General features: G+C 35.5%; 2 protein-coding genes across 2 annotated transcripts; both read left to right on the top strand.

Moving 5' to 3' along the window:
• The first annotated feature begins 17,312 nt into the window (after nucleotides 1-17,312).
• LOC128985053 (uncharacterized protein F54H12.2-like) lies at nucleotides 17,313-18,248 on the top strand. The gene has a single exon (XM_054404426.1). It carries the CDS (start codon nucleotides 17,313-17,315, stop codon nucleotides 18,246-18,248), a length of 936 nt encoding a protein of 311 aa, XP_054260401.1.
• A 54,795-nt stretch (nucleotides 18,249-73,043) lies between these two features.
• Nucleotides 73,044-246,771, top strand: LOC128984634 (zinc finger protein 239-like). Its single transcript, XM_054403968.1, has 6 exons — nucleotides 73,044-73,120; nucleotides 140,813-140,986; nucleotides 200,554-201,345; nucleotides 239,084-239,716; nucleotides 243,370-243,573; nucleotides 244,082-246,771. Exons 2-6 carry the CDS (start codon nucleotides 140,813-140,815, stop codon nucleotides 244,598-244,600), a joined length of 2,322 nt encoding a protein of 773 aa, XP_054259943.1. The 5' UTR covers nucleotides 73,044-73,120; the 3' UTR covers nucleotides 244,601-246,771.
• Nucleotides 246,772-288,358: the final 41,587 nt, after the last annotated feature.

The raw sequence follows: 288,358 nt of genomic DNA, 5'->3' as shown, positions 1-288,358 counted from the left end.
CCATATAATCCGCCATCTTGATTTGAAATTCAGACTGCCGGGAAGAACCCTCAACTAAAACCAACGTAGAACTTTTCTTTTATTTTTTTTTTTGAACGTTTCTTTAGACTGGATGGTTAAGGACCATTTACTAAATGAACGACAGCTGGGTCCAGTCACAAACCATCAAAATGCTTCTGACTTCTCTCAGGTTCAAACCAGCAACTTTCTGATTACAAAAAGAGTACTAACTACTCAGTCTTGCCATTGAGGACACCACTTTATTGTAAGAACTAAACGTCTGCAGTGTATTAAACGGATGATGTGGTTCATGGCAAAAACAATAATTATTTTATGCCTATTACAATAATACTACAATAACACTTAGTAATTAAATTAATATGGTTGTTGACTTTATTCATGTAATCTGAAAACTATTATCATGTAACATGACGTGATACACAACCTTTCTATTACTTTATCATTAGTTGAGACAGAAACGCAACTAGGCGCAATGTTACTTGAATATGAATGGAAATGAGTGTAGGTTGGGTGAGATGCCTTTTGCAGGCTTATTATATACGACCATCTGTTTCTACAGGTAGGATCATTTATTTAAACACCAATGATTAATAGCTGGGTCCAGTTTTGAATCATCGAAATGCTGATGGCCAAACTCAGGATTAGCTTGGTGACTTCTGATTATAGGCTAATCCTCTAAGATGAGTGAATTGGTTAGTTGGTATCGTTTGAGGAAATCTTGTATAATCTAAGTACATACAATTTATAAAATTGCAGGTTCACATTGTATCGTTGGTTGTCAAGATTTGGAGTATTTTTTTTTGAAATCATACAGGATTAATCAATCAAATTTAGCGTGAATTCCTATTCTGTAATTCTAACAATTTGAAGGGCAGGGGTGTTTATAATGTTACACCAACATCAGTAACTGAAGTTGCGTCGTACTGTACAACATTTTGCACTCCTTTGAAACGTCAGGATACTTCACGTTCACTAGTCACCTTATATCCTTATATTTTTAAGGAAAAACTCTGTTAACTATTCAATGTTCAAGATTCCTTCAACCGTAAATAAAATAACTTAAGCCTTTATCTGTCAAATTTGACGGTCACGAGACCAATCCATCACGAAAAATGGTTCAAATTTACATAGTTGATTAGGATGTTTGCGTTTTTCTAGTTAAGACGATACAATTTTAATTCCAAGTTTGAAGGAGGATCTGACAGTTAGAATGATGGATGTCGAGTCATCAAAGACGCCGCGTACTCTTGTCCTCAAGGCCACACGTCTTCCTGGGTCGCTGATAACAAGACGTCCTTGCTGAGGAACGCCATCCATAGTGATACCACGATAACACTGTAATCACTCTTGCAACATTAAACGGAGGCCTCGCCGTATAAGAAACCAAAGCATTTAAAATTTGTCAACAGCTCCACACCAATATTTATTGCTCCTTTATTCCTTATTTGTCGACGCTCCGGCTCTTTCAATCTGATGAAAAACTCGATGATGCAAAATAATGTAATTGACCATTGACCCAGTATTTTTATCACCGATCTGTGAATTGTTATGTCGCACTTAAGGTGAATTTGAAATTTGGTTTTAATACCTTGTCGACATTGAGGTTCGGGGGCTCTAAAGATTACAAGAATGTGAACATACTATGGATGTTTTAGGTTAAATGGTTGGAAGTTGCCGTAAAGACTGGCGTCGTCCTGTAATCCAGCTACTAGGAGGTCACGAATTGTGGATATTTATAGGCATGATCTGAGGATGCGATACTCCCTGGGCCCTGTTTCATAAAAATACTAGTCTAGTATTTACTAGTCCATGGACTAGTAATACTAGTGTATTTTACAAGTCTACGTTTCAAAAACCTACTAGTGTAAAATACTAGTTACTAGTGTAGGGACTAGTATTACTAGTGGTTTTTACTAGTGTAGACAGCAATGTGTTTCATAAAGTTTTACTCTGCTATTTTCTACCAACCTCTCTTCACCCGTATTATTTGAAGTAGACTAGTATTTTTGGAAAGAGAGCTATTTCATTACTCACATCATTAAAAAAATGAATTATTAAGTTCTTTTGCAAGTGCGAATTGGCTCACGAATAGATCTGTGAGTGCTAAAATGATAATTATTAGATATAAATTACAATCAATAAATGTGGCGTGGTACAAAATGAGTGAAATTCAATTTTATAATGTATGTAGAATCGCCCTATTAGAATAATTATGATTAAGTTATCAATTTCTGTGAATTTTTAGTCTAATTTTACTTGAGTTAAATTTCATGGTTATATCAACTATTTAGCTATCACAGAGAAAAATTTATTAAGCTTTGATAGGAACCAAATTAAAACCGCATACCGTTTTGAATACAAAGATGTACAAAAATGTATTAATCAGATTATTTTACACCCAATTAAGGCTCTCGGTTTTATTTAAAGACATTTTAATAGGAAATAATAGTAAGGCAATTTTAAAAAGGAGTTGCATTGTATTTTTTGAGGTGCTTATTATTTGCTTCCGTAAATAGCTAAAACCCTGTGATGTACTAACAATTTTGTAGACCTATATTTGATTTTTGGGCGTTGAACTTAACTGCTTATCATAAAAACATTACTTTCAATCCATTTTGGTATTCTGAATTTGTTATTCAAAGTAATAAAAAAAATAGATGTTGATTAGAGCTGTTATTTTAATGTAAAAACATGTAAATGTTTAATTAATGCAATAAAAAGTAGAGTGGCGCAGATTTGGACCAGGGTCCGACCACATGACAAGCGAGAACTCTGCCTCTGAGCTAAGCCCTGCCGTAGCGCCTATGCCATGTTTTACTATACTTGAAAACAGCTACTTCTCTATTGCTTGTAACGGCGTTGCAATTATTTGTTACATCAATAAACATTTAGGCTTATTATTCATGGTTTGTAGACTCAAAATTAGAATATCACCAAATGGTTTTTAACCCAAATATTCTTATGCATTCGAATATTTGAAAACATAGGTTAGGGTACTTGAAAACGTTCCAAACAAAATGTCCTTAAACGATTTAATTACATTCAAAATTTGAGCCATCTTTTCTTTAATCATAGCAAGCTAAATTTTATATGTCAGCATAAAACAAAAACCATACAAATTGTGTGAATGCGGCAGCAACAGATCAACTTTTTTACCCAACTCTGTTGAGCGCCGCAACTAGGCCTACAACCGGCTACTACTGCAGCGACGCGACGCCGCGCCGCGCCGTCGGCGGGTTCATTGATGAACATAAATAATAGCGTTTTGATAAATAATATGTGATTGTTTTACTTATGTGTCTATATAGTTATTAATTTAAAGAAAACACTGCGTTTCTACAACTATTTACTTTTTGTATCAAATGAAAACAAAATTAAAACCCTTTATGAATGGTTTGAAACCCCGTGATTGAGGTTAGAAATTTGTTTTGAGAATTTACCTTGTAAAGTTGGTCACGTGACTAGTAGTTTTGGTCACGTGACTAGTAAAATACACTAGTATTTACTAGCGGTATAAAAACGTTTATGAAACACAAATTAGTAGGACAGGTAAATACGAGACTAGTATTTACTAGACTAGTAATTACTAGACTAGTATTTTTATGAAACAGGGCCCAGGTGTGCATCAACTTCCGTATCAGTGAGTATAAAGTGAGTATTATAATTATCAGTGAGTATTATATACCTTGATGATTAGACCAATTCGTAAATTGCAAGGCAAAAATGTGGTTCAGATCCCACTATTAACTGTAGGTCCCCTAGTTGTCATTTGCTGTACGGGCTATTAATCATACTTGGCTTACAACACCTACCTTCGTATGGTTGCCATTTCAGATTTAAGTGTTATAACGTATTAAAAAAAACCTTTGGCTGTATCTTGTAGCTCATTCAAATGAACAGATCTTTAAAATTTCCAGTATAAAAATAGCCCAGTGTCCATGTAGTTCTAGTATACAAACAGTACATTATCCAAGTAGTTCCAGTATACAAATAGTCTATTATCCAAGTAATTCCAGTATCCAACTAGTTCCAATATCCAAAATCTCGTTCCAATGCAAAACCCGCAGCATATGACGAATAAAATGATTTTAAGTATAAGTATTCTCGTTGAACATTACCTATTGCTTAGCCACTCTCTTAAAATAAAAACATATCGATTAAAAATCGAAAAACACTCGAGAAAGACTAAAAACAAAAATGTTTATTAATCGTCGATGAAAAACACAAGATTAATGTATTAATACGACCGAGTGTACAAGAACATTCTCAACGCGCAAAAACATTTGACACAAAGAGCCTTGGACGACCGTGTCGAAGTTTACAAGTGCAAAAGCGGGCCGCAAAAAGGGCGCGCCGTTTTCGGCGGGAAAGTTAGATACTGGCCGAATGATCGACGAGGCGGGCCGAGTGTGCAGATTATTTATGTCGTGACCTGAGAGTCTCAACATCAACCATCAACATAAATCCTGCGGCGCTCTGATTTAGGACTATCAGAGGAGACGTCTACTTGGGGTCACCGCTCGAGAGTTTAATGTGCAAGTTAGATTGTGGTAATGTTTAATCACAGGAGAAAATGTTTAGTATCTGTTATTTGAAGTTGTCACCAAAGTGGAAAGATGTTTTTTGGTTGGATTGACGGATTGTGCGAAAACAGAATAAAATAGGATTCTGTGTTGATTTGCAGCCATCGACTTTCGGATACTGAAGAATAAACCCAGCTTATCGCAAGGCTACTATGAAGTTGCCGGCAGAAGGAAAGTCCTTGTAATTGTACACGGACAATGCAAAATGCAAAAATGGTCAAAAAATGGCTGTATACATGGTACCAACCTGACTTAACCCAACCCACAGTACCTTATTAAAACCCATATTGATATGTTGTTTTTCATTTGCAATTCAATAGCATACACATTTGTTAATGAAGCCATAATAATTTAAGCCACTTGGTGCAGTTAAGAAACGTATTGGGTGGCTCCCTGGAGTAGTTGGAGCAATTCAGGAATACCCGACTAACTGACGTAGGCCATTTGGCGAAAATAATGCCCACACGTAGCAGATGAAAAAAAACATTGTCTAATGGAGTGATTCTCTATTACTGTGATACTTGATTTCACATGCAAGAAATTCGTTTGGTCTGCAGGTTTGCTGCGGCGAAGGTTTGGCTTAAGGTTAGTTAAAACGTTGGTTACGCCAAAGAAAATCAGTAATTTACATAAGCGCACTCTCGTTGTCGGTGGCTCAATGAAACAACTGTAATCTCTACTCTAAACAGGCTAAGCTACAACCTTAAATAAGAATGGACTCTCTTTTTCTATCCACAGTTAAAGTTAAAAGTCAGTGATTCTTGAAGTTCAAATACTTGATTTAAAATAATAAACTGTACATTTTGTAAATGGTCCTATATCATATCATTTATCCTCCCGAGAAACCATTGCCAACAGAAAATAAGTGAAATGATGTATCATCGATGGTTATATCGTGTTGCATCTTTGGGTTGGTTTATTCAATTCTTAGTTGATACCTTGATGCGAAAATTACAATGTAAATTCATAATAACACGCTTTAATTATAACGCTTGCACATTTCGCCGCTTATTCTAATGTGAAAACGTGTATGTAAAGATTTTAGTCATTATAACAAAATCACGCAATTCAAATTACGATCTTGTTCGATCAGTGAATTAATTAACCACCCAGAGGTAAACTCAATTGAGTAATTTGTAATTCTCTCCGTGTCCAAGACGCATTAAACCTTTTTCCGCGGCGATTAATTAAATTCTTCAATTAAAAGAATAGCATCCACTCATCAACTCTCGTCACATACTCGTTGCGATGCCACTCTTTAAAGCGCTTCCTTAAACGTCGACATCCGAAAACATCTGGGAGTGGCGTACCGTATGGAGTGTTGACCCTCTAAATGTCAAATGACAAAAAGTTGATGCCCACCTCGAACAAACCACGTAACGATTTGGAAAATAGCGTGACAAAAACCTGGACGCAGTTACTTGGAAGACGAAGACAATGGTAGGGGAATTCGGAGGTGCAGAAGAAGTTATCCATCAAGGGTCGGAATATGAATGAGTCAAAGTGATCTAATACTGGCGCTGGAATGCTTTGTGCCGCCGCTGCAGCTGCAGATATGTTTCTGCAGATTCTGCAGATACTGCAGAGATGTAATGTCAGCGTCGCGATATTCGGTGCATTCCATGGACCTCGCGAATAGCTGACATTGGCGACCGCCCTGTTGTCCGGTGACACCGCTTTTGTTTTAGCGGCGAATTTCGGAACGTAACGGTTGTTGGCTTGAGTGGTCAGTGGAAATTCTAGCTGTTGAAACATAAGTTCATATTTCAATGGTGGGTATTTGGAAAATCAACAATATTTATTGGCTTAGCATTCAACCCGAAAGTGCTATATTGGCCATTATCCAACAACATATTTAAATAGTTTTAAATAAAGCTAAAATGGCTGAAAACTGTACAATTTGTATTGTGTTTTATGAATAAGTAAAAAAACTAGCATTATCAAAATGGTTTAAATAAATTGACAAATAAGGGCTCTACAAACTGTTTAACAAAACTATGTATTTATTTGACTTGTCCTTTGTATATTTAGTAGATCATAACCAAAGAGTTAAACACACTTTCAAAAGAACTTTGAAAGGAAAAGAAGATATTAATAATCATCAATGCCGTCTAGATTTACCTGAATTCATAAAAAATATACTCAAGATTTTACAACAGAATGAGAAGTATACAGACTAACCTCCCAAAACGTCGAAAAGGCATTCGACGCTTTGCCCAGATTAAAGCAAGTATTCTGATGTCAAACATTCATCCAAACGAAATTCATTTTTGTAACATTAAATTACAAGCAATTAGATTATGGTTCCCAAGTGCCTAGGAGGAGTATACCAATTGTTCTCTACATTATAGAAAATACGAGCACACTTATTTTTTGTTCAAACTATATAATAAAAGTGTTTAATTTATTATCGCCCTGGATTATGCCATTGCCTGCAACTGTTCTAGTGAACAATTTTATAATGCTTCCCACCTACTTAACCTACCAACACTCGCAGATACCAGAGCATTTAACTTTAACACGGCGTTCAACGCATTCAAAGCCGAGACATGATCCTGTAAGATGAAGGATACTCATAAATTCATCCTAGATGAGCGATTTATTATCGGAGCTTGCAAGTCGGAACGTGTCGGAGCATGCCCGGGATACCGCGTGGTCTGATATCCATCGTCCGTGTGACCTTTACTTACCTTCACCATGACCAGCGCCGCCGGTCCTACAATTACCTACAACGGCAAAGGTAATTAGATACACCTGCTGTCAACTTAGTTTGTAGTGGGGTTATATCCCAGGTGTAATAGTGTAAATGGATTGTACAGGACACTTGCTTGGCAATGCCTGGCTGATTACGATTGTGTTATAGAAGGAGTGGGGAAAATTTGACGATTTAACATTTTTTGTTATGTGAGATGATCGAAAGGATTGCTTCTGAGTCAATAGTGTTAGATTTTAAACACCAGTTTAGTACTTATGAAATTGAGCATTACCGAATACATCAATACAACGGAAATCAATCTATGTACTTATGATTGTTATTGGTTATTTATCCATTTTATTCTTGTTTTTAAGCTGAAGGTGATTTAAGGTAAGCTGCTGTGTATGCAGTAGCATTTTGATGTTCACTATTAATTTTTGTTTATTTCATCAACTAAAGACTTTTACAGTACAACCATCAAAAACATGTACACTACTTTTCCCCCTGTCATTTGGTATTTTATATCCATATACTAAAACATGCCCTAAAACCTTCCCTACATCATCATTTACGCCCTGCCACCATTGATCATTGGGAGTTCAACAAACGGTTCTATTAAGAAAATGATTTTTTAGCCAGTGAAAATTCTACAGAGATCACTTCATTCATATCCATTCATATCCACTTCATCAATTCACACACCACTTGCAGTCATATTTATTTTAAAATACGTACCTAAGTGGTATGTCCCGGTTTATAGATAAATAACAGATACAAATCAACGCTCTCATGTGGAATCGGACGTTAAACACCAACACTTTCATAAACATCTTGTTCAACCACTCCGACCATTCACTGTATCCAAAGTCAATCACATAGACTTCCATGTGGTTCACCTTTGCCGCACAGACTGCAAAGTCCAGTTGCAAGGCCAGCTGTATCATAAATATCGCTAAATGCACGCAGCTCGGGTGGCGAACGAAAATTAAATTAAATTATCCAGCTTGACGCGTTGACCGCGGGCGGCAGCGGTTTTCAACAATTTGGCGGGGGCAATTTCGTATAAAGTCACCTCCTATTACACGCTCGATCTTATGGGGGTCCGGCCACGCCTTTGTAAAGCGATGGTGGCAATGCAGCAGCGGGATTCAAAAGTGACTGGACTATTTTTTCACTATAGAAGAAGATTGCCTTTTGTTCTGGATTTTCATAATATGTTAGTGTTTGGATGCAGGGATGTTTGTTTAAACTAGTATGGACATTTAAAACGCAAGTCTACGTTTATCGTTTTAACAATTTGGCTCACATAAATTAGGGTGCGAAAGTATGGAATATTATCACGTACAAAAATGTCATATTACCTTTTTCACGTTTATTTTAGATCCTGGTGAGCATCACATCCCATCAGATAGTTTACATAGTACATAGTTTTGCGTTCGCTACATAGTTTTTATTGTGAAGCTATACAACTACTTGGCTAAAAAGAATTATTGAGATAAATTTTGCATTATTTGCTGCTAACAAATACCAGCTAATTCCATAACCAGGATATAGATTAAAAATCAAATAACAAGAGCTGTCCCAGACAAAGTATAACCTAAGACTGACTATAGGAGATTTCTCAATTTTCTTCATGACTCCAACAAGTCTGAAGTAAAAAGATATATATGGAAAATTAACAAAACAAGTTTTAAGAACAGTACGTTCTCTATAGTTTCCACCTGTAGCCAGTTGGCGATGACCTCTCGACAGACGACGCCAGGAGCGGCTGGAGGTGGTTGGAGGTGGTCACTGGTCAGGTCACGGAGGGAGGCGCGCCGCAATCAGTCAGGACGTGACAAAAATGGAGCGGCAGACAAATTGCAGGGCGGCCGTCAGCAGACGAAAACTAGAACAGTACCGTTACTGCCTCCTGAATATCGCGGAAGATGCAACACTGGTAGGCAAGTATCATTGACTTTAAAAATAAAAATAAATACTGTAAGTCTGAATTTTGTGGAAGATTTAAAACTGGAATGCAATCATTGCCTTTGAAAACTACAACAGTACCTTTAGGATACAACAGCAGTAGGCCTAACCTTGATTTGTATTATTGATTGCTATAGCAGGAGCGATTGCCAAAACCATACACCACATTAAGATGTTAACTGCAGCATTAGCATAACACGGGCCTGTCGACTGTATTTGTCACCGATACGAGCCTTGGATCATTAGTTACCTTCATAACTACAAGCTCAGCCTCTTCGTCATCCCCAATACGGCCATCTAGATAACGTGGACCGCGTGTGCGAAAAATGAAGGTGACTCAGATTCGGGGATTACTTGCTGTAGGTGACAAATTCAGGTGTTATTCTAACATTATTTGCTTATTTGGAAACTTAGCAGTAGGCTATTTTTGCCGGCCCGGCGGGAGTGAGCGGCTTGAGCGGCAGTGAGCGGCTGACGTCACACGACACCGCCCCCACCCCCGACGCCGCCCCACCCCCACCCCGACGCCACCCCCGACGCCGCCCCAACCCCGACGCCACCCCCCGCCCCCGCCGCTAACCCCTACCACCATCGGGCAGGTTCAAGGTCATCCTTTGTTGTCTGGAACCACCCTACGCATCGTGGGAGGTCTCCAAGCCAACCCTCCCTACACCATCACTCACTGTCAGCCGCAGCTGCTCCCCAACACCTGCGCTCCAAGCGGCCCCCCGCTCCTTCCATGTATTCTTTGTTCTCCGCATAGCGCACGCTTATTTACCACCAATAGGATGTTAGCTTATTTTGACCAATCAGAGAGCAGTATTTCACATATTTCAAATATTTTAACCGTTTTACCTGCCAGACTGTTTGAACGACCAACATCGTGGGAGGTCTCCAAGCCAACCCTCCCTACACCATCAGTCACTGTCAGCCGCAGCTGCTCCCCAACACCTGCGTTCCAAGCGCCCCCCCGCTCCTCCCTTGTATTCTTTGTTCTCCGCATAGCGCACACTTATTTACCACCAATAGGATGTTAGCTTATTTTGACCAATCAGAGAACAGTATTTCACATATTTCAAAAATTTTAACCGTTTTACCTGCCAGACTGTTTGAACGACCATCATCGTGGGAGGTCTCCAAGCCAACCCTCCCTACACCATCACTCACTGTCAGCCGCAGCTGCTCCCCAACACCTGCGCTCCAAGCGGCCCCCCGCTCCTCCCTTGTATTCTTTGTTCTCCGCATAGCGCACACTTATTTACCACCAATAGGATGTTAGCTTATTTTGACCAATCAGAGAACAGTATTTCACATATTTCAAATATTTTAACCGTTCTACCTGCCAGACTGTTTGAACGGCCAACCCAACTGAAAAAGTGGTCGGAATAGTGATGTAATAGACGTACACTATGAAAGTAGCGTACATATGACACAAAATTGTAAGAAAAGTGTATTTTTTTCAAGTCCAATAGTTACTGTATTTTATTTTGCGGACTATGAAGACAGAAGATGCTACTCACATTTAGATAGTATTCGTTTTAAACTGAGAATAGAACAGACTGAAACATTATTACGTAAACCTATTCTGCTAAGGTTACAACATATAATAGAGTGTCAAAATGTAAACCACGAGTTATGTTTTGAAAAATTATTGAAATATTTTGTTGGCACACCTGCAGTGGCTTGCTCACCTCAACCTTAACTCATTGCACATCACGTCAGTCACAGTGGAGCAGCCGAACAGTGTGAATATGAATCCCTCTTGCAGCATTGACGAATACATTCAATCATTTATGCAAGAGATAGACGGTATGGCGGACAACACAGTTCAACAGACTCCAATCACAAACAGTACTAGTGGTAGTAGTAGTAGTAGTAGTAGTAGTAGTATGAAGAAAAGGAAGAGTTCCCCGGCTAAGACCAAGGTGGAAAAGTCAGGATGGGTACCGAAGCCGCCAGCGGATTGTCCCATAGTATCATGGATGGATAAAGGTAATATGTATGCAGTGCAAAATCCAGCAAACAAAGGAAGTGTTTTATTGAAAATTGAAGTGTATGAAGGTGTCGACATGAAGTTCATGTGCGGTTTATATTTGGACAAAGACAAAACAATGCAAGATAGTGTTAATGAAACAATTGAAAAAATCGAAAACATGTGGGTTGATAAAACAACTGGTGCTCCGAAACTCACGGGATTAATTCAAACTGTTACACCATGCAAAAGTGGCGAGCTAGATGTAAAACCGAAGAAACGTGTGGTACGTAAAAAGCAATAGACATGTTTATATGAATTAATGAACACATGTGCCCATAAACTATCCACTATGTGACAACCGACTCTTTTTCTAGACATTTGTAAACACGTGTGTTAAAACAGCTGCGCTCATTATTATTCCCCCCACTCTCCCACCAACTAAAATGGCCGCTGATCAGAATAAAAAGCCCCAGTCTGTCTGAGACAAACATCAGTCTGCTCCAGTTCATCAACGACTCGCCACTAGCACCAGCACTATTAGCTTCTACACTATGAGCGACATTGTTGAGACATACAACGTGATGACCACTGAACAGGCTACACCGATGGACCTGAAGACCTCACTCAACACCTGCAAGAACAACTCCCCGACCTACACCAGAATTACCGACTTGATTGCTGAGATTCCATACGTAATAACGATGATGGAGAGAGTAGTTACACCATTCGGCGAGACGGTCATCGTCATCCTGGAGGGTCAAGCGGGAGATGACTACTACCTGCGAGTTTATCTGCCGAGACGCTTCAATAATGTGGTGAGCAATACGGACATCGATCGCTACAACAACGGCTTCGGAGACCGCCTTCGCTTGGTAAAACACGCAGCCAGGCCCGGCACCTCCTTCACACCGTTAGAATTTGTGTAAATATTGTAAAGCAAGAAACATCAGGACGTAAAGAAAAATAAAAAAAATGTATATGTTCTTAAAATAACCAATGTAGATTTTGATAGTTTTCGTAAGTAATAAATATTTCATTTATTTGACAAACATAAATACTTGACTAAAATGATTGACTTATACCCGAAGGTAATACTATAGTTAATGTAATGAGTGATTGGTATCAGTAGTTAGTATGACTTTGAAGTGGTTACACCCATTCTCCGCCATTGTGGCGGGGCCTTCAGGTAGTGGTAAATCAGTGTTTGTCTCAAGGTTTATTGATAATATTTCAGAAATGTGTGACACATCATTCTCTAGCATATACTGGCATTATGGTAGTGGTGGAGGAGGAGTTGGTAATTCATCAAACTCAAAAATAAAATACATTGAAGGTTTACCAAACATGGAAGACTTTGACGGTAATCAACCGATACTTGTGGTAATAGATGATATGATGCGAGAAACAAACAACATAGTGGTTGATCTATTTACAAAAGGTTGTCATCATAGGAATATAAGTGTGTTTTTTATAACTCAAAATATTTTCCACCAAGGACGCGGCCAGAGAGACATATCACTAAATGCGCATTACTTAGTTTGTTTTAAGAATCCTAGAGATAGGGTGCAGATCAAGTGTTTAGCTAGACAAATCCATCCAGAAAATTCAAAGTTTATCGAGGAAGCGTATGCCGATGCAACAAGTAGACCACATGGCTACCTATTGATAGATCTGAAACAATCAACACCTGACGATATGCGAATACAGAGTAATATATTTCCAGATGATGATAACCATTTTGTTTACGTACCGAAACACAATAGGAAAACAAAGTAATTTAGTCGTCATCATGTCGTGCTTGAGGAAGGACAGAGCGCTACTCAAAGTGTTAATACATGCTACTCCAAAAGAGCGCAAAGGGCTATTAAAAGTGTGTGACTTGAGTACTATTCGTACAGTTTGTGAATGTATTTACAATGTGTTACGAGGTAACGTTCCTCTATCAGAGAAGACAAAACAAAAATTGCGAAGACATAAGACTACTCTTCGTCGAATTGTAAAACGAGGTGAATGTTGGAATAAAAAACGCAAATATTTAGTACAAAAAGGAGGTGGAATTATTATCCCATTATTATTAAGTACTGTGTTACAAGCAGTTGTACAATCAGCTTTGAATAACTAAAATTGTATTAACCAGGTGACTTCTACGTTTACATCCATATAGAGATTTGTCATTCTATTCTGAGACACCGTGCGTGAAGTTACACAGAGCACACGACAATGGAGCATGCACGAAAAATGGTCATTGTTCCACAAGAGTTAATCGAACGTTTAAAATCGCCTGCTAATCAACAGCAACTTCCAACTAAACGTGCATACAAAAGTTTGGATGACGAAATGGAAGAGATAATGAATGATAAAAAACTCAATGATAGTGATAAATGGAAGTTGTACAGTCAAGTTTTACAACGTTTTTTAAACGTAGCGTCAAGTAATCGTGAACCAGTTAGTATCCCCATCGTGAAAACCAGACTAGACGATCAGATTAACGAGGTGGGTGAAAGAGACAGGCAGCATGGGCAACAAGAACCTAACCAGCGACGTATTTACCCCGGTCAAATAGAGGAAATTGTTGAAACTTTTTCAAAGACTTATAAGGATAGCGCACGAAACTTATTGCGCTTCATAACACGCGACGACAGTTTGATTAGCTGGAATGATAATTTTGAAGTGATTATACAGGGTAACAAAATACCAGGATCCAATTTAGTGGACGTGTCACATGCAATAGTACGAGTTCGAGCAGCACATTCATTACCACCAGGATGGAACGAAATGTTGAGAGCATTGAAACTGATGAATGTCCCTAAAGAATATATACATAACAAACAAGCGTTGGACTATTTAATGTTTGATGAGGCAACAGACGAATCAGTATATGACTCGGTAGAAGAAACAATGGATGAACCTGATGATGGGGCAAGAGGAGGAGCCACGGTATCAGTTACAGGACGAAGAAGATATTTATTACCAGATCGTTTACAGTCGGCATATGTGAGGCGAGTGGGTCACGCTCCGTATCCACAGAGGCAAGTGGCTGATCACCGTGCAGTGAGAAGAGAGGTGCTTGAAGATTCGATTGTGCAGTCACTCAACAATTGGGAACCGTACGAACCGTAAACAATGGAACAGTTGTATTATAATCCAAACGATCCTGCCTCATATGGTGGCGTAGCTCCGTTAGTACGAGGAGCGAGAGAGAAAAATATTTCCAAACGTAAAATAGTTGATTGGTTACAAACACAAGACACTTATACTTTGCATAAACCAGTCCGTAAACGATTTAAACGCAATCCGTATATGGTGTTTCGACCATATGAACTGTGGCAAGCGGATTTAAACGATATGCGAGGATTGAGCAAATACAATGATGGTTTTAACTACTTGCTGTCAGTGATTGATGTGTTTAGTAAGCGTCTGTATGTTAGGCCGTTAAAGAAGAAGGAAGGTGCTGATGTGGCTACCGCTTTTGAGGATATTTTCAAGGAAGCTATAAAAACACCAACGTGCTTACAAACCGACAAAGGGAGTGAATTCACAGGTAGAAAGACCGTACGATTGTTTGAAAAATATAAAATAAAATATGTCACCACACAAAATCCAGACATCAAAGGCAGCGTGATCGAAAGAGTAAATCGGACTTTGAAGACTCGTATGTGGCGATACTTGACTCATAAAAACACTTATCGTTATATCAATGTGTTGGAAAAACTGGTGAATGCGTACAACAACAGTGTGCACAGGAGTTTGGGCAATAGATTACGTCCTGTAGATGTGGACGGTGGTGACAAACATGTCATCTACAATGTATTAAAACATATGTTTAAAAAGATACCACGACGAGTGAAACCAAAACTAAAAGTAGGCGATACAGTTCGAATAGCCAGGGAGAAAGGGAGATTTAGCAAAGGCTACGAGACAAACTGGAGTAAAGAAGTGTTTTCCATACATCGAGTGAATTTGTTTATGCCGCTACCTTTGTACACACTTACCGATCTCAATGGTGATGAATTGAATGGACAGTTTTATGAAGAGGAAATACAAAAAGTCACATTACCCGGCAATCACTTGTTTAAGATTGATAAAATAATAGAGACCAAAGGCCGAGGACACAGTAAGCGATACCTAGTGAAGTGGGAAGGTTACGGAGACGAGTTTAACTCTTGGGTAGCTGCGCACGATATACAACATGTCTAACATCAGTCAATTTTTCATGACATTGCCCAGCAATAGTTCTATGAAATATTTCCCACAAAATACAGTGACCAGTTATACCACACACTTGTCCAAACACATCCAATTAGACGGCAAGTGGGAATTGGCTTTGGTGGACATTCACTATCCTTGTTCATTTGTGGTGAATGGAAACAATGTTGATGATGAAACAATACGATTTCAGTATGATAGTTTATTAGCAAGATCAACGATCCGTGATACAGAACTTTTCGCTATTAAAATAACAGGCGGATACTATAGGAATCTTGATGATCTATTGAATACAATCAACAAACATGAAGACATCCACGATTATATGGAATTTTCATATGACACGGGAATCAACAGAGTTAAACTCAGGATCATGAACGAAAACGTGTCGAATGTGAGTCTGAGTGAAAAACTATCACAACAGTTGGGTTTTGATTATGATGAGAAAAATATATTAAAACCAAATATAACCGAACTGATTGGTTCTAAAGCGCCAAACCTCGCACTGGGTATTCCAGCACACATTTATGTGTATTGCGACTTAATAGAGCCACAATTTATCGGCGATACTACAGCGCCATTATTGAATATTGTCAACGTCAATATAGACACGTACAAGTACGGATCGTACAATTCAGTGTCATTCACAAGTCCACACTATGTACCTGTTATGAAATCCACATTTGAAACAGTGGAAATCGACTTGAGGGATCACACAGGGAAAAAACTGCCATTCATGTTTGGAACGTCGTACGTGAAACTTCATTTTAGGAGAGTGCAATAGCAACAGCAGCAATAATGATAATCAATCTGAATGATCCCTATTTGGCATACTACCGACGGCAACAATTACAACAGACTGGCGGTGCTATTGATCGAGTATTTCACGGTGCACCATATCAGCGAGGACATGGAATCGGTAGTTTTCTGGGCGGTATGATTCGCACCATCGCTCCGCTGATCAAGTCCGGAGCAAAATCGATAGGACAAGAAGCATTAAGATCCGGTGTTGGATTCCTAACCGATCTGGCAGGTGGTAAAATTACAGATCCAAAAACAGCCGCCAACTTACGACTTAGAGAGTTTACTGGATCATTGAAACGTAAAGCTGACGAACAGATGGAACGTATGATGCTTGGTGGCGGCGGTGGCATTAGCGCGAAAAGACAACGCGTAACGCGTAAGAGTAACGCGAAACGCGCAACGCGAAAGGCTTCCGCGAAACGCGCAATGCACGGCCGTGGCAGAAAGCCTGTTTCACCACAGTCATTGGCTAAACTTCTTAGAGTGCGGACGTCTGCATCAAGAAGAGGAGGAGTAAAACACAAGAGACTAGTAGGGATACGACAACAACGACAACGACGACGAGGAGGAGTAGAGTCAATAAAGAAGGTGACTTCGCCGAAGAAGCGTACTTATCGCAGTGAAAATTTAAAGTCTATTGATATTTTTAGTTAGTTAAAGAAGAAGGAGTAAAATGTCGTTTCTACATCAAAAATCATGTGAGTGTGTCAAGACCGAGCTGGATTTATTCTCCTTACCACCTACGCAGACGAGTATTGAAAGCGGCAAATGGGTCCAGTACAAACCAATATCCACATTGACCGATGATGCGCCAATAGAGTTTGTAGTTCCGGGCAATGGTGATGAATATACTGACCTTTCACAAACAATGATACAATTGACCGCGTCTATTGTTAAATCTAATGGAACTGCGGTCACTACTGACGAAGAGGCGAAAACAGTTGGGCCGGTCAACAACTGGTTACACTCACTATTTAGTCAAGTGGATATGTTTATGAATCAAAAACTTGTTACGCCCCAAAACAACACATATGCATATCGAGCTTACGTTGAAACGCTAATGAACTATGGATACGATGCTAGAAAATCACATCTAACATGCAGTCTTTGGTACACGGACGATGGTATTGACATGAACGATTGCGCGGAAGAAAATGAAGGACTCAAAGCGAGACGGGAGCTAACTAATAAAAGCCGTGAGATTGATATGCTCGGACATTTGCATGTGGATATTTGCAATCAGAATAAGTTCATGCTAAATGGCGTAGAGTTGAGATTTAAATTTATTCGATCAAAAGATGCGTTCTCCATTATGGCCAGCGCTGGTGAATTCAAGGTACATATTGTCGATATTAGTCTCTGGATTCGAAGATGCAAAATAAGTCCCACCGCACTGTTGGCGCACAGTAAAACACTCCAGACTGGTACGGCAAAATATCCAATCACACGAGTGGAGCTGAAAACATTCACACTACCCTCTGGAATACGTAACAAGACTTTGGACAATATGTTTCTCGGCCAAGTGCCGAAACGCATCATAGTGGGAATGGTTACGAATGCCGCATACAATGGAGATTTTAAAAAGAATCCCTACAACTTCGAACATTTTAAAACAAACTTCTTTTGTCTATATGTTGACGGAGAACAAGTTCCATCAAAACCATTACAGCCCCACTTTGAAAAATCGAAGGATAAATATGTTATGGCATATCATTCGATGTTCTCCGGTTCTGGTGTACATTTTAGCGATGCCGGCACCGTTATCAGTAGGGAAGACTTTGGACAAGGATACTGTCTGATGGCATTCGACCTAACTCCAGACTTATCTGCAAGTGACACAACACATTGGAATCTGGTGCGTAACGGTAGTGTTCGAATGGAACTCGGATTCGACGACGCGCTTCCCGAAACTGTCAACTGTTTGGTTTATGCCGAGTTTGACAATGTCATCGAGATTGATCGACAACGCAATGTAATTGTGGACTTTGGCGGTTAATCGATCAGTTTTCTATAAACATTCGTTTGAGATGGACCGTTTACGCAGAGCATTCAAGAAATTGAATATATCATCACCCATCATTGTGGACATTCAATGTTTCAAGGACAACCAAAATGAATATACACTGAAGGAAGTTTGCGTCTTGGAAGCTGACACCGGCGTTCTACTTATGCATCATATTGCTAAACCACCTTACGATCGATCAGAGTTGTCAGATGAAAAATTGCGGGAAAGCTACTGGCTCACAAAACACTGCCACGGACTACGATGGGAGTTCGGTGATATTCCTTACTATGAACTTTTTAACAAATTGACTGATTGTATATCAAGAAGACCGGCGGTTTACGTCAAGGGATTTGAGAAGAAAGAATATTTAAAGCGTCATCATGTGATGGACTTTGTTACTACCAACGTAATCGATATTGGTGCAATTGGTTGCGAATCAATCACTTCAATCAATAATTTAATGTCAACAAACGTTTTGCGATGTCGCAATCACAAGTCTATAAACAGTCGATGTGCGCTCACCAACTGTGTCGCAATACGTGGGTGGTTACATCTGACAACAAATTTGGATGAATGTGTGGATACCAGTGGAGATGCGAGATCCTACTACTGCTCTTGTTTTAGCACATCTACTAGTACAACTACTACTGCTGCTGCCGCTGCCTCTGCCGCTACTATTGGTTATGATACTGTAGAATGAACACAGTGCAGATAGAAAGGCATCTATCCAAACTACCTGTGAGCAATGTGGGAGTTTACGCTGCTGACCAAATCCCACAACACATCTCTCCATCCACCGCCATGATTGTCAACACTGATCCGCACAACGAAGGGGGTACACATTGGGTTTCATTCTATTTGAATAGCAATGGAATAATTGAATACTTTGACAGCTACGGCCAGCCACCATACTTACCGACCTACCAGGGATTCCTGAAACGTAACGCCAAATGTCGCTACATCTACAATGATCACCGCCTCCAAAGTGACGACTCTTCTGTCTGTGCTCACTACTGTCTGGTGTACCTGTATCTTCGTACCACTCATCACAATATGAAGATGGTGGACTTTGTTCACCTTTTTGACAACACATCGACTGCTCAAAATGATGCAATCATAAAAAAAGTCTTTACTCAATTGTACTTAAACAAAAAATGATTTGCAAAAGTAACAATATTCTTTTATAATGAAGAATATATCCCTCTGTACTGAGAGTGTATGATTTATTTCAAATAAAAAGCTTTCAATTATAAAATCAGTCTTTCATAATTTATACTTACCTATACCTATATTTTTAAGTTACCTTATTATTTTTACAAGTGAAAAATTACAAATTTAGTTTTATTCAAAAGAGGTTGATGGGATAAAAATATAACGCACAAGTCATACAAAATGTGTCTGGTTTATTAACAGAAACAAACAAAAGAAAACAAAGACTAGAATCATAACTAAAATATTCAATCAATTAATCAATCAACTTTATTCAGAAATATAAACATTAGATTACTTACAGCAAATATTCTGAGATTATGTTTCTGCAAAGAATAGTTTGAGTTCAGGGACCAAGTCGTAAACTTTAAATGAAAATATTATACAACAAAAATTTAAATGATATCACTTTTACATTGAGTTGTAACATAAATCTGAATGCTATTAACTATATTATTATAATATAATAATCTTTAAAGTGTCTATTCACTGTTTATTGTTTTATCACACACATAAACGCCCTATAACCATCACACTCATGCGACTTGTTACCTATACAATTTAACTTTCGTCCAACTCCATCGGTGCTGGTAAAAATGGTGCTACGGGTAATGGAGGTGCTCTGGGGGGTATAGCATAATGCCCCCATGGTAGTGTGGATATTCCATCCTCTGGCATGACGTATCGCTTATCGTCAAATGGTGCAAGAGATCGTTTCCTCACCACGACTGTGTACATAATATGATGCCTACTTTGGAACCGCTGATTATCTGTGCTCTTACAAGTTTTGTTATAGAGACAGTCCAAGTAGTCATCAACAGTCAATTTATTTTTAACAACATCACGATTAATGCCCTTTGCCCTCTTGACAGGTGGTGGCGCACCAATATCGTCGTTATCAGCTCCGTTACCCACAGAGCAAGAACTCTTACCGAAAACAAAACAATATAGTTTAGCCATCAACCCTATGAACATATTGATAGTGACTCCTCCTGCTTCGTCCTTAAACTTTCCCAGTACTCTTGCGTTGCTTCCGTCATAGCAGATGTGATTGTTGGGGTAGTTGCTAGTGTCAAAGTCATCGAGGTGTTGTATCATGTCGCGGTAGACGTTTCTGGTACGGATAGCATAAATAATCCCATCAGTGTCAATATACGTCATTCGTATTCTATTCAATCCGTATCGTTCTACCATGTCGTAGTGAAAACCGTACATCCATCTTTTACTATGGTCCAGAATAGACATTCCTGCATATACTGGCTTATTTAGTACAATTCGCACTTTTCCCATTTGAAGCAGGGCTAGGCTCTCGTTATACCAAACTCTGTCATTGAAATTTGCCTTGGCCACATACTTTGTGTAAATTTTGTGGGAGGCTACCAGTTTGAGATTTTGATGTTTCCTCACATTCTGGAGACTCATGCCGTAGACAGCGTTTACCATCAGCTTAAACATCTCAACTTCAAATTTATTGCTGGCACGCTGTCTGAGTTCAGTATTCAGTGTCACGTACGGTTTTAACCACGGCGACTGTTTGAATCGGAGTGCTCTGTGGATATGACAAAGACGTAGTCCATTTTCCATAGCTTGTTGGAGGTAACGATAATGGATCACATATTCTTCCTTATCCGTTAGTGTGGCCATAAGTTTACTGGATCTTCCCGCACCGCTGTTGGTGATGTCATCCGATGAATATGGTAATTGATAAATTGGTGCCTTTCGCACCTCGGGACAGAATGGTAAGTCACGGTGCTTATCATGAATGGCATGATCCCTCGGGTACTCCAGATCCACTTCCAGCACATAACCATACTCACCATCCGATGGAATTTCTGCAATGTTCAAGTCATCGCATTCCGCACGTGATAGCCACTCAAACTGGGCGTAAGGTAATGGCTGAGACATTGCCCATCCATACAAGTTATTGGCGTCATAGTACATTAAAAATGTATCATCATCATTCTCTTCAATATCTACTTCACTTGTTGATGCACACTGACCGTTTCGATCACCTATTTTATTTTCCATTCTGGTAAACTTATTGTTTGCGGTGACGTGTCTAGTGACGCATTGGGTTAGTCCACCTCGAATACCCTTTTCAAAAAATAAATACTGATCTACATCTTGAAGAGTATCAAGTATCACGCCGGTCTTGAATAACATGACGTCCCACGCATATGAAGGTAATGTTAAATAATGTGCTGGGTCCAAGCCGTAGTGTGTTAGACACATCTCCCTGAACCCCTCAAACACATCTGCCAACAGTAGTACGTCTGTTTGTAGGTAGATGTCAGCATATTGTCCGAGGGTTGTGCAGTTGAACTTGGTCCAGACACGCTGAGCGTGCACATAATCATCATCTGTCACATTATTCCCAAAAACCTGTTTTGGCGGTAAGACTTCTTCGTTCAGCACCTCCTGGGATGTAATGTGCTCATAAGGGAAAATGCCTTTCCTACGTAGCATGTCAAACTCTTCTTGATCCGGGTAGCGAGCTCTTGTTATGTTCATTTTATCAGCTGGAAGAATTGATGCCAATATTGCTAGTGATTTTGACATCAGTCGGTATGAATCGACAAACTGTAGTTTGATGCTTTTCCTCCGACCTGCTCCCGGATGTTTGAATCGCTTAGAAAAGGTAATGTATTTTTCCTCGGTGTTGGCGAGCACATCAATATCACCTTTATCCACTGCGAGCTCTCTGACAATAAAGTGTGCATCATAGTTGGATAGGTTATGCAGGTATATGTTCACTTGTTCTTGTTCCTTGTACCGGAGGTTACAAAACCGATGTGCCGCTCCTCGGAACCTGTACGGTGGTGAATGTTGATGATCCCTCACCTTATTGTCTTCATCAGCAGGGCCAAACTCTTTTTTGCAGATATGACATACTGTGGACTGCTGATATATCACCTGCTCTTGTGGTGTTAACTGTGGGGGATCATTTGGTATCCTATGTCCATAGAGGATGTCACCAATCTTCCGCACGTCATCCCGTACAGAGTTGATGAAGTGATTAGCGGCATCTTCACCTCGGTACAGTCGCAGCTTGGAGAACGTAGTGCAGGCTGGGTCGTCATCATCTGCGTCACCATCGTCGACATTCCTCTGATCGTCATGAATGTAATAAGCATATGCGTACGGTGTATGGATATTCCTGACATTATTAGGCGCATTTGCATTTCGCTGACCCCCTCCTACTATTCTAATACCTGCTGGGTCCCAAGCAGGCGGTGCTATAGTTGGTGTAGGTTCGATAGGTTGGTCAGCTTCGTGTGGTACAAGTGCGCACTCAAAGTCTGCGTATATCGTAAAACGACTACGCTGAGTTCGCTCATAATTTTTAAATTTAATTTCCTTTTCTTCTGCAATGTCAGTTCTCAGTGGTGTGTGTTTTGAGCAGTAGCGTTTATGTTCTTCTAATCGCTCCGCCCCTCTGAGTCCTAATTTAGTCGGTTGGTTGTCAAAATATGCAAAACAGCGTTTACATATAAAAATCCTATGTTCACGGCGAGTCAACTGACTAGTTACCAACCGCTCAAAATCCTTTATAAATGCAAAATGCGTTGTGCTTTGATTTGTCAGGAATAGCAAGTCAAAGTGATTAACCAATTCTTGGTCGACGACACGGAGAGGATATACAAATGTTTTGTCTTCAATCCTACCATTGGTCTTATTCTTCTTCTTCTTACTGTCCAAACCGTACACATTTACGCTAACGCCGGGGTTGTTGCGCTCAAACGTGCGGATCTGATCTAATTTTGTTGGAAATTCAATATTATTAAAATTTAAATTTGCTGTTGCACGAACCTCCGCAGTGAACATATTTGGACGAAGTTGTTCGCGGGAAGGATTGTCTATAAATTTGGATAAAATGGCATATTCAAAACACCTTTCATCCGCATCGTTCAGCACATTAAGTACAGCTTGTTTCGCGGCTATTTCCTGTGGCAGAGGGATGTAGGAGCTACCTCTGAGAGGATTATAAACATTAACTCTCACTTCCATAGTCATAACCCTAACAAAGCTCCATCCCGAGCCTCGTAGCTCACATGTCTCCTTTTCCAACAGAAGTTTTAGAATAAACTCCCTACATATTTCATCAACATCTGATGTTTGGAGCAGGACTACGTTGCAAGTTTTAAATACTCGCCTACACGTTTCACCGTGAATATTAACAAATTCACATTCAATCCAGAGATTTACCTTAAGGGCATGAATGATGGCTAACAAATTGTGCATGAGTGTGATTACCTGATCACGCACATTGTTGAGGAACTCTTGAAGTGTGATGGTTTCATCCACAGGTTCGATTAGACGGTATGTCTTTAACCGCCCGCGAAATGCAGTCTCGACTTCTGCGAAGCCCTCTGGTGCCAGGTTGGATGAAATGATTGGCGCTTCATCGTCATCTTCTCCTCCGGATGACAACGTTGACGTGGCTGGGGAAGGTGGAGGTTGTTGTCCACCAAAGCCTGGTAGTGCTGAGGTGAGCTTGACTGGATGACAGCGGCGATATCGTGTATGACGTTGTAGATTATCTTTCCTCGAGAACGTCTTCCCACACGTATCGCACACGAATAGACCTGAAAAAACATTAGTACACATATTACACAGACGGATAAATATAAATGATTATTTTACATGTTTTTTTTGCCTAATTTCATTTACGGTTTCAGAATCATATTATATTAATGATATATATTAGTAATCTTTATTTCACTTGGTTTTTAGGTGTAAAAAAAAAATAGTTAGTAGAGTCTAGGATTTTTAAATATTTTTAATGGATATAATTTAGTTTGTTTTAAGAAACAAAATATATAAGTACAACAACTTCTAAAAGTAGTTTGTTGGTTTATTTTTTGAATAATGTAATTACCTGTTAGTAAATATCAAAGATAAGGATAGTAAACCAAAGAAGAACAATACATACCTGCTGGACGGATCTCCTCACGTTGAACTGTTGGTTGTAGTGGTGTTGTATATGGGGCTGATGATGGTCCTGGTATGGGTTCAGGCAATGGCTCTACTCGAGGCGCAGGTAGTGGGCATGCTACTGCCGGTGTTGGAGCGTGAACCGTGCGTTGGTGACGTAAGAGGTTTCTCCGCCGATTGAATGCACGACCGCAGTCGGGACAATTATGCAAATCGTTGACGTTGCTATGAACTGTCCTGACGTGCTCAACAGCATGTTTTTTCAGCCTGAAGCTGCTGCCGCAAATGGCGCATACGTATGGTCGTTCTAGGACATTCTCCATAATCTGTATCATCGAAATGTGATTAGTGTACTGACTAAATAATCTATTTCCCACTACTATTGCACACAAATATTTTTCTGTTAGTACAACAGATAATTTTAATATGTGATGGAATATCTGTTTGTACACTACTAATACACCGAATGTAAATAAAAATCATTTAAATATGACAACCACTTTAAATACTAAATTTTATACGTAGTATGATAGCTGGAGATGTGTGTTACCCTACTACTAATGCACAAAAATTTAAATGTAATAATTACATTAAATATTTTATTTCTTAATTAATTATAATATGTGATGAAGTGTCTGTTTCCGCACTACTAATGTACAACATTGAAATGTAGTAATCACTTTGAGTACTATCTTTGATAATTATAATACGTGATAAAATGTCCGTTTCCACACTACTAATGTACAAAATGTAAATGTACAATCACTTTCAATAACATATTTAAATATTTAATGTGACGGGTGGGAATGTCCCATTTCCCCACTACTAATGCATGAAATTTAAATGTAGTAATCACTTTAAATACTATCTTTGATAATAATTAGTTGTATGAAATACTATTGTTTCCCACTACTACTTCACCAAACTAAAATGATTATTTTTATAAATATAATAATAAAATGCTTACATTTATCAATACTACTAAACGTAGTTTGAAATGTGATATTTAATAATCTTAGTTCACTTCTAATAATGGTTTACACTTATAATGAAAAGAAAAATTGTTATTTAATAATAAAATACTTACAATTATTATTGTGATGATCCAATGATGACACAAAGCGCGAACTCGTGATGGATAAATTACTCGATTTAATAGAGTCACGAATACGTCTAATCACTGTGGTAGCTGGGAGCAGACTGGATAGAGATTGACGGGGGAGCGTGAGACGAGCGACTTGTTGCTATGCGGAGAACAAAACTGCTCTCTGATTGGTCAAAATAAGCTAACATCCTATTGGTGGTAAATAAGCGTGCGCTATGCGGAGAACAAAGAATACAAGGAAGGAGCGGGGGGCCGCTTGGAGCGCAGGTGTTGGGGAGCAGCTGCGGCTGACAGTGAGTGATGGTGTAGGGAGGGTTGGCTTGGAGACCTCCCACGATGCGTAGGGTGGTTCCAGACAACAAAGGATGACCTTGAACCTGCCCGATGGTGGTAGGGGTTAGCGGCGGGGGCGGGGGGTGGCGCCGGGGTTGGGGCGGCGTCGGGGGTGGCGTCGGGGTGGGGGTGGGGCGGCGTCGGGGGTGGGGGCGGCGTCGTGTGACGTCAGCCGCTCACTGCCGCTCAAGCCGCTCACTCCCGCCGGGCCGGCAAAAATAGCCTACTCTTAGCTGAGTGATTAAAAAGCTCGAAATTATTGCTCCATTCTGAGGAAAGACTTGATCTATTCCTTGATTTTTATTTATCAATTTATTTACCTTTGGGAATTCAATCAATGTTCTTTGCCTAGGATTCAAATGGTACAGTATGGAGTATGAGTGTGAGTCCAGTGGTATTTTTGTATGAGTGTTAAAAGGCTACAAGAATCATTTCACCTACACTCACATATTATTTTTTGTATTTAATTAACGTATTAATGTATTTAATTGCATTTAATGTGATCTAGAACCCTTAATTCCTTCCCTTATCTCTTAAAAGTATCCTAGTTGTATGATCGATTCCTGAGGAAAGCCTGCTACCATTTGTTGCTCCAAAACTGGTCCCACCATTGAATCGTCTTTGGTATTTAATTAATGAACTTGGAACAAAACGAAAGCGTTCGCCCCTTATAAATTTAAGGTGTATTATTATGAGTACTATATAATCACCACGAAAAGCTTTCAAACGAAAAATTGCTAAGCTATCAAACAGTGTGTTTCATAGTCTACAATGATGAAGTTTCAACATTAAATGTTATTTTCAAACGCATTACACTGTAATTGTTCCGATTCAAAATCTGACTTGCCTTAATTTGAATAACCTTATGCCTCAAATCAAATGCAGCAACATATTCTATCAGCCATTTTAGGTATTTAAGGTTACAGTATAAGTCAAATAATTAGATATGATCAAATAATATCTAAATACAACTATCAGACAAAGAAATCTAATATCATAACATTTTACTCAAGCTACACGACACCAACCCCACAATCAATCGTGTTTTCAATTCAGAGCTATACTATTTAACATTCGAATACACTACAACTCGCTCATAATCTATTCACAATAGCCTTGATATAGAGCGTGTAAAGTGTAGTGGTCTAGAGCCATAAGGTATGGCGTATCTGCAGGGACACTATAATTGCCCAGTAGTTACCTAGCAGAGTGACTACTACAGATGGCAATACATACAAGGTTGGCTCGGGGCTGAGATGGTACAGCAGCGTGAATAAACGGGAGGTCCATGCCACAGCTGTAGTGGTTTGTAGGCAGTTATTGATGTTTAGGACAATTATTAGTGTTAAAGGTACATTTCAAACATCTTAGATATTAAGTAAAGGATGTGTCTGATTGCTGATTCGAAACAATATTATGTTTTGTGTTCTTGGTGTTTCGTATTAGGGACATGCGTGTGTTGGGTACCAAGTTGTGTAGGATGTGTAATGTTGATAAAAGGTTACAGCAGCGATTAGAGGGTCTTGGAGGATCAGGTACATATCTCGACATTGACGGACGAAAATGTATACTTTTGTTTACCTGATGTTTCCTAGACGAATTTAAATGTTGTGTCCAATACAACAAAGATTATGACTTTCCTTGGAGAGATACCTCTCAATAGATGCGGTTCCCCCCACCTGAGTCATCTATGATGAGATAGGCAGGCAGGCTTACAGCTTGTATTGGCTCTGAATCATTTGCTAACGGCGCTATCACTTAACTTAATGCAATTGGTGAATAATAGAACTTAAACCTAACCTTTCAGGACAGAATTCGAAATATTTAACCACTAAACCCCACTTTTTAATTGGACATTGTTCAGTAATAAACGTGATATAGATGCTGAAAGATCTCCTAACTGAGTTTCAATTTAGCACCTACAATGTAAAAATCCCACTATAATCAACAATAAAACAAAATAAATTAAATTATCCTTTGGGATAGGTTTTATTAAAACGGAAAAATACCCGTTTAAATAATGATACCCGTTGCGGAAGTTAAGTTATGAAACTCAAACTCATCGTCTCTTTGACGTAACTACTACAAGAACTAGCAAAAATACACACATTGTAGCACGGATATAACGAATGAGCAGTAGTCACGTTTATATACGTGCGTGTCAAGGACTACTTGCGAGGTTGAATAGCATATTCGATCGTACTTCCGACATACCTCTAATTAATTGTTATTGCGAAACCACCCAAAGTGATTTTCACTTTCGTTTGACACGATAAAGTCTAGAATAATAGATGTATAATTGGTGTGTATGGCATTCCTCGGGCATGTTAAAGTCGTAACAGGGAAAATGGACGTTGTTGAAGTTAGCCACCGACAGATTGTGCTGATGTAGAGTAGGGCCTACTGATTTCTGTCAAACTACGAACTTTTTAACCAAGTGAAACTGATGACTCATCGCGATAGCAACTGTTAAGGCCTATTAATTATATCAGCAACAAAAATAAGGTAGGAAATAAAATGTTAGATGCTTATACTAAACTTACTCTTTAGGGTAAAATTTATTCATCTATTCGTAAGTTTTTATCTTCAGACCTTTGTCATCCTAGTTAGCTTCAGGTAAAGAGAACCCTTCAATACTTCCATATAGTCTGAGAGACCTATTCTTTATTGCTCTTTTGATAAGGAGACCAACATCGGTAAGCTACAAACTACGATAGGGCCTTGTAACATAGGTAAAGACCATTGATTACTGGTGAGATTTGAACCCAGACCTCTGATTAAAACATCCTGTACTTTTCAACTAAAGAATATGTGCTCCATTTCCACGGGGGATTGCCGTTATTGACCAAGAACGTTTTAAATAAAATATCAATCTCTATCAAAGGTTTAGAGTAAGTACTACAATTACAAATATAACGGCAAACTTACTGACAATTTTAAATGTTACACGAATATAAAGAAATATTTAGTTTACAACATCCAACATTTTGCTGACGCAGTACGCCCTTGGTTGTATCTTCACAAGTGAACGCACTACTAGAAGCTGGGTACAAAACAAGCGTTGAAGACATTATCACGAAACCAATAGTCGTTTGTGGTGAGGAGAATGTGGTTATATACACATGTGGCCACGATAGAATCTGAGGAGTTCTTTTTAAATTGCTTTTTGGTTTGTTTTGCTTCATTAACTTTGTTATTTGATCTAGCTGCTAAAATACACCCACGTCTAAAGCTCCCAATAACCATGAGGTAAGGTAGAAGAGGGAAATTTTCAGTTATGATTTGTTTCTTTCAGACCTAATTTAGTAAAAATAGTACTGCAACGTTTCGTATTGTATGGTGTAGTTTTTATTATTTTAATTTACTTTGAAACAATTTTGACCTCGTAGAATATTATTGCCAAAAGCAGTATGGTTTTGTCTTTGGCCGGCCTTGCGCGCATATACATGATTTTTGTAAATATACATGTTTCTGTATGTGTTTATGTGTGAAGTATTTTTGACGACGGCTAGTGTAAGAAGACATGTTTGACATATGACGACTAAAAAGAAGATTTGAAAATGGGGTTGAACCCCAAAACTATAGTCATCCACGACAATATAGTACTGACGACAGGTTAGTAACCTCATTTTATGTCAATAAATCAATCCTGTAGGTAAATTATGTATACAAAATGATTAATAGGTTTACATACCTTATAAATCCTACAAAGAGCTCAAATAATACAAAGGATACAAGCCAAAACATGTAAATACTCTTCTGCAAATTTTAGCTGTTTGTCGGATTTATAAGGAATGTAAACATATTTATCATAACTAATTATTCAATTGAATAAAAGGTCGACACTAGCAAAACAAGACCAGTTGTTTAACCACTTATAAAAAAAAACCCCGTAAACTACTCCTTTTTTACATGTAAAACCCCTCAAACAAAATGTCATCACATTCCAAATTACCAAAATTATTTAGATTTTCAATATAAAAAGATTATCCAATTACTATTTAAACATTATAAAACAACTAGTAAATTACTCATGCTAATTTAATAAGATCGAGTTTGCTTTTAAGAATTTACAGGGAAATTGATCCTCCAACAACCAATACCTATCTTATTAGTTGATTATTCCCCTGTGCCTCGTGTAGTTTTTGGTAGCGGTCGAGACGCCGCGGGTTCTAGTGTCTGGGCTTCGGAATACAAAATTATCAGCAATTTCCCAAATTTGGCCACGGAAGAGGTTGTTTACCGGGTGAATAGTTAAATGGCCATCCTACGGAAGGGTTCATTAATGCCAGTGGAAACGAGTTCTTCTGCCGGTGTGCTACGACGTTTAGCAAGAGGAAAGTAGTGGTCCTGGTGAAATAGATACATTATAAACATAAGAACTGATTTTCGATAAACATTATACAAATGCAGGTCATTAATTTAGATTAAATATTAAAATATTTTTCCAAGAATACAATTAAACAAAATTTGAAATTGTATTTTCAGTGCTGGCATTTTCCTGTATTTTCCTCGGCACTGTCTACTGTTAAACTTATTCGAAAATCTACTTTAAGCGTAGAAACGTAATATCAGTTTGCATACTAAACTAACATTATTCTCACTTTAAAATACATTAAATATAATACAGTATCAAACCAAACATATTATTTTTTACTGAATAAAAGTTGAATTACATACATAAATCTCCCAATCATAAAATGTTTCAATCTCAAAATCCTAAAGAATTTGACAATATCAATTAATGAGGTATAAACAGTTTGTTATTCTCAAGCTTTGTAAGATTAGGCAAACCTAGATATGGTGCATATACGTTTATGGATTCTGGGATATTGTATTAAATTTTGTGACGTGAAATTTTGTAAGTAGTCTCCCACTCCATTCAATGAAGCATTTTGTGTAGCCTATATATAACCATAGACTAACCAACACAAGTAGACTTCATATCCCATTGTATAATTTGAAGCTCTAGTTTTTCGTGTCTAGTTCATGTCCGGTGACACTGGTGGAAATTTTGTAATTAGTTTTTATTATTTTAGAGTTAATTTAACGATTTGTGCTTTACTGTTTGGTTATATAACTAGAGGGTGAGTTATTGTTTATGATTATATTGTTTTATTTCGTTAAACGGGGTTTTTAATGATTGAAATATCAAGAAATAAATTAAAACACGGTCTCTACAGTGCACCGAACAGAGCTAACGATAACATTGGCTACAGCTGTTCCATAAGGATGGGAAATCTACTAAGGAAGTATGTTTTATCTATGATATATACAATACTCTGTTCAAGTTCCATGGTAATATACAAAAATAAATCGTATGGTTTTTCATTAAAGAGAGATCACAAAGACAGATGTATATTTAGAGTTTTTTTTTGTTTTCTATACATCGCCTTATAGCAGTGTGCTTAGATATAAGATCTCAGGTATAAGTGTTTAACAAATTCTAAAATTTAGGAAAGATAGCGCCAAACTATTGAAGGTTTTCCACCTATTTTAACATAATTTTCACTTGATATGCTTTTAAATTAAGGTGACTTCGTAACCACCGGGTCACGAGGTTAACACACAGATACAAGAGATTTTTAAGTGGTGCATTTTGAACTGGGAGAACAAAATATATCACAAACCGACCGCTCCAAATATGTGAGGTGATATTAAAGAATAATTTACTGTGATTAGCAAGTATTAACTAACCCTAAAGGTAATATTGTGATGTTTTTAACTCAAATTAGTTTATCAGTTTTAACATTTGGGAGTTATGGTTGTTACTTATTTTTGTATACAAACTAATTTGAAGTGATAAACCAATCATGAAGACTAACTTTTGACATAAATTACCAACAAATTACTCTCTTTATCGCAACCCCGGTGTAATTCTAGACCGGCATTACACTTTTCCATAATCCGGACATTTTCCAAGGCTCATTGAACAGATAGGTGCGTCATTCTAAGTCGTTTTAAGGTTGTTATTCAAATTTTATTTAACGATGTGTTGGCAGCACCGTCTCCGCGTTATCAATGTCGGATCGCACTAGATGGCGCGAAATGGCTCCATCAGCTGATAACAGTGATCAGCTGATCCACATCACGTGATCACAGGTGTCAGTTGGCTTCGGCTGTGATCTACCGGTTGTGTGAATTATTGCACCGCTCGAATATCGCACAGATGTAGAGTTGAAGCGATTGTTTGTAACATGGAGATTTGAGTTTGGTGTATTGATACAGTTTGTTCTCATAAGAGACCTTTCACGGTAGTTTTGGAAGGTTGACTGGTTGTTATTACCTCGGCACGCAGCTGGTAACTTTTTGAGTCTGGGACTTATTTCCTAAGGTTAGGAATAAAACTCCGCCAATCACCAATAGATTTTTATATTTGTGATAATGCCCGTGCCAGGTGGTTCAGATCTTATTATAAGTTGTAGATCACATACTAGTAAAAAATTAATCTCTAGGCAAGGAGCACAGTCTTATATGCACTATAAAACCCCCTCCATGAAAAGCCACGTGACATCAATAAATTACATATACAAATTACGAACAGTGAGGTAGAGCCATTTTCAAGTAGAGGGACTAATTTTGATGCAAAATTATGTTTTTATGCGAATTGTAAATTGGTGAGTTTTATTGGCACAAGTTAGGGTTACGTTTTTAATTTAAAACACCGTTAACTTAAGGCAAACAAGGTACACAACAGTAAATAATAATAAAATGAATAATTACAATAGTAACAGATTGATAGTGAAGATATAAAATGATTACTAAAAATCACTGTGAAAAAAACCAATTAATGTTCTTACATAAATTAATTTAATCTAGTAACCACTATGCAATGCAAAATAGATTATAATAGACCCCAAAAAATATATAACAATGATCTACTGCCTTTTAACACATAAAACCATACAACTAAATGTAAATAGAATGCTTATTGGTTATACATACATGATAGCAGATATATTGAATAACGTTTAACCTTCTGATCATAATGAGAAAATATATCATCAAAGTTTGATTACACAAATTTTGCAAAAGAGCTGGTTAAAAAAGAATATTAATTTAATTTAACGGCTTATAGTTTATACTTGTTAGTCAATGATTGTTTTAATGCTACACGAAAAACTACTAAGGCGCTAGGTAGGCAATTCAGATACACACACAGTGGCTAAAGCTGTGCGGCTAGCAGCCTGTTGCAATGAAGGCGTTCACCTTCCATTCCGGTGCATAGGTCTAGCATTCTATTTACACAAACAATGTAATGAAACCGACCATTCATTAAAATGAAATGTACTCGTTGATTGAAGCTATTGATTTATTTATCTACTGGTTTGAAACTGTAGTTTTTTTCTTTAAAGAGTAATTCGCAAAATATAATTGATTAACCGATATGCGCTTGATAAGTATATAGCATGAACATATTGAAACAGCTTTTACTTTTATCAAAATAATTTATTACGGTTGTATATCACTTTCAATTATTACTTCCTTAGCCGAAAAAAATATAAAAATTTTATACTTGCAAATAAAACTGATCTCATAAAATGAAATAAACGAAAACCTTTTCAGCCATACTTAGTCGACGATTTGATAAATTCTCTTGTCTACCGTTAAAATATGTTAATTAACAATGTATTAGGAAAATATCAGATTATAAGTAAGACGGGGTCATTCATTAATCAAGTAGTCATGTAGTACAAAATCGTTTTACCTTTATGAAAGTCAATACCTATCTGAATGCAGTGTTTAGCAGATTTCTCGTATAGGAAATAATTGATAATAATCCGTTAAAAATGAAATTTAGAAAACTATCGTATTTAGAAAAGAGTTTAAACACATTTTAAGTGAAATGTAAACTATAATCATAATTAAAAAAAAAACTCTCTTTATACGTTTTATAAAAATAAATCGCCATTATATTATTATTTGACGTCCACAAAACAAACGCAAATACAAAAAAAGTCGAGACAAAAAATTATTGTCTACAACTCTATTTCCAGTACTGTATTACAGTAGTGAATTGTTTTACTGGCGACTCAAATAAAGACTGGAGTTTGTAAAAGTCTCGGTAATGTGCTAATGTAAAAAATCTACACAATGGTGAAACTGCCGCAGTCGTCGTAAAACAGGTGAAGAACTGGACTGTAGCCGCGCTGTCACAGTGCGGGACAACGGTCGGGAAAATTACTTTGTTTGGAAGGTTTGGTTTTTACAACGAGTAGGCGGACAAAATTGTTGACATGCAGTGTCCTGATTTTTTAAAGTTGTGTAGGTAAACTGTAAATTGGTATTACCTAGAGATATTCAAAATCTACTACTGTAATTGTAAGAGGTATACGAGATTACAAGAATGCAGTAAACATACAAAACGGTGGCGGAAGGCAACTCGGTATGATTAGAAAGCAGCGAATATTTTAATCAGATCTTAAATACTAGCAATTATTTAATTATAACAAGTGTTTCACCAAATTAAAATGTAACTGCCTACGATAAAATTCATGGATTTAAAATCTTTTTCGATAAATAGTATACTTTAATTTTTTTCCTTTTAATTCTTTTCATTTTAGTAGTTGAATTAATTCATGAGAACCGTGCCTCGAATTATTTTCTATTATTATAATGAAAATAAACTAATAAAGATTGATTAAATATGGCTAAAGAGTAAAACTGATTACCAGTTGTGGGATTTGAATTTGGGCTTTCTATAAAGAAATCGCTTTAAACACTTTACCAGCATTACCCCATTGTTACTAGTAAGTTTTAAGTACATAAATTAAAACTAATTAAAAGCTGAATTCCTACTTTAAATAACTTTGAATAAGGTCGCGTTAAGTAATCAATAAAAATATTTCTCCCTCTGAGACTGAAATTAAGAAGATGTTCCCAGTCTTTTATTTATAGTTATCTACTAAGGGCTTTCTGTTATTAGAGTCCTACATGGAAGTTTGCTTGCTGGTGTGAGGGTTTCTTACGTCGTATGAGTAATTAAAAACAATTATTCAAGAGCTTGCCTTAAGTTGTATTGATTACTACATGACTTGTAAATATCAGGTTGATCGCGGCATAGCTGTCATAATTCGTGCATTTTATTGTAAAAGACGGTTGATTGAAACGGGCAAAAATATATGTACATCTCATTTTAAAATGTTATGATTGTAAATTATCTACCTTACATGCAAACTTGATGTACATACAAAACCAATAAAGCGTGTCATTTTCAAACAACGTAACCAACTACAAGACTATAATCCCGTGACAAATTTGTTCAGCACCCTTGGGCCACATCCTTGCTAACGGGAACTGTCTTAAACATGTGTCTATGTTGTAAGAAACTTTAATAGCTCCATCTAGGATCTGGAAGTAAAGGTCAAGACACTAGCGCTGCGGTGCGGCTGGTTGTAAAAGCTCGAATAGCATCAGTCCCACAAGCTTCGCTAGTCAATGTCAAAAGCGGTTTGATACAAGGAGTCGAGTTGGAGTTGATAAAAGGTGGAAGTTAAAATTATTGAGTAGTAAACTGAATAATAAAAGTACAAAATTTAACATAACCGGACGATAAACACATAAACGCCGTTTTCAGGCTTTCGATGCGTTGAGAAGTCTATTTCAGAATTTAAAATCAATAGACAGTCTTTTTTCCGGTGCATTTAAGATGCATTTTTATTTTTAATATTTATTTCTCGCTAGCCAAAAACATTAAAATTATTTTGGCATAGAAACCATGTATAACACACTGTAAAATCTATCAGTCAATAGAAACGATAACCAAACATCAGCGCAATCTAGTGTTGCCGGACATAAAAAAGGTTTAAGCCTGCTAAACCCGCACCCTTCGTTCTATCTTAGGCTTGATGGTTTTGGAATTGCCAGAATACCTGATTTGAGGAGCTGAACTGACACTATCGTTCACATTATCAAATTTATAGACAGGTATGTCTCGCCGTGAAATCTCGCCGTTTGAGCTCAACTTTGTACATGACGGTAAAATATGCTTGGCAGTTTGTCTTGTTCACATCGAATCGACATACCGAATCGAAACTGTGTACGGTCTTTAAATGTAACGAAAAGATAAGTAGCCTACTTGCAGTATTCAAAGTCAATGAGTGGAGATATTTTTAGTCCAGTATGTGAGTGTTTAGATGTGTGCGTTTAGATGTTTACCCATTTATTTGTAACTTTTTAGCCGTAGAACAATATTTTTTTCTAAACTTCTGCTTGACCTCTACTACAATTGCCCGAGAGTACAGCTCAAACTGTTAACTCCACCCTAAAAAAGGAGAGAAACCACTAACAAAAGCGCACTCAAGCGTGACCAAACATGAAACAAATACCACAACAATCTTTAGATCTCACAATAATTGTATAAGTAGCCTTCTTAGTGTACTTATTTGAATTCAATGGGTTAAGGCAACTTAAATCTATTATATTTCTGCCTCTTCCATTTATAATGTGCATATTTATGTGCACTATTTATTTTTGCACTCTCGTACTATTATCACAGAGCAAAGCTCACTCTAAAATTTCCCTCAACAGAGACAGAGACATTTGAATAATAAAAGTAACCCATGTAACCTGAAACACTGTCCAAACAAGTCAGATTTCACAATAGGATGACAAGCCTACTTACAGTATCTGGAGTCAATCGTACAACGTCTGCTCGTGCAAAAAAGTAACGCTCACAGACGCATTTTCGGCACACTTGCAGGCATTTTAACGCGGCAACATTGACTGGCATTCCTGGACGTACACTTGTGTGGTAATGGTTCGCAAATATTCTATAATGACGTGTAATTTGTCTCAACAAAACCGGCAACCAGTCCTGTCACGTGACCATCGGTCGGCCTCTGGATACTGGAGCAGCTAACAGCTGATAATGTGGATCAAGTAACACAGGTTGAAGGGTAAAATGTAACATGTTACCAATAGGAAGAACCAAATTAGTCAAAGTCAGTGCTTTCAAGCGTAATCTTTTGTAAAAAATAAACATGACAATTTTCTTACGATTTTTGTCGTAATATTTTGCGAATATCAAGCCGTTTGGTGAAATGTTTATTTATTCAACCATACTAAGGTTGAATAAATAAATGGTTATTTATTCAACCATTATATGAGCGTGAATAAAATTTACACTATCGATAAGGCAACTTCTAACGGACCACCGGCAGAAAATTAATCAAGTAATAAAACAGTTATTTGCAAATTGCTCTGTGGAGGTACAAGGGACGCCCGCGGACCCGCCATTATCAATTAATTCCCTCCAAGACCAGCTGATCAGCTGATCAGCGGCGGCTCATGCTAATATGACGGTAATCACAAGCTTTGCAATTGAAAACGCGTAAAAAACCATTAATGTGTAGCTTAAGCTTTATTGTTCGAACACGCTTGTTGTTTTTCAATCCTACACAAGTGGTAATTTATCATGCAGGTAATTGAAATAGTATCACTATTAAATAAGGTTGTAAACTAGTTTAGTTCATGGTTCAGAAGAATGATTGCCTTCAGGTCTGGTCTTGTTTTAGAATATTGATAATTAGTATATTGCTTCACAAGATTAATTTCCGTAAACGATTCCGTAATTTAGATGGCCTCTTTCTATCAAAGTATCTCAGTCAGTGCATTTAGACCTGTTCGTAAGTTCAATATACACAGCAAATTGGCTGGTTTAGTTTTTTTTGTATTTTGTTCTATTATTGTCAAAATAAGAACAATGCACATTGGTGCGAAGATATGTTCTTAAACATTTATTTTTGTAATATACTGCTAGGAAAAAATGTGATTACCTTCTGATTGTATGAATGTAATGAAAAAGTTAACATAAATCAAGTGTTTATTGCCCTAAAAACCACTGCACAATATAAACAACGAAAAAACTAGTCATGTACATAATCTTCAATAATACGCTTACTAAACAGCTACTTGTAATTGTATGCAAGCCAAAAATCAAGAATAATGCAGCAAGCTGCACCAATACGCCACTTAAAGCTTTTTCCTGATATTGCACAATACTGAAAAACGTGTTTAAAATACAAATATTTACTCAATACATACAGTTAGTTTTTTAGCCAAAGTAAACCGGCACGACAGTTATGATTTGTTTCGATTGTCAATAATCAATATTGTGATTAATGACTTAATTGCGAGTAAAATTTCATTAATTTTTAACTATGAAACATAGGTGGTCATATTTCGATTTAATTTCGTGTCGTACAAGTACACACTCCAGGTTTCGCCTCTGCTATAAATTTTCACTGAAGGTCAAGTCTTGCATATCAATGTGAACTCGTTACTGAGGTTGAGTAAGGTAGAGGGTCAAAAAGGTCGGTCCCAATTTAACAGATTTTTCATTAAGACATTACTTACAAGTTTATTTAAACTAATCGGCCTTGGACTTTGATTAAATTTAAACACTGTTGTTTAATTGAGATGCATTTTCAATCAGATGATTTTTACAACAATATGAAAGGGGCGAGGACAACAATGTTTAAGAAAGTAAAACATTAAAAATAAATAGATCATGTGGTTTTTTAAATAATAATATTAAATGGTGAGGGCGAAAAATATTTTTGAAAAGGTCAATTTACTTTTTGCTAGTAGTTTTACCAGCGTTTTTAATGGATGAGGATGCAAAAGTTAACTAGGTGATTTCTTTGTTTGAAGTTCATTGTTGGCGAAGGTGAGTTAATGTTGTTCAAAGGTTTATTGCGGACATTTTCCATCCCGATTGTAAAGAAACAATACACAACGTTTCGGGATCTGGAATCTGATCCCGTCCTCAGGTGAAAAAAACTCAACTAACACATTACAACTAACAATACACAAACGCCCAACCTAAGTTGGAATACACTACAGAAGGTAGCAGTCAAAAATATGCACTGTATAGCAGTCAAGTCATGATACAACATGCAAATAATAACCAATCACAAAACACTATAATCTATAAAAGGTGTAACGTAAACAGCTCACACAATGGAACACTAATAGCACCGTTCGCAATTACTCCACCAATGAGACTGATGCAACATGGCCGACCAAGGTGATTTTGTAAAATATAAAATTTACTCCAGAAACAAAACTTTAATACATTTAGCTTTGTTCATTCAACTGTGTTGCAAAAAGTACAAATCCCAGGCAAAGTTGTTCAATGTTTAATTGTCTGAGTAGCCGATAGGAAATAGCGCTCATCTTCAAATCTAGTCGCTAGTTAAAACCCAAGCGTAGTCAATGCCATCCGTCATTTGGCTATAAATAAATTATGCTATCTAAAAACTAAAAAGTTGACGTTAGATAGTATTTAGACCAGTGCTTGGACCGTTATCTTACAATAAACGTCAACAAAATTACTGACGAACTTGACACTCGTAGTAGGTTTCAAAATTGTCATTTCAAACAACACCTGTACCATCACTTTAACTAACATTACACCACCCACATTAGATGCTATAATGCGGCCACATACACCCACATATAACATCTAATATACTGTATCTCTTGAGTAGTTTCTTCTTTAGATAACAATCGTGCGATTATAGTTTTTAAACTCCCTTAGTGTTCTCTAGTTTCCTCCACATAAGCTAGACAAGGAACGCAGGTGTGAAATGTGACCATCGAGCACATTTTATATTGTGTGCTCGATGAGTGTGACAGTAATACATGTCAGGGAGCTCACTGGGGGCAGTATTCTGCGATGTTGAGTGGTGAAAGGTCCGACTAGAACCTACGATTATGAGTCTAGTCTAGGTCTAGGAGTCAAAGTATCTATAAACTCATCTCCTTGGTTTCTTAAAAATTGATATGAGTTTTCTAAGTTTGCTAAGTTTGTAGTATGTACTAATTTAGTGTTAGTAAATATCTATAACCTTTGACAATTGATAGAATTAGAATTTACATTCCTATGTTAAGGTTGTTAGTGTTTTAGAAACAAAATAAGAGTATTGGAATCTAGCCAACGATAGAGTATGCTGATGTAAATTTGAATTACTTATATATCTAAGATACGCAAACCTTTTAACCAAGTCAAACTGATTGGGCAACTTGGTTGAAGCTATAGCATATTAGCGACTTAAACTACTTCAGTAACATCAAATAACGGACTAAAAAGTATCTTAGACGATAGCACACTCTGTAGCTTATTCAACACTGTTTTATGAAAAAAAAAAAAAAAAAAAAACTGGCTACAGATGATGAGCTGGATGCGATAACTACTTCCTTGTACAAAGATCAGTGCTAGAAATTGTGCAGATTACCTAGAATTTTTTTAAGAATGTGGGAAGTAGAATGCTATAAATGGAGTTTAGCTTTTGCTGGTATTCGATTTTAAATTACTTGTGTCATTTTTAAACTAAGCTGGATTAAAGTAATCTTCTGTAAAAATATGTATATCTATCGCACAACCTACTAGACCAAAGCACCTGGTGGCCAGGGGTGCTCCGCCAGGGGGTGCTCCACCAGGAGGTACCCCACCAGAGTGTGCTCCACCAGGGGGTGCTTTAACAGGGAGTACTCCACTAGTGGGTGCTTTCACAGGGAGTGCTCCACCAGGAGGAGCTCCAACAAAAGGTGCTTTACCAGTAGGTGCTCTACCAGGAGGTAGTTCACCAGGGGTGCTCCACTATTTGCTCCACCAGGAGTGACATGTACAAAGACGGTTACTATAACGAAGAGTGAAATTATATTGTATCCGTTATATATTGTACTGTATGTGTAAAGGTATTTAAAATACTGTCGACGGGCTTCATGTAGTTAATACTAATTTGACTCTATGGTAATAAAACAAATGATTTAACTTTTTTCAGTGTTTTTTTTTATAATTCTCAAAGCTCTTTTAAACATACACAACTTGCTTAAATATTGGTCTAATAATTACAACATCCTTGGTAACACTACGGAAATAGTTTTATTGGTTACGTTTAAACTCATCCCAAATAGTGATCCCAATAGATAGATATAATATTTTTTTAGCGTTGTGGGAATGAAATAGCTACCTTAAAGCACACAGCAATACATCTCAAGTAAAATATCGAATCCTATAAGCTGTACGGTTATTATGTGCTGCATGTATATTGTGTCAATTGTAATGTTAGTAGTAAAACTTCCACCAGTAACTACTTTTTAATCAATGAGGTTGAAGATTAAACAAAAGACTCAACAATATCGCTTTGAACAACAATCACTCTTATTATTCATAAAAAAACGTTGACCTGGGCCTTTGTATAAAGATAAGGATATATGGAGTAATATCCCTGTACGTCTCCGCCCCTCTTTATCCTTCAGCATTGCAGTCAGTGTAATGGCTAGTTTTGTGTTGTGATGGATGCGAACCAAGTCACGTATGTCTCGACCTTACACACCTCCAGGCATTCAACACCTTATTACAAGACGTGATCAATGTCACTATCTAAATGCACCTTGTATTGGTGTTAATAAGCGAGTCGGGGGTTAGGGATTAAGGTTAATATGCAGCTCAAATATAATGGTTTGATTTTACCTTGCAGTATGATTAGTTGTAAATGCATATCAAATGTGGTGGTTTAGTATTATACTGTCAAGTAGAATAGTTATCTGGGTAAATATTGTGACAGTAGTTGAGTAATAGCGGTTTTAATAAAAAAATAGTTCAGTTTTCTTAATGGGATTTATAAAAAGGTAACGTTTAAAGAACGAGAAACCCGAAAACTATTTATTTTTTGAAAAAAGTAAAAAGAAACATGTAACACATGCCAGAGGCGTTCATGTTTCATTATTAGTTCCAGCTAAAGTGTTGTTATCAACTTATTGATTAAGACGTTATTTTTACTTACAAGAAAAAGTAGGGAATTTATTATTTCTTTAGATACCTGCATATAGGGTTTAGGAGAACTATTAGTAGCTCGTAAAGAACGATTGAGTACAAGTATAAATGAAACCAATCACATTAACCTAAAGTTTTCGACTAATAGGGTGTGAATAAATAATTTGATTGCTTGATACCATCGAAGAAGTGCTAAATTTCGTCAGCCAAAAGCTCAAACGCATGTTGGAAGTCTATTTCAAATATTACAATGGGCCTGTTTGTTCTTAATTTTTCTCCAACCGTAAAAAATTAGGGATTGTTGAAATAAATTTGCCTGAACCAGTAAACAAATCTTTACTAGACAATACGTAAATTTTAGTGATTACAAAACCTTACATTAATATTATGTATGCACTAATAATTGTGAAATGCGAGAAGATTTTTTATCGACGAATTTTACTCATAGTACACAATGCATCAATCTATTATCTACTTAGCCTAACCGCTTTACATTTTAAAGCTCTTACATGAATATTGATAAGGTGACCAGGATATTAACTGAAGATTAAAATAACGACTTCTCCCATCCTACCGCCAAGGCAAGGAAGGCAGTTTGTAGGAACTCGATTATGAAAATCCATCACTTTGTATACGAGTATTTACTAGCCGGAAATTGGATGATTTAAACCTCTCTTTGCGTGTGCCGTGTTTGAATGTATCGTGTTCGTGACATTTTGATCAGTAGTATTTGATTTGCAGGATTACTTTGGTGTTGTGTGTGACAAGAATCTAAATTAAACGTTTAAAAAGAACACTGTAAAACATTTGAGATCAAACAAAAAAATAATGGAAGTCATAAAAAGCCTTTAAATTCTCCATATAGGTATACTAAATGACACAAAATCACATCTTGTGGTTTTCCAAAACACAGTTTGGCCAAAAAGCCTAACTGCTTTGAGGTTAGATTATTAATTGGCTGCCTCTACTGCATTTGAGCTATCATAGGAAATGTTAAACCCTTTTAGTGGAATGGAATGACCTTAGCAGTAAAAATGAACCACTGTCAATGTGTTGACTCTCGTTTTTGACAATAGGTAAGAAATTTCACTAACGTCAACTAACCTAGAATTACAGCGACATGTATCTCTGTAAAACCAGAATCGAAATTGCAAGCATGACACGAGTATAAAATAAAATAAATACTTTATCCTGACAAAGAATGAAAAAAAAAAAAACACTATATAATAAACTTTGACTTCATAACAAAACTATGCATAAAAGGATTCGTATTTGGGGAAAAAACTATTATGTGTAAATTAACCTTAACTACTTTACTGTTGACAGTCTGCAACACTCTTAGTATTAACAAGTGTGTCTGAGTAAACAAATGTATTAAAACCTGTATTATTTTGTAATGTATTTATTAATTGAAATCTTACAAAAGTTACTCCAGTACTAGTTGAATCAATCACAGCACTTTAACATACCAAACACGACAAATCAGTAGTGATTTGTTTTTTGCTCCCCTCCAAAACGTGCGTTAATAACGTTGAACACCAGTAATTATCACACTATTCTTACCAACTCAGTTGAAACCTCAGGGTTTAGAGTAAAAAAATGACTGCCTTAATGACCGTTTAGGCGGTCCCCGTTTTATTAAGATTATTCGCCGCCTAACAACAGAGGACGGGGTTGCCACGCCTTCGTCTTATGTTTAGCCCGAATTTAAATTTCCCACAAATTAACGTGCCTGTCAGTCACTGTCGTCTGTGGGGGGGGGGGGGTGAGGGGGATTATTACCCTTATCACCATGTTCGCTTATCAGTCATCACCGCTTTCTCGAGGCTGCAACGATGGATTGCCAAACGAAAAACCAGTTTCGGCAATTTCCGATCGGAGTGGCTCTTTGATTTAAAACTGGTTTCGTTCCAGCGTTGCGACACCTCCCGCCACGTCAAAATGTTTTGGCACTTTTCACAACCTAGGGTCCTTCACACTTTCGTTATTTTTGTACCACCTACGATGTGTTTTGTGCAAACAAGTATACCTAAACTGCAATAGGTTTGAATAAATTGTGTCGTTTTTCTGACTAGATTGTCGTTATATTCAATGGCATAAGTTTCCGATTAATGTACTGTATTGTGTATTAAATGTATTTAAGTATTGCGATTGTTGTGTTATATGTGAGGCAAGTCACACAATCATTCCCCAAAACAGATCTTTTACTTTGTTATCTTTGTTGTGTTCATTGTTGATTTATTTTAAATAATGATAATTGTTTTATACAGTTCTACAATATAAATAAATAGTAATGAGTTTAATAAGAAAACAATTAAATATTGTAAAAATTGTATACAAACAAACATACACCAGTGTTCTGCAAATAGACTGAGAATATTTCGACTACAGACTACAGTTTTAGTTCTCCCCAACAATGAATCCCATGAAACCTGAATTTCAGCATCGGTATACCTATTATATTAGTTCATGTAAATTTAAAAGGAAATTGGTGGAAATAAATATTTTTGGTCATTAAACATTTATGAAACAATTTCACTAAGTGTTAGAATCGTGAAAGTAATTAAATCTATCTTTATTTATAAATGCAATTTATAATAGTGTGTAAAAGTGTATTATATTCAATATTACCTTAATATAATATATTTTAGCAAATTTTTCAGTTAAAAAGAAATGTCAAAATTCTATACTTTATTTGTATTTAAATACTACAAAGATTTATAATCTAGTTATTGAGGCAATTTGTTCTTCAGTACTGTATCGCCATAGACAAAAGTCTTTTGTTTATAGTATGGTGTATGTCCAGTAATGATATCGTGTTTTAAATTAGCATAATGACTTATACTATACTCTGTTCACAAAATGTAGGCGATTTGAAGGGAAGCGACTCCATCCCATTCATCTCATCCTTACATTGAAACAACAACATATACATATACATACAGCAATAAAGTGCCTTCCCTTTAAATCGTCTAAATTTTGTGGACGTAGTAAAATTCACTAAAAAACTATTAAATAATCACAAAGACATTTCTTAAGGTGAGGTAATTTTTCATGTAGAAGTGAATTAGCTATTTATCGGACAATCTCGCCATTCTCCACCACTTAAATTTACCTTCTCTACAAACATGTACAGCTTTCAGTCGAGCTCCAACAGTCACTAAATCATTCATATATGCCACGAATCTTCTTTAATAAGATGAATAAATCTTGTTAACAGAAATTAATTGGACTTAATCCTCCTATGATGGATGTGGGTTTAATAGGAAAGAAGGTGTCGTCGCCCCCCAGGGGTTCAGAGATCGGGCTGAGATAACACAATTATTGGGGTCTGAGGTCATGGGAGGATATGGCGTGCTTTCGCTTATTTGGATATTTGAATATAATCAGTTTTGAAACAAATATAACACCTAGTGTGCTTGCATAATCTCTCCGATCCATAACTGAAACAAGCTAAGCTATATTTTGGTTGTAGCGAGTAAATAAAAGTCATGACTTGAAAATTAAACAGTTTTAACTGAAGATATTCTGAATAATTGAAATGAAATATAATCTGAGAAAGTTAAAATACCCCCGCCGCAACAAACCTGCCGACTAAGCGAATTTCTATTTGTATGAATTGATTTTCAATCAAATCCATTTAAACAACATTAGGTTTAATAAGTACCTAGGTTTGCTGCTACAAAGAAACTAATAAAGTGTATTTTTTAGTAAAACATTAATAGATTATATAAAATAAATAAATTTGCCACGTTTTATCAAAATATATCCATAAACAAGCAAACTTCAACATTTGACAATATTCTCCATAAGAATAACATGGGAATTTTAAATTTACATTTTTTGAATTTTCTCCATTACCAATAAACTGTACAAAAACACTTTGAGATACTAAATTATTTGTTTTTAAGCGCTTCATAAAGGTCCAGAGAGAAATTGGGAAATTTTGTGTTTTGAGGGTCAAAACGAGAAAACTATTTTTTACCTTATAAAACCCGTGTAAACCCCACCCTTTTAAAATATATAAACCTATATATATATATATATATATATATAAAATTATATATATATATTCATTTGAACGAATGGTGTTTTTGGCCTCTGGGAATATCAAAATGGAAAAGTAAATAGGTCCCGGGCCACCTACGGTAATAGCTACATCCCTATAGGGAAATTCGCTAAAAGGGGAAGTACAAGAGAGTGTCAAGGTACCATTGGGTTGGGAACCGGTATTTATTTTGACTAAGATTGTTGCAATTGATATACGAGTAGTCTGGGTAACTGATATAAGGAAATCTCTGCCAAAGAGAAATATGATAAGGCTACCAAAAAACAGACGGGGCATAACTGGAATTAATTAGACCTTCGAGGTGACTCTGTTGTGTAAATGATATCTACATAAAAATTCGACCAGAGAAAATGTATTAAAATCGGTATTCGAAAACGCTACCATTATACTAACGGTGTGAATCTGGAATGAATTTGTAGCCAGTAATAAGCTACAGCCAGTTGAAAATAATAAAAAATACAAAAATAGTTTGGAAGAGCTATAGGAAGAGTGGAATGATAAAAATACAGTTTTATTTCTTAAACTTTCTTCTTACCAAACTGAAAGGGCAGATATACAATAAACGTAGAAAACTATAGAAAATGTATGTCCCTGTGAGTCATTATAGAATGAGAAACCTTGTGAATATATAATACACACTACAGTATATGAATGACTGAATAAGCGAAGTTCTGTTAGAGAAAGACAAATCGGCTTGATGTTTAATGGTGTGTGTTTTCAGTGAACTAAGTCGATGCTAGAGCATAAGCAGACTAAGTTACTACAAAACGCGAACGAGAGGAGACGGTTTTGCCACCGATGGAGCGGAACTGGAGTTAATTGGAACCGAGACTGTTCCATAACTTGCACTGTTTGTGGGTAACGGTGACTCCCGCTGAAGCATAATAGTTCCACTAATCAACGGTGGTGATGGCCGGTTACAGTTTAAGAGGATTAGCCTGGGTGGATATAAAACATAGATAAGTCGTTATTTGCACAAGGCAAATCGGAATAAAGTGTAACATTATTTAACTTTTTAACCATGGGAATCATAACCGTCGTGTTCTACAACCAACTACGAAAACTCGTTTCGTTAATGATGTGAGTCGGATCATACTTATATGAAAGTGTATTTTCGGTATCGTCTGGGGAATAAGAAATACACTAACCTACCAAACTAGCTTTTCTGAGGTTCGACAAATTTTGACTTGGGTTATTGAGAAACAAACTTGAAATAATAATGGACCTTCTAATGTTTGAGAAATTAAGCTATCAACCACGCTACAGTCTCTAAGCCATTCGGGAAACGTGATATCTCGACCGTTTGACAATTTGATGGTTCCAGTTTCAGGGGCGAGTTTATGAGATAATTGGTCTATGTTTTCCACAGATAGCATCTGTCGAAATATTGGGCAGCTAATGGAACTATGCTTTACAACCATAATCCCACACGAGTTATGTATTGTAAAACAAGACTATTAGAAACTTTGCCGAATATCCGACGTCTACTTCCTACTCCCAGCGTGTAATTTGTGTAAGTAGTAGTCGGGTGCCTTGGTCCAACATTAGAGGAGAATGTCTTAATATCTCGTAAACACGAGGTAATGTTACTAGACCAGGTGGTCATTTATGGGGGATTTTATACCTTACCCGAAGGGGGTTCACATTATTGTTACCAGCTGTTTTCAAATAGTAGTTAAAGAATCCATATTATTATCATGAGATTATATATAGAGATTCCAGATATATTACCAAACAATTTGAACAAATATGGGTGTTTTGATGTTTTGATCAGTCAATTGTATGAAAGATTCATTAAGTTTTAACATTGGTTTAAGATACTCCTTAGAACATTTCTTATGAATATGTGGAGTCAGGTTTAACACATATTACACCCAATAACCCTTCGGTACATCTAATAATACCTAAAAATATAGTGAATTCTTTTCTAAGGTAACACCAGCAAAATATTTTTCGATATTAAAGACCGATTTCAAAGTAAATTTTCACTTAAGTCGCCAATTTAAGATTCAAGACAACTAACGCAGCGAAGGCCTGGTTTAACGCAAATAGTTGGAAATCAGATACGTTCCAGACCTGATTCTCACGCTTAACCCGATGGTTGAAAGTCCAGAAGCCATCTTATAGGCTCGGCGACGTGTAAAGTGGTGCAGGCTAGTGCCCGGGCACGTCGTCGACATAAACACCCGGACCATCGCACGACGATCAGGGGATAAGTGGCGCGGAACCGATGTGAACATCTTGTAAGAGGTCGAGGGGACCTGGTCCAGAGGGGGAAGTACGGTATTTGCTATCGCGGGTGGCCAAAGATGAGAGAGTTGGTAAGGGGTTCCATGGGAGAGAAATTGTACGTAAAAGGAATAACTCAGTAGGTTTGGGTGTACATTGAAAGAATGAACGATTTATCCCACAAAAATTTCTACGTGGTACAAATATTTAACATTTTTTAGTGCAGTACAAGGGTTATAGTTGAGTTGGTTCACATCTTTCGCTTTTTGTTAAAACCATTAATTAATTAAAGTGGTTTAAAGAACTGTAATGTTAATAATCCAAATGGTTGCGTTACAACTAGTTTTGGATCTCAATGGAGCTATCATCAGGTTTTTCAAGGACATTGTCGATTCTTCTGAAGGTTGTCAAAGTTCATAAATATTCATAAAACATCGACCACTTTGAAAAAAAATCCATAAATTAAGGTGTTTTTGCATTTGCACCCAAGTTGGTTTGGATTTGGGTTTAATTAGGATAGTTATTTGGAATTGATAGTTAAGAAGTTGTATTTAAATTTCTAGATACATATATGTTTAAAATAACTGTCTTAACCTACCATAGTATTTGGGGTAGATACAGCTAATGATGACTAATGACATGATTAATGATATGCCTTTGTCCTGATAAATTTAGAAAAAAAATCATGAATCTAAAAAAAACTAAATCTTACAGTACGGAAAAACCCTGTAGCCTATTTTGAACAGATTTGCTATTTAAGATTTTGCATCCTATTGTAAAGTCTAAGCATATTATGATATGCATGTGATGACCGGAAACAGTACGTAAATAACAGTTGAAAGTTTCTATTTTATTTTGGGATAGATTTACATTGTATTTTTTGTAGAAATACCGAAAAACAAAAGAAAGTTTGATAATAGACAATAGACCTTTGTATTAGCTTGATAAATTTAAATTTTTTTTAAACAGTAAGAGATAAATTCATAGTGCACTCTACATACACCGGGAAAATCTATCTTGTATTCAGTTGAAGATAACGATAGAAAATCTATGGAGGAGGAATTTTAATTAACAACTTTACAATAAAATTATGTCGTGTACAACGTATAAAAAATGGGAAGCTAGGAAAAATAAATATAGAAGCTGTTAATTTGATATCAAAATACAAAATCTTTCTGATTTAAATACACTTAAAAGAATCAATTAAAAAAAGGAAAGTCTTAGTAAATTCATTATAAGTTAGAAGCACACGAATGTATCTAGTTTGACGACCATATGGTAGAATAGTCGTAATACAGTACTGTTTAATGTTAAGGATTATGCGATTAGGTTGGAAGCAATTTGATCAAATCTTTCATATAGGCCTACACTGTGTTTTCTCTTGTAATAGCCTAAGCATATGCTATTCGAGCAAAGTATAACAATCAAATTAAAGCACTTAACTAAGTATTAGGTAAACTGGAATGAAATAGGTATGGACTGGTTTGTAATGAAAAAATGTGTTTATGACAATATTACTTAGCCTATAGCTTACACATTTTATTATCTTCGATGGGAAATAACTATGCATATTTTAAGGAAATGTTTTTCTGAAATTCAACCAACCGAATAAAAATTTGCTAAGTCTGCTGGTTTGCTACAACAAGAATATTATATTTTGATTTGTATTTTTAATGTTTCAACTATCTTATTAATAGGCAAGAGTGTTTCTTGAACACATTTTTTCTCAGCTCGTGTGCCGCAGGGGAAATCTACGCATACTGTTGGAAACATTTTCTCCTGTATATGTACAGAATCCCTTCACAAATTAAAATAGGGTCTAAAATACACACATAAAGTGAATTTATAAATTTAAAAATTAACATGGACCTTATGGGTTACTATGCTGTTGACGCAATAACAACGAAATATTTAATAATAACAATAACAGAAAATCAGAACAATTTGAAGAAATCCCAATCACATGTTTTATTTACAGCAAGGGGATAGAGAAGTTTGCAAAATATCTTTGGACGAGCTTTCGACCACAGCGTGGTCTCTAGTATTACACAAATATTAAATTTTAAATACAAATCTTACATTACAAATCTTTTTACAATGACTACCGAACTAATTCATCCTTACGTTTTGTGCAATAATACGCATACTTTAAATAATAGTATTTTTCGTAACAAGGGCCGAAAAATAGGTTTTGCCGGCTCGAAATCCTTTTTAATTTTGAGACGAAATCAAGAACTGAAACAAATCGAGAGCTGCAAAACCATTTTGGTCCGTGGTACGAACGCTATTTTTCACCATTCACCACAATTAATAATGCACACTAATAGTCAGCACAACTTCAACTTTAAGGTTATGTAAATATATGATTTAAATGTAGTTCTTTTGACAGCGGTGACAATAAAACAATCATCTTGTAATGCTATGGATACTGAATGTGTATTTATTATGCATTATTTTTTAAGAAAGTAAGCAGGCAGCTTATTTTCGGCCCTAGGAATGTTAAAACCTGCTCGGTCCCCAAATGACAACATCTGGCATAGACAGCAAAACGTCGTTCACCTCCAATTAACGTACTTGTAAAACAGCTAAAACATCATACTGTGGTAAAAAGCTTTAATAGTTTGCTGAACGCTAAGTTGAATTTGTCGCTTTTATGATCATTTTGTATGAGTTCGGGAATTGGATAATCTGTTTTTCTATGTTAATAGATAACATTTTACTCCACACTTCAATAAGATCGAATACTTCTTAAATTTACTATTAATTAGTCTCCAAAAGGAATAACGACGTGAGGACCATCCAACCACATCAGCTGTTTGGCAAATCCGATACTGTATTTCACGGAACTCTTTTCGTCTCAACCTCGGTTTCCACGAAGGAACACCTGAGCGCGGGGAGCGGCCGCCTAAAATACGACAGCCTCAGCGTCGGCGAACACTACCTGTAAATTCGCGCCAACAGCTGAATAGAAAGCCGGGTCATGTCGTAGTCTATCAGGAACGGGATGACGGAATGGCGGGTAGTTGTGTCGATACATCTTAGATACCATCTGGCGAACCCACAAACACGCCAAACAAACACGCCAAACTCGCCAACTCGCCCATACCACCGGCAACACGTTCTGCGCGTTTCTTAGAAAAGTATGCTTTCTAATTACATTTGGCCACTCTAAAATCCCTTTATTTCAATTTGGAAGAAAATGGTTCAAAACCAAAATGTTCATTGATTTGTTGGTAGTATTTCAGTATTATAAACCCTTACGCTATTCACTTTCGTTATATAACTGTTCCATCAGAGTTTTGATGGATTTAAACGTTCTAGATTTGGATATCTCAAAATCAAAACAGTTATTAAATGAGCCTATTGAACAATTTTGTACACATCTATTACTGAAATTACTAAGATTAATGCCGAACCTGATTTCATCGAGTATCATCAACCAATTATGAATACCTCATAATGGTGCATTGGGCCTAACGAATTGATCCTCATTATTATAATATCGGATATCATGCTACTGAACTGTGGAGGGTAATTTGTCTCTGTTAGATTGGTACAACCTGTTACACGTGGTTAAATGGACCACCGACTATAATGGCTCTGTCTGTATTATGCGTCGTGCTGGTCTAGTATATAATTTTAATCGATTTCTTCCACAGGCTAGTCTTGCGAAACGCAAATTGAAAAGGCCATTATATTCAAATAACTTCGATTATACAGTTTTAGCATATGATCAAATAAAATAGAAACCATTACACTTGATAGATTATTACCCTCAACAGCATCGAAAAGTCGTTGGTAACAGGATATTCACAGGAACACGTCCAACCATAACTTGTACAACACATAAACATGCAATACTTCTAGTCATTGATCATTGATAGTTTCCTTAGAAAGAGTATGGTAAAATATTCTACCAGTGTAACTTTAAATAAGCTGCATCTAAATTTGGTAAATAATCTATTGCTTACAAAGAAGCCGTATTAACGTGATATAATTGATAACTCCAAAGTGAGAATTTAACACACTAAGAATTTAAAAAACCTAACAAGTCTAAATTTAAATCCCTCAAATCAACATTATTGATTAAACAATGCAGAACTTTGGGTGTTTTGTGACTTAGTAGTAAAATACTTACCGTTCAATCAATCCAATCAGTCTGATTGTAAATCATTAAAATCTCTGGTGTCTGTATATAACCTACATGCCATTTTGACAAACAATTCAACAGTTTAAATATCGATATCAGTCTAAGAGGGTGCCTAACCAGTCTAGTTTTAAATTATCTAAAAGTGCATAGTGCTAAATCGGCAAATAACCTACAATAATACATAGAGAAGCTACACTTTGAGTAAAACAGTCAAATACCCCATAGTGCCCATTGATAGCAACTAACGTACCTAACCAGTTAACTTACTCTGAAAAAGTATAAATTAAGACTGAACGATTATCTGTGTACAAATTCTATATGAAAGTTGGGTGTATGTGAAACATAATAATTACTGTAAAAGGGCATGAAAGTTTACAACTAAGTGAACAAATAAAATAAGAGTTATATTCAATCTGTTAATTTCAATTATCCTTAAAAAACTAAAATCATGCCCAATCATGATAAACAAGTTTAGGAGTACTAATAAAGAAGATATTTAACGATTCCACTAAATTTCTGTACCACATTTTGCTGAAGTAGTCTCATACACTTATATGATGAGTTTATGTTTACATTGGCGAAATTTATGGATAGTAAACTCCAAAAGGATTTGCTAAGTGCGGTGAAATTGTTTAAGTCTTTTATGAAGCCAGCGTAGATTTACGTCTATGTTCATAGTTAGTATCTGCATGAGCCATTAACCTGGTGTATCGTACTTCCTATGTGGACCTGTAAATAACCGCACCGCCTTGGGAGCAGAACCTATCGTAGCGATATATCTTCAGAGATACAACGTCGTAACTGGATGGGTGGTAGAGGTCTGTGGAATTGAATTGCACAACTATTTGATCAAGGGGTCATTCGTGTGAGCATGAATGGTTCTCGTTCACTCGTAGCTCTTTCGAGTGCAAATAACACGATTATAACAGATGTACGACACCAGTGAATGTGTGGTTGAGGTCAGTTCACTACTTTGGGTGTAGAGATATTACGATTGTTAACCAATGTTTTAGTGGATGTATGTAAAACGTTGCGTGTAAAAATTCGATTCGTGGGCTTCGGTAAAAAGCCATCTATTGTAAACTTGTTTAAATTTTATCTCCTTTTGAACTCGAGTTGTACATGTCTTTGAATTACACACGAAAACAAACCATTTTTACAACAGCAATAAAACGCAATAGATGTTTAACCTGTAATTCCAACAAGTAGTAACCCGCACGATTTCAGCGCAGTAAAAACAATTACAAATATTTTCGAAACGACTTTTCGCAACCTGCATTTTGGAGGCATCTCGGAACCTGCTTCCCGCACTTAGTCGCGTCGCCCTGGCTGGAATTTGGTTTGAACCCCTCTAATTGGGGGGTTTGGACTTTACGAGCCCAGAAATGAATAAGGCGGTCGAGCTTTTATTTGTTTTTGGCTCCACAAGCACAGATGTACTAACGAGGCGCGTTTTTTTACTCCCAGAATGCACCGGGAGTGGCTTTCTCCAGTATACAATCATCATTGAAATTTTGCCAAGAACGACTATTTTGGAGTTGATAACGAGTACCCTTTTAGTTACTGGTTCTCAGGAGAAACTTCGTTTTTGTTATTATAGTAACTAAATTATATATTTTTAAATGCAAAATTGCAACCAACAATGTTTCTAATAGTAAATAAAGATTAAATGTGTGTTTCAAGTTACAAATTTAAAGGATTTGAGTGAACATGCTAAAAAGAATTAATAAATGTCCAGCTTACAAGCCACTTTTCAACCACCAAATAATGTATAGTTGAATGAAAATAGCATAGTACTCGTGCACCATGCAAACAAGAAACAGTTATGTTTTTTGTACTTCCAGATACAAATTGTTAGGATTCTCGATGGTTCGAAACTGGATCCAGTTGTTCTTGCTCATTAGTGGTTGATATATAAATAAATGGTCTTGGCTGATCAAAAATTTAAGCTCGCAAAGAAGAAAATGATTTTAATTGTAGAACTCAAACAATTTTATACTAATGTAGTAACAAAATAAAACTTTACAGACAACCGAGTAGGCCTACTACGTTTTCTGAAACAAAGGATTCCTTGAAACCACAATAGTTTCCAAGTACCGCGTTTCCATAGGGTTATTTATTTTACTACACGGTGAACGAGGAAGCCATCTTCAAAGTTACCGTTTGTAATAACAGGTGACTACAGCAGAAGAAGAAGACATTGCGGAAGCAATCATCTGTGTGCAGCACCGGTTATAAAGCCATCAACGTGCAAAAACCCCGACCGGCCCACTTCTTTATTGTTTGCTGTTATGACTTTCAGCTGATGGGGCTTGTCTGCATAAATCAGCTGATATGAACCACTAACACTCACCTGCTTTCGCGGACCAACCAAATGACATGTTTACTCTTTCTTTACGGAACGACCCGGGGCCCACACCCATGAGTGTTTATTGCTGTCGTTTTATGGGAGAATTTATGGTGTATTGTGTACACATTTTTGGCGGTGAAATCCCTGGAGGCTTTTGGAGTACCTGTATGTATTGAAGCTGTTTTATTAATTTCTTTGAAGTGAATTATAAGACTGAGTAGAAGAATAATCTACGTGATTTAGGTACTTGATAACTAAACAATTATAGCCTACTATTGAAAACATTAATGCAGTTATTGCAGTCTTTTGCAGATCAGATAATCAGCTTAGATGTTAAAAAACAAACTCTTACAACAGTACCAAAGTAATACAACGAAGTAGAGTAGGTTGCTTTTTCAGCATGCTCAAAGGGGAATAAGTGACTGTACAATGGCTGACCTTCGTTCTAACTTAGAAACACAGCTGCACAATTAAAGTTCATAATATACTTGCTACAAAAGCAATACAAACTAAAAATATCAAATAAAAAATGTTTGCGAGGACTTGAAAAAGAAAGCAGTTTTGTTATGTTTTGTCGAAGGCTACAGCACTATTAAAAACGCTAAAATAAATAATATAAATCATGTGTGGTGTTATTACCACAGAAAAAAATCAGAGCCAGTTTGGCTACTCGACATGCTTCGATGTTACCGACGTATTTTCATCTGGTACAGTACATTTTCTCCTACCGAGTGTAAGGACTTTCAACCGGAATTTTTCTGTTTAATTTTCAGTGGTTGATCTGTGTCAGTAAAATCGTATGAAACTTCTTTCAATCTTACTATCAAAAATGACCAATCACCGACGGTGTTAACATTGAGGAGCTAATATACAAATTGAGCTAGTTTGTAGCCTGCCTTGCATTATTTGAGGCACAATATTCTTCACACAAACAACCACTAACACTTAATTCTCCAAAAATCTACCAACCAAAGAACGAGAAATTCATCTGAGCTACACCAAAGAATAATGGAACATAGTTTTTCCAAACTGTACCTCACTCTGTATACTGCTTCATACATACCCCATTAGACTAACCAAGAATTCACTTTACCGCTTTATCTGTAGGTGGTACTCCAGTCTATAATTATACCAGTGTAATGCATATATTACACGGAGGGAAATTGAAATCGTTAATATCTCGGGTCACTTTCAACTTCTTGAAACCGTCTAAAGTAAACAGTTTGATGTTTCATTGAGAACGAAACTTGTTTGCCCACACTTATCGCGTATCGGGATCAGCACGTCAAGTTAATGTTTAGTAATTACCGGCTGTAGAGTTAATTACTGATAATACACGTAACGGCCGCTTATCACTAAGGTCATCTCGGTCTTACCCAGGCCTCGATTACATTCATTGTTCAACACTTTCCAGATTCATTTATGAATTATGCATTAGGAAAATGCATCGGGTATAGTTTTGCAACATGTGGCCAACAGTGAATCCATTTTACGTTACGTATATAATGGTGGAATATTTAAAATGACATAGTTCTTAGGATGCTGGGATGATTAGTTGATGTTGATTATATTCATTGTGCAATACTTTATAGATATTTGCGTTTGGTAAAAGTGTGGATTTAATTTTACAACTTCCGGTGCTTAAAGAGTAATGATCCAATCTGATTTGTAAATGTAGAGGGTTGTCAGTATTTGAGAGTGAATACTTGAAATGAGGCTATTTGGAGTTAGTTGATTTAATGGTGAGTTGATCTGCCAATAGGTTATTGTAGATAGTGTTCCTGAGATAAATCTAGCTTTGTAATCAAGTAAGGTATTATCTGAAAAACACCCTTAATAATTTATTAAATAACATAAACAAAAAGAATTATTCTAACGATTCAGGTACTGGCCCCTGATTAGTCATTTGGATGTGGGTTGAAACTCAGAAAATAAACCAGCATATACAGTAAACTAAAATATTATTTACGAACTTATTAAACATTGATAACTTGGTTTACTGAGTTACATATTGGCATTTTAACGGCAAGATAAGTGTAGCTGTGTCGCAAATATTTAAAATTACAGTTGGTCGGTAGGTGCCATAGGTTTATGTTATTGCGTATTCAAATATTTACTTACTTTTACATTTTTGTATCCACACAATCCCAATCCTAACAAAACACTCATAACTTTTATATTATTTTTATTTAACTAGTCAATATACTAATATTATCTCAATTTTTCTTTTAGTTAACAAATTTTTACCCTCCTCCAATTTAACACGAAAATGTAGGCAATCAGAAAGAACGGTACATTTTGACTAGAATGTGGCATCCGACCGAGTAGACAAAACTAGTTTGCGCAAACTGAAACTTTCCAAAGTTTTACGATTATTTCCAGGCGATGAACCTCCTGATGGGAAGTTGTAAAATTAAAAGCAATAGAAGCTCATAAAGTGGATCTGTCGTGGAAATCTCCTACTGGTGTTGCTTTATTTGAACTTTGACAATGCAAAAACTGAATTTGACACTACTAATCTGAACACTGAAGTAGTCATTCCATTCCTGTCTTGATGTTGAAAAAAAACTAGAATAATTGACAAGAGTGTTGTAGGTTGTATTGTGTTCGATTTTTTTTGTGAAATTCCTGGAGGCTTTTGGAGTACAGGTAAGTATTGAATCTGTATTTTTATACTGTACATACATTTTATTACTATACCGAATCCTAAGGGCTATTATAAATATGTGTGTTGATAATTTATGACTAATCCTAGGCTACACATAATTTGCAACTTTTTTGTATGTAAAATAATATAAACGATAAATAATTACAAAAGTTCCTAAATACTACGCGTTTGAAAAATTGCACAGTTTTTTTTTAAAGGGATGTCCAAAGGAAACGTGGTTCACCTAACCAACCTAAGATAGGCCTATCTTTAGAATTCCCTAGCTATAAACATTATGCTAGAAGTACCACATGTATTCTCTTGTCAGTGCAGTTAACTAGTAAGTTTTAACCCTATCATAAATATTAAATTTTTAATTCCAATTGTAAATTTCAAACAGAAAATAACTCATTTATATTATAAAATAGGAAAAATACCTACTTAGACAGAGTAATTATAACTTACTATGTTTACGCAGCAGTTAGTTAACCAACACAACCGGTCTTACTATTAATAGTCTCATTATAAATACCCAATTAGTAGGTAAAGTATTACCTGGGTAACGCCTAGGACAGAGGACATCGGTTTGCATCGTTTGTTCCGGTTTTTGCATTAGAGGCAGGCTTGCTTTGATAAATCATATAACCTTCATGCTCGGTGCTAGAGGCCTTGGAAGGTGTCCTGTCACTTATATTTACACAGCTCAAGAGCGTTACAGTTATCTATAACATATCTGCTTGTTTTTAAAATCAGATTCAATCGTAATTGGATGGATTGAAAGGTCAATTTCAACTAGGGCTCCAATAATGCAATCGTACCAGGAACTTTGATTGGAAATAATAAAATTTATGAGTGTATTTGCAGGCTAATGGTCACGTTTGAGAGGCACGGGTTCGAATACCGTCATAATCATAAACAAATTGAGGGACATGTACCACTTTCCCTATAAATAACATGTGATGACTTCAGAATTTTAGGCAAGTTTCATAATGCTGAAACTTTTGATATCTATTGTTCGCATAATGTGATTTCGTATATAATCGGCTCAATGATTGAATTTTTTTAACTTTGCAGGTATTAATTGTAAAGGGACCCCTTAATCATCATGGGCCTTAGAAGCCCTATTTTGTTTGTTGTTTTCTTAGTTATAATCTTGAGATTGGCCAGCCATGAGTGTGTTGTATTGTATCTGAATGACAAACGATTGTGAATTCGTAAAGTCTACATCCAAATATAGTATAAAATTTCCTCTACAATATGTACCCAACCTTGACCCCCAAGCTACGAACGACCTGGTTTCATTACTAGCGTAGTCAGTACAACTACAGTACCAGCTATAATAGTACTACCAGAACTAGTAACATTAAACAGACGGATCGTTTGTACAATGAATCTTATAGAACAAGAACGTGGAAGTAGCAAGACCTGTAAGGTTAGTTACTAAATAATCTTTACGAGTTTTTTGAGAAATGCATCAAACAAGAAATTATTACAGAAAATATTTTTTTTATTTTTATCAATGGTTGTATTTATATAGATGATTAGTGGCAGCCCATTATACAGCTTGTAGTACTACTGTGATGGATTAAAAAAACTTTTAGCCAGTAGAAGACGTTTATTCAACCATTAAATAGAATTTCAGCTTATGGGCTCCATGTTTCTTCCTTATATTAATGGTAAATTTTACAGTGCGCTTTACCGAATGGTAATACCTCCAAATGATAATCAGTGGCTTGATATTGCTAAAAAACGTTATATTTGTTAATAATAATTGTTATAATCTTAAGGCTTACCTTACGATCCAATTGATTTATAATGGAGACCTAGGTTTCCACGCCGGCGCCGTAGCGTTATCTTCAGTCCTAGGTCCTAGGCTAACCTAATCTGTTTGTTTTTCATATTTTACTTGTTTCATATCTTACGTCAGATATTGTCAGTTGGATAGAATTTTTTAAAGACAAACCCTGAATATGCATAAATATTTACAAAGACATTGTGGAGAACGTAGATGCATGGCCATGATCTTTTCAATCCTAACCTCCAAAGTTGGGTCGTGATAAGAAGGATGACTTTTCTTCTAGCATGCAGTTAAAAACCGTGCTGGAAGTTAAGTCATCCTTCTTATCACGTCCCAACTTTGGAGGTGTAAGTTCTCCACTATATGGTTGTAAATATTTATGTATATGTGTTTGCCTTTGTAAAAATTATATCCAACTGACAATATCTGACGTAAGATATGAAACAAGTTTAGCTTAGCCTAGGACCGACGATAACGCTCCGGCGTAGAAACCTAGGTCTACACAATAAATCAATTGGATCGTAAGGCAAGCCTTAGATTATAACAATGTTTATTAACGATTCAGAGGCTATTTCTCCAAATAATAATAATTCCAAAAAATGGTCAAATGACTAGAAATAAATTAGTAAACTTTTTTTGCCATCCTCTTTTGCTATCCTTATAGCGACCTATGTTGGTTTAACGGTACAATGATTTCCACACTAAAATATAACGACCTTTCTAAGGTGTGGCTTTGTTCTATAGCTAAATTCCCAAGTTTATGTCAACAATAAAAATTTTATATCGCGGTTTAAAAACTTGATCTCTGAAGCTCATCTAGGACCCCTAGCCAGAGAATGGTTCCCGAGTCATTCATAGATCAACCGGTCTAGTGTAAAAGGTTCGCTGAAACATCGAGGTTAAGCGACGAAACATAAAAAAGAAAAACTCTATTTTGGCCAAACTTGTTGACAGCCAGTCCACAACATATATCAAAACTAAAGAAACTTTCAACTTAATGAAGTTGAGCCAAAATAATGTAATAATAAACTTAAAATATGGATAGTATTATTTAGTTAAAACATAACAAAACACAACATCTCCAACGAATATAGTTTTAAATCACTACTAACAAGGATAAATCTTGAATAAATTATCTTGAAGATCCTCAAAATACACGTAGGACTAGATGGATGGAACAAACCCACTTTCTTAGTTTTAATTGCAAAATAGCGTTAGCAATAGTTGTTTCTAATTTATCCATACGATTATGTGCTATTACAGTTTAGAAGTATTAATGTAGGCTATTCAATTAAAGTCATTACTATCAGCTACTAATAACTATAACTAATACGACACCTGCAAAACCAAGCGTTTAAGTCCCTTGAGTGGATATTACCATTGACTAGAGGTGTATAGTCTATGATATTACTCATCCAATTATGATAAGGAGTAAAAGAACAAGAATGAGGTCATAACTCTTTGTATAAAAAATAAGTATAAAATACAATACGTTTTTACTAAACAACTGATAGCCTCAAATATATGCATTGCCAAACAACTCATCAGTTTTACATAACATTTAGGAATTTCTTTAATAAACGGGGAAGGTATTGCTTATTCTCGATAACACCCTTTAGGGCCGTGACCCATGTGCTTTTGAAAGTACCACGGTACATGAGAATTATTTTATTGATTGTTTCCACATAACATAAAAAAATGCAATGCTTAAACTCCCTTCGCTTACATTTTCAAATGCTTTTTGCTTTACACTCAGGCAGTTATTTGACAAGATATTTGTAGGTGAAAGAATACAATATTTTGCAATATGCTGTAATAAGTATATCGTTCAACTATGACAATAGTTATAGCAAATGTGCTTACTTAATTATTGATAGTATTTGGGCTGTTTTCATAGCAGATTGATTTTATAATTGTATGGTCATGCCCCCTTGCAAAGCACTGATAAACTTTTTAAAATCACTCGTTAATTCAAAAAACTGCCTCTTTTACACTAGACTTGGCGAAAAGCCAAACGTTGCCAACATTTAAGATTAAAGTTTAATGATTCAAGATTGTAGATACTTAGAACGTGCTGAGATAAAGCCCATACTACGATTACTAACCTGTTTACTTTCCTGGCTGTTTATTATGACGTTGGTAGCTCTATGTACACCAACATTCACTGTGGCTAAATAATAGCTCTATCCTCTTATCTAATAGTTAATGCATGTAAACGGCACGAGGCTACCACGATTAAGTTGTGTAGGGTACTTGAGCGGCTATAAGCTAGTTTTGATCTCACTTTCCAGCAAATTTAACTCTGTCATCAAGAAAGCGAGGATAATTAAATAATGTTCTGCAGATAGAATAAGTTGTCCTGCACGCATAGTCATATGAAGAATATTGTTGGCGCTCATACAAGAATGGCGGCAGGTGTAATACTTAATAATAATATTAGATATAAATTAGATGATATCTGCTAGAGATTGCTATTGATGCGTATCGTGCCTGGTTAATGTATTTAGTGACAAGTAATGTTTTATAAGTTGTGTGATTTGTCAACGCAAAACCACTTGGATTTTGTTTATGTCTGACAAACATAAAGAAAGTTCTCATTTTTTTCAATTTGTTCTTTTGGAGTTAAATAACAATCAAAATATACAACAACAAGCAAAAATAATTATTTAATCCAACATTTTACTCTGCCAATGACGGAACAATAATACATGATGAGAAAAGTAATCTATAATATTAAAACGAAAGTGTGTTTTTTTATTTCACGATTCTGAATCAACCACTCGACGGATTTTCATGATTTTTGTGTTGAAAGAAAGATAATTTTGAGAACTAGGGAATGTCGAAGCCATAATTTTAGTTTAGGGTCCCAGTTTTTTAGAAATTGAGTTTTAATTTTTTTAAAGTCTAGCAGCCGACGCTAAGATTTTAAACTAGCTTTTGGCATAAAATAATTTGTTTAACATAACAGCTGTAAACATTCAGCTTTTGTGTCACAAATTCAGCATTTGGATAAAAATGTTAAGACATACTTAGGGTTGACTTATTTATACTATGTGTAATGCTAATCATTGATACGTTCAATTATTCTGTAAGAGGATGGCAGATTAATTAAATATACATAGTAAAATACTAGGATGTTCAAATTATTTTTTAAAGCAATCTTTGTTATCTTCGATTTGTTTTAGAGCAATATAATGTGTTTTAACTAACAGCTGGTTAAACATAAACTATGGAACTATGAGGTTATTTTATTTACTCTTATTTTGTCATTGATTATAGGAAATAAGTAAGATTAGTAGAGATAATTAGACCACAGTTTAAAATAGTTTTGACCAATATTAATTAAACCACAGTACAAATCGAGGCTCTATACACGAGTTTTAACAAAAAAGGATAAATGCAAATTATTTTACTGCTCCACTTTTCAAGGAAAGATTGGAAAAATAACAATGTTTACATGTTTTAATTTTTCATGGTAGCTTTTTGTTTACAATTAATATCGGCTGCTTTAACATTGTTTGGATTAGGCCCGGAAATATTTATGTCATAAAAAGAAAATCAAGAATAATCAGGAATCACGATTTTAAATTACCACCACAACCTCAGTCGGATTTTATACAAAGATAAACAGATGGATGACATAGATTGAACACAACGTCAACATTGACCTAGGATACTGCAATTAGACAAACCACAAACCATCCTTTTATGGAATCGTGTTCAGTGTGGTTAAGTTTGGGGGTGCCTATATCAACGCCCTTAAACGTGAAAATATCACTTTTATTTCTATGAATATATGAATATGACTATGAATATATTGTAGTTTAAATTAACTAATATGGGAAATTACGATGTGCATTTATTCTATGAGGGTGGGTAATTATCAAGGATAGAACTGATAACGGTTTAGATAATATACATTGACAATTACGTCGTTAGCTTTACTAGCGTGTTTACTTTTTATATTCCTGCTACATTGGACCAGTTCTTTTTTTCAAATGAATTTTATTTGAACCAAACAGCTGTTTCAAAACAAACTGTTATTGTTTTTATTTTTATTGGTTTACACTTATTTATTTTTAGCAATCAAGTTTTGATGTTAGGACACCAAAGTTAAATTATGATTACTGTGAATTTTATTGGATATTATCGTTTTATTTTAGGTCGCTTCTATTCAGACCTAATGGAAATTGTGTATAGTAGTTGTATTGTGGTGATAATAATTGTGGAAGAGGCAGGTATGCTATGGAAGGTGGTATCGTTGACTAGGTCTATACACTTCTCAATTGTCTATTACTCTCTCTACTGTAGGCAACTTATAATCAGTGTGCGTCTGTGCGAATCGGCTGCAAATCTCACTTCAACGGTTTTCATTATCATTATCAATTATTTTTATCAATATTTATCAATTATTTTAACATTATCATTTATCAAGAAAACCCAATCATCATATAGCTCTCCAAGTATCCATAGTTATCGTCTCCGCAACAATTTCAATCTTTCAGTACCACGACACTCAACCACTTTCTTTCAGAAAAATTTCCACTTCAATGCAGTAAAACTTTTTAATGACCTCCCTTTCCCTTTGAAAGCCGAACAGGACATCGGAAAATTCAGGAAATTAGTTAAGTCCATGTTGATAAATAAGGTCTGCTACAGCGTCCGGGAATTTGCTGGTAGTCTTTAACCTTATTAAACATAAAAGAAAACAATTTGTATATAATGTATTTAGTAGTTAATTAATTTTATAATAAATGTAATCTCTTGACTTAGCCAATGCAATGTATTGTTAATCTGGTTGAATAAAGGACTTTGACTTTGACTTTTACATCGTAAAAATTGCAGAATTGCTGTTTTATTGTAAACTATCGGATTTAAAATGCATATCGTATAGGCCTATGATGGAATAAAAACAAATTTGGTCACACAACATTTGTTACAAGACGATTTTTCACATTAAAACAGCAAGAAACTTTGTCTTTATGTGTGTAAACTAGCTGATCTGAATTGTACACGGCGGTTTTAACTGACTACTGAATTCCCGTACGTAGGACGGGCTAACACCTCGTCTTCTTAAAAGAGACTTTAACGCTTGAATTTGCTACAAACCCTCTCCATGGACCATGTTAATGCTGTTGCCAGTTCTTTCTTTTATCAAAATCGTCGAAGTTGATGTGAGCCACGGACAGATTGTACTTATCTAAATTACTAATTTCTGGCGAATATACGAACTTTTTACCAAGTCAAACTGATGGAATTATTATTTTGAGCCATAGCAACAAAACTATAAATGAGAAAATGCAATAAAATGCATATATAAATACACAAATGTGAGCAACCATATTGTTCGTTTTTACCTATGTGAAGTTGTGTCATGTGAGGCTATGTTAAAGTTAATTATTACATGTTACCTCACATAAGCTGAATATCTCATAGTCCTTTTTACAGTAAATTTTCAGCATTTCCCTTGAATATACTCCATTTGTTGAAGTAATGATAGCAGTTTAAAAACACAGAGTATGAAACACTTCTCAGACAATGGATCAATCAATTCCATAGCGTACATTGTATCGAAGGTTCATTGCATCCTTGTAGATCAAAGTTATTACTCATTAGTGACCAAAGCGACAGCTTAGTTATTGAATTATGATTATTGAGAGTTGATACAGTCAATAATCATTGGAAAAAGGAGCGACGCAACCTGTAGCATTGACAATTGAAACCTCATGTGGAACTTGTTTGTTATTGCTGAACGTTTGTTGGTTATGTGTACTTGGCATCGATCTATCAAGACAGCCGGTATAGAATCAGAAGTGCCTATTACAAAACCAATGAGAACTATTGAAATTTCCAAAAACACAATTGACTTTGGATAAGGATTTAGTAAAGTGTCTTTAAGAAATATAAATTTAGGGATTTTAACGTTACTTGACTAAAACTATGTTTTTTTTCATCTTGAAATGTTATAACTATCCATAAACCCTGTTTAGGGTTGAATTATTTTAAGTTGGATCGGGTTAGGTTAGGTCGGAACCAAGACATAACCTAAAGTACATTGTGTATACGGCACACAACGTATACAGTGATAGTGAAGTACGGAAAAAGTTCCAAAAGTTAATATAATTTATAATTTTTAAGTTACATTCATAGTAAAGTATAATAAAAATAAACCTACAACCAAAACCTTGTTAAAAACGTAGTTCCTTATCAAATGTGTTATTCACATTCGTTGAATATCCACAATCTCCTATCACATAATAAATGAGTTGTTGGTCATTGAGATAGTTCCATTTTCCATAACAAATAACTGGTTTTAAAATTGAATTCTTCAAAATTGCAAACTCCAAAAGTTTACTCTAAGAGATGAAAAACAAACACTAACAAATTGAGTCCCACAGCGAATTTGACACAGGATAGCTTCTACAGGCTGTGGAACTGGCGGGAGGAAGTGGGAGGACCAGAAATCAGCTGGTGAGGCAGCTTCTTCTTCTCTACGCTCAGCTGGTCCGGTTATTTGCATAATTAAAACATCACATCAGTGTGACAAACGGATGCTCGACAAAACTCACCTCTTCAACACACACTTTCTCATGTTTATCTCTTCACACGTTATATTTCGGCCACTGATCCATGCTATAAGGAAATCGTACCAAATTGGTCTGCTATTACAAGGATAGTTTATAAACTGCTTAGTAGAGAAATTATGCAGGAGAAGATGCGGGATTGTTTATGATTTATTTTGAGACACTGTTGATACATTCGAATTACTTTTTTGCGAATTTTCTTATGGAAAAGTAGTTATTATTGGTACTCTGACCTTCAAGGATATGCCTAGTTCTAGAGCCCAATGAATTTCCTTTTTAGGGATCCCGACAGCCAAAACACTTTCCGTTCACATTTGTTTAGATTAATTTAATAAAATTTGGATATAATGTGTGAAGCTATCTATAGGAACGGGTTTGCAAATTTTCCTTTATGCAATCATAGAATCTTCTTATGGTTTTTGGATGATTGGTTTTCAGCCATAAATAGATGATTCAGGTTTTGTGTATGTTAAATTGTTGCAGTTACAATTTGTCTTCATTCCATTACCTTTAAACAAACAATCAATTCGATATACCACCTGGTCCTCTCTACCAAAGATTACGTAGCCTAATCTTTGTCTCTACTAAAATAGCAATACGGTATCTAATACATAATTTTCGTTGAGTATTAAGGTAATAAGACCCGCACTAGTTAAATAGTTCCAAAAACAAATTGTGAAAAGTACCTCATAAGAGGATTAACATACTTTAATACTTCTACTTTCCTAGGGTCTTTTAAATGTTGTACGCAAAGCATTTGCTCTAACATAGTTGAAGAGTTGAACTAAACACGGTTTACACAGTTCCCATTACTAGTAATGATGATATTTTGCATCCGGTGATTACTACCAGCTGATCGGTTCCATCCTCGGTTCCGGTCATTTCTGCGACTAAGCGGTTCTCCAATCTTGTTACTAAACGTGTAGTTGCGAGGAACCCAACTCCGGGAATCATGTACGACTATAATTTACATTAAACTGGTTCCTAACTACAGCGTTTAAATAAACTGATTGGTTGTATTCGAGTTTTTATGGGTAATATAAATTGTTTCCGTTGTTTTTTCGGCCAAATTTTGTTTAAAGACATGTGACAAAGATGTTGGGAGTTTAATTAAGTTTTTAAGCATGTTTTGGACCTAGTTTAAATGCAGGTATGAAGGAAGGTGTGCTCTAGATTGATGCCAGTCCAAAAGACACAAATTCCTATTATTTAAGTTGTATCATTTATCTGTTTAATTAGCCTTTCAGTATTCATTTGCCTACTTTTGCGTTTAATATTGATGATCAGTGTTTATCCCAATTTTACTGTACATTTCACAGAAATTTGTTGTATCTCCATTGAGTACTAACACTAACACTCCACTCAAAATATATATCGGGCTCAAAGACTGAAAACTGTGGGTATATTGCTAGCATAGTAATTTAGCGTATTGACTTAGGTGAGAAATTGTCGGGTTTTATTCCCGGCATAAAAGATACCAGCGTTGTAGATAATAACAAAATAGAAGGTAGATATATATTTATAAAAGATCTTGACATTAGTTTATTGATAGTTAATCATATAGACTTTATCAATCATGTCTTTTAATTAATGCTCTAAAGGCTTGGCGAAGTAATGATATAATTATTACATATAAATATTCATAAATATATATCTCTGTATCTTTATATATTTCAGAGAATATCTGTGAGAAACTACTGTCTACCGTTGATTTGCTAAGAAGCGCATACTTTACGATCTTGAACATCAAGATGCAACTGTTTTTCCCAACGCCCTTTTTGGTGAAATAAGGAAACCCGCCTAGCAGGGAGTCGGGTCAAAGGTATAAAAACACGATATTAAAACACCTGCCAGAGCCGCCACCTTTCAGTGGCAATAAAACTAGAATCAAATTCTGCCTTCTGCGGCGCTTCGCTCATGTTTCATTGATCGCGGAAGTTTCTCCCAAAGACAGAAAGACAGTTGACACACCCGTATGGAACATTACCGACGACAATGTTCGATAGGTTGGCACCGAGACAAGACCTAAGTGAACAAGGCGATACAGTGAGCAGTGACATATCGACCAATGGAAACACTCGGAGCTGTCACGTGATTGCAAACATAACCTAGAAACCGTGGGACTAGGAGTTATCGGGTTGATTGGTTGTCGATTGAATTAAAAGCATTGCTTGAGAAACCTGCTGTTCAGATTGCATGGTGAGAAAAGGTGAATGTGGTGGGTGTAGGTGAGGACATGATAATGGATATGTAAAGTTATCGTCAGATAGGTGGTAAGCAACAAATGGTAAGCAACGGGTAGTGTTTTTAATCGTAATATGAATAATGTTTTGTGTAACAAATACATGGGTAGCTGATTAAAATTCTCCTTTGAATCCGATCAATTGTTTAATCTTAAGAAGAATTGAGTCTGTAACTAGTTATTGTTTGGCATTGAACTAATATAACTCGGGTTTTCCTAAAATATACTAATGGCAATACTTGTCAAAATGAACATTTTATCTTTTTAAACAAAACAATGGAGTCAAATAGAAATTTTTGTAAAGCTATTCACATTTATTCGGCCATTATAATTCATATGTATGATTTAGGTTAGGACCACCCTGCTGACGTACCGGGTTATCTAAGCATCCATCTCTTAGACTTCAGCCCTAGGCGCAGCATAATTCATCAGCAATAACTGTAGCCAACGGCAGCTGTGGTGGTCTCGTGAGCTTAACAATGTCTGGAGAACATCACTCCCCAAAACAATACGTGAAGCAAGACTAAAGAATGATTTAAATTTGTCTATGTCTGGAAAGCAGCTCACTAACTTTTAAAGGCAAAATAAAGTATATTGCCACATAAAATACTGTGGATGTGAAACAAATTTCCCGTAGAAATATTTCAGTATATTTTTCATGGGGGAGGTCACCTACAGGAGAAGCAGACACTTCTCCACCTCAGATAATTATCTGTTCTATTACAATTGGACTTATGGGTGAAGGTAGACCCTAATCCACTGAGTAATAGATTGATCGCCCGATGAGTGATTGCCTTTATTGAGTGAGAGTATTTGACTCATGTCTTCAATATTTTATGACATGGTTTAACCATTGTGACCAACCTTAAACGGGCTGTGTACTAGATGTTTATATTGGCTGAATACATCCATTGATTTTCCCATTTATGAGCCCAGTGGACTAATATAGATAAAAAACTTAATCTTGAATCAATTTTAGCTTGAGTGAGATATGTGAGATATTAGCGTTATTTCTAAAAATTTATTAGGTAAGATTTCATAGCTCAAATAATTAGACAGAAGTCTTCTCAGAGTTATGCAGAATGCATTGTAACGCATCAATCACCACCAGATAGCGTTACGGCGCGTGACGTACGTTACATAAGTAGATGGAGTGACGAGTAATTATAAACCTGCTTTGCATGAAACGTGAAATAATCGCATAGCGCAACTGAAAATGCCTTCTTAAAGCAGGGTAATTATACTGGAAGGGAAAGTAGTTTGACTGATTATGATACAACATTGAATTTAATAATTTGCTTACAAGGACCTTCACAATGTTCATAAAACAGCAACAACAAGAGGAATAACTTAACAAAAATACGAAGCCAACAATATACATTGAATGTCATGCCAAGATACAATTTTGAGGAATATGCTATACTTAATTCTTTTTTCAATATTAACTGTGGAGGTTTTTCATATTTGATTAGTATTTCATTGAATATAATGTACAATAAATATACGTACCATGTGGTATATAGTCAATAGCTAAACACAGATTTCACGACGTTTCAGTTATGGAATTTGAACTCCTTATTTAGGTGGGAAGGGGAAAACATGACAGGATCAGTAACAAATCGGATTGCATAAATAATATACGAAATACAAGTATTTTTTTCAGTCTTCATATAAAAATTGTAAAATTTAAGAAAAATTGGATAATACAAATTTTTAAATGATTTACGTTGCAAACACATGGCTGAGAAAGTTGTATTGCATATAAGAAAAATTTTGGGTATGCAGTTATAAAAAAAAGAACTTCCAATAATGTTTCTTGAGAGGCTTCGCGATAAATTATATGAGCCAACAAACAGTTGGTCATAAAATCCTCTTCTTCTGAATAAAGTTGAAATAGAGAAAAGTACACCCGATTCTTAACAACCTTCAGGCAAAATTTTATGTTAACTCATGTGTTTTGATAAACTAATGACTATTTTGTAATACTAAGTTTTCAAAAGTCAAGTAGCGACATTCTTCAAAGAGCAAGACAGGGACAAACTCATAGTGTGCAAGGGCATAACAATTTAACATAATCTCCAACAAAGGTTGAGGGAATTTCCGAAAGAGTCCACTTGTAAATGGAGTGCACTAAAACTAATGACTCCATCCGAGCTCCATCACATGACTCGAGGTTTCCATCCATTGCTGCGAGAGGCTTCAAGGACATTCGGTTTACTTTACGAGCATTTTTCTCGAAACATCCTCTCGTTGTGACAATTTCTACAGTTATATTCCAGGAGGTAGAAACATTTAAACAAATACTTTTATCTTTCAATGTGACTCTAAGCTACAGTGGAATCACCAGAGTCCAAAATTATGGAGACATGACCAGTTTTTGATTAATGAATATTTTGAATGACGCAAAACTGTTACTAAAGTCCCCTAAATTGGTACTAATTTGGTATAGAATATAGTATAAACACATAGGAGGCATAAGTTGATCGTTGCTATGAGTTTCAAGATCCGAACAATATATCAGACGAGAAAAAAGTTAACCAGACGACAACAGTGAGAAGTTAATATTTTACTTGAATTCTGTGGACTTAATATCAACGTGAATTACACCGTATTTTATTCAACCGTGAACTGTTAAAGAAAGTGTATAAGTCGATAAAAAGTAACTCATAAATCAGTATTCAAAACATCTTATCGTCTTCCTATTGTCATCCTATTGTACAAAAACACTATAACCAGTATTTTTAAGAGTTGAAATTCTTGAACTAGATATTCCTATGAACTTCCCTATAAACTAGTCCCTAAATTGATATAAAGGATGTTTATCTTAACGATGAAAATCTAAAAACATTTGTTTAGCTGCTGTTTTACAGTAGCCGTACTGTTGTTATTCTTGCATGTGTTCTTTTCTATTCTCTGAAATATTTGCCACAAATAAAATAAAATGCAACACTCCCTGAAAATTCCACGGGGAAATCGATCAATTAATAGAATAAGAAAATCTGCAAAAATTAAGGCTACTACAAAAAAGTTAATATGCTTAATAATATTGAAAGAAAACTTTAAGATTAAAGCTTAGCTAACTAGACTTGATAATGATAAATGACCAGCCACGCCCAATTCAAAGTCTTAACTTGACTTTTACTTTATTGTCAGCAGCCAGACACTATAAATAACTCTTTTCCTCAACCTATACTTCAATTACGTGTTCATTATCAGTGCTTGTCCGTCAGTCACCGTCCTATCGCAGACTTCGGTCTCAGTCTTCAAGCGATATCAGCATCCATAACTCACCGTCAGCAATCAGAAATGTCACTATCTCTCTCCCTCACCTTCTATTGGCCGTCTTTTTGGTTGTTTATAATTTGTAGCACTATCTTTTTAGTTATACAGTGGTTTATTTTTTTAGAAATTAATCGAATGTGAGTTTGTGTGTACATTTATTTTACCTAGTAAGAGTACCAAACCTAAACAGCTACTTAGATCAATTTTACCTTTCCGCACCACGAACTGCCGCCTTAAAACACAAAACAGAAAGCAAGTGACTGCCAGGCGAGCAGTCAAACGTGTGAAAACCAGTTTGCAACACTGTAAGTAAACAGATCAGCTGTTACACTCTTCATTGTTGCCAGATTTTTTGAATATGACGTCAGGAATATATATATATGAAATGATATACAAAAAAATAAGAATTAGTGATGGAATCGTGTAGTCCACGACACAGGAAATGGTGAAAGAATTAGTAAAACCTAGCAGTGCGGAGTGTGGGGGATTGATTTATGTATCTGCAATACTGTGATTTTCCCCGAGCAAAGCTCGGTCCGCAGGTACTTGTTTTATTATTTTAAGAAAAGTAATGTGAGTGTATTATTATGGAAGTAATTGTGGGTTAGGCTGGTAGCACCGGGGTGAAACCACTATATAAAAAATTATTATAGTAATATTTTAGAAGTGCCTGTTGATCGAATGACCAAGAACATTTCGTTAAACTATTGTGCAATCTGAAGTCTTTTTTTGTATTAATTTTGGTTCCTTTATGATGCGTTAACGCACACTAAATGTTTTTGTCTTATTTTGAGTAAATTTTAAGATTTTAATTCGCTGATGTGATACCATAATATTTCTTTTACTATTTGTGTTTCCACATCTAATGTACCCAATAGATTATTGCACATGTACGAGTGTACATTTTATTCTGTGTACTTTTGATTCATATTTTAGTGGGAGTTCTTGACTAACGATCGAGTGATGTTTATGTGTAGTAATAAAAACGAATAAAGAATGAAACCATAGGATTGAAATCATTCTAAAAATATACACGTGTATTTATTCATTTATTTATAATAATAAACATGTATACCTAAATAACTATTTCTAAAATAACTGTTTAGTTGCTGTGAAAAAGAAGCAGTGCTGGGCATAAAGAATAGCAGTGTAAAATTAACACTTGGTTTGACCTTTAAAGTTTTGCCTTATTTATTTATAAAATTAAATCATAAATTTCCTGTAGTTTATTTCTGCCTATCTTAAAAGGAATCGTTATATTGAGTTTGGGGCGTGTTTTACTTAGAGCTGCTGTGATTCAGTCAAAAATCGTTGTTTTTAGAACAAACCAATCTTACTAATACAATTAAAATTTAAAAGTTAGAGTAGTTTCACTTTTATAAAATTCTTCATGTATTTCTACCTCCCCCCCCCAAATATATTGGTGTGGATTACATATTAGTAAGTAGTAGTATAAAAATGAAAGAACAAAATATTGAATACATACATCCCTGTTCCAATCTACTTCAGCAGTACCGTGCGTTGAAGTCTTTTGAAATGAACATTTCTACCCCCCCCCCCCAAATATATTGGTGTGGATTACATTATAGTAAGTAGTAGTATAAAAATGAAAGAACAAAATATTGAATACATACACCCCTGTTCCAATCTTATAAAAAATTTTCCTTCCTGATTTTTTTATTTCTTGTTCAAATTTCTGTACAGTTCTCTGGGTGTGTGTCTTGTGATTTTCCAACCTTAGCTTATTTCTTGTAGAGCTTGTTATGTTCAAGGTATTTGATCCCTTTCAGATTCCAGATCACAAAACGTTGGTAACGTTTTTTGTAACTGATAGTAGTGATAGAACATGTATAATCCATAAAATATCGAATATACTGTACTTTTATTTCTTTCCACTAATTCTTCACCACATAGAGCTGCTGAGCAACTGACACCGGTCAACCTACTGACTCCTGAATCTCTTTGCTCTGCGAGGCTCCTCCCCCGGACCCCCTTCCCAGAGCCCCCGTCCCCCATGGCCCCCCACAATATTCTGGCCGCACGCTCGCGCTACACTATCCTCAGTACTGCCTGTGCGCGCGCACATCATGACGGCCGGCTAACTGTGATGTGTTACACCGTAAATTTGTGATACTGTTTATTTTTTGTAAGTATTACAAAATATAAAAAAAAAACTAACCCAATAAATTTAGCGACTAACAAAAATATTAGTGTCGGTCGTTTGAGTGAAAGGGGGTTGAGTTTAGAATAAAAACAAACTATGATGAAAAATATATAGTATTGGCAATTTATATAATTTATTTTTATTTTTTCAATTAGTAAAAATAGTTTGGTTGCAAAATATAAAAATATGTTGCATATCATCTTCTTTTGAAATCTTTAATGCAAATAAATTACATTATTACTAAATTTAAAATAATTTCAATCAGTACATGTATAAAAAATGCAATTGAAAAATATCAGGATATGTATAGTAGACACATTTAATAAATTTAAATACCGAATATCGTGTATCCATCATGCTCTCAAGCTAAAATTGCAATAAGCAATTTGTTCTTTGCATATACACTATACTTAAAAATAACTAATTATCATCTTATTTTCATGAAAAACTAGTCTTACTATTATTTAATATTAGTCTCAATTAAATGCATTATATTCTTTTTATCATTATTCTAAATTTCTCTCACAGAATTTCTGCTATTGTCATAATATTTATAAAGTTTGCCATTGACAAAACATTTTTGAGAAACATATTTACTCATTGGCATAATGTACTTTAAAGTGTAGTTGAGTGTAAAATTCTTTTTTAACTTGTTTGATACAATCACGATTTAAAGATAGTTTGACGATTATAAGAAACAAGAACCATATCCATAGTTATAGATGACATACTATACGAAGAACAAAGAGCTATTATTCGAAGTTTTAAAGCTAAAATACGAATTTCCATTATTTAATTAGTCTGTTAACAGAATATCACACTTTATTATGAAAAATATATAGACATATTTTTTCGAAACATCCTCCTTATTTGTAAGATCAACAGAATTGTGTTCATATAAACCAATAGTTCTACAAAACATGTCATTTGCCTTAAACGTATATTGTAACGTGTATTGTGACTTAAACGTATTAAACGTACATTGTGGATACAAACCACAAGCGATTGTAACAGCAAAGATAAACGACAAAACTGAAACCAAGCATAACGAAAAAGGACGCCATGAAACTGATTTTTATATAGAGAAAAATGTTTTGATTTTTGTTGGTGATCTGAGAATGGTTTCAGTTGAAAGTAATATTAATTATATGTTTTAAGTGGTTTTTTGGCATAAGCAAATAACAATGACTAATAATATATTGTTCAACACAAACAAGCAATACCATAGAAATTGTACAGCTGTTTTTCAAGTAACGAAGCAAATTATATATAAAAAATCAAAGAAATCCCTTAATGAAGCACTATTTGATTTAGGCTATTTTATCGGAGTGTTTTAGCATATAAGTACGACAAAAACATGTTGGTGCATTCGCTGTAACGTTTAGTGCGGTTATGTGTATTATTTATGTAGCAATGTTATGGGGGAAAATTGAAAAAGTTTTAAAACGCATACAAGACTATGACACCTCAAAACACTGAGTTTTAGTAACAATACCAATCAGGTCTCCTCGAGCATCCCACACTCATTTAGTCTGTGACTACTGAATTTAGGCATATTTTAAATTTATATTTGAAATATAAACATTTTAGACTGGAGACATTAAGATCAAATTTTGCTAAAAGAGACTGATGGAAACGATATACTAGTTATAAATATCTATAGTGCATCTATCTCGGCATGAATATCTGCTCATGCGCCATGCAGACCACAGTAGGCATGAATGTCTGTTCATGCGCCATGCAGACCACAGTAGACACGCGCTATGCTGTTCACACCACGCATGTGCTGTGTCGTGTTTTGTCGTCACTGCATATTCATGCTTCGGTCTGTGGCCGATCGTTCGATCCATCATTTGAATAATTCCCCAATAACCGTTAAACCCTGGCGGAGCAAGGACGACGGGCGGCGACGTTCACTTCAAAAGCTCGGACTAAGGCTACTTACTTCTGGAAGATTTCGTCAAACGTATTCATTGTGCACGGAGCATTGTGCAGATATTGTGTTTGTTGAGGTGGAAAAATATTCTTAAAATATTTTAAATTCAATTTTTGTATCGTTGTTTGACCAATGGCCTATAAATGTGACTCGGGGTAAAACATTATATAGTTTCTTATAATTCATTGTGGTTTGAGTACAATTTCAGTAAATTGTATCTTTGAATATCCTATAGTAATAGTCAGTGGTTGTATCGAACGTAATTAATTGTGAAATTGATTACTTGGGATGTACTATAATAATACTATAATAAACACAGCAACGGCGATACATGGGAAGCAGTTGCTACAAATCAAAATTAATATTGTATAGCGTCCAATGTAAAAAGTGATAATATGATTACGAATTTTTTATGATCATTTACTGGTTGTAAAGTAGCCTTAAAATAAATAAGTCAATTAAGACTGTTTATTTTTTCATGCGGATTTTTATTATTACATTAATGTAACTATTATACTTATTACTAAATTGATTTACGAAACCAATAATCACATAGTCTAAACCCCAAACTTAGATAAACAATATACTTGATTAATGTGATTCAACTTTTAAATCGACATGTAGACTAGTATTTACCCTTTTATGCTATTTACTGTTTTGGGTCTTAACTAAACTGTTCATCATATTCAACAGATATTGCGTAGAGCTGGGAATATGAGATGTAAACAATACAACTGCATCCATGCGCTGAGTAACGTTCCAATTTAAAACGGCCTGACTAAAATGGTTACTCTTGCACTTATAGTGTTAGCTAAACGGGAGTGCCGATGGAGACCTGTGGGGATGCGTGCGTTTGTAGGGACTTGGCCTGGTAGTACACTATACGAAATTTACGCCAATTTCCACGCACGTTTACAGATGCACGTTTGGGGTTTGCTTGTTTTACTTCAACACATGCCGGCCTACTGTACCCAGTGGCTTATGTTACTATCGCATCTTATTAAGTTTTAGCCTATTTAAAACGGTTAAGAAAAATATACCTAATCCGTAAGAACATTAGTTATAGTTAATAAAATATGAAGTGTTCAATGTTTTATATTTTAAAATTATTTTTTTCATGTGGAGGGTAAAAATAAAATAATATCGAAGACGGTATAATTTAATTTAATATATTTTTTAGGACACTAATGATGTATTTGTTTAATGTAAGGAACTTATTGAAAATTTTAAGTGCATGTCTGTGGATACTGTGGTGTATTCACTTTTAGGACGCAATATTTGGCAAACGCCATTGCCCATATAGATGGATTACTGACCATTATATGGGCAACGGCGTTTGCCAAATATTACGCCCTAACAACCACTACCATCCAGGCCGTTAGTCGACTAACACTTTATATTTGCGATATTAGGAAATACCCTATACATATTTCTCACAACTGACTACTTTTTGGTTGATCATACCCAAAGGGAGTTTTGAACACTCAAGTTCCACAGATGAGTTTGTATGCTTTATTTCTACGCTGTATGTGTCCTAGTTCTACGCATTCTGCCCAGTCATGTTTATAATTGCCCGAGTGAGCCATTGCTCCATAACTGTACCAGCCTCATCGTCTGTCTATTATACCAGACGTACGGTTATGTTGTCTATAAACACAGTGAAAGGGTTGTAAAAACCAGCACCTTCGCAATGAATCGATCCCCGCTTCGTATGAGCTATATGTGCCGGATACGGTCCGCCGCTCATTGTAGGGATGAATTACGGGCTCCTGTGGGGGGTTTAGTTGGCACTTAAACCAAGTAGGGGGTTTCAATAATTTTGCAGTTGGTTTCAGTTTTTGTAAATGATACATAAATTAAAAATAATTATTGGCATTTTGAAGGATTATAACGCCCCCCCCCCCATCAATGATTAGGAACTGAATTTTTCTCTTCATTTCCGATAGCGTCTGCTATATTCTCCCAGTTATATATAGTCAACGTAACAAATTATAGACCTGAACACATCATTGTTTAGATTAATACAATTAAAAAGACATGAAACATGAAATAAAATGTAATGTTTAGTTAACTTGATCAATAATTAAGAAACCCCGACAATCTCCGACTGTACCAAATTTCTTCATAAAAGCAATTCAAAAATAAAATGAGTAGATGCTAAACAATTCTCAAAGATTTTAAATATGATTTTTATAATGACAGTTATTTTAATTTGGTAGCCGAAAATAATCATGTAGACTCTAATACTTGCATCCGCTTTATAAATAAAATAATAATACAAATTGTATTTACAGTTGAGTATGTTGTATAGATGTGCACATTTCATAACGGCAGTACCTGGGCAAAACTCCAACTATAACTCATTTAATTAATTAATTTGCTACATATTCCATTGTATTGCAGTTACCATTGGCTATCCATACATCTCCGTATTCACATGGCCTTCCCTTTGATTTACCACTTCAACCACACTAATCATTCAATCACAACGAACAAAAGTACTTGTTTCAAGGTCGTTCGGAAACAGTTAAGTCACACAATGTAATCCTGCATGACTCGAGTGGTTGCATGACTAGGCTACGTTGAACATTGAACAGCAGTTGCCATAACTCGCGAGGTCACGTGACAATGGCGACCGTGACCTTGCCTTGACCTTGGGCATGTCACGCCTTATCAGCCGCGAGTCACCGAAGCCTGGCGCTGCCTAATTTAGGCAAACCAGTCGAGATGCTGGTATGTTTTTTTGTTAGGAGCGAATTTTTGTCTGGAATAAGATTGAATGATTTTTTATCAATAAATATTATACTTCTTCGTGTAAACTACAGAAGTTATTTCTGGAGCTTTTTGCTGTAAAACAGCTTTAAAAATGTAACACTAACATTTTTAAACATTATTTGGCAGAAATGTAATTTAAAAAAATCCCTAGTTTAAATTTACAAAATATTAAGATGGCTTCATTTTATTTTACAGCCTTAGAAGAGACACAAGAGATTCTGTTTCACGTACTTTGTGTGTTCCATAACAATTATAGTACCGTTAGTTTTTCTTTTGATAAGTTGTTATTTTTTCTCCTTTTATTATATCATGTAACCATTGAATACAGTTATACCTAAATACGCGTATATTCACCATCTTCTAATTTTCTTGCTGGTTTGTTTCCGAGGAAAATCAATCATGAATCGAGATTACATTTATTTGTGATTAGGATAGTAATTATGGTACGTTAGACGGTAACAGAGCTTGCCCAGTTCGGTTACAAGAAACACGTAAAAACAATTCAATGACAATGAAGAACACAAATATAAAATGCTCAGTATAGTCAATAGCATCAGAGATCAGAGCTTAGTGATGTACAGTCATATCTCACTAGTATAATTACATGTAATCGCTGTGTAGCGTCACTTCGTCATCGCGTCATACAAATTACTTGAGTTGACTGATGTCATGATCAACTAAACTGACTGATACAATGATTATAATAGCACTAAATGAAATAAGTAAGATGATTTTAATGCAATACTTGCATAAAATAATACTATGGGACTGATAAAATTATTATAGCACTTACAGAAATAAGTAAGTTGATTTTAATGCAATACTTTCGTAAAATAATACTATGGGACTGATACAATTATTATAGCACTTACCAAAATAAGTAAGTTAATTTTAATGCAATACTTGCATTAAGATAATACCAAGAGACTGATAAAGTTTGATAGCACTTACTGAAATAAATACATGGATTTTAATGCAATACTTGGGTACTAAAATAATGAATCGTTATTAGTAGGGCTTTAGTTTTTTACAAGCAGATAACTACAGTTTAAAGAGGGCACAGAACGATAGGACTAAAACATTTTCAAATAGCTAAGATATAACCAAGAATATTAGTGGAATTTTAAACTAAATATTTAGGGCAGATGCCACTCGGCTTTGACTGACACTTGTAAGGCCATCCGCGTCTTTAATTACTGTCTATCATTTCTTAAAGAAAGGTAATGGTTTTTATTAGATTATCACTTCTTCATTGTAAAATAAAAAAATCAAGCAATAATTCAAGCGATACATTACAAAATAAGTTCAAACTCATCTGTAAAGACAATTCACTCATTTATTTTATTCATCTACTGAAAAAAGGAATTTTATTTTCTGTTTAAGTAGGTGTTTCTGTATTTTATGATCTACTTCTGAAACGTATTTAAAGTACTGTTCTATCCTTATTCAACAGTATTGCAATGCATAACCACAAGATAAAAAATAACTATGAAAATTGTTTTGAAAAGTAATAAAAAGAACCGATAAAAATCAATTTGCAAAAACAAAGATTGAGAAGCTTTACCTGTTATTATGATGTGAAAACAACTGAATTACTTTGCTGTAACTTTATATTCATCGCGAATCAGCTGTTAACTACACAAGGATGAAGTAAGACCTCCCAAAATAGGTGGTGAGTGAGGCCAAAACCTATGACTAGAATTTATTACTTCGATGAGGAAAGGACGTATTCGGCCCCTAGAGCGCTGGGTTGTTTATAATGTAAATCAAATTTCAACACCACAATATTGGTAAGGACGTGTAGTATACTAGGAGTACGCTCTGAAGTCGCGTATGAGAATGAACGAAGACAATTCCATGCATACAAATAATCCTTCTTAATGGTACCTATTAATTCTATTCTTTCTACATAATCAGTTGCCAGCAAGCAGTTTGAATTTGCTAAAGCCCTAAGTTAGATCAAATTATTAATTTTCACTAAAAGGGGTCTCGACTGTACTTTGGGAAATTGAGGAAGGACCAAAAATGAGGGAATTTGCTTTATCATGATAACAAATGGACAACAGTTAAAAGGTAGGGAAACTTTAAACTTTAGTTCACAATGCAGTACTATCATGTGACAGAAAGTATGATTAAAAATCATGGTCTGAGTTTCACTTCTTCAAATTAAGTATTATTATGAACATATTTTTTAAACCTAAAGGATTCTATGATGCACATGTAAACTGATACATGAACAAATAACATATTTCAACGTATTACTGTAAAAAGGAAATTTCTCAATTCTGCTTCTTAGTAACTTACTATAAAGTAGTCAAGCTATGAAAAAACCTTACAATTCTTTGATATTTTTTATTACAATAAAACTTTCAGACAATAACAGAAAGACTATCTTCTACATCAACCATAAAAATTACAAATCACAAAATTGAAAACAGATGTAATTTGTGTAGTAGCCCTTAGAATTAGAATGAATATTAATACTGTAATGTTTACACAAAAGCTTAACAGATCTAGTAATTAATGCATGAGCACCCTAGGTCTGTTGTAAATATTAATTTGAGGTAGCCTACTTCAGAATTATCATCAATTGTTTGATGGCACAAAATGATGTTTATGTAAAATGCATGTAAGAAAAATCTACTATTTAAGTAAGTTATATCTTGAAGTGTAGGGACCATGACACCAGAAGAAATCCTTTTCAAAATTAAAAAGAATAATTAATTAATCCTGACTAAAGAATTTTCTGAATAGGGTTTTTGCTAGCTTTAGTAGCTTGTACTGTATAGGTAGTATACATACAGTAGCAATAAATACAGTGTAATGGAAATTGAATGTGAGGTAAAAAATAACATGATATATATTTCAATTTGTTTTATTGTCTATGTAATAGTTTATACACAATATTGTAACAGATAATTAATTAGGCCTACTGTACATACAATCAAGAAGTAGGTACTATATTTTGTCTTCGATAATTACTTACATACTGAGCTTAGTATAAAATAAATAAATCTGACAAGTTTGATCAAAATATATCCACAAACAAGCCAACTACAACATTTTAGAATATTCCCCATAAGAATAACATTCGGAGTTTTAAATGAAACATATTTTTAATTTTCTCCGTAACCAATAACCGTACAAAAACACTTTGATACTGTATACTAAATTATTTTTTTAGGCTCTTTCAAAAGGTCTGGAGAAAAATTGGTTAATTTAGTGTTTTAAGGGTAAAAATGGAAAAACCTATTTTTACTCCATAAAATCCCCAGTTAAACCTAGATCCCATGGTCAAATCATGCTGGTTTGCAAATTCATTCAAGTTTATCCCGCACTACACCTTCAAACCAAATTTTATCAAAATCAGACCAAAATTCTATTCTGCTAGTAAAGACCTTTAATTTGATGTGCATGTATGCAACCTATGCTTCTATTTAAGATTTCCTTCAGGCTCCTTGCGGGACGTTCCCATGATATGATAGAAAATTTAAAGTTCCTTTAAAAAGTAGATTTTTAAGTGTGGTGTTGATGTACCAAATCTTACATATTAAAAAAATTTGGTTTTTCTTTTCCGAGTTTGCTTGGTTTTTCTACCCGACCGATTTTCATGATTGAGGTCTCAAATTAGTATGCACGCACAGATTTACCATCAGGCATCGGCATATAATTATCTATAGTCTTACTCGGTTTATACGTAAACAAAATTTGCTCCCCATGTATTTCTTATGGGAGTTAAATTTGGTTTTTCTTTTCCGAGTTCGTTTGGATCTTCCACCTGACCGATTTTCATGATTGAGGTCTCAAATTGAAGGTATGCACGCACATATTTGCATCAAGCATCGGTGTTCATAAATATATATATTTAACTATAATCCAAATCGGTATATATGTAAACGAAATTTTCTCCCCATGTATTTCTTATGGGAGTTAAATTTGGTTTCTCTTTGCCGAGTTCGTTTAGCTCTTCTACCCGACCGATTTTCATGATTGAGTTCTCAAATTGAAGATATACACGCACAGATTTGCTATCAAGCATTGGCATATAATTATCTTTAGTTCAACTCGGTTTATACGTAAACGAAATTTGCTCTAGTTATGTATTTCTTATGGGAGTTAAATTTAATTTCTCTTTGCCAAGTTCGTTTAGCTCTTGTACCCGATAGATTTTCTTTCATGATTGAGGTCTCAAATTGAAGATATACACGCACAGATTTGCCATCAAGCATTGGCATATAATTATCTTTAGTTCAACTCGGTTTATACGTAAACGAAATTTGCTCTAGTTAAATGTATATTTCTTATGGGAGTTAAATTTGGTTTCTCTTTGCCGAGTTCGTTTAGCTCTTCTACCCGACCGATTTTCATGATTGAGTTCTCAAATTGAAGGTATGCACGCACAGATTTTCCATGAAGCATCTGCATATAATTATCTATAGTCTCACTCGGTTTATACGTAAACTAAATTTTCTCTCCATGTGTTTCTTATGGGAGATTTGGTTTTTCTTTTCCAAGTTTGTTTGGCTCTTTTACCCGGCCGATTTTCATGATAGAGATCTCAAATTATTTAAAGGCATGCACGCAAAGATTTCACATCAAGCGTCGGCATATATTTACCTACTGTATTACTCGACCAAAAAACATAATGAGATTAATTTTCAAATTCTTACTTCAATTTAAGATGTAGTACTTGGGGACCAAGCTTTGCTCGAGGAAAATCATTCCCCCACTCTGCGATGCCAGCCTTTACTACTTCCTTCACCATTTCCTACGTCACGGACCTGTTTCCTTCCCTTCTCATACCATTTAAGTATTAGAGATACATTAATCTAACTGCCACAAACATTGTAATCTTTTCCCGGGGTCGTGTGGACATTATCATCTTCTTGCGTGATCACGATAAAATTCTTATAATCCCTCACAGCCGTGAAGACATCATCGCCTCCCATGGTCGTGAGGCATTGTCATCCTCTTCCGCCATTGCAGCAAATGGTAATCATCTCCCGCGGTTGTTTGGAGATCATCATAGTCTTTCACGAATGAGGCCAATTTCTGATTTTTCCCGTGGTTGAGTGGACATTATCATCGTCTTACGCGATTGCGGTAAAGTTCTGATCATCCCTCGCAGCCGTGTAGAGTAGACCATTATTGTAACTCCCGCGATCCTGTAGACATCGCAATCGTCCCCCGCTGTCGTGAAGACATCATATAATCGTCTCCCTCGGTCGTGAAGACATCGTAATCATCTCCCGCGATCGTGAAGACATCGTAATCGTCTCCGCGCGATCGTGAAGACATCGTAATCGTCTCCGCGCGATCGTGAAGACATCGTAATCGTCTCCCGCGGTCGTGAAGACATCGTAATCGTCTCCCGCTGTCGTGATTCATCGTAATCGTCTCCCGCTGTCGTGAAGACATCGTAATTGTCTCTCGCGATTACGGCAAAATGTTAATAATATCCCGCAGTTATGTGGATATCATTATCGTCTTCCGCGATCGTGGCAAATTTCTGACTGTTTCCGTGGTTGTGTGGACCATGATCATATCCCGCGGTCATTTAGTCATTATCATAGTCTCGCGCGATCGCGGTAAAATCATGATCATATCCCATGGTCGTTTAGACATTATCATCGTATCATGCGATCGCGGCAATATTCTGATTATCCTCTGTGGATCTCATTATCGTATTGCGCGATCGCGGTAAAATCATGATCATATCCCGCGGTCGTTTAGATATTATTATCATCTCATGCGATCGCGGCAAAGTTCTGATCACCCCTCGAGGCCTTGTGGAGACATATTATTGCCTCCCGTCTCCCGTGGTCACGGAAACGTCACTGTTGTAAATTGACAATTCCAGGTAGAAAATTAACACATAATTCCTGGTTCAAAAAAAATCACGCTTAGTTTCCGGATTTCCCGGTTGGTGGTCACCCTGTTATATATTGCAAAGGGGCGCTACTATTAGTTGTGCCTAGGGCGCTGACATGGTCAAAAACGGGCCTGCCTCGGAACTCCTCTAATTTCTTTTCTAACCACATCACTAGGACAGTTCCCCCTTTTGGTACGTCCCCTGAACAACCGTGAGAAGACACTGACATTGTCTCTCTATTGTCAACGTGACGCAACTCCCACACGCGACCCTGCCAGGACGAAGGATGGCGTGTAATTTCATTTCAGGTGTTTCCATGGGATTAGGTGACCTTGTGCCCAGATTAGCTTTGCCATTCACATCGTAGATGGCCCATTGTTCGTTGTGATGGTGTACAGAGTACACTGCAGAACACGACCAGCAATCTGCAAGTCGATATCACTGGTAATGGGATCTCCTTTCCTGGAAACCTCGCTGGGATGTACATTAGATCAATCTGGATAGCTTTAATGGTTAGTTTTCAATTGTCGGTGTATGATAACAGTTACCAATACAGTTTAAAATATCTGTAGCTGATTGGCCAGTATCGAAATCAAATGAAACATCGGCCAAATCAATCTCTCTAATCCAAGTTAAAGTTGCTTTATCTGTGTTTTGGAGTTGAGGTGTTGTTAGTAAACATCGATAGGTCATTATTGACTCTTTGTCTTAGTTTCAGCCCCACATTCAAAAGACAGATATTTTGCAAAACCTTACTTACATTTCCAGGGGTTTAACCTAACAATATCAGTGGGCAATACATTTCACATTGTCCTTTTCACATAGTAAAGTAGTATAGTAATTTACCAGAACAGTACTATATTGTATGTAGCTTTATTCTAGATTTAATTTTACATTGAGCCTTAAGATTTTATAACACATATTTTATAGTACAGATGTTCTATGCTTTACTGTTCATTTACAACCACCAAACAAAGTGATAGTCAACCTGTTGACATATACACCAAAGAAACTTAATTTAAAATGAATCATTTTTCTGCTTATATAAATAGTTAACTTAATGTTTCTACAACTTACAGGTTGTGCTTACGTATTCCGAATAGGTCAAACACTCACCTGAAACAGAAATGAACAAAGTAAATACACACACTATTAATGTAGCTTATTTACTTTATAAAAAGCTAGTTAACATTAGTCATTAAATTATGAATTTATTGCAATATTGAAAAGATATCTCACATGAGAGCTTTGTCCATTTTCGATTTTTATGTGCATAAATCTACAGCTTAAAGGCGGCTCCAAACCTCCTGATAATGATCTTATCTAAAAGCCATTAGTGGTGAGCATTATTTCGAAACAAACTTTCAGAAGAGAAAATCCTTGCTCTAACCCGTTTTAAGTATAGTGAAGTTTATGAAATATTGTAAACAAATTAATGCAGGTTAAAATAATGGCAGAATTTTTCATTTCTGAAATAGTCGAAGGTATTAACAACGAAGTCGGTTTTAGTTATTCTTCTCAATAATTGATACCTCGACATGTTTTGACTTGGAGATAAACCGGGAAAGGATTTCATACCCAGTTTCAGTTAACTAGGACATTTTTTTCTTAGCACAGCTGTAGTCGTGCAGACTGCACGGGACAGTTTTTAGCAGTGACCAAGCAATTTAAGCCTTTATTAGTTAATTGAAACGATTCAGAGGCAAGTCCATCGTGCTACTAGCTCTTTCCATTATGTTTCCAGTTGTTCATCTCTGCATTGATTGTTTGAACTAGTTTCAAAGGAAGTTGAGACAAAACCGGAACACGTGGAGATCTACGGAGCCAACTCCAAGAACCAAGACCACCTTGAGCAGATCATTGATAAACGGTCGATCCCGTAATTGAAACAGCTGATTGATTAGGTCTTTGCCCTTTAGCCAGTGAGCTGATCACGGTTGCGATTAGATTCAGATGATTTGGCTCGCAGGATACGCTTCCCTAGGTCTGGGGGCAACATCGGTCAGTATCTGTTTCTGCTGACCTATTTAGCCACATCCGCTATGTTGTAGCTTCTGTGGGATACTGTCTAACATTATGTTACAGTATGTAAATAAAGAACATAACCTATGACCGTAGGTCTTGTTGTATGACCTACACACAGGACAGATTTAATTGTTAGTTTTAATGTCATCAGAGACCGAAAAACTATATGGTCAAATTAACATCAACATTAAATGTATATTAATATACCAAATATATATATATTACTAGCTGAGTACCCGTCCTCCGTACGGGGTTGGCATATAAGTGCAAAATGTTTATTGCAGTGTTATACTCTAACTTAGCTTTTGCAATGGGGTAGGACACATTTGAACAAAACTGTTTACTATAATAAAATTTACGCTATACTATAGTATTACACATCTACCATAGCCATAATGTTCTACCACTGCACCTAATCAATAGAGAAAAATAAATAATTAAAACTTTGCAAAACATCACAAATTATTCATGCAATTAAAAACATAAACATAACAGTAAACAATCCTATTTTGACAGTTAGTTCTCATTGCCAATCACTGTTTTTTGTTGCTACTTAGTTCAAATAAGCTGTTTTCATAAATGCAAAAAAATAATAGTGCTGCACCCTGTTGGTAAATCTCATAACTTTTTAATACTTTCCATATCATAGAACCAACTTTTTTAGTTGAAACAGCTGACTAAATTCTTTAATTCCCTTTAAATATGAATACTCATAAGGTTAACATGGGGAACTACAGAGCCACTGGGGCGGAGCCCGAAAGGGTTTTTGAGATAAGAATATGCCTATATGTTAATCGGGTATATGAGGTATCATCATGCAAAATTTCAGCCCAATCCGTCCAGTAGTTAATGCGTGATTGAACTTCAAACAAACAAACAAACAAACAAACAAACACACAAACTTTCACATTTATAATATTAGTAAGATTTGTATCTATTAAAACGACATCTTGAGTAAAAATCATATATTTTATGAAAACACAATCAGGCAAATGGAAATTTTCTTAATCTGCTCGGTTTCCTGTGGTGGATGTATATCTTTTTTTGTGTTTACAAGAAACACTCTTTAACTTGTATAAGAGTCCAGTATAAAGCCACTAGATTAAAAATAATTCGTTTGGAAGTAATAAAGTGCATACCAATCGTTTAAGAAGTAATTAAAAAAATTGTATTAAAAATTTTAATGTAATTATTGAAAATAAATACAAGCACAATCAAGAACATGCATGTTTGTTCTAAATTCCATTCTTATTCTACAACACCTCGCCATCACTTCCCCCATCCGCCTCCTTCAGAAATCTTTCCTCTCGTCCTTCCATCTCCTTCAACACCTCGCCATCACTTCCCCCATCCGCCTCCTTCAGACATCTTTCCTCTCGTCCTTCCATCTCCTTCAACACCTCGCCATCACTTCCCCCATCCGCCTCCTTCAGACATCTTTCCTCTCGTCTTTCCATCTCCTTCAACAACTCGCCATCACTTCCCCCATCCGCCTCCTTCAGACATCTTTCCTCTCGTCCTCCCATCTCCTTCGTCTTCTTCTGAGGATCAATTCAAACTTCTTCTGTAGATTTCTTTAAAACGTCTTTCAAAAACTTCTCCTCAATTCAATCCTTGGGTAGAGAGGTCGGGGACCTTCCTTGTTTCTTTTCTCTTCCCTCCTCTTTACGTTTACTGCTTAGAAGAAGTATAAAAGACCTCCAACAGTCAAAGTGTTAGCGATCAGACACGGAATAAGACCTCTCACATAGCTTCCATTAGAAAATTGCCAATTAATATCAATAATCATGACAAAGTAAATTTATTGATTTATAACAGTCAGACGAAAATTTAGTTTTGATAAATATGATCGTCGTTACTATAGTAATATATTTTCTTTGGTATTATTTTTGTGAATGTTGTTATCAATTAATTACCTTAATTTACCCACACTTGATAAGATCGACTGCTGTTTATTCAAGTACAGATATGGAGCTAATATGTAAAAGATTAAAAAATAAAAGGCACATTAAAATTAAACATCATCCTACCGTATAGTAAAAAGATACCGCCTCTTTTCGTGGTATAAGACTACTAGGAGTACGCTCTGAAGTCGCGTATGAGAATGAACGAAGACAATTCCATGCATACAAATAATCCTTCTTAATGGTACCTATTAATTCTATTCTTTCTACATAATCAGTTGCCAGCAAGCAGTTTGAATTTGCTAAAGCCCTAAGTTAGATCAAATTATTAATTTTCACTAAAAGGGGTCTCGACTGTACTTTGGGAAATTGAGGAAGGACCAAAAATGAGGGAATTTGCTTTATCATGATAACAAATGGACAACAGTTAAAAGGTAGGGAAACTTTAAACTTTAGTTCACAATGCAGTACTATCATGTGACAGAAAGTATGATTAAAAATCATGGTCTGAGTTTCACTTCTTCAAATTAAGTATTATTATGAACATATTTTTTAAACCTAAAGGATTCTATGATGCACATGTAAACTGATACATGAACAAATAACATATTTCAATGTATTACTGTAAAAAGGAAATTTCTCAATTCTGCTTCTTAGTAACTTACTATAAAGTAGTCAAGCTATGAAAAAACCTTACAATTCTTTGATATTTTTTATTACAATAAAACTTTCAGACAATAACAGAAAGACTATCTTCTACATCAACCATAAAAATTACAAATCACAAAATTGAAAACAGATGTAATTTGTGTAGTAGCCCTTAGAATTAGAATGAATATTAATACTGTAATGTTTACACAAAAGCTTAACAGATCTAGTAATTAATGCATGAGCACCCTAGGTCTGTTGTAAATATTAATTTGAGGTAGCCTACTTCAGAATTATCATCAATTGTTTGATGGCACAAAATGATGTTTATGTAAAATGCATGTAAGAAAAATCTACTATTTAAGTAAGTTATATCTTGAAGTGTAGGGACCATGACACCAGAAGAAATCCTTTTCAAAATTAAAAAGAATAATTAATTAATCCTGACTAAAGAATTTTCTGAATAGGGTTTTTGCTAGCTTTAGTAGCTTGTACTGTATAGGTAGTATACATACAGTAGCAATAAATACAGTGTAATGGAAATTGAATGTGAGGTAAAAAATAACATGATATATATTTCAATTTGTTTTATTGTCTATGTAATAGTTTATACACAATATTGTAACAGATAATTAATTAGGCCTACTGTACATACAATCAAGAAGTAGGTACTATATTTTGTCTTCGATAATTACTTACATACTGAGCTTAGTATAAAATAAATAAATCTGACAAGTTTGATCAAAATATATCCACAAACAAGCCAACTACAACATTTTAGAATATTCCCCATAAGAATAACATTCGGAGTTTTAAATGAAACATATTTTTAATTTTCTCCGTAACCAATAACCGTACAAAAACACTTTGATACTGTATACTAAATTATTTTTTTAGGCTCTTTCAAAAGGTCTGGAGAAAAATTGGTTAATTTAGTGTTTTAAGGGTAAAAATGGAAAAACCTATTTTTACTCCATAAAATCCCCAGTTAAACCTAGATCCCATGGTCAAATCATGCTGGTTTGCAAATTCATTCAAGTTTATCCCGCACTACACCTTCAAACCAAATTTTATCAAAATCAGACCAAAATTCTATTCTGCTAGTAAAGACCTTTAATTTGATGTGCATGTATGCAACCTATGCTTCTATTTAAGATTTCCTTCAGGCTCCTTGCGGGACGTTCCCATGATATGATAGAAAATTTAAAGTTCCTTTAAAAAGTAGATTTTTAAGTGTGGTGTTGATGTACCAAATCTTACATATTAAAAAAATTTGGTTTTTCTTTTCCGAGTTTGCTTGGTTTTTCTACCCGACCGATTTTCATGATTGAGGTCTCAAATTAGTATGCACGCACAGATTTACCATCAGGCATCGGCATATAATTATCTATAGTCTTACTCGGTTTATACGTAAACAAAATTTGCTCCCCATGTATTTCTTATGGGAGTTAAATTTGGTTTTTCTTTTCCGAGTTCGTTTGGATCTTCCACCTGACCGATTTTCATGATTGAGGTCTCAAATTGAAGGTATGCACGCACATATTTGCATCAAGCATCGGTGTTCATAAATATATATATTTAACTATAATCCAAATCGGTATATATGTAAACGAAATTTTCTCCCCATGTATTTCTTATGGGAGTTAAATTTGGTTTCTCTTTGCCGAGTTCGTTTAGCTCTTCTACCCGACCGATTTTCATGATTGAGTTCTCAAATTGAAGATATACACGCACAGATTTGCTATCAAGCATTGGCATATAATTATCTTTAGTTCAACTCGGTTTATACGTAAACGAAATTTGCTCTAGTTATGTATTTCTTATGGGAGTTAAATTTAATTTCTCTTTGCCAAGTTCGTTTAGCTCTTGTACCCGATAGATTTTCTTTCATGATTGAGGTCTCAAATTGAAGATATACACGCACAGATTTGCCATCAAGCATTGGCATATAATTATCTTTAGTTCAACTCGGTTTATACGTAAACGAAATTTGCTCTAGTTAAATGTATATTTCTTATGGGAGTTAAATTTGGTTTCTCTTTGCCGAGTTCGTTTAGCTCTTCTACCCGACCGATTTTCATGATTGAGTTCTCAAATTGAAGGTATGCACGCACAGATTTTCCATGAAGCATCTGCATATAATTATCTATAGTCTCACTCGGTTTATACGTAAACTAAATTTTCTCTCCATGTGTTTCTTATGGGAGATTTGGTTTTTCTTTTCCAAGTTTGTTTGGCTCTTTTACCCGGCCGATTTTCATGATAGAGATCTCAAATTAAAGGCATGCACGCAAAGATTTCACATCAAGCGTCGGCATATATTTACCTACTGTATTACTCGACCAAAAAACATAATGAGATTAATTTTCAAATTCTTACTTCAATTTAAGATGTAGTACTTGGGGACCAAGCTTTGCTCGAGGAAAATCATTCCCCCACTCTGCGATGCCAGCCTTTACTACTTCCTTCACCATTTCCTACGTCACGGACCTGTTTCCTTCCCTTCTCATACCATTTAAGTATTAGAGATACATTAATCTAACTGCCACAAACGGTTCCCACACTCTGCGATGCTAAACTTTACTACTTCCTACGCCGTGGACCTTTTTTTCATCTTTTTCCATAGCATTTTAGTATTATAAATACATTAATCTAATTTCCACAGACATAACCCACACTCCGCACTGCCAGCATTTACTACTTCTTTCACCATTTTCCATGACTTGGACATGTTTCCATGCCTTCCCATAGCATTTCAGTATTTTAATTTCAGATACCTAAATCTAACTGTTACAATTAATTGGTTTCCAGTTCCCAGACTCCACACTGCTCGCCTTTACTACTTCCTTCACTTCTTCCTACGTCACGAACCTGTTTCCCTCCCTTCCCATTGTATTTTAAGATTGCAGATACCTTAATCTAATCCTCATAAACAGTTCCCACACTCCGGACTGCTCGCCTTGACTACTTCTTTCACCGCTTCCTACGTCGCGGACCTGTTTCCCTCCCTTCCCATTGCATTTCAAGATTGCAGATACCTTAATCTAATCCTCGTAAACAGTCCCCACACTCTGGACTGCTCGCCTTGACTACTTCTTTCACCACTTCCTACGTCTATGACCTGTTTCCCTCCCTTCCATTTAAAGATTATAGAATTTTAAGATTGTAGATACCTTAATCTAATCGTCATAAACAGTTACCACACTCCGGACTACTCGCCTTTACTACTTCTTTCACCACTTCCTACGTCGCGGACCTCTGTTTCCCTCCCTTCCCATAGCATTTTAGGATTGTATATACCTTAATCTAATCGTCATAAACATTTCCCACACTCCGGACCTCTCACCTTTACTATTTCCTTTACCACTTCCTACATCACGGACCTGTTTCCTTACCTTCCCATAGGATTTTAGAATTGCAGATACTTTAATCTAATCGTCATAAACAGTTCCCTCACTCAGGATAGCTCGCATTGACTACTTCCTTCACCACTTCCTACGTCGCGGACCTGTTTCCTTACCATCCCATAGCATTTTAGGATTGCAGATACCTTACCATCCTTATGGAACAGCTGTAGCCACTTTTATTGTTAGTTCTGTCTGGTTTTCTGTAGATGTCGTATTTTGTTTACAATTTGTTTCTATTATTTTAGGGTTAGTTTCTCATTATTTGTGTCTCACTGTTTGGTAGTGAACGAGTTATCGTTTATGATTGAATAGTATTATTTGGTTAAACGAGGTTTTAAATTACTGAAATAACAAGAAACAAATTGTAAACAAAGCACGACATCTACAGGAAACCGGACAGAACTAACAATAAAATTTGCTTCAGCTGTTCCATAAGGATGGGAAATCTACCTAAATCTAATCGTCATAACAGATCCCACACTCCGCACTGCTAAGTTAGTCTTTACTACAATGTGTCGAGTAAGCTTCAGTATAATCATTGCTCAATAGTAACAAGTGATGTTTTTTTGCTTTTGTACTGTATTTTGTAATTTCTAGTATACTGTGGGTAGTTGCCTTTATGAACACATGTGTTACAGCTTACAAGTCTTTTGTTTACTTTTTCCTTGTTATTTAATTCAACCAACATGGTTACCTAGCAACCCATAAGACTAATGTTAAAAATATGTGACTTTCAGTTTTATTTTTCTACGTAGTTAGATTTTTGTTGGCAGTTCTAACTGCAGTAAACTCGTTTTTAGGCCAAAAATAAACTATCTACAACATTTGAAAAAAATCGTCAGAGCCGTTTTCGAGATCTTTCTGCAAGCAAGCAAGCATACATACATAGCCTACATAAAGCAAACATTGCTCGTATTAGAGTATAGGATTTGACCAGTTATAATAATATAATCCTATATAATTTGGTCAAAGAACCTTATGGTGAAATGCCAAATAATTGGCTTTCATTTAAGCTATTTGTTATTCAAATCGGACGAGTTTCAAGCAATTGCAAGGAGAAAACAACCAACATAATAATTTTTCATAAGGTTTTTCGATGATTAAAAATCAATAGCTCCAGTATTGTTTATGTCTTTTATATGTCTTAGACTAAAAAAATTGGTAAATTTAAACTTAGGCTTTAATTTGAGTTATTGATCGTTTGAATCAGTTAAGATCAAGAAACCTACTGTATTACTTTAAAAAATTATAAATACTATTATTTCTTGGTTAGCCTATTATATTTATTTTAACGCTGCGGAGCAGCATGGGTCCTCTAGTCTTATTGATTTATCTGTCGTTTAGAAAATATTAAACCGTTCCGGGACTTTTGGGACAGTCTGTATATAAAAATTTCAACAAATAGTGTTTTTGGCCTCTAGGGACATGGAAATGAAAAAGTAAATTGGTCCCGGGCCTAGGTCTTACCATGAAACCTACGGTAATAGCTACTTCCCCTAGAGGGAAATTCGCTAAAAGGACTGTGTGTCACCCTTTTACAGTACTGTACGCTGTAACAATCAAATAATATAAAAAGTAATTATATAACTGAATTTTACCATTTTAAAACTTGTAAAAAAAACAAGTTACGTCTTTGTAAATCTATCCCTTTATCACACACATTACAGATAGGGCCTATGTTAAAAGAATTCCTTCACCACATAGCAGTGAACTATGGATGACGTAAGGCCCCTATTAGGCACTGAGGATAGTACCGCGCCACGAAAACCCCACGTCTGCAAAACTCGCATGCGGTTTGGGAGCATATCACTGGTAGCAGTGACAGTTGTTGCACCACAGTGCATTTAAAAGCTACCAAAAGACCAAATGTACCTAAAGCCGAAAAAAAAATGCGTTTCCTATGTCCCCCACACTGGACTTGCAAACCGCAACTATAGAGCAACTGCAGTGCATAAAAGCATCCAGTTGAGTAAATGTTCTTATAGAAACGCAGTGGCTGCCTCAGTGCAGCAACCACGTGCACCACGTGCCTTAGGGTTTTTGTCAAGGACCAGCGCCAACTATAGTTGACAATGGGTCTGGACTCACTGGACCGACGTCAAGTATTTTGTTGATGTCAAAAAGCGTAACTTACACTTTATGGTTTGTGACAAATGTAGGCTAGCCTACAGTTTATTTTATCGACTTAGTTGTTAGTTGTACTTAGGTCTAATGTTATAGTGGAATAAGGAATGGAATAATGCCTAAATATTCTGTTGCTGTGGTTTCTATGTGGTTGATTTTTTTTTTTTACATCTCGATTAGGTCTCAATGCGTTAGTTGACCCAGTCCTTTTCAAAATAGTTAGTGTGTGTTTATTATAATATTTTTGTGTTTTATATTATGGATAAAGATTGACAGGTACTTTCCTGTTTAAGTGAACATTCATTATAATCGATGATTTCTTTTCGATATAGGCCTATAGGCCTAGGTATTGAATATTTCTATCTGATATATTGATAATAACAAGAATTGAAACATATCAGCTGACAACTTCGATAAGGATGAATAAATAATAAATATTGATCAGTATCAACTAAAAATTTAAAAATATTTTAGCCTATATACAAATGAAACTGTTCTAAACTAACCTAAACAACCAAACTTGCTATAGGCCTAACATTTCAAAATTCCGTTTGATAGCCTATTCCCTTTATGCATCTTCTGTTATCAAACAAAATTTTGGAACCGGTTACTTAGCCTACAGCAAGTTTGGTTAGTTATGTTAGGTTAGTTTGGAATAGGTCTTTCCTAATTCAATAGGCCTATATAGGATTAGGAATATTAAGGAATTTATTTTTGCCTATAAACTAAGTTAGTTTTTAATTTGTGGTACCGGTAGGCTAATTTAAATGCGTTTAAAGGTAATAAATCAGAAGGAATACGGATCATGAAGTAAAACAAAAATATCAATATAGGCTATCAAAAAGAAATCATCGATAATAATGAATGTTCTCTTTAACATACTTTATACCTAACTAACCAAACCTAACCAACCAAACTTGATATATCGAATGAAATAATCTATATACCTAGGCTATCGATCAATATAAGTAGGCCTATATTTAACTTATTTGATTGTATTTAGCCCCACTTGTGAAAGTCTACCCAATTTAATTTTGTTTTCCTATTTCATAAAAACAAATATTAAGTTATTCGCAGAAGATATGCGTCTGGTCCGGCATGGGACGTGGATTAGGCATCCGGTAGTTACTGTCATAACCTAACCTAACCAAGCAAACTTGTTGATAGGCCTAATGAAAAAATTGAGTGAAGGTTAAATTCTGTTCATAAAATAAAATTTTAAATGCCAAAAATTCTAACAAAAGATGTTCAGTTTAGAAGAAATGGCATGCAAAGCGAAATCTTTTGACAAAAAGTTTAAAAGTTACCGATGAGATTCGATTCAGGTACCTCTTGCATATCAGCCAAGCACTCTATCCACTACACCACAAACACCGATGGCTAAACATCGTATCGTTGAGGTAATTGCGTTCTGGGCCCCCACAACCCGGTGACGTCACTGCCGAATGCCTAATCCACGTCCGGTTACCGGATGCGTATTCTCTGTGTGAGTTATTTCAACCCTACTTGTTTAGAAAAACAAATAACTTAAATAGGTTTGGTCTGTGGATTAGTTTTAATTCAATAAGCTTGGTCCAAAAGGGAAATCTGGCCTTTAGGTTAGGGTAATGACTAAAGTTTGGTGTCAACTGTATTTGACGATCGGTAACAGACTAACTTATACAGAATAAACCAACGTCTTTTTTTAGAAATGTTAAGCTAGCCTAACTTATCTTACTTGTTATTAAGTTAGGCCTGTCATAAACTAAAATAAACTAATCTTACGCATCCTAACTGCCGCAGCACTGTGTAAAATATTCTTCTTAAAAAGATCGGTACCTTCCTGTTAAAGGGAACATTCATTATTATCGATGATTTTTATCTTGATATATCGATATTAACAAATTGAAACATATCAGCTGACAACTACGATATCTTCTTAAAAAGATCGGTACCTTCCTGTTAAAGGGAACATTCATTATTATCGATGATTTTTATCTTGATATATCGATATTAACAAATTGAAACATATCAGCTGACAACTACGATAAATAAATATAGGCTAGTTCAGTATCAACAAAGGAGGTAATTTGGCTGCACTTTACTTTAGGTCCTACACTCATTCGAATGAAAATATCGATTATTCGATTGTTTCATTCGATATATCGTTTGGTTAGTTAGGTAAGGTTAACCTAACCTAACTAACCAAACGATATATCGAATGAAACAAGATATCGATCGATATTTTCATTCGAATGAGTGTAGGACCTAAAGTAAAGTGCAGCTGGTAAGGTTTAAAAAAATATTTAAATGAAACTGTTATAAACTAACCTAACAAAACTAACAGTACTTTCCTGTTAAAGGGAACATTCATTATTATCGATGATTTTTTTCTCTCGATATATCGATATTTTTGATTTACGATCCAAAACAACAACAACAAATTGACAACTGATCTTGTTTAGGTTAAAATAGTCCATTATATGGATTAAGAAATGGAACTGTTCTAAGCTAACCTAACATACGGTAACCAACCAAACTTGCTGTACGATTTAAAAATTCTGTTTGATAACAGAAAAGGCAAGTTTAACACTGAGTTTTTAAATGTTACACGTTACACAGCAAGTTTGGTTAGTTATGTTATTTTTTAGAACAGTTTCATTTCATTATTGTTTGTTGATACTGAACAATATTTGTCGTAGTTGTTAGCTGATGTTTCAATTTGTTAATATTGATATATCGAGAAACAAATCATTGATAATAATGAATGTTCCCTTTAACAGGAAAGTACCAAACTAACAAACTCGCTGTAACATTTAAAAATTATGTTTAATATTCTCTACTTGCCTTTTCTGTTATGAAACGGACTGGTTGGTTATGTTAAGTTAGCTTATAGAACAGTTTAGTTTCTTAATCCATATAATAGACTATATTTTAGCCTAAACAAGATCAGTTGTCAATTTGTAATTAATTGTAAAGGAAAACAAAAATACTGATAAGAATCGAGAAAATCATGTTCCCTTTAAAAACAGGAAAGTACCAAAAGATCCAAGGCTTATGTAAAATGTTCGGCTGCACTTTACTTTAGGTCCTACACTCAATCGAATGAAAATATCGATCGACATATTGATTAATCGATTGTTTCATTCGATATATCATTTGGTTAGTCGAATGAGTGTAGGACCTAAAGTAAAGTGCAGCCAAATGTTCATATTAAAAAACATAACTTACAATCAAAATTCTATAAGGTATCTTAAGCCTACGGTATCGCCTAAAAATGGAACCCGATGATACAATAAGTAGGAGCACAACAATCGGGTAGACTTCCATATCTGTTGGCACAAACAACCGAATGAAATTGTTGATCGATATATTGATTATTCGATATATGTAGCCTATGTAGGCCTACCGGTAATGTATGATGAATGTATCGGATTATGTATGAATCGATGATTGATATATCAATTATTTCATTCGGTAACTTATATCAAGTTTGGTTAATTAGGTTAACCTAACCTAACTAAACTTAATCAAATGAAATCATCGATACGGTATATCAAGCAGTCTATACCGTAAATTGATATTTTGCATTCGAGCGAGTGTAGGACGTAAACTTAAGTGCAGCCTAAGTTTACAGCAGCTTAGGTTCGAACAATAATATTTCATCCGATAAAATATCATAGGCTAAGGCTAAATTGTCTGCGGGACTGCACCCTGAAGATAGGGTAGGTAACCTACTACAACACGTAGGCCTAAGCCTATTGGTACCTAATAACTTAGCTAGATGAACGTTAAATACATTACCTTTCTAGGCCTAGATAGGCTATTAACTTACCTATCTTTGTTTTTTTACTTGCTAGGGAGGCCTACGCTCTATGTCAGTGAATAATGCATAAAATCAGATTGTTAGTTAGACAAACAAAAGTAGGCCTAACTTGAAAGTATATTTGTAATGCAGCATTAGTAACACAAGCAAAAGATTTTAACATAACACTCACTGATATGCCATAAGATAGCTTAGCCTTTGTCAACAGACACACTTGACACATACACTTCACATGACACAGCACTTTCTCGCTTGAGTTTATATTTTTGAAATTCCCCTGTCCGTCTCACCACCAGCCTTTTTCCACTGGCTTGGTTTTAAGGGATCAATGTAGACATATGGGCCCAACTTTATGTCAACTCCAATGTCTTGATCTTCACTTATTGGTTATCTTAGCCTAGGCCTAGTCCTTACTTTGTTATATTGACCCTCGGCCTCAACAGCATTAGGCTATTATAAGTAGGCTAGGCCATTAGCTGTTCAAAGCAGTAGCAGGCTACCATTTTAATAGCCTATTACCGTTCAATAGGCCTAATTAGTGAAGTGCCTATAAGCTGGGTTGTCACATAGTCAACTTACAGTTCGATAAGACTAATTAAAATGTGTCAATAGGTACTACTTAGGCAAAATCCTGAAAATGGCCTTCCTGTTGTTGTTCTTGCGTCCATTGACACACGCGTCAACAACTATATAAGATACTTACAGGTACTAAGTTTACTTGTTGCATTGGTGTAGCCTAGAAAAAGTCAATTCGTCAATTGTTGTAGGTTAAACCACAGATAAAACATACTCGTTAAAGTGTTTAGGCTGAGTAGCTTGAGATTTGATTTAATAAGACACTGGTCACTGATTTGCATTCTTTTAAACATCGATTCGATACTACTAACTTAACACTTTAACCTCAAAGTAAAAGTCTGTTGTCTCCTAGCCCTAGCAGACTGCAGTTATATTTACTGATTCTGAATTCTGACTTCTGCTCTGCAGAGTGCAGGCAGACTACGAATTCCTGCTGAAGATATAATTTGAAAAACACTTTAAGAAATAATTATTGGCTTAAAAGCAGGCCTAAGGGGTACAATTTCTTTACTGGGCTTGGGCTTGGGCTAAGCTAATATCGATTGAAACTATCGATTCGATTACGATTAGTAACTTAAACCTTCAACGGTCAACGGCTTCGTCGACCGTAGCGTCGTGTAGTCGGACCAAACAATCGTAACCTCTAAACATGTAAAAATGTATTCTTTCATTAGAAATTCGATTGCAATAAATTTCTATATTAGTTTATATTTTTTTAACCACTACCAGTTATATATATTTTTTAAGTATTCTAGAAGTTGTTATAATGTGAATACCGTACAACTGTTACTCTATGAATAAAAGAGTTCATTGGCTAGTAGTTCTCTGTGTCTCAAGTAATCGACAAAATTGTTGCTCGTAAAATGTAAACAAAAAAAGAAGAAAAAGGTAGCTCTTAATGTTATTCTTATGGGACAAAATTAAAATGGTTATTTAACGATATTTATTTATTTCAGCAAAAATTATCTCCAATAAACAATCCCACGCAAGCTAATATACTATAAAATCTTTGTGCAAAACATCAAGTTGATATACATAGTCATTGTCGAGTTATCGTTGTGCAATGAGATGCATTTTGTCATGTATGAGAATTCACTTCGTTCATTCAATTAAATTACTATTTCCAAACACTGATTTTACAATAAATTGTAGGAAGTTATTAAAATCTGACCTTCGCAGATATTTCATTTAATCTAAGACGTGTGAGGTCTTGTATCCCATGCCTTACAATTTAAGATGTTAATAGTGTCTATCGAATATTCATAGGGTATAATATCTGAAACGAAACTGGACTTCCAATCCTAATCGAGAACCGATAATGATTTGTAGCTTGCCTGTTACACACTGGTTTATCCATAAGAAAATTAAGTTTAATATTATCCTTTACGGTATAGTTTACTACCTAAAGTTAAATTTGTATTTTAATTTTAAAAGAAGATGACGAGGTTTAATCAAGCTAGAAATTTTGAAGATAATTTCATTATAGAGGAGTAGAATTCCACATAGTCTACTTGAAGACATTAAAGATTCGATTTTTTAACAGCTGCTGTTCAGCATAGATTAGCCAGTACTGGGTTTACTGGTAACAGATATCGTGGGGAATGCTGGGAAATAAATTAAACAGGTCCTCCGGCAACCGGCACTTAACGTGTTTTATAAGAATTTTAATCATGAGCGTGTTCCTGGTGGATAATTTATTCAGAAAAACACTCTTACTTAGCCTAGAAAGGGCAGTGTTCAAAGTTGGACGATTCCACGCTTTTAGTGCAGTTTTATCTCGTGTCTTAATTAGAAGGAGATTATGCGCATATCAAGTAAGTTATGTTTATAGAGGAGATCTATAGAGAGATCGGTTCAGATTTATTTGGATAAAGAACAAAACTAAGATAATAAATTAAGACAAAAGAAAAAACAAAACTAACCTAGTTGGCTGTAAAAAGTATGTAGCTAAGCTGCTTTCTTTTGAGGAATTATTTATACTTATATTACATGTTTAATCATATATTTCTTCGACCTTTTGAGATTGCTTAATGCACTTATTTCAACTTTGTTTACATAATTTTAAACTGTAAGCATTAAGAAAGCTGCAAGCAATATAAAATCATTATATTTACACACCTGTCCAGTAAGAAGTGTGTGGAACATTAAACAAAACCATGTATTTTGACTACATATATGAGTCAGGACTTCACTACAAGAAGCACGTATTCACATCCTACAAAACACAAATGGATTTTAGTGATTCAATAATGTCATGATAGTTCGGATGCCTCAAAGAAGAAGATGACTTGCTTTGTATTTGCAAATTCCCTCTATTAAAGGGCATAAAATAAAAAAAAACCTCAATAAAGATGGAGTTATCTCCGAAACGGCCGTAGTGCTTAATTAATAGGATTGCGAAGACTGTAAGTAGCCTTTATATATTCAATAAATATGTTGAAGTTTTAAAATTATGCTAGCAAATATTACATGTGCTTGTGTTTTAACATAAAATAACATTCAGAAAAATTGCAATACTATGGGTCACCTTGAAAACGTACAAAAACGAATGAAAAGTATTGATTGTTGTATAACAGGCGATGTAGAAAGGGTCAATAACCTCCAGAAATAAATAAGGAAAACCTAATATAGGTCAGTATTGTGCATCGTGTATTTTAAACCCGTGGAGCGATACCAATGCTAACGGGTCGGCTTTGGATAACAATCCCAGGGCGGGTTTTTATATTGTGACTCACTTATGATAGCCTTCGCGGCTCGGTCGCTGAACTGTCCTGAACAGGATTTTCTTGATTTGTTCAGTTCATTCATCAACTTTCAATTTCCCACCTTCTAAAATACCATGTGTTGCGCTAATGTGCTATATAGTAAACAATACGTAGTATTTAATTGAATAATTAACTTGTGTCATAGTAGAAGTACACCATGGCTAACTTTAAGAAGGTTAAATTACCTTATGACAAGGAGATGTAGTTTATGGAAATAATATTGGTTGGCTTGGTACTACTGCAGAAAGGCATCAACACGAAAGGATTAACGTTTTAACGTTGTAATTGTTATTTGTTACTATGGTTAACAGTCTTAGTCTAAGTCTTAACTGGAAACAGTTTATGCACTTTAAAATTTACTTTAGTGTGTATCTTAATCTTAATGTCTTTTCACTTCACCTACAATCCTCAAATGTGATGCCAAATAAAGTAATGTAGAGTAAAAAATACTATTGTAACATATTAAAAATGTTTGGGTAAAAATCCCAACCCACATTTGACACAGCATTCTGAATAAGCTACCTGAAAATTCTCTGTAACGTTTAATAAGGCTTAAGTGATATCAATAACACGAGCATCGAGATAATTTGTAGAAAAGGTCGCCACCATCCAACCAGTATTCCGGACCAGTAGTGTATCATTAACCATAACCACTCATCCTAGGTTCAGTCTATTAGTGCAGTGCAGTGGCATTACTCTCTGTACTAGATACTAAACATAGCTCTCTCTGATGGAACTAATTCTAATCACAGTTGGAGCAGGTTTTTGTAGGTTAGAGGCGTCTTCCCTTCGCTTATTTACACAATGTTAAACGCTTTATGGAGGAAGCTGCTCTTGTTTATATGTGCAAGTTGGTTTATGTAGGATATCATTATTTCATTTCAGCGCAATTGTGGGTGTTCTTTTTATGTACGATTTTCTTGCTTAGTAGACGTTTGTGTTTATATTTTATAGGAAGGTTAACCCCCTAATATTAACAAAAAACAACATTTTAATCATGAAAGCCTTAATTCAATCCCCGATTTTAATGTGGGAAAACCTTAGTGTCCACATGTTGTGCAGTTGTTAAACTATATTAAAATCTCTATACCTTTTTGAGGGGTTCACTTCCTTGAATTATTCTCCGATTGGGGTTTGGTGTACAGGTTAGAGCACGAGCAATGAATTTAACCGATTTGGAAATGCCGTGAATCTGTATTTCGGAGACTACCTTAAGTCAACTAATCTAGAAAAAAAAATTGAGTCAGGCACAAGAAATATCTATTTTGAGCTAAAGAACTTAAATGCACTGCTGTTTTGAAGATGCAATTATGTTTTCTCAATAAACACATCCCCAGCATCACATCATTTAACACATTCCCTGCAAAGTATACCTGGACTCAATGAACCTGGTTCTAGCTCTTCATACCTAAACATTATGTTTAACATCAACCGGTAAATGTAAAAAACATAGTGGTCACAATCATGATCCAAGTAAACCATAGATGTTAGTGTGAAGACAATAGACAATTGGTGCATAAGTAATATAACATCAAATACCACGATACCAAACATCATACCTCGGCCATCTCCACATCGAACATCATAACTTCGATGATCGTTTCGTCGAACACTGTAATACAAAGAGACAGACGCGCTCCTGTGTTCGATATAATGTATGTGCTCTACGTGCGAACAGTATGAAGAAGCGGGAACGTTCAGGGGTAGGGTATTATTTGAGTCTCAGAGTATTATTGAGTCTCAGCGTAAACCACGGCCTGGACACGGTTTCTTTATGGCAAGAACATAAAGGTAATCACTTATCATCTTACTACAAACCTTAATGAAGACCTTATGTTCGATATTGGCATTGTTCAACTAAACTCCTATAACATTCATAATCACTTTTGATCAACTAAAGATGATTTTAAAGCATATTTCTTACCCGTTGGCACTAAATCCTATTTTTACTCTCGTATGTTTCTAAAGTAAAAACCATTACAATTATGGAGTACAATATATTTTGAGATTCTACAAATCACCCTAAAATTATAGAGAATTATTTTGTTTTTATTGAACAACTTAATAAAGAAAGACATAAAAATCACACGTTTTGGTCACACAGTAGAACAAAGAGTACTCTTACTATCCCAAGTCAATGATAATGGTGAACAGCACACTTAAACACACGATTATGTTTAGTTACGGATTTTAAGTACATCACGGATACCCAAATGACGTTTAAGAAACGTGTTTTACAACCTAAGCAGTACTACCTTGCCACCATCTCAGGTTACTTGAGGCCACCTTTATTGCCAATATAAAAGTGTGATACTTAGAATTTAGAACCATTTAGAACCAATAATTAAATCGTAGTATAGGTAAAAAAAAATTATACCATCTTGACTTGTTTTTCAAACGGTTTCTGTTAGTTTACTAGTTTACAATTTATTCCCATTACTGCACGTGTAACATTTCAGCAGGTATCCTTGATCGGTAGACACAAACGTCGCAAACAAATCCTATGCTAATTTATACATTAAATTAATCAACTTGGATTCTGCGCCAGTCGTCCTCGTTACTAGAGTTGTATGCTACACGATCTATCTAGCTCACTTTGTTTGATATATGCTTGTCTATTAGGCCGGCCGACCCCCATAGCTCATCACCCACTGCTGATGTGGATATCATGCATGCCATTCCTGATCCTAAACCGAAGTTTGATCCCACTGTCCTGATTTCAGTCAAGATTTAATTATAACCCCTTTTACTGCTATCGATCCCTAGTTTTGATTTCAATACTTTGATGTGGTTCCCATTTCTTATCTTGATTCGAAATCCAAATCTAGCTCAGTTCTCTATTCTAACTATCCCGAATAAGAATCCCAAATTTGGTTCGAATTTAGATCCTCATCACAGTTCCGATCTAGATAGAATCCCAATGCTGCTTCCGATTCCGATTCCAATCCTAATCCAGATCCATAGTCCTTACTTTAGTCATGATTCCATGTATGACTAAGATTCCAATCTTGATTTAAATCGCAGGTCACCAAGATGCCGCCTTATGGTTTGTTGTGGTGACGTCAATGCATTACCGGTACTCTTGTTTTTCCTCTTCTCAAGGACGCCGGGCTGGAGTGCAGATCGTTGTTTTTTGCAGACAACGTCAAAGATTGTTGTATAGCAAGACATATTCCGCATTCACATATACGTTTTCTGTGTATTTCGTTAAGTGTATAGGAAGCACTTTTAGCATGCTTTGTAGTGTCAAGTTTGTTGTTAATTTATTTCCTAAAAGGTCAATAACATTGAGAATGGAAACTATTTCATCCATGAATTATTGTTCCATAGGTTTTGTGGTACTAGGAAATCATACGGTTTTACAAACTGTAATCAAATAATTACTAACTACAATCATTGAAACACCTAATAGAATAGATTTGATGTCATTCTAGTAGATAAGATACAAATGCCTCTGGGAAATGGGTTAGACTGGGAGAATTATTTTTACTATATGGTTTTAAGAACGTTGTGTGTAAGATAGTGGACGATAGTGGAATTTTTTTAATATCAAGAATCTCGGAGCTTCAATTTATAATTGTGCTCCATAAACATGCACACATAAAGATGCAGGCTGAAATATATTATGTTACCAGACAGATTTGTTTATAACTGCAAAACTAGCCACAAAATCTATTATGAATAGCAAGTTCATCTTAAAAATAAGACTACTATAAGTGATCATAGAATCAATGTGTTACTTTGACAGGAAAAACAGTACTCTAAATTAGTAGAGTGTGTCAACGAAATAACTTTCAGCATTAATTATATAGATAAAGACAATCTTCCCATTATGGGAATGTCTAATTGATAATCTGTTCTACTGAAGATTAACTTGGATAATACAATAGTGAATGTTACAGTATTTTTACTAGACATTATTATGAAACTAATACTAGTTTGAGCTATTGAGTGACACTACTATCAAAATCACTCAAAATGCATACGACTCTGATAGTACAACTAAAACGATAAAAAGCTTCATGGAAAAACCACGATTGAAAACCCAACCACTTAACGTGGCAGCAACGTACAAGATTCCTTCACGACAAGACACAAGGCCTTGAACAGTTCTACAATAGCGGATGACAGGTTCAGGCAGGCTACATGGCGACAAGATCTCTTGCCTTCTAGAGATAAGTTCACAGCGGACGTCCTCGCACGAAGAAGCAATGATACTAGCCATTACACAGTGCATTGCATTGATACACTAGATATCTTGAATCGTATAGCACTGGCTTGAAAAAGTACGTTGAAGATTTGATGACATGGGAGTGCGGGTTTAAGTTTTTTTTTTTTTTATTTAGTTCCCATTGCACCCAAAATTTTACTTTTCGTTTTTTTGTTCAGGTTGTTGTACAGTTTCATTTTTTATAGGAATTAGATACCATTTGTCATTTGGTTGTCCACGAGGGAAATATCTGCAATGGCTCCTGATATAGCTCTTCATGAAACGTTATAAGATAGTTTAACCATACCAACAATGAATCACTTATTAGTATCAACCATAGAAGAACAAGGCTTATACCTTCTTTGTCCAAAAATATATAATTTTTTGCCAATTTATAAAATACTTATTTGTTTTATCTTTAAATTAAGATTGTACAGTTAATTGTCTTTACACTGATTTATCTTGAGTGATTTTCTCAAACAAAACTCCAACTTTCCCGTGTGGACGGTTTTCGGCGTCGTAAACCGTTCTCCCGCATTGTCGCTCTCCCCAGTAAATCTCATGGGGTTTATGGGTTTGATTTTACTCCGGGATCGCCCACATGTTTGACTCATTTTACAACTTTGCCACACCTTTGCAGATTTCTCGAATTCCTCCGGCATATTTCAAGTTTCAGTAATACTTTTTGTACTCTCGATCTTTATCTAACCATTTATTTCAGTTCATTAATTACAGTTTTTTTTGTGTTTTTTTTTATTAAGTTTAATTTAAGTGGATAGATGTGGTAGTACTAATGCTTTCCTGAAACAAGTATTGAATAAAGAAATAAAAAAATCGATTAATTTATATTTTTCATAGGTGGTAAAAACTAAGATTTATAGCTAAAGGCTGGTCGTTTTTCAGCAAAGAAATCCAGAACAAATCTAAGGCACTGACAACTTTCTTTTTAATAGAGTAATTAATCGACTAAAAGTCCGTGAGTTTATTATTAACTACACAGTACCAAAGTCAACCTTTTTCTTGCGGTGCGATATCAAACAAGCCGGTTTATTAGTGTCAGACAGTATTGCTCAAACTATTATTCTCCCAATGCCACGATAAGTATCAGTTTCCTTTGTTTATCGGCGGTCCAAGAATGTGTCCTTGTAGGAACGTGCGATAAGGTCCACGGACCCGCCAATTTGTACGCCAAGATTAACGACAAAATGCCCCCGAAAACAGCACACACGGACTTCTCATAATTCATATTATTAGTCCCGATTTATAATTTATATGGTACTCCGTGATCTTTGTCCACCAGGCAGGTTAATTGCTATGGAGGCTACGCATATTATATTGGAGACTAGAACAGCGGTGCTTACTGAAGGCGCGACCTTGGGGTCTAGTCTACACGAAAATGTAAATGCCGTTGATTGGCTTCATGTTGCGTTTAAAATGTAATTAAATCTGAGAAGCTTTAAAAATTGACTCGGTATTTTGTGTTTATAACTTTAGAATGAAATATCAGCTGGGACAAACACAACTGTTTTTAGCTTTTGAATGTAATTGGGCGTTCAAAGATATATAAAATCCATACTAAATACGATGCTGATGTTAGGGAGATCTGCATCGTATAAAGTATCGGGGGTTTAGGTGTATTTATGTCACAGTAAAATATTTGGAAGATATGGCTGCTTTGATGTTTTAATGTTACATATAATTTGTATCAAGGTTCTTACATATTCAAATATTCTCTAGTGAAAACGGCAATATACAAAAATCATTTCTTAGTGATGGTTAAATCTATTTTTAGATAACATTTTACTCAATACTTACCTATATACTAAAGGAATACATCCAAACTAAATCATTTAGAAATGTATCTAAGATTTGTAACGTCCATTTAGAATGTAATGATAAAGGCGCGAGTAATGATGTTTACACATATTCTAAATTCAAACCTTCCTTAAATTGACAGATTTTCAAGTAAACCTATATTTTTTATAAATGTGGTTCAATTTAACGGAAGTTGTTATGTATTTGTGTCACATCCATCCCCTGTCGAAAAGCAACTGTAAACCTTACGAGAATACCAAGACTATCGTTGCTTTTACAAAAACAATGCAACCTATAATACGCTAAGATAACTGTAAATGAAAGTGGCTAAATTTAAAGGAAATTAATTTACAATAGCGGATAACGTCATTATAAAAATTCACTGCCATTAGTTACGGGTTTTGCGGACACGAAGAAATTTCGCAAAAACGAGTTTTGAACCGTCCACAAAGCCAAGCTTGATTCGTCTTCAAATTAATCCTCGATTTTGGATGTTAAATCACACTCTATGCAGCGTTGAGGATTTCAGGATCAGAGGAGATAAAAGCGCTGATTACCGTGACCTTGACCTAAGCCCTGTGATCTTCGTGCCCAATGGATGGTTACCTCACCTTAGTGCCACGACCAATGGATGCCGTAACCTTGGATTTGCTGGACACGAAATAAACTCTCACGAAATTAATTGTGTCCTCTGCTTTGTTTGTACCACCGTAATTATTGTCGTTGTAAAGTATACTTAGCAACTGAGGAAATGGTCGGACTTTTATTTTGTACGATATAATGAGAGGGGGTTTATGTCCACGTCAGTGGCATTATCATGGGAAAACTCAAGTATTTTTATAGGAAAGGGAATTTTTTGTGGATTGGAGCTCACAACTTAATCACTATAGTCGAAAGAGTAGCTGTAACAGACACGCGGTATTTATACCAAATTGAATTGATTGTGTTGAAATAGTTGTTGCTGTATCATGTGTTCATTGATTAAATGTTACAATGAAAATGTCTTGCATCGTAATTATTTCATTATACAAACTTGAGTAAAATATTTTTCGTGTTTCATGGCTACACTTCCATACTAATACGTTATAATCGACAGTCTTGAAATTTAAGTTACTTTATAAATCAAGTCATAATAATATAAACTTGTGAAAACGACTGGTTACATTTGAGTGTCAAAAAATCTTGACAATTTAATTAATAAAATATACCTTAAGGAGTTCATTCGATAAAGCTTGAGTCTGAGACATGATTTAGAAGATATTATACAAGTTAAGTTGTTATACAAATTTATTATTATGTGTAGGGCCAATGCTTACACAAAACATAGAATCCAGAACTTGATGTGTTCAAAAAAACTATTCAAACTTAATATATTCAGTTAAAAGTATACTAATGTTCCAAAATGGTTATTAAAAAAAATAGAAATTATAATAATACAAATTGAGTATTCGGAGTTGAGATTTTGCAGCAGACAGTGTGGCTACGTGAAGGTCCGACTAAATATAAAACATTGTGAATAGTCATTTGACAAAGTAATACATTTAACTCGTAAAGTGTATGTGGAAGGCATTTTTAGGATAGTGTTTATCTTCGTAATATGTCTCACTATATTTTGTCAGTAGCATAATCGTTTCCAAAATTTCCTCCAGTTTTTATTTCTATGTAAATTAACCGTTGTTTACTTCATCCATAAAAACTGATTAGGTGCCTATTACCCTGAAGCAAGGCAAGAAGTTAGTGTAAAAATATCATTAATACACACAAGAAAATTACATCCAGGAAAAATACACTATTATCCCAAAATAATACGTTATAATAATATAAGATTTATCTCACGGATCTTATCATGCACGATTACAGCCTTTATGAATACATATTGAAATCCTTGACCAGTGCCTTCATGATTATGCTGACAAGACTGATTTACTATGTGTCAGCTGGAGGAGGTTATTTAAATGAAAAATCAGCTGATATTTTGCAAGAAGCCCAACAGGTGCGCAGGTGGCTATTACCCAGCCATTAGCAAGTGATCCGCTAATGCTGTGTATTTAACTGGTTGATAAATGGGAATCATACCAGGTAAACCTAAAGTAATCGAGTTGAGGTTTACATAAGAAGTAGATTGAACGAGAAGATTTTGATATTTTATGAGTTATATACAAGAAATGTAGATCGTTCTATACAGATCTTAACAGAAATAAACGTGGACGCTGAAAGTAGAGGCTTAACGCTTTTTAATATCTAAAGCATGTAATTGATGCGTGGTTCACGACTGGTTACATTTGAGTGGCCAAAAATTCTTGACAATCTAATTAATAAAATACACCTTAAGGAGTTCATTCGATAAAGCTTGTGTCTGAGACATGATTTAGAAGATATTATACAAGTTAAGTTGTTATACAAATTTATTATTATATGTAGGCCCAATGCTTACACAACATAGAATCCAGAACTTGATGTGTTAAAAAAACTATTCAAACTTAATATATACAGTTAAAAGTATAGTAATGTTCCAAAATGGTTATTAAAAAAATAGAAATTATAATAATACAAATTGAGTATTTGGAGTTGAGATTCTGCAGTAGACAGTGTGGCTACGTGAAGGTCCGACTAAATATAATGTCTGCGGATACAAGGCGGTTTCAAGGCCTTATCAAACCTTTCTGGTTATAATTTAATAAATTGAGTCTCCCAAGTTGCAAGGCCGTTTATAATTCGTGCAATTAACAAAAATCTATGTGTCGTAAATAAGAACAGCGTAGCATTTATTTTTATAATGTGAAACTAACTAATATTTGTTTTCATTACCTTTTTTTGCATGGTAATTTTTATAAAATATTGATATTATTTTTTGATGTATAAAATATCAAATGATTTGTTATTTAAAATAGATTTCCGTGTTATATTCCCCACATTATCCACACATTAATAGGCATTTATATAAAACCAATGAGGATCACGAACATTTGAAAAAATTACGCACACTAATTAACCGCATACTTGAATGAAAGGTCTCGTTGAGAAACTTCCTGGAACAATATCTGAATCACAATCTTTTTAGGACAAGTAGCTCAATTTTAAACGGTAGTATGATCAAATTTGAAATATTGAAGGTGCAAAATTTTTATTTAGGGTTTTATTATTGTTGTTTGTTTACTATTATTCTCAGTTAAAATGTGTGTTCTTATGCTAGACTATCTATATTATAGTCTTATACCACGAAAAGAGGCGGTATCTTTTTACTATACGGTAGGATGATGTTTAATTTTAATGTGCCTTTTATTTTTTAATCTTTTACATATTAGCTCCATATCTGTACTTGAATAAACAGCAGTCGATCTTATCAAGTGTGGGTAAATTAAGGTAATTAATTGATAACAACATTCACAAAAATAATACCAAAGAAAATATATTACTATAGTAACGACGATCATATTTATCAAAACTAAATTTTCGTCTGACTGTTATAAATCAATAAATTTACTTCGTCATGATTATTGATATTAATTGGCAATTTTCTAATGGAAGCTATGTGAGAGGTCTTATTCCGTGTCTGATCGCTAACACTTTGACTGTTGGAGGTCTTTTATACAGGGTTATTACAAATGATGTTCACGATTTCATACATACATAAAATATAGTTTTATTTGTTATACAAAGAAATAAAATGGTTACAACTGTTGAAAAACTCAAAAAGTTTCGACACAGATACTCAGAACTGTAAATGCTCGATACGGGAACCCCTTGTGTTACGACAGATGTCAATAATGTAGTCAAGCTCTTGCTAGACTTTGAAAAGTGTGTCTAGGTCTATTTAGCATTGGTAATCCGTTGCTGGATCTCAAGTATCCTATCTGATAATGGTGGTGTGTACGCCTTATCTTTGATGTATCCCCACAAGAAAAAAATACAGGGGGTGATGTCCGGAGATCTTGTAGGCCAGTTCAGGGGTGTGTCATTATTCGGACCACCGAGCTCATTCCATATCTCAGGCATCACATTGTTAAGTTCAGCCCTACTACAAGTAACATTCAAATGCAGCCATTTCTCTTAAATTTCAAGTGTCACTTGCCAATATAGTGGTTACTAGGAGGATCATCGTTAAACCTGGTTCTAAAGTGTCGTTGCACACTAATAACAGATTGGTTAATGTAATATTCCAACTGGTAAAAAGCTTTCCTGCCTTTAAATTCAGCCATTACACAACACTTACAACAATTGACTTGACAAACAGCTGATATGCACCCAAACCAATGTAAATGAAACTCTATGAGTTTTTCTTTCCAATGGTACCAACTAAAATAGTCTTGAAACAAATTAACCCAGTAATATTTATAATCAAAATCAGGAACATCATTTGTAATAACCCTGTACTTCTTCTAAGCAGTAAACGTAAAGAGGAGGGAAGAGAAAAGAAACAAGGAAGGTCCCCGACCTCTCTACCCAAGGATTGAATTGAGGAGAAGTTTTTGAAAGACGTTTTAAAGAAATCTACAGAAGAAGTTTGAATTGATCCTCAGAAGAAGACGAAGGAGATGGGAGGACGAGAGGAAAGATGTCTGAAGGAGGCGGATGGGGGAAGTGATGGCGAGTTGTTGAAGGAGATGGAAAGACGAGAGGAAATATGTCTGAAGGAGGCGGATGGGGGAAGTGATGGCGAGGTGTTGAAGGAGATGGAAGGACGAGAGGAAAGATGTCTGAAGGAGGCGGATGGGGGAAGTGATGGCGAGGCGTTGAAGGAGATGGAAGGACGAGAGGAAAGATTTCTGAAGGAGGCGGATGGGGGAAGTGATGGCGAGGTGTTGTAGAATAAGAATGGAATTTAGAACAAACATGCATGTTCTTGATTGTGCTTGTATTTATTTTCAATAATTACATTAAAATTTTTAATACAATTTTTTTAATTACTTCTTAAACGATTTGTATGCACTTTATTACTTCCAAACGAATTATTTTTAATCTAGTGGCTTTATACTGGACTCTTATACAAGTTAAAGAGTGTTTCTTGTAAACACAAAAAAAGATATACATCCACCATAGGAAACCGAGCAGATTAAGAAAATTTCCATTTGCCTGATTGTGTTTTCATAAAATATATGATTTTTACTCAAGATGTCGTTTTAATAGATAAAAATCTTACTAATATTATAAATGTGAAAGTTTGTGTGTTTGTTTGTTTGTTTGTTTGTTTGTTTGTTTGAAGTTCAATCACGCATTAACTACTGGACGGATTGGGCTGAAATTTTGCATGATGATACCTCATATACCCGATTAACATATAGGCATATTCTTATCTCAAAAACCCTTTCGGGCTCCGCCCCAGTGGCTCTGTAGTTCCCCATGTTAACCTTATGAGTATTCATATTTAAAGGGAATTAAAGAATTTAGTCAGCTGTTTCAACTAAAAAAGTTGGTTCTATGATATGGAAAGTATTAAAAAGTTATGAGATTTACCAACAGGGTGCAGCACTATTATTTTTTTGCATTTATGAAAACAGCTTATTTGAACTAAGTAGCAACAAAAAACAGTGATTGGCAATGAGAACTAACTGTCAAAATAGGATTGTTTACTGTTATGTTTATGTTTTTAATTGCATGAATAATTTGTGATGTTTTGCAAAGTTTTAATTATTTATTTTTCTCTATTGATTAGGTGCAGTGGTAGAACATTATGGCTATGGTAGATGTGTAATACTATAGTATAGCGTAAATTTTATTATAGTAAACAGTTTTGTTCAAATGTGTCCTACCCCATTGCAAAAGCTAAGTTAGAGTATAACACTGCAATAAACATTTTGCACTTATATGCCAACCCCGTACGGAGGACGGGTACTCAGCTAGTAATATATATATTTGGTATATTAATATACATTTAATGTTGATGTTAATTTGACCATATAGTTTTTCGGTCTCTGATGACATTAAAACTAACAATTAAATCTGTCCTGTGTGTAGGTCATACAACAAGACCTACGGTCATAGGTTATGTTCTTTATTTACATACTGTAACATAATGTTAGACAGTATCCCACAGAAGCTACAACATAGCGGATGTGGCTAAATAGGTCAGCAGAAACAGATACTGACCGATGTTGCCCCCAGACCTAGGGAAGCGTATCCTGCGAGCCAAATCATCTGAATCTAATCGCAACCGTGATCAGCTCACTGGCTAAAGGGCAAAGACCTAATCAATCAGCTGTTTCAATTACGGGATCGACCGTTTATCAATGATCTGCTCAAGGTGGTCTTGGTTCTTGGAGTTGGCTCCGTAGATCTCCACGTGTTCCGGTTTTGTCTCAACTTCCTTTGAAACTAGTTCAAACAATCAATGCAGAGATGAACAACTGGAAACATAATGGAAAGAGCTAGTAGCACGATGGACTTGCCTCTGAATCGTTTCAATTAACTAATAAAGGCTTAAATTGCTTGGTCACTGCTAAAAACTGTCCCGTGCAGTCTGCACGACTACAGCTGTGCTAAGAAAAAAATGTCCTAGTTAACTGAAACTGGGTATGAAATCCTTTCCCGGTTTATCTCCAAGTCAAAACATGTCGAGGTATCAATTATTGAGAAGAATAACTAAAACCGACTTCGTTGTTAATACCTTCGACTATTTCAGAAATGAAAAATTCTGCCATTATTTTAACCTGCATTAATTTGTTTACAATATTTCATAAACTTCACTATACTTAAAACGGGTTAGAGCAAGGATTTTCTCTTCTGAAAGTTTGTTTCGAAATAATGCTCACCACTAATGGCTTTTAGATAAGATCATTATCAGGAGGTTTGGAGCCGCCTTTAAGCTGTAGATTTATGCACATAAAAATCGAAAATGGACAAAGCTCTCATGTGAGATATCTTTTCAATATTGCAATAAATTCATAATTTAATGACTAATGTTAACTAGCTTTTTATAAAGTAAATAAGCTACATTAATAGTGTGTGTATTTACTTTGTTCATTTCTGTTTCAGGTGAGTGTTTGACCTATTCGGAATACGTAAGCACAACCTGTAAGTTGTAGAAACATTAAGTTAACTATTTATATAAGCAGAAAAATGATTCATTTTAAATTAAGTTTCTTTGGTGTATATGTCAACAGGTTGACTATCACTTTGTTTGGTGGTTGTAAATGAACAGTAAAGCATAGAACATCTGTACTATAAAATATGTGTTATAAAATCTTAAGGCTCAATGTAAAATTAAATCTAGAATAAAGCTACATACAATATAGTACTGTTCTGGTAAATTACTATACTACTTTACTATGTGAAAAGGACAATGTGAAATGTATTGCCCACTGATATTGTTAGGTTAAACCCCTGGAAATGTAAGTAAGGTTTTGCAAAATATCTGTCTTTTGAATGTGGGGCTGAAACTAAGACAAAGAGTCAATAATGACCTATCGATGTTTACTAACAACACCTCAACTCCAAAACACAGATAAAGCAACTTTAACTTGGATTAGAGAGATTGATTTGGCCGATGTTTCATTTGATTTCGATACTGGCCAATCAGCTACAGATATTTTAAACTGTATTGGTAACTGTTATCATACACCGACAATTGAAAACTAACCATTAAAGCTATCCAGATTGATCTAATGTACATCCCAGCGAGGTTTCCAGGAAAGGAGATCCCATTACCAGTGATATCGACTTGCAGATTGCTGGTCGTGTTCTGCAGTGTACTCTGTACACCATCACAACGAACAATGGGCCATCTACGATGTGAATGGCAAAGCTAATCTGGGCACAAGGTCACCTAATCCCATGGAAACACCTGAAATGAAATTACACGCCATCCTTCGTCCTGGCAGGGTCGCGTGTGGGAGTTGCGTCACGTTGACAATAGAGAGACAATGTCAGTGTCTTCTCACGGTTGTTCAGGGGACGTACCAAAAGGGGGAACTGTCCTAGTGATGTGGTTAGAAAAGAAATTAGAGGAGTTCCGAGGATGGGTATGAATTAGATGACTGAGGTTGCTGTTTTACTGACACATATTAACAGATTTTGTAGATGAAATGAGTTAGTTATTAGAACACGATGATCGAAGACAGCAACCATTACTGTTGTTATTAGGTAACATATAGAATCATAATATAAACAATAACAAATGAACAGAACATATGTAAATTAACAATTATAGTATAAGCCAGTACATTTGGAATGGACACATCTACGTTCACTAAGGTTTGACAATTTATTTTGGATAAATTTCCTCAAGCTTTATTTTAACCACCCACTACACCGGTGGTCTTATTTGCAGTGTAAAATATGGACAACATAAATCCACTATGAATAAATTAGGAGTATCTAGCAAACTGAGTATGACATATATGTTTAGTTTGCATATAAAGTAAATCCATCGTTAAGTTTGGATCAAGGCGAAAAAGGAAATGCAACGTTTCATGCGTGAGTCAGCCCTTCAGGCGGACAATTTCCTACAATTTATCTTACTTTAATACATTCCTTCCATGACTCCATCCTTGGGTAAAGAACTGTGTTTAGTGAGGCCTAACGGAACGCGTAATAATAATAGGTGTCTACTAAACGCTAGATATGTTAACGTAAATTATTGATATTAGCAGAAACCGCACGAGACTCTAGCTCTATTTGTAATAGGGATTTTAAGTTTATTAGTCAAGACTTTATAAATTTGAAGGTGTGAGTAACTTTACACATTTTTCACATCAAGAAAATCAATTAAATTTATCTTCAATGGTGATGGAATATAATTGCTGAGGGGTTGTAATGCTTGCATATTATTTAGAAAACCGCCAGTTCGATCCTAAGAAAAGCCAGTAGCTTTTTAATGGCTCTAACTTAGATCCAGCTGTCCCTGAACCGTGGGGTTTGAATAAATGATCATGTCTTATGAAATAGCTTATCTAAGTCAGTAACAATGCAACATAGATCTCACTCAATTCTACACTCATTCTTTACTCATATTTTGGTTAAAATACGCACCTAGATGGCGTCCCTATCCCAATTGATAATAATAATGATAATATGGCATCCTCTCTTAAACACTATTGGATAATCGGGTTTCTTAGAAAGAAGTTGTTAAAGTGGTTAACACTTTAAGTTTAATCGAAACACGTGTCTACACTATTTTGGGTTTTCATAGTAAACCTATCCAATAATCATTTAAATTATATTTTAATACATTAATTTTCTTGATTTTTAGCAAGTACAGTACAGGTGTTTATCAGTGTAATTTATTAATGTTATTACAAATTTTCATTTTTAATCCGCAATAAGACATATTTTATAATGACAGATACATTAATACAATAACGTGGGACTATGACGAGTGTTAAATTGATTTTAAAAATGTTTATGGCCTTGTTATTCATATTAACTCCAGCTTGTTTTAGTTGATACTTTAATAGGACATGTAAATTAAATAAGAATTGTATTGGTTCATCCTTCCAATGACTTTAGTACACAGTCCAATGAAAATATAAGCTAACGTAATCCTTTTCCAGCTTGACGTCTTAGGTGGGCAATCTGACACAAGAGGCGTCCCAATATTAAAACAGGCGGTCTCTGTGATTCCAAACCCAGTTGTAGCCGCCTCGCCTGTTAAATGATCTACTTGCATTCCAATCAATATTAGTTTTGACAGCGCCATTGAAGCGTTTTGTAACGACCGCTGCCAACCAGATGATAGATTTGACTGCGGCTTGATTAAACAAATTAATTTTAAGAGCAGATTTTCAATTTTCGGAGTGAAGGATCCTTAATTTATATCCATAATTTATCATTCCAAATTTTAGAGGTGGGCATAAAACTTGGGCTCTAATTGTTTCAAAGTTCAGTGTTATCAAGCGTAGGTCGTAACGTAGACCAGTGAGTTTATTAGTCTACGACTTCAGCTCATTCCGATTCTTGGATACATTCTAATATGGATTTTAATCTACAATGCTACAATATGAACAAAATTCCTGATTTTCATAACTGTTTGAATTGAATGTCCACCGATCCCAAAAAACGTACTGGACTATCTTTTCAGCCAGGAAGAGAGGATAACCACGGCTAATCAAGCGAATTAAGATAGCCGAGTGGTTATAGTCACCAACTCCATACCTGAAGGTTGCTGCTATAATCTTGAGCAAGGTTGATTCTAAGCCCAGGCACTAATAGTTATTAACATTTCAATTAATGATGCTGCTGTGAAGTCAGAGAGCAGCTCAGCAAAACCAGGGTTTGGACCGTTCTCTTTAAAAAACGGATAAGTTATAAGCGTATTAGCTATTATAGTATAAATTAAAGTACAAATAGTAAATACTGATAACAGGTCATTGTTTTACCTAGATAACAAAAAATAGGCCAAGAATGTTGTCAGTACGTACTAAGGCTTTTTAAAATACTTGAAACCTCAAACAAAGGGAAGGCTCAGGATAAATAGAAACCGTGAAGTTTCTTCCCGTCGATCTACAAGGTCATGATTGCATCGCAAGGTGTTGAGATAGTTGAGATAGTCCGGTCTGCATCCCGTCCTCCAGTAGATGTATCAGCTGATGTGAAGGTCACGGACGAGGTAGAGGTCAGGTGTCTAGCCCTAGGCTACTCCCAGACCGGCAGTGATGAGCTTCATGAAACTTTCATTCCTAAATGCATTTTACTGCCACCGGCCCCCTCTGGATTACTTTTACAGTTAGGTGCAGTGAATCTCTCACATCTCGGTGCAATGTGACTTTTATGTGGCTGCAATCAGAGATTAATGTTTTGGATTCAGAAATAATTTAGTTTTTAAGATGGGTTGTAGCACTGACTTTGGGAACGGAAAGATACATCACTTCTACGGGGAACAAACAATCAAAGCCATATTTAGGACGTCATTGTTCGTGGTAGAGTAACTAAAATGCTATTAATCAACGGTTACCTTAAGACATGTGTAACCGTGTGCAAAATCTTACATTTTGCTGTAAAGTCTACGGAATTCTGGAGTATAAACAAATTTCGTTTTAAATAAATCATTATGCTAATTAGCACCGGCAGATAATTTTTAAAAGAGTAAAAAAGTTTATGTCTTGATATTGGTGACATGCAAAAAGCTTGTTATTGAAAAACTTAACTAACACATCGTTAATTGCTATAGACCCTACTTCTTATGTTTATAAAGTAAGAAAAATATAGTTTGGTATTTGAATCATTGCATTTTAATTTTTTTAGCAGAGGCATAAAAAACCACATGTCATGGTATTGGTCGTGGTTCATCGTTGCGGTATTGATTGGCTAATTTTAGTAGCCTAACCATTTCTTACAGGTACTATTTTATTTTTATATAGTAGCCTACTTAATAACTAGCAATGTTTATGTTTCATTTCAAATTTTCCTAATTCGATCTTAGTAATCAAATTCGCTGAGTTAAACATTACACGACTCTTTCTAAACCTTCAAAAATAAAATCAATTACAGAGCTAAAAATGTAACGTTAGTATTACCAAATATAAGTCTCAAGTACATTTAACGCTTTCGAGAAGGTTTGTTTACTCATAAATGTATAAAAATACTACCAAAATTCAAAACACTAAATATACTGATCGACTCCCAAAACATTAAAATTCCAAACAAAATACCATTCATAATCCAACGCTCCAAATAACCCGAAAGAATAGGAGACTTGAACGCGCGGTTTGACCGAAGCCGTGACAAAACAGTAAGCCACGGACGTGTGCTAGGAGCCCATTATATATGATTTACAGACGGCTATCAGTCGGCTGAGGCATACACCGAGTGTTTCACATATATCACACATGTCCTTGGTTGTTCCTCAAGGTCTGTGAATTATAGGGATTACTGAGTGTAATAACCAGCTGCACTCAGCACTCGGTCACAACAATGAGGGTAATATGCGGCGTACCTGTCGGCAACAGCTGATTGGTGGGTCACACTTCACCGGGCGGCTGAGTGTTTGTGATTAAATATATGATATGGATCAGCTGAGTTGGGTCAATGTCAACGCTTATTGTAGTCGTGGGTTGTATGTTGTTATGCAAGGTCGTAATATTTAGAGTCTTACATTTTTTTTAAATTTATTCTTTTTCGAGAAGATACAAAATTAAATGTTTACTTGAAACTAAAGCCTTAAATAATCGCATATGAGGCTTACGAAGGTGATCCCACTTTTAATGTAGGCAGTCATTAAATTGCAATTTGAAATTTAGGTAAGGGAATGCTAGTTTAATTTACATTACAGTTTAATTCTTACAACGTACTAAATAAAAAGTAAAATTGACTTATTAAAAAAAAAGAATTGAAATTCAAAACAAATTATAAGGTGATATTTTATTATATTCAACAAAACTCTTACAACTAATGTGTAAAAAAACTGTTTGAAAATTTAAATTTCGTAACAGTGTGAACAAAATCATACCTTGGAAGTTGATTAAGACCACAGTTTATACTCAACAAGTGCATAAGAAATTATAAAAAAAATACATGAATGAATTTTATCTGACTCATAGGACCTATTAACAAATCAACCTTATAAGTTAGAGTCACTAATTCAATAAATTAATAACTTGCAAATAGCAATTTTAACACTAATCACGTGTATGGCATTTATTACAAGATCCATTGCAAATTCGTAGCAGATTAGCCTGAGCTGGGCAGCAAATCAGTAAACAAACTATTATAAAACATCATCTACTTGTGACATGAGCTACTGCGTCCGCAGGCTGTGATAGTTGTGGGCCATGTGTTGTGTATGCAAGGTAGTCTAAGATATTTATAGCATAGTACACCTACATACCTCTTCAGCCAGCAAACATGCATCTCGGGAAGTATATGGGTATTGTACCATGATGAGGGCAATGCCATAGCAATCTATATTGTCTCTAGGCAGTTGTAAAACACAACACAGTACATTACAATTCAATACGGTACAGTACAATACAGTCCAGTTAAATACAGCACTTTACTGAAGTTCTTGGTGAATACATAAACATGTTCACAAACAAAATTTTAAGATCACTGCAGTACGACACAGTTCTGTGACTTAAAATGTTTAAAAGTACCGGACAATATAATATTATCAAGTACTGTACCTTAACATGCAATATTTTGCTATATAAATCAACCCTGTGGCTACATTTTACTTAATTTTATGTAAAAATGCTTGATCAAATTTGGATTGTGGGTTCTTCGGGTTGAAGCGCTTTTTAATAATTTTTATACACTAACATGATGTTCTATGTAAGGGTAATATTTCCACTTAGGCTACCAATGATGTGAACTTACAGCTAAATAAGGATATTGGTTTGTTTTAATTTGATACAGGACAATATAGTGCAATACAATACAGTGCAATGCGATACAGTACAATACAGTAGTACTCTCAACTACTGCTGCTAAGTATAAACTGCCAAGTCCCCTACAGCTACCGTATTACTACCATTTATAATATGGACATTTAACTACCCAATGTCACCTTAATGGTCTTTGACAGGTTTACACTGCTATAAAACTAGTTTGATTATTATGTCTTGCGTTATAGTAAAAACCTTGGTATTTTGATAGTTGGTGTAGCAATGCAATCCAACTGGTAGGATTACCTATAAAGTGTGTTATGAGATGATTAAGTAATAATTAATACTGTAATAGTTAACTTAATATTATACGACTCCTTAATTGACCTCTACTAAATGTGTTAACCGTAGCTTATTCAGCGATTGTTATGAATACGCTTATACGTAAACGATATAACACCACTATACAGCTTTCTCGCCTGAGATGGTAAAAGTCCATGAAAATGTTAATCTGTTATTATATGAAATAACAAAATATTATATGTAACAAAAATTATGTATCGTAAGTGTTATAAGACTGTACATGTTTTTGTACGTTTACTGTACTGTACTGTATCTAAAGGAAATGTTTTTCTCTATTTCACTGTACATAGTCACGATATCATATATCTGTCAATCGATGAGTAGGCACAGTCGAAAAGCTGCAAACTACTACACAAACTATTATATTGTACTAACCTCTCTATAAACAAGTATACAAACTAATACACAAACGAACCAAATAACTACCGTCAAGGAAAAGTGAAATATTAACATATCATATTGATAACTGGTGATACGGGAAACCACAGAACCACAAAATGACTTCATTCCACGATATCTTTGTTCACCGCACGATTGCGGTTTTCCATTCGTCATTCTGGGAAGTGTGAAACACGTTACGTACTTCTCAAGGTGAGCAACAATCACGGGATTTCACAAAAAACTAGTTATCCATATTTACGCGCGTTTTAACCTGTCATCAATTAGTCTGTAATTAAATTTGAATTTCATGTCCAATTAAGATTATGAAATCGCTCGACTCATATGAGAATTCTTCTGGTTTTACACCTGTAATTATCGTTTATGGTGTGATATTACAATGTTTCGGTGGTTTTGGAGAATGTTGTAAACTGATGTACTATGAGGAAAATATAATTAGAACCTAAATTAAGGTGACTTTTTCAGTTGTGTTGCAACTTCGTAAATAATTATCTTAAGTGATGGTGCATACTACTGAACCGTACTCAGGCCGATAAATACCCATGTAAGAGCGATATTGTAGACTAAGTAGTTTACGGTTATTTGAATTTAAACATATTCTCAAAATAAGGGATTTTACATTCAGACACGCACTCGGTATTGGCAAAAGTAGTCAAAGATTGAACAGAATTTTTGTTAAAAATATTAATTGGACCGACGTGCCTACTGAAAATTAAAACCAATGTCTCTTTTTAATTTCTTACTTAATAAGTTTTTTAGTATAAATACACTTATATTAAATAGTATTGGAGGACCAGTATTGGACCAGGATATAGTTATTCTATTCCTATAAATAAAGATTAGAAAATACGTGGTTTTTATTAGGCCTACGTCAGATATGAAGGAAATCTTTAAGAAATCCACAAGGATGTAATATATCCTGATCTGATATTATTTAGAAACAATCAATCTAAAAACATTAATTCTTTATAAGAATGATAATATGCGATATAGCGGACTACAAATTAGGATTTTCAACAATACGATAACCAACAAGCCTAAATAATATGTAGTTACCAATATGTAAATTACCAACACCTTTTTATTCATTTAACTTATACTAGGTCTACTCCGTTCACATCATTTCCCTTCGCATGGTACTTATTTAATTTCATTCGGTGAAATTTCGTTACCGTATTCGTTATAATATTTTTGCTTAGGTGTTTAGAGACTTTTCTTAAGCAACAACGAAATCAATGAAAACTATTTGATAGTCTACACCAGGCCACCTCTTTCGAGAGGCCTAGAGCCAATTTCTAGATGAGTAAAGCATCTGCGCCTGTAAGGTGGCCATCCATGACAGTAATGGTGATTGGTACAAGGCGCTTGGTGTGATAGGCGCGACTGAGGCCGTAGTGATATCGATGAGGCCTAGATCACAAGGGTGATTGCTGGAAGGTCCGTGATTGGTCTACATGTCGGGTAATTGGAACACTGATGGATCAGAGGCCTTCAGTTTAAGGTATGACCGAGGTAAGGAGAAAAGCTGTTGGAATGGTTTGATTGGGATGTGAAAGATCAATTTGGGACCAGTTTAGGACATAGAATCGTATATCAAACTTACTTTTTATGCATAAGAAGATCAATTGTAAATTAACATACTCACAGATTATAAAGGCTATTTATTATTTAGTTGAGCTTGTTGTACCATTGTATTAATGTTTAATTGGTTGTGTGCACGACGACAACTCCACATAAAGTTTATGCATGATGATATAATTCGAGTTTTACTTTTACGTTGTTACTACTGTACATTTTAGATGGAAGCAGCACGTTTAGTCAGATGCTTTTTCTGAATGTGGACTAATTTTATTAGTCCCACTGCATTAGTTTGGCCGTATTAACTAAGCTGGGCATCCACCACTTATATGATCAAAAGTTTTGCTAAAATATTTTACTGACGCTAATGAATATGAAATCACAGTTAAAAGTTCCAAAAAGTACAACATTCCCATTTTTTCTTGAATCTTTTTTACACTAACGACTTCAGAACATGAAATGGATAGTTTCACTTTTCTCAAATTAATTAATTAATTTCTTTTTGTGTATATTTTCAAATTAGTACGAATGCAAGATAGAAGTGAAATTGATCGAGGTACTTATACAATACAATGTACAGCCTTGTAATATCCTAAAACAAACTGTTTCTTTAGTCAGACACATTTATACAAACCCGTGATCAAAGATACATAGATATATGTTTGAACCATAAAGAAGCCGCTGTTTTTCTCAGGATCGAACATAGCTTTCTGATTACCAGGCGAACACTATCCTGCATTTAAATGTATGTAAATCGTCTTCCCTGAACATTAGGTCCTCGAATACATACATAACTTTAAGTTTTGAAAAAGTGCATAGCCGAGATATACCCACTCGCACGCGTTATAGCCCAAGCTGTCAGACTAGGCTGAGGTATATACAACCTGACACTACAGTCCGGTACAACACTTGCCTGTGGGCGAGTGGTTGTACTCTGCTGAGATAATAACTACGAAGGCGTGGAATTGGCTCACCATATAAGTGTAGAGGCTAGCAGCAACTCACTATCTGCGTGTATTTTCTGCCTCCGTCAGCGTGAAATCAAGTCCCGTTTACGTCTGCTGCGAGGCTATAAACTCGCGCTGAAGAATGGATTGGAGGCGGAGTGGCTCAATCGTCTCCATCATTCGTGGTATGCTTTGCATACACAATTGTACCGTACAACTCGACTGTGTACTGTATAGGTGGGTCGTCACTATGATGTGCGTTTGGATGGAAGTTTTGAATTAAAACAATTTAATACGAGTAGTTTAAAGTAAATATATATGGTGGCCATTTTAACACAGTAACTTCTACATAGTAAAAGTCAACATCAGTAAACTTAAACTTGTGCACTAATTTTTCTTCAGAGGTAAATGCTCTATTACAGTTTACTGAGATAAAAAAAATTTGTTTTGCAGATATACAATTTTGCCAATTGCATAAAGTATAGCCATAGATAAACCATATCCCTTGTGTTGGTATTGCCAATAGTTGCGTAAAAAAACTTCAAGAGTTATCGGTCAAATAAAATAATAAGAGCATACGTCACTCAGCACAGGATTGATTTTTGATTATAGAGGTTTTACCTTCTTTTTCAATGACATGTATTTTTTGGTTTGTAATTCAATTATTTTTCTTATTTTTGTTTAAATAAGCAGCATTACATTACGAAAAAGCATATACTGTATAGTGAATAGAACTGCAAAGTAAGTAGGCCTATCACTTTGCACTAAAAAAAAAACTATTGAACCAAGACCTATAGTAAATCGACAAATAAAATGGCCAAAAAGTAAAAGAAAATTTTGGATAGGCTACAGTTGTCATTTTTAAATCCTAACATTTTCATGCATATAACTGACTATCCAATGTTTAAAATCCTGTATTTTTAAAAATATAAACTACTAGTTTATGTATTAATCTCTTTTGAAGCAGTTCTACAATTATAAATTTAATAAATACTGCCTACAGTCAACTTTAACAGTTCCATTTCTCAACTTGTTTTCCTGTCTTTTTGTCTATGTAAATGTAACATTTGGCGCGGAACACTTGACTACAAATCACACATTATGCCTTGTGGTTTGAATCCTGCGGTCCATGTCGGTGGAACTAGGAATGTGGGTCTGAACCAATCACTCAGTCACCTGACTCAGTTGACGTTTGATGGCTCATTTCTGCTTGACAAAAACTTGCAGCTACATTTTACAATGTTGCTCAAGGCCTGGTTCGCTTTACTGTCGAATAGTAAATACCTCAGCTGTAACGTATTGCATCATAATATGTGAACTATTGCACACTTGGGACATGGAACCAGTCGGGACGGTCAAGTCACATTTATTATACGAACATCCCGTCAAAGTTTAGAATACATTTTTATACATTGAAATTGATATACCATAGAGGCGAAACATCAAAGTGCGTGCTCTCAGAGGGATTTTAATGGAGGATGAGTGTTGAATAAATTAAGTGTTAATTTTTACATAACTTGTTAGGTTGAATAATTTGCTTAACCATGTTCTACAATTGATGTGGTATGTTAAAACTAATTTTCAAACAAATCATTTTTTTGTCTTTAGAATTATTGAACACAGGACTAGCAACACTACAAAAAACTACAGTATGATAAGCTGGTCTAGAGGTTGGTTAGAGAAACATCTGTTTAAGGGCGGAATCTAAATCCCTCCAATTGATAAATACAATTGCGCCAGTATGGTTGTTTGAATCCTACCATAAGATGGGAGTCTAAACTTTTTTAAGGATATACTTTGACTGCCAAAACGTTTGTAAAAATTTGTAGATCATCCTCTACTCAAATTTGTGTACGATGAATATCCTTTAGCGCAATGTACGACTTGAGACTACGTAAGTTATCGGTGTCAGCACAACGAGGCTGCTAAGGCCGCGCTGTTATCAGATGTTATCACTAAATCTCAGCTCATGAGTAGGAAGGACGAGTAAGATGTTCTCTAGAAGCTTTAAATCTTCCTACAACCAGCTGTCTTTATAAATCCTCCGATAGAGGCATCTGAAGATGTTTTACTGCTAATCTAGAATCGCCGATTAACTTTCAGCTCGAGGTCAAAACAATCAATTTACTAAATTAATTAATTAAATTATGCATAGCACTTTTTGTAAAATTAATTTTATTTTTATTCAAATGATTAATTGATATTCTCTACGCCACTTGCATTTTTTAAAGGAGAGACAATGCACGTAGTACTCAAATAACTGTTTAAGAGAATGAGGTTCAATTCCATATGTGTTGTAAACTTGAAGGTGAATATGCTCTCATGTTCGGTGTACACTCGATTTTTGCGTCTACATATTAATCTCAGTTTTCTATCGAAGGCTCCCAGTTTTAACGAATCCTTATTGCAAATGCCACAACACTCAACAAACATTGCCAACCTCCGGATTATTTACATAAATGAGCATTTTGACGAGGGATGTCATTCAGTTCGTATGGTTAAAACACCATTCAGCGATTTCAGATGGGATATCTCTCGATCTGGAATAATTTTTAATATTTAATTTACAGGAAGTTGGGTGTTAAAGCTACTCTTTCCTCCAATTTTTTTGTTCTAATTAGTCCAATATTTACATATTCAAATCCTGTTTGGATTAGGAGGACGTTGCCCTGTACAAGTTTGCCGGTTAAGGAAAGCGTCGCGATATCTTCAGAATGAAGTGAGCAGTGGAAAAGCTGACACAAGGCTCTCTCTGTCTTATCATTGATCTATTAAGTCAATCAAAACACATCGCATTCCGGCAATCATGGAAGAGTATTGATACAATTAATATTTTTTCAGTAGAACTTACAGGCCAGAATAGTCCAATAATCGCAATGAATAGTTGTAGAACACATTTTCAGTCCCAACCCAAGCGACTTTTCCCCTTCTCTTCATCAGAATGCGAGTTCCACAAGCACAACCCAAACACTTTCTTCCTATCCTTAATCTATTCTGGAATATTTTCTATACCTATAGAAGTCACAGCATTTCCAAACAAGCAATATAATCTGACCACGTCGGCGTCAGTAATTGGCTCTTCCCTTATCACTCACTAGTCAGAGATCTATAATCAGATCCCATTGTCATCTTACCCGCATATTCCAGTTTCGTCGTCTTGCCTTTCCGGAGCGTCGCCAATTACCCAGTGACAACTTACCAATAGAAATCCAGTTTCCGCTTTTTGCGGATTTGAGACAGGTTCTTCTGTTTTCATTTCAGCCGCAGCTAATGAGCTGTTCAGACTTTTTCACGTCAAGGAATGTCCAACTCCGTCATTAAAAATGCTTCAGGTATCGGCTTTTTGAGCGGATAAAGTAAATTGACAGACGGGACCGATTCCACCTTTCCTCCTTATCAGTTAGTCGCTTCGCATGCTAAATTGATGCAGCTAAATCCCGGATTTTGGGAATCGCAGACCGTTAGCCGAATTTGGCAGTTCCGTTTGGACAGTGACATAGAGTCGGTAAAATACTGAGATCGTGTTATGTAGATCGCTGACGCTGGCGAGTGACATAAACTACCTTGGAATGGTTCAAACTGGTCTAGATAAAACTCGGTGTGAAATTGGAAACATTGGAATCTGCTGAGTATCCAAATAAAAGTGTTCTTTTTCAGGCAAGGTCTTGGGCTAAATAACCAGAGTAACGATTAATGCTTACACATACTTAATAAAAAAATGCCATACTCCCTATAGTCAGTTGAAGATCCCTAAATTGTCTCTAAACGCAGAAATCCATTATTGTAAGTTGTAATCCCATCCTTCGTAGACCAGACGTGACTAGATGCAATAACGAGTCAGTATCCTCTCAGCCAACATAAAGATACAACATTTATCCTGGTGGCAGTTGAATAATCCGCCCAAACACATTTATAGAGTCAGTGCATCCTACCGAAGTTTTTAATACTCAGTGGTAGACACCCATATCGTGAAGACCAGAAGTCACTAGATGCAATCAGTCTCCTCTCAGCCAACCTAATAGCAAAATTTTTACCATAGTGGGAGATGAAAGGCCATTTACACTACGTCTAGAGAATCAGTGCATTTTAGAAACCCCAACCAGGTAATACTTAGGGGTATCACCCATCCCTCGTAGACCAGACGTGACTAGATGCAATAACCAATCAGTATATTCTCAGCCAACCTAATGAAATTGTATTTACCCTAGTTTTGCATTCTAGACACCCCAACCAGGTAATACTTAGGAGTAGACACCCATCCCTTGGAGACAAGACTTGACAAGACGCAATAACCAATTAGTATAATACTTTCAGCCAACCTAATGGCACAATATTTACCCTGGTTTTGCATCCTAGACACCCCAACCAGGTAATACTTAGGAGTAGACACCCATCCCTTGGAGACAAGACTTGACAAGACGCAATAACCAATTAGTATAATACTTTCAGCCAACCTAATGGCACAATATTTACCCTAGTTTTGCATTCTAGACACCCCAACCAGGTAATACTTAGGAGTAGACACCCATCCCTTGGAGACAAGACTTGACAAGACGCAATAACCAATTAGTATAATACTTTCAGCCAACCTAATGGCACAATATTTACCCTGGTTTTGCATCCTAGACACCCCAACCAGGTAATACTTAGGAGTAGACACCCATCCCTTGGAGACAAGACTTGCCTAGATGCAATAACCAATCAGTATTCTCTCAGCCAACCTAATGGCACTGTATTTACCCTAGTTTTGCATTTTAGACACCCCAAACCCAGGTAATATACTTAGGGGTAGACACCCATCCCTCGTAGACCAGACGTGACTAGATGCAATAACCAATCAGTATCCTCTCAGCCAACCTAATGGCACAATATTTACCCAAGTGGCAGACGAACGACCCGTTACACCGCAACTAGTGTGTCAGTGCGAGCATTCCTCGCTTGTCCGGTCTATCATTACAAGTCTGCCCTCCCTGCGGCTCCGGAGATAATAACGCATTTCCTGTCCGTCCATTCACTTGAAGAAGCCTAATACAACTAGACGAAACGCGTCGTTTAGTTGTTTTAGACATTTGGCTGCGCTACGTCAGATTAAATTAAGTAGTTGCGTTCGGTTGGTACCAACAGTTCCTTTTTGTGCTATTGAATTGGATACAATATTTAAAGAGTGTTGGGGCTTAGGGTCCATAGTTTCAATTTCGGAAATTCAATTTTGAGACATTTGTGATGGGTAAGGTGAGAGTATTGGTGATGAGGTTGGTGACGATTGTTAAATTGATTATTAATTAAACGTTACACACATTAAATACCCGTTATTGTTTACATATTATGTACTTGAAACGTGTAAAAATGCAACTAAATAATAACAAATTATTTGTGAAAATCGTCTAGTTAAATCGAACTTTACACAAACACATTAAATTTGAATCCTTTTTCTTCTATATTTAACTAATGTGTCAAGCGGAAAGGTCAACCCTATCCAAAGGCCAGTAGAAGACACGTACCGGAGTCCTTCATCAGCGGCCTTGGGATTAATGAACTCAGTATATTGAGCTGCTTAGAGCGAATATTAATAGTTTGAACTAATTAAGTGAGCAGGAGAGAAGAAGGACTTGAGCCTGGGTAGAATGGACTGTGGACACGAGAGTAAAGAAATTTATAGAAGTGTTTGGAAAACACGCAGTCTTGTAAAGGTATAAAGAGATGTATAATGGTGGCCAGAGACAATACAAAATAGTCGTGAATAAAGTTTCAAAGGTATTCAAAGGTGTGAAGAGCTACAAAGAAGTGTGCAAAAAGGAAATTGCTTGTAAAAATTGTAGTTAAGTTCAAGATCAACCGTTTCAGATGCCAAACGAAGTTCAAAGGACATCGAAGTGTCTAAGGTATAAGTGTCACACAAATATAATGAAATCAAAAAAAAATATGTATATGTTATACAAATTTGTTATACAGTTGTATTTTGGTTAAGAGAGGTGCACATAAGCGTTCTAAAGTAATATAAGAATAATGTAGAGAAGAAAAGGGTACCTAAATACAGTGTACAGAGGTGAACAGAATTTTATGAAAGTGTTTATAAGTAATATAGTTTCAAAGTGGTGTACAGAAATGTACAGAAGTATTCAGAAGTAGTTCATTGTACAACGATTAATAGAAGGTGCAAAGAGATCAGAGAGGTGCAAAGGGACCTCAAAAACCTCAGGGGTGCAAAATAGAGCGTTGTACATAAACTATACAGGGTACAAAGAAGTAATAGTGTTGAGAGAGATGTTCAGAGATACACATAATCGTTCAGTAACATAGTGTACGTACAGGGGTATAGCTGTCATGTGTGGGTGCTGCTAAGCTATTTCTAGTTGCACTTGACCGAGTGAATATAAAGTTGATCAACTGGAAGTTGAGTTCACCTTGCAACCAATCCAATATGAACCTACTTAGTTATTTTTAGTCCTACTGTCAATACTGAACAGATATCCAACCAGTTTAGTCCAGTAATAACCATCGGGTAGGACTTTATTCAGGTTCATTTGAACTTTAGTTTTGCGCATGTTAAAGCCACTTGATGTGTTTTCTAACGTTTTAAGAGTTAGCGTTTACTTTAAACTGAAAAAAATATATTGCTAGTCTATACTGTTATAAACAATAGCTGGATGCTTAGCAATGGGAAGAAAGCCCAAAAAGAATAATGCTGTTTATTAGATTTACCCTATGAAATAGTTACACATCCATAATTCGTCTCAGAAAGAAAAAATAGTTTTACCATTTGTTCAATAATACTTTTTCTGTCAATTCAGTAAGGAGTCAATTCATAGTCAAACAATATCTCTTACAAAAATCTCAAAAATTTCTACAATTGGAATTAAACACTAAAGATTTTCAAACAGCTAGCTTATATACGAATATGGTAATTTTAATATTATATGTATTCACAAAAATTTCATGGTGACCTTGGTATCCAGTGAAGTTTAAACCTTGGAGATTTTTGCCGAAGATGAGTGATTGTAAGGCTGGTTTGGACCTTACCGCGTTGGATTTTTCACTGGAGTTAACTTGTCTAGCAAGTGTTTCCATAAACGTAATTTTTGTCTAGAAAGGATTAACATAAACACGTGGGTACTGAGAACGTACATCCATTTTGGTAAGTAAAGATAAATGTTGCAAAACCTGAGAAATACTCTCCAATCGTGAACAAACATATTTTACATACTAGTTTATGATAACAATTTACTGCGTCATACATTTTGGCGAAGCCTCGTGTAGGAATTTTGCCAGACTCTTATCACTCTGTGTGTGGGTTCTCACTATTCAATTTAAATTGAATGACTCCATCCAGCAGGCTGCACCACCTGCGTTGAATAGAGTAATGTACACACAATGACATCAGAAGGTTATCTTGTATGAATTATAGGGACGTTTTTATAAATAAGTTCGAATACAGAGGAATTTTCTGGTGGAGTGAAGGTCTTTGAAACTGGAAAACTGGGAAGGTATTTGAACCAAGTAAAATTTGTTTGAAATATTATACAGGATACATACAAAGTACAATACAGTATAGTAAAATTTACTCTGTACTCTGTACTCGAAGCCGTTTGACACTAAGCTATAAAAAAATAATGATGCTGTCTACTTAATGGCCGTTTTAGATAGTATTAAGAATTGAAACGTTTTTGGAACGTTCGGTTAAAAAAAAGAAAATACCTATGGCACAGAAAAAACACTAATAGTAAAAATACAGCACACTTGATTCAGCTTGTGATTGTGTTCAGTTGTGTCTCTCAGTGGTTTGAAAAGAATAATTTCATCTACTTTGTAGAACTCAAATTATAGATTTTCCACCTGTAACCTTAGGTTTGGACTTGTTACACTTTTCAATTACGTGCTTTACAACCAATCATAAATACTATTGGTGCGCTTTATTTCTAAACGAACTACTATAAAGAGTATTTACACATCATAGGTGACATTCTAATATTGGCTGTTTACAAAAATGTGTATTCAAATTCGCCACTTGGACGGTAACTTTCCACCGAAGTGTTACCATAATGATCGCTATAGGCACAAGGATTGCCACTGATAGCTCGGCCTCGATCTCAGTCGTCGACCGAAAATGTTTTGTTGGTTTTTTGTCAGAAACGAGTGTTATCAGTCACAATTTATCTTACCCTTTCTTATCCATCGACATTTGTTTGCAAATGGCTAAAACTTTATAATTTGATCCTGTTTAGAAGGGTTTTCTACTTGATTCTCAAATAATGACAGCGATAACGGAGAAGACGCCCCCTCCAAATTTGAAAGGTAGAGATTATCTCGGACTCTCTATCTTGATCCTTTGGAGGCGAGCACAATAGGAATATAAATTATCCGTTAATATCTTCTCTTTATTAACAACACAAAAAACTTCAATACTCCTCTGTAAATACTGAGGTGTTATCTATCTCACGTTCTTTTGACTTAAGTGTACAAAAAGTAGTCTTGGACAAAGTTTTGTGGTTTTAAAATCTTTGAAACTTCACACACTCTTAGTCGCTCGCGTATAGTGAAATGTTCCTTTAATTTTGGTTTCCTTTAAGCGTTATGGGAGTGCTCGTTTGTCTAGTTTAATCATGTACCATGGGTAGCAGTAATACATAATTTAACATAGGCAATCAATGGAAATATACAAGACATATAAAAAATACGATCAGTATCCAATGAAAACACGTATTTGCCCTAATCAAGTTGCATAATCGTGAAGAGTGTGGTTTAAAATTATTTTAGATTGTTTACCTTGTAGGTATTAATACTTAACTGTAAAAAGGTAAGCGTATTTGTTCGGAAAAGTTCTAATAGACCTAGCAGTTTAAATGCAATAAGCGTAATCAAATACAATGTCAAATTAGCTTTGTTGACGCTTGTCTTTTTCGCGTAATAAATTAATATTTTTCATCGAGCGCCCAACATTCCTTAGACAAATGGTCTTTATTGCTTGTTTTCTTTGTCGCTTCTGCATTCATTTCTCTAGTTCATATTTTGAACTATTTTATACTTTAGACTGATTGTTGGCATATGTTTTTACCATCACAGTTGTTTGAACCTAGCCAGTGCATTGTAGTCTTAAAGACCTGCGGACACCTTGTCAGTGCATAGAATACATAAATTGTAAGTAGTCAATTTTATTCACATCGAAATGAAATGGGAGGCTGAAAACCATTCCATACACAAGCCATAGACTACTACTGTATAGGCTACCTCTCGCAGTGGGGCCTGACATAGAGTACGATAATTCACAGTGGGAACGGCTACAGTTGGTATTGCATTTGCAAGGTGCAAATTGGTTCTTGCTCTATGTCGTACCATCTATCTCCGTTCTAATGGTTAGCGTAGGCTCAAGGCTTTATCAAACGTGTGGGCAAGGAACTGTGGAATTGGAACGTGTCTAAAATAAATCTATGTTTCGTCCTTGTCATATCCTCAATCGTTCTGAAGACGTGTTGGAATTGAATTCTGAGTTGTAACTTAGAAGTGATACCAGATTGAAATTTCAACAGTTCTTTTAGCTTTAAAGCGTTTGTAACCCTATTATAATATTGTTTAATAGAGGAAGATTCCTAAACAAGGGAAGTTCTCTTCACATAAGAAGATGCATATATTTATTAGGTACTTTATACCGATAGACCAAGGAAAGTTTGATCCATGAAACAAATAAGTTAGATGGCATCATAACTTTATATCAATGGAAAATAGTGATGGGGACAACACTAAGGTGCGCATTTTACCCGTATAGCTAGTTTATTGAGTATGATCAGCTATTTGATTAGTCAGGATTTTATCAGAAACAGCTGGGCCCAGTTTCGAACCTTTAAAGCTACTGGCTTTACCAGGATCAATCCGGTTACCTTTTGCTCGGTACCTAGCACTATTTTTATTGGTGAAAGGGGAGATTCAATCTTTGACACCAGGACAGAAATCCCACAGTTTAACCACGAGACCGGTCACAACACATTTTAACTTTTGAACTTAACCAACTCGGTCCTTGTTTTGATTGATACATTTTCCACACAACTTAATATTTTTGATACTAGCCACGTAATAGATTATTGCCACAAATGGATAGTGATTTTTTTAGAACCTACGTTCTACCATTGACTATAAATGGCTCTACACATAGTAGGCACGGAACTGCGTAACGGAATATTGATAGTCCATTTATCTTCAGATAAACAGTAATATTTATGTTCACCAAAAACATAACAAACAAATCATACTACATTTTTTCTTAAATATCATAATTTGATATTGACAATTCAACTAATTACGTTTTATGTAACCTTAAACCAACTCTCATTCGCTTTAAAACCTGAAAGTAACGTAAAACGTGTGTGAACGTCCTAAGTCCATCTCGCATTCAAAGCTCGCTCAAACATCCGGTGAACGGCCGCAGTAATGAAGACAAAATGTCAACGGGAAACACAAAAACCCTTAACGAGTCTGCCGATTTGCTGTGCATCAAATTACGCGTCCTACACTGCGCTTCGAATCGTACACTCTCTTGTGATTTTGGGCTCATAACCGCTTCGTTAAGAATTGAATTTCAAATCGTATTTACCGGGTTTTTACCGGAATGCACTCACTTGCGGGTGGGACACTTAATCTCTTTATCGTGGCGAATGTGGGACAACGGCGCCAAGCCCGCCCGTGATCTTAAAAGGGACATAAATTGGAGTTTTCCAGTGGACAATAGCTCGTTAGTGACCCCGAACTCGACAATCCCTCCTCAACCCGCGCTGATGTACGCTGATGGGGACCCCGCTAGTTCTATGACGGTGTGACACCATTGTTCTTTATGATGCATTGTTTTACTTGTGCATATATATGTTGGAATGTTAGCATGTCAATATGTTGTGTAGGTTATGTTAGTACAATGTTTATACACCCACCCATGGTACTGCACATCAAACGTTTCTTATACACTTGTGATCACAGTGTAGTGTAGGTTCAACGCAAAAATATATAAAATAGTATTTGTATGGTCACAAATGTGTTCAGTATGCCATGAAGTTTTCACAAATGCAAAAGGACTACTTCAGATTCAAAAATAAACTATCAGATAGATGAAAGGAGAGGAGTTCATAAAAAAAGCTAACACCTACAAAGAGATTCAGCTATTGAAGATTCAAATGGACGAGGTTTCGTAATGTTGTTTTGATGTTGAGTTTTAGATTACGAATCGCGTGATTGGCCTTTGGCGTCCTTCCTAATTTCACAATACACGTATAAGTGAATGCTGGAGTAAAACCCCATTTGACTTATTTTTTTAAAGGAAGCTGATCGTTTGTTTTATAATTCATTCTAAGGCATTTACACAAGGAAATAGCACTGAAAGTTGTAAGCTTGAATGAATATTTTATATCTTGTAAATACTAGTGGTTGGCTGAAGAAATACCTACATTTAAACGTACTATACTACACACAACTAAACCCATATTTATCTTCGGCAATTTTCATTGAAATAAAGCTGGATTCTTAGGGCACCTCTGATTTAGATTATTTCCACAATAATTAACCACGTCTTAACGTCTTTAAGCTTCAGTTACCAATATAATGAATCCCCGGAACAATCTTGATCGCGGAAAATGAATTCCACAGAGTCTGTGGAAGAAAGTAATTACAACGCTGTAAATTGGAAAGCAGTTCACGTTATAATCTGCCCACGTTCATCGGAGGATATGGACCTAACACGCCCAAAACCGAGCCACCTGCAATTAACTCGGGCTAGACGAATCGCTAAAACTATTTTCTCAAGTTTGGTCCTAGTCACGCCTCACATACGCTCAGTCCAAACCGTTCGTTCAATCCCACCATTAAATCAAAGATTGGTCCATTTGAGCAATCGCCTCCGTCAACCTCTGCCGCCAGCCGGAACCCTTTTATTTGACTACGTTCTCTTCGTTTTTTTCACCGATTGGTATTTAAAGAGTATGGTAATACGTGACGACCAATAATTTCGACGGTAGATGATATTTAACAACTGGCCTGATAACTACGTGTCATTTATTACGCTCGATTAAAACCGAATACATATGTTAATCAGTCGGATCTTGTTTGTTTAATGGAGGTGGCGGGTTAGTATCCAGTTATCGTCCGTTACCTCAATCTCAACTGATGATTCTAATGGGGCTGAGTACGAGTTTCTAATGGTTCATGTTGAAATTTTAATACATTTTGGTAATGTCGTTATTTTACAAATGGACGTCTTAATGTTAAAACCTAAGCTACTCCAAATTGTGAGTTTAAATAGCTAGGTAAGCGGAGATGATTACTGCTAAATCACGACCATATTTAAAACTCAATGTTATAATCATGGGTTTGTCGGACAGCCTATGGAATCTTTCTTTATCGTTAAGTGTAATTTTGTAGCTCCAAGACATTTTGAAGGGTGAGATTTAAAAGGGTGTAAAATCAGTGGTTTGGAAAAACACCGAAACATATTACAGATTATTTAAATTTATTTTGATATCGTAAGGATTTTAATCTTGTACTAAATATACACACGCATGGGCTATTAAAATTACTATTGAGGATGTAATTGAAAAAAAGATACAGGGAAATCACGCACTCCTGTAAGCCACAACATAGTGTGAACATTCAACGATTGTATATCTGCATTTACCAACTTCAGGTGTGAACACCCCTATCATTTGACCACCATCAGATATAACCGGAGTCTCGATATTTGTGGGAGTAAAATCTGATACGTGATAAAACCACTTACAGCTTTATAGCAGAGGGCTGACCCCATAAAAGAACTGTAAAAGTGCGGAATTTTACAGCCCAAGAACGAGCACCAGTCGCGGAAACGCCACTTCACTCACATCCTTCGTAAATCTCGTCTGGAGTAACGAAATGTATCGTAAATTGTAATTAAGTCTGGGTGGAGCCAGAAGAATAAAGTGACGTTGAATCGAAGTTAAACTTTTAATAACTAACTAAACTTACCTCCCCATTGTTGGAAACAGTTAATTTCTTCCGAGGAGGATTTATTTTTAAATATTGTCAAGTTGGGTCAAATATCAATCAACTATTCCAACCTCGAAAAGAATTCCACGATGAATCTCAACATAAGTTCTGATGTCACCAATATATCTGGTGTGATGTACTCTTGGATAAATAAGTTGTTTCCACTCTTGGACGCATACATGGATAACCAATTATATTGTGTAATCAGCAGATTTATGTAAAATTTAAATACATAAGATTCAATTGTCAGTCTCATTGTGAGCAAGTTTGTAAATATGACCAAATTTTATCCTACAACAATTGTTACAATTTCAATTTTCATCGTATTCGAAAGCTCAGTGAGAATAGCCAACTTACAACATAGTCAACGATCCAAAAGTAAATTATTAATATCAGGACAAATATATAAAGGGGTTTATTGAATAAGAATATAGTTCAAGTCCAATAGTTTTAATTAAAAGAGAAATCAAACATTCACGCTTTCAAACATGCGAACAGTTAAATGCAAATCCATTTCTACCTCCAAGCCTGAATTGAAAGATTTGCGTGATCCTTTTCATTCACCTTAAACCCTCCCGTTAACCCACATTCCGCAAAAATTAGCTCACACCAGGGTCCCATTTGTGTTTTTTCAGCGCCGTTTGGGCCCCCTCTTTCTTGTCGAGCATAATTTTCCCATTTGCTATCAACCATTACCCCAACCACAGCATTACAAGTAGTAATGCCCTGAACACTGTGAAGCCGCGCCGTATAAAGTGTGATAATAAGGGGGTCGGAGGAATATGATATTTTTATGCGCAGTAGAACCACTTAGGAAGCAGTTGTCAGTGGCTGGACCTGATGTACGGAACCGAAGGTGTCTTGGGTGGACGAGCCGTAGGGGACTCGCAGTTTAGACTAACGAGGCAGAATAGCCTTTAATTAGCGAAAATATACCTTTTAATATTAAAAAAAATAAGATTTATCATCTTTTTGGTGCAACTGAAGACTAATTTAAGGTTGGTTCCGTCTTCTTTTTTTGTTGAACTATGTTTATTTCATAGCTTTTCTATTATTTCACAACGATTTTACTTCTTATGATACTACGTTTCTATACCAGATACGTCTTAAAGCTGCACAGTCAACGTTGATTCAAACAATCCGGACATCGCATGCATCAGAAGACTTCGTTTCTGAGAAATGATCCAGAGCATTCTTCCAACTCGTCCGGCGAATTACTGATCTAATTATTGACATAAATCTGCCGTCAGGCGAGCCGCTTCTTGGTGACACTGATGGCGACCAAGCATGAAAAGAATCTCTTCAAAGTTTCGTCTGGAGATTTTTCTACGGAAAGACTTGCTGATGCCCTTCCTTGTGCGAGTATTCCAACTAGGGTTCATCTTAAACAGGCAAAGATTATCGTTGTATGATGAGTTTATCCTATATAGAGACAGACTACTTGGAAGCTATGAGGAAACTTGTAATTCTAGTAAACCACAGCGATAAATTATCTTTCGTGGAACTGCAAGGAAAGTAAGATGAGGGACTCGTAACAATATATTCCAGTGATTATGATATCCGTAATCTATATAATTAATACGCTACAATAAACTTTGTCGGTTGAACTCCTCCGCCATTTCTTAACCGATTTTATCCATTGACGTCTTATTGGAAAGAGCGTGTCACGTAGATTTGCAAACTGGCCTTACATTTTTGAAAAAGTCCCTTGGGCTCTGCCCCAGTGGCTTTGAAAGTTCCCATGTTATCCTTATGAAGAACATAATTGTTTACATTTTGATCAGCTGTATAATTAAATTACTGTTATTTGAACCAATTTTATACATTGACGTCTCATTGGAAAGAGTGTGTCGCGTGGATTTGCAAACTGGCCTTACGTTTTTGAAAAATTTCCTTGGGCTCTGCCCCAGTGGCTTTTAAAGTTCCCATGTTATCCTTTTGAAGAACATAATTGTTTACATTTTGATCAGCTGTATAACTTAATTGATGTTATTTATTTTCGAAATCAATGAAATGATGAAACGCATTGGGTACATTTACAGTTAGTTGAAATTAAATATTTACTATTATTGAATTTTGGCATTGACTATTGGATACTGAAGTATTAATAGTCAAAGATTTGGGTTTGCGTACTTATTAAATGTAAACAATCCAGAAATCCTGGACAATTTTATATATTACACCAAATAAGAAAAATGAATTGACATATAGTACTGTATTTCTTAAGCAATCATTGAAAGGACCGAGTTGTTAACTAGAGAAACATAGGAAAACCATTGAACGCCACCAAGTAAAAGAAATAGCGATTAAGTTCTTTAAAGAATTTACTATTCTTATTAGCCTATATATAATGAAGAACACCTACAATATGAAGATTCCTACAAACAATGAACGATGATGATAGCCAAAGTGCTACTATTTTTGTAGGAAACATGGACCTTACTTTGTGATAATTGCAGAGGAAAGCCCTCTAAGACTAAATAAAACTGGTACGGCAAGGAAATTAATTTGTTTAACAGTCAAGTAATTTTAGAAGAATATGACAACATCCAAGAAACCTGTATTAAAACTTTTTTGTAGGATTTAACAATTATCTTTGACTATTAATACTTCTGTATCCAATAGTCAATGCTATTATTCACTTTTAAGAGAAACAAAATCCATCTGAACAAAATTAAGGCCTTTTTTCAACTCCGCATTTTTTCTTTGGTAAATAGAATTTACGTTATAACAATAACTAACCAAAGTAATGCCAATTGAAGCAAATAAAAATTGTGACAGAGATGTTATGCAGGAAATCAGGTAGTTCTGTAAAAAAATTCATTTCTACTAAAAAATGACTGAAATTTGTTAACATACTGGTGACAATGGGTGGTACCATGAAGACAGACTACATTATCATTGACGAAGATCAACATGGACAACCTAATGCGGCTATATGTGGGGAACATTTGTAGAACACACTAAAAACCACATCAGCTTTGGAAAATGATTAACTATTTACAAGAAATTTTGATTATATGTAACTGTTATGTACATTGTGAGTAGTTCCATTAGTTAAATAATGTTTGAGTTGACTCTTTTAAACTCATCGTGGATTATGACGGTTTCGTTTTTAAATACGTTATCTGTTGTTAAATAACTCCTGTACTTCTTTGCAATTGCTCGATTTCGAGCAACATGTACACTAGTTTGTAACTAAATGATGATGCGAAATTAGAGGGAGATTAATGAGAATCCTGATTGGTAGTAAAAAAATATATCAGGTTTAAAAACAGTTTTGCACCAGTAACAAATATATATTATTTTTATGTTCCCAAGGAGCTATTGTATGCTTCCCAATAACCAAAGCCTAATATCCACCTTAATATCCTGAGTAGCCCCGTAGTAATAATGCTCACCCGAATCATCGTATTGCTAGGTCGATCGGTAGTATGGTCGATTCTGCCGTTTGTCACTGCGCTATCGTTGTATGTGATACAATCTGACAAAATCTCGACATTACAGATAAACCGAGGATGGACCATTCGCTAACAAATAACGCAAATAATCCCTACACCTTGTAGCGGTTGACTTGGGTTATTAAACAACCGCAGTCCCAACAATGTACATCAAACGGCATCAATAGGAATTGATTCAAGATAAATATTGACACAGAACATAATGGGCCAAACGAACCGTGGAGCAGAATTGGCAATCAATAGTTCATATCGATGGGTCGATTTATATTCAAACGAGTGCCATTCAACGGGTGATATCGCGTTATAACAGCGCTACAAACGAGTCCTGAATGTGAACAGTAGTTGATTTACGCTGTCGAAGGACTATCAGCTTCCATTCATGGGGACATTAGTACACGTCCGGCACAGTGCCAGAATGGGCTCGCCCGCTTTGTTCCGACCTCACGGGGTACGCAACATATCAAGATACTTTCATGTCTCTGACTTATCTGAGATCGGCGCAGCGTGATTTCGGCTCCTTTCCCACCTCGCGTGAGGTTCCCGGTGTTTTATTGTACATTTGAACACTCCAGTTTATTGAGTTGTACAAATTTAGCTCTGGAATATATTGGATGTGTTGAAACTTGGAGAATGAATGTGAACGTGTTGTGTGTAATGTATTGTATAAAGGCTTTACCAATGCTAGAGAACAGTCCAATTTGGATTCCTACTTCCATAAGGTTCACATTTTTGGCCTACCTAGGTATATGTTGGCCTCATAAGTGCTATTGTGTTGTTACTGTCTACTTTACAGTGTTCTCGTTTCTATGTTCCAGATGATGGTAGGACAGGAGATGCATGTGCGGTGGAGGCACCATCAGGCCGGCCTGTTGGCCTACCTAAGGCAGATGTTGGCCTCTGAAGTGTTCGTAGATGTAACGTTGTGTTGCCAAAACAAAAAACTCAAGGCACATCGCGTCTTAATGTCTGCATGCAGCCCTTATCTGCAGGTTAGTACAGATTTATACCAGGAATATACAGAATTGCATGCATTCTAGATATATTAAGTGCAATTGTATAGTTGTTATTTTACTGGAAAGGTCTACTTAAGTAATTTGAAATATAATCCCATGTTTTGTTAGCAAACTTAAACTGTATTTTAGTAATTTGTTGGCCATTAACAAGTGGCTCTGAAATTTAGTTCTAAGTTAAATGCATAGCTAAATCAATGCACAGTTTATAACTAATGAGTTTTAGTTATTGTTTATCACTAATTGTTTTAGTGAGTGTGTTATTATTATTTCCAGGCAGCTGAATAAACCTTGTAGCGGTTTTACCACAAAATGATTGTATTATTTCATCGCCATACTGCCAAACACTTTTGGTCTTTCGAGCCGGATTATTTTATTTGGTCACAAAGTTTGGCTTTATCAGGGTCATTATTAAAACTACTTCTGGGTGAAATACCATTCTACGCATCGTAATCTTCTTCAAAAGCAATATAAAAATAATACAAGTATATTCACATAGCAATCCAAAATACAGCCGTATTATTAACAAAAAACTGTGTCGCAAATTGTCACAAAACAACGACAGGTAACATAAAGTGGTATTGTATTATTCGCTAATATCCTTATAGGCTGTGCAAATGCATTTTGGTTCGCATTGACGTGGAAGCTCAAAAGGCGAAACTGTTAGCGAGCTGTCACGAAGGCGTGTTAATGTGTTTATGAAGGAGATGTTAAACAGCACTTCTCCACTTCGAGAAGTTGACACTTGTCATAGAGGCACTCCTTGTGTTTGTTTAACAGGAATTCCAACCGGACAACAACTGCCGTTTCCTGAATATAAACATTCTCTAAAAACTCGATTTAACTTTTGGATTGAAATTTTCAAGTTATGAAATACTAATTGAATACAAATCGTTCACAGTAAACACCCTAATCAATTAGATGTCCAGTAGACAACTAACTGTATCCCACTAAGAGGAATCCCCTTTCCTCTCACTTTTTGCTATAAATTGATATACATTACTACTTCAAGTACTTCAAAGTTACATGAATAAAAAATGTGCAATACATTTTGGACAGACGATTCAACCCGCCTCCAAGAACAGTGAAATGTTTTAGTACTATCAATATCATCTTATAGTAAACAACAAGATATTAAATTATTGGTTGCGTAGAAAATCTTCCTACTACTTCGTGGGTTAACCTGGGTCACAAATTCTACATTGTTCCAAGCACCATAAGTTACACAAGCTCATAACAGGTTGGAGTCCTATGGGCCAACTCAGCTAGTGCTATTTTAATTGGCACCCAGAGATCGCAAAACTAGAGACTCCTGCGTAGGTAATTTGTGAGCGGCGGCCTTGTAATCAGCATACATCTAGGTGTGAAAACCGGGAAGATTTATCGGTATCAGAACGAACTGCTTCTATCGGAGAAAGCTGATTCAGGTAGCGTCAGTCCCATTCAAAGCGGCAGCGGCATCCACAACTGTGGCGTACCCCAAGGATACACTCTTGGTCCCTTATTTTCTGCGACAGATGAATAATGATCGGATAAAGTCGTCCGGCTATGATTTAGGTGGCGGAATGATTTAAAGTTCAAGGAGACCCACCCGATTTTACGAAAGCCTCAGATTACTAGGAAGTATTAATTTGTTTTCCCCCCGGATGACTTATGCACAAAGTGTCAAAGGGTCATTATTTTAGGCGAGTAAATTACACGTTGAGTCTAATGGGATGCAGAGTGTGTTGATGCGTAGATGGCGTCATTGAATAGAAGATGGTTAACTTGAGTGATTATCACTATTAGAAGACTTAGACAATCGCTATTTGTTTGGTGATTATGTATTCACAGAGTGGCCATGTAACAATAAAATTGTGAAAAATCACATAACGCCCCATGAAGCCTTGGCATCACCAGGAAATAATGTGCAGTATATATTATTCTCACTAAAGTAAGACTCTCAAGTATGATTGGTGGCGATTTATCATTAACTATTTGTGACCAAACACCATTTTATTCAAAGCTATACATTATAATTTGTTAAAACATTTGTATCTAAACCAATAGCAAATTATTTGCTTCAAGTTTTAACTTTTAAATTTCCTCCAAATCAAAATTTTCGTTTTGTAACCATTTATTTGATTAGTTACTGACTGTTATGATTGGGGCTTCTTAAATTCAAAATATAAAATGTTATTCGTTTTACTCTGTATAAGAAACAAAACTTATATAAACATAAAGTTAATGATATGTTCACTTATTTTAGTTGTGGTGATCATAGTAACTTTACATTTCATCATTAACTATTTGTGACAAAACACCATTATATTTAAAGCTATATATCATAATTTGTTTTTTAAAGTTTTTTTTAAACCAATGGTAAATTATTTGCTACCAGTTTTGACTTTTAAATTTCCTTCAAATCAAATTTGTATATCCTTTTATTTGGTAAGTTACTGACTGTTATGATTGGGGCTTCTTAAATTCAAAAGTTAAAATGTTATTTGTTTTACCTGTATGCAATGAAATACTTAGATACAACTGATTGAATTAGCATTGCACTAAGAAATAATGTGTTTTGAACCATTACCAACCACAAATCACTACTAAGATAGCCATACTAGATAAGTATTATCAATTCAAATCCTCCAATCGCGGATCTAACTTCTCTAACTCATTCCGTATTAGGAAGCAATTTACAAAACTTTGCCACCAAGGCCAGCACAGATTGCTCTATTACGATTCTACTACACGTTCTCGTACTCGTATTTCACTTCTCAGTTTTAGCTTGTAAGATTTACAGCGCCAATTAGGGGAAATGTCAAGGACGTGAGCGTGTAGTGTGACAACTGATTACCATCCGTGGTAACGCGGTACACGTGGTGGTAACAGCTCGAGGTGCTCACGATCATAGTAGGAGGACGTTCAATGGGATTGGCCCCCAGGGTATTGTCAGGTGTCTTCTTCTTTTCGTGAATGTTCAGTTGCTGGAGGGCGCCCTCTTGGTCTGGTCAGATGTTGCAAGGCTTGTATTTTGGTTGATTTATTAAGCTATTTGTTGATATTATATATTCTATATGCTGAATTAAAATGTTTACACCTTCGATTTAAAACGAACAGAAACTGTAAGAATAGATTATTAATCAAGGCTGGACCATATACATTAAAACCAAACTTAATACCCAACTATTGAACATTGTATGTTACTATTGTATGTTTTAGAGGTTTGCCACTCAATGTACTGTTTATTGAAGCGTGATTTTTTTCATAATAATAATGTGCCTGTCTGTATGTTCACGCAAAATTTAATGGAACCGGCATTTCGTTTAAAGATAATCTTTGTAACGAAACAGGTACATTGCCATTTTGATATATGGATTTGCTTCAGAGTTTGAAGGATTAGATATTGGAAGTAAAACCAGATTGGCTTCCAGATAAGAAATTAAAATTACAAAAAACTGTCCAACCAAAAAGTCGTATGGTTAGTTTTAGTAGCAAAGATTAAAATAATTTTCTCTGTCATATTATGTTTTCTGGAAGTTAAGATACGAAATATATTTTATTTATAGGCCTACTATAATTCATTTCGATGCATATTCTCTTTCAAAAACACACTTTCTTGTGCCAACTTTAAAGTTCTCCCATCCCAATAATTTGTTCACAATAATAAAAATTTGTAAATTAATACATTTGAATACATTGCATATGAATTTCTTGTTTTCGTTCCAAACTATTTAGTACTATGGCAATTTTACAACAATTTGTTTGATATTACAATACAAACTACATGTATATAATTAGGCCGACCTACTGCGACGGCCGGTTCACAGCAGGACCCGGGGACGTTGATCGTAAACATGTCAACACGCACCGGTCAAGGTTGAACTGACTGCTTGTGAACCGGGCTTTGAACACTACAAGTTTAGTTTTCAATCAGTGTAGTAATACACTAAATCCTTACAGTCTAAATAGTGTTAAAACAAAGCGCTACAAAAATTTACAATTTGATTAGTTTATTTAAAATGACATTGATTTTAATTAATACAAATTTTTCTTTACAAGTTTTTTTTTTACAAAAACAGCTAAAACACTAAGTGTCTTTGAACAATACATGATCATTTTCAGGCATTTGAATATAAAATGCATAGATAGCCAATCTTTTAACTGTTTGAATTGTTTTTTTTTAACTTTTTATATTTCGTTGTTATTTTGTCACCAGCATTGCAACTCATAAAACCCATGTTATTTTTTTTTATTTTAAATTCCTTTTTGTGCTTATATTTGAGCCTATTTTAATTTATAAAGGTATTATGCACATCTACAGGTAAATATCTTGTTAACAGATTGCCTAGATTTTCCTTGCGATGCACACGAGATGCGAAAAAGGTTTGAAAGAAACAATGCTTGCCTATAAATATATAGGTACACGCTAATACTCCAGTTGTCCTACCGATGCAAGATGAAGCAACGGTCTTCTTAGAAGATTTTACAATACTATATACCACTTTATGCGTTTAATTCATAACACAGCCAAGCTTCAACTTCACACATATTAAATTTTACATAATACCTGTTAAAAATTGAAAATCTGGAATCATAAATCCTGGAAATAGTTAAAATATGTGCGCCATGCGTGTAATCATAAAATTTAATTAGTCCCTCCTGCTGGTGAGGGTAGGGGCGGCAACAAGAAGCTGTGTACTCAATTAAACTCTTCTCTTTACCGCCTCACTAATGCGTTGAACTAATTAAAACCGTTCATCACCGAGCAAAGTTCAGCCGTCATCTCCAGGTAGAAATAACAACGTATCAATTAAATAGTGGATCCCGCCCGATGACTTGCTGAGAACTGCTATAATGATGCGGCGGAAAGGCGTTGAACTTGCCACATATTTCCGTTATTGACACTGCGATCTTTTTTCCGTCTGCGACATTTTCCGCGGTAATGGTCCCATCAGGCTATCTTAAGGATGTAAGTGGCACCGTACTAGAGGTGTGGATTACTTGGAAAAGAGTGGTGTTGTAGGCTATATTTACAAATATTTATATCTGTAGTAGGGAAAAGGGATATTCCTGACTTATAACATAGTTTATGCATTTTTTAAATACATAAATCCCTAAATGACAGTTTAACTATCAAAATGTAGCTTTCAATACTTTTTGCCTTTCAAAACATGTGTAATTTGGGATTAAGTACAATTGGAGTATTAATTAGTTTCCTTCTTGTCACATGATTAGTCTGCCTATATTCATAAAAACTAGCTATACGAGGGTATTGGGTATTTGCCAGTGAAGCCAAAAGCCAATTCTAGACCATTTGCAACGATATTATGAAGGTGGTGAGCCTTGTTGGAAATGCTCAAGAAAACGTATTCGAAAATCACTTATCGCTAGAAAGGTAACGTTAAACACCAATTTTTGACACACCTTTGTATGATTGAAAAAATACTCAATCAAATAATTTCAAGAATAATTTTTTTGCGACGAGTAATAGTGTTGTTAAGCTTCCACTACATTTTCAACAATTTATTCGTAAATGCAAGTTGACAAACTCTTATCTAGTGTTTGTTATTCTAAATTCAAGTGGTGTGCTGTACAAACTCATGTGGGCGGTCGTGGCGTGGGAAGCCACATGTTACTGTCGGAAGGTCACGGTACTTACTACAAAGGACCTTCTACAGAACTGACGATCTCCAGGATATTTAAATTTGTCATTCCAAGCTTAAGATATTGCAGGCTCTTATGAGCTCTCTTGACTTACAGTACATTTTAAAGGTCTCACGCCATAATTAAATGGTTGAAATAAAATTATTAGATTGAATTGAATGGTGCATGCTTCCAAACAGACTTTAAGGATTTACAAGACCTTCTGATCTTTCCTAACTTCAGTAATATGCTTGAAGAAAACGTTGTTCTTAATGATAAGCTTTACGAATTTGAATAACTTCCATGACGTTTTAGAAAGCTCTTGAGAGCAATATTTTTAAAGATTTTAAAGAAACTTAGGCTTGTTAGGGTTTATGGTCTCATGTATTCAGACTTTTATCCGGAATTGCCTGAAGGCAATTCGGGATCTCCATGATTTGTTTTGTTGTAGGGTCCTTGAAGGTCTTCAAAACTGTTGGAACTGTTGAGGACGTTCAGGGATTTCAAGGACTTCGAGTTTTCAGGAAATATAAGACTTTTAATGCTTACAGGATTTACTTAGCCTATGGATCGTCAAGAATTCTAGGTTGTTTAAGACTTTCTGGGCATCAAAGATTTTCATGACTTTGTAGACTTGACTTACAGTACCCCAACTGCTGTCTGATTGCTCCTTTCTGGTATACTAGAACGCTCAGTCAATGTTCGGTTTATAGAGTTGTCAGCTGATGTTCATGTACCAAAGTAAAGGTTTATGTTTGCAATCGTTTTTCATCAAAGCTGCTTTCTACGTGTTTATAATAGTGTTCCAGTATTGTCGATTGAAATAGTATTTCATTGAAACAGATAACTTACTCTGCTGTGGACCGAATATGAGTGAGTGAAGGATGAGTGTAGAATTGAGTGAGGTTTCTTGTGTAGCTTCGATCTTTTACCAGAACCATTTATCAAGGATAGCTGGGTCCAGTTTAAGCCCATCAAAAAGCATATGCTTGTGGTCAGGATTGCGTCATGTGATGTAAATGCTGATTATGCTAATGATTATATTAATTTTTTGTAAAGGCCTGAAAACTGAAACGACGTTTAGCTAGATCTAGAAAGTTTAGCAATACTGTGTAATATAATTACAGTATTAGTAACTCTTCTATTTATATATTCTTTTCTGTTTACTGTGCCGTTATAGGTATACTGTATCTTAGAATCTAAAATTCGTTAACATTAGGCAACCTACGATGAATTTACTCTAGCTTTTAGGTAAGTGGGAAACTTCACTGTTTTGGAACAGTAAGGTTTTAAACAAAATAATAACAAAAATACATTCAATTTTATTTGCAGCATTTTTGACGTTGCGTACTAAGTACCGGGGGTCCAAAAAAGAACTCCCTAGTTTTAAAAACACCTCACGATAGTATTAGTTTAAATTGATGAGTAATAATCCGTTGGTGCTGTAGAGTATATTGTAAGTTTTAGTTTCGTACGTTAGCAATACATTTGGTACACCTGTTTGACCTTGAGCGTAGTTTTGGTAATAAATAATAATAAAAATAATATTAAAAATGAGTAAAAATAACTTGGATATATATACAAATTTGGATTGATTGCAGATGCAGTGCTACAAATGATTCGCATATCGAGGTGTACTAGTGTAAAAAATAATTGTATTTCATTACCTTTCATTTAATTTATTAGTCATTGTAATTTGTATATTGTACAATAAATAAATACAATTTAAAACTTGGGAGTTCTTGGTATTTTGGTCACGTTTGACGAAAAAATAACGTTTTAAAATTGTTACAGTACTACTTTTTACTACCATCACGTACAATTTTATTTAGACACCGGCTCACAATAATAAATCTTACTATTCAATTACGCAGGAATCAATAATTTGTTAATACTGCAAAAATGAACGACCTCATTAAGAAGCGATCATGATCATCAATCAGCCAATAAAAAGCGTTCTGCTCGTTTCCTCTGAACTTTTGACATTTGAGCAGAGTAATTGGCGTTCGCTGCGTATAATGGTGTTAGTGGCTCTGTTCGGGGAAGATGAGGTACATGGGCATTGCAAGGGCAACACGAGAGGCTTAATAAAGAAGTAGCCTCTGCGTGCTTCGCGTCCTCAAGTCACGGATCAGCGCTCGCCGGCAACGAGACTACACCAGCTACCGCTGTAGTACAGCTGATACCGGTGTTAAGACTCGGAAGGTTAATTTCATTGCAAATGACATTTATATTAGCATTAAACGTATTGGGTTTTACGTTGTTCCTTCACGTCTATTTTAGGTCCTAGACAGGAACTGTTTCTCTCATTCCTTCAGGATAAGTTATAGGGGCGCTGCAATTACATGGCTAAAGCCATGGTGGTTGACGGGAATCGGACTTGGGCCTTGAGACCGTAACCCGCGCTTTGTCACTACAGTAGATCAGCATACCTCCATTCAACTATTATTAATACTGTTTTACGAATATAATAAAAGGTGTCTTCCAACATTACTCGATAGCGCTGAACAATCTACAAATCAATGAATATATACAAAAACATGTTAGTTTTACTATTCCCACCTATCGGAGAAAGTCTTCGCTAAATTCACAATTCCTTTCAAAACATCTTCTAGACTTCTAGAACACAAATTTATGAGTTGTGTTGGATAACATGTTATATAGACGGTCAACAATAATTAATAACCAATCATGAAAAGAGATCTTGGTATTTGAAATTTTATATGTTTAAATTTTACTGTCCCGTTATATACATAATGCGTAACAATAATCATTGTTCCCTGATAAAATCTGTGAAATGTGAATTCTTCGAATTCCATAGTATTTTATCTTTAAAATAACAAGAAGTTTAAAACAGGCAACCCAGCTTTTCCCCAATCAAGAGACAAGAAAGTATTCTAATAGGTTTCCTAAAGATATTTCCCTGCTAGAACCACCCTAAGGCATTTCTCCTTGCTTTTAAACGACCATAACAACCCATCGAGAGCGTCCGCGCACGCACATTGATAAATGCTAGCATTTAGTCAGAACCGACAGTCAGGATAAATGATGCAATTAAATTAGCCCTAAATGACACCAAGGACGCCCAGTTCTAAGGTCCAGGATAAACCTTAGTCGCTTCTCTGATGTATGAAACCATAACTTGTCTTTTCGCTACCAAGCGCCATTTGCATATTGATCTTGTAGCAAAATGTTCTCAGAGAATCGTGACGGAACTGGTCTTCATAATTTTGAATATACGAATTATTTTGTCTGTTTTACATCCTTATTTTGAGATTATGTTTGTAAGACCTGATTTATGACCAAAGAAATTCCAATATTTATGGGGAAGATATAAGTCTCTTCTTTCTCAATATGTTAAGTATTAATAATAATCTTGTACGTTGTTTCCATAAAGATTGTCAGGTATAATGTCAGGTGTATGTCAGCTGAATCTGGCTAACAATGTAAACTTTCTTAGATACATGCGTATATCTTATCCAAAGCAATAAAAGTCAGGTAAATTATATTAAGGAAACACAAATTATAAAATTAAAGATAACTGTTCACCTGATTTCGCGGTTTTAAGGTTTATTTTACAGATTTGTTTCGTCCTCAAATTGATTTAAGACGAGCTTTTTTAACTTGGGCTTGAAATTTTTCAAGATCCTCGGTATGTCACAAAAACATTTTAGTTACTTCTTGCTTCATTGTTTTACAAAAGACCAAACACCCAAAAAATATACAAAGCTTTTCTTCCACGAAAATCACAAAAATACCGTTTACGTGTTTAAATTGTCTAGCATTCGTGCTATTTGACAATGTTTCCAAATGGGACCTTTTAGAACTGGTAACTTGGTATACCGTTGGTACTTAAGTAAGCATGGATGCAGAATCTCTTACTTACAGTGAACCTGGTCTAAATGCCTACAACAATGTGACTTTACTAAACCTGGGCACTGAGTCTCTTAGTGCGGAAATACAAATTCACCTCGAGTCGTTGACGTAAAAAAACAAATCACATCCAACCAGTCAATTAATGGAACATTTAATTACCAACTCGACTGTTATCAAAGTCCCATTAATATTGATGACTTAATCACCGGCGATCCCTAAACCGGCGTTTTATATCTTGTTTCACTATTGGTTTTGACAGCCTTTTTCTACAGAAGGTGAGGCCACTTGAGGTTCGATAACGTCAAAATTGGGCAACCGCACATTTGTCTTGGGCCGGGCCCTGTCATTACAGGCGATAACCAGAATTGTAGTGGTTCGGTAGCAAACAGCTCAACGCCACCTGTTTTGAAGGACACTTTGAACGAAAACTACCCATCCGGTTGTTGAGTGCATACTGATTCAACTGATGATGCCTTTTCATGTGGTTGTAGCACACCTACTGATTCTACCTAGGACGACTTTGCAGGTTTTGTAAAATACTTACTGATTCAACTGATGATGCCTTTTATGTGGTTGTAGAACACCTACTGATTCTACCTAGGACGACTTTGCAGGTTTTGTAAAATACTTACTGATTCAACTGATGATGCCTTTTATGTGGTTGTAGAACACCTACTGATTCTACCTAGGACGACTTTGCAGGTTTCGTAAAATACTTACTGATTCAACTGATGATGCCTTTTATGTGGTTGTAGAACACCTACTGATTCTACCTAGGACGACTTTGCAGGTTTTGTAAAATACTTACTGATTCAACTGATGATGCCTTTTATGTGGTTGTAGAACACCTACTGATTCTACCTAGGACGACTTTGCAGGTTTTGTAAAATACTTACTGATTCAACTGATGATGCCTTTTATGTGGTTGTAGAACACCTACTGATTCTACCTAGGACGACTTTGCAGGTTTTGTAAAATACTTACTGATTCAACTGATGATGCCTTTTATGTGGTTGTAGAACACCTACTGATTCTACCTAGGACGACTTTGCAGGTTTTGTAAAATACTTACTGATTCAACTGATGATGCCTTTTATGTGGTTGTAGAACACCTACTGATTCTACCTAGGACGACTTTGCAGGTTTTGTAAAATACTTACTGATTCAACTGATGATGCCTTTTCATGTGGTTGTAGCACCTACTGACTCTACCTAGGACGACTTTGCAGGTTTTGTAGAATACTTACTGATTCAACTGATGATGCCTTTTCATGTGGTTGTAGCACCTACTGACTCTACCTAGGACGACTTTGCAGGTTTTGTAAAATACTTACTGATTCAACTGATGATGCCTTTTCATGTGGTTGTAGCACCTACTGACTCTACCTAGGACGACTTTGCAGGTTTTGTAGAATACTTACTGATTCAACTGATGATGCCTTTTCATGTGGTTGTAGCACCTACTGACTCTACCTAGGACGACTTTGCAGGTTTTGTAGAATACTTACTGATTCAACTGATGATGCCTTTTATGTGGTTGTAGAACACCTACTGATTCTACCTAGGACGACTTTGCAGGTTTTGTAGAATACTTACTGATTCAACTGATGATGCCTTTTCATGTGGTTGTAGCACCTACTGACTCTACCTAGGACGACTTTGCAGGTTTTGTAAAATACTTACTGATTCAACTGGTGATGCCTTTTCATGTGGTTGTCGAGCACCTACTGATTCTACCTAGGACGACTTTGCAGGTTTTGTAAAATACTTACTGATTCAACTGATGATGCCTTTTCATGTGGTTGTAGCACCTACTGATTCTACCTAGGACGACTTTGCAGGTTTTGTAAAATACTTACTGATTCAAATGATGATGCCTTTTCATGTGGTTGTAGCACCTACTGATTCTACCTAGGACGACTTTGCAGGTTTTGTAAAATACTTACTGATTCAACTGATTATGCCTTTTCATGTGGTTGTAGCACCTACTGATTCTACCTAGGACGACTTTGCAGGTTTTGTAAAATACTTACCGATTCACCTGATGATGCCTTTTCATGTGGTTGTAGCACCTACTGATTCTACCTAGGACGACTTTGCAGGTTTTGTAAAATACTTACTGATTCAACTGATGATGCCTTTTCATGTGGTTGTAGCACCTACTGATTCTACCTAGAACGACTTTGCAGGTTTTGTAAAATACTTACTGATTCAACTGATGATGCCTTTTATGTGGTTGTAGAACACCTACTGATTCTACCTAGGACGACTTTGCAGGTTTTGTAAAATACTTACTGATTCAACTGATGATGCCTTTTCATGTGGTTGTAGCACCTACTGACTCTACCTAGGACGACTTTGCAGGTTTTGTAGAATACTTACTGATTCAACTGATGATGCCTTTTCATGTGGTTGTAGCACCTACTGACTCTACCTAGGACGACTTTGCAGGTTTTGTAAAATACTTACTGATTCAACTGATGATGCCTTTTCATGTGGTTGTAGCACCTACTGACTCTACCTAGGACGACTTTGCAGGTTTTGTAGAATACTTACTGATTCAACTGATGATGCCTTTTCATGTGGTTGTAGCACCTACTGACTCTACCTAGGACGACTTTGCAGGTTTTGTAGAATACTTACTGATTCAACTGATGATGCCTTTTATGTGGTTGTAGAACACCTACTGATTCTACCTAGGACGACTTTGCAGGTTTTGTAGAATACTTACTGATTCAACTGATGATGCCTTTTCATGTGGTTGTAGCACCTACTGACTCTACCTAGGACGACTTTGCAGGTTTTGTAAAATACTTACTGATTCAACTGGTGATGCCTTTTCATGTGGTTGTCGAGCACCTACTGATTCTACCTAGGACGACTTTGCAGGTTTTGTAAAATACTTACTGATTCAACTGATGATGCCTTTTCATGTGGTTGTAGCACCTACTGATTCTACCTAGGACGACTTTGCAGGTTTTGTAAAATACTTACTGATTCAAATGATGATGCCTTTTCATGTGGTTGTAGCACCTACTGATTCTACCTAGGACGACTTTGCAGGTTTTGTAAAATACTTACTGATTCAACTGATTATGCCTTTTCATGTGGTTGTAGCACCTACTGATTCTACCTAGGACGACTTTGCAGGTTTTGTAAAATACTTACCGATTCACCTGATGATGCCTTTTCATGTGGTTGTAGCACCTACTGATTCTACCTAGGACGACTTTGCAGGTTTTGTAAAATACTTACTGATTCAACTGATGATGCCTTTTCATGTGGTTGTAGCACCTACTGATTCTACCTAGAACGACTTTGCAGGTTTTGTAAAATACTTACCGATTCACCTGATGATGCCTTTTCATATGGTTGTAGAACACCTACTGATTCAACTGATGATGCCTTTTCATGTGGTTGTAGAACACCTACTGATTCAACTGATGATGAATTTTCATGTGGTTGTATTTTGTAGATCACCTACTGATTCAAGTATTTTCATCTAGTGGTAGAGCACCTACATGATCAACCGATGGAGATTTTCAACTGGGTGTCGATCACATACAAATGTAACAAATGAAAAATGTTACAATGACCTGATATTTGAACCGAAAGCAGAAAATGTAAACACTGATTGTTAATTAATGGATGATACATTAAATTATTAACTACGATGCTGATAGGCAATGACGGCAACAAAGAACATAATTACAGTTACGTATGTGTTGAATGATTAAATTTAAAAAAGCTATCACTTTATTACAAATCTTTTAAACATAAGAATTTCTGTGAACAGGGAAATTGTTAAGTGCAGTAGAGTCTAGTTTGAAACCATACTCATGAACATCTCAGAGTTGAAGTGGTGTTCCAACAGTATTCTGGTGGTTGAGAATGGATCAATAAAAATTATTCCTATTTAAATTCTACTAATGATTAGTCTGTATAGCCCGCTTATTATTATAACACCCATACATCCGTAGATTACTAAACAATTTAATAAGATTATCGTGTTTAAATAATAGGTGTTTAACATTATGACGGTTCCGTTGTCAAATTCGTCCAACTACTAAGCTTAAACCATGCGTATTTTGACAGCTTCTAGCTCCAAGAAACTTCTCTCCAAAAATTTAAAGATGGGCGAACCATCTAATGCACTTGATAATTTTTGTTCGGACCATCCCAAACTGAGTACCACCACTCGTGTATTCCTTCTCCTTAAAAAATATACTTAAGATATTTAATCGTTGTGACTATCGAATGGCCAACAGAATATCGTAGTGCTACGGAGGATAACCTGGTTTCTTCAACAGCACTCAGCAACGCCACCTTGCTAAGTCCAGAGTCAGACTGCAAAAACTTACCTCGCCACTTCACATGCAGCTCTCGCTCTAGTCCCATTCTTCAAGGGCGATTAAACGTAACCAGGTTCTCCGTTGCCAGTTTACGGGTTGTTTTTTAACGTGATTAAAACCTGTTTGTGGGGCAGTGTGGGTAATTTTAGCCTTGCAAATTTGTAATCGCTAAACATTATTTTGGATTTAATTGCATGTTTTTCACTGGTCTCAGTTGCTTAGGTAAAAACAAAATTTGAATAGGTTATTTATAGCTACCCTGCATGTTTTTAAGGAATTAGACTGATTATATAACTAGTGAAATTCAAGTATAATTTCACCTCAACAATGTGTTGACCGCAGACTTTTAGTTGAAGCAGTATTAAACATTTTTATTTCAATTTAACTACTGTTACATTATTAAAACTGTTTTTCTTTAATGGTTTCTTAAGTCATCTACGGGATTGTACCAGTAGTACAGAAGATATTTAAATAATATAACAGCTAAAAAATCATTACTACTATACAAATTGCCTCATCACATACTAGTACGTATTATTTTGTACTAAACTTGGAATAAAACAAAAAAATTCTAAGTATGCCTACAGTTGTATTTTGGTATCCTAGTGATGTTAAATAAATAGTGATGCATTTATTCCTGAGTGAAGACAATAAATGAGGCACATTTTGTTTTAGGTTATTTAACCCTAGGAATGCTTTAAAAAATGATCCAGGTTTTACTAACATCCAAACAAGTCTAATGAATTCATGCAAATATTTAAAATTCATACTTCATACTTTGCATATCTTTATCAAACCTGGTAAACGACACCTGATAGGACTTAGACCTAAAAATTTACCTAGGAAGGCGATTATATAACTGTAGGGCGAAACAAGAGACGGACTTTCTTCCAACCTCAAGCCTCACTATGAAAGCTTGCGGTTGAGTCCTACGAAAACAAATCTACTACCTACGCCATCCGCAGAGGTATCTTGCCTCTCCCCGTTGACATAGAGAGATACACTTATAATAATTCTGAAGACATTGCCATGGATTAAAATGTACTTATTAGAAAAACTCACAAAAGATAGAATATATAAGTGAGCCAGTGGCTCACTTCGGGGTGGCTCAGTTCGTTGCAGGGGTTCACACCTCGTTGCATCGATATTATTCACTGTATTATTTCACCCGCTGCTTTGCTTTATACGTTGCATGCACTGGCCAGATACTTATGTGAACAACTAAAAGCAAGGTTGAAAGAAACCGACAACCTCTTTTAGAGAACTTAAAAAGTTTCACAGTGTTTTTATGTCATTAATCATTACGAAACAAATCACAAACATTAACAATACATGCAAAATTGTAAAGATAAAAACTAAAACAAACTATCCTGTTTAACCATTTCTTTCAACTTCACCATCCATCCACGTATTTGTCAGTTCATCATAAACATTTCATATTCATGTTCTCGTAGTACACTGTAAGTCCGCCTCCGGCCATCCACATTGCACTGCATGAAGTATGATGCGCAATTGATTCTGCCGCCCACGGGCAGCTTATACTGGGCGGCATAAACTGCAATCACGCCTTATGTAGGGCGGCCCGCTCGCCTATTGTTCATTATACTAGACAATGACGAGCCCATTCAAATTTGTATGAATGTAAAGAGCTATTCATCATTCTTTCGTTAAGTCACGTGTTGAATTTGTATTTGCATTAATCAGAAATAGGGTGTAGTATCAAAACGAGGCGATGGAGACAAAATTCAGTTTCAATTCAGTTCAAAATCAGTTCAAATTCAGTTCAAAAGACAGTTCAGTCAAAAGTTCAGTATATGTAGGTCACCCATGCATGGCAAAGTCAAAACCATTTTTATAGTTAAAAGGGCATATATTATAATCACCAGAGTATACTGCTGCAAAATAACTTTGGCAATGGAGTAATAGTCTGTGGTATAGAAATAAAAATAAGCTTATGGTAAACTACAGCACATTTTATATCTCCATCAACCTCGTAAATAATATGATTACAGTATATATTATTCAATGTAAAGCCTATATTATCACAGTAAATGTTGTGCACGAAAAAAAATCTTGTCTTTTGGGTAAAACCATGGTTTCAACGGGGCCGCAATATTTCAATTCCAATACATCAAATCCAGAGTATTGTATTCATTTAAAGTAAGAATTTCAATTTCAACCGTTATCTTTATTTAAATGATTATGTACTTTTTATTTAGTTTATGAAATGTTGAACAGGGAATATCGAACACTTATGATTTTATAAGCCTTCTATTTATCGTAGCGATCAGTTGGTTATTGACTTAAAAATAAATCTGTAAAACAGGGTCTTTTTTCCAAAATCTCCAAGGACGTTTGGTTTTAAACTGCCGCCATAAAACAAACCTTATTCCTCTTTTACATTTAAACGTCATTAAAGCGCAATTTTGAAACTCATGTGCGTGTGCTCAGGGCCAACCACGTAGTTTGCCCAACACAACTTTGGTTTTTACTTAATTCAAGCTCGTTTCCCAAATTCCCGCATAGCAAAAGCTCGTCGTGTAACAGGTCTTCGCATCGTAAAAGGCATCGTAAACGGAACATGTCAACCTCTGTGGGCTGTAAATAATAAACTTTTACGATCTTTGGCTGGGAATCGTCGTAAGGCACGGAACTGATAAATGCCACTGAAATATATGGTAGAGTGATTTTTTACAAAATTTTACTCCCGTTTCTTTGACATTAAACGTTTTGAGGAAAGGTTACCTTTAATTAGTGAGTCAATTTATATATACTTGACCTTGAGAACGACATTCAGGACAGTTTCGTTTCTGGTTTTGAGTTTTAGAACATCTTGTCAGCTGCGTTTGTCGATTCCTGTACTAAATCCCCTAAACTATTTCGTATTTTTAGGCTTACCGAAAACGTAGTGAGCACTGATTGAATGAGGGTAAAGTATAGGATTTCATGGCAGTACTTCAAATTGTAACGACTAATTATTGATGTTGAATAGCACGATAAAAAATGCGTTATTGTCATTAACGTATCTTCATAGCCCAACTAAAAAAATCATAAGATATTTTTTAACAAACCATACTGCAGCAATTACCCTTTATGACTTATATCACCGGCCACCAAATAACGGCAATACAACCCTATCTATAATAAGATCATATTACATCTCGAGTCAAGAAGTCTCCGCTCCGCATGTCCTTCACAAAAACCAGAATCACCTCCAACTATACCCATAAAATGTAACTTTCGCATTACGTCCACGGCAGAAATTAAACGCGACACCGGTAATGGTGGATGGCTGAATCGAACGCGTTTCAGGTCTGAAATCTGCGGCGTTATAACAGATAATAAAGCAAACGGCGTCATTACAAGAACGGATGCTGAGTTGAGGCTTATTTATCGAAACTGGAGGACGCTGGAGGTTTAACGGGTTGTTGAACAAGATAATTACTGTGGCGAGACAAGTGCCGTAGAAAGTGCGGCCGCTGGTCAGTAGTCAGTAGCCCACGTGACGACAATGTAGGAGTACCACAGGGTAGTGCTTTCGGGCCCATTTTCTTTCCTGTTTAGCTTATGGACTATGTTCAGTTTTATGTTTTATGATTGAATGTTTGTGCTTATATGCACGGTGGGGTCTTATTTATGGTGGTTACGTAATTGATATTTGACCCAATTTTTACAATTGCACGGTTCGAACCTTAGTCTTGTACATCATTTTCCTAACTTCCCAGTCGTCTTTTTGTGAGATGGCATTATTGTATTTCCCAAGGACAAATTGGTGGGCCAAGAATCGATTCAACTTGAGATTGAATTGGCAAAACTTCAGATTTGAATACTTCATAAAATTGCCTGAAATAATTAGTTTTACATAATATATATCCTACTATCGAATAACTGATAATTTCTATTATTCGATAAATTATATTACATTTCAAAGAGCTATAACCACGCAAGAGTAGCATTTTAAATCTACGATTATATTAATTTATCCTAATATATGTGACGTATTTTTATCGAGGTTGAAGCGTACCTGATGTAGCCTAAAGATTGCTACAATTTCTGTATTTTCTTAACAAATTGATTAACCTTGATCTGGTTTTGAATCTGTTTAAATTATTTGATGAAAAATATAAACATTCACGCAGATTTAAAAATTATAAAATTATATAATGTATCGGATGCTGGATCGTAAAATTATCAAATTGAGGTTTACATTACGTGTTGCTGTCGATTATCGACACTTACTATTTTATATTGCAAGTGGTATGTCGTCAGTATGTTTACTACACACCCTTGTACATGCTTGGTAATTGCGGTTTATACGCTATAATGGCACTTGCAATCGCACGACCACGACACGCGGGCCCTTGAATTAAGTCGTTCGACGACCATTTTATTGGGGAAGTAACCTTAATATCTCCCCTTAACTATTATTACATCATAACTACTCATAATTGGTAGTTAACCGTAGTTTGCTGTTGAACATTGTTATTGCACGTAGCTTTGGTTTGTCAGCTGATAACTTCTTGATGTTTGTTTTCCGCACGTTTTATGAGACTGTTGAAGGTTGACATTGCCAAGTCGACGATCAACGTGTCTGCTATGTAATTATTGAAAGTGGTTTATTTCAATTTACACATTAATTTCATATGTGTAGACACTGTAGATTATGGAGTGTGCAATAGTGGAGTGACGTTAATGGTGAACTAACTTTCGGAAACGTTAACAGGTTGTCAGGAATATGATAAAGAAGTGTTTAAATATTCATGTGATTTTATTAGTAATGCGGAAAGGCTTGAGATATTATGGTATGGTTTTTGCAAGATAAAAAATTCAATAATTTCAGTTTTTCTAAGACAAAAAAACTGTTCTTTTGTTCACTAAAGGCCTAAATAGGTGGTACTACATAGGTTGGTTCAGAATCGTAGGTCTGCAACGAGTTGCAATAGCGAACCCATTCCCGCTAAAAGGAATTAAATGTGGTTTGGAAATTTAAACTGAGGTGAATTTATTCATTGGTTATTTAAATATAATGTCCTTGATAATTTTTCAACGCATGTATACTCCCACTTCCCAAAAAAGTTTAGTCTATCTAGAATCACAGATGAAACACACTTCCTATAATCGGATTGATCTTTTTATTAAGGGTTAGGAGAATATTCTGAAATATATCTCGGTTTATTTATTTATTTATTTTTGGCATATTGCATTATTATTTCCATCTTTAAAATTGGTTCGACCTTTTTGTAGACAATTTGTTTACTATCAACTGCCTTTCCTTTGGTATTTTTGACAAAAAGTAAAGATTGCATTGTACATTTTATCCTAAAAGTGAAAATAATTTAGTCTCTCTTAACACAAAAACACAACCGAACACGTAAGAACGTAAACGGACTTTATATTTTACACAAGTACGTCTACCTGCAGTACTCAAAGGCAACGTCTTAGGTAGATTATTTACGATATTTTCAAAATTGTTATACCTGTCTAGACAAACTGACCAGTCACAGTATCCTGGTATCCAGACGATTGCTGCGATAACGCTGACCCACATTTTAAGCAGAGGATGCAGTCCCAGCAAGTGTTGACGTACCATCTGTTATACAACACCGGTCTAGGTGCAAATCGCAGCGTCTGATGAGTGTAATTATGACCAGAGGGTGTGCTGAAGCATGCGCGTGCGCGCGCGAGAGCGTACCCAGCAGTGTGTGTGTTTTGACTTATAACCCAGCCCGCCTTGATTCCAATATGAGCTTAATTGCCGGATATCATTCAGCCTTTGACTAACCGGCGATCGACGGACCAAAGGGATTTAATTTTGAAATTACCATCTGCAACATGTAAGTTGACAGAATAAACGGCGGCAGATTTACAACCGACCGTTCAACGTTTTGAAGGCCGAAAGTGAAAGATTGTTTGTCATTAGTCTCTAGACGATGTTGCTGGGTTACGTTGCCGAAACATCCGAGTTTCGGCAATTTAAATGTTATGGATGAACTAAGTTGTTAATAACTTAGTATAATAGTATAGTATGCATAACTAAATGTTATGCAAACATGAAGTTTGCATGGTAAACTGCTGACACGGTTTTGAGGTTGAGTCATTAGACACGTGTAATATTAACGTGGAAAATTTAAGTAATCAACAAACTGTAGCATATTAAAAACTTTGTCAACTGCAAGATGAGGTGCTTTTCATATCAAATGCATTTTCGTTTTTATCATTCGTCACTAATGGACCAGCAGTTCAATGCGTTGACACTACCTTTAGTAAACAGCGACATATTGAAGGTTCAAACTGTGGTCGCTGGGTTCAAATATCGCCTTGGCCAGGTATTATGTGCAGCCTATGAGAATTCCACCCATCTTAAGCAGAGCCAGGTGAAAGAGGCCCACCTAAACTAAACAGTAGACAGCTCCGGTCAAAGTTCAGGGGATGGATAGATTCTGTGATGCATATATTAAATTAGGCGTTGGAATTTTTTTGCATATTATTATTGTATATGCACTTTAAAAACGTGTCTTATAAATTTAAATTTTATGTTCATGATGATGGATAAAATAATAAAAAGAGGCATAGTTAAATCATTGAATAATCCATGTAGTTCAAACGCATATTCGAAACTGGGTCACTTATAAGTTAATATTCTTTTGAAACAAAAGAACAACAATTGGTTAATGTGTGTTAAATCAAACGCAAGTAGTAACAGCCGGTCAAACCAGCTTCTTACACCTAGAATACCGATGAGGAATTTCTTTTTCTATTTGCGTGCTTGTGCGCAACGGAACTAGAAGACCTTCGGCTTTTTATTAGGTCCACTTTTTGAGTTGTCCCAAGAAAGGCACTTGCCATGTGGTTACAGCGCCAACAGTTGTTGGTGGCGTTTTGTAAAATATATACAGAAATAATCATAAAATTAAAACAAATGGAAAAATATTTTTAATTGATTTGTAGCTTGATACATTGGTTTGAAAATTAATTTAAAAATCTAAAAACTAAAATAAATATGTTAATTGGTAATATGATTGGAGTGGTGTTCAAATTAAAAGTATACTTGGGCGTAATCAACTATTTCAAGCGAGTTATTTACCTTATGCTATGGCTACCAGCAGTTTTTTCAAAGTCTTTCTAAGTTGAAAAAATCCTCAAAGTTTTCAATTTTCACAAATAGATTAGGTTGGGTCTACAAAACAAATGTTATTTTTTTATTCTTCTGTTTTCAAACTTGTCTGTAAAGATTCTATTAAACGCCTATGTAGGTTAGCTACCTATCATAATGCTATAAAAATATTTTTTTTAATTATTATTTTTTCAATTATGTAACTTATAAGTACCAATTTAAATATTTGTAAATCAAATTGAACCACGAGTTTTGTTTCATTTTTTAAATCGTCCCTCCTTTTGTATTTGCTAACGTTTTTGTAAGGGGCCGAGCCAAACTCTGCCAGAATGAATATTATAATTTCTACAAGAATCGTCCAAAATTGACACACACACTTGAAAAAAAAAACTTATTCTGTACATTTACAATATTTAAAGATATATTTCTTGGAAACTTACTAGATTTATTTACTTAATAAAACTATTTTCTACATTTTAAACTTAAAAACACTTTAAATACTTAATTTTACACCTACAGCTTCACACAGTGACCCTGACTGCCATCACGTTGCGAGAGAGGCGCTAACAAACCTAATTTAATGTGCGACTAGACTCCCACATAATATTCTAATTTACATCTTCACGAGGCTCTATTTTGAAGATCCCAAATGGCAAACTCTAATTCCTAAACAAGTCACGAAAGTTAACAATCAGACTTGGCGAGGGGCTAACAAAACCAAAGGTTTACGTCGGGACCACTTTTTTGACTAAAAATCCCGTCAAACCGGAGCTGAAACCCAAAAACTAAGCTAATGAGGAGACGTGGTCTTGGCCGGGCATCAGAGTGAAGAAATGGCTGTGCATTGGAAACAAATTATATTAAATTAAGCATTTATCTATAAAAATATTTAATTTATACTGTACTTGAATGAAAGACGTATAATATTTTTGTGTGTACAATATTATAACAAATAGATGGCACAATGCTTGTATACAGTTTTATTAATCTCTTTAAGCAAACAATAGAACTAGAAGATGATGAGATATTTATTATTTTATACTTTTATAACAGTCTTCTTATTCACTTAGATAAGGTATTCGTACGCCAGTCATTTAATTACAGCACCGATGATATCTAATACTAGTAAAAATATTAATCTACCCATAACTGCAAGCTTGTACCATACAATATATAACCTTTGACTACTTCAGTGGCAGAAAATGAGGTAAGATTTAGAATTTTAGACACTAGCGGAATCTGTGACTGGCTCACACAACTTCGTTCTTTTTTAATATAATATTAGCGATAACTGGTCCATATAGTTACTTTAGTCTCCAAATGGCAATGATGCTACTAGAGCTCATCACAAATGGAACAAAGAGCCCAATTATAACAGTAAACATAAATGATGACTGCACAGTAACAGTTACGTAAACAATGAACGGAACAGTTCCATTGATGCGGATATTTCCCAGTAACACGTTAATCAACGAGCCTTCACGTGTTGCCGTGTTCATTAGCCGTGTTGAGCGTGTTGAGTGGCCGTGTTGTGGCCGGTGCCGTTCACTATCGGTTTACTGAACTTCCCGAGAAGCTGGAGTAATTACTATCGGGGAATGTTCGGCAATTAACACCGTAACTGTCACAACTCACCGTTAAAGTCTCTGGACTGACGTGATTGAAGGAAATGCAATGCTAACGTGATTATGATACTGAGTTTAATATGTAATTTCCACATAAGAAAACCTCGAAAAACCATATTTTGATAGTTTTGTAGCATCCGAGGTGGGTTTGTTATTTTATAATATTTCTCAGGATTTTCAGTTTTCTCTCTCTACTACACAGCTCGCAAACAGTTTTGAATATAGTTGTGATTACGAATTGTGTGTTTTTTCTCAATTTTCCAGCGTAATCCAATCATGTAAGATTTTTTGTAAACGATAGTGTCAAGGTTTAGCCAGGTTATTAATTTTGGTGAGTGCTTACAGTATTTGTAAGACTTAAAACATAGTTGTGTTCTATTTTAGAGTTAGATGGATGAAACAATGGTGTAGGTCAAACTGAAAAGATATAAACTTAACATTTCAGTGAAATTGAGTTGAGATTACCAGATTAATTGTCTTTTGAAAACATATCTTTGCAAGGTAGAAGGAGGTTCAGTTGTTTCTGCCCATTTTATTTTCATTTCGCATACCCAGTATACTGTAGAATACTACTGGAAGAGTGTTGTTATATAATAGATTTAAATTAATTATATATGTACGTCTAAATGGTTTTAGCAACTATTTTTGTTTTACAATTATTTTCACTTAATTTAAACATATTGTTTTTTTGTTACAGGTAAAACTGACAACAGAAAAGAATATCTGTCATTACGTAAGTTATTATAAGTGTATTGCATATTGCATTTTCCACAAAACACAAGTGTAAAAAGTTAAGGATATAACATTGTGGTGCTATTTTTCTTGTTGATTTCATTAACCTTTCAACTTTTACATAAAATTATTTTTATCAAACACAATAATATAATTGCAATAAAAAAACAATCTTAATTATAATAATTTACAGCACTTACCTACACTGCAACTATAGACTATTTAGATCACTGATGACTGTTTATTGCTTAAAAAAGTTGCACAAATTCCTACGTCTAAATAATCTTATAGTCATCACATAATCAACTTCGTAAAACTACCATCAACAAAAACTCAACCAATTACAAATCATCATATGTTTATGAGTAATGTTAAATCAACCAACATAGTAAATCCAACTAGAGCATTCATTACTGAGTCAGCTGTAAAAATAATACGACAAATAAGTAACTACAGTCTATGAGTCTTCATTAAACGTACAGCTCGTGCGTTCAAAGGTCAGGAGTCTGGTCTAGAGTTATGAGTGAGGTATTTATGTGCAACTATGAATAGTAATGCTCAGGACAAGTACTTGCTAGAATGCGAGGTAGCGAGACAGTCTGAGATATGGACTGGAGTCTTCCCTCGTCACAGCAAACCTCAGTATCACTGACCTCAGGCGACTGAGGCAGTACTCAATGAGGAGGAGAGGTCGCAGGTCAGATTAACGTGTTATGTGTTGTAGTGTTTAGTGTTAACTTTGACTACATTGACCACTGCAAAGACATGAAATATTCCTCGGTTTTTGTTAGCTATTTTATGTTAAGACTGCTTGGACTAATTAGGTAAATTAAGATGCTGTTGTATCTCATTTTAATAAAAAAAGCTCTATTCTACGCGAACTGATAGGAACAACTACTACTTAAAATATAGAAAATGTCTATAACTCTATCAAGTATCTTAGTATGAAAATCTCAAAGGGAAAATAGAATTTCCTTATTAGCTCACTCTATGATATTGTCGTTTTAATATGCTCTCTGAGTAAAAAACTATGAAGCTGGTAAATCAGCTGGTAGGCATGGATTTATTTACTGCTGTATAGTTTGACGTAACCGAAAGATTTCTTTAACTTTTATAATATACTAACATTTGCGTTGTTAATCACAACCTATAACTTTATCGTCGCAAACACAATCTTTTAAATATTTATTGATTTATTTATATAGTTCAAAATTCCTGTTTTTAATATTGTAAGTAGTATAATACATAAAGTATAGGCTGTACTTGCCGCAGTGCTTAAATTGTAAAATATTTTTGATTAGCATAATTTTGATTTAATACAATTAAATCGTAGAATCAGTAAAATAGGTAGAATGTCCAGTAGGGTCTTTCTGTATAATCTAGTATTTTCAATAGTTCATTTGAATGGTAAGATTAGAATCTTATGCTTGGAAGAGTAAATTAATATGTTGTTGAACGTGACAGATGAGTGGAAATCCCTGATTATATAAATAACCACGACGAAGGAGTAAATCACGTGTTTATATGCACACTGCACGTGTAGTTGCAGTGGTTTTCCACAACTTGAGTGTTGGGTGTTGTTAAAGAGGTTCCTAGTTTTCCCATGATAGTGGTTTCACATTATTAAACACCTTCATGTGTTTATTTCACTTAATGTGAAATAATGGGCAAATCAGTATGATCTCTTGGTTTCAAGTTTTTCAAAATTTCTACTTATACAGGTTAAGTTATTATTGACTAGGGAGGCCATATTGTAGGGTTGTTGCATTAGGTTTTTGTGTAGCAAAACAATGAATATGAATTCAAACAAATCAACATTTTAGCAACGACATAAGTTACATAAAATGTTAGAATACTTTTGGAAATTGGTAATAAGATAATTAAAACGAAAAAAGTGTAATTAATATAAACAGCCTTGTAATTGAATGCAAGTTCTTTCCCAATTTCAGACGATTAGAAAAAAAACACGTATAGAGGTTAGATTGTACTTCTAAATAAACAAAGAAGATTAATGATTAAAGCATAACAAAGCATAAAGTTATCAATTCAATTTTACTGCATAAAAATAACATCCTTGTTGTAAAAATTACAAAATTCGTTCACTACTAAACATCAGGAATCAGGATATTATTCAACAAGGTAACACATGTAAGGACGAGTGTTCAACGAAAGCAGCGAGGATGATTTAATGTGGTGTTTAGTCAGCGCGTCCTCGACTTTTCCAAACGATCAACTCACGGTCGCGCTGTATCTGGGCAAATACTTCTCAGGTTGTCACATACATGTATGGCCAGTCATAACTCGAACGGCTAAAACGGCTCAAACGGCAAACGGCTCGAACGGCTCACGACTCAAACGGCACCTGAGTCCGCGACGCCGCAGGGATTTCCGCAAGGACACCCGGTTACAATACATCAACTACCGACGTAGGATATACACTGCGGCTCCACGTTAGTATGGAAATGTCAGGGGTACGGGGACAGTCAATAGCAATCAGCGAAGTAAGGTGCACGATGTTAAGGGCCTATGTCTATCTATGATCTAACCTTGCCGTAAGGCCATGGGTGTTGAATTTTGATTCTGCGATTTCGAAATTTGAATTTAGCCAGCCTCCAACTAATAAATGTACTTTATATATTCTATAGAATAGTGAACATAGGTAATCAATAGTACACATTTCGCGTAATGTTTAACTACATTACTAATCCACTTGGCCAAGACAAGGCTACAACGTATTGTGTGTATGTATTTTAAGCTGAATATACAGGGTGAATGTAAAATGGAGAGAGGTGCACTCAATAAAATCAGCTGTTTCTATATCCAGGACCGAAGGAAATCATCAACGAAAGTTGGGTCCAGTTGTGCACCGTGAACAACTTACTGACTTTTCCTTGATCGCGCCGGTGAAGTTTTCATATCTAGTATTTGGACTCTTGAACAAATTGTCGTAACTCCTGAAGTTGTTAATGGCGAAACAAAGTACCTCACTAGATTCTGAAGTCATCTTTAGCTTGTTTGAGCCTGAAGTTCGACTAGGTGCTCCTCTTGACTGGTGATATTATGATAATATCATCAATCCTTAAAACATTTACAACACTTTTTTTCTTAGAGTTATAAATAATAATGTTCAAGCTTCAATGATAGATTCAGTGAACAGCATGTACCACAGACCACAGTAATCTAATACTGTACCAAAGTTTATTTTCCAGTTGGTATCCCTACCTAATAAAATACTTCACTATGGATGTTTTCACTCCTAGCCCCAGCCTATTGTCGTGTTCGTCTGTTGTACTTGCTGTACCTGTCACTGCTCTGCAGACGTTGTTTTCCGTCACTCATGGTAATATGGTCATTAGACTTTCATGCAGCCTGTCCCGTGCTCTACTTGTTCTGCAACACACTGTACCTTGCTGTTGCAGTATACTGATTAACGCATTCGAACCAGACTGGGCGTTACAGGTACTATCTACCATTCAATATTCAGATACAATATAAATCACGGGGTTTCTGTCCTGGAGACCAGGGTCCAATTCTGATCAATCTTTAATGGTTTTAGTTATATGTGATGAGTCTGCGACGCATTGGTTCAGAGCTATCAAGGCTGTAGTTCGCCCACTTCAAAAAAGGTGTCTCGAGGGAGAAGCCAAACTTTCTTCGTAACTTCCCTTAAAAACATATCTACATGTATCTAAATATATCTATCTATATGACAGAAACGTCTAGAGGAGTCAGAAGTATGTAATAAGCTTAAAAAAATTTAACAGTGAATATTTTTAATAAAACGAAAAACCTGAAATAATTGCTCTATGATATTAAAACTATATTCTTAAACCTTATCTTACAAAAGCTTAATATTGATATTATTCTAGTTCTTGTCCAACACCTATTTTTTCAATGTAAATTGTGGTTATACGGGTAAAACTCAATCAATAACCAATTACAATATTTTTTGATTCTTATTTTTTAAACATAGTATATGATTTTAAATCTATTGTATTGTATTACATATTACAAAAAAAGTTTGTACTAATAATTTCTTACGTTAATATATCAACCCCTTTTTAATACATTTCCTCAAACAGTGCACGCAAAAGAACCTACTGTGTATAATTATTTACTGCATTCCCATTTAATGAAGCAGTGACCCAAGTACACACCACAAATTATACACCTTCATAATTAATTTAACAACATTGTAAATGCAACCCAACCCTTGAAGGAATCTCGAAATTGATTTTTAACTCGTCTGACGTGTCAGGCAGCTACAGTTAAATAACAGGTGGGACACTTATTGACATGCATGCTGCATTTGCAGTGCTATTTCTTGAGCCACGTACAAAGTATTATTACCAAAGTATTAGTACTGAATAAGTGTAATAAACTGACCACCGCGAGTTTCGCGCGTGAGTCCAACACTATGTTTAGTGCAATAATGATGCGACGGGTCTTCCCTTACGGGTCAGCCTCGTCACGTGCTAGTACTCATGCAGCGCCGCCAACCTGTTTATATAAACTATAATTGTTTACACTCCAGTCGTTGTTTATTGCAATGATTACTGTGGCTGTGCTGCAGCTTCCTCTTTTATATTTAACCTTGAATGAGTAAGTGTTATGATGGATTTAAATATGAGGTGTTTCATTTAAACGGGGTTTAAGTGATGAGTTGAATGATTTGTCACATGTTTATTTTATGTTTACGTTCATTCTTTTCTATAGTGCAGTTAAAATTCTGACATTTTTGCACATTTACAGAATGTGTCAATGGTACTTAATGTTTTTGGAACTGTAGTTATATTTGTAATTTAACATAACATTTTTGGTAACCACGGTACAAAATATGGTTTACGCATATATTTTTAGAAACGGTAATTTATTCAACCTTCAAGCTATTCCACTTGTAAACTTTATAAAAAAATTGAGTTGTATTATTATCAAACTAATTTTGAATCTATAGTTTTCTAATGTTATTTACGAACCAATTACTAGTATATTTAACTTTGAGAAAATACTGTAATATGGTGGTTTGGAATCAACTCTCAGATGTACATCCTTTCATATAAAAGAGCTTAAGAATGATTGATTCATCCATCGGAGAAATGTCTTCTAAATTCAATACATTCGTTTTTTTTTATTGGATATATAACAAAACATAATTTTTTAATAAATCAGAAAACGTACTTAAATCAACGGGTTTATAATAACAATATATTATCAATTATATTTCTACCATGGAAATTCATTCAATCGATTAGATAATTTTTAACCATTCTAAATGTTAACTGTTATTATTTTATGTGTGTTTTGATTGGACAACTATAATAATTGTAAATGTTTAATATTAACCTAAAAGAATAGAGGACAATTCCAATTAACATTGGTGTATGAATCGAATGTTCTAATCCCTTTATATTACATTTGTATTACATTCACCATCGCTTTTTAAATATCTAGTTACTCCTGCAACCTTAATACCTCCATCCGTTTCCACTTGATAATACTTCAAGCCATAATGACTAACGGTGGTACAAGCTGCACAGTTGGATGAAATATTCGTACACTACTCTCACACAAATACCTTATTCATGTATCACCCATAACTTTCCTGCCCTCTAACCTTTAGGCACTTGCTGTTCATTTAATGAAGACGCACGGTTGTAGTTAGCTATTTTTCTTCCCTTTCCATAAATGATGCAGTATTACTCGTTGTACAGGTTTTAACCCCATCTCGGTTCTATTATTACCACGATGCGTTAAGTGTGTATATCTGTAAAATATGGTGTATTCCAAGTCGTGCAGTAAATCACTTTGCTTTTGAAACGCAATAACAGATGGGGGAGTTTTAAAATGCTAATGTTATAAAAGCGATGAATATAATTATTGTAAATGCTTTATCATGGACAATTGTTTCTAAACTATCGTTATTATTCGAGATATGTTTTAATAATATTATACTTACAATATCCTAATCTTTTTATTTACGAAGAAACATTCTCAGCGATTTCTTTGTTGTTAAAATATAAGATTGTTATCTTTTTACACAGATCTGGCAATCTATGTGATCAATTTGAATATTAGATTCACTTAGTATTCTTACTGTACGTTTTGTCTTTAAATAAAATATAAGAAAATTTAAATAATTATTTAAGTTACCTCGGGTACTATCGGAGGATAATTCATATAGAAATCAATAAAAATTAGTACACATTTTTCTAAGTATGGTTTTATTTTACTGTATAGAGTAGTGAAATTACAGCTAATTGACGACTTGCACCAAGTTGTTCTTTGCCATTGGACTTGGTTCTAATAAATGGTTCTAATTAAAGAAAAAATCTTATCTTAGCTAGTAACAAAGCTGCACAATATCTTTTTACTTCAATCTTCACCTATCCCTCACTAATATTAGACGTTTTATTAGCTTAGTGGTTTTCGGTGCCAGTGGAACTGATTCGATCCCATCAATACAAATTGTCAAAGGTTTGGTCGCCTTATCCAAAAAGGCATTGTAACGCTTTCATTCAATCATAGACTAAGGAATCAAAACTCAACTTTGTTTCCTGAGTCTATGATTCAATATACAACTGATGTAGATATTTCTCTCCTATTTTCAGGTGTTAATGGTCATGGAGAATGTTATCTACTATACCTTGTAGTTTTCACCATAATAACGTTGCACCTAGAATATTTTTGACACTCTTTTGGCAAACATTTGCACCAGTCAGCTGTCTCCCTGGCGATGAAGTCATCGTCATCGTACACCAGGTGTCAGCACCATTATACCGCAAGTAGCCGGTGTCGTACGATACTAAGTGCCTCGTAAAAGGTTATAGACGCCGCCGCAAAGCTGTCGTAGACTTACGACTCGTGTGGGCGTCAAAGCTGCGTCGTGTATACGATAATCCTGCATTCCGGATTTAAAAAAAAGTTAAGGCAAAATCGTTGGTCTGAAAGCTGATAGCTATTAGTATTGCTATTAAATAACGTATGTTCATTTGCATAGTAAAGTGAGGCATGTTTGTAATAGTTACTATATTGAACAGAATTGAACACTGGGTTTATATTTAACGATAAAATGAGAAGTCTACTCTGATAAAGCAATGGAAATGGTCTTAGTAAGTAACAAAGTTATCAACAGGTTTATCTTAAACCCATTCTTATTAAACCAGAACCTTTGTTACGAACGCAGTGTGATTGTAGAACGAAGCGAGATGATCTGTGTTGTTTGTTACCATCTAAGATCTTCTGGCTTTTAACGAAGTCCATTTATTGCAAGGTCAATTACAAAAAGCTACCTGCGTTTAGAAACCGGACATCTGCTGATCACTAGGCGAGCACTATAACCACTAACCAGCTACTCCACTATACCGCTTAAATAAATTATCGAGTACTTACATTACACCTTCAATAAATTATCTACCGGTAATCCCGGGTAAACAAACAAGGCTCGGTGCTGGGAGCGAAGCCTGCAGGGTTGTAGACAGGAGAAGTATGGGTTCACATTATAGACGTTTGACAGGCAGCTATTATACCATAACAAGCAGTCATCAGCTGTTGTGAAGAGTAAATGGCGACAATTACCTTCATTATCCTTATCAGCTGGCGACTCATCTGTCTCTGTTACTTTCTGACAGTGTCATAACTGCAAGTACACAAGGTTGTATTGGATTATGTTAACCATGACGCCGATACGTCGAAGTGTGTATTTCAAGGGATAGGTCAATGATAAGAATTGCATGGATGAAAAAATAGCGTTGCCACTTATATTAACTAAGGCCGGCCTTTTCTTTACAGGGTGATTGGTCTGAGCACCAATCGCACCCTGTATAGGTTTTTATATGGTAGAAGCAGTGGGAAGAATGCAATGTAATGCCTCGTGTAGCTTGCTTGAGGACCAAGTGAAGCCTTATTGAGTAAGGATCAATAGCTTGAACATCAATTACGACTTCCTTATTTACTCAATCCTTGGTGTTAGTCGACCAAAGCTTGACCAACTAATCACAACGGGGTAAAGATTCGTGAAGGCAATAGTGCTTTAAAATTTGTTAAGGATCTTTGTATAACAAACTTACATCTTTGTTTTTACTTTAATTTGATTAAGGTAGCCTTACGACAGGTACCGTAGTTATTTGTGAAAGGATGAGGAAATACGGAAAAATCAGGTGGGAGTTTGTACAACAATTCTACACTTTTGCGTTGAACAACAAGTCATTTTAAAATGTCATCGCCTAATCTATCATTACCTAACCTAACCGAAAAAAACTCATATACAACGGTAGTTGTTTAATGACCTTTTAGCCTCCTGATCTTATATCATATTAAATCTGATCTTCTTGCTCATTTACCTACACAACCAAGCGATAACCTTTACACAAGACCTTAATCTGTTTCTTTACGGCGTTTCCGTTACGATACCTTAAACAACCAAGGTATCTAGAACACATCTGATTAACACCGAACAGGTTCGGCCTATAACGACCCGCCCTGTACATTGGCAAGGGAGGGGCGACTTATCGTAAACAGTTTGCTAATTATTACTTAAATATATCCGTTTTAATGCCTAACTTTGATATAAACAACGCATATTACTGTCGCAGTGAATTAAACCGAGCGCAAGTTCTGCATCATAATAGAAGGTTTAATGTCTGATTAGCAGATTGGATTAAGATAAGCAATTTACTACCACAGCAGGAGGCCTGGGTGAACTAGTTGGCTAAATATCATCTGTGACTGTTACAAGTTAACGGGTATACGGTGATTTGATATTTTGTTATGATTCCTGCCAGTTACTTGTTGGAGAAAAAAATGTTGGTTGGAATATCATTTTTAGTAACAAATACACTTCAAGTAAGCCAATAATTGATTGTAGCTTGTCAGAAATGTTATTTTAGTAAACACTCTTAAGGTTAAGAACTAATTACCCTTATTGGTTGCTTTGGTCAAATACGCGCCTAATTCTTATTTGTCCAATTCAAATAATCCTCCCAGCAATCCAATACAATAAACAGCAATACCGACTTCAACATGTAGCCAGTACCTGTATCAACAATCTCCTGACCTTGTTCCATTGTACGTTTCGCCGCTCGTTTTACGATACTTTACGACACAGCAATACGATGTTCGTCGTAGTTTACGATGCCGCCATGTATATGTATCGGTGATAATAGAGACCGGCGATTGAGGAGTTCGCCATCAATATGTATAACTCTGTCTGCTTTATGTCTGCGTATTCTTGTCGAACTCTATTGAAAACAGTTCAAGTTGGAGATGAGACAAGTACTCGATGTGTGGACGTGGGTTGCTTGGTAAATAGTTGTGAGTTGGAATTGCAGCGGGGAGGGCTTAAGCAAACAGATGGGTTCGTTGTAAAAATTAAATGGATTTCTGACCATATCGATGTTTCTAACATTATTTCAAAATATTGAATCGAACACTAACATGAGCTCTTACTATTTTAAAGCTATTATTTGGGATATCAGCTATTTGATATCAACTGTAGTCTATTTCCCAAAAAATAAGGTATGAAAGTAGTTTTGTCTTTGTGAAGATAGAATCATCAGCATTACTACTCTTTAAGCCATCATTGCTATAAAATGGTAATAATTAATGATTGAAACAAAAATTAGAGACTAAGCCAATCTTATGTTTACACATTGATACTTTTTTGTGTGAAGAATTTTGACCTTCTCACCAAACGAAATTCACTTTTGCGACCTATTACGATATAATCAATCAATGTACACATTCTGCATTTAAATTGGTGTATTTGTCCCAGAAAAAATATGCAGTGACTCACTGGAGGTGGTTATACTTTCTTTTAACAGGACATGCAGAGGTGTAAGCTACATCACTAGATCCTCAAAAAAGTTAGGTACAGACTGAATTTTCAATGTAAGTTTACAAAAAAACATAAATTCTAACAGCCGAAGAATTTACACCAGTAATCTCAAAATCTACTCAAATTACCGAGCAAAGGTAAACACACAATATTGAGAGATCCAGGGTTTAGAAAGCAAATAAAGTAACCTTTACTGTGCAAAGCTCAGCCACCAATAACACTTATGACTCTGTTACCCTGTGTAATGGCTACCGGATAATGTGCAAGATACCGTGATTTGCGGTCCAGTCAACCCTGCCTTATACAGCAGGTATTGGCGATCAAGTGGGCTATAACTCGGGGTTTGGCATTCTACCAGTAACAGTCACTTGGTGTACAGTCCGGCCTTGGAATTGACCTGTGACCCGTGCTCCACCCAGAGTTTGTGCCTTGTGTTTCATGGTTGTTCTACCACACCGTACACACAACGCTGCGGATGTATGTAGTAATGCTGGTAAGTGGTTTGAATCATTTCGTGTCCAAACTCCTGTAAATTATTCGTGTGCACCAATATTATTGTAAGCCTCGTGGTATGTGCAATACACTTTTAATTCAAGGAGACAAGTTTATTCGAGATCCATAGGTCGAGTCGTGAAGCCACTCATTATCGAACATTAAACGTCAGAAGACTGAGGGTATTTTTGTGAAACCACCATCAATTTTGTTACGAGATATGATGCCTCTAATTATTTGAAACCACACAAACAGATTTAAAGTACTTTTCAAGTTGGGAAATTTCCACTAGTTTCGGTTTTCCAAGGATTACCTTAATGGAATTACTTTTCAGTGAGCGAATCCAATTGTCTAACCTTGTTTACATAAATTACGATCTAAATAAAACATGTTTGATTACTGTACACACCAATTGGTTTCCAGTTTTACTCGAAGTTTATAATAAAACATTAAAACTATAGATCTGCGATTGTAGTATACAATATGTTTCCCTTATATAAAATCTATTGCAAACTCGTCGCACTGGTAACGAAATCTAAGGTACCAAATTCTACAGGGCTAAAAGATGAAGTATAAAATTATAATAAGCTTATAACACATTATAAGATTTAGATTTGTAATTAATCCACCAAGCACTTTAATTACTTTAAACATCATCTTTAAATTGGAACCCATACAGTTTTAAGCGAAATGCAAGGAGTAGCTTCCATCAATAAACATACCATCAATTGAAACCAACCAATTTCCTCAGTTTAATTTGTACACCTGTGTGAGCGCGATAATAAATAAAACTCCTTTCACACGCCTGAATACGTTTCAAGCTTTGATGCAATGCATAAAAATAGCCTGTTTAACAGTCGAATTAAGAAATTAAATTAATACAGGCGAATCCAAATCAATAACTGAAGACAAACTCGTGAAGAAAGTGGTTGGCGGAGGTCCAAAGTCTCTTTCCGCTTTGAGTTTATGACTCAAAACTCCATTTATATAATGGGGCTGCCTCCTCATAACTTGGGATCTTGTAGCGAAGAGGCTCCATGCTGCAGGCCGCTCGCTTGCTGTGAAGTGATTCTTGATTCTCACTGTGGATTGGGGAAAGTCCATTGGTCGTTTTAATTGAATTAGAGTCGTGAGAACTCTCCAATGGTACTCAGTAACTTATTTTAACCAATGCAAACTTACTTGAAAAAGGGAACTGATAACTTAATAGTGAATCACGTTATTGAACAGTAGTTTTTAGTCATTAAATGTGTTTTATTTACAATTGCTGTTAGCGTTAATTTTCAAGATTTTCAAGGTACATTTGCAATGAGGTATATCATCTGTAGATGCTAAGTGTAGCCTATGGTTTTCATTGGAAAACCTACCCTTTAACTACTAATTTTTAAATTATTTTTCTCTTCGATGGATATGTTTATTTGGTCTGGTACTGAGTTAGTTTAGTTGAAATATCACATAAGACCTCATGTGACCGTTGGTTAAAATATGTGAAGAGAATTATTTAGCATCTTGAAGGTCAACGAAGAGTCCATCCTTACAATAACTAGAAACATTGTAAAGGCTTAGACCAGTTGTCCCCCAGTTTTTTTATTTTTTTTATTAGAGTTTTATAATTTTAATGAAAAGGGTAATACATTACTACATTTATTGCAAAGATATAAGCCCGTTATTAATTGATATTCTAACTACATGAATATACTTTGAGCGTAAGTTTATTTACTGTTTCTAAAAGGAATAATCTCCATAATTATATAGTTTTATCAAAAAACTTTAGTTTGGTCCCAATTAGCTAAGAAACTTTTTAAGCTTGAACCATGAATAAGTATGAAATTTCTCAGGATTATTCCAGAGACCGTCCACATTTTAAGCGAGCCCTCTAACCACTCTGCTATCCATCTATGCATGAGACCAAACCACGACGAAGAAGTTACTACTTTACTATCATTGTGGAACTCTCAAGAAGCCTCTACACTTTGAAGAATCGCTGGTCGTGGTTTGCGGGGTTTCATAGCATGGGAAGGCCTGAAGGTCATGAAGATCAACTGAACTTGACATCTTGTTCTGCACGTCACGGTTCAAGGATAGCCAATTTGCACAGCTAAAACAGCTGATGTGCACAGAGATAATCTGCCAACAGCTGATCCGACAAGTGACGGCTGCGCTGTACCATCCACAGGGACGCCCACGTTCTAGTTCTAGAGGAATATAAACAAGAGATCACGTTCATTCATTAGGTAAACAATTCAAAAGTTACTGATTATGTAGGGCCCAACCGTATTAGTAACCTACGTCTGCAGATTGTTTTATGTCAATAATTTACATAGATACTGTAAAACTATAAATTGGTTGTGGAAATGGTAATATTTGAAGAACTGGAAATTGCCTTATACATCTTCTATCCACGCCAAAGGAAGTTTTAGAAAACACTAAGAGCTTTTAAGGAAGATGTAGTTCACTTTTGTATATTTACCGGAAACCGTTCCGTCTTTTTCTCACGAACGTCTAAGACGCTGATAGCTGTAATAGGCGAAAAAATAGAAAAGTCTTTACACACTCCATTCTATGTTTGTTTTCGTTATTCTGTAAATGCATTTTGTGAGACAAACGATCTTGTAGATCCCACTTGTATCAAGCTTACTACATTCATTTTTCATAGGTGCAGTCATTTCCTGAATAGTTTATTTATAGTTTATATGTATCCAAATTATGATACTGCGGTACTTTAAAACTACTTAAACTCCAGCGTGACACGCACCTATGACACTAATTTCTCATTATCAAAATTATATTTTCCTTAACCTTTATGGCTTTGTTGGGTCAATAGATCAGTTGGCATGCGAAGAACTGAGAATTCAAGAAGAAGTAATGGGTTCGTGCCAAGGTGCTACTAATTAAAATGTATCACTACAGTTTACTCTTGTATCGTACCGGCTCTCTCCTTGCTTAACTCGATACGTTACACGCACAGGTCTCTGAGGCCTATGTGTACGGTCAAGTTGAACATTTAAAAAAGCCCCCAACCTCTGTTTTCAGACAAACTTTTTCATCATTGCCATGATAAAACGTATATTCATGATGACAAAGCACATCAAGAGAAAGTCACAGCGAGTATCACTATCTGATGTTACCATCAACCAATCATACTAGACAAAGACGCCAAAGTCTAGAACAAGTTTATCGATCAAGAACAGTATCCACGCGCTTTTCTCTCGCTAATTTAATTGCTTTCTCTCTTCAGTGTCAGTCATACGAAATGCCACAGTGCGCCGCATCATTGATAATTATTAACGAAGAAAGCTATGGATCACTAGCTATCAGCTGATTTTGCCGCTTCATTGTCCAAGTGTCGTATTCCAAACAGATGATTGGCTTGACTCTTCACTCTTGACATTGATGTGATCAGCTGATGCGGAGTGCTGTACTCACGACTCGTCGATGAGCCACTTACAGTTTCTAAGTCTCTTCAAGATATATCTGACACTTTAGAATGCTATTTGAATTTCATCCAACGTCGTATTTACAAAAGACGAGCCACTTTTCACTCAAGTATAGACATTACTTTTCGTTTTCATTTGGCCTGATATGAATGTATTTCTAATTTACTTGGTTGTCTGTTATGCGTTTGAGAAAATACATCTAGAAAATGTGTGTTTAAAAAGTATTTTTCTTCTAAAAGCTTTGATTTTAACACTGAAGATTCCTTGTATAAGAATGCCAAATAGCGTATTTACTCTGGGAAACGGAAGCCTGGCGAGCTCTGGCCCTAATCCGGGGTCGAACCCTTTTACGCTTCATTAGGCTTCAGTTCGCACACCAACTAGCTTTCCCCCCAAGAATACCTCTCTCCCCAAAAAGTACCTGGCCCGTGGGTAAGAGAGGAGGATGACTTTGGTGCCCCGGTGGGGGGAGGGGTGCAAAGGGCAATGGCTTTGGGGAGGAAACACTTCCGTTACTGAGAGGGCAACTGGTGGGATAGTGACCTTCCTAGAATTGAATTCTTATTGTTGAGATATTAAGTTAAACAAAATGTATTGCAGCCAATTCTTTGAATCACTAGAGTAATAGCATAAAGACAATTCAGGAAATGAGCTAGCTATTTAAGTCTTGAACTTAAGCATGAGTAATATATGGACGGCTCAGGAAATTGCCAAATAGTTTCTAACAGTTGTTTCTAGCCTTTATATTTTCTGTTCCCTTAGTGCACTGATTTATTTTACAATAAAAACAAAAAACTTAGCTGTGTTTTGTTGTGAATTTTATTATCAGTTTATTATTATTATTGTATATTTGTTATTGTGAATTTTATTTTATATATTTTATTATCTATTTAGTCAATCAAATTCATAAGAACAATAAATAGTTTTATATACCTAGTTGAGTTCAAAATAAAAGTATCTTTAATTTGGACCGTATTTAAATAATGATGATTAAATTTAAAATAATAATGTAGGCCTAGCAACTAGTGTTGCATATACACCATTCGGTTGCGAATTTTCTTGTGCTTTGCCTTGAAACAAAAATTAGTTATGATGGTAATGGTTTGGATGAAAAGTTTAATTATGCTTATTAATTTGTTTCTATTGTTTCAGTACAAATTGATTAGTTTGTTAAGCGAATTTTCTATTCAAAGGTATAGGCTATTAGCTATTACCGGAGGTCTCGTGGTAAGACTCCCGTTTTGAAGGGTCATAACAGCCAAAAACACCATCCGTCCACATTTTAGCGAATATAGGGAAGTAGCTATTACCGTAGGTGGCACGGCAAGATTACTGCATCTATAAAACGTTATAAAATTTACATCTATTAAAAATGTACAATAATCTATCTATCTTCTTACTACTATAAAGAAGAGGTGGTGTCTGTGTGTTTGAATGAGATAATCTCAAAAAATACTGAACCGACTGGGCTCAAATTTCACACAAATGAAGCTACAGCTCCGAGGATACTTATAGAACTATTCCCGCTTCGAGATTGTCCTACGACTCTGCCCCATGGGCTTTGAAAAATTTGAGGTGAGAGATTTAAAAGTAAATATTGATTGATGGTATCCATGGTAACAAAGAACAAACCTACAAGGTTTAAAAATGTCTACAAGTAGAACTAACTGTCAATTGAATTTGGATTTCACAATTCCACACAGCTGGTTTAGACATATAAAATACTGCACGAATATTAGAACAGAGAGGGTAAGGATTATAAATTTAAAATAATGATGTCACTAGCCCGAATGTAAACATTAATTAACATTACTTAAATGGAGTTGTCAAACCATATGTTAATGTCTTTCAGCTACCGGTACTTCATTTGTTTATGTTTATGTAGGAATATTTGTGAAATTATGTAATAACTTTTGAAAGTGAATAATTCGTTGTACATTCATGGATAGGCCTATAGGAAATCATTAGGATTCTATAATCAATGCCGTATCAACCTAGGCCTTTATCCTAAGATTTTTTAGGTTTATTTATTTATTTTTGTGTTAACATTAATATAATCCTCCTGCCGCACAAAATCTATAAACTGAGCCAATTTTCAGTTGCCTGATTATAATTTCACTCAAATATGTTAGAAAATTACCCTATATTCCATATTTATTTCTATTTTCCTATTTATTTTCTCTTTTTCGGTTTGGAACTATTGTGATAGCTTTTCGTTTACAGTGCAAACCATTAAACACACTCTTTTATTATACCTTAAAATCTTTCATTGGTTTTGTATCGTAGCCTAAATACGTATTCACAGTATAAGTTAACAAAAACGTACTATTATCAAGTTAAGTGACAGTTAAATTTTGTTTCCAAATTAAATGGTAGGCGTGAAATCATTTGGCATTTTAAAAGAATCAACATTGTCTCTTTTGCATACTGACCCCGTTGTAAGGCACGGGTATAGCTGCTAGCAAATACGAATAGTAGCGATGGTTGCAGTAGCACCAGTCAAATACATCGATGTATAAAACATCGATGTATAAAACTAACAATGATATAACAAGTCAAGTAACAAGTGATCGGCGCTACTAATTGTGACCAACAGGATTGTTTTATTTAGTATCATATAATAAATCAGAGTTAATCATGTACTACTACCACAAAGTCTTCTTTCTACATCAATTAAAATTATTATGTACATACTTTCTTTTTTTATCTCATATAACAGTTAGTATATTTGTGTTTCTAATTTTTGTTTTATAAATGATTTCCCTTTGTTTTGTTATAAAAAGTTAATTTCTTTGTAAATAGGTTGCATGAGCTTAGTTAGTTATACTGTTAATACCTGTACAGTACTTTCATCTATTTTATATTAAATCGTTCTGGCATAACTTAATATTCCTTTATTATGTGCTTCTTTGTCTTTTATCAAATTGCTTCAGTCTTCTTGCTATACCAAAAAATAAATAATGTCTAACATAATTGTATATATTGTTTATATCTAAAACCAATGACAATTCATTATTTACGCTAATTATTTTTGTATGTATGTATGTATATTACTTATGTACGCTAAGTATGTAACTCCTAAAACTACTTTCCAATTTAGTGATGTACCAAAAGCTTTTATAGCATTTAAATAGCTACTTCAAAAAAGTTGATAAGGAAAAGAAAATAGTGATGGAATTCTTCACTTCTGTCTGTGTTTGCTTGCAATAACATCTAGTAACTTACAAAACAGCGTGGTTTTATTATGCACGTAATTCAGGTGTACGCTTCAAAAAGAGTTGGCAACACTTCAAGATACTGTATTACGACTACGATCAGAAGGTGCAGCGTTTCCCATTTCGTTTGATGTATGGATTTAACTTAACCTAAAAAAAAATTTAAAGACTAACTATTTATACGATTTGTAGGAAAAATATAATTTGTAACATGAGTGCAAACTACCTTTGCCGCACTCGATAAACATTCAACACTCACCCACGGAACATGCGTACACATTTCTCTCGTGTGCAGTAATGCGCCACTTCGCCCACTAGTTACTTAAATAACTATTGGAATAATAATCAGCATATTTATTAATGGGTAAAATGATCTATCATCATGCGAAATTTCAACCCAATTCGAGTCATTTCTTGATTGAGTCCCAAACAAATAACAAACACACACACTTACAGCTTTATAATATTACGGTATATAATTATGTTTCGATTGCCAATGGACTAATGCTGTCCAGGTTCTTTAATAAAGTCCTCTAACAATTAGGTAAGAATATTTTTGTATATATATGCCTCATACACATATCGTTTTAAAATTATATAACAAAAAATTGTTCTAGAATTTTTGCATTAGTATTGACTGTCAAACGCCAATCAATAGATAATTTCTTGGAAGCTCTGTTTTCTGTTTAGAAACTACTTTGCATCTACTTGTAGTGCATACAACACAGGGCCACGCTCTCGTATTGTTGTCCTCTCGCCACAGCTCACATTCACTCTCCTCATCCTCTCCCTCCTTCTCCCGCCCCTCTTTACTTGACCACCCCTTTCTCCCAGCGAAATACCCGGTATAGTACTGTTGGGGAGAATAGGCTTATGCCAGGTAGTCTTCTCCACTCGCCTCGACTCTTTAATGACCCCTTAATTTACGAGTTCGATAAGCCGGGTCGCCAGCGCCCCTACACTCATTTACTCTATATCCTGATAATCCCCGACTTCCTAGAAATTTTGATTTATTACACATAACATGTTTTTATGATTAAACATTTTAAGAGGAACACAAACGTATATAATAATTTGACTATAAATCTTTATGATAGAGTGTAGAAAATAAAATCGTACAAATACTGTGCTAAATACTCACTTCACCAATTTGGGACATTTGGGTCTATAGTTTACTGATGTTTTCAATTTAGGTAGTTTCACGTACTCATGTGAGAGGATAATCATTCGAGACGACGCTGGAATCTCTGGCATTGGTTCTGCCATAAAAGAAGTGGAACACAATGGATTCTCATTTCCAAGCTAAATGCGAGCTGTAGTGCGGGGGCGGACATCTCAGATGATGTTCCGAGGTGCTCATTACCCGTCCTGGAGTGTGTGTGAGAGAGATGCAGAAAGAGAAAAAGAGTAAAAGAGAGAGGTGAATGCTAGCGATCAACAATCTGTTAGAGGGGTTATTGTTTTCTCCGTTCAAAATTTAAGGGAAATCTCAGTTTATTCACCAATAGAAGGGCCATAAAATTGTTAAATGTTTTACTGATTTCCAATTATCTTTTGTGAGAAAATTTGATTGTGGTGTAAAATTCAAACATTCAATGGTGGAAACTACACACGTTTTCTAATGTCTCATATAAATTAGGAGGTGTTTACGGTGAAAGATACAATGTTCAATTTTATTGATGATGCGATTTTCATCAAACATCATTATCGCGTACTCCACGAAAATTTCTTAACCTTTCTCATATCACTTCATATCGCTTTATAGAAATTTAATTTTAAATTGTTTGAAACAGTTCACGTTCTGAATGATTACGACGAGAGTTTATAACTCAGTTGCTAATTTTGCGTTTTGTTCCATGGTCCAGATAGTATATGTATGTGGACTAACATTATTTTTAAGCTAAGTCTTCAATTGATATTTAACAAAACATTATTTTTTTACATTTAGTTCCTTTACTGATAGATTCTTAAATTTACTGTTTTTAAAATCTGTTAAATCATTAGTAATAGTTATTTTATTTTCAAGGTTAACCTAAAACAATTCTTTTTAATCTTATTTAATATGCATATGCAGTTTTGTCATGTCATCCTATCATAAAATTCATTAAATTTAACTGCAAGTGGATGGATTGTTTCGATCCAAACATGTTTTTAAGCATCACATCGTTCACTGATGTATGCATTTAAACGTTTATGAGGAATGAAAAGTGTAACTGGAAACCAACAAACGAATATTTACTAGTGGATTTAATCGACAACAACCTTAGCCATATACACTTAACTAATGATTTACGTTACATGTTTACCTTTTAATATTCCACCTTTCTCCACAGTCATATAGTGCAGTACCGTACCACGGTATCGATCGCCGTCCACCCTGCCCTGGTAATTACACGTTCGTTCACCCACCAGCACCAGCCGCTGGTTGTCTCAGAGTTACGGTCCAGGCTGATAGTGTGGGCGGCCCCCAGTAAACAATAACTGGAGACAATGGCCAGTAAATACGAGCTGTGCAGCCTGCAGTTAGAGGAGCTGCGATAACTCAATACACAACCACGACCTGGGCCTTGACTGTGGCCAACTGTGACACAACCAGAGATGACCAGCTGTACAGCATGCAGTTAGGGGAGTTGCGATAACTCAAAACACAACCACGACCTGGGCCTTGACTGTGGGCAACTGTGACACAACCATAGATGACCAGCTGTGCAGCCTGTAGTTAGAGGAGCTGCGATAACTCAATACACAGCCACGACCTGGGCCTTGACTGTGGCCAACTGTGACACAACCAGAGATGACCAGCTGTACAGCATGCAGTTAGAGGAGCTGCGATAACTCAATACACAACCACGACCTGGGCCTTGACTGTGGCCAACTGTGACACAACCATAGATGACCAGCTGTGCAGCCTGCAGTTAGAGGAGCTGCGATAACTCAATAAACAACCACGACCTGGGCCTTGACTGTGGCCAACTGTGACACAACCATAGATGACCAGCTGTGCATCCTGCAGTTAGAGGAGCTGCGATAACTCAAAACACAACCACGACCTGGGCCTTGACTGTGGCCAACTGTGACACAACCAGAGATGACCAGCTGTGCAGCCTGCAGTTAGAGGAGCTGAGATAACTCAATACACAACCACGACCTGGGCCTTGACTGTGGCCAACTGTGACACTACCAGAGATGACCAGCTGTACAGCCTGCAGTTAGAGGAGCTGCGATAACTCAATACACAACCACGACCTGGGCCTTGACTGTGGCCAACTGTGACACTACCAGAGATGACCAGCTGTACAGCCTGCAGTTAGAGGAGCTGCGATAACTCAATACACAACCACGACCTGGGCCTTGACTGTGGCCAACTGTGACACTACCAGAGATGACCAGCTGTACAGCCTGCAGTTAGAGGAGCTGCGATAACTCAATACACAACCACGACCTGGGCCTTGACTGTGGCCAACTGTGACACAACCGTAGATGACCAGCTGTACAGCCTGCAGTTAGAGGAGCTGCGATAACTCAATACACAACCACGACCTGGGCCTTGACTGTGGCCAACTGTGACACAACCATAGATGACCAGCTGTGCAGCCTGCAGTTAGAGGAGCTGCGATAACTCAATACACAACCACGACCTGGGCCTTGACTGTGGCCAACTGTGACACTACCAGAGATGACCAGCTGTACAGCCTGCAGTTAGAGGAGCTGCGATAACTCAATACACAACCACGACCTGGGCCTTGACTGTGGCCAACTGTGACACAACCAGAGATGACCAGCTGTACAGCCTGCAGTTAGAGGAGCTGCGATAACTCAATACACAACCACGACCTGGGCCTTGACTGTGGCCAACTGTGACACAACCATAGATGACCAGCTGTGCAGCCTGCAGTTAGAGGAGCTGCGATAACTCAATAAACAACCACGACCTGGGCCTTGACTGTGGCCAACTGTGACACAACCATAGATGACCAGCTGTGCAGCCTGCAGTTAGAGGAGCTGCGATAACTCAATAAACAACCACGACCTGGGCCTTGACTGTGGCCAGCTGTGACACAAGCAGATATGACCAGCTGTGCAGTTAGAGGAGCTGCGATAACTCAATACACAACCACGACCTGGGCCTTGACTGTGGCCAACTGTGACACAACCAGAGATGACCAGCTGTACAGCCTGCAGTTAGAGGAGCTGCGATAACTCAATACACAACCACGACCTGGGCCTTGACTGTGGCCAACTGTGACACAACCATAGATGACCAGCTGTGCAGCCTGCAGTTAGAGGAGCTGCGATAACTCAATAAACAACCACGACCTGGGCCTTGACTGTGGCCAGCTGTGACACAAGCAGATATGACCAGCTGTGCAGTTAGAGGAGCTGCGATAACTCAATACACAACCACGACCTGGGCCTTGACTGTGGCCAACTGTGACACAACCAGAGATGACCAGCTGTACAGCCTGCAGTTAGAGGAGCTGCGATAACTCAATACACAACCACGACCTGGGCCTTGACTGTGGCCAACTGTGACACAACCATAGATGACCAGCTGTGCAGCCTGCAGTTAGAGGAGCTGCGATAACTCAATAAACAACCATGACCTGGGCCTTGACTGTGGCCAACTGTGACACAACCATAGATGACCAGCTGTACAGCCTGCAGTTAGAGGAGCTGCGATAACTCAATACACAACCACGACCTGGGCCTTGACTGTGGCCAACTGTGACACAACCAGAGATGACCAGCTGTACATCCTGCAGTTAGAGGAGCTGCGATAACTCAATACACAACCACGACCTGGGCCTTGACTGTGGCCAACTGTGACACAACCATAGATGACCAGCTGTGCAGCCTGCAGTTAGAGGAGCTGCGATAACTCAATAAACAACCATGACCTGGGCCTTGACTGTGGCCAGCTGTGACACAAGCAGATATGACCAGCTGTGCAGTTAGAGGAGCTGCGACAACTCAATACACAGCCACGACATGGGCCTTGACTGTGGCCAACTGTGACACAACCAGAGATGACCAGCTGTACAGCCTGCAGTTAGAGGAGCTGCGATAACTCAATACACAACCACGACCTGGGCCTTGACTGTGGCCAACTGTGACACATCCAAAGATGACCAGCTGTACAGCCTGCAGTTAGAGGAGTTGCGATAACTCAAAACACAACCATGACCTGGGCCTTGACTGTGGCCAACTGTGACACAACCATAGATGACCAGCTGTACAGAATGCAGTTAGGGGAGTTGCGATAACTCAAAACACAACCACGACCTGGGCCTTGACTGTGGCCAACTGTGACACAACCATAGATGACCAGCTGTGCAGCCTGCAGTTAGAGGAGCTGCGATAACTCAATACACAACCATGACCTGGGCCTTGACTGTGGCCAACTGTGACACAACCAGAGATGACCAGCTGTACAGCCTGCAGTTAGAGGAGCTGCGACAACTCAATACACAGCCACGACCTGGGCCTTGACTGTGGCCAACTGTGACACAACCATAGATGACCAGCTGTACAGTCTGCAGTTAGAGGAGTTGCGATAACTCAAAACACAACCACGACCTGGGCCTTGACTGTGGCCAACTGTGACACTACCAGAGATGACCAGCTGTGCAGCCTGCAGTTAGAGGAGCTGCGATAACTCAATACACAACCACGACCTGGGCCTTGACTGTGGCCAGCTGTGACACAAGCAGATATGACCAGCTGTGCAGTTAGAGGAGCTGCGATAACTCAATACAGTTAGTTTTAGATAAATAACTATTTATATTTGCATGTAGAATTATTGTCTTTCTAAAAACCGTGTTCTTATTAAATTATTCTAAATTGTTTATTTACAACATAAGTGTTATTTATATGATTAAAACTGTTGCAATAGGAAATGTCTACTCACTGTTCTGTAAAGTGACAAAGAAGAAAAAAAAATGAACTGTTTGCTGCCAGAAAATGAAATGTATTACAGTAATAAACATGTGTTTTTCATCCCGCGCGTGCTTTGCATGGCACATGGGATTATGTATTTAATTTAAAAATTGCATGAATAAAATTGTTTGAATTGAATTGAATTGAATACACAGCCACGACCTGGGCCTTGACTGTGACCAACTGAGACACAACCAGAGATGAAGAATAATACTATCCAACGAAACGTTGGCTGCAGCATCTAAGGTCATGCCCAAAACACATTTTTAAACTCCTTTTCATCCTAGGATGTAGGCCATAGCCCGGAACGGTTTTACACATTACTTCAGACTTGGCCTAAGGGTTGTGGTACTATCACTAGTTATAAATCTATTGTTGATTGGCTGTATTTGAACCTGGGACTTCCCTGCTCCACTATTAGACCAGCTCACTTGACTTACAAGATATGACACATAAAATTTAAATACATTTAAGTTAATCATTTTTAACTTCTTTTCCTTAAAGTCGACACAGTAATCAGTAACCTACCAGTCTAAACGTCAACTAATGAAATAAACATTCTGGTGTCTCTATTACTGTAGATGAAAAAGACTGCGACTTATTAAACAGGTGTGTTTAATTGAAACTATAATAAACTAAGTTAAATTTATGTTTAATTGTTTCGCCAATAAAAACCTAACTAATATTATTCGTTCACTAACTACTCTGGTTTACATTTACTCAAGGGTGTAGTCCTAATTCAGTAATACCATATTTCCAATTGCTTTAATTGAGATACGGCGGTAATAGTAAAAAGTGTATATGATTTATATGATTGGTTCTCTTGGAGGTCTCAAACTTAAGATAAATGCTGCAACCTTCTATTGCAAAATAGTAGTTTTGTATGTGATAATCGTTTTTGATTGATGTCCGTGTTCTATTATAGTACCTGTAGGATTTTGAAAATGTATTTAAATTAAAGAATAAATTTAAATTAATTCAAAGTAAATTTGAAGAACAAATTGATTTATGAAGGAAAGTTGTCAAACAGTCATGTTGTATGAATTTTTAAAGTAGCACAAACAAAATTACAGAAACTGGCATTTTATTTATACTGAAAGTAAATATAACATTTGCAAACATTATAATTTGTTTAAATGCTTGAATAGTTGACCAATCTTCGATTTCATTCGCTCAACACCACTGATTTAAAAAAAATATATAACAATTCACTTTTGAATAATCTTTAACAAAGTCAACATGGATTGCAATCAAGAACATACTCCACACGAACAATCCTGCCACTTAAGTATTATTGAGCTAAGGATCAAGATAAAAAGACGTGCACGGAAACAACAGGATCGGATAATGCAGCAATTTCCAGTCCAGGGAAGGTCCTGTATTTGTCTTGGCGAGGTAGAGTTGTTACAGGAGATTTCAGGTTCACTCTTGTTTTGGTCTTTAGAGGTTGAATGAGTAATAGGATTTCTGAGAATGGTTTACTCTTCTCGCTCTATTACAGTTACAGTAGAAAAACTCATAACAGTTAGGTCTAATGTTAAACTACTGTAACGATTTAATTAATTTATTATACATTTTTTAATGTGTGTAGGAATTTAATTAGTAATAATATAAAAAAGGTATTACCACTTACTTCGTGCGGATTTTTTTTTATAAAGATAAATTTTAAATGTTTTATATCACTTTAAAAACAATATAAAAGGATACCTACCTAAATAAATATTTTACAAACCAGCCATCCTTTGTAGTTTTCATGCCGAGACAAAAAGATTTCTCAAAAAGAAACAAATAACAAAAAATAGCTGGTGAGCGTTCAACGCAAAATTAAGCAATAACAGTCCTTAGATTTGTATTAAATCTGCAACAAACGGTTAAATTAAAAATTAAATTAAAATTTATTAGACTAAGTTTGATTATCAAACCATTCCGACCAAGGAAAGGGATTCCGTTCATAAACGTGATTGACCCGTTTGGAAAAAACATGGTATGTAGGTTTATGTTAAATTGTATTCTATTAGATATTTTGATATTGGAGTCTGCTACCTCAGTACCTTAATATCATTTGAAGACATTTTATTGGCTAGAAAACAAGTGGTCACTTCAAATGTATTTATAACTTTCATACATATAATAATTGATACACATGATTGATATGCAGAATCACGCATAGTTGCAGAAGGTTGGCAATCCCGTTCCCGCCTCCCTCACCAGCTGATTAGGTGCCGTTTTTGGCGCGAACCGCATCTCCCGCCCTCGTGGGTCGCGACCCTGTCACTCCGGAAGATGGTCGTGACCGAAGCTGTCCCTTCCAGTTACCGCGCCGACACCGGTACGATACCGTCAGGTTGTGGGTCAGTAATAAGCAAGGAATGTCCATAACCTATAATAGGATGTTATTAGAAGCCGTCATAATTTATTGCGACATCACAAAATTCCTAAAATATTTGGTCGTTGATTTTATTATCAGTTGTCATTATGGACTTGTGTTAATTATCATTGATTGAACAAAAACAACTGTAAAAATTATTTTTATCATAATAATTATTATTAATTACCTGTAGGAGGGTTGATACTAAAGTTGTATTAATGTTGAAGGCTTATATCAACCTGTTGAGTGTTGATGTCATATATATATATTGTTTGATATGTATTAACTGTTGTTAAATATTTGTCAACAAGATATTATTTGCGTTCAGAGACCATTCTCTCTTACGTATACCTTTTGTGATTTTGAATTAAGATGAATTAACATTTCTTCTGAATTAGGCTGTTTACACTTATATATTATATTACACTCTATATTCACAAACTATAAGGTAAAATAATTTATCTGGTGGGCACACAAGTCGGTGGCTTAGCCCGTTAGAGTGACCAATCATCGATTGCAATTAAGGGATTGGTGTAGGCCTATTCATTTATTATTTCATTTCAGAATTTTCGTTGTAAAAGTGTATAATGCAGCTTTACTGGTGTAGTTTTTAACGTATTGCATTTAAATATTTTGCATGTATCCAGCAATAAGTTATCCCTCAGTACTTTCCGATATTGAAGGTTGATTATATTGAAAGTTTGTAGTTGTGTGTGTCAAACACTGAAACGCAAGTTAATTTATGAGTTCGTTTTAAAAACTACTTAAACTTATTTTTATAGTTAGCATTTCACCAAACAGCTTTGCCTGACTCAATTCGGCAGGGCTACCTACACCTTGACGCAATAGCTAGCGTATGGACCGCTGATTGCCTGTTAACATGTAAATAGGCCGATTTCTCCACCACGAAGATGTCTAGTTTCTTCATTACTTTAGACATTTCATTAATTTTGGCTAGTCTACCATTAAGTCCTCTTGAATTCCACAGCCGAAAACGTTGTGGAAGTGGTATGTTTGTATCAGATTTCTAGTTTCTTCCCTAATTTTATCCGGCCTACATACAACCTGACCTCTCACTCCTCATATTAATCAACCTTGAAAAAATTCAATAAATATTAGTTTTCATAGAAAATGTTAATAAACGTAAAATATAACGAATATTGATGTGATATATAGAACTATTTTCATCAAGTGGCTGATGACAGGGAGTTTTAAAGTTTTCCTAATTTGTGAGACTAATATTTTCCCAGATGGATGGAAAGCATAAGGCCATGGAGTACAGCGTAAAGTTGACCCTAAACCTTCGGGTCATTGATGATCATAATAGACTTTGGTGAGTGACTACTCCAGTCGGGACTCTGAATGTACAACATTGACTTAACTTTACAGACGGATTTTTCAAATTCGAAACTACAGCCAAGCATTGTCGATTTCGTAATAGTTATACAGACTGTCCCAAAGGTCCCGGACTGGTTTAATATTTTCTAAACGACAACAGATAAATCAATAAGATTTGGTACATCAACACCACACCTAAAAATCTACTTTTTTAAGGAAATATAAATTTCCTGTCACATCATGGGGACGTCCCGCAAGGAGTCAGAAGGAAATCTTAAATAGAAGCATAGGTTGACATGTACATCAAATTAAAGGTCTTTACTAGCAGAATATATTGCCGCAAATTTGAACTCAAACGGACAACCAAGTCAAGAATGACAGTGGTTTAAAGATTAATTTAATTTGCATTTGGGGGCACAGCCCTAGGAATCGGAAAAAAATTGTTAACGTAAGCATAGGTTGATATGCACATCAAATTAAAGGTCTTCACTAGTAGATTACAATGCCGTAAATTCAAGCTCAAAAGAACGCCTGAGTAAAAAATGGCAGTCGTTCAAAGATTCAAAATGGCAGGTTCAAGAAATCTTTGAACGGCTGCCATTTTTTACTCAGGCGTTCTTTTGAGCTTGAATTTACGGCATTGTAATCTACTAGTAAAGGTCTTCAATTTGATGTGCATGTCAACCTATGCTTATATTTAAGATTTCCTTCTGACTCCTTGCGGGACGTCCCCATGATATGACAGAAAATTGATAGATCCTTAAAAAAGTAGATTTTTAAGTGTGGTGTTGATGCGCAAAATCTTATAGATTTATCTGTTGTCGTTTAGAAAATATTAAACCGGTCCGGGACTTTTGGGACAGTCTGAAAAAGAATATACATGTCAAGTGTCAAGTGTGTCAAGTGTCGTGTTTTAAATAGCACCACGCAGTTCTCTCATGCTATTTTCTTGATTAATGTTTGCCACCAGCTACAAGTACAATAATACAATTGCTATTTTAAATGCTTGAAATCTTATACACTTATAATTATGTTCTGTTTTCTATGCATATCAATATTCCACCTTGTGTAAGGCTGCATAAACCTAGCATGTAGCCTACAAGACGCCGCTAGAGTGAGGAAGATTTCCTTATTGAGACATCCTTAGCAATTCATGAACACTAGACAATAGGTTCTGTAGACAATGGCGGGTAATCGCTCAATCTTTGCGGTCTTGGCGGGCAAAAAGGATGTTCTGGCGGGTAATGCACAATACACTGTGAGGTGTTCTGCAGAGTACCGGGGCAGAGTGTGCTATTAAATAAAATAAACGCGTTTGTGTTTAATTTTCAACGCTTGATAGGCGTAAAATAAATAACATTTTGATCAGCATTGTACGTGTTATATTATACGTGTTATTTACTTTCCGTAAGCGTAAGATATTCGTTTATTCAATGTCGGGTTTTGATGCATCAATTTCTCTATCAGTAACTATTTTATACGTTCTTATTCTAATATTTTAGTCCAATATAAAACAAAAAGTGTTAATACTACCTTATGATGCAGTTAGTTTTCTGTCAGACGGTGATTTTCAATCAACCCTAAATTGGTTCAGGGCATTGTCCACAAAAGATTGAATGATATTGAGTTGAGAGCTTAACTTAAACATACTGTCATCAAATTTGTATTTACAATTCTAAATTCAAATTGTAACCTTCTTCAACTTGTAACCTTCAACTTGCAATGTACATACATTATTTTTATTTTTACAACTTAGTACACGTACATCCTTACTTTTTTGTAGGCAACTTTAAGTTCCATTTTGAGAGAAAATATCAACTATTTATGATTTAAATTTATACGGTTGTTATTTTAAATGTTATGTAGCATACTTGCGTCACTAATTTTATTACAAATAAAATCCCGTGCATTAGTTTTATTTTACCACAGGCAATTTATTTTTCCTATCGGTTCCTGTAGTAATGAGACCTTTGTAATACCAAGGCCACAGAACAAATCAAAAGTATGATTGACTGCTTCTTTGTTCATTCTTGCGTCAATCAGATCCATTGTGGCTTATCCAGCCTTGGTGTCACGCTGGTGAGGAAAATATATTGTCGCAAATCACCCACTATCTGTAGCAGTAATTAAAAGGGTACTTGCATTTCATTTTGAATCAGTGTTAATGTGTTTTTTGTAGTTAATTTATTGTTAGGAAATGCGTGGTGAAGAAGAGGTTATGACTATTTTCCTAGTAAAAATAGTATAACCCTGATATAATTTTCAATATTTTCAATGTTTGTTTTCTTTCTTTTTTTATTTATTTTTTTTTATCTCGTCCTGTTTTATGATATTTCTTCTCTGTAGTTTTCTCTGTACAACTATAATTTTCTCTTTCGTCTTCTTCTTTTCTATTTGGTTTTCCTCCGTCTTTTTTCTCTCTATTTGTAGATATTATTTTGTATTTTCTTATTGTGTAGTTACAACCATTTCTTACTATAGTACCTTTTGCTTTTTATTTATTTTTAGTATCTCACCAATACCACACAAGTTAAATTTCTAGCTACCTACCAGTTATGCAAACACAAATTCCTCCCTGAAATATATTCAACTACTTCTCTCTCGTCGAAGTAGCCCCCTATCTAAATTAACAAGGTCTGTCTGCGCATTTGCTCACTGGTCGGTTTTTACACCAGATAAGTTCCTCTGGTCTAGCCTGAACAGTGGGCAGATCCTTATAGCCGCTGCTAGTTGTCACGGCCGCCTACGGTATTGCTATTCTAGACGTCTTAATGCACGTATTCGCTAATCTACTTTACTTGTCCAACTCATTATACAAGACTCGGCTATCTAAACTCGTTCATTTGCGGAGTAGATCGGTTCCGGAACGTTCTCGGCTCAAATGTCCGATTAGTGATACCGACTCAACTCCGTCGGTCGCTTTTATCTGTTGCAGAGGTGGATATGGTTGTATGGAGTTTATTGGTTTCACTCAGGAACTACGTTTAATTTGGACTAGTTTGAGAGGTAAATTGATTTGAGTTGTGTTGGTGAAAAAATAGTTAAAGTATAAACCAAGATTGTGTTATTGAAGTGTATTGATTCATGTACATGTGATTAGTTTTGCATACACTGCAGTGTGTTTAATATCAATTGAATGCTTTATTTATTGCGACAAGTTAGATGATAAATATACCGATATACAATACGATAACCAATAAGTATGCCAAAACACTTTATTTTTGACAAATACGTTGCATAGTACATGTTTTAGTTACTTTGTTGAAGTAGGCTACGATACATTTATCCAGTCATCATATGCATTTTACATTTACCTCAAATTTATATTTCTTTTGATGATGGCGAGAAAAAAATATTTCCAACGTTTAACGAAAAAATACTAAGGTACGCTAACGTAAATTATTTGCATTAAAAACCATAGCTGCTTGTAGATTTGTATCAATAGGCCATTGATTATTTTAATTGGCAAGTTTAAAATATATTCTTTCAGTGTATAAGAAATTTTTTTTATATATATAATATATACTTCCCTTAACTTATAATGATTTTGAGGACGAACTGCATACAGATCCATAGTAAAGGTTTTATAATTCTCCACTAGCACTATAACACTATAACTACCCGTACCTAAACAAAGGATGAATCTATTCAAACAAACGAGCTTAGTCAGTCACATTAACCTTCTACTTACACGGATAACTTTGACGATTCACGCTATAATTCAATTCGGCTTGAGGCCACGTGGCGAATCACCAGAAATAAATCACCGCGTCAAATGGGCGAATCACCATCGATATTTGGCAAGGTCACCAGCGCAACTGGAGATTAAATGGGTCTCCATTAGCCATTAGGCTGGTGATGTAACTGAAGTGAAATAATGGGTTATGACTGCTGCATGACCGACACTTCTGTATTTGAAAGGCTTGGATGATACAGTAGTTGTCTTTGATTTACTGATGTTTCAGGGTTCCGTTGAAGTTGCATTGGGACAAGGGAAATTTCAGATCAAAAATGTTTTGCAGCTTCCCGTATAATTTTATTGGGTATTCTATGTGATTTGAATAAACTACCTTAGTAATATTTTAAAGTTGAAAAAGGTTGAAAAATTTCTATACCTATTTTGCTATTTTAATGTAGACCAATCGATAAAATTTTTCTAACAATAATTAATTCTCATAGAATGTTAACTTTAAACTAACATTGAGTGGGCTGAGGAGTAAAACACATACATTCCCAGATCTATGTAGAACAATATCTGAAAATGTCCAAGGTGATTGGGTGGTTTGGAAAAAAAACTTACAAACATACATTTATTATATTCATTTTGTTTAGATGTTATGAATTAAAATAATATTATATGATAGTCAATTTATGAGCATACTCATTTCAATTCCAAGGAAACACTGGATCTTTCGACACAAGACATTACTTCAGAAGACATATTTTTCAGTTACCTAATATGATAACGTTATTGTGTTATAAATAGCGTACACTACAGGTTTTAATGGTTTAAATACTCTATAAATAAACGAATAAACGTATAACGTATCTATAGACATCAATTAACAAAGTTAAAATAATATACAGTATGAGTAATAATCACTAGCCATTTAATACTTAGGATGGCTGTTTCATAGCCTCCAAAACCAAACGCTTATTTTGATTGCTTGATGGCCGAAACCAATCTTAAATCATCCTTAACCCGAAGATAAGGGAGCCCTGAAGCATTGCCTCATACCTTTGATCTACATAATGTCCGGAATATCTTGATAAATACTTGTACTGTTTATGATGGTGTTATGTAAATACCGACTTAATGACTTAATTCCACTAATTTAGTTAGTTTCTCCGGGGCACAAAACTCCTGCATATAACTCAATAATCTTATAGTTAGGTACCAGAGTTTTTATTACTTCGGGCACTCCGATAAATTTATGAAATCATGATCGGAATTACCCACAAATTGAATTATTATCATCCCTTTTAATCGGGAAGGTCTTTATTAAAGGCACTTAAGTTTTTGCGAAGTAAGTTATGGTTGAATCTGTAACTGGCAGTTTATGAAGGTATTTACAGAGTTAGAATCACCATTCATCAATAAAAATACACATATTTTAAAATCGTTAAAAACATAATCCATTTAAAATTTTTTTTAATACACAATTTACTGGAGCAACACTTTTCAAAATTCGTTAACTACATTTCAGGCCTTAATTATCTATATATCTTCTAGAATAATTTTAAAATCTACAATTTTGTAGTAAAAGATCATTTTCCCGTAACATTTTATTCGAAAAAAAATATTTTATTTTGCTTTTAAAAATACAAGCTTTGTTGTTACTGCTCCAATTTCTATACTTTATACTAGGAGAATTGCACAATAATCTACTCATTAAGATTCATATTTGTCAAAAAAGTAAAATCTTGTTGGCAAAACGTTGCCCTGAATCAATCTTTCTTAGCTTTGAACTGACAACATTTTAGCTTTGATGACAAACACTTTAGTCAATGTGTTACCCAGACAGTTAATTATATCGTGTTTAATCTGTACAAGGTAAAAGGTCTACACTTTATGTAGGGCCTATATCTTTAAACGAAAATGAGGGTTTTTTGTTCCCGGATTTTAATGAGGAACCGAATAAGTCATATAGCGTACAAATTAGTCTTACGTGTAATTCAGGTGAGTTAGCTCGCCTTCACAGTGAAGATAAAGAAGCAGTAATTTAAATTAAAGAGCTAAATTTACATTATTACCAACAATGAACGTTTTTGCTCATTTTATTTTATTTCATTTGAAAGATAGAATTGACAACACATCACACAGCCTGTTTTAAACTACTTGTGTTTGGCTACTGGTACCATACACTTATAGCGTCAATAACGCGATTAAAATCACCATTTACTCCCACTCACAACACTTTTGTATATTTAAATATAATAATACATTTTGGCCAAATCAATAATGCAACATTAACCTAAACACTACACGGTTACCACACTAGTCCACTTACGAAAGCTACGCGCGAATTTACAAATTTTACAGCTTTAAAACATGTCGTAATCACTGGGTAAAGTGGATCCCAAATTACTGGACCAGACGCATAAATCCAGCACGGCCTTGCGAGCGGCGCTACAGCAGTAATCAAAATCATGTTAGCCTCCAATGCCAAATATTGATGGTGAAATTATCCCAAAACACTCGCCTGTTTGTCACGGTGGCGATATTTAAATACGGTCGCCAACATCACTTGGGTAATTCAGAGGTACATTGATTTACTCTGCTCTGGGGCCATTTATAAGACAAATGGGACTGATTGTGTCTCAGTTCGTTATTCTCATTGCTTCTGAGTTCGTTCGTTAGGAAACTCTCGTTAAAGAAGCGGAATTCTGTCCCTCGCTGAGTTATCGTTAATTGAAGTGATACCATGGTGTAGGTTCCATTACTTGCACCGATTCACGATTCATGAATTGTTAACGTATTGAGCTAAAATCGTTATTTCAAAATTAGTAGACTGTTTTGGCTATTGCTTATTAGTATGTAATTTTAAACAATTGCATTATATGTATTAAATATATTTTTTTTTTGCTAAATCGTATGAAGCTACTTTAAAATCTCACTGATCTTGCAGTGATTGATATTTAGTTTTAAATTAACCGTGATTACATTTTATTATTAGAAAATTATGTTGAAAAACAGGCTAAACCTAATGGAGCGTAATATGACGACCTACCCTTAAGGTATTCTCAGAAGAATTATTTTCAGGCCTTACCCCACAATCTGAGCAATCCAAACAAACTTAGAATGATAAAAGTGTTATTCTTTCTAAACACACATATTCGTCTAACCATCCAATAATCAAATTTTTCATTTGGTAGCGGGGACCCAGAACGACACCTTCCATTTAAAATGAAGACCTCCACATATCTATCCTAGGTTGTAAAGTGTGTACCAGTTTTAACATAACCTTGTTACACCTAGGAGTATGTTAATTATTGTGGTAGGCGCGTGGTGGCAAGCTACAATGCTACAGGTGTCGTGCTTGTAGCCAGGACTTGTACTGCTTGTCTTGGGCGGACGCGGCTACAAGCTACAAGCTACAAGTCAGGGCACTAAACAAAACCTGTAAACTGTAACCAGAGTTAGTGCTCGGTGTTTGCAATGTTTACAGCCTTGGTAAGTTAAATAGTGTCGGCAATTTAAAGCGCTGACTTATCCAATCGCTAACGTTTGAATTGGACAACTTATGTGTAGACTGTACCAGCGTCACTCGAGAAAATAAAGGACGATTGATTTTATATAGAAATATTCCATCACTATTTAATCAAATTTTAATAAAGGATAATCAAACGGGAAAGCGAGTACTAGACACCTTTTTAAGATAGAAAGAAAGGGTAATTAGGGAGGGTAGACAAACCTTTTTTTCCTCTGGAAGATTACAAAGACATGAACATTTTTTAAATACTCGATTAATTCGAGTCATAGTTTTCGAACAACTAACCAAGTTCTGATGGATTTATAATGCATTTTAGTTTACCATAGTCTCTTAAAAGACGCATTTTGCCAAAAGAAAAATTCTGAAAATGAAGGCTGTTCGAACCGGTCAAATGTTTGCGGTTATGCTGGGACCGAACCGTCACTCTACAACCTCAGTTGGATTCACAAACCCTAGCACCTACTAGGCTAGCCCATCTTTTCCACTGTGTTGACACCACATTGACACAGTGGTAGAAAAACTACAATGAAGCACTGTTATAATGTTTTCTACGAGGAGATAAACGAGTGATAAACACCATTCAAGCAGTAGTTAATTCTCTAATCTGCTCAATATTATCCTCTCTAAATCGTCGTTCCAGGCTATTCTGAACTATCCGATATTTTATGCTCATTGACTAAATCACTCGAACGAGAGACCTGAGAAATTAGCTTACGAATTTCTAATGGTCCTCTCGATGTTTGAATTTTCAATCTTAATTCTGAAATGTGTTCTAAATAGGGCGTGTAATGGGGGCTTGGATCTGAAGCCGTTAATCTCGTATTCCGGAGTGACCATACGTCAGCTTCATGGGATGTGTGTTATAAAATTTGAATGATCGAGACAGATTATAGGCCGTGCATTTTTATGGAACATTTTCCGACAAGAGCGATGACTGTGACGTTTTTTTATGTAGCATTCGTGCAGTGCCTCCGTGCGGCTTCTGCCCTTAATTTGATCAAATTATGCGGATGTCGGCCAGCCCCACTAAGGCTAATGTATGCGTCATAAATGTCAAAAACGAGATGGGCTAAAGGGGCATTCATATCAGCGTAATCGCGGGTAAAATATCCACGAGAATATAATCGCCGTTGAAAATAATCTCCCTCCAATTATCGGAAGTTATTTTATACATTGAAATAAATTAACCAAGAATTAATGGTGTAATGGGGATTTCAATCTGTGTAATTAATTAGATTACCATTTTTTCGTCTAAATTTATACTGAATTTGTGTTTATCGCGATTGGAGAATAAGAATGCTATTAGTTTTGATAAAATGATTTGAACAGGTATAATCTAGCAGTTACAGATTATATGTATTTGTAAATTTTCTTGAATTGTATTATTATTTTAATTTTAATTTAGGCCTAATTTTAACCGTTCTAATTATACGCATATTGATCTATCACAGATATTCAACCGTGCTTTAGAAACTTGCATCGTTTTAAGATGTACGGACAGGGGATTCATTAAACCTCAAAGCTGAAAACCTTTTGCAATAGGTTTGTGAAACATGACTTTTTCAAGATTTCGTAATTGAAAATATGATTAACACAGTAAAATTGTCTGGACATAAGTCGAATGTTAAATTTAGCAGTTATGTCGAATGATCCATTTGCTATTTGCTACATCCTAAAACACCATTCTAGTCAAATTCTTTAAAAACCTGGGATGTAAACAAAAGTCGACAAATTATTGTACTATAGTAAGAAAACTTGCTCTAGTAAAAGTAACGTAGTTTGCAACACTGGGTCCTATTATGTGCTTGAAATAGCTTGGATCCTTTTTCCAAGTCGGATAACCGTCCTAACATTTGTTCCGCGCATGATGCATGTCTTGAATCAATATTATTTGTTTATGCGACTCAAGATTCTGGCGAGTAAACCCTTGACGTTGAGATATGTTTTGGTTGGATTTCAATACAGTTGATTGAAGAATGCAGAGGACTGGTTTGAGGACTTGGTGACTCGCCAACCGTGGGCGTCAATATGAAAAGTACCGTTCACTTCACAGACGCCGCCAGTCCAATGAAGTATCTCATTGTATCATTTATTCCGCGGCTTCGTTGTAGAGAATCGTGAACCCACAATTGAGAGAACTAGTTCCAATTGTCCTTTTTCTTTGGGCCTTTCAAAAGTGGTCCTGGCTAATGAAATGGCCTTAGGTGTGTATTTAAGCTACATTCAAACTTCGTTGTTCACTTGTATCATTAACGACACAGAAAGCACTCCAATGAGATGATGGCATCATCTACCTATTAATCTGTCTGATTGTTTCAATAACAACAAGGTTCCTTGAAAAAGAAAAATATTGTATTTTGTAATAACAGTCCACATTATGTTTCAGGAGCTGTTGACGGCCCACCCAGTCTCTGACCACACGACCATAATCTTGGACGACATAGACTACGATGACATGCGGGCACTACTGGACTTTGTCTACACGGGGGGAGTGACGGTGCCCGAGGAGCGACTGCCAAGCTTCCTAGAGGCAGCGAGGAGTCTGCAGATCACGGTGCTGACGAACAAACAGCTGCATCAGCAACTGCCAGCCAAGCCTCCCCCACCACTCATCAAGGTGCATCAAGACCTGCTGCACCGACCCAACGGCTACAAGGCAGAATACAAGGTCGACGTGAACGGAGCAGACGTCAAACCTATGGAAACTGATTACAAAATAAAACTCGAGCAGAAAACATACAGAGAGGACTACGGGTCGGAGAGTAGTTATAACTCGAACCTGGGAAGTCCCGGAGACTACAAGCCCGTCATCAGCCCTCGCCACCTCTCCCCTGTACCTCGGCCGGAAAATTGTCTGAATAGTTTGAAGTTTGACGCGTACTCCTCCGGATCTCCAAGCCCTGATATGATGGATTTCCAGTGGGTCAGGCCTTTGCCATCTCTGATGCCTATATCGGCGAGTACAGCACTGCAGCAGCGACGACTCGGGATGCAGAACAAACACCCGAGGAAGGCCCTGGGGGGAATCCTGACTCCTTCACCGTGGTCTCAGAATGGTAGGCCCCAGGTGGGCGCCCCCAGAGTACTGAGGAGCCCTAGTCGAGGTCCTGACCGAACTCACAGTGAGGAGAATCGTCCTGAGGCACGACTAAACTCATCTCCGAACTACTATCACACGGTAAGTAAATTTACACTAAAATTTCAACTGTAAAAGTTGTTATAAATGTTTCTTAATACTTTCTGCAAAGTTATTGGCTATTTAAATTCTGGGAATATTGGTCATCTTAGGGTCAAGAGCTGATTACGATGATTCGCTCTTATTCGACAATTCAATTTGTTCAAATAAAATACCTAAATACAAATAAGTATTTATCTCTATAGAACCATAGTCAATGAGAACCCCACAACGAAAACTCGCAAGATCAGTAAAAAAATCCCACAAAAAGGTGGTAACCAATTCAGGTCGGCTGAACCTCAAATGATCTACTTACGGCAGGTCGTTGCTCTCCGCTAATCACTCACTCATTGTTAATCGGCTTAGCATATTTTGCCCAGATAAAATCAAGGCGAAATGCCCAGCTTGTGGAAAGAGATTTCGATATTAGAGAGCTGTGTCGCATTGTGAGAGGTAAAAGCGTTGCCGTGTAGTCGCTAATCAGCTGTTCAGTTTTGGAAGAGCTCCCACGTCTCCAAATGTCAACTGTTTCTATCTGACTTGTCACCAGTTCCCGCCACTTCTTGCGTTTGAATATTTTACTGCCTACAACCGGTCCTGGAAAGTTTGTTTGTTTTCGTAAGTGCCACAGACGTGTCTATTGTTATTTTAGATTATTTAAATTTACCTTGAGACCGTTGTACGCATGTATCAAAGTGACGTCGGTTGGTAGGAGAAAGTTGATCAATTGCTGCAATATTATTACATACTTTGATTGTAGACCTAATCAATTAATATACAGAAATTATTATAATATCGTGGGTTTTCAAACTGAATCATATTTATGTTCATGTCTCAATGAACTACATTTAAATTAAAGGCACAGCATAAATTATACATACATAAACTTCTAAATAAGTGCTAATTTGACATCCACGTGAGCACTGCAGATAAAATTAAATTTGCATTTTACATACACAAAGAAATCTCTCCCAGTATATCACGTTACACAACAAAGAACTGTCTGCAATGTATGCAGTGTCTTGTTGTACGCGGGTGTGAACAGATTTACGAGGTATAAAAGAGCTTTCGAGTGTTTTCACACCAACTGATGTTTAGACAAAGGTTGTTAGCTCAAGTCGGACTGACAGTAAATGTTTGTGAACGAGACTCAGCCATTCCGCCTACAAAAGTCAGAGACCTCCCGTTGTGAGGCCCGTCGAGGAAAACCTTGACGTTTCATTAGGCAAGAAATAAATTTACCGTCTTAGTTAAACAAACTTTAAAATCAGAAGGTATGCTTCCTTGATCGGAGTACACTAGCTAATTCTAGTCTTTGGGAGGCTAAAGTTTCGTTGAACTGAATTAAATCTTCACCGTCCTCTGAGGTTCAATCGTAGCTAACACCGAAGATGTATTACGGCAACGCATTCAAAACGTCATCAGATAAATTCGCCAGTTCAACGAAGTGACCATTCCTGAAAGACAAGATGCTACTTGAAATACACTTATCTTTAACAATCCAGGATTCTCAACAATCCAGAAAGCACTCCAGTTGTAGCATGTGCGCAAGATAACTGCAGATGAATTGAACATTTGTGGCCTTCTTTGAGTTCTTTCAGCTCCGCAGGAAACTTCTTGCCCAAAGATGCCAGCACGGTATGGATATATGCTGGATGATATGATGGATAGTGTGGAAGTATGCGGCCTGTCTTGCCTTGTGTAGTGGCAGTGACACATAGCAAGACTGTTTCACACGTGATACAATGTGCTGCTCTGAAACTGTCAGTTCACAATGGACAAAGACCGTGACTGCTGATAGTAGGGACTAGATATGTAGTCAGACTCAACTAATTACTATACGGTATGTTAAATTTTAAAACAGCATAATGTCCACAACAGTTTAAACGTCAATGAAAACCTTCTATACGAGGCCTCGTGAGATCCAAATCTCTTGTAGGTAGAATGCCTTTCTTTGAGTTCATTTTTTGAACCCCCATAGCTCAATTATAAATCAAAATCCTACTGCTTAGTAGGAAAAAACAAATAACTATGGCAATGTTGATATCGTTTCAATCAAATAGTTATTTAAGTGTAAAGAGTTTTTTTTTTTTAATAAGACCCATAACACAAAGAGTGAAAAAATTCAACATTCTTAATAATTTCAGTACAATATCCTAGTGTTGTACCATTAAAATCAAATAAAATACGTTGATATAAGTTGTTTTGTAATAGATGGTTTACAAAGATCTATGGAATTACATTTTTCACAAATCGAAACTATAAAGTAAAACACCATATTGTATTTTATGGGAGGTTTGGATTCCTTATCACAAATTCAAATCTAAAAAAAGAAAATAATGAAAACACAAAATTTACCATATTTATTAGATGCAAATAGTTGTACATAGTTTATGGTTAAACAATAAACATAAGTTCCATCCAAAACCTTTGGTGCATATTAAGCGAAAATAATAATGCCTCTAGACACTGAGATTAATGTGAATCTACAATGTGTTTCGAGTCCCCGCTGTTGTATACGGCGGACCTTGTTAACACATCCGTTTCGAAAAAACTCTTGTTAGTTGTCACACGGCTTGTTTCGATGTCCCAAAACTTGGGGCGTCCCATAACATAAACCTTCGGGGTCAGAGGTGCTCGCTGTAGCGCCGTAGCATCGCATACCTACAGATACTGTTGGGTACTACAGCCAGTTTTTCTGACAATTTCAGTACTGACAATTTGGACGTTCGTTTTTTTTCACGAACAAAGATACAATGTGGAGTTTAAGAGTTGGTGTTAATAATTCTTTGCTAATTATTTATGCACGACACAAAAGAGTAGATTACCTTTACCGTCTCTTTTCAAATGAGTTCGAAAGCAGTAAAAATTGACCTTACTCAGCACAGACAGTTGAACATATTTTGATAACAGACTTTGTTTATAAATCAGAAAACCTGTGGACAAACACATACATTGGTTGACGAATGCAACATTGTTTTTTTTTTTTTTTTCATTTTACCACAATATACTGAGACGTCCTTAATATGCAAATTTAAAATATTTCTGCCTGATTCGGACAACTTTGTAGTTTAAAAATACTGTAATTATTGCTTATCCCTAGTTAAACAGAACACCTGCAACATTAACTTCCTAGGAGATCAGTTTGGTTAAATCCTAATTTAATACTATACCTGTTACGCATCCATCGTAAATTTTAAACAAAACAAGTTTTATGAGATTCTCTTTATGCAATTAGCTGAGTAATGGAATTGAATAAATCAGGCTTACATATTGACCAGATTCATGATAAATGTTTATGTGTATTTTCAACCCAATATGTAGTTTTTTTTACTATCTGAACCAAACAAATACATTCTGCATTTTATACCAATTAATGCATCAAACCCCAAGGCTAAATCGTAATTACTTGACCGAGTGCTCTATTTCTCACCCAGTGACATGGACGTCCACGTATCATCTTGGTCCGCGTTCAGGCCGTTACCTCTAATGACCAACTCCATGACTAGCGCCTCTCTAACAAATCTATTCTCAACTCGGTTATTTGATTACAGCCACCATTGAGGTTAATCGTAGATATCATGTCGGACAATCAGCTGATACACTGGCAACATCTGATTGCTAACGGCGCCCAAATTCTAGAGGCCGCCTCATGTAATGTTAATATTTTAGATGATCTCCATCGTAGAAATTCCTTCACGCCTTCTTGTATGTTTTTGGCTGGAGGTGGTGTTTAGCTGGCACGGAGGCTTCCTTCTCGGTCATAAAGGTTTCCTTGTTGGTTCTTCTTGAAGGTGGTGATTTTGTGGCGTTAGAGATTTGTGATTAATAGTTTCAGACGTGTAGGATTTATGGAAATGACACTTGTTTTGAATGACATTGATTTTTATTGTACTTATATATTGCTTCGGTAATTTCGGCGGACTGGTGCAACTGTGCAATCTATGATTTGGCCACCTTTTCCGTACTAAAGACGATTCGAAGTTAAAACCAATGTCATATTGGAACTTCAAACTTCAATGTCGTTACACATTAAAGAAATGGTTATTTGAAATAAACGTTTTATGATTTTGGTATATGTATCTATGTAAAAGTGTGCATACCACACACCACCCTCAATATTGTATCTCGTACCTATAAACCTACAAAGGTCATTTCCTCGTTAACATGTTTACATTCCTCCACAAAATTCGTTTCTACTCGACTCGAACTATAATTTTGGAAGCCAAAGCAAGCAATTATTTGTAGACCTGTCATTTTCGGCGAGATATCAGCAGTATAATAATTATCCCTTTCTTGAATTTTAGCTCTCTCTGAACCCAAAATGCTTGATTGGATTGTTAGATTAATTTATAATTTCCCAATATTTCCTCAATCTGTTTAATTGAAAGGTTATTAAAAGGTCAGGCTTGTTAGCCTTACAAATCGAGAGGTCGAAGCTTACCGGGGCTTTCTAAATACATAAACCACTCCAATTACTCCTTGCGTCTGATTGCAAACCGTAGCAACATGTGGTGCAGTTATCCGTAGTAAAAAAATTTTAATTAGCAATGAATCTGTATGGGTGAAACTTATATAATGCATGCTAAGCAGTCTCGCTCCACGTTAAGTATCTTTTGTGTACTTTGCATGAGGAATACAAGGTAGGCAAAGTATCATGTGAATGGTCATGATAATTTTCATTTCATAATGCAGGGAATTTCCCCACACCTCAGAGACCTTCCTAATCCAGAACCTATGTTAACCTAAAAATGTTAAGCTATCTGGTACGTATCAGGTCAAGTACCTCGCTTTGTTTATAAAATCAATCATAATGCATATGAGTATAAAATTGTGTAACTTTTTAGTAGAAGGAAATGTAAACTCAGTACAAATAAAGCTCACCACGCATATTCTATTTATAAGTAGGGAAGCCTACAACTTTGGGTAAGCTCCAAGCCACTGGATCACTGAGTCACAAGGGGTCATTGGTGGTTAGTGGGATTTGAACCCTGGGTTTCCAATGAAAGTACCGCTCCCTAACTACTAGATAATCAGTACACCATCTCTCATGTATCTGTCCTCTCCAAACTAATTTTACTGTTGAGAAAAATAATTGTTTTTCTATAGCATTAGTTACTCCTATACCTAAAACTCATACGCAGACAAAAACAAGTAAAATAACTTATCTACAGTTCAAAACCACAAGTTCATGTACAGTTGGCCTGAGAAACCTGCCTTGATTTGTTTAACCTATAGCTTAAACAGGCTCTTAACTAACTCACTGAATCATCACACAGTTAAAATCCCTTAGTGATTAGCAGGATTTAAACCCAAGTCACCTGGACAGAAATCCCGCGCTAACCACTTGAGACCAGATACGGTTATTAATGGTGTTGTTGACGAATCTATCGGCCAGATGAACTAGTCTAACTAGCCACCTGTGTTTACCAGTTTATTTATTATATGTTGCACCGCCAAGTACCTGCACCACAGTCTGAAGACATCCGGTATGATGTTGCGTGTTACGAGACCTGATCTAGGATACCGTGCTAATGAAACCCCAGGTTATGCTCAGTTTGCACAGAATGCCGGAGCATGTAAGCGGTTTATTATGTATTTATGATCTGTCAGTCAGAAATCCCACAGATTGAGAAAAACACGACTACATCGCTGCTTCGCAAACGGGAACTTGCAGAAGTACTCTGGCGAGCTGTGTAGCTGTTTTGTGGTCAGGTTATGGGGAATTGTGTGAAGAAGTATTTATTACGGGATATGTTCTTTGTTTAGAAGTCGATTATCGAGGTATTTGTAGTGAACACTTATACGTAGGGATTGTCACTCTATATGGTTGCTTTGATGAAAATGAAGTGTTTATTTGGTACCATGTTTTTCAATAACTAAGACGAGAGTATCAGTATTAAGTCATTGGCTTAGGAACAGTTTAAACAGAGAACCACACTCTCTAACTGCTACCAACGAACCCAGTAACCTAGTCGTGCCCCAACGAGTACTAGCCAGTTGACAGAAAGTTTAGTTTTTATCAATAACTTAAACATCACAAGCTATTTAAGGGTAGCCAATGAATGTAAAAGTTACCCTAAACGTTCAATTAGTTCAATTTTATAGCAGCAGTTTTATGCTACAAATAATTTATGAGGTTAATTTAAAGCTGCTTTAAATTTAAAAAGTTTATCTCTAAATGTAGATCGTCAGTTTTACAAGATCCAATTGACCCAATTGACAGCGCCGTATTTGCTGCGCTTTGCGTGACTAGTATAGTTGTGAGTAAAGAGTATAAAATGTTACGTCTGTGTTCGTGTTTTGAGTAATTTCACTATACAAACTACTAAAACCTCTAGCAATATTTAAGAAGCTTCACGTTTTAGCACGAACATCCGTAGTTGATTTACTCCCTACAACGGATCGTTCCGGCAGTAACACAGGTGCTCCATTCGATCTAAACGTTTAAAATACTAATTCATATAAACGTTGAGTGTTGACTATAAAACTTAACATCCTATTATAGTATTTTTTAGTGGGCTGACGTCAATTAAATGATTATCTTTCTCTATTAGGTACGTTTTACGGTATTTTACTTACGATTTGCTTACAATGCTAGAAGATTACTGTTCCTAACAAGATAGTTTAGTTGGATGAATACAGTTTTAATAAGTTAAAACACAAAATCAAACCGTAATGAAGTAAAAGGCTTTTTACATGAACCAGTAGGAACTAATTTCAAAACTGCCTCCAGTTGAACCATAAGCATGGTAATATTAAAGGGAAATACTTAAGGGTTAATTGGTTGGTTATGACGATACAGAGACCTATAATTATTCATTTCAGTGACATATAATCAATAGTCCAAATAAGGGAAGGATAATAGGTGTAAATCATATTAAACCTGTAGATCCTAGACTCGTAACGGAACCTAGCTGCTCGGTGGTCTTTGACACTTTTTGTCGTATCTAACTTGGCTGCGGCGGGACCTGTTACGGGATGTAACGTGCGATCAGAATCACAAGCGAGTTCCTGCTGCAGCATGCTGCGTGCTCCCGTGTTCGAGGAAACGTCTTGTCTTGGGAAGAACAGAGTCATCAGCAACGGAGTAGATTGAACTGGAGCAAAAACCAGAGGACGTTATAACTACTGATACACTACTTGAATGTTTATGTGGACTATTTTTTGAAGTAGTAGCCTATTATTTGTGATAATGGGACGATTAGCAATTTTCATTCTGGTGTACGCAGAGTGTGGTTTGATGTTTAAAATTTTTTCTTAGATAGCTGTAAATATAACGATTTAACCAAATAAAACAAGCTAGTTGTGAGCTATTGCTTCTACTCTGGTACTTTTCAACCAAAGGGGAGAGTTCGGGAGAAGTGTTTTAGGTTTTACAATAGTATGAGGAGTCTACTAGCAGTAACCAAATTCAATCGTGTAGTCTAAATCAACAAAGTAAGTTAAAAGGCTATTTGCATAATCTACAGTGAGTTAATTTGGAATATTTGATCATAACTCCTGGACTTGGAAGTTCCAGTAAAATAATGTGTGCTCTATAGAACCACAGCTTACTTTTTGAGTATCTAAATAAATATGCTTAAAAATTACACTCTAAACAGAATATAAAAATGTTAGGAGTAAATAAAAAAATTGGCTGGAATCAGTATCATCAAATGTTGTAAAACATACAGAGTCTAGTATTTAATTTTTATTGGATATTTTTATATGCGAGTATTTACCCTACTATACCACATTGGATTTAAAAATAAAAGTGTGTTGCATTATAAGTAACACTTTGTAGTGCAACTATAGGCATTGAACAAAATACGAATACTGTAATACAAAAATGACGAGTAACAATAATCTCAGAGGCTTAAAACACTGTGTGAGTCCTTGTCAATTTCATTACCAGGATTATTTCCCCTTGAAACTGATTGCAATCAAAATAAAAGCCTCTTACGCTAAAATGTTGCAGTGTACTTTAACTCCTAATCAAACCATCTCTATTCCACGAGCAAAACACAGACAGCGCGCTCTGCCTGGCAGCAAGCGGGTTTACATAATCCTTGGCATTTCCGAGAATCTTCCGAGCAATGTATGATTTAAATAAGCTCTCGCAGCAAATGCAGCAGATCGGTTATCGCCGCTGAACCATTAGATGGTGAACCCGACTCTGTCATAACCTCACTGGGTATCCATAGTTACAATCATACGGGCTTATTAGCCTGTCCGTTAGTGGCTGTGTAATTGTGTGCAATCTCCCTGTAATCTATGATCAATATCCTCATTGTTGGTATCAGGTGGTTTACCCTCACGATCTTGGTTATACGGGTCAGTGGTACTCGTAATAATTAAAAAAAAAAACTTGTTGGACGAGATTTTGCTGCGATTAGTTTTTAAGTTTGTATGTTGATCACGATAAGACAAGTGTACAATATATTGTTATTCACAAACCTGACTGATTATTTGAAACTCCGCAAACCAAATATTACGACCATCTTATATTCTGATATTTCAATAATTTGAGATTCCGATATTCTGATATCCCAATGTTTAGGATCTTCAAATTTCTGATAGTTGAATATGATAGCATTTTACATGTTCCTAATAATTACAGGATTATGATTAAATCCAAACCTCAAATTGAACTTATACTTAACAACTCCTTAGTGTGAACCCTACACGAGGCGTATAACTGGTCATTTATGGTACAGAGACTGGTCAGTATCATTCAACAGGACAAAGCAAGAAGTCTCAGCGTGGATTGATGAAGGGTATTTGGAGCAGAGGCATCTGTAGGATAATAAACCTCCTGCAAGATTAATCGCTCCAGTAACAGACTCCTCGTCAGCGGAGAGCTCCATTTGTGCTCCTCGACCTGAGCTGGTGGAGTTGTTAATAATAGATATTCGCTTTTCATTGTATCAGCTACTTGATGATATAAAATTAAACCAATAAAAAATGTATAGTTTATTTTGTGCTACAGAAAATTGTTTATGTATAGCTGCGGTAACTACGCACAATGAACTAATGAATATTTAAGTTAAAATTGAAGCGTATAGTTTCAATAGTTTAAGTGGATACACTCTTTTTTAGATCACTTTTTTAAGATGGGATCTTGACAATGTACTCATGAGTTGATGTACTGATGAACTGATGTGTTCACTGCAACTAGAGGTAAAGCAACCTTAAATTTGCTATTTCAATTCAAACGTTCGTTGCCTATTCCATCATTTTTTTCGTTATAAAGCCATGTTTGACAGCAAACTTCATAATAGTAACCCCTTTCACATTTTAATTTTTCATTCAAACTCGACTGAACCAAATCAAATCATAATGCCTTTATTCTCAAGCGCTTCTCAATACAATATTGGTTTACATAATAACTCACGTCAGGTCACTAAAACTAAATACTTACAAGTCATATCCCAAACAAATTGTGTGCATGAACAAACATACAACAAAATATTACATGCCGGCTTTACAATGCAGTTTAACCTTTTTTAAGCTAAGTCCGAAAGGCTTTTAGGGGAGGTCATTGTAAATGGTTGGGCCAAAATGAATGAATGATATAATTTAACGTATGTCTTCTCCTCGCTATATTGATAAAGGCTCTTTGTATTTTGAATTTCGATTAGAAATGTAGCTCGTCCTCTGCACGTCAGAACAAACTGGATAAGGAACTTTTCACAATATTGTGATTTTGTTACCCGACAACTACAACACTGCACTGCACTGTTTTGTGTTGTTGCACTGTTTTGTTTGAATGTGCAATCAAACAGATTTTACTTCAAAAAATGTCTCCAACTTCTGTGTATCGACTTGATAAAGGGGAGAAGGATAAAAGATGCTCAAACAGCACACCAAAATAAATTAACACACCCAATATATTTACATCGCTATTAATTTACCACCTCGATAATATTTTGACTTAAACCAGCTTTAAATGGAAATCATAAGAAACAAATCCCTTCTTGGGAGCCGATGGCGAATTACTAACCTATTTAAAGAAGACTTATGTCGCCGTTAAAGTGTAACCGACCATTTTAATGGCCAACTCGTCTTTCTTAGTCGTGAACAGAAGCCATAAATATCGGAAGGAGCGAAGAGAAAGACTAGTTTAATTGGTTTCTACAGTTGGTACACATGTCGAACAGTGGTACCACCCACGTGACACTATAAATCCCCGTCTTCCTCGTCATGGGAAATTTTACTCGTGGGCATTGCGGCGGGCACTATATCTACACGGGACAAATGCAAAGATTTATATTTGCAATAAATACCTCCTCCCGGGCTTACACTGCAATATTTATCAGAAGAGTCGAGGCCGTCGAGATGCTTGCCAGGTGACCTAATTGCCTTGTGCTGTTAGATACTGCTATCGTTCATCACTTGCATAATCTAAACATGGCAGTTTAAGTAGTTTGGGTCATAGTTACTTACCCATGAGAAAACTGAAGTGAAAGTATTATTTTAAAATGCCGATACAATGTAATGTAGATTCTTTGACTCTAGATGTACTATGAGAAGAGGACATTACAGTCCCACGTAAACATTGTAGTCAGGGAGGAATAAGAACACGAATTGAGTTTAATTGAGCTACTTATAGATTGTTTTGCTGTAAAATAACGTTTTGTATAGTATACAGTACAACAGACTTTTCAACATGCCGAATATAAAAACCACCTTGTTGTTAGCTGTTGCATAATATATTATTCACCCATCAACCATCACAGAATGAGAAACCAAAAGCTTCGTTGACCTGTTAGAATCATACAATAGAAATAGATACTGTAGCACACTGCGAGATACTCTCTCAACTATGAGCTTGGCTGCAGCTGGCTTATAAATATTACTTCAGTATTAGTAAATGATAAAATACATCATGTTAAATTATTCTTAACGTCTCCAGTTAAATTTGTTGAACTTTACCACTATTTAAATGCAAAACAATACACCAAGTTCTAACCGTTCTAACCGGCAACATCCAAATAACCAATTTAAGTACTAAATTAATGGGAAAAGATTTTAATCTCCGCGACATCCAACCATTATTTAAACATATAATACTAAACAAATACTGGTTTAACCCCTCTATAATCCAAACAAGTTTTAAAATTCGCCGCGGATTTCGTGGGATTCGTGCGTGGAGAACGGTACGTCGAGTATCACGTTTCCCAGGAATTAGGCAAATTCCTCCCAAATGGAGACATAATTATCGGTGTTTTATACGCCCGTGCGCTGTTAGAGGTGATGTCGAACGTCTTAATTAACACAAGAAATCCATCGCAGGACCACACACGTTATATAGAGGTCGTTAGTAAATAGCTGTGCATGTATGGAGCAGTGTGCAAAAAGTTAACTTTCACGATCGGTATTCATGTTGGAGATATGAGCGATTTGTTTCTTGTGATTTGTTCGTATTAAGTGGATGTAGAGATTGTGCTCATAATGCTACTTTGAGTAGTAGTATTACTGAAAAAAAAAAAATAAAGCTATTGCAACCTTCAGTGAAGTGTTTTATCAATACGTAATGGGTATTTAATGATGAAGGGAGGAATATGGAAAGAGATTCCATAGATCAGCTGATTTTATAGAGATTTGTTACTCAAGAGCTACCTTTTATCGTAGCTATTTAGTTATCTGAGTTGACTAGACAGACATCTTATCCGTAACTATTTTTGTAGTAAAATCAAATGAGACGCCAGAGTGTGTGCTACAATAACTAAAGAATGTACTTCGTTTGTTTACATTATATAAAAGATGCTATGGTTTACACAGTAAATTTACCTTACAGTTTGTATTGGTTAAAAGTTTGAGTATAACAAAAAAAATTAGTAATTGACAGTAGCACGATTTATCACAAGCTCTATTCAACTACGCTAGTTTTCATTCTAAAACTGGGTATCATAAGAAAATGTTATAATTTTACCATGGAAAAGAGATGCCAAGTTAAATCCGTAGTAAACACTTAAGTGATGTCCATTTGGGATGTATACACATTACTCTCTAAATTCTAAATCTCAATTGTATTCTCAGATTTTTGTCTTTGGCATTTTTTAGGTGTTTGTAAATTTGATGTCCAATTTTGGTTAGATAGTTTGATTAATTGATAGCCTGATTACAAATTACATTTACGTCTACAATACATCCTGCTCGATTGCCCTAACCTCACTTTGTAATCGTATTTTACCTTAGTGCTCCAATTAAGCCCATCCGATAGCCCCGCTTCCCAGACCGACTTCCGACACTTCCCAGACCTCCTATATCTGCACCATCGCAAAGACGCGACGGTTCACCGCTGGCGCACTCCTAAATCGTCATTGCGATTCCTCTCTACCGGTATATCTCGGGAACCAGTCCAGTAATCAGCCACTTGTATGCTCACTGCGCACTTCTATACTAATTGTTATAGTTTTCTAAGTGTCGGCGCGATCCCTTTAAGGCCGTAGGTTCTCGCTTCCCATTCCCACTTTCTTTATGACCCACCTCCTCTCCATTTTCTCTTTATTTTTTTCTTTCTCGAGTGTCCGGGATTGAAATTCTATCGCTGCTTGCTGTGACGGAACCGGTGTAAGATCATGGTGCGATTCCCACGTAGAGGCCGTCTCTCCTTTACATTTGTTCGACATCGCAGAGAGATAGGGCTCGCACTTATCGTTTGCAAGGGTATTGAATTAATTTTATTTTACCAAATGTAGTCAGTAATCGCTTGAGAACTAGCATGTCTTATGGAAAGCTAGATCGTTGGTCATGGCAAACTTGTTGCTTTTCACTATGAGATGTACCATTGGTTAAACGTTACATTACTTAGTTGCCTTACATAGTTTAAGCATTTAGCATTTACATAGTTTACTTCAATACTTTAAGAGAATAAAAATATCGAATGTATACTGTTTTTGGTAACTTTCATCAGAATAGTCAACACTCAATTAGTAATTGAAAAGTTCCCATAATATTTTCTCTGGTACTGGTCTTGTCTTAGTAAAAGTGTTGATATTTCACATTTGCATATATATTCTGGAAAATTTCAACGGCATACCAACCACTCAAAAAGTCATTACACCATAAAGGTTTCATTTTACTTCTCAAGGCCCGTTTGAACTAAAACTTGCTCGAGGACCCACACTAACATGTAATAAATCTATTATTGATTACTTCAGTTTACATCGAGTGTAATAAATACAAAACACATACGTTTCCATATGCACATTTCTTCGTATATAAGGTACAAATAGCGATTCCGTTGATTCCCAACGGTTAATACTGTGTTGTGATCTCATTCCGTCCAGTTAAGGTAGAACAGAACGTGTTGACATCTGTTGTCCTTGCGTTGACATGTTGCTGGGAAGAACGAGATATTTTATTCAGTGCGAGAGGAAGACGAAGCTCGCTCGACCGCCAATCAGTGATGGTAATGTCGCCAAATACGACGACGCGCAAGGATAATAGCTAGCGATCAATGTCAGAGCATCTTCAAACAAAACCTCAGAATGGCAGTGATAAAAGGCTGTTTTTTGTTCTAAAAATATAATTGGAACATTCTCATTTTGGAGCGGTTAGAAAAATATTATGTTCAACATTATTTATGCCAAAACTGCTCTTTAAACACCAAAAGTATGCGAGTAAAAGTTTGAAAAAATACTTATAATCGTCTATATCATTAAATTGTTAATGTCTTTGTTTTATATATTAGGACGCTAGGCCTTAGCCTGAAAGAGTTTTACACATTACTTCAAGGTTAAGCCTAGAGGGTCGTGGTATTATCACACGGCAAAATAAATTGGCGATTAAACTTAAAAAGTTGTTAGTGGTTTGCGGGATTGAAATCTGGGACCCATGGGACTGAATCCCCGTACCTACCACTAGACCATCCCATTCATAATGGTAGTAGATCACGCAGTTAAAATATTTTCCTCAAATCATATATAAGCTAATACACAGTTCTCCTTGCGTTTGGTAGAGTGCCATGGGAGAAGGGAATAAATCTTAAGAGAGCCGCCTCGTTTGATCAGTTCAGCACTAGATCTGTGGACAAGAGTTATGAAAGAGCAATTACGTGACTGGCTGAAGTAGCGACAGCAGCACTTGCTACACAGGTGTAATTGATCTGGTGAAATGTGGGGTGAAGAATCCGGTCACATCAGGGACCAGTCCAGCCCGCGGGGTTCCCGCCAATATCACTGCTTAACAGCTGACAACTGAACTGGCGGCAAACTGATGTAATAGAGAGAGACATCAGCTGACATAAAAGGTCGTGGGTGGACCAGGTTTATGAGTAACTTTTGGGTTTCTGTAAATGTTAGATTACAAAACCTTTCTAAGTGTTCTAGGTGTTCGGTTAAAAATGGTGGGACGCTTAAAATCACTAGCAAATATGTTTGTGTTTCTTACATAAGTGCTGCCCTAGGCTTTAGGGGACCAGGATTGCATGTCCCGGTTAAATGTGTATCCAGTTTTGAAGAAAGTGTTGCTTTGTTGATGTGTACAGATACATAATACTTCCAATGTGGCTCTGCGTTGTGTGCTACTTCTGTCCATGTCCATTGTACCATGAATTACACCCCCTGTTTGTGAGGCAGGTGTAATTTCCATGCTTTTTATAATTTTGTTCAACTAACTGGTCAAACCTAAAAGATCTTGAAACACTTTTTAATTTTGAAAAAAACGTAAGTCGACCACTTAGCAGGCCAGCAGCAGGAGCAGTAGAAGTAGTTGTAGATGGAACACGTGGTTTAGATTGTATTAGTAATGTACCAATTACGACTTCGCATGAGAGCGCGGGAGACTCTTGTAGTTTACGACTGCAGCAACACACGGAGACTTTAACGACCGAGTAGCACGGACGTCGCCGCGATACACGGGTTTAGTCGTACAGCACCACTTCTGGGTCGTTTGTACAGTAGTTTTTCATGATCAAATCTATGTAACCGATCATTTGGTCATATAGTTTTTTTGTTTTTTTTCATAGTAAATATGTTCTTAATGACCACATTCATGTATATTTATCCGATCAGTTTGTTTATATATTAGGTTGGTTACGCTGATAAGATAGTTTATCCAGTTTTGAAGAAAGTGTTGCTTTGTTGTTGTGTATAGATTTATAAATATTTCCAATGTGGTAATAGATCTTACGTTCTTTATCTATACATATTAGGTTTAATGAACGAATAGTGAAAAAAATTAAAAATTATATCGGTCCCAGCTCTAGGTCTTACCATGCCACCTACGATAATAGCTACTTCCCTATAGGGAAACTCGCTAAAAGGATTTGGGTTAACAAACCTACAAAATTTGTGTTTCTGTGTGCACAACGGTTCAAACTTAAATTTCTTTCACCATAGCTTGAGAACTATAAAACATAAAACTATACAAATATCAGACCATTTTGAAAATGTTAACGATTGACGGGGATCAAACCCGGGACCCCAGGGACTGAAGTCCCGCACTCTAACCACTACACCAGCTCGCTCCCCTAATGTATCTAACAGTAAGAACAGTTAATTTGAATTCTTGAACCAAGAACTCAAATCGGAAGCACTATGGAAAGAAAACTAAAAAATGAACCACGGAAGTTCACTTGTTGACATTGTGGTCAAGTAGTGTCTCCCTTTTTAGATAGCTTGAGTCAAATTCCACAACAAGCCTCGACCTAGTAGGTCAGGATCCTGACCGTCGCCTTGACCCTTACACAACGATGACGTCACAGTGGTTACCTACTGTACGTCATTACAGCAATGCTACCAACTGTGCAACGTTGTCTTTACCTGACCGTCGCGTCACAGAAGTTAAACACTATTATGTTAGTGTTACCTACTGTACGTCATTACAGCAATGCTACCAACTGTGCAGCGTTGTCTTTACCTGACCGTCGCGTCACAGAAGTTAAACACTATTATGTTAGTGTTACCTACTGTACGTCATTACAGCAATGCTACCAACTGTGCAGCGTTGTCTTTACCTGACCGTCGCGTCACAGAAGTTAAACACTATTATGTTAGTGTTGCCGACTGCACGGCATTGTCTTTACCACATCAGTAGATATAATATGATGGTTTTACCTCACTTTCGGCGTTTTAGAGGCACTTTTAGGGCACTTTTTATAGGGGAAAATGAGAAAAATTAGTGGCTCATTTTTTTGGCCACTTTTTTAAAGACCCAGCTCTCGACCTATACACCCCTATATAAACTTTCTACTTTTTTAATACTAAAAAACACGTCTGGAATATGGCTCATTTTTTTTGGCCACTTTTTTTAAGACCCGGCTCTCGTCCAATACAAGCCCATACAAATGTTCAAACTCCATTAAAATTTCAAATCCACATCCATTCCTATGTATATTCTCAAAATCATGCGAGGTTTGTGCGTGAACTCGGGCACGCTTATGGCTTATGACATGCTCCCTTGGACATCCTTAGTGGAAATCCATGAGTTCTGGCTACTTGGGAATCCAAGCCATTTGACATACAACGAATCACCCTTTCTCCTAATTATCTTCTCTACCAAATACATGTCCTTATACTTTGTCTTTAACAACTCCTCTGTATAGAAGCCTCCCCTGATTATATTGCCATTTTCATCTTTCAAGATATAAGTCACAGGCTTTGTATTCTTAACTTCTGCTATTGTAAATAGTTCCCCTGTCCAATTTGGAGTATAACCTTTACTAAAAACATGTTTATACTTGGAAATCCTTACGCTATCACCTACCTTATATCTTGGCTTTTTAACTTGCTCTACTTTAGAAGTCAACCTCTCATGCACATATTTACTATTCTTAACATTCACTTGGTTAGGCTTCATTCCTATAGATCTATGCACTTTATTATTATATTTTCGAATTAACTTTGGAAGTAAATCCAACCATTTATAACTCCCCTGAGCACTAAATTCTCTATATAACCAATTCTTTAAAGTTCTCTGAAACCTCTCCACAATTGCAGCCTTAGTTGTAGAAAATGTGTGATAGTGATTAATATTTAATTTTTTCATTAGTTTGCTAAAATATTGATTAAAAAATTCTTTTCCATTGTCAGATTGAATGTTTTTAACCCCCTTTGGTAGAATGGTTTTAATGGCTTCTGTAACCACTAACCCTGTCTTATTCTTTAGTGGAGCAGCATAAGCTTTTTTAGAAAATGTATCTATTAAAGTTAAAATATATTTATTGCCAGAATTTTCTCTAGCATAGTTTTGCATATCAATTAAATCTATTTGTACGGTTTCATTTATACCTAATACTTTGAAAGACCTTCTTATGAAATTCTTTCTTGCAGGTTTATGAAGTTCGTATGCAATTTCATTCATTTTTTATAACATCATCCTTTCCTGTAACTCTAAATACATCACCATTAGCCCCAATCAATAGATTATCTTCCATTCTTTTAAATACATAGTTTTCTGGTATATATGGTCTATTATCTATATACTTAAATCCACTCAAAGATGTGGGGTCAGCAACTAATAAATCAGGATTGTATTCCATCAAATTAAAATTTTTTTCTCCATACACAAATTTCGATCCATCATAACGCATAGCTTGTGACATTAGACAAATATCATCCAAATGTTTCCCCTCTGGTAGATTTCTTATAAATTGATTTTTGGCATCCCAACAATATAGTTTTTTATTATAAGTTATAGTCTGTTCTTTTGTAACACAGTCAGTGTCATCAATGGCAGGTTTAACACGTACTAACCTTTTATTATTAAAATTCCAATAGCCTGCTTCCATTTTTGGAACTTGTGAAACATTCACAGCATCTTTACTATCTGTACCTTCCATCAAATTACTAATTTTCTGTTTCTTTGCATTCCAAACACCATTCTCTGATTCTAAAAATTCATAATTATTATCGTCTTGTATAAATTTACCATCTTCTTTTCGTATTAAAGTCTGTTGTAAAGTGGGCACATCATCTAAACTTTCACCCTTTTCTACATTAGTAATTTTCCGTTTCTTAGCATTCCAAACACCATTCTCTGATTCTAAAAATTCATAATTATTATTGTCTTGTACAAATGTACCATCTTTTTTTCGTATTAAAGTCTGTTGTAAAGTGGGCACATCATCTAAACTTTCACCCTTTCCCACATTAGTAATTTTCTGTTTTTTAGCATTCCAATTTTTATTCTTAGATTCTAAAAACTCATATTTAGTTTTACCTTGTAAAAAGACATCACCTTTTCTAGTTAATGTCTGTCCCAAAGTTGATACATCATCTACAAACTCCCCATCTTTAACATTACCAATTTTATGGTTTAAACCATTCCAACTATCGTCTTGTAAATTTAAAGTAGGTTCACTACTAGCCCTGGGTTCTGCAGGCTTATTATATGGATTATATAAACGATAAAATTTATCTATAAACATATTTTTATTTAATAAATAATTCCACTTTCTCTTAATTCCTCAATAATGGAATCTATTTCATTATCCACTCCTGAGTTACCGGCTTGGCGACTTAGCCAAAGAAGTCTTAACCTATCTACAAGCTCATTAGGATCATCCCAATAAATATAGTCTATTTTATTACCAGTCACTTGTCTCAAACCTTCACCAACAGATTTAAAAAGAGGTTTAATTATATTAAGATATTTAGTATGTCTATTACTTGAAATTGGTGCACCATCTTTGTAACTCTTTAAATGTCCATTTGTAGCTTCCAAAATCTCTTTATAATTTTGCAAATCAGCCGGAGTATAATCCTCAGGTTCTTTTAAAGTTAACAATTGCCACAAACCTTTTGTCCCCTTGTAGGTTTTATTTGCAATTGTAACATCATCATTGGCAATGTCAACTTCCTTATTTCCAATAAAAAATTTATTTGCTTCTCGTCTAATACCATATGTAGTGTCTGTCATACTACTTTTACTGAGGTAATTTCCTAAATAGTCTGATGCTAAAAGACCAAAATCTAATTTCTGTGGAGTAGATTGTTGTAATGGTTGCAATCTTGGTATTATTGGTATTCTAGATGGAGTCATTGGGAGAATCTCCATTCGAGGCCTCTCTGTTTTGGTGATTTTTTTTAATTCTTGTAATGGCTCTATTAAAGGTTGGAATGTTTGAAACCTCTCTTCAGCCTCTAGAAACTTGCCACGTTTTAAAGCTCTATATTTCTCTCGTATTTGATTTGCAGAGTCAACCAATTCTTGTTGAATGTTTTTCATCTTTTATTTACATTTTATTTATCTCATTTGACAAAGGATTGTACTCAAACACTTTATCATGTATTATCAAACAATATGCAGATGTATTTGCTGGCACATTTTCTGCAGTTTCAATCTCTAATTTAATATCAACAATTCCTTCCTTCACTGTTTCGTTCTGTCTAGAACAGTCTATTACAATTAGTGGATATTTCTTCATAAACTCAGCCCTACTAATCATAGGATCTGGGATAGTATTATAGTAAGTCTCTCTAAATCTCATAAACATCTCATAAGCTTTAGAGACATCTCCATTTTCAAAGTCTAAATTTAAATCACTATAAGGATAATATTCAGAGTTTAGAAATACTTTGAGATTTTTTAATTTACAGTGATCAAATTCATCAGTTCTTTTTCGTGCACTATTATCCCTAGCTGTTTGGAAACCAAATATAATATACCTAGGCTTCTCCAAACTGGAAGATGTCTTTACTGACCATGTATGTCTTGTAGTATTGGGATATGATGGAAGTTCATGCAACTCTAAACTTCTAAATGCAATTTGCAAATTTTTATTTTGCAATAACATCTTTTGTAATTGTAACTTTTCCCCATCTGATGGTATCACGTGTGGCATCACCCATTGAATTGAGTTAAGTGTAATTTTAGGAATCGTATCAGCAGTGCCACTGGCTGGAGCACTAGCGGTTGTTAATATACAATTCAAATCATTTTTGGATCTTTTCAACACCAATTCTTGTTTGACATTTACTAATACCTTATTAAAGTCCTCGAATACACCCATTAACAGCTCTAATGGCAAACATGTACTAAACTTGCCACCTTTATGGAACTCTTTTAAATTTGTGTCAGAATCAAATGCTACATTTGACAATTTAGTAGTTTTATTGTAAGAGCTCAATATTTTCATAAGACTAGAAATTCCTGGGTTTCTTACAATGTCTATTTCTTTACCTGCAACTTCATATCTAATTTCATCAAATAAGAACGCAAATGCATTATTTATAAGATGACCTTTATCATGATTCTCAATTTCTCCCTTAATATACAGATAACTCCTACATGGGAGAGTTAGCAAATCTTGATTATTAATACATATTCGAATTTCATCAGAATTATTTATTGCCAAAGTGTTGTGGGGAACATAGGAGTGATTTGTAATTTTAACCACACTATCGTCGAATTGGGATTTCCCTGTAACGTCTAGAAAATCTTCCATTTTTATTAATAGAAAATTTTAACTTTAGTCCTATTGACTTTAGGAACCTAGCATTTTGTGCACTTATAGATAAATTCTTATAAATTCTCATATCTTTTTTATATGACAAGTAATTGTAGTTTCTTCTCCGTTAAAGTCAATTGCCTTGTCGTGCTGATCGGCAAATGTAATACTGACAACATCTAAACTTCTCTTATTTACAGGAAAATATATAATATTTCTTGGAACTTCGATAATTTTGTAGCCAGGAGGAGCTTCTGGATAAAAGCTATGTATGGTGTGTGATTTGTTACCGTTTAAATAGGACCCGTTTGCAATATTACATTTTACTCTAATCACATTTACATTATTAATGTTTATTTTATTTGTAGATTCAAACTGAACACCAGGAGTAGAAACACCTTTAAATCCCAATAAAACAGACCCTAAACATGGTTTTGTAAAATCAAACACATGGCTAGAAAGTAGTGTCGCTTTCATAGTTTTATTATTAGCTGTAAGGAAAAAGTCTGGGATTTGCTTTTGAATTTCCTTTGCAAGCTCAACCACCTCATATGTTCCTTCAGAAATTTCTATTGTAACTGGAGCATTGTGATCATAATAGAAAACATCATCACCTTCTCCAATGGTTAATTTGTTGCCTTTAAGTTGATTTAATTTTGGAATAAGCCCTTTGAATAAAAGTTTGGATTTAGTATTAATTAATGCTTCTCCATTTTTATCTATTATAACTTTAAGTTTACCATTTAATAACTGGTTTAAATCATCAACTGAGATATCTCCTTTTGGTAATGTTTTTTTCTCTACTTTGTAATATGTTAAAGTATTAAGTGGTTTTTTTACATTAAATATAGAATTATAACTTTGAAAATCTACTAATCCAATTACATAATCATCATTTAATTCTATGGGAGGAAAGAACACTGACTTTAGCTCTGGCTCTGTACCCGAAAATGTTATAGTAAATGAATCCATTTTTATAAACAAAAATTTTTTATGAATGATAAACATAAAATTCCACAAATAGAACTATTTAAATCTTGTATTTGATCGGTTGTATAGAAGATTTTATGTCCCTCAAAATATTTAATTACTTCTTTTGGAGGTTGGATTCCAAATGGGTCAAAATAAATTACAATATCTTTATTTTTACGATATGCTGTCCAATGTGTGCCAGATGAACTGTCTAAATTAACTATTCCGCACTCTTTTACTCTTGGTGTTAGATTTTTTAGCTCGTTTTTTAGGTACACCCCCCGGAAGTGAGGCACGTCTTTTGTGGCCTCTAACAGCTGGTAGTTGTCCATATTTTTTATTAAATTTTAATCCCATTCCCATCTTTGCTTTTGCCTTCATCAAATTTGTCACCGCATAAGCTGCAGCTCTTTCAGCAAGATTTGCATCCTTGGCCGTTACTCTAGTCCAAGCTAAGTCTGCTAATCTCATGTCTGCTTTGTTCCGAGCAGCGGTATCGGGATTATTCATGTAGAATATGTCATGCTCTTTACAATAAGAGTCTAGTTTATTTTTTGGAGGTACATTTTTAGCTAAATTCTCACGTATATTCGTTCCAGGTCCACAGTACCGATATGATGGTATGTGAAGTGGAAATGGAAGGTTATTTATAAGAGTATTCAATAACCCTCGACCCCTGTAAGGCTTTAGGAATAAACCTTTGCCCTTTTTACATGTTTTCTTATTATTTTTTACCATTTTTATTATATAAAAAATGTCTTTTATTCAACAAAAACACAAATTTAAAATAGTACATACTAAGGAAAATATACCAAAGAAGTTGGGTCTTTTTAAAATATTCGATGTGTTATTTGTGGTCCCAGTGGAAGTGGGAAAACGGTTGTAATTTATAATTTAATTGTAAGAAAGGAAGGATTAAAATTTACAAATCTATATTTAATATCTAAATCTCTAGAACAAGAAAAATATAAAAAAATAATTGAAATATTTAGTTTGTGTGACGAAGTGAAATTACACACGTTTACTGACTGTGAAATCACACCAAATGATGTAAAATCACAGTCAGTTGTTGTATTTGATGACATAAATAGTCCAAATATTACACAATTTTTCTCAATGGGTCGACATAAAAATATTAACAGTTTTTACTTGTGTCAATCTTACAGCAAAGTACACAAACATTTACGTGATAATGTAAATTTCCTAATATTATTTAAACAAGATGATTTGAATTTAAAACATGTATATAACAATCATGTTGGTAATGATTTTTCATTTAACCAATTTAGAAATCTCTGTCATCAATGTTGGGATAAAACTAAATATGGCTTTTTTGTAATAGACAAAGAAAGGTTAAAGAATAATGGCAAATATAGATTTATGTTTGATCAATTTTATAATGACCAAGTGCAAGAGTATTGATACCATCTTCCAGAATAAACCTCTTGTCATCGTCAAAAGATAGTACTTTCTTATTCATAGTTAAGGTTTGAAGATGATGATTTGTAGATTTAATTCTTGTCACATTCTCATAGTAATCTTGCCCAGTGGCAAGACAGTTCAAATAATGTTGATGTCTAAGGAGATGTTTAACTGTAGCACCATCAGCTCCTTTAGCTTTCTTCACCTCTAAAGCTTGTTTGTCTTCTTCATATAACCATTTTAGAGGAATATAAGAATACAACTTTGGTCTTAAACCACAATATTCATACATAATATGACCATCTAATTCGTCTTTAAACTTGCCAGTGACTTTTTTATTTTTATCAGAGTATAAGAAATGGTCTTTACTATATCCAGAGGTATCAAAATAGTGCAAGTCACATTCTATTTCCTTGTAAAAGTCCTCTGTAACTATAGAATACATTAAAGAATCTGTATCTGTCATAAGAAATCTTTTGTTCTTAAATTTTGACATATAATTATAGTGGAAATCGTACATTATTACTTTACTAATATCCAAAATGGTCATTCCCAAATATATCGGCTTATTAAACTTTACAACTAATTTATTTAAATGTATAGCATGCAAATTGTTATCGAACTTTTTGCTACAGTCGAACCTTGGATTAGTGACATATTTAGTTAATAGTGACTCATCCTTGAGATATATATCACGAAACTTGCGTTGGTTCATAATTGTTCGACCAAAGAGACTATTATTTAACAATTTGTAAAAGTCTTTTTCGAAATCATTTTTAGCACATTTGCGTTTTTCAATATTAAAATTAATATAGGGCGCAAGCCATTTGGACTGTCTAAATTTTAAAATTCTATGGTATTTTGTAGCAACCAAACCCAATTCCTCATATTTTTGTAATGCTTTATAATGTAAAATATATTTAGTTTTGCCATTTAAATTAGGTATTAATTTGCCATTCATTTTCTCAGGTGCTAATGGATAGTCATTATGTAAATCATGTAAGCTTTTATCATATTTTAAATCAACTTCTAAAATATATCCAAACTCATCATTTTGATTGTTTTTGTATATTTTGTAGTCTATCTCATTCGTCCAACGAAATCCATCCACAGGTAGTGTCTCACACATAGCTGTGGAGTATAGCGAGTTACAATCTAAATATATTAAATAGACACTCTCTTGATTGGGGTCATAATGTTCACCCATATATCTATTATTAGCTTTAGCGTAACGTGTGGAAATCATACTGACTCCTCCTCTGATTGCACTTTCTATGAACAAATGCATGTCAATATCTTGAAATAATTGTAATTTTATACCAGTCATTCTAAGACAGGCCTCCCATGTTAGTCCTGGAAGTGAATACATATGTACGGGGTCAAGTTTGTAATCTTTTAAACACAGGTCTCTAAATGTCTCAAAGACATCAGCCAGTAGCAATACATCTGTTTTAAGATATAAATCATGATATTCTTGTAAATTGTTTATATTAAAATGGGTCCAGACATTTTTAGCATGTTCATATTCATTGGGAGAGATATGTTCTTTAGTTAAAGTACTGTAAAATTTTTCAATTGGAGGTAGAGACTCTGTAAACTTATCTGGTCCTGTCATATATTCATAGGGAAATACGCCTTTGCGTTGTAGTAGTGGATTGTCTATAAATCTAAATGTATTTAAATTGGAAGCTAATTTGTATAATGGAAGGGATAGAAAGTTGTAGGAATCTAAAAATACTAAATCATCAACAGAGAATGAAATGTACTTTTCCATATCTTTGGCTATGCAATTTAATTTACGATTATATTTTCCTAAGTGTTGCATTATTAAATGTCCATCGTAATTTTTCAAGTTATGGAAGAATACTGGTATTTTCTTTGTTACTTTATAGTTTAAATTACAATCATTATGGGCAGCTCCACGGTATCGGCCATTTGAATGACAATGTTCCCGTACCCTATCAAAATATAGGGGCTTTTCGCAAATGTGACAATGTGTTGAGTTTTGGAAAGATGCCTCTTGCTCAGGAGTCATTACAAGGGGAATATATATCGCCATTTGACTTTTAATAAAATCATAAGTCTCAAATAATCTTTCGAAAAACACATCCATAACATTTGCACCACTATATAACTCTTCAGAAATAATCTTAGAATCTTTTACTACTACAAATGCAAATCCCGATGGAATATGTATATTGGAGTTTATAAAGCACTCAAAATCTGCATAAATCACAAATGGGGCTTTAAGTTGATATTTATAGTTTTTAAATTGTAATGTATCTTGTTTAGACATTTCCACTCTTTGTGCATCAAAGTTTTTACAATATGTTATATGATGTTCTAATTTATCTTTGGTGTAAAAATGTTGTAAACAAAACTTGCAAAAATACTTCTTATTGTTATGTTTTGTAGAGTAAAACATTAACCTATCAAAATCACGAATTAAACAGTAATGTGATTTACGACCTTCTTGTAATAATAATAAATCTATATGAGTATTACTATTTAGTTTGGTGGTTTTTAATGGATATATAAATTGTTGGTCTTCAACTCCAAATACATTAACACTTATATTATTCTTTTTTTCAAATTGATCTATGTCAGATATTTTTACGGGATATTTTATGTTTGTCATATTTAACTGATTTTCATAGGGTGAATATTTCGATACCCTTTCAGCATTTTTTGCATTCCTTGGATATAAAGCTGCTAAAATTGACCAAAGGAAGCATTTATTGTCAGAATTCCTTATATTTAAAACTGCATGTTTTGATTGAATACTTTTTGGTGTGGGGATATATGACGTTGGAGTTAGGGGCTTATACTTGTAAACGTGCAACTGCCAATATTTAGTGTGGTCATATATCCATCCACTACCTTCCGCTTGATATTTGTGCATGGAAGCGTCAATCTTTAAAAGAGCATTTTCAATTTGAGGCTTTAAATCTCTCTTCTCAATGGTAAGGATAGTAAGGCTTCTGAAATCTGCAATACATTCTTTCTCATTAACTAATTTTCCATTTTGATCTATTGTATATTTTATAAATTTGATTCTCCTTACTAAAGTCCATTTTATCGGTAGAGGACAAGACTGAAGAGTACTTTTAAGTTCAGTTTTAATCGATTCACCAACAAATTTAATCATTGTATATGGACATTTGTTACAAGAATTTACATGTCTTTTAAAATGGCCAACAACATTTCTTTTACAGAAATTACAAGTCTTGTGACTTTGTAATATATGAGATTTTAGAGCCACATTATTATCACAGATTAAATCACACAGTTTACATACCTTCATTTGATGTTTTAAATTGTAGTGGCGAATAAGGTTGCTTTTTTTGGAGAGGGATGCGAAACAATGTTGACATGTAGTCTTCATTTTTATATATGTAACTAAAAAACTAGGTTGGCATCTTCTATACAGTAGAAATTATATTTTGACAATTTCAATTAATGAGAAATAATAATTTGAATCAGAATTTTATATTTTAATATTCAAAACAATCTCATACAATAAGATTTGGCAATTGTAATTTTCTAAATCAAAACTAAATCCAAAATCTTAAATAAAAAATACTTTTTAGCAATTCAGATTGCTGAGTCTACATATATACAGAGTGAGTAATACCTATTTTAAAGGGGACTTGACAAAATTATATAGTGAGTATAATTCGGCTAAGTTTTTAAATAATAACTTGTATGTACATTTTTGACTCAAAGTCCCCCCCGTGAGTGAATTTGGATAAGTTTTTAAATAATAACTTATGCACACTATTGACTCAAAGTCCCCCGGTGAGTAAATTTGGCTAAGTTTAAAAAAATAACATGTACACACTTTTGATTTGAAGTCCCCCCGTGAGTGAATTTGGCTAAGTTTTTAAATAATAACTTGTGCACACTATTGACTCAAAGTCCCCCCGTGAGTGAATTTGGCTAAGTTTTTAAATAATAACTTGCGCACACTATTGACTCAAAGTCCCCCGGTGAGTGAATTTGGCTAAGTTTTTAAATAATAACTTGTATATATTTTTGACTCGCTTAAAAATAGTAATAACAAAATAAGTTACTTTTTTGGATAGAGAAGCAGCACACAGTTGACATGTAACTAAAAAAACAATTGGTGGAAATTACATTTTAGACAATTTCAATTAATGAGAAATAATAATTTAAATCAGAATTTTAAATTTTAATATTCAAAACAATTTCGTACAATAAGATTTGGCAATTGTAATTTTCTAAATCAAAACTAAATCCAAAATCTTAAATAAAAATACTTTTTAGCAATTCAGATTGCTGAGTCTACATATATACAGAGTGAGTGTTAGTTATAGAGAAGACTATGTTACCTATGTTAAAAGGGACTTGACAAAATTATATAGTGAGTATAATTCGGCTAAGTTTTTAAATAATAACTTGTACACATTTTGAATCAAAGTCCCCCGGTGAGTGAAGTTTGGCTAAGTTTTGAAATAATAACTTGTGCAAACTTTTGACTCAAAGTCCCCCCGTGAGTGAATTTGGCTAAGTTTTTAAAAATAGACTTATATACATTTTAAGTTCCTTAGTGACTGTTCAAAATACTCTAAGTGTTTAAAAATAGATTTATATACATTTTAAGTTCCTTGGTGACTGTTCAAAATACTCTAAGTGTTTAAAAATAGACTTATATACATTTTTTACAAGTTCCTTAGTGACTCAATTCAGCTAAGTTTTTAAAAATGGACTCGGGAAATTAGCTACACTCCTAAGTTAAAAGAAATACAGAGTACGAGTACAAGCATCAATTACGTCACCAATTGATCCCATGACCCGACACGCGACAACATATTACAATAGTCTAGCTTAGATGTCAAAGACTTACCAAAACAAGAAGATCCAGGTGGAAGAGTGAGTGATGATTCCATAGAATGCCCCCCTTATATACCACAAAATTGTCTAAATTAATTTAGAACTTAACAATGGAAATTGAACAAACTGAAATTGAACAATTGAATAATTGAGGTCAATCAATCAAACATATTTGGTAATTGTCTAAACCTGCCCCAGACAGACTGGCGCCAGACAGACAGAGAATGTTGACAATTGGTTTTGATTGGGGTCATTAGGTTACACTCACAGTCATTCATTTGAGTCGGGCATAGTTTACGCATAGCCATAAGCATGCCCGAGTTCACGCACAAACCTCGCATGATTTTGAGAATATACATAGGAATGGATGTGGATTTGAAATTTTAATGGAGTTTGAACATTTGTATGGGCTTGTATTGGACGAGAGCCGGGTCTTAAAAAAAGTGGCCAAAAAAAATGAGCCATATTCCAGACGTGTTTTTTAGTATTAAAAAAGTAGAAAGTTTATATAGGGGTGTATAGGTCGAGAGCTGGGTCTTTAAAAAAGTGGCCAAAAAAATGAGCCACTAATTTTTCTCATTTTTCCCCTATAAAAAGTGCCCTAAAAGTGCCTCTAAAACGCCGAAAGTGAGGTAAAACCATCATATTATATCTACTCACATCAGACTTATTAGTTTATGTTTAAAGACCTACTTTTTGATGTGTGTCCCCGATTCCTTTTGGGTACCTGTAATACTTAATGCATCCTATATCGTTCTATATTCTAGTGAATAAAAAAAAAAAAAAAAAAAAAAAAACTGTGATACTATTATTACTATTATATTACTAACAAAAAATGTCCTCAAGTTAGAAGAACCTCGATTCTTGATTTCTTCTTCATATAAAATAACTAGCAAACCCGTCGTGGCTTGGCTCACGAAAATTTCAAATAAAAAGTTAAATTGAAATCTGATGGCCAACAAAATAAAACCAAACATATTAGGCCTAAATCAGTTAATAGTTAAGCATGTGTGACTATCAAAGTTAAACTGAAGGAAAACTTCTTGATTTACATCATCAACTGCCCTTCCACCAAGAGTTTCAGACTACTCACTCTGAAACCACCTGCAAAATATGTTTTTGGCCAGGACTCATAATTTTGCAATTGCATGATTGTGGCATTGTCATTATCCTACATCTACAGCTAGGAATGGACGGGATTGTACTTAACAAAAACGTCTGATCTTCTCTCTTGAAAACCAATTATAAATGGTTAGTGATAGGAGAAGGCAGGTGCCACCCCTTCAAATAAAAGGTTAAACTCGTTAGCCAATAATTGTTCCTATGACATTGACATTTTGAACACATAAAAAATAATATACTGTTATTAAATTATAGATAACACACAGATCTCAATAAATAGAATAATGACAAAAAAATATTAATTTTTCATTCATGTAACTATTAAAAATGAGCTATACAGTAAAAGACTTTTTCAATCCACAAAAATAATGTAAACATTTTTATTTCACCTAATAAAATATAACAAACTGTTCCCTTAATTAATAGTGCAGATTCAAAAGTAAGTATTCATGGGTTCAAGTGTAAGCACATTTTTTCTCCATAAGGATAACATGGGAACTTTAGAGGCCACTGGGGCAGAGCCCTGATGGAATTACTTGAAAACGCTTCTTATTGCACACCTAGAGCCTAATTAGAATCTCCTTGCCAATCCCTGAGTTCTTATGTTAGTAGTTTTTGAGATGCACTGATCAGTGAGACAGTGTATTGCAGTATTTGACTTTTATAAGTATAGATCAACAAGTATTTATTTGACGTATGTTTATAACTAGCGTCTACATAGTAACTTATTTTATTTCAACAGATTAAAAGTTGAGTAATGTGACGACAGTTTAAGAATTATAAAAGAGGGGGAGAGCACAGGTGCTACACACAGCACGCACACACACACAGCACAGGATACATGTGCGAGATGCATTAGTATTTTTATTTGAAACCACCTTTATTTGTGTCCAAATTTATTTCCCAAATAATAAAGATAAGAAATTAGATGAAGGGAATTTCTAAGTAGTATCCGGGAAGACGAAGTTGTAAAGAATGTCAAAATGCTCTCCCACTCACCACTTGATAAGGAAAGTTGGACTCTTGTTGATAACAGGCTATCATGATACAACCCGTACTTACTGTTAATTAAATACCAGTGAGTTAAAACAGCTTCAGACCTACACGGTTTTATTACTCACTGATTACAGTCGCTGAGGGTGATTTAACAATGTTGCCATTTACAGAAACTCGAAAAACTAGTACCTGGCAACCATCAGGTATTTTATTTACTTTTTTCCTGTAATTACTTTTTTTATTTCAATTTAGTCATTATATAGTTTATTGCGTCTACCATCTGTTGTTATTGAATCAACTTAGGGAATTGTCATGCTTTTTAAAGGAATTGTTCAATTATTAGACTATATTGAAATTTTGTGTAGTCTGTGAACACGGTGAAACATATTTATGTAATTCACCTCACACTGTTGGGACATCATTTATTTATGTTTTCTAAGCAATTTGTACATTGTACCTTAGCCTACTGTTTGTAATAAAAATACAAAACTGTATACAGCTTACTGACTTACGTAAGGTACTGATTTAAGCCTGGTAGTGCTTTACGAACCCCCTTAAAACGTACGTCCACGTTACAACGAAGGCTGTTTATGTGAACGCCTGTTAACAGCGGTGTCCTGTTTCAACAGGTACATTAGTTGGCCGTTAACAGCGCTCCTGTTGGAGACATAATGAGGGTTCAGACACGCCACTCGTGAGCTCGAGTTGATGGTATGCAACCAGAAATGTCGCCTGCCACAATTACTGCCACCTACAATAGATTGGACTAGATAGCCTTCAATTGACTGTCGATTTAAATCGACTTAACGATCTTTAATCCCGGATCAATGAAGTAATTATCTAAATGGCTATTTGTGGAGTTGAACTTGGTGAGGTTGGTGTACCGATTATTATTATTATATTTTTCTGAGAATTGATTGTCTCGTAGCTTTTTAATGGAGGAAGATCCACAAAAAGTACATAGAGATTCCTCTTCACATTAGTAACCAATCTTTTTCCTCTTGAGGTGGAATTCAAATCAGCATTATCATAGCAACTAGCTTTTCATTTGTCTCTGTTCAAATTTAACCCTAGGTATCTTAGGACAGAAGTCCCGTGCTCTTACCACATCAACTAACGGTTACCCATTTTTTTTAGTACCAACTATTTCTCATTTGATTAGTTTGATTCAAATACAAATACCATCATCTATAGACCTATTAAAGTTATTGACACACACATATTAATTTTTTCCAACGTCTATTCTCTAACTATTGCTGACTTACATTACTTAATTTAGAAGGTTGAATGATGAAACTGTACTGTGTATTGTAATCAGTATGTTTATACATTTTTAGTGAACGCTGTGGCATAAATATTGACAAACATAATGACACTCTTTGGTTATTTAAGCGAGTACATTTCTTAGATACATCGTATATAAGCCATTAATATTGTACACACGTATTATTGAGATTGTACTCTTTCACCTTTGTACCAGTTCAAAATAGCGTTTGCCTTATATAAAAATAGATTAACAAAACGAATATCCGCAAAATATGTTTTCGTGGAATGCAGAAACAATAAACCATCCAAAGAAATTGAAAACACGCCATTAACCTACCTGCCCCAACCTGTAAATCACAAACATTCCAATCTGTGAATTATATAAATATTAACGAATCCGAACCGCGAAAATTCATAAACCACCTCGGAGAACCGGCCGCATAAACAAAGCCCGACACCCACGAAACAAGTCCTGTCAACGACGATTAAAATAAACACGTCGTTTAGCAATTTGTTGAATAAACACGGCCCTAATCACCAGATTATTGTTATGAGGAAAGTTGAGCAAAATGAAGAGTGAACTAACAGGATCGGCCACTGTAGCAGGTTCCGTTGACATGGAAACACTACGAGCGTGACGACTTGATTCTGGTACAAATAAGCCCGCCAATCAGGTTCCATTGACCGGCTAGGCCATTCATTTTGTAGCTGGTTTCTGTGAGGTCTTTATTTGTTATTTATTCAAATATGAATTCTTACAAGATGTTCTGAGATGTTACCAGATATCCTTCAAATTCCCTTTTGTAGTCCATTAGTAATCCTAGGAAAGAAAGATATATTATAGAATTTCTCAGACACGTGTTCTAGTGTGACCACTAAGATATTAAGTGAATCTGTCTTCTACTAGACATAGAGAGGGGTGATAGAGTCTATTAATCATTTTGACGGACTTTTATGGTTATAGTCTTGATACACTTAACACTACGAGGTGTGGTTCGTCATCCGATATCGCTACAAACTAAAGTCAAGTAGATATTTACAATCATGATAACCTCAACATGAATGTCTGGGAAAATGTTAGAAGTCGTAGGAAACATGCACGTCACATATCTAACCCAGTTAAGTCATAATTTAATTGCCACTGATGGTCAGCGCCTCACTAGCATAATGATTAGCTACGCGCTTAGTAAATGATTTTTTCCAACAATTACCTGACAAAGCGGGCTTTCTTGTACTGTTTATAGCACGGAAAGTAGCTATTTGCTGCATGTACTTACTTTTGCCGCACTTATTTTACTTTTGCCAAACTCATTTTTTGCCGCACTCCAGTATTCCAACCAAACAACACAAACTAGTGTGCTTTTGTTAGGTAAGTAATACGTGTACGCTTGAAAATAAGTTTGCAAGAAAGATACTACAACTACGATCAGCTAGTCCAGTATTTCCCATTTTGTTCAACGCTTGGGTTTAACCTAACCTAAAATGTGTTGTTTAGTGTTTTAAAAACTATTTATTTCTATGCTTTATAGTAACTGTAAGGAAATTATAATGTGTAACACTAGTGCAAACTGCCTTTACTGCACTCAAAAAACTTTCCACACTCGCCTACCCATAAACATTTATCTCGTGTGCAGCAAAGTGCCACTTCAAAAGTTACAATAATTTATTTTTGTAAAAAAATACAACCGACTTCAAACGCTCTAAAAAGAATGAAATAATTTCAATAAAGTAAACTTTTGTATTAGGCAAGCTCACGTATTTTAAGTCGGCGCGGCTCTATGATGATTTTTGATGCAAAATTGAAAGAGGGTGTCCATATTGCAGGTGACTATCTATAACTAAAGGTGTTAATCTGCATGTCTTTTTCATAGTTATGCGTTAAGTGTTATTTGATTACCGTAATCAGAGATCGGCATTATAGTGGTATTAACGAGTATATTTAAAAAGATTATAACGCATTTAAATGTTTCTAACTTGGAAAAGTAACGTTTTAATACTAAACTAGCTAGTAGCTTCTTTTCCCTACCATAATATCAAACTAAATTATTTTCCTATTCATATAGAACATTTGTGTGTGTTATTTTCATAATGCATTTATTCTGAAGTAAACATAAAATACAAGAAAATATTTCCTTTAATATATAAACAAAACAGTTCAGTATGTTTTTTATATATTTATGTTATCCAGCTACAGTTTATTGATTTTCAAAATACACACACAATATTTAATTTCAATCATAATTGCAGTTTGAGCCGCGCCGACTTGAAATACGTGAGCTTGCCTAATACAAAAGTTTACTTTATTGAAATTATTTCATTCTTTTTAGAGCGTTTGAAGTCGGTTGTATTTTTTTACAAAAATAAATTATTTTACGATTTTTAGTGACTGTATAATTTTTTAAATATTAATTACTTGAGGATTTTTGATAAGCAAAACTGTTTGAAACAATCAAAAGTTCCACAGAACAATCATTATTTTAAAACTGCTTGAGTCACCTGTTCAGGTTACATAATCAATGGGTATGGAAATAAACATCTTTAGATATTCCTTAAGAAAGAGAGAGTTGTCCATTACATTAGGCCTAATGAGAAACTAATTGTCTTTTCTAGATACATTGAAATGTCAGACATCATCGTTTCCTCCAATCGGTGTACTTCTACATTATAAAAAGAAATACAGTAACGTCTCAAGCCTTTTGGAACAATATGAAAGTTATTCCTCAGCTACCAGCACTAAAAAATCTCTCAAAAGTGGAAAATTGGTCGTTAACACCATGGTACCTTTCGTATAGTACCTTTGGAAAATATTATATGAAAGATTGGTTCAGCTAAAAGTGGTGTAAGTCATGTAAGGGGTTTTGTTTGCTCAAGATATAGCCTAGTCGAAATTGCAAATCATCTTCCTCTAGGACTTTCCGAAGCAGGCATAAGAGTATTGATATGATATAGTAACTGGGTAGAGAATATCAATAAACATTCCACATCTGCAAATGCATGTTTAGTAATTAAAATATTTAACACTTTTAAGACAATTGACGATTATGCACTGTCACACTTCTTAGGTCGTGTAAGGAATAATTGCATTTGATTTATATTTAGACCTGTTTTACGAATGCTTTGGTTTTCACAATACACCTTTATTTGTCAATATCATACAGCTATTCACTGAAACATATATGTTTTTGTAAGTCAGAATATTCAATACTAAAAACAGAATTACTGTATACACAAATCAGGCCAAACGTTAAAATACATTTTTTATAGTAACCAAAACAAAATGCATTTTTCTCAATGTAATTCATTTAGGCTCCATGGCAAGAAATAGTTTATTGATCAATATGAAGCAACTGTTTCATGAAGAATTGTCTGTAGCTTCATTTAAATGGTTTCAACTAACAGCTGTAGGAATGCTATTATTATTTATTGCCTTCTCTGCACAAATGTAAACAATCTGCACAAATGTAAACAAAATAAATGTTGAATATTTAAGGTTTTCAGAATTTTTCACAGAAACAAATATTATACTTAAACATAATATATAAGGTACCAAATAAAAACTCTCCTGGTTATTTTGGTGGTGGAACCACACTGATCGGTAAAAGAATCACAGAGAAATTGGTGAACATACATAGAAAAAAAAAAACATCGCCACAAACAAATTGAGAACCTCCTCCTTTTGTTGGTAGTGGGGAAGTCGGTTAAAAATAACTATTTAGTATTCATTCTGTGAACCTACATTTTAAAGGTAGGCTCCAAGTCACATGATTTTTTTCCTCACCACATAATGAATCCATATTGGTGATTGACAGGATACTAACCGGTGCCCCCAGGACATAAATCGGAGCATCTTTGCTCTTATCACTAGCCACGTTCCTACTCACAAATTACAGAGAATCCATATTGTATTAATCAATCGTTTACTCCCTCAAAACTAATCAAACCAATACAATTACCAACAAAACAACTACTGTATTGCCATTGCCTGCTTCACAACCTGTGTGTGCATTACCCTTGACTCCGGCAACGCAAGTCCCATAAGTCACTTCCACAATACGTTCACCATACAGAGAGGCCATTACGTTAGGTATTTGTGGGCCAGGGATGCTAGATGCTGCTGGATGTTGGCATCTGACCATATTCGACGCGGCTGGTTCTGCGGGGAAATGTAAACTGCTGTCCGGCGACGAGATATACAAACGTTGATGCATGGCTGGTGTAAAGTAAGTGTCAAATTAGCATATCAGGTTGTATCTTTGAATTTTAATTTACGACATGCTTGAGGTCATACTAGTGATTTGTGTGTAAATACAAGGAATATTAAATTTTGTAAACATTTTTGAGTTTCCGATTTCGCTGTTGATTACTATTGACTGATTGGAATTCATCGTAATTTTAACATTATATATTTTTTACCGTCCTGAAAATGTTTTTATGTATTGACAAATGTTGGATGGAGTTTTCATTATGTTAGTATGATTTGTATTTTCATTTATTGTTAGTAAACGAAACTAGATACAAAAGAATAAGTAATTATACGATGATCCAGGTGTTATGTAAATACAACTACCTAACGACTTAATATGAGGAATTTAGAGATTGTAAATTAATCAAAAGACGATTCTACAAACAAAATCGTACAGTCTGTTTACTACTTTATCCGTTTGATTGCGTAATGTGTACCTTATAATTCGTGTTTATGGTTTAATAATTCAGATTTCCTAATTGCTATGCAGCACCTAACGCTTCCAACATTATAACCTAACATTATTGCTGTTTCAACTCGAATAGCAAATACTTTTGATCAATAAATTTTAATATGTGTCCTTCGATGTGGCCAAACCAGTTTTAGTTCGCTGTGTCACAGCTCAATATATTTGCCAAAGAATATTTCTGTTATTTTTGTGGTTTTTTATACCTTTTGCGTACATGTATTGAGTATCCTCCATACTAAAAATAATCAAAATACACATACATTTGTATTTTTGATGTTTTGATTGCATTCCAATCATCGGTTAAAAAGCTTTTCGAAGGTGTAATCGGTTTATTTCAGCTCAACTTTTGCGTGACAACTTTTAGAACCAGTCAAATAGTTTGAACTTCACCTACTAACTTTAATACACCACCATCGCTCCCATAAACTACTTCACCTGATTCTGTTCACACTTCGTATATCTGCACCTCATCCATGTGTGGGTAAAGTTATGCCTCCTCGGACACTTTATTGCCTCCCGTCAACCTTGAAGTGGACTTCTCTATGTCGCCTGTTAATTACCTCATTTAATGGCCTCGTGCGATAATAGATACATACTTCACTGTCCGGTGACAACGCTGCTTTACGCTGATGCTGTCCCATGGCAGTGTTCCATAACCGACAAACCTGGAAAAAAAAACAATCCAAAACCTCACAACTTTAAACTTCAATAAATCATCGTGCGTTCTTTGCAATTACTCTAAATATATATTACACGTATTACCAATTACCAATCGAATCTCTGAGAACTCGTCCGTGGTTTCTCAACTGATTTTGGTAGTTTATGGCTCATCAGAAAGATCTCATTAGGTAGTCACGTAAGGTCTTTCATGTTGAAAAGGTCCCATGGACTCTGCCCAAGTGGCTCTTAAAGTCCCTCGAATTCAATAAAATACCAGTGGCCTGGATGTAAAACTCAGTACATGAAAATACAAATTTATAAAAATATAATGTTTGGGAAAAACATCAGTCTTTCTTAGTAGTTCTCTATACACATACCCGCTGCTTCATTTTGGTTGGAACGTTGAGCTTACCCACCTGGAAAGGGCAAAAAAGAACAATCGTTCATTACATGGCTCGATATATGAGTTCCAGGTCTAGATTAAACTTCATAGTCTTCGGCATGTCCCCAATTTTGGATTTAAAGTTTAACAAACCCTCGTTGTTGCGAAACCGACTTAACAAAGCCTTAAACTTACAGAGGAGATGAATACCACCTAATTCTTTTGTTGAGTCGGAGATCACGGCCTTGTTTTTGTCGATGAACGTAGAAACAGGAACACAAGACTGCCTCATGAAATCCGGCCTTCAAAACAATCGCTGCGGAATCTTCTTCGCATCTCAACAATACCAGTGTCTTTATTGTTATGTCTCTCCAACGTGTGGTCATTAGAAGCGGCTTTCACTGCCGTCCTTAACCGTTTAATAGTAAAGTACTCGAGCGCCTTGACATCGTTCGAGCTGATCCTTACGATTCCTCTATTTATTTCATAATTCTATTGAATGTCCGCGGTGTGTTTGGACTTTTGATAAGTAAATAGGTAGGTGAGTTTTAAGTTATGATCGTAATATTACAAGAAGACTACGGTGTTAGATGGATCCTAAAGAAATTACTTAATTTATTTTCACGTCTGATTACAAATTTATTTAAAGTCGAGATGTGTTTGGACTCTGTGGTTATTGGTAAAGTGTTCTGATGGTACAGGGGCAAAGGTTATTACGTTTGAATAATCTGTATGTAATTCTTATCATGTAAGAAACGAGCCAAACATTGTTGCTGTGAAGCATTTTCGTTACACATATCTATACGATTTAAAGCACAATTAGAGAAATACTATTTGAATTGCTTTTTTAAGAGTAGTACGACATAAGATATTTTTGGTATAGTGCAACGTTCTTCAATCGTTAGTGTCGTATATTTAAACTAGTTTAAAAATCGTTTGGATTAAAAATACTCATGGTAATCCTACATGTTTCAGGAATCCAACGGGGTTCTTCCTGGCTCTCCCCGGCTCCTGGACACGTCCTCTCGCAGTGATGGCGACTCCTCTTCAGAACTCTCCAGAGAGCGGGAGAACGACGAGAACCGTCCTATCAAGGAACGCCTGGAGTTCTACCAAGATCCTAGTGTAAAAGACCCAAGAGAATTCAAACCACCTCTCCTCCTAGACAGGCTGCAGAGATACAGCGAGCGACCCTTCTTTCCCGACCACCTCTCGAGGATTCTCAGCCCAAGCGAGATAAATCCTCTACATGGTTTGAAAACTCTAGCGAGTCTTTTGGAAGATTCGAATTCCACCATCCAGAGAAGAAAATCACTCTCTTGTTCAGATCTGACGGAGGATGGGAGGAACGATTCCAACAACAACGAAGGTCCGGAGGGTGCGACTGCAGGGGAGGCGCGGTGTGAGGAGTGCGGCAAAGTGTTTGACAGTGAGAACGAGCTGCTTCAGCACCGACAGTCTCAGCAATGTCTCACATGTGATGTGTGTGGCAAAACGTTCACTCAGCGCAGTCTGTGGTCAGCACATCACAAGCTACACGAGGAGAACAAACAGGAACACGCTTGTACTCACTGCAACAAGACGTTTGTGACCCGGGCCTCCCTCAAGGTGGGTACACTAGAAAAGTAGTTTGATTCTTACCATGTAGTCGCAGATTACTGGCACCTTTAATCTAACTCTCTGTATAACCGTTTAAAATAATTAGAACTAATATAAAAAAGAGAAACAACGTTATTGACTTAATAATAAGGCCAATTAGGAAGTCGCAGGGTTTGGTTCATAAATATTGCCGATCAATATTTATGTTTCAATCCTAATGGAAAGAAGTATTCATGGCATGTAGATCTATACTATTATTAAATTGGGTTGCCTGCAGTTCCGACATCTATAGTTTCTTTTTGCAAAAGCTACTTGAGAGGCCACTAAGGTTGACATTTGATCTCAATTATTGATTACTCTTTATTGCAAGTAATGAAAGTGGAATGGATAGTAAAATGCTGTATAAAACTCGTGGGAAAACTAAGATTCTATGATCAGGAAAGGAATTTTTTAGTTAAAACATCCAAACTCATCGGCCTTCCTGTTCGACTCGTTGCGAAGCAAATTACTAGTTATACATACTACCCAGAAATTGTCAATAACGTTTTTAAAAAGCTACATAGAACAAATTTCAACAAAAATTCCCAAGGAGAAATAAATTGACTAACGAACAAATCAAACAGACGGTACAGAGTTCAAAGGAGTTCCTCTTCACTCTAATAAATTACTCAAATGTAACTGCAAATAGCCGACTCATGCCCGTAAACCAATCCCAATTTATGACCCAGATCCTCCTGCTCCAGAACAACGTTACCGCAACCCAATTAGCTTTGTTAGCCTCGATGACTCGAGGAATGCTGCTGCAAATCACCACGCGTATGTAAACAATGAACAATAAACCGCGATTACCGATTACCATACTCTAATAAACAACGTGATGTCATACAGGTCGTAAACAAATCGGCGCAATCATAAATAAGGTGTAACAAGGATGGGACAGAATACAAGGGCCTATCGACACGATAACTCACGCCCCGTCTAATTGACAAGGAACACTGAATAACAATTAAAGAAAGAAGGGCCCAGTCACGAGCCTTGGGGGAAACCTATTTAGTCCAGTTAATATCTTTGCAGAGTTGTTGTGTCACTAAACGGCGCCTTGTGCAGATTTAAGACGTGTTATTGTTATTGGTCGTACACATATATAATCAGCAGTGATCCCTTTCATAAATACTGTAGCTTTAAACCGTTTACTGTTGACTACACCAATGGCATTATGAATCAAATAATCATTCCTTCAAGGGCAACCCCGTCCATATACTTCTAATCTTTGTAGTTGGAGAAGGGCTTGAATACGCCACTCGCTCCGAAGTCAACTTCTACTGCTTCTATGGAGTTTATTAAGTTTTTAGGCTTTTCCACATCTGAATCCTCTTCTTCCAATTTTCAAACTCTGTGTAAATATTGTACTACTATTAGAAATGTGAAACAAACAAGACATTTCTCAGGTAGGCGTACAATACGTAAAATAACTATAACCTTGTTTTACAGATTAACTCAACACCCATTCTACACTGTATTTGAAAAAAATATATATTCAATATATTTTTTAAACAATTACTAATGAACCTCCATTAAACTTAATAATGTCCAGTATGATTGTAAATGTGCAACCCAGCCTAAAAGGTGCATTTAAGTCATTTGAAATTATCATTATTTCTCTTTCATTAAAGTATACATATCACTGTCGACAAGATTTCTCCCCAAGTTATTTAATCGCATTTTGAAACCGGTCTTAGCAATTATTAGCACTCTCTGTGTAAATTAAGACAAAGTTTTCAAATAAAATACTATAAATTTGAATTTTAAAAGATGCACCGAGTGCTGCAGGCCAAACGATTTCGTGGGAATACCCCATCAGACCTGATTGTTATCGCCGATTTAAAAATTAAAACGGTCTTAAAACTCCTTTTGCAGAAAGTAAGTTAGTTTAAGATATTTAAATAGAGTATATTCATCAAGGATAACGCATCCTTTAATTCAATCAAGTTTAAAATAATCGCTGTGTTGTGCGTTTATTTTTAATTACTATTCCATGTAAATTGGATTCATTTTCATGGGAAAGAGTACCGCAACGTTATCACCTCAAGGCATTGCTTATTTAGAAAATATTTATGTACTCCTGTAACTTATGTTTCTATACCATCGGTAAGTTTGTCTGATCAATAAGTAGGCTATCACATCAACCATTCTATGGTCTAAGATATTCTGTGAGTGCATAGAGATTATTTAGGGCGTAGAGTATGCAAATGGCCGAATTAACCATTGCTAAAACCTTTTATTCTCACAAAAGTTCTATAATAGAATTGCATAGTGATTACTCAGAATAAGCATATTTTAAGGCAAATGCGCTGAGTGTAGGTAGTCCTATGGCACCAGGTGTGGAGCCTCTTTAAGCCATGATTTTAAATCTACTAGATGACTTAGCTAGTACAACAAATTCATACTATATTTAATTTATGATAGCTAAATCTAGTTTTGACCACCAAAAATTCCACGAAACTTAAAGATTTGAGTTGCATCTTTATATGCATATCTCTGCTAGTACTTTCCACATATGTGCAATCCACATCCTTCTTCATATTCAGCTAAGTGGTTACAATTTGCTCCCCAAAAGTTACTTTTCCGACTTTAATCACCTCCGGCCCCCTGGTTCTACCACATTCCCATTGACCATTTGATGACGTCACCGCTCCACCAGCTGCGTTCCTTACCAAGGACGCACTCCAGTTCCACAATTAATTTCCCATCATAATTTTCGTCAATCTTCATTTCGCTGTCGTCCACCGCGACGTTTCATTACTACTGATGGATGATGGTTGATGGCTCGTCACTAGAGGTCGCTGTCGTCGTGATTGATTCCTGCTATTCAGGAGGTGTTCCAGTATTTTTCAATCGCTAAGGAGGAAACGAAGGACTGAATGAGGACGAGGTGATTATGAAGGTTTTTACAACGATCAACTGCCTTTTGAAAACCATATAGGATACTGTATGAGTCAAAAGGGATTAGTAACAATTCTGAGGAGCCAACTTTTGGGTGTTATGTGATTAAAATACAGGTTACTGACATTTTGAGCGGAGATTATAGGTTTGTAAGTAAAACACTGGTTGCAGGATGTTACGTAATATCTTACATACTTAATACTCTTTTATAAGTGAGTTGAGAAGACTTTTAAGCGGGTCTAGTTCCGGTATAGTTCAAAGTTCGTTTTAAATGTAAATATTTATTTCTTATCATAATTTCAAAGTTTTGGAACCAAACAAGAGATCATTTAATAAACTGTTAGGGGTTTTTTTATTAACTGTATTAAAGTAAAGCACGTAATGTAATAAAACAAAAGAAAAAGTTTAGTGAACCCATGCATAACATGACGCATTACGAAGGTCCAAAGAGGCTTCAACACATGTTTCAACAGTCCCAAGAGTCTCCAACAAGCGTAAACAGCTTTGCAACTGCACAGTCAATATTTTACACTGTGTAACAGTTCTATGGACATCATAATACTACCATCGATGTATAATAACTCCCCGATGAATACTACCGGATGATGACTTTTGCTAGAGACAATATTACATAGATACCTTTCATCTATCATAGACCTTGATATGACATATTCGTTACAACTTCAGTTTCCATTCAACATTATATTGTTCCTGTCCAGGTTCATTTACGCACGCACACGGGCGAGAAGCCCTTCCACTGTCTGGAGTGTGGTAAGCAATTCAGTCAGCTGAGGAACTACAAGTACCACCGCAGTGTCCACGAAGGCACTAGAGAATTCGCAGCCACTTGTCCAGAGTGCGGCAAATACTTCAACGACAGAGGATACCTCAGCTCACACATGAAGATACACCGTAACAGAAAGGTAATTCGTTTTAAGACTTAAGGATGTCTTTGATCAAAATTAACGCTTTGGATTCAGCTGAATTCTTAATGCTAATACCCTGAAAAAATGTTTTCCTTCACAAAAACATGTAAACCCATTATGTCAAAGTACAATCTCCTCTTTTATCACGTACCTTTTATCTGTACTCCGAAATAGGATCTAACGTAGTAAATATAAAGACACGTGTCATAGGCGATCAAGAAGTTTTTTAAAGATAGTATCTCCATTACTCGCCCAACCTTTCCAGGTGTCTTCTGGGCATTTTGTCATGGCGGACTGGCCTCTTACCTAGCCAATGGGGGCTTATATATTTTCCTAATCAATTTAGGGTGCATAAGCTGCCTTAACTTACAGTACAACAAAAAGCCGAAAATTTGCAAGCTAATTATGTTCGTAATTAGCTTTTGACTAACAAATAAGTCAAAGCTAGAGTCATTGATAATTTCTTAATACCTTTTTCTTCGTTCTAACCTAAATTCTTTTGCAGGAGTACGGCTGTGAATACTGCGGGAAGAGTTTCAACCAGCGAGTCGCTTACAACATGCACGTCCGTATCCACACAGGAGAAAAGCCCCACGTCTGTCAACACTGCAACAAGTCCTTCTCGCGGAAAATGTTGCTGAAGCAACACCTGCGCATCCACACGGGCGAGAAACCTTTCACGTGCGTCGTCTGCAACAAGGCGTTCGCGGACCGCAGCAACATGACTTTACATATGCGTCTCCACTCGGGTGTCAAACCTTATACGTGTAGCGTCTGCAACAAGTCGTTCACGAAGAAACATCATCTCAAGACGCATATGAACTATCACACTGGCGTGAAGCCGTATGCGTGCGCCAAATGCGGTCTTCGCTTCAGTCAGTCCAGCAACATGCGGACGCATTTCAAGAAGTGTTCGAGCACTGCTTACCCACCAATTTCACCGACCCCGGGAAACACAGCCCCGCTCAATATGAGCGTGCCCCGGCCTGAGGAATCTGTAAACCTTGTGCAGGAGAAAGCATGATGTGTTGACATTTTCGAAGATACCTTTGTTTGTCTAAAATGAGCTGGTGAAAAATTGCTGGGTTAAAAATGGTAAATGAGGGTTACAGTAGTAAGGTTATCATAATACACTGTATTTCCACAGATCAATAATACCTCCACCAAACGTTTGAAATTGAAACAAAATTTTGACTTTTAAGATCGTTCCAATTGCCGTACCATTAATTTGTCACCATCATTCATTTACAGGTAAATCAATATGTTCACATTTTAAACCTATTTTGCCTATGGAATTTTCTTACAGTATGCAAAATTTTGACATAATGCATGACTTTTAAAATGTTGATGTCCAATATATAATGTGTTTTAAAATTTTACATAATATGTTAACCCTCATGCTACTAATGATTACACCTTCAAATTTCGCATCTCATAGTCCACCCATAAAATAATTACTGTCTTGGGAATGAATATTAATGATGTATTCAACTGAACAATTGATTCATCATCTGACAATGTTACGCCATATAATCTTTGTTTCTAAAATAAAGTAATCAAATTAAGCTACGGGGAAACAAAGCTTAGAAAAGCTGGATTGTTAATTTAAGAACGCATCACCCACCTAATGTTTAACTTTTAAAATGTACACATTATCTTTAACTATAAAGTATATATTGTATTTTGTTCAGTTCAAGGAGCAAACCGCTTTACTAAACATTATAATCAAGCTTTTTGTTGTATATATTGTAGTTTAAAGTAGTACATGGTAGTACAAACCGTTTTAGAGTAATGAGCTTGATGTAATAATTATTCTAAATTGAAGTACAAATAAGTGATATGCTGAAGTTTTGTGAAAATATTGAAGTATAATTGAATTAAAATTAAGGTAAGAATACTGATTTTGCTCAAAACAACAACATTTATGCTGTAAAATGTAAAATATTTTGTAAGTAGTGACGTAATCAAAATATTCGAAAATCAAAAAGGGATTGTACATATAGTTTGAGCCCCTTGTTTTAGTCTTGCCATTTTTCTAGTCAAAAATGTATCGTTGTCAACTATACGATATACATTGCCAGTGTATGATGCTATATACTCATTAAATTAGCTTGGATTTGCAAATTCAACTTTCAATATAATAATAATTTTAGTGTGTAGGCATATCCGTCTTTTTACTTTTAACCGACTTAGAGTGTTTAGAATACACTTTTTAAAGTGTATTCTTGGTTAACTTAAAAATTGATTCAAATTAAAAATATTAAAAAATTAGGATTGACAGCATGATAATATTACTAGATACTTTGAGTAAACTTTGGTAATGTATATTATTGAAATGTATTCAACGTTCTATAAGAGGATTAGTGTGAGTTATTTATTTATGGTAATTTAGTAAAAATATGGAGCAACATAGAAGTGGTTTTATAAAATAACATTACTACCTTAGCGATACACACTTCTAATCCAATAATTAATTGTATCTTATTTTTTAGTGACTCATAAAACATTAGTTAAATCATCCATTTTAGATTGCAACTATTTAAAAATCTAGTAAATTTTCATCTATGTATTGCTATGTTTTTGCCAGTATTTATGTTCATATTTTTCTAACTGGATCGTTATTTCCAATGCAATATCAAAATTAGGTTTAATCGGGCCGTTTTCCACACCTAAAATTATTTCTGATACTTTAAAAAGAAAAAAAGTGAATGAACTTTGCCAAAACAGGGCAGTTGTGTTTCTTCCAGTTTATATAATTGTATACTGTACATGTTACATTTATTATCATTTGTTTAGTTAAATACCACACGTGACACATTTTGCTATTGTATTTTGTATTGCACTTTTTGAAGAACAATCATATTGGCTTACATCTTATCTTAAATTTGCAATTTGTGACTAAACTATTTATATCACATTAACGTTCTAATAATTGTTTAAATCTCTGTAAATAATATGTATGTGATAATAGTATTCATTTATAATACATGTTGTATAAACCTCTAAGTCGGACTTACGTATCTTTTGTGATACCAACTTGTTATTTAGCTATTCACACGTAGCCATATTTATTGTGTTAAGTATTTATTGTTGTGTTTAAAACGCAGTCTAATATTGTTATACGCTAGGTTGTAAAGACATTTCAAATGTGAGTTGTTGATTTTACAGAGTAAATATAATTTGTTATTTTTATTATTTTGTTTTATTATTTCCTAAATATTTAAACCGCTAACAAGAATTGTAAATTGGACTTAAGAGTGTCTAATTATATCTTATACTGATCTTGTAAAGAAAAAGATCCTGTTTCAATCTTGAACAGGTCAGTAATTATTTTATGGTTCAATAGTAAACTAAGCTTCCCTTTTGCTATAAAGTAAGAAAATATATGGTTCTAAAATTTCCTTAAATAGCTTGCCTTAGTCAGTAACAAAACTGCAAATGTTGTCCAACTCCATTCTAAACTTATTCTACAATAGCATTCTGCTTAGCCTGTGTCAATGAGCCTGTGTAAATTCTCGTAGAGCTATTACAATAAAATGAAAACATATTGTCGTTAAACCAAATTCCTTAAGTTTCTTCTTTAAATTTCTGTTTTGATTTCCGTGCATTAAATTAATATCATGGTTTTGGCTGCTACCTAAACTATATTTTCTAAATAAACTATCACCAGAAAAATAGATTTGTACAAGTTCTATACAGGCATTTCTTTAAAACTAAATGAAACCATCATTAGCAAAGGAATTACTGTGATAAAGTAAGTAATATTGCGAATGCTGTAGTTTTATATTTTTATTATACTCCTTGCACATGCATATTTTCAGGAGGAGGGATTGTAACAAAATTACAATTGATCTATAGTTGAAAAAACAAAGAATATTATTAAGAGAAGAATACTTCCTCTCGAAATTACATATTATAAGAAGGATTCCATACTACATACTTATTGGAATTTGCATAATAAACCGTGTCTAATATTATATTGCTTTTTAAAAACATAGTTTCTTATCAATATGTAGAAATAGGTAGAATTATCATAATGATTCCGCGGATAGTCGTAGTACTCACCAGTGCGGACGTTATTCCACACCAGGGAGTATCGCATCCACAGGCCACGCCTATAAATATCCACAATTCATGACCTCAAAGTAACTGGATTACAGGATGACACCACTGTCCCAATCAAAATGTATATTACACATGCCGTTATAAAACAAGAGTTTCCCAAAAATTAATATTGATGTACCTCACTAGGGTTTTAAAAATGTTACACAAGCTATGTAGAATCTACACACACACTGTTAATTAGAACTAATAACATAATTGGAGGTTTCCTTTGAAATCCAAAGTATTGATCTGTACCCAATCATTTTTTTGTGTTTTCTTACATCTTCTATTAAATCAAATCCCCTCATCCATATTAATTTGGGAAAAATAAAACAGTCTTGTACATATTTGTTACTATGAATCTCAAACTAAAACGTACAAAATGCAGCAACAGTGTACAGTTACAGTTCTCTCCCTGAAGGCAAAAGTTACAAACTGTGTCAGATTTGTTACTAAACTACTACCTAGTATGTTTAGTTACATCGATACCTACCACAAGTTAAGCCTTGACGTGTAGATCGTATCAGAAGCCCGAAGGAACTTCTCGTCTCTCCGCTCGTCACGACGTTCATAAATCCCCCGCTTCAAATCTTATAATTGCTTTTCAAAATTGAATACCAAATTTAATGACGGTAAGTGGTCACTATCAGATGGGCAGGTGTGGCTGCCGTTATTTACGAAATTACCTCTCTTATCTGTTACCCGAAAATCACGTCTTTTATTTGATTCGACGTGGATCTCAAATTGGATTTTGATTTATGGTGGTTTAATTAATCAGGTTATCACTCATTCGTGTTGGGTTTGAATAGTTTGATAAATGTTAATGAGGATTGTATTTATTGATTATTCATTTTGAGATTAACTGGTGAATAAAGAGAAAACAAATTAGTAGTTAATCAAAACGGATTATAATATAATTCTGATTAAGAATTCAATAGCTACTTGATCCCAATTTTAAAATTAGCAAATTAGGTTTTGATAACTTATAAGTATGAGTTGTAAATGCCTGATCCCTTCTACATACAAATGTACAACTAAACTATAGAATTAAATCCAGACAATTCCGTACAAATAAATTTGATATTTGGATAAATTAGTACAGGAAGTTATATTCACTTACCTCCAAAAAGGATGGATCTCCAAACATTTGCGTTGTACTTTACGTTCGCGGTAATATTATTTTATTTTATTTTTTTGTTTACTATTATTTTGTTTACACTGAGATAGAAATTGATTGAAACCCTGGAGATCCGAACATATGATCCGTCATGTAGGTGTTCCGTATTATTTATTACAAGGTAAATCATTGCCCTAAGATGACTTCCTGGTAGTGCATGGTTTTCATAGTATTAACGATGCTCATCTATATATCTTTATTCTGAATGCTATGCTAGGACATCAGTCCTACCTGAAACGTTGTTAAAATATCTTTTTGTTTAGATTCGGGTTTTGAACTGTCAATTACATGTCATCTGGAAGTAGGAACATGTCAATTGAACTGAAGGTTTTTTTTTACAAAATGAGTATATTCTAAACGCTGATGGACGAAATCATTCAATATATAATGCGCTCTTCAAAACTAGATTTCTAGGCTACAAACACACCTTGCTAGTTAGGTATCCAAACAAATATGAACCAACCTTGCTTGGTAAGGTATACAACCACAAAATAAAGAACTTCCGAATGTTAGATGATAATCTGACGAGAAGATGGTGGCTCCAAAATGTAATCTTCTGTGATATGACCAATAAAATATCTTTATTACGAGGAAGGAACAAAAACCACAGACGTCGCTGAGAACTGCTGTAACTCAAAGTATTATCTACTATGACGACAGCCCAGCCGTCAAATTCGGATAAGCTTACGCTAGACCAGACAATGAAGTCGTTGCTTCGATCTTACAGCTGTTCCTAGATAAACTGTATTGTTTTAATGGTTTCATTTGTTTATGGACTACTAGCTGTACATCGGATTTGGAAAATAATCTACATTATTAAGAGAATTTGTTCGATTTTTGTATTCAACAAATAGACACCTAAAAATGTATTTTCATATACATATTGGGTATCAATTTAAAAATCTTGTTATCTTGATGCGCCTTTTTATCCCGTGAAACTTTGAGTTGTATAATGTTGATGTGGCAGCGGCGGAATTCTTTATAAGTAGGTTTGAGTTCATCGAAGCGTACTTTAAAATTGTTATCCATGCTTTTGGATCATTAACTAAGTCAACACTGATTGAATGGAGATTCTTGGCTAAAGTGTGTCTTTGAAACTCTAAAACAGTTATCTCTTATCTCTTGAGTAATCTGATCTTCTTTCTTCCTAGACATAGGTATACAGGTTTAAAACATCAAAGAATTTAGAAAATTCAGTTAATGGAAATAAAAGGTTCAAGTATATAATCCAAGCTCGCAAGGACCAAAAAATATGTATGATAATTAATAAGTGGACTGTATTTTAGGTAAGAATAAGAGAAATACAGTAATAGATAAAAAAAATAGTTAAACTGTATTTTGAAAAAGAAACGTTTTGGACACTGAGATATAAACAGTATCAATCAATAATTAAATATCAGATGGTAATAAATAATTATGATCATATTAAATCAAAGAGTTTAAAAATAAATAATGTGGGGTTGATTAGAGTCGCAGTCAGATTGGCACCACGGCAGATTGGCACCATGGTGTTTTAGCACCCGGCGTCACATTGGAACCTCGTTGACATGAGGCCATGAAATATCACCCCACGTCAGCCTGGCACCACGACAGATTGGCACCACCCCTTTCTAGAGGTTCCAATCTGTCGTGTACTGTTACGACTGATTGGCACCTCTGCGACCGCCGTCAGCTTGGCACCGCGACAGATTGGCAACACCCCTTTCTCCAGGTTCCAATCTGTCGTGTACTGTTACGACTGATTGGCACCTCTGCGGCCGCCGTCAGCTTGGCACCGCGACAGATTGGCACCACCCCTTTCTTGAATGAGGTTTGAAAATACAACAATGCAGTTTTCTGCGTGCAATATTGAGTGGAGCTGGAATATTAATCCAATCCTTCCCAATGAGTAGTTAAATCTCATTCACGAGGAACAGGTGTAGTATTGACTTTTAGATCAATACTACACCTGTTCCTCGTGAATGAGATTTAACTACTTGCAGTATTCAAGTAGAGACGGTAAATGTACAAAAAAGATGGTAAGTGGTAACCATTTACCATCTTTTTTGTGTATTTACCGTCTTGTAACAGTATAATCGTAAATATATGTTTTTAATGTTATAAGACGTTTCTTTTATTTACTTTCCATCAAACTAACGTACATAAATTAAACGTTTTATTTTCATTTTAACTAAATCATAATATAAAAAATAAAATAAAACGTTAAAATGTAGTTCTTTAATTTAAAGTCAATCACTTCAACAGTCATTCTGTAGATTCTTGTGTAAACCATATTAATAATACCGCAAAGGGCAAACGTATCAAACTGTTACGACTTCCCGAAAAAAAAATAATCAAATTTTAAGTTCATTCTAAAAATATTTTAAGTTTTGGAACGGTCAGAGTGAGGCAGAGAATCTGTCAACTATCACTATTCGTCTTGTTTTCCGGGTCTGACTCCTATTGTTGGGGCGTACGTACATCCACGGAAACAAGAGACACTGACTCATAATAAATGTGTTCAGTATAAATATGTATCTTGTACAACTTTTGATGATTTACAAAAACAAATATCATTACGTTCTTAGTCATGATTTTTTGACATTTTACATTAAATTTCTAGCAAATCGGTTTACGTCTGCCTTGACAAGTAAATACTACAGGTAATGTAGTAAACATATTTTAATAACTAACAAACATACATGTTATTACGTTTTCTACAATGAGATTCTGTGAATTTTGATATAAAATTACAAACAAATCTGTTTACTTTTGCAAGTAACAACTAACTACTGATTGATGTTAACAAATCCGGACAGTTATTATTTCTTGTGAAATTATAATTATAGGTTAAAAATAAGAACAAATAATGTTGCATTTTAAACAATTTTTGTTGTTTGGTTGGAATACTAGAATACTGGAGTGCGGCAAAAGGAAGTAAATGCAGCAATTAGCAACTGTCTGTACTATAATCATAATTTGTTAATTGTACAAACAATTGTAGTGATTTTATTTAACTAATCCTGATTAAAAAAATTGTATTTAACATTCTTTTATGGTTAACTAGCAGTCATACCCGTTCTTCGCAACGAGAAGAGAACGCTAAAGAGAATAATTATGTTCCATAGATTTGTCGTATGTAGATACACTTTTAGAGGTCCGAAAAGTATTAACTGATTAAAGTATCAAAATTGATTTCTTAAATTAATAACCTAAACATACCTCAGGAAAAAAATCCTACTTTGACAGTTCTCATTTTGTATCACAGTTTTTTGTTGCTGCTTGGTTAAAATTAGCTGTTGTCATCAATTTAAACAATTAATAGTACTGCACCCTGTTGGTAAACCTTATATCTTTTTAATGTTATTTAATATCATAGAACCAACTTGTGTAGTTGAAACAGGTGGCAATAGTTATTTGTGCAACTAGTGAGAAAAGTGAGCAATTGACTCACTCGAGAGAAATCCTTACTCACGAGCCGTAGGCGAGTGAGGAATGGTTTCTCGAGTGAGGCAATTGCACTTTGCACTCGAGTTGCATATTATATTTTTCCTACAGTTACCATAAAACAAATAAATTGGCAAACAAACGTAACATATTTTTACACAGAAGTGATCTTTTAATATGACATTTAATGTGAAGTGACAAAAACAACAGTAGGCTACAACAGCTGACCAGCTGATTTACAGCCAGTGCTGCCAACGTATTTCGCGCACATACGACCTTGTCTGCATGTTGCGCTCACTATTTCGTCCCTTCACGCTGCAAATCTGGAGTGAGACAAAGTAATTAGAGTGAGACAATGTTAACATTGTCTCACTGATGAGTGAATTGGCCACTTTGCTTTCTCAAATCAGTGAGAGAACATGAACATTGTTAGGTGACTGTAGGAAAAACTATTTTATTCCTGATTAACTATAGAAACTAGTGTACCTGTTGCTCGAATTCGAGCAATTGCGAAGCATTACAGTCGACTCACAAAGATTATGGAAATACTCACGATCTACACAACAGTTAGATATATTCAAAATCTTTTGTAAATGTCTTATCTTTTCTCAAAAAGCTGATCTTGTTTTTTTAGTGTTTTCTACAAATTTTTCCCTCTCATAGCCGCATTAGGTTGTCTATGATAACGATTAAAAATGAAAAAAACATTATTTCTATTTCTTCTGCTTGGTTTTGTTCTATGACTTTTTCTATGTTTCCATTGTTTGCAAATCGGTTATTTCAATGATTGCTCAAGAAATGTAGAGCAGTGTTAATTCAGTTTTATTTTTAGTTTATATCAAATTGTCCAGGATTTCTCGCTTTTTTCCATTGTAATAATTTCACCAACCCAAGTTTCGTCGACAGATGCAATACGCCAAAGAATATCACCAAGAAGTGGCAGACGATTTACAATCTCCAATTGGAGTTACTGTGATATTAGGATTTTCCACTGATTTGGTAATAGAACATTATATTGCAAAACATGACACGATGCAGAATAAAATCGATTTTAAAATCAGAAAAAACCCATTGCAAATACTGTACTTCATTTTGAAAAATTCAATAAATCACAATTTAAATATTAACAGCTGTTTCATTAAAAAGTAGTGTAGAATTATGCATATGGTAAACAAATTTGAAGAGGCAACTTTAAAGGCTTCTGGGGCAGAGCCCCAAGGGAATTTACCTCGTTCCTCTTTTGATGGCTCATCTATAGACCAAGACCTTTCTTTAGAGACCCCTTTTAGAGACCCCTACCAAGTTTCTACGCCCAGCCGTTCTCTTAAATTAGCTGGGACAAAAACCCAGTTTTTCCTCCATAAGAATAACATGGGATGGGAATTCAAAGGCCACTGGGGCAGAGCCCCAAAGGAATTTACCACGTTCCTCTTTTGATGGCTCATCTACAGACCAAGACCTTTCTTTAGACACCTCTACCGAGTTTCTACGCCCAACCGTTCTCTCAATTTAGCTATGACAAAGAAAAACAGTTTCAAATTAATATATAGAATATTTCCTGCTCGTAAAAATTCAAACAAATCCCTTTTCGTAGGGAAGAAATCACAACTACTTCTTGAGTGCAAAAACTGCCAAACATCTGCAAGAAACTCGCCGAATGTGTAATGGCCCTTTTAGACTTATTTTTTCACTACGCTTTTGCTACCAGATAGCATGTTTATAGAATGATTTAACTTATTAAGCATTGTACTTTGAATCAGATGTGGCATTAGTGAATAAGGATTCTTTCATTTCGTACTTCGTGGAATATACCAAATATCACAGTCAGGGCCCACAGTAAAATATGTAACAATTGCTACTAAAGATTTTTGCGTTAGACGAACGTACTATTTGTGGTAATCAACAGCTTGAGCGAACAACTGTTAGTAAGAATAATGTTGCTACCTGGTTGCTACTTACTACTGCACTAAAAGAAAGAATCTTCACTTTTCACGTTAATTTTCGCGGTTTTAATAGCTTAATTGTTATTATACTTTTCCGATGAGCTCGGTTATCTACGGAGGCTTGATCAATTGGGGCTCAGATTATCGTGAGTCTGCATATGCTGTATTGGAGAAACCTAACCTCATGTTCAAATTTAATGTTAGAAAAGTCATTATAACACGTACCATACCATATTAACTCAGTGTGTTACTTACAAAAAAAATATTTCCATATTAAAGTTAATTAAAATCATTGAACCCCCTTTATTGACAGTACAGTGTACAGTACACTTAATACGAGTCCCGTATATCAATTCACTACTGACATAATGTGTGTGCAGCACATTTAATCTAAATCTGGCCTGATGGTTTACCGTAGCTATTATTTCCCTCGTGGTTCAATAACCTGGCTTTAAAGTCGGGGTGTCCTCCCCCCATAACGGGTAGACGGGCAATCCTAATCCCTTGTTGACAAATAACAGTGTCTTTGTTACGGGCGACCACCAGGGACTGCTGGCATCCTCACGCTATTCAAATTACGGGGATTTCTATATTTGAGTCTGCAAGTTATGTGGCATTTCCAACAGTCAATTTGGTCTTCAACATAAACGTTGACATTGACAAACGAGCGGACGTACAGAGAATTTGAGGAAGCCGGAAAACTCCACGCTGGGAGGGTTTCGAATATTTTTTCAAGCACCTTTTATAAGATGATCCTTTTTTGAAATAGGACAAGGCCATAAATAAAAACTAGCGTCAGTGCTGTGACCCTTGAGGCATTTAGGGGTCGTTTTTTAATTAATGACAGTTCAGTTAACTACACCACACCATCTGTTTCTCAATCCTAATATTTGTAAAGTAGGCCTACTGTTAGGACCAAGCCTTGCTCAGTAGTATTTTGATTTCGACTAGTTTTTGTTGTTACTGTTGATCAAGATTCCTTAAATAAAGCGTAGGCCTACTAGGAAAACACATGCGAATTGTTAATGTTAACACGAAAAACAATTAATATAAAACGTATTTTATTGTTATGTTTACAGAAACATTGAGCGAACTGTACATTACAAACTAGATGACCCGGCGAACTTTGTACCCCATAAAAGTTAAAAAAACCAAATCAACCGGCCACCTTTATAAGTCTTTTAAAAACAATCACAGACAACATAAAACCGCTGAAAATGACTTTCAATTACATTACCTGTCAAATGTTTAATCAGCTGTTTCTAAAATATATTAAATTAATCTATGCATATGGTCAAAAACCATCATCATATTTTTCTTCATACGCATAACATACATATGTGGGGCTTAGCTCTAAATTTAAATACTGAACTGAAGATACATGTGTTAATCGGATTAAAGACGAATCCAACAAATCATAAATCATTAAAAAGATCCAGCCGGTCTCGAGTTACAAACTGCTTAACTAACACGACATCATGGCATGTAGCCTATATCTAGATGCATACTAAGAAAGTGTTTAAAAGTACAGTATTTTCTCTCAAAGTCCTGATATGAGGCAGAAAATCCATCATAGCGACCACTTTCAATTTCCATAGCTATATATATCTTAATCCACGTAAATTTCACGCCTAAATAATCCCATTTCAGAAGATTTGCATATTCAGTGTAACCGGTAATTATTTTATAGGGCAAGCCTACTTGCGTGCAACCGCATCTTGTTTAAAAAAAAGGTAAATTAAGTAATAAATTACAGCATCTCAAATATATCACAATTTATCACTCTATAATGCATAAAAAATATCATTTCATTGAAATAATATTAGTTAACTGAATGATAAATTGTCATATCTTAGACAAGCTGTAACTTCTGGATGAAAAAAACCTTTTTTAACCAGGTTAACGCACACCCAACTTCCGAAAAATGACTGCAAGGTTTCATTCAATTGTGCCAAATACTTTAGTAGGTATCAGACGTTTTCCAAATTATAAACTTGAGTTTAATGGCATAATATTAAAAGCCTTGAGGAACTGTAACTTTGATTAGATGGACCATTTACGAAGCGGTTTGTGCTGTTAAAGTTAATGTTATTATCAATGTGTATGCATTAATTGACATTAATTGCATCAAGTATTGACAAGTTTCTGTTTTCAAACATCAGACTAGTAAGTAAAACGAACAGGTGGGCCTATTGAGGGCAGCGGTGCCAATCTGTCGTACAGTATACTGCTACGACTGATTGGCACCTCTGCGGCAGCCGTCAGCTTGGCACCACGACAGATTGGCACCTCCCCTTTCTCCAGGTTCCAATCTGTCGTGTACTGTTACGACTGATTGGCACCTCTAGGAGCGGTGCCAATCTGTCGCGGTGCCAATCTGACGTGGTGCCAATTAGACGCGTACCCGTTGATTATAAGTGTAAATAATTACTGAACAGAAGGGTTGATTTTTTTAGCATTTTATTATAAAATCAACCCTTCATATTAGAAAGATTTTTAAAACCTGTAGTGGTGGTAATAGTTTTTCACACCATAGTTTTTACTTGATCATAACTTTATAATTAGTTTTTCCACTACAATATGAAATCATGCATAAACAAGTGAAACAGACTTATTTGAAAACACATAATCCTATCAAAACACAAAATCTAACTTAAGTCACTTTCTTTTTTACATTATATATAAATAACATTACAATATTGTACTTGGATTCTAATATGCAGATTTTTAAAATCTTTCTCATAAAATTAAGGGTTAATTTTACAATAAAATGTTAAAAAAACTTAGAACCCAACTACCCCTAATAACTGATTCCTCCCTTGTACCCTAATTAAGATGATTGATTAAACATAATCCATTACAGATTTTGCATTCTTATGGATCAGCTATAAAACGTAAATCAGTCTGAAGGTTGTGGTGAACGTTTTGAAGGTTCAACTTTTTACTTATTTCCATTGTTATCAACTTTTCACTAAATAACAAAAAAATATATATATATGTGTATTGTATTAAAACTACTAATTGATTCTAGTATTATAACAACAGAAATCGTAATAATGAAAACGAAATAAAGAATTGTGTTAAGACTCTATACTGACTTTATTTAGCTGGTGTGAGTTTTAGTTTCATATCATGAAATGAAATGAAAATGGTCTAACAGGCAAAACTGTAGATACCTTTGTTCTTCCTTCAATTTCTAAAGTGTATGAAAAAGCCGTCTACTTACAATTATCAGAGTTTTTGGAAAAATTTAATATTTTGGATGATAATCAGCATAGATTCCGCAATGGAAGATCAGTTGTGAGCGCAGCTGTTTGTTTTATCGAACCAGTCATTGATTCAGTAGACAAAGGACATTATACAAATGGCATATTTATGGACCTTTCTAAAGCGTTTGATAGTGTAAAACATAGTAAATTACTAGAAAAACTGAAAGTAATTGGAACTAAAAGACCTCTTAATTGGTTTTCTTCCTATTGACAAATAGATCTCAATTCGTGGAAATTGCCCATTTGACAAATCATAATAGAATTATCAAATCATCATTAACTTATCAACCAATTAAATTTGTGGTGCCACAAGATTCAATTTTGTGGCCTTTACTTTTTTTGTGTTACCTTAAAGGCATGGAAGATACTTTTAAAATTGTAAATTATGTCTTTATCCTGATGATTCTAATTTGATTGTATGATCTAACTCTCCAGAAGAAACTGTAACTTTTACATATGTAGAATTAGAGAATATTGGAAACTATTTATACAATCATATCTAATTATTAATTTCACAAAAAACTAAATTTATAAATTTCAGAACAGCACAGAACAACCAGGTTTTTTACAACAAAAGAGCCAAAAATAACTTACAACTCAAATTACATTCAAAAGGAAAATCAATTCAACTATCTGGGTTTCTCAAAAATGTCCTTTTATTGGAATTTGAAAACTCTTAAAAGTATATATTTTGCTCCCATTCACTCTCATATTTCAGCATTATGTGGGTCAACAAAAAATTTTATATGGATAGCATTCTAAAGCGGCAAAAAGAGGCCATCAGAATTATGCTTAAGCTTAAACGAGATGATTCGGCAAAAGAACATTTTAAGAAATTACAAAGTTTTACAGTCTATGGGCAATATATATATATGAAACAATTCTTATCGCAAAAAATGGATCTGAGCAAGCAATACATTCAGTGCATCCTTATAATTTTAGAAGGAGAAGAGTTTGTTCAGACTCACAAATTACAGTTTTTTGAAAAACCCCCTCATACGCTGGTAACGAATTTCTAAAATTTGACCCTGAATTCATAAAAAAAAGAAACAAACCTGTCTAAATTCAAGAAAAATTCTAAAAGAGCATATAATAAATCTAGCATTTTATTCTTTTGATGAGTTTTTTACCTCCCATAAATAGAAATAGTATTTTTATTTTAAGTATTTTGACACTATTCACTGTACCACCAATGTACATGATTATGACGATAGGAGATGTTTGAATATGAATATGAATATGAATATGAATACGTAATTGAAAGATAACAATTTAATGAGTTTACAAATATACAGACACTAAAAAAGGAGAAAAACTTTAATATAATAATTTGGTTAAAAAAGCTGTTATGACAAAAGAAAATTAAACCCATTTCAAATATCATCATAAGTTTCTCCATGACTCAATTGACTGTCTTATTGTTACAACAATGTTTGCGTTCATTTTCTCATTATGAAAAAACCCCGTTTGGATTGATAAAATTCTCAAGATGAAATTAGTAAATTAGAAAACAATTACACATACTACCACTTTTACTTGTATAAAAAAGACGACTTTTTTGCCATGTGTACTCTCCCATAAAACGGGAACCCAGATCCAGAAATGTAAAAATTTAAGACCAGGAAACATTTATCACAAATGCTTGAATCCGTTAAAACAAAATGGAAGCCAAATGTTGATTAGGACATTGACCTGATTTATGTAGATAATAAGGCGCTTTGCCCCGAGCTATGGCGGGCCTGGTGTTAAAATCAGGCGATTGCCCACTTGTTTGATGCGATTTCTCCTAAACAGTCGCGGGTTTAATCAAGCGTTATAGCGTCCGAGACAAAACCTTATTACCTGTTTATTGCTCTCTGACAACAAAGATGGCAATTAACTCGAAACTCTATATGTGCTTTCACTGTTAGTTTTAGATACAAGTACAAGACAAAGGTTATTACACTGGCAAACATCTCTCTTTCTGAACAAATCGAGGGGACTTAGAAGGGACTTGAGGAGTTGGGAGTTGGGAGGAGTTGGAGTGGGTGCTAAGAGGAGTTTGACTTTGAACGTGCCATACAAGCATTTTGGGACTAGCCTACAGACAAGATTATTTAAAATTTTTTTTTGCCATTATATGAGAAACTCCTCCTCCCAAATTAAGCATCCCTTTGGGGTACTGAAGGAGTTTTTATGGTGAGTACTGTGCTAAAGAAACCTTTACCTGTAAAGAGAGCCTCTTAAGAAGGGCTCTTGATTGAGAAGGACCCATGTACCATACAGAGCGTCATTACTATCCAAACTATCTCGATCAGCATAACGTTTGATGTTTTTCTATGTATAACAAGTTTTCTTGACAACTATGACTTCGGCATACCACTGAGTGACAATGTTTGTCTCATTGGCTTTCAGAGTCTCTCAATTTTATACAAGTTTTTATTAAAGTTTTATGAAAGTTTGGCCTTAATAGAGTCCAAAATAGTATTTAAACGTTTGATGTTGATGTAAAGCTTAAGAAACATTTGGTCGGTACCTTGAGTTTACTAGTACCTAGTACTTAAAACAACTTTGATTAATGGAGATAAAAAATTCTACATTGTGTAAACTTTAACGAACGTTCCAAATAGCAACCCACTTTAATGCAGAGTAAGTGCGGAATCATTGACTTTTATATGCCACAGTACATACATCATCAACATCAACAAGCTGTCTCCGATGTTTTTTTTTTTCAAATAGAATTAATGATCCAAGTACAGACAATGCTACAGTAAACATTATACTATCTATTATGTGTCTATAATTTGATACACTGATGTGACATAACAGATCGAATAGTTTGCAATACGTTGTACAAACCAAACTGAACCAATTCAATTTGGCTTGGTTGAAGAGTGTGGTGACCTTCTAATTACTACTCGAGGTCCATAATAGATGCATTAATTTAATACCACGCTAACAGTATATTAAAGAGATAAGAAATAATTAAAAACAATTCCTCAACACACATCTGCTTCTGTACTCTCAGTGTTAATAACAGAGCCACAAACGCAAGCAATTTGTCAGTAGTTCAGAAGACCTCCCAAGTGGTCGTCACCTTCTGGTCGCCTCGGGTGATCATTAGACGACCACGACCACTGTTTGACCATCGCTGCAAGTCTACGACCAATGTTTGACCAAGACCAATGGGGTGGGTTTTGCACATCAATGGCGAGAAGCCATTACAGAGATAAATCTGTGCTAATATTGCCAGCAGCTTGCACTTATAATGGCGAAGACTAATGCTGCTTATTTATCTTTTAGTTTTCCTCGCCTTGATTCAACACTCGATCTCGGTTAATTGATTGTGTTTTAAATGGGCTCGGTTTGATTAAGTGTACAATTTAGGTTACCCGGGTATTATTTTAATTGATTTTGTGTTGAGTGAATTTTTCCATAATGTGTTACCACGATTTTACTGTACGTAGTAGAACAATAATTCTCCCGGTTCCTTGATAAGACCTTGGAAGGCTGCAAACTCATGCACTATCCTAATTATTTACACCAGACAACATCCTATTATTTTCTGCTTAACTATTTTGATCCATGTTCGTTGTAAGGAAACATTCCACACGGATTACCAATGGCAATTTAAATGATACGCCAGCTGCCATGTATAAAATTTATACAGAACATGCTAGGTAAGAAGAACATATGCAATTGTTTAAATGCGGGTAGAAAACAGTGCAGAAATTTTTAAGATTTCTAAGTGGAATAAAAAGGAATTTTCAATAATTTCACAGTGTTTAAAATATAAAGAGTGTTATGAGATGACCTTCTCAGGAAGTTAGATATAGGAGAGTATGTTTTATCTACGGTTAGACATTTGCCGACACTTCTCTTAACCCCATTTAAGGATACAATATATGTTTTGAATGGAAAGGATCTCTTCTGTTGTTGCACTTAACACAACGGAAACGCGGACACCCTATGAATCAACATGTAGTGTTCAGTAACGATATCAAGTAGGCTACGAATTGTCTAAATAGAATTGATTTATAGAGCATAAAATGACTGGGTTGGTTTACTGTTACCTTGTTACTGCCATGCGATCGGTTATAACTGATAAATGGACGGGGAAATTGTAGGCACGAGGCTAGAGCCCTGAGGGAGCCCACTGTATTCCTTGCGACAGTTCCAAGGTGACCTCTGGGGACGATGTTGGGATAAATCAGAAGTCCTTGCCGGGAGCTGACCACTGGCCTAGTGTGTGTATGTGTTCCTGTGTATGTGTTCCTGTGTATATGTGAGGAACGTGACAAATGCCTCCACAGGTTGTAGTAGCAGAGTGTAGCCGAGGGGTATAGCACATTAGTCTGTCATCCTGGGACATTGGTTGGATTGAAAATTCCACCACACTAACTAAACTAGCAAAGGGCGATTTTCTTGTAGAGCTTCTGTTAGCCTTTCATAATTTATCTTTATGTTACCAGTACCAACTTCCCATAGTACTGGCCCATATAAATTACCCTGAATTACTGTTCCAATTGGAATTTAGAAGTTTGAATACAGAAAAGGCTCTCCTCACTTTAGAGACATATATTTTCTTGGTTTCCAGATAGGAAGGCCTATAAGCCTATTTAAGATGAGTAGTTCTGAACCAACGGGTGATGGCATTAACACACAGCTAATGCAATTGATTTTTTTTTTTTCATTTCAACGTGGACCTCTAGGACATAAGTCTTGATCTGTAACCGCTATTGCAGCTGGTAACCTAACCCACCAGAAAATTGTAATCTAAATGACAAAATAGTTAAACGTTTATGAACGTTTCCCTACTTCAGGAGGGAATGAAATCAAAGTCCAATGATACATGATCTTAGGAATCAACTCATCGCAACAGTGGTAAAATTCCTAAAAACTAACCAGCTATCAGCGTGTTACACAGCTTTATTTAACATTTTACAAGTGCCAATAAGGAGGAGGCTAAAATGGAAACCTGAGAGAATTTCGGAAATTTTTCATGGCCAATGGGACATTTTGCATTTTTACATCCCTGTAAGCCTACACCTGTGTTGTTACCATGCATGATTTTAATTAGTTTTTAAAATTTGTTTTAGCCACCAAATCACTGTTAAATACCACTGTTAAACTCTACGCGATTAAAAACACGAGACTCAAAGAACATTTTAGGTACAAGGAGGAATCTGTTTAACGAAATTGTTCATTGCAACACTTCTATCGGCTTCTGAATTTATGTTCTATCAGATAAATCCCGCCCGGCGAATCTTATCTGATCGAATTTGGTATTCAATTTTGCCGGCGATTATGAGATCTACGCCGGGATTTATGCGTGGTCTTGGGGGCCCTCGGCGCCGTAATTATCTTAGATCGCAGCAACCTGGAGGCCGCGAAATGCAACGGACCGTGACTGAAACTATAAACTGTGCCTAAAAGATACATACTCTGAATATAAATAAAGGACACGACACTGTGGTACAGATTCAACAGTTAAAATTGTGCATCATCTTGGGTATTCGATACACGTAGTAGTGAGATGATTATGGGATGGTTTAGTTCATTTACTTAAAATGCACTATCTATAAGAGCTCACAGCACCTCTGAAAGCTTACAAGGCTGAAGCTAAGCACAGCCCCGGACTCACCACTTGAAACGTTACCATCACGACACTACAATGATGGGGTGTCTTAAGAGACTTTCATGCGGTAACAATGTTTTCACGATTCCCACCGTAGGATAAAACCTAACTATTAAACATTTACGGAGAAGACACTTTTTTAGACCCAAACGATTTGATTGACATTGAATGCAGTGCAAAAAATCACTAACCTTTAGCCTTCACCAAGACGAATATATCTCATTTATGTCAAGCCACCATCTTAGTAAAAATTGCGGTCATTTTTCTTAAATTACCTCAACATATAATTCCACTTTCGGTTCTCTGTAATCCGTTTCAGCAATGCCCTTAAAACGGAGTTACGTTTCAAGTGACAAATTAAAACGTCATCTCCAACATGAGTGACCTTTGTGGGGGAATTGGTCGGAATGTAGAAAGGTCGGTATGCAGTTAGTAATGTCAACCTTATCAGCACTAGTGGCACGGCGAGAGGCTGAACTGGAGACTGTCACATCTATCATATCAGATTGGGATTGAGGCGTACAATTGACAACAATTACTTGAAAAAAAAAATGGCTTTGTAATTTACGAATTGGTCGTAGTACTCAATAATGTGGACGTTTATCCACACAAGGCAGCATCGCATCCACAAATCATGCCTATAAATATCCACAATTCGTGACCTCCAAGTAGCTGGATTACAGAACGACGCAACAGTCCCAGTCGTATCCCTGTTGTGGTATATCTGCTATGATAACATATAACTGTGATGACATATAGTTACCATACTTTGATGATACTTTTGATTAGTCAAACATACTGTATATCATATTACGTTTTACACAACGTTATATAATAGTTGTGTTGCTTTGACCAACCTTTAGTACATTGCATTGCCTAAATTTGTCTTAAATTAAAACCACATAGCTCTTTGTCAATGTTTAATCCATAGTAATAAACCACTGCGGTCTACCTTAATTTGCTCACAAAGGTGACCCACGAGGGAAAGCCATCAGAAGACAATCATCTGTGTGTGATAGGTAAATATTTATAGATACAACTAGCTGACCCGGCGAACTTCGTATCGCCTAAGTTATAGGTTTCCCCTAAGTTTCCCCTAGCTGAACCCGGCAGACGTTGTCTTGCCTTTGACTATTTATAATTTAAGTACCGTTACGTTTAATTTTCAAGATGATCTCGTTCGCATCGCTCAATCACGTCCTGGTTGAAGTTCGTTCGCTACGCTCACTCACCTTTGGGTTGGAGCTCGTTCGCTACGCTCACTCACCTTTAGGTTGGAGCTTGTTCGCTGCGCTCACTTGCCTTCAGGTTAGCTCGTTCGCTACGCTAACTCGCCTCCAGGTTGAAGTTCGTTCGCTACGCTCACTCACCTTTTGGTTGCAAATTAGCTGTTGTCATAAATGTAAAAGAAATAATAGTGCTGCACCCTGTTGGTAATCCTTGTAACTTTAATGCTATTGAACATCATAGAACAGAACCAACTTGTTTAATTGAAACAGCTGTTAAGATTCATTAATTCCATTTCTCATAAGGTTAACATGGGAAACTCCAGAGCCACTGGGGCGGAGCCCTTTTAAGAATTTCGAAACGGGAAATAGTTTACGTCCGATTCGCATACCTACAGAATTTACACACCAAATTTCATAACGATCGGTGAAGTCGTTCCGGAGGAGTTTGCAGACAAACACTGTGACACGAGAATTTTATATATTAGAGATATCATACATCGATTTTGTAGTTTATAGTTATAAACTATGCATCATACAACTCATGGTAGATTCATAGCTATAACTATACACTTTCCTTACTTCTCACTTGAATCTCCAATAGTTGAATTTTCCAATTTCATTATTTGATGGAAAAATGGCCTGGTGTTTTATGTTGTTCACTTAGACTGATTTTCGTGTGATTACGTCCTTCACTTTTCTTGTTTACTTTTAATGAATGTTGCCTTAAAGTGAAGAAACACTTGCAGTATTTCAGGGTGTTAAATTCTATTCTTGTTAACAACCTCACTAATGTTACCAAGTGAAATGCTATAAAGCAGACGGTGTTTCGTAACGTAAGTAACTTTGTATGTTAAATTCGTTTAGTAAAAAATACATCACCAGAGTACACAGGTTGTAAAGGGCCACACTTGCCATTAACAATACATGTGCATCGCCATCTTCAGGTGTAATAAATTCTGATAACAGGGACCAGCCCAGTTTGGGACTTTTAATTGGATCGCCCAAATTTATCGGGTCGCCAATGTTCTGAGAGCGGTCGCCGCTTGGAACAAAGTGGCTGCATGGTAAAAATGATGCCGAACAAAGCTTGATTGCAAAGATCGTGTTGTGTAGAATAATACAAGAAACGAGAGAAACGACGCGAAATATGTAGATGTTTGACCTTCTTCCCCTGATAAACAGAATGGACAATAAAATAAAGACACTTAAGGTGGGATTTTAGATCAAGTAATTCTTGATATTTTACACATCCTCGTTTGTTTTGATGGTGCCTAGTTCGTTTCCGAGCAATTTAATCTAGGAGTAAAATATATTACAAGAAGAATGACTTTGATTGATTGATCCTGAGAAAAGTCAGTAGCTTTTTGATGGTTCGAAAATGGACCCAGCTGTTCCTGATCATTGGGCTTTAAATAAATGATCCTGACTAATGAAACCGCTGATCTTAGTCAGTAACAAAGCTACACAGGTCATCACACACCATTCTACACAAATCCTTCACTCATATATGGGTTACAATACGCACCTAGGTGGCGTCCCCATCTCAACGATTGATGATTGATTATTGATTATCACTTGACTATTTTTTAAACCTTGTATGGTATGAAGACAATTCTTCCTAAGAACAAAACTATATAATGTCGTCATATAACTGTATAAAGATAAAATAAATATTCTTTTTCACATTACCTCTTCAAATGGCTAAGCAACGAGACTAGTCCAACACAAACTAAACTGAGTATTAATTTAAACTAATGGTTGTGTTCAATCCGCTGGCAGTTGCTAAAACCAGTATCGTCAAGCCCACCCGACAGCAAATCCCCAGATTGATCCCTATGATTGTTGAGGCCCTAACGAAGACTGCAGCAAAGTACTTGAGCGTGATTTTTTGTTACCTGGGTTTTCTTTCTGGGATCAAGTAATAGATTCTCGAATGTAGCAGTGTCTTTTAGCATATTGCTGAAAATAATGTCTTGAAATAAGTAGAAGACGACCCCTAATGAAAAATCTAACACCGATGTTCTCTACGGTGAAGGAATTCGGAATTATTAAAGCAAGTGCAGCATTGCTCTTCTATGTAAAGCATTCGTAATTTTTCTTATTACTTCTGTGGTCTATTTGGCTGAAGTGACTTACCTGCCTTCTCGTTGAGGAGTGGCAAGATCTTTCCCAACTGGGCTTGTATGAAAGAAGGAGGATATCACCGAAAAGAATTCGAACCCTGCAAGTTTGACAGTTTTGTGTAGGTAGTAAAGGGTTTTACAGATGCTTGACACATTTCCATTTAAAGAATCCCAATTATTGTCTGGATGACTTCGAGAAAGTCACTTATGATTACCATGTCAGCTCTCGACAAATCATATATACTCTCAGAAACATCTTCCCCCTGATTGTGACGCTAGGACTTCAGTGAACTTACTGCTCAGAGCATGATGATAGTGACCACAGCTTCTTTAGCTGTAACCACTTTGAAAAGGATTATTGATGTCTGCGATGGGGTACAGTTACTTAGGTCTCGCTGTTGTCTTTTATGCACACTCTGTTTTTATAAAAAAATGTTTTGAGCGATATCCGGTTGATGTCTAGGTTCTAAAAATGTGTAATGCTAATCAATTAGGCATTTTCTATCCAAGAGGCCTTTTACCTGCAGCCTTACATTTGCATTTGTTCGTAGAGTGTTTTTCACAGAAATTGACTTCATGTGTAAATGCTATCCCATAGCAGAAAAGGACGTATCGTTAAAAGAGCCTCTCCCTGTGTAATGCCAGTTGGCTGTGTTATGTGTTATGGGTCGTTCTGAGGATTGCTTGACCAATAAAAGCTACTCTTCTGTGGTCAATAAATGTAAAACCTGCAAAATAAAGAGATAGATAGATAAATTATAAGATAGATAGATACCCATAGATTGCTGGGTATATGAGTGTTTATAGTGCCCACCTAACGTCGAGAGGGCTCTTAACTCGATCCTGAAAAAATCTAGTTTCTTTTTGGTGGTTCTAAATTTGGCCTAGCTCTTGATCGTAGGCAATTAATAAATTATATTGGGTAAAGAAACGTCAGATCATCTTTCCAACTCTCACCTCCGCTATCAAAATACGCGCCCTAGTCGGTCGTCGTTGTATAAATCTTATCAATAGACGTAATTTCATTTATTTAAGACCTATCAAAAACTTCTGTGACCTTTCACACCAATGATAAATTTCTAAAGAGCCTAACATTACAATATCTATTTAGTTCATACATAATTAGCAAAAGGAACTAACTAGGGAACTAGAAACAATTTGCAACTGATTATTTCGATTACAGAGGCCAACGCTGATCTACAATTTCACGCTTGGATGTCTAGACTCAGTGCGCATGCAGATAAAATCGGGCCCGCCTCAACTAGAATAATTCCCGGTTGTCTTATTCAATGAACTCGAGCTAGTTCGCGTTTTTCACTGTCTCTAACAAGCTAGGTGATGTCCTGGTGTATCTCCGATCTCAATTTAGATATAAGTGGCATATTTAAATGTGTTGACGCGAGTGATGGGAGTGGTGTAATTGGCATCTAACGTGGTGTAATTGAGTAATTCTTTGATTTTAATTAAAATAATTGCCAAGAGTCTAGTTAGAGCTTCGACTAACAGATAGTAAATAGTATGAAAAATGTATGCTTGTTTAGTGTGGTTTTCTCAGAACAACTTTTATGTAACTGTGAAGTGGAACGTACTCACAAGACACCCTAATTGTAGGGAAATGAATGTTATATTTACCAAAACTTTTATATTATTTGTGGATATAAGCTGGATTAGGTCATCGTAAATGTGGTCTACACATATACTCTACAAATAGTAAAATTTTTAATTAAATTACTCTTTTTACACGTACCTCTAGTGGTTACGTTAGAAAATAATTGCTCTCACTCCATTCCTAAACCTAAAAGTATAAACGGTTAACATATAATTTATTTTGTCACCAAGCCACACATTTTGTATGAGTCGATGGCAAAATCACGCTACTTCCAGGTTTTCGTGTTCTATGTTTATTTCAAATGTATCCATTTGTAAGAAAAAAGTTTTAATTTTATTGAATCATTTAGCATTTAGTTCCTCTTCAAACATCACGAATTAAAATTTGTTTGATCGCTAATATATTACTGCAGAAATTCGATTAACCTGCGTGTGGATTGCAATTGACTTTACAAACATTATATTTTCAACAGTTGGTAACCCTGTCAATGACAGTAGCAGTCAGCTGGTAAATGAACAGCTGATCAAAGCCAGTATGGCCGCCAGGTCACCAGCAGTTTATCACCTCTTGTCTAAAACTGAGACCATCCTGACTCGTCATACCATATTCAGCGCAATTTGTAAGCAGATAATTAAATACGTCTTTCCACCTATCGGAGTACGTTTAAAAATAAACAGTCTTTAATAGTGTTAGCAATATACACTATAAAGGGAACCGAAGAGTAGACGCGTAGTCGTGGTTGCATAAAAGGATAGTTTGTTGAACTTATTCTTCTGATTAGTGTCCGTCTGTGTAGTATTTTTTTAACATTCAAACCTTACGAACCACAACAGGAAGTATGCTTATTCCTTTACTTGAATAGGCTACTCCTTCGTTAAAAATTTTATCTAAATGGGTTTTTCTTTTTCAACATAAAATTGTTTAGTATGAGTATAGTTTCGATTTTACTTCTTTAAAATCTGAATTACGCAGTTGAATAGCTACGATGTAATCTAAAATGAATAATAGATAAACGTTAGCATTAGACCTTTCAGACTCAAGGGTCATTAAATCTTCTTCAATGGGAACTTCTTTCAATGGTAAAAGGTTTACAAAAATCCAGGAAAAATGTATATACCAAAAAATTGAAGTTGTCTAGTAGTTTTAGTCAATTTTGATGGTATACTTTTCTATATTTCGTATTATAAATCTTTCTGTGAGAAACCAATCTACACCGCGCTACCAAAGTTATCTAGCAGATAGGAAGTAATGCGTCTGGATGTCAACCTTAACACAGATCTAGTATCTTCTAATGCATTTGATTTCCATCTTTGGCAACCTCCTAGGATATTGTTATCAGTCCGTGTCAACCAGTGTTCTGATAACACAGATAAGTTGTATCTCATAATGGACCTCTTCTCATTTTACATACCGCCTCTTCCCGCGGAGAGTCCATTTCGTCCAGATATTTTCGAGATTACTCGTCGTGTACTACAAAGTGTTCCTTCTGAAATGGTCTATGTAAATCAGGTGCACCTGGTTGATATAAAACTATATTTAAAAGGCTGGAAAACATTTTCACTGTCAGACAGGAAATAATTTTTCAGCAAGGAGGCTAACATATACTCAACATTAATTACCCCACAATATTGGAATATCACAGTATCATTATCATTGAATTCTTTCACAACGAGGAAAATTGACATTCTATAAAAACTAAATCTTTTTAAGCTCAGTTTACCTCCGGTAACGACAACGATGTCGACAAAATGTCTATACCATTCCCAGATACTTTTTTTAGCAAGCACTTCACTTAGTAGTTATATTACCAAACAAGCAAGAGTTTACAAATACCCACTTCTACTTTTTTGTAAAAGATGTATCATAAAATTACCAATAAAAAAGATAGAGATACATATGCATCGCTTGATGATTACGGACAGAATACTTAAATGCAACACAAATCTATTCAACAGAATTCATAATAATAGTTAGATCATGATATTACATGTAATGATTTAGTGAAATTGGAGATCAGTCGTAAACTATATAAGGATCAATCCTTCATACGGTGTTAACATGTGTTACATAGAAAATTAACTTTCTCAGTAAAACAGTGAAGAATTAGAAATACCGATAGAAATATCTGAAAATGAAGAAAAAATCAGTAAACGCAAATTGAGAAATTAAAAAAACGATTACTTTACCTATATCACAAAAATGTATTTTATTAAAGTCAAAATCGACGCCCATGATGTCCCTGGGGGATCATCAGCAGAAACTTATAAAATTATACAAAGTTTCGTGTGCATCTGAAATGTGTTGAAATGTGTTCATGACAAGAACTTTATTCAATATGATTCAACCTGGAACTCTACGTGTTGGTGGTGCCCCTGGGACATGAGGGCAACACAATTACTGAAGTCCAAGGAACAACGCCAGAACAAGGATTTCCTAGACGTTGAGTTTTTACTACTTATATCGACAAATCCTTGTCGCCAATTGCCACAATATGAATAATATTTAATATATTCGTGCCTAGTCTGTCGCAGCCGGTCTTAGTATCTACGAATTTCTATCGATGACAGATAAAACGTTAGAATATATCTATGGAACTTACAATTAAAATATTTTTTGAAACCCAACTACATGTAGGCCTACAACAATATTTCTGTGCGGTGTAATTATAATACAAGAGGAAATGTCGAGAGAATTGGTATAAAAGAGGCTTATTTTATAAGGGAACAAATTAATACGTGTTCTCATGCTGGTAGATTCGCAGTGAATGAATTCACCAATTGAGATTTGCATATGGTCATGTGATGGGAATATATATGGACTGTTAAAAACAAAGACATATCAAATGAATACATAAAACAATGGCACTTGACTGAACAATCTCTTACAGGTCCTTCAGGTGTGTTCCCCAATAGAATACCGTATATTTAACTCCTCTCGACTGATAAATGTTCATTCTTCATTGAATTTGGAAAGTTGCAAACTCATCTTAGGTCAAACTGTTCAACAATCACCAGTTCAGGATGTGAAGAATGTGTTGAGGTTGTGATTAGAAACTTTCCACCGTAGTGAGGTGTATACAAAGGAAGGTGTGTCCGTCGCCTACACGGCGCATGTATGTGTGTGTGCGTATATGTTTGTATGTGTGCGTGTGTTTGCAAGTATTGTTCCCCCAGCGTGGGCCGAGTACAGTTTTTGGCAGGGTTTCACAATGGTTTCACGTCAGCTTATCCTGGAGAAGGCGCGCTTTCAAATCAGTGTCACTCAGTGGGTTTGTTCACTTTGTGTTCATTAGGATGGATGTCACATTAGTATACAGTGTCAGGTGGAAATGGTACTATTAAATGCTAAGGTAGAAAGAACTGTGGATGAAATGAGAAACTGACATAGGTATGTGAGAATTTCATCAATTTGGGTTATATATTTGATTATGTTTCATTTAATGCAGCTGAGTGGCTAATTGGTTATAGCACTCTCTTGGCTATCAATAAGTACTGGTACAGTTGTGAGAATATACTTTATAGAGTTCAAACTTTGTACATCGGTAGTATGTTCACGTATATAATTACATACAATAAAGGTAGTACACAATTTTCTTATACATTTTTCAATCCCATTCCTGAGCCATAACCACGAAAGTTTAATCGTTTATTGTATTAGGGGTGTATGATCGTATTTCAGGTGAATGTCTACAGCCAGACCAGGGGTAGTCGTAGGTGATTTTTTTATTTTGAATGCACTTGAGTGAAGGGGGTTTGATACAAATTTCATCGATGGGTGTTTTCAGCTTAATATTTCGATTTAACAATTTTCAACAATAAAAACGTAACCGGAACCAATAAAATACGTGCTAACCATCACATAGTTGCACAATCATGTACGTTAATGATGTTTTTACTCTTATAAATGTTTTACAGCGAATGATTTACTACATCACGCGTCATAAACACTTACAAAAAATACCAATCATGGCTTAAATAACCGTTTAAAAGGCTTACTCCAAATTCCATACCATTAGCCGAGTCCCAAAACAACTTCAGTCCTACTGCTCGTTACGGTCTCTAACTTCTCTGTTTCGGGTGTTATTTATTGGCCATGATTACATTCATCTCTCGCCTTACGAACGGCAGATAGCACTTGACACTGTAATAGCGCGTAAATAAGGGGAATTTGGGACAGGTTAATTAAAATATTGGCGGTCTGCATCACGATCCTGCCACACACACACACACACACACCAAGTACAGTATTCATATGAGAAGATATAATCTCACACGTTCCCCACAGGACAGCGCACAATCTAGATTTGACGGACAAGTGGGCTAAAATATTCCCCACTTTTGAACACCCCTTAATCAAAAATCAATTATAAACTGTTCTCGCCGAAATCAATTTGCGGCACTTTATAAATTTGATTTGCAATTTTAATTTGCATCGAGAATGTAATGAGGTACAAAATGACGAGGTATCGGTTGCCTTCCGTTTGCGGTAAGTTTATAGCAGCAAGATTACTATAATGGGTTTAGTAGCCGGATGAGGAAAAGTGTTATTTTTATGCCTAAATTTAGTATTACCGATCGTATCAGTGCCGTCACTTTTGGATCAGGGTCGGTCATTTAATAACACAGATAAGTTGTATCTCATAATGGACCTCTTCTCATTTTACATACCGCCTCTTCCCGCGGAGAGTCCATTTCGTCCAGATATTTTCGAGATTACTCGTCGTGTACTACAAAGTGTTCCTTCTGAAATGGTCTATGTAAATCAGGTGCACCTGGTTGATATAAAACTATATTTAAAAGGCTGGAAAACATTTTCACTGTTAGACAGGAAATAATTTTTCAGCAAGGAGGCTAACATATACTCAACATTAATTACCCCACAATATTGGAATATCACAGTATCATTATCATTGAATTCTTTCACAACGAGGAAAATTGACATTCTATAAAAACTAAATCTTTTTAAGCTCAGTTTACCTCCGGTAACGACAACGATGTCGACAAAATGTCTATACCATTCCCAGATACTTTTTTTAGCAAGCACTTCACTTAGTAGTTATATTACCAAACAAGCAAGAGTTTACAAATACCCACTTCTACTTTTTTGTAAAAGATGTATCATAAAATTACCAATAAAAAAGATAGAGATACATATGCATCGCTTGATGATAACGGACAGAATACATAAATGCAACACAAATCTATTCAACTAGAATTCATAATAATAGTTAGATCATGATATTACATGTAATGATTTAGTGAAATTGGAGATCAGTCGTAAACTATATAAGGATCAATCCTTCATACGGTGTTAACATGTGTTACATAGAAAATTAACTTTCTCAGTAAAACAGTGAAGAATTAGAAATACCGATAGAAATATCTGAAAATGAAGAAAAAATCAGTAAACGCAAATTGAGAAATTAAAAAAACGATTACTTTACCTATATCACAAAAATGTATTTTATTAAAGTCAAAATCGACGCCCATGATGTCCCTGGAGGATCATCAGCAGAAACTTATAAAATTATACAAAGTTTCGTGTGCATCTGAAATGTATTGAAATGTGTTCATGACAAGAACTTTATTCAATATGATTCAACCTGGAACTCTACGTGTTGGTGGTGCCCCTGGGACATGAGGGCAACACAATTACTGAAGTCCAAGGAACAACGCCAGAACAAGGATTTCCTAGACGTTGAGTTTTTACTACTTATATCGACAAATCCTTGTCGCCAATTGCCACAATATGAATAATATTTAATATATTCGTGCCTAGTCTGTCGCAGCCGGTCTTAGTATCTACGAATTTCTATCGATGACAGATAAAACGTTAGAATATATCTATGGAACTTACAATTAAAATATTTTTTGAAACCCAACTACATGTAGGCCTACAACAATATCTCTGTGCGGTGTAATTATAATACAAGAGGAAATGTCGAGAGAATTGGTATAAAAGAGGCTTATTTTATAAGGGAACAAATTAATACGTGTTCTCATGCTGGTAGATTCGCAGTGAATGAATTCACCAATTGAGATTTGCATATGGTCATGTGATGGGAATATATATGGACTGTTAAAAACAAAGACATATCAAATGAATACATAAAACAATGGCACTTGACTGAACAATCTCTTACAGGTCCTTCAGGTGTGTTCCCCAATAGAATACCGTATATTTAACTCCTCTCGACTGATCATTCTGTTCATTCTTCATTGAATTTGGAAAGTTGCAAACTCATCTTAGGTCAAACTGTTCAACAATCACCAGTTCAGGATGTGAAGAATGTGTTGAGGTTGTGATTAGAAACTTTCCACCGTAGTGAGGTGTATACAAAGGAAGGTGTGTCCGTCGCCTACACGGCGCATGTATGTGTGTGTGCGTATATGTTTGTATGTGTGCGTGTGTTTGCAAGTATTGTTCCCCCAGCGTGGGCCGAGTACAGTTTTTGGCAGGGTTTCACAATGGTTTCACGTCAGCTTATCCTGGAGAAGGCGCGCTTTCAAATCAGTGTCACTCAGTGGGTTTGTTCACTTTGTGTTCATTAGGATGGATGTCACATTAGTATACAGTGTCAGGTGGAAATGGTACTATTAAATGCTAAGGTAGAAAGAACTGTGGATGAAATGAGAAACTGACATAGGTATGTGAGAATTTCATCAATTTGGGTTATATATTTGATTATGTTTCATTTAATGCAGCTGAGTGGCTAATTGGTTATAGCACTCTCTTGGCTATCAATAAGTACTGGTACAGTTGTGAGAATATACTTTATAGAGTTCAAACTTTGTACATCGGTAGTATGTTCACGTATATAATTACATACAATAAAGGTAGTACACAATTTTCTTATACATTTTTCAATCCCATTCCTGAGCCATAACCACGAAAGTTTAATCGTTTATTGTATTAGGGGTGTATGATCGTATTTCAGGTGAATGTCTACAGCCAGACCAGGGGTAGTCGTAGGTGATTTTTTTATTTTGAATGCACTTGAGTGAAGGGGGTTTGATACAAATTTCATCGATGGGTGTTTTCAGCTTAATATTTCGATTTAACAATTTTCAACAATAAAAACGTAACCGGAACCAATAAAATACGTGCTAACCATCACATAGTTGCACAATCATGTACGTTAATGATGTTTTTACTCTTATAAATGTTTTACAGCGAATGATTTACTACATCACGCGTCATAAACACTTACAAAAAATACCAATCATGGCTTAAATAACCGTTTAAAAGGCTTACTCCAAATTCCATACCATTAGCCGAGTCCCAAAACAACTTCAGTCCTACTGCTCGTTACGGTCTCTAACTTCTCTGTTTCGGGTGTTATTTATTGGCCATGATTACATTCATCTCTCGCCTTACGAACGGCAGATAGCACTTGACACTGTAATAGCGCGTAAATAAGGGGAATTTGGGACAGGTTAATTAAAATATTGGCGGTCTGCATCACGATCCTGCCACACACACACACACACACACCAAGTACAGTATTCATATGAGAAGATTATAATCTCACACGTTCCCCACAGGACAGCGCACAATCTAGATTTGACGGACAAGTGGGCTAAAATATTCCCCACTTTTGAACACCCCTTAATCAAAAATCAATTATAAACTGTTCTCGCCGAAATCAATTTGCGGCACTTTATAAATTTGATTTGCAATTTTAATTTGCATCGAGAATGTAATGAGGTACAAAATGACGAGGTATCGGTTGCCTTCCGTTTGCGGTAAGTTTATAGCAGCAAGATTACTATAATGGGTTTAGTAGCCGGATGAGGAAAAGTGTTATTTTTATGCCTAAATTTAGTATTACCGATCGTATCAGTGCCGTCACTTTTGGATCAGGGTCGGTTTGGATTCGATTAATAGTTTGACAAAACTGAATTATTGAGAGGTGTTCTTCTAATTTAAGTTAAATTAACTTTTAAAATAATGAAGAACTCGAGGATGACTAAATACTTCAGGTTTAAAATAATTATCACAAAACACTCTATTTGTGAGTAACTTAATCGTATACATGTTTTTGTTTTCTATTTATGAATTAACGAAGAAATAATACCATTGATTTTAGATACTGAAATAGACATCTTATCTATATGGGCTAACTGGAGAACACAGAGTATGATTTTTTTCTGTCAGTTTTTGTTATATCACGTTGATAGTTCATGAAGACATAAATAATGCTTAAGCTTAGAATCATTTGCCCCTTAGATTTGCATAGTCAAAATATTTGTGTGAGTGAAAAAACGAATAAAACTATATCTATAGAACACTTGGTGGCTCGATTGCACAAAGTTTTCTGTCAATAAGTTTTACTTGGCATATGTCTACTAAATAATAGGCAGTCTGTATTGAAAGTTAACCGTGTCATATACTGCACAACTAGTAACTCTCAATCTTTTTGTTAATGGATCCACCAACATGAACGTGTGAATCCATTGTCAAAAAAATATGTATCTGTTACCGAGAAATCAGCTCCCTCATTTCACCAGTATAAATGTTGTTTGTTGTTTACCTAAAAATGTCGTTATGAACCATAAAATTTCTCGTTTTGGTTGTTTCTGAAACATTCTTAGACATAAAAACAACAAATCGGGTCAAGAAGTTCTTGACTATCAAAAAATTCCACAAATGTGATGGGTTCACATCAACTTGATTCAACGGGACCATTGCAGCGCCTTTCACATCGGTTATACGTTGAGTTACACGTTGAGCTGTGACATGTTTGACCTTGGTTGATTAATGTTTGTTATTTGTCAACGCTTATCAGCTGATTGTTTTAGCTTGATTGATGACATTTGCACCGCAGGGGACTTAAGTGTCTTTTGACTCTCACACTTTCTTTACAGGGACTAAAATGAGTCAGCGTTTAGTCGAATAGTTTTTTATTTGTATGTATTTTACAGCATGTGTGGCATCACTACACATTTCCGTGGTGTTCTAATTCCATTAGTAATCTGTTAGGTGTAGCTTTTCCCGTGCTTCGCAATTGGAAATGACCACAGAATTGATAATATTGTAGTTTGATGCTACTGTAGTGATAATCAGACTAATCGGTAATATTTTTACAACTTAATGTAGAACATACCACAATAAGTAACTATGCCACTAGAAAATATACTAATTTTTACCAAATTGTATTTTTATGTCATCGTTTTTTGTTGAAACTTAAAATTTTAAGAAATTTGAACACAAAGCACATATACGATGTAGTATTCGTACTGTGGGCTTTTGTCTGAAAAAAAACACACAGAAGTTTTCTGGTTCAAAAGTAGATCTATATATCCTTGAGCATCGAGCTTTTAATAAACCGTTCTGACTACAACAACAAACAACAATTAGTCTACACGAAAGTATTATCTCATTCCATACACACACATGCTCCATAACACTCATACTCCTATATCGCTTTTTAAATGAAGTGATCAATTCTAACTCTTTGGCTCTGTACGTACACTTATGAATTTAATAAAATATAAATCCGATCATTCATCTATATCTTGACTCGTCGACTCTTAGTTTTAAGATAAAACTACCAGAAAACATTTCAAATAAGCAGAAACGTAAGTCCTTGACCTTGACCTGTGTCCCTCATGACCTCTGACCCGTAGACGGTGATTTCTGAGGTGTTATTGGTTGTTACCTCACACACTGTACTAGTGTTTACACCAAACTTTCCTCCCAAATTTGGGGGAACTAATAAAGGTCTTTTCCTCATAGAACGCATTACTTATTTGTATGTAAAATTAAGTTGTACTTGTAACACATCAGATAAGATAAATCAAAACGGTTTTATTAAAACAGTGTTGCCGTTGGGAAATAAAATAAAATAAACGCAATAATTTGCGTCTCTAGTTACATACCAATGTACAAAATCATTAGTCTGGAAACATTTGATACTATAAGATATAAAGGAGTACGTAATATGTTTTGCTTGTGTAGGATAGAACTATAGCTATGAAGTTTATGAAAATTAAGGTAACTGAATGGAGTCTTTTGTCTTGTATTGAGCCACCGGTAGATTCCGATGGCGATAATCATTAATTTCTGTTTTACACAGCGAATCATTAACCAAGCCAAACAAACAGATTAACATATTGCGAACAATCGTATTTTCTGTGACACGCAAACGGTTCTTCATCTTTTTTATATTATATTCAATATCATATATCATAGTGTGACAAATTAAGGGTAAAATAACATTTGGGCACAAGAACACAAGAAGTGTGGCTACTTTGTATTTTGAAAAAAAAAAACTTTGTTTACAAGTAATCCATATAGATGGGAGGCCTATTCTGGTATCTTAAATGCAATTCTTCTAGTGAACAAATAAACTGATCAATGTATGATTCACCCACACACATGCAGGTCGACTGTGTCGCAAGATCAGGAAAAGCAAGTAGTCGTGTCCCTGAGTGTAGGAACCTGCTGTGCAACAACCTGCTACACAGCTGATTGGTTGTCTCTCATTGGTCCACGAATTTGGCAACAGCCAATCAGGGAGCAGAATCATCTGGACCACAGTCGTTTTAACAAACTGGTAAATAAATTCAATTTACAGCTGTCCGTTGGTTGAACAAGGTAAGGTTGCGCATTCTGTGTTGACACAACTACTGGTTCTACGTCTCTTTTCAACTCAGTTGAGTGTAGTGTAATCAGTGTAATTAATATTTGACACATGAATAAGGCCACAGACAATGGAATAAACCTAGAATAAACATTAGAGTATTATATTGTCTGTGATAAGGCTATTTAATTGAATTTTCTCAATAGGATGGAGTGCAAAAGAGATGAGATCAAATTGTTGAGTTCTAAGAGAAAAAAATGAAACGAGTAGCTAGTGAGGCTAAACTTGAATGCAATTATGGATATAAAAATACAATTTATTGACCGATTTATCATTTTATTCATTTAATCGTTTATTCATTTAACATCTTATCTTTTCTATATTCTTCCTAAAACTTACTTATCTTCTATATCACACATCTCGCAATTATCCAGTTCAAAATCATCAAAGCAGTATTGAATTGTATCAGGACCAAACCTATGACCTTCTGATCACTGGGTGAGCACTATCCTCTCAGCTACCAAGTTATATTATTTACCTTCAAACATTGAATCAAAACTAATTCCCCAAGACCAACGACCTGTCCGACATTTGCTCGTTTACAATCCTCACAAGACAAATCAAGGGCGCATTGTCCAAAAAAAGGAGGACAAAAAGCAGAGAAAGCGCACTCTCGCATTCTTAGCTAATTAGATTTACGCGCGGCGGCGCCCTCGTGATAGAGCAGTGAATCGGACAAACGGCTAATCGTGCATCGGACAAGGAGAAATACAACGGCTTCCGTGGAACAATTTGATCAGCTGTGTCGCGAATATCTTACGGCAGTGGTCAGCTGCTTAACGAGGCCGATCTTTCAGCACAGATTGTATTTACCTGGTACACCGGGAGGGAAAGCCTAGGTGCTGTGGTGGATTTAGGCCGCATCGAAGTATATATATCATGGGGTTATTTTAGGGTAAATTTTACTACAATGATCAAAATTAAGGGTTTGAAAATTAGAGTTTATGGTAAATATGACTATCTTACTTCTTACTAATTAAATCTTAACTATCCAGTTACGTAAAGTTTATGGACTTATATAACAATGTCTTATTAAGCTCTTCTACATGAATACGCTCTAATATGGATTGTGGGATTGGTCTGCAACAATCTCACAAAACCGCCATTCTAGAGGCCCTAGGTTAAATCAAAAGGAATTAACATAATTTATACACTTCCCATTATCAAAAATTATAAGAAAATATCAAAAGAAGAGCTTTTGGTCTATTGTAGAAAGCCTTTATATCATAAACAGTGCTAAGCTCATCAGGCTTTCATGAATTAAAAAAAAACCACTTTTTCACAATTTAAGTTGATACCAGAATCCTCAATGAGTAAAATTATTTTCATTTACGGCCATTGTTCTGCTAACACCAAAACTCGTAATCACATGAGATTCTCCAAAGAGGTTTCGAGAACATTGAAGTTTTGATAAGCTGATAATATTTAATAGCCACATGAGGTAGCCGTCCCTGGTAGACTTCCTCCATTAGATGTTCAGTCGACGGTCCTGGGTCTACAGCCTTCACCCTTCACCTAGGGGCAAAGGTCGTACAAGTCCTTGAGCCTCAGTCTTTAAAGATGCGCTGTGGCTGGTTCGTTATAATCGGTATTTTACCTCTGAGGAAACATTGCGTAACTATACTTCACAATATTATATGTAAGCTAATGAACAAGGAGTAGATAAAAACGCATAATTGTGGAACCTAGACACTACTTAGAACAGTTATGTTGTGTGTCCCAAATCATTTGTACTTTTAGGATATATATTTATATCATTTCAAGGCATTCTAAATCCATATTAAACGCTGTAGTGTGTATGATTGGTGGTTTTCTTTGTTTTATTTTGATTTTGGTGGCAATGCTGGACTATAATAGATTAGAAAAGGATCGATTTAATATCAGTAAGATAAGAGTTTTTTTTATTTCATTTTAACTTTTAAAGATTGTTATAAGTGCAATTTACAGGAAGGGTTTTCAGGAGATTACCTACACCGTACTAAGGAAATATATTCCTCCACGTCCATTTTGATTTTAAAACTGGTGATAATTTTTACATGAAGATGGAATCTCTGGTTCTATCAATAAGTAGTCAAAAATACTACGTTGTAAATATTCGCAAATCAAAAGTACTGTAATCTTTGAAACTAAAATTTTGGCATATTTCCGTAAAAATTCGTGTCCCAATGAACTTGCTACTACTCCTGCTCCACAATGTTGGCTGTATTATATTTAAATTTGCTTGGAAATAAGTTGTTTTATAATTTCTCTTTTTGAAAGAGAAATTGGTTGTTTTATGTAAAAATAAACGAGTCTTTTGTATATTTGGATGGTCGGTTTATTACGTTTTATATTTTGTGTTTTGACTTGTTAAGTACAAAACATAAGAACAAATACTATGTGACAATGCTATAGTTTTACTTACGGTATTCAATTATCATTTATTTTTCAATTTATTAATGAGAAATGTATTTAAATACTATATTTTAGTATATTCTACTACCAAAGTAAATTATTGATATTTAAATAAGAGATAATATAATGTAGGTGAATAACGAGTCCATGCAACCTAATAATGGAGAATAAATAAGAGGATTTCGTATTATTACTGTATTAGAGCCAAAATTAAGTTCACCATCGCAATGATGATCAGGATCAGGCCAGAGCCGCCAACACTCTAAAACGTATATAACGAAGCAAAAGAAGATCTTAAAGACCTTGTAGATTTAATACGTCAATTAAAATTTAAAAGATCATAAAGCCAAATACCAAAACCTTTTAAATTAAGCCTTAAAGCGAAAGTCAAAAGGTGTTAAAATTTGACATTGTCTCTGAGTTTTAATAGTCTATAATAAAAGGTAACAAACAGTCAAACCGTTAAGAAGATATACAAATTAGACTATAAAAAGAAGTATAGCCCATAAAAGTAAAATAATCATTGCCATGGCGAGTTGAGAATTTAAGTTTGATGTCTTTATATGATGCAATCCTTCCATTATCAAGTCGTGGTTTTCAGAAACTCTGTTCATGGAAAAGCAAGGATCGATATTTCCAAATTAGTATAACTTTGTATACCAGTACACCTTAAAAGAAATGTTTCGCAGACAATTTTCACATTTTTACAAATGAGTAGGGATACAGGAGTATCGGCATAATGTTTTTATTTAGCACACCAAAAAAAGTCTTTCCCAAAACATTATAAAGTTTTTAAACAGAAATCATCTATTTGTGCAGCATAAACGAGGAGAATCCGCATCGTATCGATTTCGTGTGGATGCCTCGATATCTCAGTTATCGTAAGCGATCTTGGCTCGGGATCGAATTCTACACGGTAAGTAATGTTAATTAGCCTAGCCAGGTTGTAACGGTCGCCCATTGGATAGTTGGATTGTTGGATACTTTCCATGTGGAGGTAAATAGTCTGGTGACAAGATAGGCGAGACAAGGCCGTCTACCTGTTTAAATGTCTAACATGCAATTGCAAATTGCTCAAGCTTATATTCTAAACGCTTTGTAAAAACGCAATTAATTCAAAGTAGGAATCAATTAACTCAATTCTTTGTTAAGTTGTTAAAATATTTGAAATATTACTTGCATTTTTATAATAGTTTCAGTAAGGTTTATATATAGGCCTTCAGTCACAAATCAGAGACTACTTAAGTTCTGATAACATCTTCAGTGTTTTTCTAAACAAAATTCTCATAAAATAAAATGAGACAAGAGGTTGCCTCTTGAAGGTTTAAACCATTGAATATGAGTAATTGCAGATTTAAGGACCTCTTAAATCTATAAACATGATTTGACTTGTATTTTAGTCCAATTGAGTCAATTTATGTCCTCGGGCACTTTTGTAAAAAGCGGATGTCTTCTACTCTCCACTGTGAAATATAGCATGTGCCATTTGCTTAGTATAATATACCAAAATAAATTTTCAACAAATAATACTCAAATTACCACCTGCTATAAATTAAAATCGTCTTCACCATCTCCTCCCGTACCGTTCGCCGGACCAGGGCCGGTTCTTCGCCGATTTTGCCCAGGGATCCAAAATAATTAAAGTTGTTCCGCCCTCGCTCGCGTTTTTCGTTCCATTCTTTGATTCCGGTCTCCGCCCAAAAGGATAACGGAACCGGCCTGGCAACAGCGCCGCGCGGTCGAGATTTAGTGCTACAACAAACCGGTGAAATATGCCTGGCCAATGTTGATGGGCTAAAAAGTGACAAATGGAGATTGAATGGGTTTGTATAGTGTAAGTGTTGTAAGTGTTGATTTTTTTGCGGCGGAATTCCAAATTTATCACTTGCTAATCCTTTACGTTGATTAGTCTGGCAACCCACGTTATTATACACTGTTCTTATATATCGTATTCAAGGCTCATTTTCAATTCTTTTCCTAGAGTTACTATGCAGTTTGAAATGTCCTTCTGAGAATGTTATCCAAAAAGTTGTAGATATTTATGTTTGATTTGCATGTACAAGAACATTCTAAAGTATGTAACAAGAATATTTCTTATTCTTGACGATCTATTCAAAATTCATGAAAATTCATAAAGGAAAATAAACTTCTCATTCGAATTGATCGAGTACTAACGGAAATATGTTAATTACGTCGTTTGTGTATATTTATGTAATAGATGTAAATTTTTTAGCTGTGCAGCCTGAGTTTATGTATGAATTACATATTTACAAGCGTGTATAATGTTTTACCATGATACTTTTTGAATCAAAAATTGTTATTAATGTATAGGTTCATGGAAATGTACATGTACATTTGCAACAAGTATGGTAATTCGTTTCAACTTTAGCAGAATGCATGTAATTATGTTAAGGAAAATTCTTGAATTTAATTATTAGGCCTATACTATTATTTTTAATTTTTGTTTATCAGCGATTGTAGGAGAAATAACTTGCTGTTTAATGGCCAGATATTCGTTTCTGAATCAAAGGAGTGTGCATGTATTACTAAACAATCTCAGAAGATAAAATTACAATACAAAATTCAATGAACTTCATCATCATAGTTTAATTGTAAAATGGAGGTGTTTAAACGGTTTTTATGGGCTTAAATCGATCTCCTGTATTTCTTGCTACCCCTTGCGATTCTCCATTTCCATTTCTCCATTCAAATATTTTTATTGTACAATATTTTAGCTAAGAGTTAAAAAATCCGTTTAATACATTGAATTATTTAACCATATCATTAGCAATATGTGAATGTCCCTGAATGCCATATAAAATACACATGTTTATGGGGATTACCATATTGCTAAAAGGTATATGCCAAAATATATTGTATAGTATGCACCAAAAATTGTATAACTATCTCAAATTTCCTACCGGTGCAAAAAAAAAATTATCCCAAAATGCCCTCAAGCAATGATCAAAGATAAAACAATCAGATCCACAATAATCGTATTTCATAAAACTAAATGGCCTGATCTATTATAACGAAAGATTCTTAGACAGAGTTGGTGTAATTTATAGTCAAAAAACAGTAATTAACAAGTTTCATAAGATGATTCATCGCATGCGATGTCACTACTGTCGTATATCGATTATACAGATATCGCATTGGGCGTGAAGTACACGAGAAACTGTTTTACCGCAACTAGATTTATTGAGACACTCGATGATATATCTTGCTCAGATAATCTATAGCGAAGTGTTAAAGGACGCTTAATATATGTGTATCGTAATGAGACGACTTTTAACTAAGTGCCATATACAGCGATGAGTTGATTACTGGTTGTAATATTTGCGGTTTCATTCGGTGTGCGTTTGATTCCGATAACAATTGAGTGAGTGATGTCGACATCGTACTAGCAGTTTCTCTCTTATTTAATAGCAGAAGTAGTTTACAAGCACATTTGTTTTAAAGAGGTTGTCAGCCTCTTTCAACTCTAATTTGCCCGTTCACATAGGCATGTACGTGGAACATATAAGCAAAGCAAGGTATGAGCCTGTACAGTGCAAAGTGTACAGATAACTTTTGGGTACTGCACCAGAACGAGAACCCAGGACATTGCAGCTATTGTTTCATCGTGCTACTAGACTGAGCCTCTGACTCACTAATAATTTTCCAACTCGGTTGTAATAATTTGGTAGGAATAGTTTAGTAAAGTTAACCATAGAAAAGGATAAGTAAATTTTATAGTAAATAGGAATAAAATTTTAATTTTCTAATTCCGCTGAAATTTGCTGGTTCAATTCCAGCCGTAGTGAAGTCTAGTCCCAGATTATTTGTTCCAGGGCTATCAAATAATACTTCCCAAACAAAATGTTTTAGTTAAACACTAACAAGACTAGGGTTTGAACCGTTCTTTTACAAACACGTGGAAATAATAATTGTGTAAAACCACACCAAAAGCTTTGACAAAATAAGAGAACAAGGCACTATTCCGCTCTCAAAGCACCAATATTGCAAAACTACCAACCATTAAAAACTATTGAAATTCCTCCCTTGGTGTAATCTCTGAGCCAAAACGAGGTTCTGTTTACAAAAGATCACAGTAAAAACTGCACTCAACGTCTGTAACGATCAGATCCATCACAAGTCGATTCTACAAACGAAGATCCCATAAATTTCGACCATCCAATTAAGAGGGCCAAACAGGGCATGGGGCCATCGTAACAAACATTTATCGCATTGTAAGAAGGTTGATGCGCGAACCATTGACATTTTTTACGGCCCGTTTATCGGAGCACTCCGTCAGGTAACGGTCTATTTTGGAATTTAAAGTGGCCCATTGCATCCGAGACCCTTAAGATGTCCTAACTTGGATGAATGTGTCACTGGTGTTGAGGTTAACAGGGTAGTTTTACAAACATATGTATCACACATAATACAACACATAATACATAAGTAATACAAACATTACCACGATTATTACCTGAGGGGATACCGCCCTCAGGTTTGAAATTATATACATAATAATAACCTACAAATAAGGGACTACTCGTTCTCTTTTCTGTGTTAAAACGTACTGAAATTAGGGTACTGTTATTATAAAAACCACACAGAGATTTTTCGGCAGTAAAATATGTAAACGACCTACTATCGTCCTTTTAATACAGTGAGTTCTACAATATAGAGAGATATTTCTTGTCTGTGAGTCCTATATTTTTCGTTATGTTGTTAGTTGAAACTACAGCTAATCATGTAATTATCACATAATTCGAGTGAATGATAAATGACGGCATTTGACCAGCTAACCAACCAGTGCAACCAGTGGTGCGTTAGACCAGTGTTTTCCAATTTGTGGTACGCGTACGACACATGGTACGACACTGTACGCTAAAATCACTGCGGTGGTACTGTACTTGGTGACGTACACGAGTATTGATTGACATGATTGTTTGGACTTGTAAGTGAGCTAGAGATCATGAACCATCGACAATAATGTAATTAACACGACCTTAGAATGAGCAAGGGAATTCTATGTTAGGCAACGTAATAACAACTAAACGACTGACTTGAAATAATAGCAGTCAAGTAATATGAGTGATTAAAACTGATGGCCCGATGCTTGTAACTGGTGTCCAAACTTAACCTCCTCGGGAAAGGTTCATATTTATGATATGAGTTGTGTTAGTTAGGTTAACAAAATAACAAATAGAAAGAATAAGAACACTCCATCAAAAAATAACCTTCAAAATTAATGTAGTTGACTAATTACGTTTTTTTAATTACGTTTTGGTATGGTACATCATGTAAAACAGTTGGAATACACTGTACTAAACCTTCCACGTTTCAAAGAAGATAACAAATAATATCCCTCTGGTGTTAGGTACAAGTGCCTCGTTCTCCAGTACAAAGTATTAAACCAAGTTTTCCTCGTGTCAGCCAAGATATCTATTTAATTTTGATATAATTGCCAGGTAATAGCTATGTCCTGGTGTTTCCAGATTCAATTTCCTCATATCTCAGATCCATCTCAACTGAAGTAATTACAGTGTACAGTAGCGAATCTCCAGATCTCTCATTAGACCTTTCAATACGTCGCATATTACTAACGTTAATTGTTGACCATCACTCTTCCCTTCACAGTGGTCGGTTTATCAGTGAGGTATTTAAATTAATACTATGCAATTGAAACTGCAGGCGTATTGGTTGCAAATTAACAATTCGCATATCCGTCTGTTACAGTGCAAAGTGGTGATTTTCCGCACCAAATAGTGCAGACGTCTCAATCAGTCTTGTCTGGGATTGCCCTTTTGATTCGCCAAATTAAATTTGGGGTATTTTAAAATTGGTAGTTGGAAATTAATAGCAGGAGTGCAAGTTGTTACGGCTCAATTGCATTTTTTCAACACCTGCATTCTACACTGATGTTAAGGAAGGTATTCCATTAAAAATAATGTAATTTTATATGCTTGCGTTTTTAAGTAATCTACTTCAAACCTTTTAGCCGAGGAATTATATGGTTTATGTACCGGTATACCTTTATCAGTTTATGTACCTTTATCGGTTTTTTGTTTATTTATACCTTAATGTGTACCTTTATTGGGTGCTTTATCTTATGAGTCTAAAAAATACAAGTTACTTAAAAAGTATTCTGTATACACACTCAATCAATGTACTTTAATATGAACAGTTTACCTATTAGTAACGAAGTAATTACTTGTCGAGATTAAAGTACAACCGGTTCACACTTATGAATGCACAGAACCAAAAATGATTTAATGATTAAGTAATGGGAAAGTATTATCAATAGTGATATTCGTATATTTAACTACCCAGAAGCAACAATCTATCTATATAAATAAAATTACTGTTTTGTCTGTACATTGCTTAGAATCATGCAGTTTTTGGTTATTTTTACGTTTTATAACCTAAGAAAGCCGAAACGAGTCTTATCTCAATTTCTGTCTGTCTGTCTGTTTGTCTGTTTGTCCATTCTGAGATTCCGTCTGTAACGCCAAAATGTCATTTTACGCGGCCTACTCCTAGAAAACTAGAGTACCGATCAAGGTTCTAATCATTTTTCTGTATTTACTGGATAGGCGAGAGTGTCTTTGGCTATAAAAACATGGCTTCGCTTCTTTGAAAACAAAATAACGAACCATCAAAAACACAATTTTGTTCGATTTTTGTCAAATTTTCTCCCAATGTTAACTATCTTACTAATATTATAAATCTGAAAGTTTGTGTGTATGTTTGTGTGTGTGTGTGTGTGTGTGTGTGTGTGTGTTGCTCAATCACGCATAAACTACTGGACGGATTGGGCTGAAATTTGGCATGATGATAGCTCACATTCCCGATTAACATTAAAGCATATTCTTATCTCAAAAACCCTTTCGGTCTCCACCCCAGTGGCTTTGTAGTTCCCCACGTTAATCTTATGATTTTTCATATTTAAAAGTAATTAATGAATCTTAACAGCTGTTTCAATTAAACAAGTTGGTTCTGTTCTATGATGTTCAATAGCATAAAAGTTACAAGGATTACCAACAGGGTGCAGCACTATTATTATTATTTTTTTTTAATTTATGACAACAGCTAATTTTCTACCAAAAGGAGAGTGAGCGTAGCGAACGAACTTTAACCTGGAGGCGAGTTAGCGTAGCGAACGAGCTAACCTGAAGGCAAGTGAGCGCAGCGAACGAGCTCCAACCTAAAGGTGAGTGAGCGTAGCGAACGAACTTCAACCAGGACGTGAATG

This window comes from Macrosteles quadrilineatus, unplaced genomic scaffold (assembly GCF_028750875.1).
Source record: "Macrosteles quadrilineatus isolate MER2022 unplaced genomic scaffold, UCM_ALF_1.0 Scaffold_2__2_contigs__length_208266976, whole genome shotgun sequence".
NCBI lineage: Eukaryota > Metazoa > Arthropoda > Insecta > Hemiptera > Cicadellidae > Macrosteles > Macrosteles quadrilineatus.
This window is presented reverse-complemented; position numbering and strand designations above follow the sequence as displayed.

What these genes read in the sequence shown, in the direction of transcription:
- LOC128984634 (XM_054403968.1), top strand. Translation starts at nt 140,813, where the DNA reads ATGATGGTAGGACAGGAGATGCATGTGCGGTGGAGGCACCATCAGGCC. An exon ending in CATGCAGCCCTTATCTGCAG is followed by an intron (nt 140,987 to 200,553) that starts GTTAGTACAGAT and finishes ATTATGTTTCAG; the next exon opens with GAGCTGTTGACGGCCCACCC. An exon ending in AGATACACCGTAACAGAAAG is followed by an intron (nt 243,574 to 244,081) that starts GTAATTCGTTTT and finishes ATTCTTTTGCAG; the next exon opens with GAGTACGGCTGTGAATACTG.
- LOC128985053 (XM_054404426.1), top strand. Translation starts at nt 17,313, where the DNA reads ATGAACTATGGATACGATGCTAGAAAATCACATCTAACATGCAGTCTT.